Source organism: Dipodomys spectabilis, unplaced genomic scaffold, assembly GCF_019054845.1.
Source record: "Dipodomys spectabilis isolate Male_0828 unplaced genomic scaffold, ASM1905484v1 ptg000019l, whole genome shotgun sequence".
NCBI lineage: Eukaryota > Metazoa > Chordata > Mammalia > Rodentia > Heteromyidae > Dipodomys > Dipodomys spectabilis.
Window position 1 is genome coordinate 1,264,788 of NW_024870696.1, and position 288,358 is coordinate 1,553,145.

The 288,358-nt window shown below is 38.9% G+C and overlaps 3 protein-coding genes across 16 annotated transcripts; 1 reads left to right on the forward strand and 2 right to left on the reverse strand.

The window, feature by feature from the left end:
- Positions 1-8,172: 8,172 nt before the first annotated feature.
- On the reverse strand, positions 8,173-39,322 carry Trmt1l (tRNA methyltransferase 1 like). Of its 6 annotated transcripts, XM_042674703.1 has the most exons (17): positions 39,037-39,322; positions 38,530-38,598; positions 37,476-37,622; positions 33,669-33,779; positions 32,205-32,318; positions 28,381-28,445; positions 26,011-26,140; positions 23,929-24,052; positions 23,434-23,531; positions 20,538-20,784; positions 19,754-19,966; positions 17,895-18,085; positions 13,916-13,994; positions 11,661-11,827; positions 11,023-11,076; positions 8,618-8,744; positions 8,173-8,520 (listed from the first exon to the last, which is right to left on the reverse strand). In XM_042674703.1, exons 1-17 carry the CDS (start codon positions 39,251-39,253, stop codon positions 8,313-8,315), a joined length of 2,361 nt encoding a protein of 786 aa, XP_042530637.1. In that variant the 5' UTR covers positions 39,254-39,322; the 3' UTR covers positions 8,173-8,312. The 6 variants fall into 6 exon arrangements, with proteins under 6 accessions (XP_042530637.1, XP_042530634.1, XP_042530636.1 ...); XM_042674700.1 differs by lacking the exon at positions 38,530-38,598 and having other exon boundaries at positions 39,037-39,312; XM_042674702.1 differs by lacking the exons at positions 37,476-37,622; positions 38,530-38,598 and having other exon boundaries at positions 23,434-23,513; positions 39,037-39,316.
- Positions 39,323-39,748: 426 nt separating this feature from the next.
- Positions 39,749-100,812, forward strand: Swt1 (SWT1 RNA endoribonuclease homolog). Of its 6 annotated transcripts, none has more exons than XM_042674691.1 (21): positions 39,749-39,865; positions 43,299-43,441; positions 43,600-43,686; positions 46,979-47,059; positions 48,993-49,051; positions 49,140-49,169; positions 49,842-50,544; positions 54,469-54,528; positions 55,565-55,694; positions 56,365-56,466; positions 56,896-57,084; positions 59,856-59,949; positions 61,643-61,788; positions 64,448-64,611; positions 65,731-65,869; positions 67,250-67,398; positions 74,185-74,372; positions 78,036-78,170; positions 89,762-89,828; positions 93,319-93,383; positions 99,888-100,812. In XM_042674691.1, the coding sequence occupies exons 2-21, from the start codon at positions 43,430-43,432 to the stop codon at positions 100,015-100,017; spliced, it is 2,730 nt and encodes a 909-aa protein (XP_042530625.1). In that variant the 5' UTR covers positions 39,749-39,865; positions 43,299-43,429; the 3' UTR covers positions 100,018-100,812. The 6 variants fall into 6 exon arrangements, with proteins under 6 accessions (XP_042530625.1, XP_042530629.1, XP_042530632.1 ...); XM_042674695.1 differs by having other exon boundaries at positions 39,749-39,860; XM_042674697.1 differs by having other exon boundaries at positions 39,770-39,786.
- Positions 100,813-105,975: 5,163 nt separating this feature from the next.
- LOC122103853 (influenza virus NS1A binding protein) lies at positions 105,976-128,968 on the reverse strand. Of its 4 annotated transcripts, none has more exons than XM_042674543.1 (15): positions 128,682-128,954; positions 122,308-122,528; positions 120,465-120,595; positions 120,065-120,234; positions 119,886-119,961; positions 117,925-118,098; positions 117,516-117,641; positions 116,042-116,149; positions 111,019-111,148; positions 110,565-110,789; positions 109,779-109,900; positions 109,566-109,692; positions 109,352-109,483; positions 109,093-109,266; positions 105,976-107,859 (listed from the first exon to the last, which is right to left on the reverse strand). In XM_042674543.1, exons 3-15 carry the CDS (start codon positions 120,573-120,575, stop codon positions 107,606-107,608), a joined length of 1,929 nt encoding a protein of 642 aa, XP_042530477.1. In that variant the 5' UTR covers positions 120,576-120,595; positions 122,308-122,528; positions 128,682-128,954; the 3' UTR covers positions 105,976-107,605. The 4 variants fall into 4 exon arrangements, with proteins under 4 accessions (XP_042530477.1, XP_042530476.1, XP_042530478.1 ...); XM_042674542.1 differs by having other exon boundaries at positions 120,465-120,593; positions 122,303-122,528; XM_042674544.1 differs by lacking the exons at positions 117,516-117,641; positions 117,925-118,098; positions 119,886-119,961; ... (2 more) ...; positions 122,308-122,528; positions 128,682-128,954 and adding an exon at positions 116,972-117,108.
- Positions 128,969-288,358: the final 159,390 nt, after the last annotated feature.

A 288,358-nucleotide genomic window follows, 5' to 3' on the forward strand; every position in this document is an offset into this window, starting at 1 on the left:
CCTGGCTAACATTCCTTCAGCTTTTTAGATCTAGTCACTGGTGGCTCAAGCCTGTAATCCTAGCTACTCAGGAGGCTCAGATCTGAGGATAACAGTTTGAAGCCAATCTGGGCAGAAAAGTCCTCATGAGACTCTATCTCCCTTTTACCACCAGAAAACCACTGTGGTTCAAAGTGGTAGAGCATTAGCCTTGAGCAAAAAGAGCTCAGGGACAGGGCCCAGGCCTGGAGTTCAAGCCTCAGAACAACAACAAAAAAACCCTTTTTGGTGTTGCAGATTATTTTTTAAGATATGAACTTGTGGATGTCTGCAAATTTACCTGGAGGAGTAGCATAGTATACACAAGACCATGGGTTTGGGCGAAGGGGTATAATTTTAAGTCCTTTGTTGTGAGTTTTCTTGGGGTTCTACAGTTCCCTTTTGGCACAATAGCTCTGTTTCGCTACCAGTAACCTCATTAGCTGCTTACTCAGCAATCACTTGTAGGCTCATCTCAGTGACATCAAGCCTGTGTGCGACTGAGTCACAGGCATAATCCTTGAATTGCACCAGTGTCTTTGGTTGAAACAGTAAAAATAACAGTTAAGAGAAGAAACAGCCTACAGAATGGAAGAAAATACTTGCAAACCATTCATTTCCCATATGTAAGAACTTAATAGAAACAGCTGAATTTAAAAGAAGACCAAAAGCCAAGTGTGTGTTACATAGCTGGCTTCCAAGCTACTTAAAGTAGAGCCTAGACTGGGCCAGAGTCAGTGATACTATCTCAAAAACAAAGATTAGACATATAGTTCACATGCAGAGTGCTTACCTGCAAGGCCCCGGGTTTAATCCACAGTACCAGGGAGTAGGGATGTTAGGTAAAGTTAAAGGACCTGAATAGGTATCTCAGCAGAACAAAAAGCCAACTAGTATATGAAGAAATTATTAAAATTATGAATCAGAACAACAACTGTAATGAGACATCTCCCACCTGGTAGAATGGCTATTATCATTTGTCAGCATTTGTGAAGATGGGGAGAAAAAATCCTTGTGGGTAAGTAAGTATAACAACTATAGAAAACAGACTGGAGATTCCTCAAAAAGTTAATTCTACTTCATATACATATACCCATAGAAAATAAAGTCACTGTGGCAACATCTGTGGTGCTGTGTTCATTGCAGTGTTATTCACAGTAACAGAACCAACCTACATTTCCATTGGTGCATCAGTGGATAAAGCAAATGTATAGGCATACACAGTGGAATAGTATTTCTGCTGACAGTAGAAATCTTGTCATTTGTGACAACATAGATGATCCTGGACTAAAGGATGCAATCTGAACTAAGCCAGACACAAATACTGCATGATTTTACTTACACGTGGAAATTTAAAAAACTAGAAACAGTGGAATGTTATCTGCCAGTTACCAGGAGGTTGAGGTGGGTGATGAACGGTTAAGTGTAGTCAGGAGTATGGTCTAGAATGATTGAAGTGTTTCATATGATGGCAGTTAGCTCCCTAGTGTGATTGGGCTGGGGGTGGGGGGTGGGACATGACAAGGTCATGAGAGGAACTCTCACCAGTGGCATTAGTGTCATTATAAAACAAAAAACCTTTCTTGTTCTCCATGTGTGATGTGTGGTTATAAGGAGAAGATGGCAAGGAAGCTTGCTCTTAAGAGACTAAATCTCTTGGTGCCTTTATCTTGAACTTTTGCCTCTAGAACTCAGAGATGAATTCCTGTGTTTTTCTTCTATGGTAATTTAAGGCATGCAAGAAGTAGAAGCAAACATTTAAACTATCACAAACTCATATTTAAAATTATTGTTTTTTCCCCTAATACTAGGTTTTGAACTCCAGGCCTGGCACTTGCTAGGTAGCCACTTCGTTATTGAGCCACCTCTCTAGCTGTACATTAAGAATTAAAAGTAGGATCCTCTAAACTTAACACCAAGAGAAGTGCTGGGATGTACTGTGAAGTCTCCCAGAGAAAGTAATAAAAAGATGGAAAATAGAAAAAAGTAAAAGTTTTAGGATGAGCTGGGTGCTGATGGCTCACACCTGTAATCTTAGCTACTCATGAGGCTGAGATCTGAGGATCATGGTTTTGCAACCAGCCCACATGGGAAAGTTTGTGGGACTTTTATCTCCACTAAACTAAAAAGAAGTGGTGCTGTGGCTCTAGTGGTATAGCCATAGCATGGAGCAAACATCAGCTCAGGGACAAAGCCCAGGACCTATGTTTGAGCCTCCAGACTGATACATGGAAAAAAGTTTCAAGGTGAGAAGAAACATGGCAGGAAAAGTTAAGATTTCAGTAAAATTGAAAGTTAAGGGACTATGCATTTTACTTAGAAATAACTAGTGTTATCTTTCATATTCCACGAGACTTACTTTGTCTTCCTAATGTACATATATGCCTTGGTAAAACCAGTCATAAAATATTGTTATTCTGTAGGAGAATAACGTGGAGGTTGACAGTTCTTTAATCTCATTTTCTTTGTCTAAAATAGTGCAGTATCTTTGCAAGTACGTAAAAATAGCTATCAGTTTAGGCACACTTAACATAGATTTTCATCAAATATATTGTGATTTTCAAGTTGAAGGTGTTCATCGACAGAAATGAAGTTTAATGTGTTTTTAACCAGTTATCTGTAGATAGCAATGATTTTGCTATCTAAATCTAAGCCTTGGGTTTAGTTTTAATCCTGGCAATAGGAATGAGAAGTGAAATGAAGTGTTCTCTGCAGATAGACAAATTAGCGAGTATAAAGTATACTGATTTAGAGATTTCAGAAGTAGAAAATGGTAGGCTAGTAGTTAGCTGTCCTTTTCTAATGATTTTGTTCCGAAGTTTTTATTGAATTAATTTTGGCCAAGTAAGTATTTAAACTTTTACATGTCTTTATTTCCTTTAATACAGATTGCTAACTGCCTAAAAGCATGAGCTCGGAGGTTGTCTGGGATTTGGATCTTGGCTTTTTTACTTAGTGGTTTTGAAGCAGTGCTGGAAAAATCATTCAATCTTGCTTTTGCTTAGCCTTCGTTTTTCTATGACATGAGGGATGACAAAATAGATTATACAATCTTTTTTTTTTTTTTCCTTTGGTGTCAGACCAGGGGCTTGAACTCAGGGCCTATTCCTGATCTTTGCTCAAAGCTAGTGCTCTACCACTTGACTCATAGCTCCACTTTGGGCTTATGGTGATTAATTGATGACCGCTTAATAATATTTAAAGAAGCTAGTTACCTTTTGAAAGGCCTTATTACAAAAATCTATCCTTTTGTTTTTAGGGCAGTTTGAGTCAGATCACAGAAAGTCCTGAGGGTATATAAGATGTGGTCTGACAGAGTCTGTTTGATCATATATAGTTTCTAAGACCTTGAAGAACATAAGCTTAAATTTGGTCTCATTCTTTTTTTGGGGGGGGTGGGGGGGCTGTCCAGTCGTGTGGCCTGAACTCTGGGCTTGGGCACTGTCCCTCAGCTCTTCAGCTCAAGGCTAGCGCTCTACCACTTGAGCCACAGCGCCACTTCCAGCTTTTTTCTTTTTGCTTATGTGGTGCTGAGGAATCGAATCCGGGGCCTCAGGCATGCAAGGCAAGCACTCTACCACTGAGCCACCTTCCCAGCCCCTGGTCTCGTTCTTAATATGGGTATTTCTGTGGTTTGAGTGTTTATCTGTCAGAAATTTTGTGCTAAAATCTTAATCCCCAGTCATATGTTGATGGGATTTGGAAGTGAGAAATTTGAGAGCTGACTGGGTCATGAGAGCTCTGTTCTTACAGATTGTTCTGTTCATGGGTTAACTGTTATTAGGGAGTGACTTTGTTATTTTTAAAAATGCCTGTTTTATTTTGCACATGATGCTTTCCACCATATAATGATGTAGCTTTGATCAGATGTGGAGTAGATCCTGGCGCCATGCCCTTGGACTTTGTGGCCTCAGAAACATGGGCTTGATTAAACCTGTGTACTTTATGAATTATCCAGTCTGGAACAGTGAGTTGTAGGAAACAGACTAACACTATACCTAGACAGATTTAGGTTTACTTAGTTTGAAACCTGGGGCCATCCTGGTTGTTTGTTTGAAAGACTTTTTGATGCACAATGGCTCATCCAAATTGAAGGAGATAGGCTAGAAATTCCTTGATGTAGAGAATGGAAATGAGAGACTGAAGGATTTGACATTTGTGACTCTCTATAGCAATATTCTGTGTAAGAATCTGGACCTTTTTTTCCCCTCTTTACTGGGGCTTCAACTCAAGGCTTTGTGCTCTTGTTTAGCCTTTTCTGGCCAAGGCTGGTGCATTACCATTTGTGCCATAGCTCCACTGCTACCTTTTTGCTGATTAATTGGAGGTAAGTCTCATGGACTTTTCTGCTGGGCTGAATTTAAACTGATCCTCAGGGCTCAGCCTTCTGTGTAGCTAGGATTACAGGTCTGAGCTACTGGCCGCAGAGCACTAGCACTCAGACAAGTCTGGCAGAATGGCAGTGGATGAGGAATGACAGTGGGAGATGTGTTAGTTGAAGTGGATCTGCTGGTTGAATGAGCCTTGCTAATGGTGATTATTTTGAGTGGAGTCACACATTGCTGTCAGCACAAGGATACATTCTGAGAATTGTGTTAGGCAGTTTTATTGTGTTGAGCTATAGTGTCCATTCACACAAACTTAGATGGTATAGGTCAGTTATGAGATGTAAATCAGTAGGAGGCTGCTGCCAATGTCACATGAAATCCTGGTTTACAATAAAAACAAGATAGTATCTTCTAAAAATGACTGTAGTGTAGGGGCCAGGTTTGGTGGGGGCATGCCTTTAATTCCAGCATTTCGGCAGAAGGCTCGAGTTTGAAGGCAGCCTCCCCACCCCGCAAAAAATAGTAAATTCAAAATCCAGCAACAGTTGTTTATTAAGTATTATGCAAAGTATACAACTGTATGTGCCATACTTGTTTATATAAATGACAGCACAGTAGATGAGGTTTGTTTACAGCAGCGTCACCAGACATGTGCATTGTACTATGGCATTTCACCAGCTCTGGTATTACAGGCAGTAGGAATTTTTCAGTCCCATTGTCTTGTGGAACCACTCACTATATGCAGGCTATGCTTAGCTAAATATTATGCAGTACATAACAGTATTTTAAGTAAATTACTTAATTGCTAGACTGAAAGGTGGGCCTGGTTAGTATAATAGGTAGTAGAAACTACAAGATAATCGAGTCTAACCGAGTTGGCCTTGGTTAGTTGCTATCCATCTATATGACTACCTATATAGAACCAAAATACAGATTCCTAATTCTACTTGATGTGCCTGAATGAGCCACAGTAGTCGTCATGCCCCTCGTGCAGGTCCCATGCTGTTTGTAATTCACTTTGCCGAGTCCACTGAGAAAGGGCCAGTGAAGTCACATGTATGTTTTACTCAGTTGCCTCCAAGGTAACCAGCCTAGAGCTACTTAACATTGTAATTATGCAGTGCAGACAAATTCCAGAACTTTGGGGGATTACTCTTGAATTCCAGTCTCAGCCAACCAGAACATCATTCAATTTAGAGTAGGGTATGGTAAATAGGGTAGTCAGAATTTTTACTGCCATGTGACTCCCCCTGCCCAAGCCATTCTTTTGTATATTACCCCCTTTCTGCATATGTCTAGAGTACTGACAGTTCATTTTATTCTTTGCATTGTCGGAGTTCAACCCATGGGCCAGGTGGCTTTATTCTAGGCAAGTATTCTACCAAGCTCTAGCTTCCAATCTGCTTTTTAAAAATGTAATGGAAGGACACACCCGGCACCACTCTACAATGTAGTTAATGTTCTCAAATAACTAGTTGTTATGGGAACAAGATGTTAATTCTAGATAGCATTTTAAAAGTATTTTCTCTATAGTTTCATGTACTTTATCAGTTCTACCAAATATTTTAAAATATAACTTTATGTATGAAACTAAGACATTTTATTTTCTGTGGCACTGAGATTGAACTCAGCTGTTTTTAGCAAGCTCTCTAAGTTCTCTTTTTCTACCAAATTAAGCATGAGCTTAATTTGGTAAATGCCCATGAGCATTTAGCATATTTTTTGAAACATATTCAATTTGTCAATATGAACTAAATCAGATAGTCCAAGTGCTAGCTCCTTCCCCCTCCCCCCGCTTTTTTTTTCTGGTCATGGGCTTGAAGTCAGGGCCTGGGTGCTTTCCCTAAGCCTTTTTGCTCAAGGGTAGAGCTCTGCCACTTAGTGGTGTGGTAGCTCAAAGCCACTTCTGGTTTTCTGGTAGTTAAATGGAGATAAGTCACCTGGATTTCTTGCCTGGGGTGGCTTGAGTTACAGTAATTTGTTTCTAATTACTCAAAGAAGGAACAGCTATTTCTTTTTATTCTCATTTTTAAGTTTTAATTCCAACTAGCAAGAATTGGGATTTTTGTTTTTTCCAGCAGCACCAGGATTTGAACTAAGACCTCCATCCACCCTTACTCAAATTGATTGTGCATAGCTATTCTACCACTTGAGCTGAGACTCCAGCCAAGTTTTGCTGATAAATTGGAGATGGAATCTGGAGGATTTTTCTGCCTGGATTGGCTCTGTAATCCTCCAGGCCTGTAATCCATAATTACAGATGTGAGCCTATAGCACCCAGATAAAATTGAGCTGTTATAGCTACACATTATTTTATTGCAATATACTATTAAATCGGACAGATTCTTTTGGGAATATGCTATACCAACACACTTATTTCTGCTAAATATTGTTTTTCTAACGTTTCCAACACCCAGACATTTTTTTTGGTCCATCGTGGCGCTTGAACTCTGGGCTTGGGCGCTGTCCCTGCGCTCTTCAGCTCAAGGCCAGTGAGTGCTCTACCGCTTGAGCCACAGCGCCACTTCCGGTTTTCTAGTGGTTTACTGGAGATAAGAATCTCACGGACTTTCTTGCTTGGGCTGGCTTTGAACCGCAATCCTCAGATCTCAGCCTCCTGAGTAGCTAGGATTACAGACTTGAGCCACCGGCGCCTGGCTCCATCCAGACTTTTTATGTGATGAGTTTTCTTATATACTGCTTGAGAGTTTTCAGTTATAACCATACCACTCCTTCTTGATCTTAATGGTTGTAAAGTTACTTCTGAGCTTGGGGTATGGCTCAAGTTTAGGTAAAGTGCCTGCCTGGCAATTTTGAGGCCTGACTGCAAACTCCAAAATAAATAACTTAAATAAGTTAATTAACTTAAAAAACTGGTTATGGACTAAATCTGTGATACAAAACCCTAAACTTGATACCAAATCTTTCATGCAAACTCTTGTTTACTCAAATAAAGCAAGAATATTAGTACAAATAACTTTTTCAACTTATTTTTATAGTGATGTTAGCTTGAGCTAATTATACAAAAAAGTACACACAAACCTAAAAAGAAAATACAACCAACAAAAAGCCCAAACTAAAGAAACTTCTCTTCATAAAGTGACAAATTTTACTTCTGAGTGGTGGCACAGCTACACATTATAGTATAACAAAACAAAATTTCTACTGTTGGGATTTCAGTACTTGTGAAGTGTTATATAAGAGCAATACCTTTAAAGTTTCCTCATCTAGACTGTAAACTTGTAAAAAAAAAATGAATTTGTCTCTGACAAGTATTTAACTTTTCAAAAGGTATTAATAAATTTAAAAAGTGAGCAGTATATTATCTTAAAAATATGAATATATTTTAGTGTTGTGATTTCGAAGAACAGCATTCCCTTTATTCTATCCAGGGTAATTTCAATATGTAAAAGGGTTTAACTTCATTTTGTATACTTCACATAGAAAAATATCATGAAAAAGTTTAAGAAGCTATGTGATTAAGAATAGTACAGCAGGGCACAATGGTGCATGCCCATCGCCCAGCTATTGAGAGTGAGGAAAGAGGACTAGCTTGAAGGAGTACCTTAAGTGGTAGATTGCTGCCTAGTATGCCTATGGCCTAGAATAAAAAAAGAAGCACTTCCACAATGTACTTACGTTTCTAAATACTATGTGAAATTGTTCTAAATTTATTAAACATAGGGTGATCCCAATCAGAAAGTTCACATTATGAAATAATTCTCATTAAAACTTGTTTTAAATAAGAAAAACTTACAAAACAAAGCTCTCAAACCAGTTAGCATACAGCTAGTTTTCTGAATGAAAACATCAGTACCTTTTTTTCCCCTTTATTTTTACACAACTGAATTGAATAGAAAAGGAAATACAAGTTGGCATAGAACTATTGGGCCATCTGTACAGACACCTGAGAATAATTGCTTCTCTATGATTACTGTCTTCTGCAGCCACATATTATTCAACCTGTTACTCAACCCTGTCAGCCACCGAATTTTCGGGTGATGATTGGACATAGCCTTCTGATTGTCCTCCAGTGTAAGTGGGGGTGCTGTACTGTAGAAGAATAGATTTAAACTGCAACAGAGGTGCATCTGTACGAACGCCCATTGGGTCAAAGTGAGTTCGGCTTACACGAAAGCCTGCTTGAGAAAGATAGCACAAAAACTTCTTCAACCTGCAAAACGTAAAGGATGAAAAATTAGGTTCTTGAATATTTAAGTCACAACTTTATTAAAACATGACATATACTTTGCTATTCATTGGTGTCTTACTTTGGCATGTTCATCCCTTTAATGCTGTGTCTGTGGATATTATAATAAAAAGGAGGATGTTCAGTACTGACATCAGACTTTTGCTTCTTGGCTAAATTTGTTATTACTTCATGGCTTTTTCTCTTTCCTGAAACATACATACATACACAGTTAACATTCTCTTAAAAATTATAAGCCAACTGGAGGCATGGCTCAAATGGTAAAGCACCGACCTAGCAAGTGTGAACTCCCTGAGTTTCAACCCTCAGAACCACACACACACAAAACCACCCCCAAACTTTTGTAACTATTAACCACCTGCAAACTTGTTGACAGTCATTTAAATCTACTTATTCAATCTTAATTCTTTGAATGAGGTCCTTCTATTCACTTGTGCAATATTTATTTATTTATTTTGGGGGGGTCCGGTTGTGGGGCCTGAACTCTGGGCCTGGGCGCCGTCCCTTAGCTCTTCAGCTCAAGGCTAGCATTCTACCACTTGAGCCACAGCGCCACTTCCGGCTTTTTTCTTTTTGCTTATGTGATGCTGATGAATCGAACCCAGGACCTCATGCATGCAAGGCAAGTACTCTACCACTGAGCCACCTTCCCAGCCCCACTTGTGTAATTTTAATTCATTGCTGTCAATAACACTATTCAGAGCTGAACACTTCTGTCATGCCCTTCATTTTTTTACTTGTACTACAACTGCTTAGCACTGAATACACAAGAATTTGATGAACATAAAAACACAAAAGAAGTCTCAAGGGCTTACAAAAATACTGATAAAGGTACAATATATGAGCTCAATGGTGACTTAAGTTAGATTCTGGCAATGTGCCCTTCCCAGAGTCACACACATAGAGACACTAATGAAATATCCAATACTATGATGAGATTTTGCTTGAATGTTCAATGTCATTATTATTAATATTACAGGTCTTGAGCCTGTGGACTCCAGTGATCCTCCTGCCTCAGCTTCTTGAGCTGCTAGGAATGCAAGCATGTGCCACAATGGCTGGCTACCAACTGATTATATACAGGAAAGGTCATATCTACATTTTCTTAGAAGTATTCAGAAGGCAAATCTGATGCATAATTATGGTAAATGATGTGAAAAGATAAATATAAATTATTACTTTTTATGATAAAAGACAATTTGGAAATCTTCTATTAAACTAGGTAAATAAAATGTGACTTTATCTCCACATGAAATTAACAAGCACACAGTGAAAGGATAAATACACAGATTTAGAACAAATTTCTAGGAAAGTGAGACAAAAACCCAACATAATACCCTAATAGCAACAATCATAAGCAGGACATTGATTTTTTTCCCTCTATAGGTTGTATTGACAAACCAGTCTTAGATTAAACCTACAAATTTTAGAAATCAGTCTATTTCCTTAAATGTACCAAAAATTCAAGAGATTGTAAATTTTTTTAAAGCATATTTATGGTTTGCTTATTCTAAAAAAAATTTAGGCCAAGAAATGGAGGGACCTTTCTAGAGTTCTACTGCATTTAAGTCTACTTTCTATACAGATTAACTCACAATGCCTCTGTCAATCAATCTTCCAATAGAAAAGTTAAACTTTGAAAGAAATTAAAACACCTTTTTTTTTTTCCCTATGCTGGTCCTGTGCACTGTCCCTGAGCTTTTTTGCTCAAGGCTAGCACTCTACCATTTGAGTCACAACTCCACTTCCAGCTTTTTGGTGGTTGACTAGAGATAAGAGCTGGCTTTGAACAATGATCCTCAGATCTTAGCCTCACAAGCAGCTAGGATTACAGGTGTGAACCACCAAGGCCTGATCAATATTTATTCTTAATGCTACAACTTTTGTTATATAATACTCTATTTTAGTTTACCTTGTTCTGAAGTATTCTGGATTACTCAATTAGAAATGTGAACAATGTGAATGATGATACAAAATTTTATTATTGTTCTGTTGTCAGCATTTGAGAAGAGACTACTGAGGCCATCTCTTTTTTTCTACTTTTTGCTATATGTAAGCCTTTTTGTTATTATTATTATTTTTTTTTGTTTGGTCATGGGGCACTGTCCCTCAGCTTGCTCTTCAGCTCAAGGCTAGCCCTCTACTACTTGAGCCACAGCGCTATTTCCACCTTTTTGCTCTAATACTTAGTAATAGACATATTTTTTTTTGTCGGTTGTGGGGCTTGAACTCTGGGCTTGGGCGCTGTCCCTCAGCTCTTCAGCTCAAGGCGAGCGCTCTACCACTTGAGCTACAGCGCCACTTCCAGTTTTCTGGTGGTTTATTGGAGATAAGAGTTTCATGGACTTTCCTGCCTGGGCTGGCTTTGAACCATGATCCTTAGATCTCAGCCTCCTGAGTAGCTAGGATTACAGGCATGAGCCACCAGCGCCTGGCTTAGTAATACATATTTACACACCCACATACCTTGTAGATGTTCCGTTGTGGTATCTGTGGTTTTGATAAATACATCATTTTCTTCTGAAAGAAGAATGGGAAAGCAATATTTAAAGATGATATGGCAAGTTAGAATTGCAATAAAAATTCCATCCACACTATCTTTTTTGTGTGTGTGTGTGTGTGTGTGTGTGTGTGTATATATGTATATATGAGCTTTTGTATCTAAAACAGGCTGTACAAATTGTATTTTAACCTATAATAGCAACAACTTCTCCTTATGTACAATAGCATTAGGACGTTCAATAGGCTTATTCTTATATCAATAGCCATATAAGCCTACGAAATCCTATAAAAAAAGTTTATCTGAGTGATAAATATATAAAACTATCTTCTGAATTTCAATGGGCATTACCCCAAAATTTTGGCTGTACCACTTGTATAATTACCTAAAGTTTCTTTTTTCTAGAAAATAGACATAGTAATAAAGTCACAAAAAAACTCTTCGTTCCTTCAGTCTACTAAAGTTTACAAAAAAAAAGTTGTAGAAAATAATGAGACAGGGTAGTTAAAGGCACACACTGTATTGCTTTTGATTACAATACCAAAGATTAAAAAGAATATTTTTCAGAACGAATCTGTAAACTAATGAGCGAGTATATAGTAACCTTGCTTCTTGACATTTGAAGGTGTCTGAGTTGAAAACTGACTTTGAAGAGTACACTCTGATTCAAAGATTAATGTTTTTATGAGGGTCTGAATATCATCCACACCATGATGAAGAGATTCAAATAGCATTCTTTTGAGGAATCCCGTGTTGAAAAGGGAACTTGACCTGGAAAACAGTACATAGAACTGTCTTTGGAAAATGTTTGTTCTTCAAAAAATAAGTCTTCATAATTTTGTTACAACTAAAACACTGAAAATGAAGTTATGATTTGTATTATTTTTGCTGTTCTTCCCTACTTCTTTTATCATTCCAGTTTTCTAAGATTGTAATAAAACTAGCTAAGGAAATTCATTTACATTAAATCGGTAAGAATTATTGAGCCTTAGCAAGTCACACAGTATTATGCTATATTGGTAGGCATATGGAGGATATACACAAATATAAAATTCAAAGTTAACTATGCTTCCTATTTGAGAATCTCAACTATAACTGACAAAATATGAAATCCCAAATCAAACAAACCTGGATTCTAATCCTGCTTTCACTACTTACTAGCTGTGTAACATTGAGAAGTTACTAGTGATTGAGTCTTACATTCCTTACCTTGAAATTAAAGCTTCTCACAAACATACGGGATTTAAATAAGATGGTACATGTATGAAACCTAGCACGAAATACATCCTCAATGAATAGTAACTAAGATTAAGGTTAGTAACTATTTGGAATTTCAAAGTGTCGAATGATGAATATAAGATACACTAAAAAAAGAATTTAGAGCTTACTTGGAGTTGAGCTCTAAAAAGATTTCCAAAGGGAACTATAACCTGAATATGTGATGGGGTAAAGGGATGATATCATGGATGAGAGTAAAGGCAGAACAATCCCTATGGATGAGTAAATCACAGTCCTAGGACTGAGAAAACCCAAATTCTACCCTAATTGTGCTAACAAATCATTACGGGGAAGGGGGGAAAGGGAGGGGAAGGAGGTGCGGGGGGGGGGGGGGGGGGGGATGGGAAAAGGGAGTTTTAGTAAGCATTTAAGAAAATTATGCCACAGCTGTGGCTCAAGTGGTAGAGCGTTAGCCTTGAGCTGAAGAGCTGAGGGACAGCACCCAGGACCAGAGTTCAGGTCCACGACCGGACCAAAAAAAGAAAATTATGCCACAATTTCTGTCTGTAAAATTAGGAAAAGCTGAGGGGCAATGCCCAGGCACAGAGTTTAAGCCGCATGATCAGAAAAAAAAAAAAAGGGAGCTAGGCTAGAAGATCTTCCTTCTGGATCCAGCAACCTATTATTCTTTTTTCTTTTTAAATATGTTTTTTATTGTAAAAATACTGTAACAGAGGGGTTACAGTTATATGAGCAAGGTAATGAGTACATTTCCTATCAAGCATTGTTGACTCCTCCTTTGTTTTTCCCCTACCATCCCTTCCCTCCCACCTCTACACTTACACTCCCCCCTTCATTCCCCCTCCCCACCTTCCTGCCTAAATTGTAAAGTTCATTTTTCAACATAGTGTCCTATACATCTAATTGTTACAATGGCTCAACCTGTATCCCTATTTAAGCATTTTGTTTATTCCCTTCCCCCCACCAAGTTAGAGAAGTGTATATACAAGATGCAGGGCACCGACATCAAATACAGTGAAAACAGGGGTTATACCATGGGGGAGGAACATACAAAGAAACAAAAAATCACATGGTACATTATAAATACATTAGGAACAACAGCAAGAAAGAACAAACCACTTGTGTCCCTATCTTGGGGTTCATTTCACTTAACATCATCTTATATGGTCATATGTACATAGCTTTTGACCTTTTCTGCTTGTCCCAGACATATACTAGTTATTGCAAATAAGGGAAACCATATGACCTGTTTCTTTGGGTCTGGCTTACTTCACTTAAAATAATTTTTTCTGAATCTTTCCATTTCCTAACAAATGGGCCTACTGTTCTTAATATCTCTAGCTTTGAGATCTGAGAGTAGGGTAACTGGTGGCAGATGATATAGGTAATGGAATGCCAATCCTAGGGCTTGAACACAGGGCCTGAGCATTGTCCCTAAGATACTTTTGCTCAAGGCTAGCATTCTACCACTTGAATCATAGCTCCACTGAAATTTTGAGAGGAGTCCTAACTGCTTACTCAGACCTAAAAACAAACTTACCTGTTACCACATATAATCATAAGTTGACAATAAACCAATTAATGAGTCGGTTTTGAATCTTATTACATTTAGGTACATACCACAGAGGTCCAAGTTCTATTGCTGTCTTTCCAGGCATGGTTCCATGACAGTTACAGGGCAACTGTCTATATGGGTTTTCTGTGAATAAATAAATAAATTAAAGGAGAAATAACTACTGCAAATAGTAGTAACTGGTAGCTAGTATACACTGAGGATCTACTATGTGCCAGGTACTGTGCTAAAAATTCTAACTGTATTTTGAATCTTTATCACTGTGCTTTGAAGGTAGGGCTATTAAAATTTCAATCACAGAGAATCATAGCTTAGCCAAGTCAAATGGCTTACTGAAGGCATAAAATATTAGTCTTAATATTAGTCTTTTGTTAATGATTACAAGATTTCCATATTTTAAAATTAACAAACTGGGGTGTAACTTATATTGTATATTGATACAATGCATACACTGACCAGGCAGTGGTGGCTTATGTTTATGATCCCAGCCATTCTGGAGGTGGAGATCTAAAGATCCAGGTTCAAAGCAAGCCAGCTTAGGCAGATAAATCTGTGAAACACTTATCCTTTAGTAACTGGCAAAAACCTGGAACTGGAGACATGGCTCCAGCCATAAATGAAACAGCTGAGCAGAATACAAGGCTGAGTTTAAGCCCCAATAATGGCACCAAAATAAACAAATATAGTATATGTTATCTATACAAATGTAAAAATGAGGTCTAACAAGTGTTTTATAACCTTAAACCAATGTTACTATCAAAATATGTTTCTCTTCTGTGTAATCAGGTAAAAAGTTACTTTATTCCCTAATCTTGATTCATATTTAGCTTCCAAAGTATAGACTAGAAAAATCTTATTTCATTTAAACAACAGTATGAGGTGGTATAACACTATAGGACTTTGTAATTCACTGAAGGCTCAGACTAGTCCTTTTATTCCTTTTTTTTTTGGGGTGGGGGTGGAGAGGGTGTCAGTCATGGGGCTTAAACTTAGCCTGGAAACTGTCCCACTCAAAAATCAGAAGTGGCTCAAGGCTAGCACTCTACCAATTTGAGCTACAGTGCCACTTCTGATTTTTGAGTCGTTTATTGAAGACAAGAGTCTCATGGCCTTTCCTGCCCAGGCTGGCTTCGAACCATGATCCTCAGATCTCAGCTTCCTGAGTAGCCAGTATTACAGGTGTGAGCCACCAGTGATTTCCTTTATTTTATTCTTAATTTTTATCTTCTAATGGTGCTGGGGTCAAACCTAGAAATTCATATATGTTAGGCCACTGAACTACACTAACAGCTCTAAAAATATCATTTTAAATTAGAAACTCTCTTCATAGACATCCCCCAGCTCCAATCCATTTTTGAATTGACCACTGACTTTCTTGGAATGGTCTAATCAGGTCTGTCAGAGCTCAGGATCCAGGCAGGGCCCTAACTTCTTTCTACCTAATATTACTCTGTTAATGATAGTAAACAGCATAGGACACAGTTGTAAGATGGTACTTTAAGGAATGTGACAAAGCTTGGGTTAAGTGGTGGAGCAGCTGCTTAGAAATAAAACAGAATACCCTCCCATTCTACAACAGTACTAAAAGAACTTGAACAAATACAAAAAAGTATTTTGTGAGGAGCTTTGAAATTACAGTATTTTATCTTTGATGTACAATGAAAATAAAATGCCAATTAGGTTATTTTTCTTTTTTTGTGCCAGTCCAGGAGATATGACTGAAGGCCTGAGCATTGTCCCTGAGATTTTTACCTCAAGGTTAGTGCTCTGTCACTTGAGCCAAATTCCGTTTCTGGCTTTTTGGTGGTGGTTTTTGTTTTTGTCGGTCGTAGGGCCTGAACTCTGGGCCTGGGCACTGTCTCTCAGCTCTTCAGCTCAAGGCAAGCACTCTACCACTTCAGCCACAGTGCCACTTCCGGCTTTTTCTGCTTATGTGGTGCTGAGGAATCGAACCCAGGGCCTCATGCATGCAAGGCAAGCACTCTACCACTGAGCCAACTTCCTAGCCCACTTTTTGGTGTTTTAATTAGAGATAAAGAGTCCCAACTTGGGCTGGCTTTGAACCATAATCTTCAGAACTCAGCCTCTTGAGAAGCTAGGATTACAGGCATTGGCCTGGGTTATTTATTAGGCTGGGTTACTTACTTTTTTAATTTAAAATTTTATTATTTTTTACAGACAGTCCTGGGGCTTGAACTCAGGACCTGGCACTGTCCCTTAGCTTTTTTGCTGCTAGTGCTCTACCACTTGGGCCACAGCTCTACTTCTGGCTTTTTAGTGGTTAATTGGAGATAAGAGTTTCATATACTTTCCTGCTGGGAATTGCTTGAATCGCAATCCTCACATCTCAGCCTCCTGGGTAGCTAGTAAAGTGCTTCTTGGACAATGTTATCCTTCCTTTTCTTTTCCCCATTTTACCCCTTCTGTTCCTGTTCACAAGTTATAGTTCATTTTTCACAATGAATACAGTGACTTCATTTACTCACCCTTCCTCCCTCAATTCCTATGCTCCCTTAATTTTTATTTTTTGCACCGTTGAGGATTTAACCCAGAGCCTCTATCAACTGAGCCACACTTCCTAGTCACTTGCCTACTTTTTAAAGAAAATCAAAAACAAAAGTCAAGTTCTAATATCACTCTGAAAAAAAAAACTGAGCAAAAAATGCTTCAACAGATAGTAAGTAATGCTACAAAGCCTCTTTAATTAACACTGGTACAGGTGTTAATAGATACTAGAACAGAAAATCCAGAAACAAACTCAAATTTGTGTAGAAGTCTGTATAAGATGAAGAAAATGTTCTCAAATCATTAGAGAAAAGGTGAACATAAAGAGAAAACCTCTGTATTTAAAAAAAAAAAAAAAAAGCTCATGCCTGTATGTAATTCTAGCCACTCAGGAGTCTTGAATCTGGAAGATCAAGGCTTGATGTCAGCTTGGAGTTGGAGGACAGAGAAGAGGAAAAGAACAGAAAAGTCTTCAAGACTCCAATTTCTAGCAAAATGCTGGCTTGTAAGTTTGGTTGTAGTGTAGCTGTGAGCAAATAAGCTGTGAGCAAATAAGCAAATAAGAGTTTAAGCCCTGGGACTAGCACTTTAAGATAAATAAAAAAGATGTTGGTAGTGGTTGGGGGGAGATGTATGGCTCCACTGCCTAGCAAGCATCAGGAGCTGAGTTCAAACTCCAAAACTGCTTTAAATAAAAAAAGGAAAGAAAACAACAGCAACATAGGAGATGTATATCAAAAGGATTGGGGTTTGAAGCCAGCCAAGGCAAACAAATTCCAGAGACCTCAATCTTCAATGAATTAAAATTGAGTGTGGTGGTGTATGCAAGCCAACCCAGCTACATGGGAAGCATAAATTAGGAGCTGTGGCCTGGTCATAAATGAGATACCTTATATGAAAAATTACTAAAGCAAAAAAGGGATGTTGGCAGGACTCAAATGGTAGAGTACCTGTTATCATGCACAAGGCTCTGAGTTCAAACCTTCATGCTACCAACCTCTCAACTATTAAAAGTAATACTAAAAATATCAAGAACTTAATAGAAAACAGCACAATTTTTCCTATGTCCTAGAAACAGCTTTAAGAAGACATGAACCACAATTTCTTTTTGTATACCCAAGCCTGGCATATAGTAGAGATTCACAAAGTGTTTACTGAATTAATTTTATAACTGGTGGCTTTTACATTCGGTTAAAAACATGAAAATTATTCCTATAAAGTTAATGATTTGTAACAGCCTAAAGTAATCTGACTTAGGTTCCTAAGATTAGTTGACAGTAGAAACTAAGTTATCTCTAATGTTTCAAAAAAGAGTAGGTCCAGAAAGCAAAAACTACAGAGTAATAACTTAAACTCACAGGAATGTGCTGTCTGTTGATCAAAGTAAGTCCAGTATAGTAAATAACAAAGTTAGCACTGTCATCTTTAAAATCAAAGGACAATATGTATAATTAGGGGTGTAACAAAGGCTTATTCATTAGAGGCTTATACATAAATTAGTCAAGAAGAACTTCAGGTTACCTTCTACCATATTACCATCCTTCTGAAAAATCCTCTCCTCACACCACTGACAGTGGATCAGGTATTGAATTTTCTTGGCTGTCTCATCTGCTGAAGTAGGCCCCCTCAATACTCTCACAACAACCAACACAAAATGTTCCAAAGCTACTGCAAACAGTACTTCTATGCCTTTGTTGCATCGTGCTGCAGCTCTATAAAATTAAAAGAAATTATTTTGAGAACTTAAGTTTCCTCTGGCGTAATACTGACAACAATTCTGGATGGTAAACGATGGGTAATCATGGAAAATTAAATTTTTAGTAGCAGAGCTTTTTAAAAGATCATTACTGTAACTTTTATGCAAATACAGGGAATAAAGGATCCTTGTCAGGTCTTCAGTTTTTAGACACTTTCCTGTATCCTAACTTTGCAACAGGGCTATCTTTGCAGGTTTTCAGCTTCATCTCTTCTTGTCCTGTAATCAGTAACTTTCTTCCTGTTTTTTCCTACAAAAATTTCTTCCTAATATATATTGAGTACTGACTAGATGCTGTTGTTGTTATGCTAGCTGCTGAATTTTCAGTCAAAATGAATAATCAAAGTTATTTCTACAATTAATTTCTAACTTTTTGGATTAAGACCTACTACATATACCACTTCTAAATCTACAGATGTTATATTTCTTAATATGCACATATATCTTTGGCATGCATAAACTGTGCATCAGTTTTCAGTAACAGGAATGATACTGAAAGTACATGAAGTCATATGATAATAATAATAAATAATGGTGATGATGATGAAGTCTAATCTAATTAAGTGGAGGTAGGAATTTCCATCTGTATGCTATAGAACTTGTTTGAACTAGTGAATGAGCTGGCTGGTCATCACATTGTATTGTTAAGCTATCTTGCTAGCTTAATAACAATCTGCATGTAACAGGTGCTCAAATAGTCTTCATTTTTTTCAACTACCTAGAAATTCTGACAGGAGAACTTTCTAAGATCAATTTGCAGAATAAAGTGTATAAGTCATAATTTTTATTCAATCTATCTAAAAAACTAGATACAAAACATATTATTTCTAACCTCACAACATTTCTTTTTCCTTTTCAGGTTACTATTTGCCCCATATATTGTTAAAATAGATCTGAAATCAGCTTTTCTGTCTTAAAACTTCAATTGTTCAATAACATGTTAACATGTTAAGGTGGAGAGTACACTAAGTATTTCAGATACAAACTTTTTTTTTTTTGGGGGGGGGGGAGGGGTCTGGTCATGGGGCCTGAAGTCTGGGCCTGGGTGCTGTCCCTCAGCTCTTCAGCTCAAGGCTAGTGCTCTACCACTTGAGCCACAGCGCCACTTCCAGCTTTTTTCTTTTTGCTTATGTGGTGCTGAGGAATCGAACCCAGGGCTTCATGCATGCAAGGCAAGCGCTATACCACTGAGGCACCTTCCCAGCCCTCAGATATAAACTTTTTGTGCGTGCTGGTACTAAGGCTTTAACTCAGGGCCTGGACACTGTCCCTGAGCTACTCTGCTCAAGGCTAGTGCTTTCTACCACTTGAGTCACAGCTCCACTTCTGGCTTTTTGGTAGTTAGTTGGACATGGACTTTCTTGCGTGAGCTAGCTTCAAAATTCGATCCCTAGATCTTAGCCTACTGAGTAGCTAAGATTACAAACATGGGCCATTGGTGCCCCACCAGATATAAACTGTTAAAGTTCTAACAGAACATAAGATTAAAAACACATTTAAACATACCAAATTACCAGAATGGAATATAGAATTTATATCCCAAGCATATTTTGAAAAATAAGACAAATACTCATTTGTAGGATCACTTTCAGTCACTTACTAAATCATACTAGGCACAATGTACCTTGCCACTGCAGCTACCACGATTCTGGCTGCTAGCTCCTTGTAATATTCAGTTCGGACAATGTTACATCCATAGTGTCGCCGGGCAACATGCTGTGCCTTGGCATATAAGGAACTGATATCTGTAGAAGTCACTGATACTATGCCAAGGTTTCTTATATTTCTGAATGCAGAATCTAGATAGTTCACTGATGTTCCAAAAGGGTCTAAGTGTCTAAAATTAGAAAGAAAATGGACAGATTTAAACTCTTATTAGTAACCAAAATAATGATACAAATTTCTAATGGTAAAATTTCTTAAATTCTAAAGCATTTTCCAACCTAGCATGTGGTGGACACACTCGAAATCCAGCAACTTGGGAGGTAGAAGCAGAACTGAGAGAGCTAGAGGCCAGTCTATAACAGGCAATGAACTCTAGATCAATGCCAGCCTGGGCTTCATAATGAAAACCTTGTCTCAAGAAACCAAAAAATAGAAACAAAACAACACTCCCCCCCAATAAAACCCTTTGCAAATTGATTTTAGACACAGACTTCTGTTTTAATATAAGATGACCTATGACATCAAACATGTAAAGATAAATTAGACTAAGAAAATGTGCATGCCCTTACATTTTATTTTAAATGCTAGAAAACTGCCTTATTGCATATGTTAGGCCAATGTTAAAAACTCTATTAAAATAAAAAACAACATATTTTCTTAATTTTTAACTACACTTGACTGACTTCGCCACTCAAAGTTCCAGGACAGTTTAGCAAGTGACATACCAGATCTTTTTCACTTACATGAAATCAAAAGATCTCAAATGCATCAGCACATTCGCATCCATTTTGGTCACCTTAATATTACCAAGATTTTGTTCTTCTTCTCCAAGACAATCTCCGCCTTCCTTCTCCTTACTGTCTACTACCACTTTCAACTTGTTTAAATGGCAGTTTTTCTGAATCAATGTCACAGAATTTTCATTCATGTCATTAATTGTAACTTTGACTGCATTGCCAAGATGTTTTGCCCATTGTAATCCCATTATCCCTTAGGAGATATAGGAAAGAAAACAAGTTTTTTAGCTGTAATTATTGGCGAATAAGAACCATAAAGAATATATAGATAACAAATTCCTTTAAAGTCTTAATATTTTCATAAGTAGCTCTAATTAATCTATTTTTCCTCACTATAAAGTTTCTCAAAAATTACTATAAGAATATGTCCCAAATAAGAGTTTTTACTAATATTTCTTATAATTTTTAGATGCTTCTTGTTCAAATATGTATGTTTCAGTTCATGGAATAGATTGTTGTTGTTCTGTTACTTACAGTGCAATAAGATATGCCTAATATACAATATGAATAAAGGTGGGGTTACTCTGCTAGAAAGGAGGAAGGGAAGTTGCAGTCCTACTGCTGAAGTTTACCTCTAAGCACCAAAATACACAAATAACTTTCTCAGACCAAAAATTTCAAATAGTGCACAAAAGCTTGCTTGTGAATGAAAAACCATTTTTCATATATAAGCAAATGATTGAGAAGAATTCAACCCAAAAAGCACTTTCGCACATGTTTTTCACAGCCATTAGATTGGTCATAAAGAACATTCATTCACTAGGTATGTTGACATAAGCCCAGCCAATACGTATCAGAAGATCTCCTGTGTATTAGAAACACTATCTTCTCCCTATTATGTCTCATGAATGGAAATAATATGTGTATCTATTGTATGTCATAGACATTAAATATATTTTTTTCATCTCTTCCCAATAAACTTGTAAGACCGAACATCCTCACTTCAGGGATGGAAAACATACAAAATAGCTACTACAAACCTGATAGAAATTTCCAAAGGCCCATTAAAAAGTAAAGGTTAGAAGTTGGATATGGTAGCTCAAGCCTGTAATCCAAACTACTTGGGAGGTGAAGACTGGTGGATCATAGTTTGAGGCCAGCCTGGGCAAAAAGTTTTGCACATCTGTTATGCCAGCTATGGGGGAAGCACAGATAGGAGGATCATAGACAAGACTAGCTCAGGCATAAAGCAAGACTTTATCTCAAAAAACAAGTAACACAGAAAAGACTGATGGAACGGCCCATGCCATAGAGTACCTAGCAAGTGCAAAACCTGAATCCTAACTCCAGTCCAGAATAAGGGCAAAGAGAGTGTGAGAAAAAATACTGAGAAAAAAATAATATGAAGGACATATTGAACTGGGACTTTTGGCTCCAGTCTCTCTTTTAACCACTGTTTTTCTCCTCAGGACAGAGCGTAGGAAGGGCAGTTTACAAATGCTCTCACCCTTTGGTTCAAGATTTCCCAGTGTGCAATATAATCTTAAGACTTGGATGGGTAGTACAAGTGGCTTTTTTTTTTTATCATCTTTTATATTTCTATTATCTTTTATTTTTAAGTCCTTTGGAAAAATAGTCTCAATTTCAAAACTGAAGGCTAGGCAATGATCAGCACAACATAAAAGACCTATCAGTTGCTCTTAGTTACATTAAGTATCCTTGAAATAATTCCTTATTGAATCTGATTAAACTACCAATATTAAAAATACAATTAACAGAAGACCATGTTACATGTGCCACGGCAATAGAATCAAGAGAAATTTAGATGGTTAGACATTACAGGTCAAAGGTTAACACACACACACTCTCTCTAAGGACAGAAGGGAATATGGATTAGGAAGGGACTTAGACATCATCAAACAATTTAAAATAATATATTCTGAAGCTGGGTGCAGGTGGCTTCCACCTGTAATGTTAGTTAATTGGGAAGCTGAGAGTGGGATCATGATTTGAGACCAGGCTTGGGTAAAAGGCTCATGAGACACCCTTCTGAACTCATAATAGCTGGTGCAGTGCCTGCCATTCTAAGATACTTGGAAGGCCAGCCTAGGAAGAAAAAGTCTCTGAGACTCCATTTCCATAGTGGGAAGTAAGCTATGATGTTCCAGTTTGTCAATCCAGAAATGATGGGAAAGTTAAAGTATGATTTTAGGTATATTAATGGTATTATTTCTTAAAAAGTCCTTACCAGAGGTGGGCATGGTAGCACATGCTTGTAATCCTAACACTTGGGAGGAAAAAGCAAGATTTTGTCTTATTTTTATTAGCAGGTGCCAGTGGCTCCCCATGTACAATGGACCTGTTCACGAGGCTGAGACCTGGGTTCAAAACAAGCTTAGGCAGAAAAGTCTTCGAGGTTCTGACTCCAATTAGCCAGATACAAGCTGGGCTGGTTGAACAAACAAGCCAAAAAAGAGTATCTAGCCCAGATTTCAAGCCATGTACAAAAAAAAGTTTTTTAGCTGGGTGCCGGTGGCTCATGCCTGTGATCTTAGCTACTCAGGAGGCTGAGATCTGAGGATCACGATTCAAAGCCAGCCAGGGCAGGAAAGTCCATAAGACTCTTATCTCCAGTAAACCACCAGAAAACCAGAAGTGGCACTGTGGCTCAAGTGGTAGAGCGCTTGCCTTGAGCTGAAGAGCTCAGGGACAGTGCCCAGGCCCAGAGTTCAAGCTCTATGACTGACCAAAAAAAAAAGTTATTTTTTAAAAAATAAGTTTTTTATGGTGAAAATACTATATAGAGGGGTAAAAAAGTTATTTTTTAAAGATACAATATCCATATAAATATGCTAAAATATTGGACAAATAAAATGGGATTCAAAAAATCTTCTTTACTTACCAGTGGCTCCAAAAGCATCTAGACATTCCAAAGGTTTTCGTTCCTCAGCCAAAGCAGCCAATGTACAGAAAATTAGCTGCCTAAAAGGAAGTAATAGTCTGAAATAATTTTAGGTTACTATGGCTTCCTCACTTATAGACCTTTGAAAAGTGGTCTGATTATATATGCCTAATTTAATAATACAAGACCTAAAAATTGGTGAAATTAAGCTATGACTGCTTTCTAATTAACAAGCATTCATTTATTTTTTAATAAAACTTAGCCACAAAAGTACAAGCCTATTCAAGTTTAATTACATAAAGTAAGTCTATTTTGCTGTCTAACAAAGAAACTGGCTTTGTACCTAAAAGGAAACCATTAATTTTGAGAAAATGTTACAGTAGGTGATTGTCATTTTGTATCATTTTCACTCTTAATATTTTAGTAAATAGGAACTTAAAAGGTTTCTTTTCACTATTTTAAACTCCCCATAATTCTATTTTGAATTGATCTTACCGATTTAGTTTCATTTTCGGATTAAAATAGGAATCTGTTTTCTGAGGTATAGAATAGTTAGGACAAACTTGTACATCTGTATCTGCTTCCTTCAAAATTTCATTTGATGGTTTAGTAGTAGACACTATTATGAAAAAAAATATATTCAGGGAAATATAAGATATTCCAAACATTTAAAACAATATATATATACAAAAATAACTTATTAGATTATTTTGTATTAAAGCAAAAGGTTGGTAGATAAAAAGAAACCAAACAAAAACTAAAAACAAGATTTATTTATCAATGTCTCTAGAAAAGAGCTGGACCTAGATATTGGATGAATAGAAGAAAATGTATTCTTAAAATCTGGACTGCTTAGCGTAACAATAGCTGTATTATTGTACCAAAGCACAGTCATGCTAAGATAACATAAAACCTTGTAGTATCTTCATGATTAATCAAGTACTACATTGGGTTTGTATAGTTGGTTGCTAAATACATTTTACTGTGATATAATCATTAGAAAATAAATATCTGCATGATTGTATTCCATCAGTTTCAGTGACTAAGTAAAAATCACTATTTTTTTTAACATTCTGACCTTCAGAATAATTTCTCATAATTTTAAACAAAAATTATATTTAGATGGCTATACGTAGTTTTAAAAAAAAGTACATATTAGCCAGTGGCTCAAACCTCAAAACCTGTATTCCCAGGATTCTTATCTCCAATTAACTGCCAAAAATCCAAAAGTGGAGCTATAGCTCAAGTGGCAGAGGGCTAGCCCTGAACAAAAAGCTCAGAGGCAGCAGCTAGGCTCTGAATTCAGGCGTCAGTATTGGCATACACAAAAACCCCCAAACCAAACCATATCAAACCAAAACAAGATATGTATTAGAGGCCTGGTGCCCATGGCACGTGCCTATAATATTAACTATTCAGGAGGCAGAGATCTGAGGATTGTAGTTTGAAGCTAGCCCAGGCAGGAAAGTCTGTCTACAATTAACTACCAAAAAGAAAAAGCCAGAAATGAAACTGTGACTCAGGTGGTAGAGGCGCTATCCTTGAGCACCCAGACCCTGAGGAGTTCAAGGTCCAGGCCTAGCACCCCCCCCCCCAAAAAAAAGATATACACTAGAATACTTAAGCTATAAACTCAAGTAATATAAATACGTATGTATGTTTAAATATTCAAAAATAATGTGTAATTTGTGAGGAAAATAATTGGGTTAATTTTATCTGTGGCATTTTAATGAAATTACATTCAGAAGTTGACAAAACAGCAACCATCTTTCTATACTGCCAACAAAAGTAGCCTTTCCTAATGTTAAGTATTTTTCTATTTCACTGAAGAAGCATGCTTCACATCTCGAGTATCAATAATGGTGAATGAGGTTCTATGAGAAATTAAGTGGTGCTTTAGGCCATAGGGCTTATTTAATTTTTGAGATTTGATACCACTCAAAATAAAAGATCTTGGGTGCTGGGAAGGCAACTCACTGGTAGAGCGCTTGCCTTGCATGCATGAGGACTTGGGTTATATTCCTCAGCACCATATAAGCAGAAAAAAGTCGGAAGTGGTGCTGTGGCTCAAGTGGTAGAGTGCTAGCCTTGAGCTGAAGAGCTGAGGGACAGAGCCCAGACCCATAGTTCAGACCCTAGGACCAAAAAGTAAATATATTTCTTTGCATCTTTTAGTTATTGTGCAATAAGTATAACACAGTTACTGATTTAAAAGCCATTAGTAGGAATAATCTGTCAAGTTATATGTGGTTGAGTGTCACATGTGTTTTTGTGAAGGCAAACTCTTGTTGTATAGTGTAGATGGCCTTGAAATCACAATCCTCTCCTCTTGCCTCAACTTCCCAAGTGCTGAGATTATAGGCAAATACCACCAAGCTTGGCTTATACCATTTGTCAGAATCTGTTGAGAATAGCTCTAATGTTATTGGAAACATCACACAATAAAACAAACATTAGTAGTCAACTAAATGATTTAGTTAAATCAATATACATTATCTAAGGGTCTGCAAAGAACAACTAGATTATTAAAATTTAAGGACCTACTTGCTAATATGTTAGCGAGATGGCTCAACTTACCAACAATGTACCTGGACTTAGTCTCTCCTTTATTCACATGGCGCCTAACATGCCCTAGCATGTCAGTCCTTCTGGTGATAGTTGCTGAACAAATGATACAATGGTAGTGGGCACCCATCTTACTGGATATCTATCAAACAAGAATTTTTATAGATTAGTAAAATAGTGAACTCCACGTTTAAAGTTGCAAATATACTGAGTTTGTCTTAAGATGTCTTAAGATGGTATAGAAGATGTTAAAGTATGCCATATGATTGAAAGGATAACTATATTACATAAATTTATATGTTTCAAAAATCATACTTACAATAGGCCACAAGTAACTGAGTTTGGGAGGAGATATGCTTTATTTTACCTTTGTAAAGTAATGATACTATGCTGATAAAATAGGTGTAGATAACTGGAAGGGCAGAGATAATAGTAAAATGTACAGTAACTAGGAATAGTTGAGTTTTTTTGTTGTTGTTGGTTGTGGAGGTTGAACTCTGGGCCTGGGCGCTGTCCCTCAGCTCTTAGGCTCAGGGCTTGCACCCTACCACTTGAGCCACAGGGCCACTTCCGGCTTTTTTCTGCTTATGTGGTGCTGAGGAATCAAACCCAGGGCCTCATGCATGAGAGGCAAGCACTCTACCACTGAGCCAACTTCCCAGCTTGTTTTGAGTTTTTAACATTCATTACCTTTGCTTTTTCATTTATGTCTTGTCCACTTTTAATTTTATATTATATTATTTATTTATTTATTGTCGGTCATAGGGCTTGAACTCTGGGCCTGGGTGCTGTCCCTCAGCTCTTCAGCTCAAGGTGAGCACTCTACCACTTGAGCCACAGAGCCATTTCTGGTTTTCTGAGTGGTTTATTAAAGGCAAGAGTCTCACGGACTTTCCTGCCTGGGCTTGCTTTGAACTGTGATCCTCAGATCTCAGCCTCCTGAGTAGCTAGGATTATAGGTGTGAGCCACCAGCGCTTGGCTTATAATTTAATTTTTACTGATAGATGTATTTAGCAACCACTTCTTAAGACTTCTGAAAACTTGAGCCAGTTCAAATTCACTAGAGGGTCAATGTTGAGAACATAAGTAGTAGTATTTTTCCAAGTAAGCAATTCTTCAGAATTTCTCTTTTTTGCTGAAAATATCAACGATATTACCACCAACAAAACCCTACTCCAATAGCTCTTCATTAGTTTTTTGTATTTTTACCAGTCCTGGGGCTTGAACTCAGGGCCTGGGCACTGTCCCTGAGCTTTTTTTGCTCAAGGTTAGCACTCTACTACTTGAGCCACAGCACCACTTCTGTTTATGTGGTACTGAGGAATTGAACCCAGAGCTTCATGCATGCTAAGCAAGAACTCTATCACTAAGCCACATTTTGAGGGCTACTTCCTATTTACTTGCCACATTTTAGCAAATCTGTTTCTTTTTTTGAGACAGTGCTCCCTATGTAGCCCAGGCTGAGTCTATATAGCTCAAGCTATACAACTCATAATACTCTTTCCTGTGTCTATAGTGCTGGGAACACATGTGTACATCACCATCCTTTACATAGTTTCTTACAGTAACCTAATACTTAAAAAATACAAAACAAGCACCCATCAGCACAAAATGCATTCAGAGTATTACTAAAACATTTTATAGTTTGTGTTCTTTGCAGGTCAAATTTATCTTAAAAATAAAGGTTATTAGTTTTTAAAAGTTATTAGCATTTCTATTTCTTGATTCTTTCAACTTAAAAGGATATATATGGGAAGAATTGGTATGAAATTTAATAAGACATGAGCTTACAAAATATTGAAGTACTTATTCCATGATAAAATTCATTTTCAAAAATATTCTTTACCTAAATTCTCCAATTCAAAATTAACGGATTTTCTTTCCTTTTTGGTTGGTCATGGGTTTGAACTCAGGGCCTGAGGGTGTCCCTGAGCTTTCTTTGCTCAAGGCTAGCACTCTACCATTTTGAGCTCTACTTTTGGCTTTTAGGTGGTTAATTGGAGATAAGTCTCACAGACTTTCAGGTCCTGGTTGGCTTTGAAACTAGATCCTCAGATCTCAGTCTACAGGTGTGAGCCACCTGCACCTGCAATGGGTTTTCATTTTGAACACACGAGAAACTTGACTGAAAGTAAAAGCTATAAAGTGAGAAGTTCAATACAACAGTCCTTTCTTCCCAAACACTTCATACTTTTTCAACTATCATCATCTGAAAGCAGGTAAGAATTTTAAGGTAAACGCACTGCTAAACAAATTTTAGTTTTAAAGCAAGAACAGCTTCTTGGCTTTTGGGTAAGATCAAGTGCCTATTTAAAGCAAGAAAACACTGCACTCTCTTTAAAGACAACTGAACCTAAAATAAAAGTCTAGTATCTTATTACCTGTTCTCCAATAATGTTTGGTTTTACTGGTCGACAAGGTAAGTGACAGATGCACATCCTGAAACCTAGAATAAAGAATGAGTGGTTGTCTTATAATTGTTCATTTAATATTCAACTAACATTAAAAACTATAAACAAATTTTATTTGCTACAAATAACTTGTATTTGCAACGTCAAAATTACTTGGAGATTGCTTTAGTTTGTACATGAGATAGGCAGAAACAAATACAGAAAATCAGGATAAATTCTGGTCTTTCATGACTATTTTATCTTGGATAGTCATTTCACATTTTTGGCATTCAGTTTTTTTCTGCCTACTTTAAGCTTTTACATCTTTATCTCATGTTACATTTGTCACTATATTGACTCTACTTCATCTATGACATGGTATGAACTTGTTTTTCTGTTTTTTTGTCAGTCATGGTGCTTCAACTCTAGGCCTGGGCTTTTCAGCTCAAGGTGAGTGCTCTACCACTTGAGCCACAGCGTCCCTTCTGGTTTTCTGGTAGTTAACTGGAGATAAGAGGCTTATGGACTTTCCTGCCGGGACTGGGTTTGAACCCTGATCATCATCAGCCTCCTGAGTAACTAGGATTATAGGCATGGACCACTAGCTCCTAGCTGAACTTGTTTTTCTTCTTACCCTTTTAAGTCCCCTTTGCAAGTTATATTCATTATCTTAAAATGTAAATACTCCTTAGACCTGGCTGGATATGTGACTTTTATCCTTGGTATCTATTTATTCTGTCAGTACCGGTCTTGAACTCAGGACCTGACACTTGCTCTGCCGGTGCTCTACCACTTGAGCTACAACTGCAGCCCAGCTTTTTGCTGGTTTGGTATCTCAAGGACTTTCCTGCTTGCTTTGAATCCTGATCCACCAGGTCTTAGCCTCCTATGTAGCCAGGATTACAGATTTGAGCCATTGGCCTGGCTTTATCCTTGGTAACTTTTAATTGCTTTCATTATTTCTACTATTTTTCTCATGGTAAGGAATCCCAAAATCGCAGCTGTAGTTACTTTTCCCAACTGCCTATTAAGCACCAATGGCTAATCTATGGTCAGTATATCAAAACTTGTCAAGATTAAACTAATTGATTCATTTTTTTTGTTTTCTTTGAAGTGCTAGGGGAAAAAAAAAAAAAAAACCTCAGAGCCTTGTGAACAGTAGGCAAATGCTCTGCCACTGAGCTTCATCCTCAACCCTTTTCAATTCTTCTGGAATATCTTGAAGGTTTTGTTTTTTAGAGGTACTGGGGTTTGAACTCAGGGACTAGCTCTTGCCAGATAGGTGCTTCATCACATGAGCCATACTTCTCTTTTTTCTTCCATCACTTTTTCTACTAGGGTCTTGTATTTATGTCCAGTGCTAGCTGAGACTGTGATCAGACTTAGGCTTCCTACCTAGCTTGGATAACAAGCACATGCTACACTGCCACACTTTTTACTGGCTTAAATGGAGTCTCATGAACCTTTGTCAGGTCTGGCAGGCTCCTAACATCTGCTCTTAAATAAAAATTATAAGCATAAGCAATAGTGCCCAACCTTTCTCTTTTTTTTTTTTTTGGTAACAACAATGACTTAGTCTCTCCTAAACTCAAAGCTTCTAAGCCAACTTTTTTTCTTTTTATGCTTTATATCAAATCACTTTTCTTATGCGTTTATGCCAAACTACTCCAGAACTCAGCCCTAGCTAAGCTGTTTTTTTTTAGATTCATATTTTTATTAGCATATATTAGTTATACAAGTGTGGGGGTAGTTCTTTTTGACACTTGCATACATACATACAATTTACCCAGATCAAACCTACCCTTCCTTCTGTCTCTTTCCATTATCTTTCTTCCCCCTTCTTAAAAGAATTCTAAGAGGTTTCGTCGTTCTGTTTGGAAATATGCACATGCACGTATGTAGTCTTGTGGTTTTAAATGCCATTTACATTCTGGTAACTCCTACATGTGTACATCTAGACCCAACCTCTCCCGTCCTGTAATTTCACATTCATATAACCTCCACTCTGAGGCATCTTAACCTTTGATCTCTAAGTCTGAGGTCCTGGCTTCTTCCAGACATATGATTCTAATGCAGTTGTGTCCAGCTCAGTAAAGGATAACTTCACTTGTCTAGTTTCTCAAGTCTAAGCATCCTCAGCTTTCCTTCACATCTGTTATTCCTTCTACATTCAATATATCTGCAACTTCTCTGAAACTTGCTCATGAAGACAAAAACTATGTCTATTTACCTGAACATTGTGAAAGAACCCAACAGCCTAATGTATCTGAGAAAACACACATCCATGGGTAAGGAAGTAAGGATGATAGCAGAAGAAAATAACTTGGAAACTAAATCTAAATGAAGAATATAAGAGATCTTTTAAGTTAAAGAAGAATTTTCCTTTAGGCAAGAAACCGGAATGATCAGACATTCTTACCTCTCTTTTCTTTCTTACTCTTGAATTACTGGGGAATAAACCATGGCCTTGCTAATACTAGGCAAATAAGTTAACACTTGAACACTGCCCCCAGTTCCTTTATTTTTATATTTTGTTTTTGAAATAGTATCTTGCTAGCATCAAGCTCATGATCCTTAATCCTATGCCTGTGCATAGGATTAACCTATGTGCTGCTACCATGCCCAGATCAAATTAGTCTCTCATTCTTTTTCCCTTAACAATGAGTTATATAATCTTTTATTAGGGTTAATAAGGTAATTCTGGTACAGTTCTAGTTTTTCTAGGTAGGTCATACTAGCTAGTTTGAAATTGCAAACAAGTTCAATAATTTCTATTTCACATGATCATATATGTCTGTGACACTGACACATACACACAGGTGCGCACGCACATGCTCGTGTTTGAGAACTTGTTTCATCCAAATAAAATGCTATAAGGCCTTCCCTATATACTGTTTAAAGAATATACTCTTCCCAGTGGCTATATTACATTTCATGGTATGTAGATGGCATAATTTAGTTAGCTATCCCTTTTAACTCCAAGTTTTGCCATGAAGTATATGGTGTAATTATCTATCATTGCATATCCGTTCTTGTTTATTAATTCTTTGCCTTCTATGGCACTCACAGGAAAGATATATCTATTTTTAAAATTTAAAAGGTATTGCCAGATATTTTTTTTAAAAATGCTATAATACTATCTTAGGATCTAGGAAGTCTTTTAACTTGATATATCTTGGTTTTGATTCTTCAGCTCTGTTCTTTTCTTTATGAGTTTTCTTTTTTTTAATGTATTTTTTTATTGTAAAGATACTGTACAGAGGGGTTACAGTTACATGAGTAAGGTAATGAGTAATTTCCTATTGAGCATTGTTACCCCCTCCTTTGTTTTTCCATTACCATCCCTTTTTATGAGTCGTCTTGTTAAATTTATTTCCCCAAAACATATCATTTCTGTCATTATTATTATTGGTTTATTTTTCTAACTTCTATCAGTAGATATCTTTTTCTGATATTTGTACCAAGTATTTTATTTTTCTGTATTACATTTACTTTGCCTTCAAGATTACAATAGTAGTTGTACTATTCTTCTGCAGAAAGAAAAGTACAAATTAAGACATTGTTCATTTGGCAGAATGAACTTCCAAGGCCAAAGTAACCAGTATAAAGATGTCTAACCAATGGTTACTACACTAAACTTGTGTCATATACCCACTGTATGCTTATGCTCTCTTTTATTAAATAAATTTAAAATGAGACATTAAATCCTTCATAATTTATAAAATTGTTTGATTATATTTACAGAAAGACTTCAAAACTGGTAAAAATGTTGAATATCATATACATCATTTTATCCTAAGGAGAAAAATACCAACCTTCGTATTCAACTGAGACTTTCCAGTGTAAATTCTGAAGGTGACGACGAAGCTTATGACTATTACAAGCTCTGAATTTTTCCTTAGGGCACAATGGACAAGCTTGTTTATTCCCTTAAAAAGAAAAAAAACTAATAAAATACAACATATACTAGGTTACTAATGACTGGATTCAACTACAAAGAACAGACTTCTCCATGCTCCTCTCCTAATTCTTAGTTAAATGTTCTTTAAGGAAAAATCATTTTCCCAGACCCAGGAAGTAGCAGCTTATAACCATGGTTGCACATCATCAGCAGTTGAGCTTTGTACCTTAAAGCTCTCTCCTCTCTGTGGTTTGCTGATGCTTTTGCCACTGGTACAGAGAAGTCATGGAAATGATCATCTATGTAATATTCCCTAGAGTCAAAGTGATCACCATAGGATTTTGGATAGGAGAAAGGCCAGCCCTGATCAGACTCATGGAGTGGGATAAGGGTTGGGAAGAGATACAAAAGCATCCTGTATTATTTCTCTATTACTTTGGCAGCAGCAAAGACAATTAACACACAATGTTACAATAACAGAAGACAGAAATAATTACCAATGTAATTGCTATTCTGAGGCATAACACATGGTTGGGAACCTGAATATAACTATATTATCAGATTTATAACTTTGTCCTTATTCATTACAGCACATTCCTGACAAGATTATGGATCATCAAACCTTGTCTTAATTATAAATGTAATGTCCTTCAAAGAATTCAAATCCCAAATTCTAATTTGTGTAAGCATCAAGATATCAAATTTATGTTTAAAGCAATGAAATATAGAGAAATTATCAGTAATTCACTTGATCATTTTAACTCAACAAGTATCTTTCATATACATCAAGAAATCTTGCACCAATGACCTTAAATTATCTTGCATGAGATTTCTTTTACATAAAATAATTTTAACATCCATATTATTTAAAGTGCTGTTTGGAGAATCTCTGTAACTTGTAGATAATACAATTTCTTGCCTTACAGAATACACAGGCCTTAAATATACACGAGATTGTAATTTCCTTGATGAGGTAAAAAGAAATTATTGTATAAGACTTTTACAAATAGAACGTATTACTTTCCTGGATTAAATTATTTTACTTCTGTTCTTCTGTTCTTGTTCAATAAGAAGAAACCTTCTTTTTTGCGGGGGGTGGGGGAGTGGGGAGTTGTGGGCTTGAACTTTGGGCCTGGGCACCATCCCTGAGCTCTTCAGCTCAAGGTGAGCGCTCTGCCACTTAAGCCATAGCACCACTTCTAGTTTTCTGGTGGTTTACTGGAGATAAACCTTGGCTTTGAACCTCGATCCTCAGATCTCAGCCTCCTGAGTAGCTAGAATTACAGGCTCCTGGTGAAAACAACCTATTCTAAGCAAACTGTTTTCATGAGCTGAAAGGTAACAACTCAGAGGGAAAAAATTCCCCAAATGGAATTACCTGCATCAAGATTATCTGAGTTCAATGAACTGGTAGAATCAAAGTCTCCTTCAGTTACAAAAGCTAGCTTCTCTAGATCAGCAAGCTGCCTTTGAATTGAGATGTGTTTCTCTGAAAGGAAATTTAAAGAGTTAGAAAATCACATTTTAACAATTTGTTTTCTAATGGGAGGGAAGGGATGGTAGGGGAAAAACAAAGGAGGAGACAACAATGCTTGATAGGAAATGTACTCATTACCTTGCTCCTGTAACTGTAACTCCTCCTCTGTACAGTATTCTCACAATAAAAAACTTATTTAAAAAATTTTGTTTTCTAATTCCATTTTATTTGATCATATAATATACAAATTTATACACTTATCTTCTGTAATATAGTGTCCTAGAATCTAATGGTAAATAAATACCAACATTCGTTTTACAAAATGACAAATGTGTTTCACAATAGAAAAAAGTTGGAGAAAAAAATCCACAGTATAAATTCACAGATTTAAATTTTAATCTATAGTTACTGTAATTATACAAAAATTATTTTTATCTTTTATGAAGTGCTGAAGAACTATAAGCCATTTTTTTGTCTTCAAAGAACTTTCAACCACATGGGAAAGATTAGTATGTTAATTTCTAAGTGCAATGGTAGGTAGAATGGAGTGACAAAGATTTGTCATGCATGGAATGACTAATTCTAACAAGTTACTGAGTGGCACTTATTACTTAAGGTACTGAGCAGATTTTCAATTAATTGGAGACCTAGTAGGACGATTCATAAATTAAAGGAGCCTTATGAATAAAATGTATGTGTTATAAAACAAACAGCTAACAGCCAGCCCTGGTGGCTTAAACCTGTAGTCCTAGCTATTCAGGAAGTTAAGACCTGAGGATCTAAGCCAGGATGGGCAGGAAAGTCTATGAGATTCTTATCTCCAACCAACAAAACCAAAAAGCAAAAACAACAACAACAAACCCAAGGTGGAGCTCTGGCTCAAGTGGTAGAGAACTAGCTTTGAGCAAAAAAAATCTCAGTGATAGCAGCCAGGGGCTGAGTTCAAGCCCCAGGACCAGCAGAACAACAACAAAAAAACCCAAACACAGCAACAACAACAACAACAACCCCAAAACATATAGCTTCCACTACCCTACCTTTGGCTAGAATGGAAATGTTTTAAAAAAGTAGTGGGGGGCTGGGAAGGTGGCTCAGTGGTAGAGCGCTTGCCTTGCATGCCTGAGGCCCTGGGTTTGATTCCTCAGCACCACATAAGCAAAAAGAAAAAAAGCTGGAAGTGGCGCTGTGGCTCAAGGTGGTAGAGCGCTAGCCTTGAGCTGAAGAGCTGAGGGATAGTGCCCAGGCCCAGAGTTCAGGCCACACGACCAGACCCCCCAAAAAAAACAAAAAATAAAAAAGTAGTGGGTAGATATATTCAAGAAAAAAAATCTACATCATGGGAGGAAGAAATTCTATGTAAGTTAGTTTGGATTTTATTCTTGAAACATTTGGAATTTTTGACAAAGTGGATCCAAGAGGTGAGAAAATGAGTAATAGTAATAGAAAGGTGAGAGAGAGTAGAAAGAAGAACGGAAGCTGGGATGTGAGAAATCAGGGGGGATGAAGTTTTGCATAATAAAGGTAATTCTAAGATTTTTGAGTTTATATGGTTGAGGAAGATGGTGTCAATTTCATTAACAAAAGAAGTAAGAGTAATCCCTTTTGGTAGAAAGGAACAGAAAAAGTGTTTTCTGATAATGTGTTTTATATACCATAGATGGACACAAATTTCAGAAGGCTGCTGAAAATTTGTTTCTGGCACTCAGGAGGGAGATACCAATCAGAAAAATGCATATTAGGTAAAACTGAGAACAACCTATCAAGCACTTGCTTGAGGCCCCTGAGTACCACTGCACAAAAAAAGAAGAAAAAAAAGCTGTGAAATAAACTCAGCTTACCCAGTTATGACTGGATAACTATAATTTTATTATCTTTAAATTAGTGACACCTTTTTTTATTTTTTACTTTTTGCCAGTCCTGGGGCTTAATCTCTGGGCCTGGGCATTGTCCCTTAGCTTCTTTGGCTCGCTAGCATTCTACCACCTGAGCCACAACACCACTTCTGGCTTTTTCTGTGAATGTGGTACTGAGGAATCAAACTCAGGGCTTCATGCATGCGAGGCAAGCACTCTACCACTAAGCCACATTCCCAGCCCCACATTTCATATTTTTGAATCATATTTTTCCCAGTTATGGACTCCAGTTTTTGAAAAATGAGTCTTCAAATTATATACCTTATAAAATTTTGAAATGTCTTCTAAAATATTTTAACATATTCTTGACTAGGTGTGAGGGGATTCACTCTCAAAAGCTGATAAAACCACTACTGATAAATATAAATGGGTATTTCTAGAAGTGAAATATGGAAAGATGTAGGTACTTAACAGTTGCGTCTGTAAAAGAGACATGCTCAATGCTGAATACTACTACAAACAGCCGTACAGATCAAGAGGTCTAAAGAGATTTAGTATACAGCATGTCTTGGTGACCTTTAGAAAAGCAGGTTCAGCGGGGTGTTTGTGAGAAAAAATGAGATCAGAAAGGGAAATGAAATACAGAAAATTAGTATAGTTACTTTTTTAGGAAGTCGGATAATTAAAGAGATGGATGAAATTGTAATTCTCTTTTTTCTAAGGATGGAGATCTGAATTTATGTGCATCCATAGCAAAGGAACATTCACAAAGTGGGAACGTGAGTGCATAAGATGCTAACTGATAGGTAAAGCTCCCCAAAGTGGAAGGAGAAAATGGAATTCACTCTTGGGGCTCTTTAATATTCATTAGACTCTTTTAAGACTATTAACTTTGGTTTTTACATTGTTACCATCCAGTCTCCATCTCCTCAGCTCATGTGTACACTCATTAGAATAATTGGTCTTCCTCACAAATATGCAACAAAAAGAGCGACCTACTCTTTATTCATTTTTTTTTTTTCAATGGTGGGGCTTGAACTCTGGGCCTAGGTGCTGTCCCTTAGCTCTTCAGCTCAAGGCAAGCACTCTACCACTTGAGCCACAGTGCCACTTCTGGTTTTCTGGTGTTTTACTGGAGATAAGAGTCTCACAGACTTTCCTGCCTGGGCTGGCTTTGAATTGTGATCCTTAGATCTCAGCCTCCTGAGTAGCTAGGATTACAGGCGTGAGCCACCAGTGCCTGGCTTTATTCATGTTCTTGTGTACAGCAGGTGCTAAATCATACTAATAAAAAAATGATTCGACTTTGTGGCTTCATTTTGGACTCTAATTCAATATCACACATTCTTCCTCAGAATAACCTTTTCTTACTAAAAACAGGTAAAAATGAAGAAATATTATTGATTAAATTCATTTTCCAGAAGGTATTGTTCAAACAACTTAATGAGGTATTTTCATAAATGACAAAAAAATTTCCTGTTTGATCAAATATTTTTAATTGCTAAGTCAGTAATAGTCAAGAATCCTATGTGTACAAACCAACCTATAATATTTGAATCCATAAAGATTTTTGGCTCCATAGTTCAAAAACTTACGTTTGTGAAGCAAGATGTACAGTAAGACATAAAGTTGTACTTGCTGAAATTATTAAAAGTGAAAGCCTGTAAAACTAGAAAACTGAAAACTGTAGCACATTTGAAGAAAATTGTCAAAGATTTGTCTACAAAATTTATACCTATCAAACATCTCTGAAATCACTTTCTGATTAAAGAAAGGTAGTATCAAGCAATCTGTATTTTAAAATCACTCAACCTGCTTTTCATAACACTAAGTATCTAGAAGTCAACAGGCAAACCTCTTGTTAAATTAGGTGAGTCCAAGATGTCAGGAGATTCTTTTAAAACTTCTTCTGTTACTGTTTCCTCAGCTTTCAGTTCTATTTCAGATACACCATCTTCATCTTCCCTAGTTATGATTGACTTCAAAAGACTAACTAGATCATCTAAAAATAATTTTTAGAGTATTATTAATATGTATATCTTAATTCTAACGCATTTCAGATTTCTCAATCATTATTTGTCCTAGTAATGCATTTCCAAGTTTTTCAAACAGTATATACATCTTTATATAATAAGTCCTGGAATACATAAATGTTCCCAATCCTTATTTTTATTTTTGAGACAGGGTCTCTCTCTGAAGTCCAGGCTTGTCTCCAACTGCATATCCTCCTTCAATCTCAGTGTGTAGTACAGGTATCTGGCTTAACACATTCTTAATGGTGAGGAGGTGGAGAAAGCATGCACTCCCTAAAGCACCTGAATCTCTTGTGACCAATTTAAATAGACATAATCTGAAAAGCAGTAGGCTACTTTGCATTGTAAAACTCCCCATCCACCACCATACTGTAGGTGAAGAAATAAACAGGCCTTATTTTGCATGTACAAGCCATGCATGTATATGAAACGTCTACCTGAGATGGTGACTTTTCTTTGCTCCGATTAGACCTACTTGTTTTAAATCTACTTATAACAGTTAATGTTCTTTTAAAATCGCAGGGTAATTCTATTAGACTACAACTATCCAAGTGTCTAAAAACACCAAATTTAAAATTGGTCACATCGTAGCAGACACGATAGGTTAAAATACCCTACGTGGTTATTCAGTAGGAGGAAGAAACATCAATTTACGGACCATGAAACAATTTCGTGAAAGTAGTCGCTAAACCTTCCTTGCCATTTAAAGACGTTCAGAAGGTCCTTACAGAAGTGGTTAATCGTCAGGTTTTAAAGTTCCCAAACGATCCAATCAACTAACTACCACTCAGAAAACATGAAGCGGATTCAGAGCACAGTAACACGGACTACTCATGCTCAACCGTCAGCTTCTGAGGGGATGGAATAAATACATACTCGTTTGGTGTTGAGACGGGGAGGAGGGCACTGAGCTGTCTCCCAAACAACTTTCAAGTCTCGAATTCTCTGGGGGAAGCGAGTTAGAAAGGAGAAGGAAACACGGAGGCTGAGAAGCTGGTTGACAGTTTCCAAGCCGGGGCGCCTCGGGCCGTCCAACCCGCCAGGGCCGGTGAGGCTCGGCCGGCGCGGGCTGGCGACGGGCTCCAGCACACAATAACTGCGTGAACCTACTTCTGAGCATGAGATGATTCTCCACAACCAGAAGACTCCGAAGCGGGTCGTTTACTCGAGCCCACAGCACCCCCCGGCCCCCCGGGTGCTGTTCACCGACTTGACCTCGAAGCTTCCGGAGGTGCCTCCGGGCACTCCGCGCCCTTTAATTCCCCTCGCCCGCTACCCCGGCCCCCTCCGCTCCGAACCCAGACCCGCCGATCCCCGCGATCCCCCTCCCTCAACTCCCCCGGCTCTCCTGCGGCGGGGGACGCTGCGGGCTCCGGCACTTACTGCTTTCAGCCTCCTCGGGGGCAGACGCTAGGGACGGGGACAGGGCCGGAGTCTGGGCCCGGGCAAGGGCTGGGGCTGGAGCCGAGGCCGGAGTCGGAGCCGGTTCCGGAGCCGAATCTGACACCCGGGCCGAGGCCGGGGCCGAGGTCGGGACGCCGACCTGAGCTCCCTCCTCCTTCTCCAGGGGTAGCAGCTCCCCCTCCGCCATGTTCTCCATAGTTACCGCCTCCGCGCCGGGGGACCTGGGGTGGGGTGGGGGTGGGGAGGGGGACCCACGGCGGGCGGATACAAGTGGCGTCACGGCCCACTGGGCAGGATCCAAGCCGAGGGGAAACAAATGAGGCGAGGGCGGGGTGCGGGCAACACACACACACACACACACACACACACACACACACACACACACACAAAACCACAACAACACACAGAAAAGAGGAACCGGCTAACAAATCCTGTCAGCAGAAAAGCCGGAGGCAACGATTCGAGAACGCTACCGCTTCCCTCTCCCCAGGCGTTGCGACGCCCCCTTACTCTGCGCAGAAGCGTGTTGGAGACCTCGTCCAATCAGGTGAGAGAGTTTCTTTTGCACGCTGCGTCGCTCATTTCACCGGCCCAAGAGCGAACCTCAGAACTACAATACCCAGGAAGCATCGCGCCCCGTGGGCGGGGCCGAGTTCCAGTCCTCAGAGGAAGAACGCTACGGAGCGTTGGGGCGTTGGTGTGGAGCCGAGCCCAGAACTACATTTCCCAGTGAGCAGCGGGCTCGGGGTGGGGGGGCTTTCTCCTGGCCTGGGCCTCCGGAGTCGCTACCGCCGCAGGCGCCGGTAAGGTAGGAAACTGGAGGTGCGGTGACTTTTAGCTGGGTTAGGGGGGGGGGTCTTCCATCCCGGGGCCTCTCACCCCTGAGCCAGACACTCTGAAGGGCCGCGAGTCGGCGGAAGTTGTCCCGGAGTTGCGGGGGCCTGGGCGAGGGGGGGGGGGGGGACGAGGCTGTGGGCGGGTCTGGCTCACTGAAGGGTGTGGCCCGGGGCGGGTCGCAGGTTCGAGCTTGCCTCCTCGTTGCCCCCTCGCTGTGTCCGGCTCTGGTGGGTTTCTGGGAAGCGGGTGAATCCCGCCGGACGCCGAGCCGCCGAAACCTGTCCGGCCAACTCCGAGCTGGGTTGGACCGCACCTCCTTTCACATCCTTAGCCCACACCTGTGACCCGAACGCCTGTGTCGTGTTGCTTGCGGCCGCGGGTCCTGTGAGCATTGGGTTCTTTGGGCCCGGTGTGGGTATGGGCCTTACAGGCCCGAGACGAGAGCCGGGATTGTTGAGAGCTTCAAGGCACTTGGTGGATGCGTTTCAGGTTTCCTACGATTTATCGCTGGTGGATCTGCTCCCCAGTCTTCTCTTTACCCTTGTCAGTCCTTCTTTTCTCTTTAGGACGGGGGGGGGGGGGTTGGGAGGGGGAAGCGGGGAGGGGGGGAAGAGGGACGAACTTGAGTTTTCTAGTTTCCCTGCCTGGGATTCGTTTGAAGGGTTTTGGCAGCAGGGAATGAGAGGGAAGCTGCTTTTTCGTCTCTGGTACCAGACATCCATCCAGATGTTTTTTCTGAGTTATTAAGGGTGATGTGTACCTTGCTTACTGGTCTGTTGTTATTCTTACTGGTTTTCAGAAATGGAAGAGAGCCTGAGTTGTCACCTTGAAACGCTAACTGGAAGTTGGCCTCTTCCTTTCTCCTTCGTTTGGAAGCTTATCTGGAAGGTTTTTTTTTTGTTTTTTGGGGTTTTTTTTTTTGCTTTTGGTGTGTGTGGGTGTGGCTGTGGGTGTGGGTGTGTGTCGGAACCGCTAATTTGGAACTTGGCCTTTTTCTTTGCCCTTAGTTTCGAAGTTTGAATGGTTTGTTATTGTTGTTGTTTTCGTTTGGGGGTGGGGGAGATGGGAGGCGACGGGGGGGGGGGGGGTCGGGGGGAGGCCCTGGGGCTTGAGCTCAGGGCCTGAGTGCTGTCCCTGAGCTTCTTTGGCTCACAGCGCCACTTCTGGCTTTTTCTGAGTAGTTTATTGGAGATGAGTCTCAGGCTTTCCTGTCCTGACTGGCTTTGAACCTCGCTCTCCTCAGATGTAAGCCCGCTGAATAGCTAGGATTACAGGTGTGAGCCACCAGTTCCAGGCTTGGAGGGTTGTTTTGTTTTCTGGTATGGGGGCTGGAACTCAGGGCCTGGGGGCTGTCCCTTAGCTTTTTCCGCTGAAGGTCGCTTTTTATTGGTTAATTGGAAATTATAGTCTCTTGGATATGCCTGTTGGGGCTGACTTCATACTGCAATTCTCTGATCTCGGCCTCTTGAGTAGCAAGGATTACAGGGAGCCAGCCAATGGAGCCGTTGTTTGTTTGTTGTTGTAGTCCTTGTTTTGTTGTTTTTAAGACCGATTATCCTCATAAAGGTTCTAAAGCCCTTTTAATCTGAGGCTGTAGCTCCGCAGGGGAGCTCTTGCCTAAGTACTCAGGCCTTGGTTTCCATTTCCAGCCAATCAAGACAACTAAAATCCTTTAAATCCTTCCCTCTTTTGATTAACTAGTATTCTTGGGCATATATTGAACTTTATTTTAATAATTAAATGTAAAGTATCGCTGTTATATAATCTATATAATTACAGCCTAAAGAAATGCTGGCTATTTTAATGCACCCTTTAAGAATAATCGCTTTTTTTACATTTCTAGATGCGTTCTGTAATTTATTTTTTCCTTTTTTTGGGTGCTGCTGGGAATGGAAGCCAGGGTATTGTACATACTAGGCGAGCCCTCTACCACTGAGCAACATCCCCAGTTCTTGTTTGTTTGTTTTTGTTTCTAGAAAGCTTGACAAAATATGTCAACTTCAGGCTGGGAAGGTGGCTCAGTGGTAGAGCACTTGCCTTGCATGCATGAGGCCCTGGGTTCGATTCCTCAGCACCACATAAGCAAAAAGAAAAAAGCCGCAAGTGGCGCTGTGGCTCAAGTGGTAGAGTGCTAGCCTTGAGCTGATGAGCTGAGGGACAGCGCCCAGGCCCAGAGTTCAGGCCCACGACTGGACCCCCCCCAAAAAAATGTCAACTTCATAATTTAATACCAGCTGGAAAACAAAAGATGAAAGCATTCAATTTTAGTATATGGATTCTGTGGAAATGTATTTAAGAATTTCTGAGCATGAAGGGAATCTTCAAAGTTTGAAGAATTAAGGAAGTACAATTGTGCATCAGTCAGTTACTAGGTTATCCAAAAAGTTTGGCTTAACAGGATCATAAACACTTATTCATCCCATAGTTTCTCTGGGTCAGGAATTCAGAAATGACTTTCAGGTGAATTTGGCTTTGCATTTTTTCATGAGGTTTCTATGAAGATACCTGCCGGGGATACTGTCCTGTGAAGGCATGATGATAGCGCTGTAGGAGCAACTTCAAATATATTTTGTCATCACCTAATGGCATTTCCCAAGTTTTTAATACAGCACACTTTTCAAGAAACTCTGGTTCTAATAGAACCTATCATATACCTCCTGGGCAAGATAGTTTTTGTCTCCATTGTTTTAATTGACTTTCTCAAAAACCCTCTAAGATGAATTTTTTATTTTATGTATAATGAAATGGGCTCAGAAAATTGTATATGTAGTTTGCCTGCAGTTTGCTGAAGGTTCACATAAGAAATGACAGAGAAGCCGGGCGCTGGTGGCTCACCCCTGTAATCCTAGCTACTCAGGAGGCTGAGATCTGAGGATCACAGTTCAAAGCGAGCCCAGGCAGGAAAGTCCGTGAGACTCTTGCCTTCAATAAACCACTCAGAAAACCAGAAATGGCTCTGTGGCTCAAGTGGTAGAGCACTCGCCTTGAGCTGAAGAGCTGAGGGACAGCGCCCAGGCCCAGAGTTCAAGCCCCATGACCGACCAAAAAAAAAAAAAAAAAGAAATGACAGAGAATGTGTTGGAAAAAATGAAAATTCATAACTAATTGGTTTTGAAGTGTAGATGTTGTAAAATATGTCATTTCAGCAGGCAATTGAAAATAATCTGGCACTGGAGGAAGAAGTAATAGCTTCAAGTCATAGATTATTTTTTACATTATTATTATTATAAAGATGATATACAGAGAGCTTACAATTACGTAAGTCAGGTAAAGAGTACATTTCGTTTTACTCTCTTCCAGTTTTTTCCTGCCATATCTACCCATAAGTTTCAACATAGTGTCCACTGAATACCATTGCTGCATTTGTTTACCCTTTGTCTCTCCATTTCTGTGCCTCTCTTTAGACCCTCAAATACATATAAACAAGCAGCAGAACAAAAAGAAAACAAAAACAGCAAAAAAGAAAAAACCTTGTCAAGGCATAGTTTGAAACTCAAGCTTGACTGATCAAACTGAAGGAGAGGAACAGATTTTTATGAAGGAGAATGTAAGTAAGAAAATGTGGAACAATGAGAGCATCTAACCATCTTGAGAATAGATAGAATGTGGAAACCATTTTTTAAAACTAATTTTTATATATCTAAAAAAGAATGGTTCCTAATGTATTTTATTGTTATAAAAATGTATTTGGAATTTTTGTTCTAGCTTTTAAAGATGTCCAATGAAGAATCTTGTGGGAAAGAAGAAGATGCTCAAAGAAAAAGCTGTGCCTCTTCAGTTATTTTTGATGTAGTAAGAATTTTTATTTATAGACCTGACAATGTCTTGGTCCCCCTAAGTTCCCTCCCCTTTCCTTCCCTCCCCCTTTTTCCTTATTTATTTATTTATTCTTCTTTTTACTACTGCTTAAAATTAGGGACCCCTTGCTAGCATAGCTTATTTGCTCATGGCTGGTGCTCTACCACTTGAGCCACACCACAAGTCAAGCTCTTTGCTAGTTAATTTGAGATAGAATCTCATGGACTTTTGTACCTGGGTTGGCTTTGAGCCATGATCATCCAGGTTTTCCCCCTGAGTATCTAGGATTATAGGTGTGAGCCACCAGCACCTGGCTATGGCTTATGTTTATGTAATAAAAAATACGACTTACTTTTGCATTGAGATAAGTAAATACTTTATTCTGCCTATGTAGCCTAGAAGAAGTAAGTTGATTTTCTCATTCCTTATTTGTGTTATTTTTCTTATTCTTTATAATTTTATGAGGTAGTTACTGTTATCTCAGTTGCACAGATAAAAAACTGAGGCTTAGAGTACTGAGAGGAAAATACTTTTCATTTGTGACCTCAATTCTAAGCCCATTTTCACATTTGTAATAACAATTCATGATTAGACTGCTTCCCACATTTTCTTTCTTCATTTCTTCAGCATTGGCCAGAGTTGCACTACTGTCAATCAATGGCCAAAGTTTGGCAGATGATAGTGTTAATGTTAGAAAAGGTATACTTTCCATGTTCCTTTCTCTATTTTCAACACTACATTTAAGAAGTATTTGGGAGATGAAATTTATAGTATGTCATAACTTGGGTGGTACTGTTTCTAGGAAGTAAGAACAATGTAATTGATATCAAAACCAGTAAAAGAAAACCTCATCTAATTGGTTTTATTGTATACTTTATGAATAGTCTGCATAATTCATCACCAGAATTAGTGTGTGTGTGCTATTTTACCATCCATAATGCGAGACTAATCTTGCAAAGGTGACTATCCACTTAAGTGGTTTCTGTGTTGTAGGTTAGTTCATAAGACTTTAATGACCAGACTGAAATAGTCAAAATACATTGTACTCTTTGATGTTTGTTCTTTGCTTCTTATAAGCTTTCTGAATATGAATTTAGTCTCCAAGTTATAGTGGTAATTAGGAAAGGGACCTTGGACATGGTCATATAGTATTTTTTTGTCCTTGATTTATATCCCTACCACCACCATTTATCATTCTTGAACTGTATGCCATTTTTGGGGGGGGCGGAGGAGGGGTCCGGTCGTGGGCCTGAACTCTGGGCCTGGGCGCTGTCCCTCAGCTCTTCAGCTCAAGGCTAGCTCTCTACCACTTGAGCCACAGTGCCACTTCTGGCTTTTTTCCTTTTTGCTTATGTGGTGCTGGAGAATCAAACCCAGGGCCCCATGCATGCAAGGCAAGCGCTCTACCACTGAGCCACCTTCCCAGCCCCTTGTATGCCATTTTTAATTCTTTTCCATTCCTTCTGACAAGTAGTCTAGTCAGATGTTTTCTTGTCATTATTTCTTTAAATGTGCTGTCTACGAGGCCAGTGGTGGTTTTCATGTTGCTAAACCTCATTTGTCAGTTCTCCAACCTCATCTGCCTTGATTTACCAGCAGTGTTTTTCATAGTTAATTATGTCTTCCTCTTGAAACACTTTCTTCACTTAGCTTCTGAGATACTGTACTCTTCATTTTTCTAATGAATGCTTGTGTCTCAAATTCCTTTGCTGGTTCTCCTTATCTTTTTAGATGATAAGCTTTCAAGTGGCCAGGCTCACAATTTCCTCAGTTGAGTCAATTGCAATTTCATTCACTTACTTGCATAAAAATCCTAGGAGCATCCTCTACTGGTATCCAGTCTATTAGTGATTTCTATAAATTTATTTTTAAATAACAATTTTTATTGTTATTATAAAAGTGATGTACAGAGGAGTTACAGTTACATAAGTCAGGAAAAGGGTAATTTCTTTTGGACCCTTTCTCTCATTCTTTCCCAGAGCTTTCTTTTCTTTTTTTTTTTTATAATATAGTCAAAGTCTTAAGACCTTTATTATTGCTATTCCATGGTCTAAGCAGCCAACTTGTTTTCTCCAGTTATCCCAGTAGTTTCTGTTTTTGCCTTTGCCTCTTCATGGTCTATTCTTATTTTTGTCTTTTATTGGTGCTGATCCTGTAGCTTGAACTCAGGGTCTGGGTACCATCCCTGACCTTTTTCTGCTTAAGGCTAGTGCCCTGCCACTTTGAGCCATAGCTTCAGTTCCAGCTTTTTGGTGGTTAATTGGAGATAAAAGTCTCACAGACATTTTGCTTGGGCTGGCTTCCAATTGTGATACTCAGATCTGAGTTTCCTGAGTAGCTAGGATTATAAGTGTGAGCCACTGGTGTTCGGCTTCTTGGTCTATTCTTAACCCAGTAGTTGTTAATGTAAGCAAATCATGATTCCTCTGTTCAATAATTTCTATTGGTTTTTCATACCATTCAGAGTAAAAACCATGCATGTTGGGGCTAACAAAACTACCTGCTTTCCCCATCTCATCTCCCCATTACTCTCTTCTATGCTACTGTGGCTTACTTGTTCCAGGATCTCAGCTTATTTGTGCCTCTCAGGGCCTTGGTTTTGCTGATAGTTCTCTTTTGAGTTGAAAACTCTTTTTCTTTTTATTCATATTCTGTGTTTCTTCTTTTTGTTCTGGTCTCTATTCAGATGTCAACATGTCAATGGGATCAGTTTTAACTAAATATCCCAAATCCTCCCACTTTCAGCTCCCAGCCCATCCTATCTACTTCCTCTCTTTATTCTGCTATATCATCTGACTGCACTGGATTTTTGGCACTGGATTTTTAACCTATGGACCTTTACTATCTTTTGCTTAATCTCTTCTCATTGTTCTTTGCATCTTTGGTACATGGTAGGTACTCCTAACAAGTTTGTTCTTGGTCCATTGAATTCAAGATCTACTAAAAACTGATGGGATGTATGGTTTTACTTTGTTGAAGACTGAATCCCACCATGACAGTGTCAACTTTTACTACATTATTATCTGAGCTGTCAGCTGGCCTGCTGTGCAACTGTATGCATCTCATCTCTAATTGATGAGTATACAGGCTCATAAATCAGAATATTTCTAGTTCAGTTTTTTTTCTAGTAGTCTTCTTATCAAAGTTTATATATCTTTAAGCGTTCTCCTCTGGAGTACATTATTAAATAGGAATATCAATGTGGAATAATGATGAAATACTGCTGAGTGTACTTTATTTTGAACCTTTCTGTTTTCTCCTCTTTCCCACCAAATGCCATTCTTAGGACAAGGAGGAAAAACCTTCAGCTAGTTCTATTCGTTCACCTTACTCTATAAGACCAGTTTCATCAGGGAAGAGAAAACTGGTGAGTGTTAAATACTGTAATGACTTGTATTCCCAGCTGCTTGACAGGTGGAGACAGGAAGATGGAAGTTTGAGACCATCTACAAAAGTTAGTAAGAGAGGTTGGAGGCATGGCTCATTTGGTAGAGGGCTAGGCAATGATTTGAAAGGGGTGCTCATTTCAAGTCTCAGTCTCTTTTAAAAAAAAAAAAAAAAGTGACATCCTATCTCAAAAACCAGGCAGAGGTAATGGTACACGTTGCTTTTCAGACTATATCTGAAAAGAAACTAAATGCAAAAGAACTAGCATGTGGCTTAAATGGCACTTGCCTAGCAGGTGTAAACCCCACTACTACTAGGAAAAAAGATATTGTAACTAAATGATGTTCATGAAGTTTTTTGTTTAAGAGTTGAGGTCTCACTTTGTTGCCAAAGCTAACCTGACTTCTGAGGATCAAAGCATTCACCCTACCTCAGCCCCCCAAGTCTCTGAGGGCTTTTCTGCCCAGGCTGGCTTCAAACTGTGATCCTCAGATCTCAGCCTCCTGAGTAGCTAGGATTATAGGTGTGAGCCACCAGTGCCCAGCTATTTTAGTTATTTTTGAGTGTCTTTGTGCTTCTCATTTCTGGGACAACAGATGTGTACCTTTGTGCCAAGCCATTGGTCATGATGTGTGAAGACTTAGGGTCTGTGTTGGAGGGGCAGAATGATGCAGGCTTCGGCCTCAGGATTATCTGAGGACTGTGTTTGTGTATGTGGAAAGCTCTTGGCATGCCGGGCTAGAGAGGGAACATGTTCTCTCTCCCTATCTCAAAGCACAAGTCACAGACTACTGGGAGCTTAGGAAGTAGCTCTTCTGCTTGCTTAAGCATAGACGAACAGCTAGTCAAACATTTTCCTGAGTATGGGGAAGTGGTTTGAGCTTGCTCTAAAATAGTTTAGGTAAAATATACAAAGATATTGTCTCATAGGTTAAGTAAAATTGTATCTGTTGAAATTCTTTGTGTGAATGTCTCCTGACTAAATCTTGGCAAAAATAATGCTTGCTTGCCTTTAAATACTCACTAACAATAAAGTACAGCATGCAGTGGCAATTGCTGTTTGCACTCTGCATCCCCTGTGTCCTGGTGATTTCGCAACCCTTACCCAGGGACCCCAAGCCTTAGACGTTGAAAATGATGGAGTCTGGACTTTTTTTTTTTTTAAATGTGGGACTGACCTCAAGCCAGATTATCCTCATCTCTACCATCCAGATAACTAGGGTTACATCTTTAAACTAAGATGCCTGACTCATTTTTCAATCTTTAGAATGTATTTTGTCTACCTTTTTTTTCCTTAGGACCTTCACCTTTTGGTGGTGGATGTTTTGAACTCCTTAATACTGACTGGCTATTCTTCTGCTTTGATGCTTAGCTATATCTTTAAGTTATTTCTACATATCCTTTTTTTTTTCTTTTGTCAGTCATGGGGCTTGAACTCTAGGGCTGGGCGATGTCCCTTAGCTCTATAGCTCAAGGCTAGCACTCCACCACTTGAGCCTCAGAGGGTTTCCTGGTGGTTTATTGGAGATAAGAGTTTCACAGACTTTCCTGCCCAGGCTGGCTTTGAACCCTCATTCTCAGATGTCAGCCTCCTGAGTAGCTAGGATTATGGGTGTGAGCCACCAACGTTCAGCTTTCAACATTACCTTTCTTGGGTATCACTCCAGAGTACAGAGTGGTCTGTCTGCTACTGACATTTTCTGTGATGATGAGGTAGATATCTAATTCTGTTTAAGCCTTTGGTGTTTTATTTGTAAAATAAAGATGATAATTGGGAGGATTAAATGAATTATTATGGCAGCCTATTTATAGTTATACAAAAGAATTATGTCCTAATCTCCTTTCTCTGTCACTTTAACTCTAATGCACAATTTATATTTTCTAAATGATGTTTTTAATTTTTTAATTTTTAGAAATCAGATCATACAGACATTCTATATTGTAATACCAAAAGACGACAAGACCTGAAAAGGTAAAATCCATTTTTTTTCTACAAAGCTTTTTACTATTTTGCCTTAAAAAATAAGACTAATTTTCTTTTTCTTTTTCTTTATTGCTAGTGATCAAACCCAGGACCTAGCACATGTGAGGCAAGTGTTATACCACTACATGATAAACCAGTCCTAGTAATTTGAGTCAATCTTGCTATATACTCCGGGCTGGATTCAGAATTGTAATCTTCCTGCCTGTGCCTCAAGTATTAGGAGGCTTGTGCCACAGTACCTGGTTTATTTTTTCATATGCTGAAGTAGCCACATAGTATCACTGTTTCCCTTTATTATTTTTCTCATTGTTAGGAAGTTCTCTATTAAGAAGTATATAAGCATCCCATTTTCTTCTGTAGTTACTAAAGTTTCAATGAAAAGTACAGTGATTATGATAATTTTTTTGTTTCAGAATTTATTTTGTCTGATATTAGTAAAATTAACTCTCTTTCAAATAGTAAACCAGTGATTCCAACGCTATATGTTAATCCATAGTAGACCAGTGATTCCACACTATTTGTTAATCCTTCCCACCTCTACCCTCCCCCACTGCACTCTATTCTTTCTCCCTTTTCTGCTCCGCCCCACCCCACACTGCACTCTCTTCTCTCCCCCCCCCTTCACTCTTCTCTCTTTCTCTTCTCTCTCCTTGAAGACCAAACTCAGGTCCTTGCACTTGTCTACTTTTTTTCTTAAAGACCAGTCTGTCAACCCTAACAAAAGTTATATCATAAGTATTATTTGTAATGAAGTAGAGGTCTTTCTGCTTCTTTACAGATTGAATGCAAAAATTGATATACCCAGAAAGAAACAAAAATGCAGTTCTTCATCTCAAGAATCTGTTAAACTCCAAGAAGCATCATACTCAAATGCTAACCAGATTACATCACAGAGTCTTTCAAATGGAACTAAAAAAGATATTAAATTTACAAATGTAAGGAGTAAGCTTGACTTTGGAATTAAAAATTTTAGCTGTCCTAAAATTGCCAAAGATGTGAAACCTAAAGCTGAAAACCAGATGAAGGAAAAGAAATGGCCTCATTTACTTGCTCAGAGGGAAAAGGTGAAAGAAATCAAGAATGAAAGGACCAATAAATTTAGAGACAATTCTGAAGAATGTATCTTGGTGAAATACAAGAAAAATCAATTTTCTCATGATTATAATTCCAACAACATAATTAAGGAACCTTTTGAATCTAAAGGAAAGAAAATCAGCTTCAGAATTCCAATAAAATCCTTTAATACCCGCCAGAAACTACTAGAAGAAAATGTTTACAATTTAGAATATAACAAGTCAAAGACTAAGCAGGAAGAAAAAGAACGCCTGGAAAGTTCCCGGATTTCATTAAGTTTAACAAGGCACAAAACCGAACACTTGTGTTCAGATTCCACATATAAGCAGACTGTTAATGAGAGGAAAAGAAAATATCATGAGTATCAAGAAAGTAATGATTCAAATTCTAAGGAAAACCTTACCCAGGTAAGTACAAAATGAGGAATTTGGGTTTAGCAAAAAACAATTGGTAAGGTTTTAGTTTCTTTTATTACTGATGATAATCATTATGGACTCATTTAAACTTGGTTGTAAAGATAACAGATCTCTTATTTTCTAATTTCAATTTCCCTAAGGTTATATTCTGGTCATCAAGGATCTGTAACAGAAGGGAATGTGTAAATGCATACAAAGAAGTACTTACAGATATTTGTGTGGGGGGACAAAAGCACTATAAATCTTGTATGCTTTTTGAAATCCAATACTAAGGTCTTTAGGGGCTAATAGTCTAGTTGTCACTGTATAACATGCACTGTAATAAAATAGTCTATAAGAGGTATACAATGTGTTTTCAGGGATTATTTATGTAAATTAATGCAAATTAAGTACACTTAATATTGGCATGCACAGCATGAGATTAACGTAAATATATCTTGACTGAAGGAAGTAACTTGAATTTCCTTAGATACAAGTGAAGTACTTTGGAATGAGGAAGCAAGGCTATTTTAGGCAGAGGAATGGTATGTTTTGCTTTTCGATTGGGTAAAAATTGGCATTTGTGGACTCTCCATAGCTTTGTTTATATGGAAAATAAAATCTTTTAGATATTTGAACTTAGAAATGAATTAGACTGCACATAAGCAGCGCTTTTGGATATCAAGACCACAGACTGTGAAGCTGAGGCCGGAGATTTACTTGAGCCCCAGGGGATGGACTGAGCATTATAATGAGATCCTAGTTCAAAAGATGCTTCCCTTTTGTTCTTGTTTTGTTTAATGTTACTAGAGTTTAAACTTGGGTGCTGATGCTTGAACCCAGAGTCTTGCACCTGGAAGGCAGACATTCTACCAATTAGTCAACTCTGCAAGCCCCTGAAGATACTTTCTGGGTAAAGCTGGATTATAACTGAGGAGCAGAAGAATGGTTTAGGAAGTTGTATTATTGTTATTGTTGTTAGTGCTGGGGCTTGAACTCCAGGCTAGGTGGGAGCTTAACACCTAGAGCCTTACCTCCAGCCCAATCTTTTTGCTTGTTATTTTTGTGATAGCATCTTTCTGTCTGGGTTGGTTTCAAATCTTTTTGCTTTTAGCCTTCCCTGTAGCTAGAATTCAATTATATCTTACAGATGAAAGAAATTAACTGAAAGGTAATCAGGGAAGCAAAATAATCACATTTTCCAGTTAGAAAGTATTGGTAGCTAAAACCATTACTATCCTCGTTCTTGCTACTCTCTTGTCTTCCCCTGGGAAGGCTTGTGTTAGGTTTTTAAAAAGAGGTAGCCAAGTAAGAACAGCACCAGCACGCACGTGGTATTCAGGTAAGGGGGAGGTTTATTCAGTAGACCTGCTGGGACCAGGCAAGGGTGGCACTCCACGTGGCTGGGAAAGGCCTGGGAAGGAGAGAGCTGGGAAAGAGAGGAAAGAGCTAGAAAAGAGCAGAGAGAGGGGTAAGAACAGTAGCACTCACGTGGTATTCGGGTAAGGGGTAGGTTTATTCAGTGGACCTGCTGGGACCAGGCAAGGGTGGCACTCCACGTGGCTGGGAAAGAGAGAGGGAAGAGCTAGAGCAGAGAGAGAGCTAGAAAAGAAGAGCAAGAGCAAGAAACTAACAGAGAGAGAAAGGGAGAGCGTCTGGGCCTGGGCTAGGCCTTATGTAGCGTATGGGTGGGGAAAGGTGTGGCCACATCAAATTCAGAGGTGACCTCTTCCAGGTGTCTCAGTTGCCTAGGTAACGCAGGTACTGGGTGGAGACTTTGCTGCGAGGAGGGTGGAGTCTGCTTGCCATCCAGGAGCGGACCTTACAGCTTGGTCTTAATCCATGTATTTAAAAAGGCATGCTGGAGGAAGGCAAATTAAATGCTATTAAAACTTTCATTTTTAGTAGGGAGGAATTGATTTGGGACAACGGAAATGAACTTTTCTGGATTGTTAAGTGATGAAAATCCCTTAACTCCCCAGAGAACAAAAGGGGTATTTGAAACTCAAAGAAAAAAAAAAGAATATTTGAATTTCAAGAGTTTTAGGGGCTGGGAATGTGGCTTAGTGGTAGAGTGCTTGCCTAGCATGCTTGAAGCCCTGGGTTCGATTCCTCAGTACCATATACACAGAAAAAAACAAGAAGTGGCGCTGTGGCTCTAGTGGTATAGTGCTAGCTTTGAGCAAAAGAAGCTCAGGGACAGTGTCCAGGCTTTGAGATAAAGCCCCAGGACTGGCAAAACAAAAACAAAAAACAAAAAACAAACCTAAATGATAATCTAGTCAGATTTAGAGTCAGCACTGGAAGTGTAGCTTTATTGGTTGAGAGCCTATCTTGCAAGTATGAGGCTCTGAGGTCAAACTCTAGGACTGAAAAAAAAGAAAAATTAGAGGAACATTATGAAATTCTTTGGTCCAATTAGTACACACACATATACAACAAAGAATGATAGGAAAGTAAAACAGGCTCAAACAAGGAAGTGGGCATCAAAAGGAGGGGAAAGGGATGACAAAGAATGTAAATGAGGATGAATGTGGTCAACATAGTTTATTTGTGTGAAAATAGAATAATGATATCTGTTGATGTTGCTTTAAGAAGGGATAGTGGATGGGAAAGAAAAGAGGTAAGATTGATTAGGATATATGTATACATGTGTAGAAATATAATGAAACTTTGTATAACTAATGTAAAAGTAAAATAAGAAAACTAAAATCAGAGCAGAGATTATAAATTGCATGGTCATGAAATTTTAAAGCTATAATGGGCTGATATAAATGATGCAGGTAGTTATAAATCATGCAGGTAGTGTTATGTCATAGGAATTTTGATGTAGAGATAGGGTGGAAGCTAAATTCCCACTGAAGCATTTTTGTAAATACTGTATTTGTTTAAAAGGGGTTCTATAATTTGTGTTATAGTTTCCTCTAAAATACATGTGAATTTGCAGTTATCTTGAAAAATTCTTAAAAAATGATTTTTATTTTATTTTTTGCTGAGTGAGCAACCTGTTATTTTATTTTTTTGCTGAGCTTCCTGTCACCTGTGCATAGGATCAGGTTAGGACTTAACTTATTCATTGAGAAAATGTGCCAGTTTATAAGAGGCTGAGGCAAGAAGATCAAGAGTTCAGGGCCAGTCTGGCTATATAGAAATACCAATTCAAAAAATCTAGAAAACCAGCAAAAGAAGTTCTAGTACAGGGCTGGGAAGGTAGCTCAGTGGTAGAGTGCTAGCCTAGTATGCATGAAGCCCCAGGGTTCAATTCCTCAGCACCACCGAAACAGAAGAAACAGAAAAAGCCGGAAGTGGCGCCGTGGCTCAAGTGATGAGTGCTAGCCTTGTGCAAAAGCTCAGGGACAGTGCCTAGGCCCTGAGTTCAAGCCCCAGGACTGGCAAAAACAAAAAACCACAAACAAGTGCTGATACCAAGTTGGAATGTTAGAAGACAAAAAAATAAAACACCAAGCACATAATACAACTGTGAATTTTTCAGTCTTCTGTTTTGCCTGATTACAGTCCTCCAGTTCCTTTTGTTTTGCCATGTCCCTTTTAGAAATGGCTCCTTAGCTTCCATCACTGAAGGCCAGTTGTTTTTTTTTAATCATGTTTCTTTCTATTTCTTAGAGTGCATATAGCTCAACATTGAGGAGATGAGTATATTTAGTACTGAAAGCCCCAAATAATTTTACTCCCACGTTACATGAATAGAATGGGGCTTTTCTGTTCTGTAGAGAATCAAGGGACCCTTAGAAATGTCTAAAGATGGAGAGTGTGAGCAGTGCTACTGACATCTAGTGGTCAGAGTCCAGTGATGCTGCTAAACATCTTAGAAGGTACAGGACAACCCCCCAAGTCCCACCCCAAATGTTAATAGTGTCAAGTTTAAAAACTTGTGTGTTTCATTCCTAACTAATATAATGATTCTTTTCACTTCAGAATTTTGAAGCACCATGTTCATCAGTGTCACCTGAAAGTGTTCAAGATACAGATCAAGAGGTTACTTATTTACTTTGAATATTTTAATGAAATTCAAACAGTTCCCACTTTTTCTTCCATGAAAGGATTTGTACCTTAAATTTAAGAGATTAAAAAACTATATCTGTGTCTATTGGTAGATATCAATATCTGTACTGGTAGATCTATTCATAGATATCTATGGATTATATATATGTATGTCCATATACATATATGAAATACCCAGGAAAGCACTGTGTATAACTACATATGGCGCAAAATGCATAAAGGATTGATATAGAAAATTTATTAAATATGATACAAAATATTCAGGAATTTCTATAACAGTTTTGCATGTTAGTATGAAAAGAAATTGTCAATGTAATATTTAATTGTAGAAATTGTTTAATTTTTTTTGCAGCATGAGTTGTACACTGAGTAGAGATCCTGAATTTTTCTCATCTATTTGACGTTAAACACCTTTTACTGAAAGTATACAGTAAAATTACCCTACAGACTTACCAACATTCCCCAAACCTCTGCAACCCTTTTATTGTTCTGAGCTAGATTTCATGAACCCTGAATTTCATGGTTGACTAATGGTTTTTTTTAGTAGAAACTGTTGATAGACAAATATTAGATCATTTAGTAGTCTTTCTATATAGCAATCACCAAAAGTAATAGATGATAACAGGATTAGCTATGGATTATATGGCATCTGTATATTTTCTTACTAATGAGGATAAATGCTTTGGTCTTGGAAACAGAAGAGTTTACTTCCATATGTGCTCCAGGCTCTCTGCTAACAGTGTTACTGAGATTGTTTTATTCAGTCCTCACAAAAGCCTGACAAAGAATAGGTATTTAATATTCTTTCATGTAAATGAGCAACTGAGACCCAAGATAGTGAAAGAATTTGTTTCTTCAACGTTACAAAGTAAAAGAAGGAAGTATATTTATAAATATACCTTGCTGTCTTCATATTTCTATGAATTTTTAAGTGACTTAATGAGTGTGTTCTTCTTAATCAGCAAAGTAAGCAACTCAGAATATTTCACTGAGGTCTTTTATAATTTAGATGCAGATAGTAGAAGAACTCCATGCTGCACGCGTGGGGAAAAGTGTGGATTTACCTGTTGTTCCACCTTCTGGAGAGTTAATGAATATGGAAATTGACTTGATGGAAGATGATGTACATTCTTCTGCTGGTATTCCTTATATATTAATGTTTATGATGTCCTGTGCTTGCCCACAAGTTAATAATGTGCAAACATTCAGTTTTTACCTTATTTAGATGAAGGTTCATATGAAATGAAGTATGGTGTAATTTTTTTTTTTTTTTAGGTTTAGGAATCAGGTCTAATATTTGTCTTATCATTTGTTTTCTTTCTTTTTTTGAGGGGGGGGGGTGTCCGGTCATGGGCCTGAACTCTGGGCCTGAGTGCTGTCCCTCAGCTCTTCAGCTCAAGACTAGTGCTCTACCACTTGAGCCACAGCACCACTTCTGGCTTTTTTTTCCTCCTTATGTGGTGCTGAGGAATCGAACCCAGGGCCTTATACATGCAAGGCAAGCGCTCTTCCACTGAGCCACCTCCCCAGCCCCTTATTTGTTTTCTAAACATCTCACATTATTAGGCAGTTAGAAATAATTCTCATCCTTTGCCAAAAAACAGTAATCAGAGTTCTGAATTCTTTATTCTTGGCTATTAACCACAACTATTTACCAGTTTCAACTGAGTAAAACACTGTTCAGATATAAGACAGATTGTCTGAAGGTATTCTTTTCTGTGCCTTTGTGGTATCAAAACTTTAGTCATTATACAACACAACTTTGTTATCAAGTGATCTTGGAATTTTACTTTTGTTCTTTTCCTCAAGCAAATACTGCTTTGGACAAAAAACTTCTAATTGTTATTGACACGAATGTTCTAATGAATCATCTTAAATTTGTGAGAATTTTGAAGACAACAGAAATACCAGGTATTTACAAAGCATACTTTATAAAATCCTAATATTTTTTCTTGAATTGTTACTTTATATTTAGCTGTACATATAAAATCAGCTCAAATTTTAAGAAAGAGATCCTTCTTAAGTTAGCAATCTAAAACTCACTTTAACTCACCTTTTAAAGTGGTATTTATTATAATTCAAAATTATTTATTATGAAAACTTAATTAGGAACCTTGATTATAAATGTTTGCTAAACTCATTCTTTTTTGTTCTCTAGTTGTAGTTATTTTTTTAAACATTGTTCTGACTTTACATTCTATTTTTAATTTATTTTCTTATTTATTGTGAATTTCTTAAAGATAGGTGCTATGTGTTATAACATTTTTAGTTCTCCTTTGGCAATTGGATTTAATTCAATAAATGTTGGTTGGGTTCTAAGAAATCTTTCTGTTTTTTTAGGATTTGACAGACTTGTATTAATAATTCCCTGGGTTGTTGTGCAAGAGTTAGATCGTATGAAGGAGGGAAAATTACTAAAACATGCCCAACACAAAGCTATACCCGCAATTCATTTCATCAATGACAGTCTCAAAAATCAAGATAGAAAATTATGGGGTCAATCAATACAACTTGCATCTCAGAAACTTTGTGAGTATTGTCTTTCAAGATGCTTGCTTATTGGTAGACTTGTTTGGGTACTGACTTACTATTGGGAGGAAACAGATCAAAGCTCTAAAAAAATATGCTTATTGGAATGTGAAATGGAACGGATGTTGTGATGGTGTGTGGATTATTTTGGGATTCCTTGGTTTTTATTTACCTTTCTGTTTCTCCTAGACTTTCTCAGGTTCTGTCAGTATTTCCCATAAAGTAACTATATAGTACTTTATAGTATATACAACTGCATACAGAGTTTTGTTTCTGTGGGGAAGTCAGTATGTGATTTTGAACTCAAGGCCTTAACCCCTTACTAGGCAAGCATTTTACCACCAAGACCTCAGCCATTTTTGCTTGAGTTTGTTTTTCAGATATGGTCACTGCCTGCGACCAGTATCAGATACTGGTTTCTTTACCTAACAGAGCCTTCTGAATAGCTGGGATTACTGTATGATCCCCCTCTCCTGGCTTGTGTGTTGAGATGGTTGTCTCACTTTTTTTTTTTTTTTTTGTCAGTGATGGGGCTTGAACTGGGCCTGGGCGCTGTCCCTCAGCTCTTCAGCTCAAGGCAGGTGCTCTACCACTTGAGCCACAACGCCACTTCTGGTTTTCTGGTAGTTTATTGGAGATAAGAGTTTCACAGCTTTTCCTGCCCGGGCTGGCTTTGAACCGTGATCCTCAGATCTCAGCCTCCTGAGTAGCTAGTGTGTCTCACATTTTGATAGACTTGGTCTTCCACCTTGGTCCTCCCATACTCTTATCTCCCACTAGCTGGGATTATAGGCATGAACCATCAAACCCAGCCTAAAGTTACTGGTACTGGGGCTTGAACTCCAGGTCTCATTTTCTCAGTCAGCTTTTTGGGTCTTGGTTGTTGCTCTGCCACATGAGCCACACCTCTATTTTTGGCTTTTTGCTGGCTAATTGGAGATAAAGCTCTAGAATTTGTCTTCCTGGGTTGGCTTTGGACGGTGACTCTCAGATCTCAGCCTTCTGAGTAATTAGGATTATTGGTATGAGATATTGGTGCTTGGCTTCATGCCATTTTAAGAGCTAACTAACCATTTATACTTGATGGGGACAGTTTTAAGAAATAGGTGGTTAGGTGATATCACCAATGTATGAATATCAGAGTGTACCTACATGAGCATAATAATATAAGCATTCCCTGGCATGGCTTCTAGATGTAATGAATAGACACAGTCAACATAAGATGAAGAAGGCTTCTGTCAATATAACACAAATACACTGTTCTAGAGTGAAGTTTCTTGTAAATAGGAACACACTCTAAATTATAATAGAACTTACAGAAATCAGTAAGTCATTTATTATCTTTATGAAGTGTTATGTATTGTATTTGCTATACCTTTACATGACTGACAGCACAGATTTATTTGTACCAGCATTACTACACACTTGAATAATGCATTGTGCTATGAAATAACTAGATAATAGGTATTTTCCAACCATTATAATTTTATGAGACTACCATGTGTCCATGATTGGCTAAAATATCATTCATTATATGGTACTCTATTACATATTTATTGCAGAGGAGTTTTCTAATTTAAATAATTAAAAATTGAGAACTATATGGTAAAAATGAAGAGGAAAATACTGTAAAATGGGACCAAGGTCAGGGCTCATTAACAAAAATGTTTTGAATCAGTGTTTAATAAGAAATTCACCAAAAGCTTGAATCAGTGCCTGGTGGTTCCAAACTATAGAGACTATCATCCAAAATCAATTTGAGGTGTGGTCCTACAATTATTAATAGACACCCAAGGGAATTCTGAGATAGGTAGATTAATAACCTGTTATAAACATTGTTTTTGGTACTGTATCTACACTTAACAATATTTTCACAAAAGCAAATTTTATTGTATGTTTTAGGGCTCAAAGAATGCCAGAGGATACCCTTGGCAACTAATTAGCATTTGTTAGTTTCTAGTCTGACATTTAGCTTACAGGGTTGCATTTCTTTTTTTTTTGTCAGTCATGGGGCTTGAACTCTGGGCTTGGGCACTGTCCCTCAGCTCTTCAGCTCAAGGCGAGCACTCTACCGCTTGAGCTACAGCGCCACTTACAGTTTTTTTCTGGAGATAAGAGTCTCACGGTCTTTCTTGCCCGGGCTGGCTTTGAACCATGATACTCAGATCTCAGCCTCCTGAGTATCTAGGATTACAGGCGTGAGCCACCAGCGCCCGGCACAGAGTTGCATTTCTTTCTTTCAAGTTTGCTGATAGGCATATTCTAGTCTGTCTTAGTAATAAACTATTCACTTAGTTATTGAGCAACTATATGTTATGTGAATTTCAGAGCTAGAAGGTATATTTTACTATTTTTTATTTAAAGATTTTTTTTTTTTCAGATACATTTAAAAAATGGACTTAGAGCAGCAGCTTTACCTTTAAGAAGAAAATACAGAGATTTCTTACATATTCCCCATTCCCACATGTGTAGCCTCCATCATTATCATTACCCTTACCAGACTAGTAAATTTATTACAGTTAGTGAACCTACATTGATACATTTTAACCATAGGCAGCAGTTTATATTAGGTAAATATAATCTGAGGCTTTGGCTTATATTAGGTGTTAATGTATAGTGCATACATTTGGAGAAATGACATATTTTTCATTGTAGTATCATAGAGTAGTTTTATTGCCCTTAAAGTTACAGATATTTTTAATTGGTAAATGTAGCCTCAGTTGTTGATGTTCCCATCTGTTTATTGATAATTGCCTTTGCTAAATTTGCAGATGGATTGAGTGATGAAAACAATGATGACCGAGTCCTTAAATGCTGTCTCCAATACCAGGAATTATTCCCCTGTTCTCTTGTTATTCTGTGCACGTGAGTTTCATAGCCATTGTTTTCTCTTTTTAAAAAACTTTTATTTATTTTTATTGTATAGGTAATATACAGAGGGGTTATAGTTACATAGATCAGGTGTTCATATACATTTCTTTTTGAACAATGTTGCCTCTTCCCCCATTTTCTCCCAGTTTTTCACTCTCAACCCCACTCCCCCCTATGTTGTATAGTTTATTTTCAACATAGTGTCTAGTGAGTATCACTGCTGAATTAGTTCACCCTTTGTCACACCATTTCTGTGCTTCCCCTTGCCTTCCCCAAAACAGATAACCTTACTATGAGACAAAAAGTACAGAAATCAAAACAGCAACAAAAGGGGAAAAACAAAGCAACAACAACAAAAAACCCACAAAAAGTAAATTAAAAAACCTCTTGTTCTCATTTCTTGGAGTTCATTTCAATAGAGCTTATACCAAAGAATTTAAAAAATCATATTGTATGTATGAAATGAAGGGATCAGTGAATAATTATTTTTTATGTCTTCCATTAATCTCAGTTATAAGCTCTAGAAGAATAAGATCGTAAGTAGATTTTATTTGAGTTTGGATTCTATTCAGAAAGTCTTTTCAAAAATGAGGAAAATCTCAGTACCAAACTCTGACAGAATTTTTTAGTTAGAAGAGAAAACAAATTTGAATATCTATTTATGGAGATTGCATCATTTATGTTATAGTTCTATTGTGTAGTTAGCCTGGGTCTACCAGTTGTCAGCTATATGACCTTCAACAATTTTAACTTCCTTATGTATAGTAAGACAGGGGAAATGATATCTGCCTTATAAAGTTATTTATTTTTTGGTCAGTTGTGGGGCTTGAACTCTGGGCCTGGGTGCTGTCCTTCAGCTCTTCATCTCAAGGCAGGCACTCTACCACTTGAGCCACAGCACCACTTCCAGTTTTTCTGGTGACTAGTTGGAGATAAGAGTCTAATGGGGAATTTCCTATCTGGGCTGGCTTTGAACCGTGATCCTCAGATCTCAGCCTTCTGTGTAGCTAGGATTACAGGTGTGAGCAACCAGCACCTGGCTCATAAAGTTATTTTATTAAATCATATTATATTGAATCATACTTAATATTTAATCATATTTAATATGTCAAAGATTTTGAATAGTGTTGAAGTGATCCTAGTTACCATGAACTGAGACTTAGGTGTTCTCTATGAACTTTTCCTTTCTTTCCCTTTCTTCCTCTCCTAATTTTCATAACTTAGTACTAAGATAAAACTAATGTAATATGCAGAAAAATTGTATTTATTGTGTTTGGGAAAGGACTCTGAGAAACAGAAGCAATTTTAACTTACAGTTTTGGTCTAAATTTTGTTTATTACATAATACAGTTTTTAGTTTTATGAGCTTAATCAAATTCTCTGTACAAAATTGAATGAATGTAAAAGTGCATTAGAGCCCTGAGATTTTTATTGTAAAAGGGCTTGCTTAATATTATTTAAGAAGTAACTTGTGTTTAGATCAGCTTAGAATGAAAGTTGTGAGACATTATCAATTCTTCATTATTCAGTCACTGTTTTCGAATTAATAGAAATATTAGTTTAGAGAAAAGAAAATTGGTAGCCAAACCTTTTTATTCTGGCATTGTCATGTTCCAGATAGATCCCATGTGTTTTCAGTGCCATATGTTTTAACAAAAGTATTTTTTCCTTCTAACTCTAACTTTAGGGATGATAGAAACTTAAGAAGTAAAGGCCTAATAAGTGGTGTGAAGTCACTGAGTAAAGAAGAATTGAGTTCAGAGTTACTAAACTTATCTCTGAATACAGATATGTGTCATCAACCTTGTATTTCTGAGCAGCAGTTGAAAGCAGGTAGTATTTTTACTGTGAATAATTAAAATATATCTTATGAACTAAGATTATTAATAACATTCATGGCAGTTAATAATAATAGTAATTAATAGTAAATTTTCATCTTGTCAATTTATTTTTTGCTGGTTCTGGGGCTTGAACTCAGGGTCTGGGCACTGTTTCTGACCTGTTGTGTTCAAGGCTGCTGCTCTACCACTTGAGCCACAGGTCTACTTCTGGCTTTTTTTGCTAATTGGAGATATGAGTCTCATGGACTTTCCTGACCAGGCTGGCTTTAAACTGCAATCCTCAGATCTTCTGAATAGGTAGGATTACAGGCATGAGCTACCAGCGTCCATCTCATCTTGGACATTTAAAATAACATTAAGTTTAGGCTACTTGTTGTTTGTTTTAATGACAATTATAAATAAACAGCATTATTTTCTAACTGTACTTTCATAAATTGACTTTTATCCATATAATCATGGTCAATTTGTGCAAACTAATTTGTACTATGCAAAGTAAATCTTTTAAGTTAATAGTTGCTACAGTTACATTCATTTGATATGGAATTTTAGTTTCTTTTTATAATTAGCTTTATTACCTCCTATTAATACACTTAAAAATTAAGCTGGTAATAACTGTGATGTTGTAAGACACTAGTAAAAACGTTTTCTTAAATTTTAACTAAAAATTAAGAAAGGTAAGGACAGTACTGATGTCTTGAGATTTCTTTGTTTTAAACAAAAAAGTCCGTTTTGTTACCTGATAATTGATAGAGTAGTATAATAAATGGCATCATTTATAAACATATCTCACCTTTTCCCGGTGCAAAGAAAATAATTTGAGGTCTTGGTATTTGTAATACTTTTTGTATATAGTTTACATAGAAATATTTGTGAATAAAACCAAGCAATTTATTTGACCCATTTTGGAAACCCAGTTTTAGTTGTAATACTCAAAATATTTGAGAAGAATACAGAATATTCTAGTTTATGGGTTTTCAGGGGTAGTGTCTTTTCAGTTTGCCATTGTATTACTACCATCTTGTATCCTTAGTTTTTTTGTTGTTGTTGTTATGTTTTGTTTTTTTGTCGATCGTGGGTCTTGAACTCTGGGCCTGGGTGCTGTCCCTCAGCTCTTCAGCTCAAGGCAAGTGCTCTACCACTTGAGCCACAGCGTCACTTCTGGTTTTCTGGTGGTTTCTATTGGAGATAAAGGTCTTATGGACCTTCTTGCTCGGGCTAGCTTTGAACGGTGATCCTCAGATCTCAGCCTCCTGTGTAGCTAGGATTACAGATGTGAGCCACCGGTGCCCGGCATTATCCTTAGTTTTCGTGTGTTGAGCTGAGCCACTTAGTGTTTTGGGTTTTGACTTAAAAATTATAGTTAAAAAATGTATTATTATTGTCAAGGTAATGTATGTGGGGGGGTGGCGGGAAGGGGAGTTATAGCTACATAAGTCGGGTAATGAGTAATTTTTTTTAACCATGCCACCCTTTCTCTCATTCACTCAGTTTTTTCCTCCCATTCCCACTACAAGTTGTATAGTTCATTATCAACATAATGTCTATAGTGAGTACACCTGCTGCATTTGTTCACCCTTTGTCCCACCTTTTCTGTGTCTTCCCTTACCCTCCCAAAAGACAACAAAAACAGCATATGAGCCAAGCACCAGTGGCTCATACTTGGAATCCTACCTACTCAGGTTGCTGAGATCTGAGGATCAAGGTTTGAAGTTAGCCTAGGCAGGAAAGTCCAATAGACTCTTATCTAAATAAACTACTCAGAAAAAGCTGGAAGAGGCACTGGGGCTCAAGTGGTAGAGTGCTAGTCTAGAGAAAAAGAAGCTCAGGGACAGTGTCCAGGCCCTGAGTTCAAGCGCCAAGATTGGCAAAAAATAAAACAACAAACAGCATACAGTTGTTTTCAAGTGCTGAAAGTAATGATAGCTGGTTGCAGGTACCTGTAATCCTAGCTACTCAGGAGGCTGAGATCTGAGGATCATGGTTTAAAGCCAACCTGTGAAGGAAAATCTGTGAAAAACTGATCTGTGAACCACCAGAAAGTCAGAAGTGGAACTTTGGCTCAGATGGTAGAGTGTTAACCTTGAACAATAGCCTGAGTTCAAGTATGGTGCACGTGTGTGTGCGCGCATAACACACACACACACACACACACACACACACACACACACACACACACGACATACACACAGTATTGATAATGAAGTGATTTCAAGTAATGAAATGATTTCTCCCTTAATGGGAGAAGGCATAAAGATAGGTTAAGCTGAATATATTGGTTGTCTCTAAAAATTGGTTGACCTAGACTGAGTTTAGAAATATGTACAATTTTTGGAAGAAAGCCATTTTCATACATACTTTTTTGGTTTTTCAGTTGTAAATAAATACAATGCATTCTTGTCATTCTTTCATTTTCAAAATAAAAGATATATCATACACATTAAAATATCATACACATTTAAAAATTTTCCACTTGAGTAAAAACTTTTAGTTACTTTTTTTTTTTTTTTCAAAAACTAAGGGCTAAAGCCATGGCTCAAGTGACAGAATACCTGCTTGACAAGCATGAGGCCCTAAATTCCAACCCCAGTACTGCCCAAAACACAATAGCTAAAGAGCTCCCCTATATAAAACCATAACTATTTGCTTTGAAGGAGCAACAACTGTAAAAGACGGCTGTAAAGAAGAGTCTACGAATTCTGGACTATCCATTCTACTTGAACACATCGTATGTAATCTTGAAAAATCTCTTGGAACAGCTTTGTCTTCAATATTAGAAACAGAAATGAAAATTGCTTTTGGAAACCTTTGGATGGAGGTGATTAGTTCAAAGTTTTCTATAACTGGAGATTTGTTATCTTAAAAGATTATTGTACAAAAGGTGTAAGCTTTATTATAGTAATACCATGCATTGAAGTTTTTCTCCAGATTTTTGAAATAACTTTTTTGACAAATCATAGATATTTCTTAAAGGTTATGAATGCTACATTATTCATATTTTAATCAACAAATATTTATGATGTATTGGAAACCTGCCCCCCCTCCAACTTAAATTGACTCCAGGAAACTTTATTTCATTTGATTTGTTATAGAGAAACCCACTAAGCAACATGCATTCAGAATATTAGTTTGTATTTTGGCTTATGCCAAATAATGAAAATCAGAATAGTTGATCACCTTAGCAAAGTGTTGGGGTTTTCTTTAGTTTTACTCTCTCCTACAATTCAATAAAACATCAAACTGGGCAACCATGTTCTTAAGAGCTCAGTGTAATGTTGATTTAATGTTTATATACAATTATAGCTAACAGAAACATTATATATCCCATCAATTGTCATTTCTAACTTTATCATAGCTCTTCAATGACATTCTCATATTTGCCAATATAATGTGTTTGGGGCTTGATTGTATTACCTAGTGTTGTGCCTGAATGATGAAGAATAATGAGAAGATTCTAGGAGGTTTGATTTAAGTTGGATATTCTGTAGTAGAAATATGAGTGACTCAGAAAAAAAAGATGTTGACATCGCATATAAATAATAGCCATTTTTATTTATAAGCATATCTTTGTAAGGAAGTGGAATTTGTATTTAACAATTTGTTCTATTGTTCTCTCTTAGTTATATGAAATAATTATAGATTGATTTCTTTATAGAAACTATTCATTAACTTGAAGGACTTTTCTGATTAAGACTATGCTTCTCTGATTAGAATTATGCTTTTTTAAATTTGTAGTGTCTGAAACTATAAGGGTTAACACTAATATAAATTTTATAAAAGCAAATTGTAATAGAAATAGCATTTCAAGATTGTGATTAACTTTTAATAAAACATTTTAATATAAAAAGAATCTAGAAATGTTTGAATTGATAAATAAGTATATTTAAATAACAATATAATAAGTCCACAAATAATAATTTTTAAACATGCTTTTTAGATGCTGTATTTGAAACCACCATGGACACTAATACATTTATTACAGTGCTTTAAAAAACATTGGTTGGCTGTATTTGGACTAGTTATGGAAAAGAACTTGCTTTTAACTGTTGAGAGCCTGTATGAAAATCTCTCTAAAGGTATGAATCTTCTTTTTCTTTAGCCATGTGTATTAAAATATTAAATAAATCACCTATAAGCTTATCTACTCAGGAGGCTGAGATCTGTAGATCATGGTTTGAAGCCAGCCTGTGCAGGAAGAGTCTGAGACTTTTTTTGGTGGGTTATAGGGCTTGAACTCAGGGTCTGGGCTCTCTCCCTGAGTTCTTTTGCTCAAGGCTAGCACTCTACCACTTTGAACCACACACAGCTCGACTGCCAGTTTTCTGGTATTTAATTGGAGATAAGAATTCCACAGACTTTCCTGCCCAGGCTGGCTTTGAACCGTGGTCCTCAGATCTCAGCCTCCTGAAAAGCTAGGATTACAGGTGGGAGCCATTAGCATCCAGCTGTGAGACACTTGTTTTCAATTAGCTACCAAAAAGCTAGAGTGGAGTTGTGGCTCAGGTGGTAGAGCACTAACTAGCCTTGAACACAGAAACTTAGAGATAGTGCCCAAACCCTAGGTTCAAGCCCTAGGACCAGCACACACACACAAAAGGAATGCTTTATTTTTAATTCCTAGTGCCAATAAAAGACTGTGTTCATGTTTCAAAATAAGTAAGTCTCTGAAAGTGAAGATTCAAGATACATTGTAGTATGATTAATTTGCCTTTGAAAATTGTTACATAGCATTGTACCTTAATGATAAAGATACTTGTTCTGTTTAATTTTGTTTTTCATAAGTTTTTAATCTTGGAAAGTATAGTCACTACCTTTCCTAGCTAATTTGGGGATTTTAGCATTTTTAGCTCCCTGAGAGAAAGTTGTTAGATCTTCTTGTTGTTTTGGAGCTTGAACTCAAGGCGTGGGCACTGTCTGTCCCTAAGCTCTGTTGCTCAAGGCTAGTGCTCTCCTACTTTGAGTCACAGCTCCACATCTGGTTTTTGAGTGGTTAATTGGAGATAAAAGTCTTATGGGGACTTTTCTGCCCAGGCTGACTTCAAAGACTTCAAACCATGATCCTTAGATCTCAGCCTCCTGAGTAGCTAGGGTTACATGTGATGTGAGCCATTGGTGCCCAGTCTTTTTTAAATTATTTGTTTGTTTATTTATTGCCATTGCTGGCACTTGAACTGAGGGCGTGGGCACTGTCACTTAGCTTCTTTTGCTCAAGGCTAGCACTCTACCACTTGAGCCACAGCACCACTTCCTGCTTTTTCTGTGTATGTGGTACTGAAAACATAATACCAGGACTTTGTTTGTTAATAGCTTTTAATACCAGAAGTTTAAGTTAGGCATGACATGTACATGTAAACATATTCTACATAAATTTCAGAGTTAATATTAGATTAGTGTCCCAAAGTGATTTTCATGTGTGTATTCATTCTTACAAGTTTGTCTTTACTTCCTCTTACCAGCTAATAATGAAGTGAATTTAACAACAGTGAAATTTCTCCTTGAGGATTCTAAAACTTTGTTACATGCTTTTAGTACAAGGTCAAATTATGATGGTATTCTTCCACAGACCTTTGCTGAAGTGAACAAACTGCTCCAAACATTTGCAGAGGTAAGATACTTTTGAAATTCCATTTAGAGTAGCCTTTAACATACATTCTAAAAATGTATTTAGACAGTAATGGGTAAAAGATAATGTAACTCAAGCCTATTTTAGCATACTTAAAGGCATTAGATAAGTAAGTATAGGGGTGTATAAGCAAGTCTTGTCATAAGTTATGAAAACATGAGGGAATGTCATAACAGTTATTTTGTTACTTTTTTTTTGTACTGGTACTCCCTCTCTTTTTCCTTTCCTTTCTTCTTTCCTTTTTCTTCTCTTTCTCTCCCCCTTCCTTACTCCTTCCCTTCCCTCTCTCTTTACCTTTTTTCTTTCCTTTCCCTTCTTATTTTTGAGACAGGGTCCTCTTGTGTAGCTTAGGGTGGCCTTAAATTTGCAGTCCTCTTGCTTCTGCCCAGTGCTAGAATTTCAGGCTTGTATAACCACACCATGCAGTTGGTGAGATTTTTATATTATTTCTTTTATGGATAAGAAAAAGCAATTCAGTATTGTTCAGCTATTATTTCCAATGCCTGTGACCAGTGGATCTCACATGTATCAAAAACACGTAGGAAGCTAGGTGCCAGTGGTTCACATCTATAATACTAGCTACTCAGGAAGCTGAGATCTGAAGATTGTGGTTTGAAGCTAGCAGCAGCAGGAAAGCCTGCAAGACTCTATCTCCATTTAACTACTAAAAAGGCCAGAAATAGAGTTGTAGTTTACGTGTAGAACACTAGCTTTGAGCAATAAAGCTCAGGAACAGGGCCTAGGTCCTGAGTTCAAGCCCCAGGATCAACACCAAAAAACAAAAACAAAAGTGAAAATAAAAATCCATATAGGAGATGTTTTAAAATATGCCGGTACTAAGTAGCTCTGAAACCTTCCTGAATTGTAAAAAAAAAAAAAAATTTTGTTTTTGGTTGGTTGTGGAGCCTGAACTCTGGGCCTGGGCACTGTCCCTCAGCTCTTCAGCTCAAGGCCAGCTCTCTACCACTTGAGTCACAGCGCCACTGCTGGCTTTTTCTGCTTATGTGGTGCTGAAGAATCGAACCCAGGGCCTCATGCACTCTACCACTGAGCTACCTTCCCTACCCATAAAAATATTTTGACAAGTTTTAATAATTTTTTTTCATTTTTCATTTTGAAATTGTTGCAAAATTATGAAAATGTTGCCAGTATAATATGGAGAATTCCCATATGTACTCTTAACTCCCCAAGTGTTAATATTTTATTACATTTGCTTTTATAATTTCTCTACCAATCTACATAGTATCTGTCGGCATACCTGTCTGTCTATCCATCTGCATTTGTTCTGAGCTATTTGAGAGTATGTTGAAGATGTGATGCTCCTTTATCCAAATGTTTCCATAGTTTTCCTAAAAAAAGAGTTTCTGTTATAATACAGTAGAATTAATCAGAAAATTATCACTGATATAATTATCTAATCTGTAGTCATTAATTGTTCTACCAATTGACTTAAGAATTTCTTTAAAAATTTTATTGCAAAGATGCTATACAGAGGGGTTACAGTTACATGAGTAAGGCAATGAATACATTACTTGTCAATCATTGTTACCCCTTCCCTTGTCCCACTATCCCTTTCCTCCCACACTCCCCCCTCCTCCCCCACCAAGTTATAAAGTTTGACTTAGGAATTTTTGTGTGTGTATGTGCCAGTCCTGAGGCTTGAACTCGGGTCCTGGGTGCTGTCTGAGCTTTTGTGCTCAAAAGCTAGAGCTCAACCACTTGAGCCACAGCTCCACGCCTGGCTTTTTGTTTGAGTAGTTTATTGGAGATGAGTCTCATGGCTTTCCTGCTTGGCCTGCCTTCAAAATACTATCCTCAGAGCTCAGCCTTCTGAGTTGCTAGGATTATGGCTGTGAGCCACTGGCACCTTGCTTATTGATTTTTTCCATGTAGATTTTGTCCCTGTAATATGATTTTTTTTTAGTATTATCATTTCAAGTTTAAAAAACTGAAATTTTATCTATCAGAAACAGCTCAACTAAACCTTCTAACTACTCTGAGAGATATTAATGAGACTTTAATATAGATTGCATGGTCTCCTTTTTCTCTGAGAAACTGAATTAGGGTTGGTTTTTATGTTTTCATTTTTTGTCACTTATTTTTTATGGTCAAGTAGTTTTCAAACTTACTTGCTAAGAGAGTATCTCATGGAGTAAAAGGAACATCTTTCTTTTTATTTTTTTTAAATTTATTTTTTATTGTGAAAATACTGTACAGAGGGGTTACAATTACATGGGCAAACATCTTTCTTTTTAATAAACTAGTAAGAAATATGTGATGAATCTTGTATGAAAGAATTTATTTCAGGGATGAAATAATTCTTTGGTTTAAGGTGACCAAACTATTGGTAGTTTGAATTTCTTAAGGTAAATACGATTTAGGAAGACGATTTAGCAGTGATGAATAGACATGGGAGTTTAAGGAGTACAGCTTGATAATAGACTGTATTGGGAAATAATGTTACCTTTCCAAATCATAGAATTGAGCCTTAAATCATATCTTTAGTGAAATAAATATAGGGAACAAGATACAAAGTGTGGCATACTTACAAGCGTAACAGTCTTGGAGTTAAGATTATTGGGACTGACAGAAATAAAAATAATCTCAAATGTTAAGAAGCGCCATAAAATACGATGTAGTTACTAGATTATGGTGTGTTTATTGTGTATGCGTTGCCCACTTGAATTCTTAAAGGGTTGAATTGTTACTTAGTAAGATGTTTATTTCTGGATTGCTATATTAGCAAGAGATTAATGAATGCCAGTAGCAAAAATCTAGCATTCTTACTAGTTCTTTTTGTTCAGCACTCGACATTCATGTGATTGCTTTAAACAGCCTGATTGTTTTGTTCCTTTATTTTCATGTTAGAAACAATTTGTTGTCTAAGTAGGCAAGGAACATTGTGATTTTGCTTACTCCTTTAAAACACTTTGAAAAGGAGTTGTGATTTGATACATGCCATAAATACCTATTCATGTCTATACTTTGAGCTATATGAAGATTACTTCCAGAGATAGCTATCATAAGTTAGTTATTGTTAAAAGTATCTACCTTATTTATTGAATTTGGAAAACTGAGAATAGAGGAATGTTCATTGTTTTTTATTTCCTCTTAAAGGTTTCTGAGAAAATGAGAAAGATAAACTAACATTATCATTTACTAGATTTTTCTTATAAGTGGAGTGGAAATAGGATAAAGATAGATACATTTTTATTTTATAAGCCTTCCAACCATCAAAAGGGGGAAAGAAAGCTGCTCTCTACCAATGTGCTAAAGTAATTGGAATCAATCTTATTAATATTAAATTTACATGACTCAAGGTTTTGACCTGAGTTCTTAACCTGGTTATTTGTTTCTGAATCTTAATTCTGTTCTATAAAATAAGTATAATAATAACTCCTACCTTAGAATAAACTTAATATTTATAAAAACCTTCAGACCTAGCAGATAGTAAGTGCTATATAAGTGGTTGATTACAGACTCATAATTAATACTCACTACTCAGGAAACTTAAGATCTGAGGATCAAGATCTGAAGCTAGCTGGGGCAGGAAAGTCCATGAGACTCTTATCTCCAATAAGCTACCAAAAAAAAGTCAGGAGTGGAGGTGTGGCTCAAGTGGTAGAACACTTAAGCAAAAGAAGCTCAGGGGGGAAAAAAAAATAGCAGCTCAGGGACAGCACCAGGACCCTGACTTCAAACTGGATTGGCATGCCCACACATACATACAGACACACACACCCAAAAGTAAAAAACCACTTGTATAATTGTATACACTGTTATCTAAGAACCAGAGCAAAGAAGCACTTTGTATGTATGTGGTGATGGGAAAAAAAAAATTATCGGCTGAAGATTTATAGATCAATGATAGTGAACTTGTATAGTTGTATATACAGTACAAGACCTATATTTTATTTTTCAGCATTGCCCACAAAAATGTTATATATGTGTTTTATATAAATAACATATTAATAATCTGTTATATATATCTTATATATAACAGATTTTTTATCTGTTATAGATATGTTCAAATATAAAAATTAAAATATAGACAAAAATGATAGGCATCAAGTGTTTATTCTTTGCTTCCTACATTAGAAAATAAATATCATAGTTTTGTTGTTGTTGTTATTGTTGGTCGTGGGGTTTGAACTCTGGGTGTAGGCACTGTCCCTGTGCTCTTCAGCTCAAGGTGAGTGCTCTACCGCTTGAGCCACAGCACCACTTCCAGGTTTCTAGTGGTTTATTGGAGATAAGGGTCTCACAGAGTTTCCTGCCCAGTCTGGCTTTGAACCGTGATCCTCAGATCTCAGCCTCCTAAGTAGCTAGGATTACAGGTGTGAGCCACCAGCGCCTGGCTCATATTTACTTTTATACCTGGCATGCAATCAGAATTTCATTTATACATCACTGCAGGTCAAATCCTGTTCATGTCTCATACCATCTGAGTGACATTGTATGAGTTAATTTAGCTTTTCTATGTCTGTTTCCTCTGTTATAAACTCTGAATTATAGTATCTGTTTCATAGGGGTTGTGTTTCATTAGATTGTGTTTAGTTATCTCTTTCATTGGATAGTTGAAGTTAATTGTGCTAATAGAAAGTTGATGCACATAACAGTCTTATAAATATCAACTTTTTGATAGTGTTAGAAATTTTATTTTTGTAATTTAAAAGCATGAAATTAATAACACAAAACTAAGGTTTTGGGGCTGGGAAGATGGCTCAGTGGTAGAGCGCTTGCCTTGCATGCATGAGGCCCTGGGTTCGATTCCTCAGCACCACATAAGCAAAAAGAAAAAAGCCGGAGGTAGCACTGTGGCTCAAGTGGTAGAATGCTAGCCTTGAGCTGAAGAGCTGAGGGACAGTGCCCAGGCCCAGAGTTCAGACCCCACAACCGGCCCCCCACCCAAAAAAAAACCAAAACAGCTACGGTTTTTTTTGTTTTGTTTTGTTTTGTCGGTGCTGGGTTTTGAACTCAGGCTTAGTTGTTGTCCTTTAGCTTTTCCACTTTGGACTCTAGTTGTAGACCACAAGCACCACAACTCTATTTCGGGGAGGGGGGTTGTTTGTTTGTTTGTTTTTGTTTTCTTTTTTGCTAGTTAATTGGTGATAGTTGTCTCACAGGTTTTTTTGCCTGGCTTGGCTTTAAATTATGATCCTCAGATCTAAAACATGTGTGAGTCACCAGCTAACATTTGAAATCATCTTGTTACAGTGTGGCAAGTTAACCCTGAGAAATTGAGTGATTCTACCAAAGTTCATAAGGGATGTTACTGTAAAGCTGAGTTCCAAAACCAAGTTTTTAAACTCATAATGAAAATCTTTTTCTATTTTTATCAGTTTTTGTTTTAAACCCTTCCCTTTCAAGTACCCATTTCTTGGTGTTTATTTAGTTAAACTTTGCCTTAGTCTTTCTAAGTAATTATACTATTTGAGATCTTCCTTGAATCTACCATATTTCAATTAGTACATTTATATACATACAGGTGCATACCACCCAATTTATAAGCTAATTCTAGCTTCTACAGATGACAGATGTAGCCTTTGTCTCTCTGTTTCCTGACTTACTTCACCTAACATAATTTTTTCCAGATCTTTTCATTTCTTTACAAATGGTACAATATCATTCTTTCTAATGGATGAATAAAATTTCATGGTGTGTATATATGTGTGTGTATATATATATGAGTATATGTGTGTGTGTATATATATATATATATATATATATACACACACACACACACACACACGCATATACACATTTTCTTGATCTATTCATCCAATGAAGAATATCTGGGCTGATTCCATACCTTGGCAATGATGAATAGTGCTGCAGTGAACATGGTTGTACTGGTGGCTTTACTGTAGCCTTGTTTGTGTTCTATTGGATTATACCCAGGACTGGAATTGCTGGGTCATAGGGAAGGACTAAACTTCTGCATATTCTGGATATTAGGCCATTGTTTGTTATGTATAGCTGGCAAAACCCTTCCATCTTGTAGGCTGTTGTTTTAACTTGATGGGTATATCCTTTGCTGTGTAAAAAACTTTTGGTTTGATGTAGTCCCATTTACCAAGTCTTGCTTTGATTTGCTCTGCTTCTGTATGCTTATTTAGAAAGTTCCTACCAGTGCCAAGTTGTCCTGATGCCAAGTTGTCTTTCCACTACTTTATCTCTTCTTCAATTTCTTTTTCAAATTTTTATAGCTTTCACTGTAGAGGTCCTTCATATCCTTGGATAAGTTAGTTTTTGGGGGTTTTTTTTGAGACTTGCAAATGGAGTTGCTTTCCTGATTACATATATTAGTAATACTTTTTGTTGACACAGATATATTTTAAACATGCTTTGTTTCTTTTCCAGTGTAATATGTGGTATGTTCATTGTATTATTCCACATCAGTAATGGCAGTGTTTTGTTTAAAATTGTAATGAATGTGACACATCAAGTGTATGATGCTTGGAGCTGGACTTTGTGTATTTAATTTCTGTACTCTCTCTAGTTCAATACTATCTGTAACAAATGATCAAATAATGTTCTTATATTAACATTAGCATGTTAACTAAGAAAGGTCACCATAATAAATGGATTGGAAGTATTATTTGATTTAATGGAAAAGCTTATTTCTGGGAATTTTCTGTTCATAATCAAAGAACAAGAATTGCTAGCATTTCCCATGTTAGCCAACATTTATAAGGACACAGGACATTGTTTTACTCATTTACTAATGAAGGATTAATATATTTTATCTAATTCTTATTTTCCTAGGTCAAGACAAAACTTAAATCAAATTCTCCAAAAACCACAGTGAGTACAAAGCAGGAAGATACGTCTTTGATGAAGTTTCATAACCAAGAAATCACTGTTTTCTCAGGATCTCACCTTCCCCAGCCCAACAGGCATCAAGAAATCTGGTCTATCTTAGAGAATGTTTGGATTATAATATATCAGAACAGGTACTAAATTGCCAAAAATCTTTTTAACTCCTGCCTTACAGATTAGTTTTCTTAAGGTTTCCATCATTGCTATTATTTATGAAACGATGCTTGGCTTATGTTTATTGTGCTAGATTGTCTTACTGAGAGCCTTTTGTTAAATTGGTACCTTAGGAATTTTAAATATATGTGTATGTGTATCGCATACATGTGAGACAAATTTGGCATATGACATGATACATGTAACGTGCAGGATATATATCACACATTATAAGGGTGATCTAGCTGGGACATCTGTCACCCCATTGATTACCAACATTTATTAGGCCATTGTTATTCTTTTCTTCCCTAACCATTTCATGTATGTCCCTCTCCAAGCTACATACTTGATGGAAGAGGATGACTTCCAGATGGAGTCTTTTGTCAATGGTATATGAATAGCTGCACTCTCCTGCTAGACACTTCAGACAAGTTTTCTAAAATGTATATAGCTTAAGATCTATTTTTACAAATCTAGATTCAGAAAGACTAAAACAAAGCTGAGAGTATACTTAAAATAGTCTCTTCAGGATTCCTATGTAAACTTTGCTGAGAAGCATTGCCCGTATGTGTCAAAACCATTGAAAAGATTGGTCAAGCAGAATAGCATAGTGTAAGAATAGAACACAATACAATAGTTTTTAAATAGGCTATTCCTAGAATAGTTTACAAAGTAATTTGAAACCACTGATTTTATTAATCTACTTAGATGAATACTCTCACGTATATTTCTCCCCAAGTTCAGAATCTTCCCCCTCCCCTTTTTTTTTTTTTTTTTTTGGTCTGAGAGCAGGACTCAGATTTGGTATCTTGAGACTTGCTTTCACTGGTGCTCTATGACCAGAGCCATGCCTCCAACCCCTAGAATCTTTATATAATCAAATTTTATCAAACTAATGTTTGTCATTTTGATTTTTTTTACGGCCATGTGACTATTAGTACTTTTTTTTTGTTTTAATGTTCACAAAGGTAGCAGAACAATATTAGCGCTCAAAACATCTGTGAGCAATTGGCTATGTCAGCGTTTTTTATTTGGATCTGACTTTTAGTCCTTGGCTATATTCTTTTCCAACAGACTTGTAGTCTGTCATTCAGCTAGCTAGCTTATGATACTGAAGAACTACCTTTGCTTGACATGTATACTAAAGAAGATATTATTTACACATTTATATTTTATGCAAAAGTTTCATTATTTTTTTCTAGCGTTAACATATTTTTGAGGTTTTGGCTACCTGGATACTCTGTTTTGCAGAAAGTACCAGGCATGGATTACTGATTTAAGAATAAAATATACATTGGGCACTGGGTGGCTCATGCCTATAATCCTAGCTTGCTAAGGAGGCTGAGATCTAAGGGTCGTGGTTCACAGCCAGCTGGGGCAGGAAAGTCCATGAGATTCTTATCTCCAATTAACCACCAGAAAACCAGAAGTGGAGCTGTGGTTAAAAGTGGTAGAGAGCTGGTCTTGAGCAAGAGAGTTCATTGACAGTACCTACACACTGAGTTCAAGCCCTACACCAACAACAACAGCATCAAAAGATATTTTAATTTTTATTTCACTTAGAAAACTTATTGTTAAGGTGTTATACAGAGGGACTATTGTTTCCTAAGTCAGATAAAGAGTACACTTCTTTTTGGACAGTGTCACTATTCCTTCGCTTTCCCCCAATTTCCCCCTCCAGTCTCTGCCCACAACAGTTTTCACATAATGTTCACTTAGAAGACTTTTGAGTACTTTATGTAACTCAGAGGTAGTCCCTTTTGTGTTCTAGAGAGTTCTGTGTTCTTTTTTGGGCAATAGCATTTTAGGAAATGCTGTCTTATTAATGTCTACTTATTTAAGTCTACTTCATTGCTTTACAAGCTTGTTGTAGACCAAAGTCAATGTAGAACTTATTCCACACAATACGTTTGGGCCCTTCATGTAAAAATGCTCACTGGGAGGTGTAGTAGGATCTATGCATAATTACTCGTATGAAGTTACTAGTGCTTTTGTATAAGCATATATGCTTAGCTAGGCATTGTGGTACACACCTGTAATCTCAACTGGAAAGTCTACAGATTGAGGAAAAAATATTATGAATTGGTGGCCAACATCGGGAAATGATGTCTCAACATATTTTTCTGCTATTTTTCATACAAGCTTCTGAGACTTACATTTTGAATTTGCAGTGGGAACTATACTTAAACAAAATGTCCTATTACCTTTGTCATTCCTTTCCCAGTGACCCAGAATGTTACTAATACTATGAAGGTAAAACAAATGAATTTTTTTGACAATTTAATGACTAACCATTTCTATAAACTGATGTTAATAATGAAATAATTATGTATGTGCATATGTATGTGTATATATATAATATATATGATATATACTGTCTTATTTTGTGGGGGTGGTCATAGAATTTGAACTCAGGAAGATGTACTTGGTACACAGGGCCACACCTTCAAGCCCTAAATTTCCAAACTGCCAGTTTTCTTTTTTTATTTTGTTTTGTTTTCCCCAGTATTAGGGATTTGACCAGGGCCTTGTACTTGACAGGCAATGTTTCTTACACTCCAACTATCCCCCAAACCTTGATTATTTCTGGAAGTTCTTAATGGAAGTATATGAAATGAAATTAAAGTATATGAAATAAAGGTGTTTTTTGTTTGCTTGTTTGTTTTTTGTTGGTTGTGGGGCTTGAATTCTAGGCCTGGGCACCATCCCTCAGCTCTTCAGCTCAAGGCAAGAGCTCTACCTCTTGAACCACTGCGCCACTTCCCGTTTCTGAGTAGCTTATTGGACATAAGAGTCTCAAGGAGTTTCCTGCCTGGGCTAGCTTTGAATCACGATCCTCAGATCTCAGCCTCCTGAGTAGCTAGGGTTATAGGTGTGAGCCACCCATGCCCAGCTAAACTTAGATATTTTTTTGTCTGTCGAGAGGCTTGAACTCTGGGCCTGGGTGTTGTACCTCAGATCTCTACCACTTGAGCCACAGCGCCACTTCCGAAATGAAAATCTTTGCCTAGTAAATGTAGGACTTTGGTAATTAGATACATCTGCATGAATATGAAGTTGTTGGGGGAATACCATTCATACTCAGCATAACATGTTTTGATTTTTTAATCTGAAGTAGTATATTAAGTAAATTTTCTGCATTTTTAAAATTTCATACATGGCATAAACTGCTTAGCTTGTTATTTTAAGGAGCTAATTTACTACTTAATACTGCTTATATTGTTGTATATTTAGAGTATTACTGTTTTTTATCTGATTGTGAATTATGATTAATTTATGATAGCTTTCTGGAAGTAGAATTTCCAGAAAAATTTCCAGTTTCAATGTTTTCATATATTTGTTCTTGAGTACTGACTTGAATGTACATTAATAATATTACATATTACCCATTTCTTATGGTCTATTATAATAGGACATTATCTGCACAGTTTTTACAGTATTAGTTTAGAACTATATTGTGTCTGACCTAGATCCCTTGCATAAATGTTAGCCCTGACTTTCATGTCACCATCTTTTTTATTTCTGTCTAATTTAAATAGATCAGTATTTCAAGGGATATAATTATATCATCATTTTGATACATTGGCAGTGGAAATAATTGAAATATTCAATGTATATCTATATACATTTTTTTTCTATTTTAGCACAGATGTATTTCAAAGATTGGGCTCCAGTTCAGCTCTGATCACTCCTCCAAAAATAGCATCATTTGAAGAAGCATTTATTTATCTTCAAAAGTTAATGGCAGCTGTGAAGGATATTCTTGAAGGAATTCAGAGGTAAACCCTATCTTAATTTTAAGGCTTCAGTTTTCAATTATTTTTCTATTAGTATTTTTCAGATTTGCCAGTAACTTCATAAATGAATGACTTTTAGATTTAACTTTCTCTCCTGTACCACTATGCTTAGCTTATTTTTTGAGATAGAATCTTAAAAACTTTTGCCCCGTCTGGCCTTAAACCAACAATCTACCTTTCTCCTTTTACTGAGTAGCTGGATTATAAGTATGTGCTACCACATCAGGCCTGTTAATTTTTTCGATGTTTTCCCTAACTTAAGTCTTGGTCCAGGACAAATAAAATAATTAAATTGTAGCTTTTATTATTAATGATGTTATTGATAAATATTTTACTTCAATATTTTTGATAATATCAATTAAAAAGGTTGGGCAATTTTGCACACTGTTAGAATGCAAGGTAATTTAGCTCTTTGGGCAGCCTTCTCCAAAGTTACTTATATACATGAGTCATGGTGTTTGTATGATAAAGTAAAATACTTAGATATTTTAGGGGATTGCTACATACTGGCTCTGAGTGAATGATAATCCTCAGAGACCTAAGATGCTAATGTAGTTGGAGAAATGGCCAATGGACAGATCTATCTAGATGAATATCTCATATCCTTTAATGTCTATATTTTAATGATGTTCTTATTTTGGGGGCTAATTTTTGAAGGATCTTCTAAGATTATTTTTGGTTTCTCTACCAAGGAGACTCATTAAAGCTCAAACTGAAAATAAGGACATGAGTTTTGCCATGTCTGATTGATTGCTTATGTTTGCAATATTATTATTACTACCTTCAGTCCTTGGGTTCCTTGCTGGAATCTTTGAAACTGGTATTCATTTGATGAAGTTTAATTGGATGCATAATACAACCTGTTAGCCAACTAACTGGATATATATAAATGCAGTGTCTTCAACTCCTTTTTTGTTTTTGTTTTTATTTTGAGGTCCAGTCGTGGGGCCTGAACTCTGGGCCTGGGCGCTGTCCCTCAGCTCTTCAGCTCAAGGCTAGCGCTCTACCTACCACTTGAGCCACAGTGCCACTTCCGGCTTTTTTCATTTTGCTTATGTGGTGCTGAGGAATCAAACCCAGGGCCTCAGGCATGCAAGGCAAGCGCTCTACCACTGAGCCACCTTCCCAGCCCTCTTCAACTCCTTTGAAAGCCAACAAATAAGGCTTTCTTTCTCTAATGTGGAACTCTGGTTCCACCTTCTGGACACTTCACCGTTATGACCTGATATGGTCTGACATGTGGACCAGTTAAGAAGGGATGAAGTAATATCTGCAAACCACTTAGAACAGTATCTGGCAAGTAGTGTATAAGTACTTAGTAGCTACCATTGTCACATTTTGTTTTGTTACTTAATTGTTATTTTACTGACTTATGTTTTAGAAAATACTTAGAATTATTCTCCTTAAATCATATTTTTACTGTCTGATTAATTCTTTTATTAAAAGACTTATTTTTCTCCCTTTGTTCATTGATTTAAGTATAGCCTTTTTAAATCTGGCAATCAAGTTTTTCTACTATTTGGTCCTAACACATTTTTTTGTTCTTAAATTTACCTGGTGTAATTAGCCAAATTAGTTTATTTCTGACTTTCAAGACTTTCAGTCTTCTGGTGATCCTTGACATGATTTCCTCTCAGAGCCTAAAATGACTTCTTAACTTTCCTGCTTTTTTTGCAAGATCTTTATTGATTGTTGAGTCCCAGTTCAGGGATCTCTGTTCCACCCACACTTATCCAATTAGTCCTTGTAGAAATATTCATATGGCCTCTGATTATTATTTTTCAACATTTTATTTCTGCTCTCAAATGAACCCTGAGAAGGTAGGATCCATCTTTTACATCCCAAAGTATCTTACCTTCTGCCTTAGCTTAATACTATTTAATCATGATAGTAATTTTAATGATATGTTAACTAACGGTCATTAAGTGCTTAGTGTATTTCAGGTACTGTGCTAGCTGAAGTTTAACTATGTGATCTTATTTGAGTCAATATCATATCCTATTAGAAGTAACTATTCTATCTCTTTCCATGGAAAAGGAGGACCATTGTCCCAATCCCACAGTTTACTTGGCAAAATGATTCTAAAGAACCTCCATCTTAATACACTAAATTTTCTTTTTTTTTTATTTTTGGGTCCAGTCGTGGGGCTTGAACTCTGGGCCTGGGTGCTGTCCCTCAGGTCTTCAGCTCAAGGCTAGCACTTACCACTTGAGCCACAGCGCCACTTCCGGCTTTTTTCTTTTTGCTTATGTGGTGCTGAGGAATCGAACCCAGGGCCTCAGGCATGCAAGGCAAGCGCTCTACCACTGAGCCACCTTCCCAGCCCTTAATACACTAAATTTTCTGACTGAAAAAAAAAACACCTATTTTTTCAAGATCATTCCATAGAACTCTAGAAATTTTATAAACTTGATTTTAAAGAATATATATCTGAAAAATATTTTTAAAATCTACCTTAGAAGGACTTTCCTCCTTTATACTTGCTATTCTAAGTTTGCCTTTTTCATCCTTTAATTCTTACACTCTCACTCCCACTCCCCAGTTTTCTTTTGTCATTCGTGGGGCCGGGGTACTGTCCCTGCACTGTTTTGTTCAAGGATAGTGCTCTACCACTTTGAACCATAGTTCCACTTGTGTGTCTTTTTTTTTTTTTTTTGGACATATTAAGAATCTCACAGACTTTCTTGCCTGGGCTAGCTTCAAACTGTGATTCTCAGATCTTAACCTCCTGAGTAGCTAAGATCATAGGCATGAGCCACCAGTGCCTGGTTTGTTTCTGTTGTTACTGTTGCTTACTGTTGTTACTGTTCCTTACTTTCCTGAGAAAAGATCATGCTCATCTTGGTTGTAAAGGAGACCTCTAAAAGATTTCTTTTAACTAATGGTCTCATCTCCACCCACAGAAGTTACACAGGTGGGATAATAAAAACAGAAAATAGAAATACCTGTGGCGATATTGCTGTCTTTGTCTCATGTTATGTGAACAAATGGTTTGAACCTAGGTGGATGAGTACTAGAATAAAATTTCCAAAGCTGGGACCCTGGATTGTGACTCAAGTGGTAGATTAGAGTGCTCTGCTTGTAGACATGAGGTCCTTAGTTCCTTCCCTAGGACTATTTCCAACAATTTATTTTTCTAAAGTAGGCAGTGGTGGCACATGCCTGCAATCCCAGCAATGAGAAACAAACATAAGGGAATGGGAAATTTAAGGCCAGCTTGGACTACAAAGTGATTCGATTCCAAAGCCAGCTTGTACTCCATAGTGAGAGGCTGTTTCAAATAAAACAAGAACTGGCTGGGTACATATCTTTAATGGCACTGGACAGGCTAAAGCTGGAAGATCAAAAGTTCAAGACTAGTTTGAACTACATTCGGAGTTCATGGCCAGCCTGAGCTACATACTGAAGACTAAACTACTCAAAAGTTCTTACATCTAATATGATTAGTATAACTAATTCACATTTCTGTCTCTGAAGGGAAAACAAAAAATACTGTTTTCATTTAAATTGTTTTAATTTCTTTTCACTTTTTAAAATTATATATATGACATTTTATAATCTGAAGATGATGAATCTTTCCATTTACATAACTTGATTGCACCAAAGATACTACAGAAAAGATCTAATTTTAATTTTGCTTTTAATGGATAACAAAAAAAATGTATTGTGAAGCTTTTTTTTTCCATGTGAATATCTCTTTGTTGTTGAATTTGACAAATTTGCACCTAGTGTCCTAGTACATTTTAGTTCGTCACTAGAAAATTCCAATCTGATGTTATTACCCAGGCATTAGTTTTTGTGTTTGTTTCCTAATATGTAGTTTACTACAGTGGCTTTATCAAATTGCAGACATTAATTGACATACCATCTGTAATCCCACTAATTTGTAATATCAGTAATTAGAATTGGTAATTAACAAGTACTGAATGAATGATATTACTATGCTCAATTGGATAGTAATGTTTCATAATATTTAAGCCATGAACTCATTTCTTAGTTATAAAAACTATAAATACGATTTAAAATAATACATTATTTATACATGTTACTTCATGCAATGTTAGGGATCTATCTGATCCAGGTCTTCATGCATGTGGAGAGACAGCAGTCTACCACTGAGATACAGCCACAGCCCAATAAGTTGCTTCTTAAGTTTATTTTTTTTCACATTCTCAAAAGCTATTTTGCTGTTATACTAATATAAAACTTTGCTACCAGAGGGGACTATACTTCCTCAATTCTGAGAGCTCTAGATCTTTGACATTAGTTTTTCTTAAATAGAAGGAAAGTCTTATTTAAAATTTAAAAACGGAGTCTATTTTAATTAATGCTTTATGATTGCCAGTCCTGGAGCTTGAACTAAGGGCTTGGGCACTGTCCCTGGGCTTCTAGCACTCTACCACTTGAGCCACAGTGCCACTTCTGGCCTTTTCTGTTTATGTGGTATTGAGGAATGGAACCCAAGGCTTCATGCATGCTAGGAAAGCACTCTAACACTAAGCCATATTCCCAGCGTTTAATGTCTGTTTTTAAAATTAGTTTATTCTGTAAAATTTTCAAGTAGCATTGTCTTTGTTATTTTTATTTTTTTGGTGTTTTATTGCTTTTTTATTTTTTAATTTTATTGTAAAAGCGATACACAGAGGGGTTATAGTATGTAAGTCAAGTAATGAGTGCATTTTCCTTTTGAACCATGTCGCTCCTCCTTCATTCTCTCCCAGTTTTTCCTCTCCCAACTTCCCTCTCCCCCAAGTTGCATAGCTCATTTCCAACATGTCTAATGGGTTTTACTGCTGAATTGGTTCACATTTTGTCCTGCTGTTTCTGTGCTTTCCCTTTTCCTCCCCTAATCAAGACAATGGGTACAGAAATCAAAAGCAGTTACAGAATGGAATCAAAGGAAAAAAAGGAATGAAGAAGAGTGATCATTTTGATAAGCATCATTTTATATGATCATATTCAAATAGCTATTGAACCCTTGTGATCCTCTCCTAAGAATATTCTTTGTTCTCACTGTGTGACTGATTAGACTGCTATTTAATTAATCATGTCCAGGTGTAATTATTTGTCTTTTACTAACCATTGGGTTTACTGGTAAGTTTGTAGGCACATTCTAGTTATTACAAATGAAGGAAACTATGCAGCCTATGTTTCTGCAACCTAGGGTCTGGCCTACTTCCCCACTCCTGGTCACCTACATACCGCTTTCACAGAGTGGTTGAACAACTTTACATTCTAACTAACAGTGTAGTAGTGTTCCCTTTTGGCCACATCCTCGCCAGCATCTGTTATTGTTAGTTTTCCTGATAATGGCCATTCTAACTGGGGTGAGGTGGAATCTTAGTGTTTCAATTTGCATTCCTTTTGTTGACGTCTTCATGTGTCTATTGGTCATTCTTATTTCTTCTTCAGAGAAGTCTCTCTTTAAGTCTTTAGCCCATTTATTAATTGGGTTGTTGTTTCTTTCAGGATTTGTTCTGGGGAAGTTCTTTTTTGAGCTCTAAGTATATTTTAGATATGAGGCCCTTGTCTGACTATAGCTAGTAAAGATCTTCTCCCATTCTGTGTGCTATTTATCTTGTTAGCTATGTCCTTTGCCATGTAGAAACGCTTCAGTTTGATACAATCCCATTTATCCAGCTTTGATTTGTTGTGTTTCTGGATCTTTATTTAGGAAGTTTTGATCTGTGCCAAAGAGTCCTCGTGTTTCACCTGTCCCATCCTGTAATGTTTTCAGCGTATCTGCTCTTACATCAAGGTCTTTGATCCATTTAGAGTTGATTCTAGTGCAGGGTGATATATAAGGATCTAACTTCAGTTTTCTACACATGTATAGCCAATTCTCCAAGTACCATTTGTTGAAGAAGCTGTCTTCCATCAAACATGGTCATAGGTCTGTGGGATTATTTCTGGGTCTTCATTTCTATGCTATTGGTCCCCAGGCCTAGTCTTGTGCCAGTAACAAGCTATTTTTATTACTACAGCTTTGTAATAGAGTTTGAAGTTTGGTATTGATATTCCTCTAGCACTGTTCTTCTTCCTATGCATTGTTTTTGCTATTTGGAGTCTTCTGTTATTCCATATGAATTTTTGGATTGCTTCTTCTATATCATTGAAGACTGTGGTTGGGGTAATGATGGATATTGCATTGCATTTGTAGATAGCTTTGGGCAGTATTGCCATTTTCACACTGTGAATCCTGCCAATCCAGGAGCATGATAGGTTTTTCTACTTCCTTAAATCTGTAATAATTTCCTTTTTCAGGCTTTTTAAGTTTTTATCATAGAGGTCCTTCAAATCTTTGGGTTAATTTTATACCCTGATACTTTGCCAAAGTTTCTGATCAGCTCAAGTAACTTAGGAGAGGAATCTTTGGGATTGTTTAAATACAGGATTATGTCATCTGCAAAGAGGGAGAGTTTTACTTCTTTCCCTATTTGGATCCCCTTTATGTTTGTCTTTTGCCTTACTGCTCTAGATAGAAATTCCAGTAGTATATTGAAGAGGACATTATTTATATTGAGTGGTACAGAATAGGAATTTTTAAAATTGAGATCACCTAACTGCTTAGTTGATGTTATTGCTCCTGGCCAAATAGAGAACTCTCAAGGCACATGTGAGCAAGTCAGGATTTGTATGAAGATCGATTCTGTTACTAGCTTACTTTGTAGCTTTGAGGAAAAAATAACAAAAACATTTAGTGCTTGAACACAAAAATAATTTGCAGCAACATTTGATAAAAGGCAAGAGTTTTTAGCCAGGCACTGGTAGCTCACGCCTGTAATCCTAGCTGCAGAGGCTGAGATCTGAGGATTGCAGTTGGAAGCCCACCTGGACAGGAAAGTTTGTGAGACTCTTATATCCAGTTAACCACCAAAAATTGGAATTGGAACTGTGCCTCAAGTGATAGAGTGCTAGACTTGAACATAAAAGCTCAGGGACAGTGCCCAGGCCCAGAGTTCAAGCCCCCAAACCCCCTTACCCACCCCTCCACCCCCCCCCCCCCCCAAAAAGGGCAAGATTTTTTGACATTCATACAAAATCATTGTTTTTTTTTAATGGCTTGATTTGATTTTTTATAACATTATCTAAAGGCAAGTAGAAAGTAGTAATTTTTCTTTTTTTTAGTGAGAAAAGCATGCACTCCAGATTCAAACCAGTAAGAGATTTCATTACCTCCAGCCATTCTCTATCATCTTAGATAATTGTCTTAAAACTCTGACCTTTATCTTTTATATCTGCAACCTAATTTTAGTAATAGCTAATACTTACTGAACGTATACTGTTTGCTAGGGATTTGCTAAGCATTTTAGATACATTATTTAGTTCACACCTCATAAGATAAACCTTACTTCATCTCCATTTCACACTTGAGGACTAAGGTGCACATAAAGAGGAAGTTTGGGCCAAGTTGCCTAACTAAACTCAAGTGTTAAGAGGACTGGAGATGACCCATGTAAAGCAGGGTCAGACTTGGAGTAACTGTTTTAAGGAGAACCAAAGTACAACCAAGTCAGATCTGTGGACAGATAATTTTGTTCTGAATGACAGAGGACATTTGTTGTTCCTCAAAATTCATCCCAGAGTAAAATTTAAAAACTATAAACAAGTTGAAGACAGAGAACTATGTCTTTTTTCTTTTATATTCCATAGCTTGCTTTCTTTTGGGAAAGATCAACTTTAATAGATATTGGTAATTTATAATTAAAATGGATAATATTATACCAAGACCCTTTATTACATTTAAGCCTACATTATGAGTACATTTGTGTGTGTGCATAGTTTATTAGAGATAAAAGTTTCACACACATTTCCTGCCTGGGCTGACTTCAAAAGCCCTGATCCTCATATCTCAGCCTCTTGAGTACTAGGATTACAGGTGTAAGCCATTGTCACCCAGCATGACTATGTCATTTAAAACAGGATGAAAAATGTACAGTTATATTGCCATCTGGGAATACTTTGGTAATAGCTTCAAATTCCTTTTAGCCCCCTTGATTCCATAGCTCTCATAACATACATTTGAGGAAATACTATGAATTGAATATGTACTTACTGTGAATGTCTTTTAAAAGGATAAAAATGGGAATATATATAGCCATTTTCTTAAATTAATTTCCATTTGTTCTTTTATTCTTTCTAAAAATTGGCATAAAAGGGTAGTTTTAGGGTTTTATTCTAAGAGTCTTTTGTCTTCCCACTGGTACAAAGAAATGAGAAACTTGGAGAAGTCTGACCTCTCAAGAATTTGTGTGTGGGGAATTCCTAATGCATGAAAATCCATAAACAGCTTTTTAAGTTTTTTATAAACTGTACTTCTAGAGCATAAAAGTTTGCAATTATTTTTATGTCAAAAAAAACTACTTTATTAAAATTCAGAAGTAATTTTTCTCCATTTTATGTTTTTTTCAAGTATTTTCACCAAATTGTACTTCCAGAAAGTAAAAACTTGCAATTGTTTCATACCAGTACAGATTCCATTCTCTAAAACCCAAGAGTTGGTAGGATGTATTGAAATCTGAATTCAACCTTCTTTTTTTTTTTTTTTTTTTTTTTTTGGGGGGGTGTCCGGTCATGGGGCCTGAACTCTGGGCCTGGGCGCTGTCCCTCAGCTCTTCAGCTCAAGGCTAGCGCTCTACCACTTGAGCCACAGCGCCACTTCTAGTGTTTTTCTTTTTGCTTATGTGGTGCTGAGGAATCAAACCCAAGGCCTCATGCCTGCAAGGCAAGTGCTCTACCACTGAGCCACCTTCCTAGCCCCATGAATTCAACCTTCTTAATGGAATGTATTTTAATAGATTCTTAGTCTATTTGGGAGTTTGATTACCATAAACTATTATTTTGAAATAATGAATCTCTTGGTTAAAAAAAAAATAGTGTGGAGAGAGTGTGTGTGCGTACCACTCCTGGGACTTGAACTCAGAGCCTAGGCCCTGTCCATGAGCTTTTTTGCTCAAGCCTAGCTCTCTACCACTTGAGCCACAGCTTCACTTCTGGCCTTTTTGTTGATTAATTAGAGAGAAGAGTTTCCTGCCCAGGTGGCTTCTTTGAACTGCAGTCCTCCCATCTCAGCCTCCTGAGTAGCTAGGATTATAGATGTGAGCCACCAGCACTTAGCTAAATGTGTTATTTTATTCCAACAAGTGTTTCTTCATTTTTACACAATTCTGTGATTTTTTTTTTTTATGTGCCAGGACTGGGGCTTGCACTCTTGTTCAGTTTTTGTGCTCATGAATGATATTACTACTTGAGCTACTACTCCAGTCTGACATTTTACTAGTTCATTGGAGATAGAGTCTCAGACACTTTTCTGCCCAGGCTGGCTTTGAACTGTTATCTTAGAGATCTCATCCTCCTGAGCAGCTGTGATTACAGGCATGAGCTACCAGCACCAAGCCAGCTCTTTAATATTTGGCAAAATATCAAAGTATTTAATTTGAAGCAAATGACTGCTTTCTTAAAATCTTAAAATTTCTGTTTTTCCTGTTTTGTTAATAATTAACATTCAGAAGTGGGCAAAAATGGAATATTTTGATTATCTACCTGTGCTCAGTCAGCATTTTTTTCTTTCATATGTTTTTTTAGAACAATTGTTCTATAGTCTGCTCTGGATCTTAGGGTTTTTCTTGTTGTTATACAGAGGATCTAGAACAGTACATGGCTCAAGTAGGTCTCAAATATTTGTTGAATAAGAGAATAAAGGAGTGATTGTTCTGATGTGGGCAACTTTAGTGTGCTTTTTACTTTTTGGCTTACTTGTCACATGTATTGCGAAAGTTAGGGCTCATGCTCTAGACTCTAATATAGTATGCTATTATTTACAACCATGCTTTTGTGTGTGAAAGAGGGAAAGAACTTAGAAATGAAGAGATCAGTGTAGTCCAGAAATGGCAACTGTTCAGACAGAGTAGACCAATGGTTTGCCTGGAATGGGGTTAGAGGTAAGAACAGAGAATGACTGTAAATAGGCAAGAGAGATATTTTTTGAAGGAAATGTTCTGAAATTAGATTGTGGTGACCATTATACACAGGTTTTTAAAAAATCATTGAATTGTTAACATGAATGCATTTTATAGACTATAAATTATATCTCAGTAGAAACAAAGCCATGGTTTTATTTTAAAGTAAAGTTTCAGCCTGAAACTGGTGGCTTATCCTGCTATCTTAGCTACTCAGAAGGCTGAGATCTGAAGATTGCAGTTCAAAACTAGCCCAAACAGGAAAATCCTTGAGACTCTGTATCTTCAATAACCCACCAAAAAGCCCGAGATGGGGACTGGGAAGGTGGCTCTGTGGTAGAGTGCTTGCCTTGCAGGCATGAGGCCCTGGGTTCGATTCCTCTGTACCACATAAGCAGAAAAAGCCAGAAGTGGGGCTGAGGCTCAAGTGGTAGAGCACTAGCCTTGAGATGAAGAACTGAGAAACAGCACCCAGGCCCAGAGTTCAGGCCTTATGACTGACCAAAAAAAAAAAAAAAAAAAAGAGCTGTGGTTCTAGTGGTAGAGTGCTTTTTAGCCTTCAGCAAAAAAAAGCTTAGGGACAGCACCCATACCCTAGGAGTAGTGCATGCACACACGCACACACACACACGAATTATTAAACCTTTTGCTAATCAGAAAACTAGATTGGTGAATTTATTTCCCACTTTGGATATAACTTGTTGCTATAGACAAATGGCCAGTTTACTTAAAATGAGTTTTTCTATAAAGTGATTTATACAAAAAATGTTATATTCACACGTGTACTTCTGTTATGAACTTGGAGCGCATAAGGTTCTTAATATAAAATATCTAATTTCCTTGCCCTTTTTATGTACTGTTTGGATTATTTCTAAAGCCATGAAAAGGAACAGGTATAAACTGTTCTATATTGGTGATAGTTTGCCTTCATTGGATTGTAAGGTTAGAACACTGTTTGTTTCCCTCCCTCCTTCCCTCCCTCCTTCCCTCCCTCTCTTCCTTCCTTTCTTCTTTCCTTCCTTCCTCTCTTTCTCCTTCTTTCTTCTTTTTTTCTTTCTTTCTCTCTCTTTCTCTCTCTTCCCCTTCTTTTTTTTTTTCTTTTTTGCTTGAACTCAAGGCCTGGTCACTGTCCCTGAGCCTCTGTATGCTCAAGGCTAGTGCTCCACTACTTGAGCCCCAGTGCCACTTCTGGCTTTTTCTGTTTATGTGGTACTGAGAAATCAAACCCAGGGCTTCATGCATGCTAAGCAAGCACTCTCCACTAAGCCACCTTCCCATCCCCTTTCATTTCTAGGTGACTGGATCACATTGTTTTCACTAAAAAAAATTTTTTTATTGTAAAAATACCATAGAGAGGGGTTACGATTACATGGGCCAGGTAATGAATACAAGGTTTACAAGTATTAATTTAAATAAGCCAAAATATTGTAATGATCTCTGCTGAATTAAGTTCATGATCTTACAAATTTTAATTGATAAAGAAATCAAAGAGGTTTAAAGTTTGAATAAGTTTATTAAACGATCTGTTAGCTTTTCATGGTATGGGTATGTTTTGGGGAGAAGATTTAAGATATTGTTATTAAATCATTCCTTCTTTTTATTTTTATTTTAAAGGATTTTGGCCCCCAACAGTAATTGTCAAGATGTTGAGACCCTCTATAACTTCCTAATCAAGTATGAGGTATGAGAAGTATTTTCAGGTATTTGTACTTTTATCATAGAAAAACAGGTTTAATATAAGTAACTATAGGAGTAAAAGCATAGAAAAACATTTGTTATTTACTTTAAATTTTAATTTCTCTTTTATTTGAGACAAGGTTGCTATGTATCTCAGGGAGACCTCCAGCTGATCATTCAACTTCCTCAGCTTCTCAAGTGCCAGGATTGCAAACGTGTCTCCATGTCTAACTTAAATTCTTGAATGCCATAGAAATTTGCTAGTGCCCTATTCTTTTAATAGGATATAAAGTATACAAGATGATATTTTTATATTCATGGTGAAATTGTTTCTATAGTCAATTAAATTAACATGTTCATCCTCTCAGCAAGCAGCTTTTTTAAAAATGTGCCAATAGCACCTAAAATCTACTCTTCTAGTGAAATTCCTAAATACAGTGTTGTTAACCTCACCTTCTACACTAGTTCTCCAGACCTTGTTATCCTGTATATATACAAATTCCTATCATTTGACCCATGGCTTCCTATCTCCTCCCAGCCTATTCCCACCAGTTGACATAGCCAGTTTATTTTGTTGTCTAGAATGGCCCATTTGTTTCAGACAGAATTGTTTAGATTTGGATTTATTGGCATTTTGGACAGGTTATTTCTTCATTGTATTCCACACATCATCATTGCTGATCCATGGAAGGTAATCTGCTGATTATTCATTTCGGTTTGCCTAAAGCCCTCTGATGTTCTGTGTTCATTTTTCTGTTGTGTGTATATGTATATTTAATTTTCAAACATTTCAGGTGAAGGAGCAATATATTAGGTCTTATTCCTTATGGAGTCAAACATACTCCTTTCTTTTTTTTTTTGGTCAGTTGGGCTTGGACTCTGGGTCTGGGTGCTGTCCCTCAACTCTTCAGCTCAAGTTGAGCCCTTTTCACTTGAGCCACAGCACCACTTCCAGTTTTCTGGTGGTTAATTGGAGATAAGGGTCTCGTGGACTGCCCTGCCCAGGCTGGCTTTGAACCGTGATCTTCAGATTGAGCCTCCTGAGTAGCTAGGATTACAGGCGTGAGCCACCTTCGCCAGGCAAACTATTGGTTTTTGTTCCAAACTCCTGGACTAAACCAGAAAAGCTTCTGAACTGGCCCCTGGCTCTGGCTAGCTCTTTACTTAACCTTTTCTTTGCCACATCATCTATTTATTAAGAACCTACCTAATGAGTAAGAACCCAGGATCTGAGACCACACTCCTTGTGTTGGCTCTTTCAGTTACTAACTGTATGTCCTTATCCTAGTTTCTTCACCTTTTAAGTGGGAATGACAGCATACAAATTATATGTATTCTAGAATGACAAAAGAACCTATAAAGTTCTCTAAACAGCATAGAACCAGGCACAGAGGAAGTCTGCAGTTGTAACCTATTCTTATTTAAGTAAAAAAAATGGTTTTACATGTGTGCTTAAAAAAATCAGTTTAACGTCTCTAACCATATTATATGGTCATTGAAAGGATTTCTTTATTTGAATTGAAACATATTTCATCATACTTTCAGAAACTTAACATTAAATCTAATGACAGTGATACATGGTTGTGAAAACAGAAGGATAGTTTAAACATATAGCCTGTATATTTCTAAGACATCGCTCTTTTTTGGGTACATGACTTAATATTTGTAAGAATATTGAAAATGCTTGACTTGCCGGGCGCTGGTGGCTCACGCCTGTAATCCTAGCTACTCAGGAGGCTGAGATCTGAGGATCGCGGTTCAAAGCCAACCCTGGCAGGAGAGACCGTGAGACTCCTATCTCCAATAAAACCACCAGAAAACTGGAAGTGGCGCTGCAGCTCAAGTGGTAGAGCGCTCGCCTTGAGCTGAAGAGCTGAGGGACAGCGCCCAGGCCCAGAGTTCAAGCCCCACGACCGACCAAAAAAAAAAAAAAAAAAGAAAATGCTTGACTTAATGTGTATTTATAAGAATATGTGGATTTGATTCTCAGATGTTTGAAATAATTTCCCTTAGCAGAATTTCTTCCCTACATCAGTTATTACACTGTCTTATGATATGAATAAGGATGGGGCCACCCATCTTTTTTTTCCCCCTAGTCCTAGGACTTGAACTCTGGGCCTGGGCTCTGTCCCTGAGCTCCTTTGCTCAAAGCTAGCACTAAAACTATTTGAGCCGCAGCACCATTTCCAATTTTTTCTGTGATTAATTTGAAATAAAAGTCTTCTAGACTTTCCTGCCCAGGCTGGCTTTGAACCATGATCAGCAGATCTCAGCCTCCTGAATAGCTAGGATTACAGGTGTGAGCCACTAGCACCTGTCTAAGTCTTGAATTTTTAAGAGCTAAAACTTATCAAGTCATTTCTTCTATTTAGCTTTAATTTTAAGTAGTACAACTAAAAAAAAAAAAAAAAAAAAAAAGCAATGACGCCCAGTAATATTAACCTACTTTATAGGTATACTCTAATGATAGCTATTGGTTTCTTGGAAAATTGTTTGTGGAGTAATAATATTTAACATTATAATTTAAAATAGCTCAATATGAGTAAGTAAAATTCTCTTAATATCCAAAATTAATGAATATGATTAAACAAAATATTCAGACTACATCTTTGTGAATTTATGCTCCAGTTTCTTTATTAGTAAACTACCTTACTTTTCTACTATAATGGAGCTATTATCACGTTTATATTCCCTGTGTTCTGGAAGGTCCATATATGTGGATGGTTGCTTTTAAAACTAAAGATAAGTCTGGATACTACTGAATAAGGAACTACTTTGTATTCTTATATCAGGTTCCAAAACAGTTTGTTGTTCAGTTAGGCAAGAGGTAAAGATAAGAAGGATCATGGTTCAAAACCTGGGCAAAAAAATTTGCCAAGACCCTATTTCCACAACAAGCCAAATGTCTTGTTCACACCTGTAATATCAGCATTCAGAAGACTAAGGCAGGAGGATGAGTTCTGTGTCAGCCTGGTTGATATAGTGAGACCCTGTCATACTGTCACAAAACCAAAACAACAAAAGTGTCCATAGAGTTGGGTTATAGATAAATGGCAGAGCACTTGCTTACCATACTAGAGACCTTGAGTTTGATCTCCAGAATAATGGAAAGGAAGGAAAAAAGAAGTAGAAAAGGAGGAGGAAAGAAGAGCTATGTACTAGTCAAAGTTTTAAGTAAATTAGATGGAGCTTTCCATAGTTTATAATCTTTGGTTCTTTTTCTGTCCATTTGATTTCCGGTGTGATCACCTGCTTGTTGAGGTCCCCACTAAATCTAGACCTGTGTCATGTGTAAGGTATAATGGTAGGACTAACATTTTTATATGTAGTTCTCTGTTATCTCCGTTCTCTTGTTGTCACTGTTTAAGTCCTTTTTAAAGCAGTAACTAGGAACTTGAGATCTGGCTCATTCTGAATACAGGCCATTCTAACTTTACTCATTGCTCATTTTGTTTAATGTATCTTCCTAATAACTATATTTTGGTTCTTTTCAGGTAAATAAAAATGTCAAATTTACTGCCCAGGAACTTTATGATTGTGTTTCTCAGACAGAGTATCGGTAAGTCTTACTTGTATGTAGACGTATCATTGTAACAGGCTTTTAGCATACTCAGCACCGCTGAGGATTTTAGCTGGGAGAGTACTATACTCTTCCAGCTATTTGGGAGGCTGAGGCAGGATTGAAAATTTGAGGTTAACCAGGGCAACTTGGTAAGATCTTGTCTCAAAAACTAATAAAATTAGAGTAGGAATAAGGTGGGTAGCTCAGTGGTATAGCACTTGCCAGTGTGCGTGAGATCCTTGGCTCAGTATCCAGTACTCAAAAAATGTTTCTTGGGGCTGGAAAGGTGGCTCAGTGGTAGAGTGCATGCCTTGCATGCATGAGGCCCTGGGTTCGATTCCTCAGCACCACCTAAGCAGAAAAAGCCAGAAGTGGCGCTGTGGCTCAAATGGTAGAGTGCTAGCCTTGAGCTGAAGAGCTGAGGGACAGCGCCCAGGCCCAGAGTTCAGGCCCCACAACCAGAAAAAAAAATGTTTCTCAACTCATTTTTATATGTCACTGATTACTCTATGTATGTTAAGCAACATTATTATGAAACTATTTCCCCAAATAAAAAATGTTGCTGATAAAGTGGCACTGCTGTACAGTTTTGCAAATCTTATAAGACAACTGAATTCTCATAACTGCTTTTGTATTCAGTCTGTTCACATATTAATGGAAACTATACTTTTGAGAGAACAAAAGTCAAAAGTGAAATGAGGCCTTGGTGCTTGCTAGGTATGCACTATCACTTGAGCTATACTCAGAGCTCTTTTTTCTTTTCTTTTCTTTTTTGATAGTTTTATATTTTTGCCTAGAGACTGAGACAGGTTCTCCCACCTACAGCCTAAGGTAGTGTGAACCTCCACACTGGGCTTATAGATTGAGATAGGATCTTGATAACTTTTTACCTGGGCTGGCCTTGAGCCTTAATCTTCCTGATCTCCATCTCTCAAGTAACTCGCATGATAGTTATAAGATAATGCTTTGGTCTTATGATAATAGGTATGACCTTGCAGATCCTCTAGAAGAGTCCTAAGTTCTTGAGATCCCTAGGCCACGTTCTGAAGATCAAGTAGTCTAAAGAATACCCTTGCTGAGATGGGAAGGTGGCTCAGTGGTAGAGTTGCCTTACATGCATGAGGCCCTGGGTAGATTCCTCAGCACCACATAAGCAGAAAAAGCCGGAAATGGTGCTGTGGCTCAAGTGGTAGAGTGCTAGCCTTGAACTAAAGAGCTGAGGGACAACGCCTAGGCCGAGTTCAGGCCTCATGACCTACCCCCCCCCCACCAAAAAAAAAAAAAATATATATATATATATATATATATCCTTGCTTAACTAGTGTATGTCTAAGATAATCTTACCAGACAAACAGAAAAGGACAAAAGCTATGTACATATGACCATATAAGAGGATGCTAAGTGAAATGCACCCCAAGATATAGACACAAGAGGCTTTTTCTTTGTTGCTGTTGTTTTTAATGTACTATGTGATTTTTTTTTTTTTTTTTTGCATGTTCTTCCCCTTATGGTATAACCCCTGTTGTCACTGTATTTGATTCTGGTACCCTGCATCTTTTTTTTTTTTTTTTTTTGGCCATAAGGCCTGAACTCTGGGCCTGGGTGCTATCAGCTCTTCAGCTCAAGGCGAGCTCTTTACCACTTGAGCCACAGCACCACTCTGGTTTTCCAAGTAGTTTATTGCAGGTAAGAGTCTCTTGGACTTTCCTGCCCAGGCTGGCTTTGAATCGTGATCCTCAGATCTCAGCCTCCTGAGTAGCTAGGATTACAGGTGTGAGCCACAACGCCTAGCTGCCCTGCATCTTGTATATACGTTTTTCTAATTTGGGGAGGGGAAGGGAAATAACAAAATGCTGAAACAAGGATACAGGTTGACCCATTGTAACAATGAGATGTATAAGACACTATGTTGAAAACAAACTTTACAAGTTGGTGGAGTGGAAGAAGAGGAGTTGGGGAGTTTGGGAGGGAAGGGATAGTGTTATTAAATATTAGGTACAGTGAAAAAATTTGTTCATTTTTAGCTTAATGGTGCCACTCTTTACTATTTAATTCAGCTCATAGCATTTATATGTAATGAAAAGGCTAAGTATTGTAAATCAGCCTTTTTATATATACATATTCAGTTGAGAAGCCTCTTCCTCAGTGTGATAACAAGATGAAACTTTGGAAATGGATTATTGCTGTTGTGGTGGAGACTTCAGAGACCCAGTGAGTCCCTCTAAGACACATAAAAGAAGCCTCACTAGATAGCCAGTCTACCAGTGTCTGCTGCTTAAACTAGCTCCAGCACCATGAAAAATAAATTCAAGAGGGGCAAACACCTGCTTAGACAATTCAGTGTTGCCCTACAGTTATCTCCTACCTCCCTCCCAACCCAGTCTATTTTAACTCAACGTGGAGACTCACCCATGTTGATGATAGAGGAGCAGTTTGTTTATGGTCAGTTCTATTATGACAGATATATGCATTCCTAAATGTCATCCCTGCATTGTATAGTCAGGCAGTGAAACCTACAGGGCCTATGAGAAAAATGTGAGACCTTGTCAAGAATATGTTAAAGATAAGAACCTAGTGAAATGATATCCCAGGTCATACATATTCAGTGCCTGAGAAATGCATTAGTGCTAGAAGAAAGCGGACATTTTACCTTGAAATTTTTACCTTAAAGTTTGCTTGTAGAGGTGGTCATTGAAAAAGTTTGAGCTTGAGAATTACCTGGGTTTGACTATAGATCTGTAACACTGAAGTGAGTGAATGTCTCTTAACATATATGAAGAGCTGTAATGGGTTTGAGGTGTGTTTTTTGTTTCCTAAGTTTAGCTGGGAGCAGTTTTCTCTATTCACTTATTGTTTTTCCTTACCAAGTGGGAAAGTTGCACTGTGTTCAAATTTTATCAGTAGTGTTGGAATAAATTCTTATGTTGAAATCAAGCACTATGGCAGAATGGACTACATTTCTACTGGATTGTGTCACTAATCCATATAGTTCAATTGCTACATGCAACTTAGGATGTTCTATGAGCCAACCTAGTGACAGTTTTCAAAATACTTCTGTGTCCAAACTCTACATTGATGAATTTGATAGTAAGACTTTTATTAATCATGTATAGACAATAGACAAAATAATAGATAATAGACAAAAGTTACAAAAAGTTTTAAAGGTTTACTCAGTCATGATTTAATGTTTTCCAAGAAAATTGTGAGTGCATATACACAAGTGCATTGTATTTGGAGGAGGGAATGGCTTCTTGCTCAGATCTTCAGACTTTGAATGAATCAGTTGTATTCTTATATATCTTTATATATAATCTACAATTAAAAGATTATGCAATATTTGTATAAAATGCAAGGTTTTCTAAGTTTAGGCAAAATTTTCAAAGTTTAAAATGCTCTCTGTAGTTAGTTCATGGAGGCCATAGCCTCGTCAAAGATGGAATAGTTGGGAGAGTTTTGGAGGATCAGGTTGAATGTTCAAAGTGAAAATAGTTGACTCTGGCAATCAGAGCATGGTAGTATCTTTAAGAGGTTATTAGAGCTATGACTGTCTTACGTGGCCCTAAACCAGAGTATGTCCTCTTTAGTGTTGGTCCTTTACCCTTAGCATCCTATGGCTGACTCAGGTACAGCCCACCCTGCTGTCCAAAATCTCTAGAATATTAGGCAGCATATCACCAACCTACAAAAACAAAATCTAAATCTAAAATTCAAAGTACATTTTCTATCAAAGAGATAGTGCTCTCATACCATCATAAAGTTGAAAAATTGTAATTCAGATACCATTTGTTTATGGTGTGAGGTAAGGGGCCGACTTCATGAATTCATCTGATGTCCATCAGGTTGTCTTGCACTATTTTCCAGAGGAGCCTATTTTTCTGTTGAATAGTATTGGCATCCTTATTGATTTATGTGAGAGCTTACTTCTGGACTTTGAATTCTATTCCTTTTTTATTTTGCTCAAGACTAGCATTCTATCACTTGAGTCATAGCTCCATTTCTGGCTTTTTGGTAGTTAATTGAAGATAATTGTCTCACAGAATTCCTATCCAGGCTGACTTTGAACTATGATCCTCAGATCTTAGCCTCCTGGAAGCTAGGATTATAGGCTTGAGCCATTGGCATTGTTACTCCATTTCTTTAAATACGCCTGTCTCTATGCCAGTAGCACAGTTGTTGATAACAGTTGATTTTGTTGTAAGTTTTGAAATTGGAAAGTGTAATTCCTCAACGACTATTTTTTTCCTTTTTAGGATTTGGAGAGCCTTGTAATTCTAGATGAATATTAGAATTAGCTTTTTCATTTCTACAAAAATACATTGTTTGGGAGTTTGATAGGAATTGCATTGATATTGTAGATTGCCTTGGGGAGTATGTAAACACTCCTGAGGCTTCCAGTCGGTGGGATTCTGATCCACTTATTTAGTTCTTTTATTCCTTTCACCAGTGTTCTTGGTGCCTCTTTGTTCTGACTGACTTCTTGTTTTCCTTTGCACCTACATCAAGGGATCTGACATGTGCAGGCAGAGTGGGAGAGGCAGCTGGTAGTCTTCTCCAATACCTGGGAGATAGCTTCCAGTTGTCCACGGTAACAATGCAGTCTAAGAGTAGTAATAAAAATAACTACCATTCCTACTGCTGAATGTTCTTCTTGAACTTATACATATCTCAGGAAACTTGGTTAAGTTAAAATACAATGGGATGGTATCCCACAATGTAAGATCTTATCATTTCTAAGCCCCCATTAACTTAAAAAAAATGTAATGTAGGTGTGAAGCATATTATGTATTACTTCCAGCTTCCTCATTTTGGGGTTGTTACTGGTATTCACTTATTAGGTTGTGGCTTTTTTTTTTTTTTTTTTGCAGTGCTTGGGCTTGAATTCAGGGCCTAGGTGCTGTCCTTGAGCTTTTTTGCTCAAGGCTAGCCACAGAATCCAATTCCAGCTTTTAATGTTTAGTGCTTGTTTGGAGATGAGTCTCATGGACTTTTCTGCCCAGGCTGGCTTCAAACCACGATCCTCAGCCTCCTGAATAGCTACTATTATAAGCATGAGCCACTGGCACGAGTGGTCATATTCTTTTTTTAAGAGTTGGCAGCTCTTTGTCTGTTCTTTCAGAAGTGCCATCCTCCAGTCCATGTATTAGCTCCCAAAGCAAAGAAGACAAGGTAAACCCATTTGTTCCAGTGTTGTTTAGTAACAATTTAGTAACATCTTAAACCAGAGTAAAATAGAACAAAGTTGTTCAGTCGAGTCCATCACATAAGGATTATGTTTAAACACACAACTTTGCTTGCTGACAAAGGTCAAGCCCTATGACTGACAAAAAACAAAACAAAAACCTTTGTTCTGGATTTAAGGAACTGCTCAAAGATTTTTACAATGTTGGTTATCTAAGATGTGTTCAGCCAGGTGCTTATACTCCCATGTTTTGCTCCTGCTAGGAAACTATGTATTTTCCCTTTCAAATATTAAAAAAAATATTTCAATTCCCACCTATTACCAGACCATATTGAAATTTTCAAATATAGCTAAAGGAAATGGGGTCAGCATGCTATTCCATATATATAGCAGTAATCACAGTAGCCAAGATTCACAAGATATAATAGCCTAAGTGTCCAGGAGCTAATGAGCAAAGAAAATGTGGCCTATGTACCTCATCACATTTTATGTAGTCTTAAAACAAAAAGGGAATCCTGTTATTTCACACAGCATAGATTAACCTGTTAAATATGCCAGGCACAGAATACTGCATGATTCTCCATGGAATCTTAAAACAGTTGCAATAATGGTAATTAGAAGGCTGGGAAATGGTGATAGAAAAGTTGGTTAAATGTTTGGTCAAGGCCAAAAATTTAAGTTAGGAAGAAGCAGCTCCAGAGATACTGCCCAACATTATGGCTCATACCTAGAAAAATCCCCGCAGGAGATTAAGGCAAAGAGGATCCTAAATTGTAGATTGGCCTGGGCTATACCACAATACTTGTCTCAGAGAAGAAGGTTAGGGAGGGTTTAGTGCACAAGATGCTAACTTTAGTTAATAAAGTTATATTTTGAAAATTGCTAAAAGCATATTTTAAGTGTTCTCGTCACAAAAGGTAAATGTGCAAAATAATGCTATTCATTAGCTCAGCTGAGCCATTCCACCATGTGTGCATATTTCAAAACATAGTGTTGGGGCTGGGAAGGTGGCTCAGCGGTAGAGTGCTTGCCTTGCATGCATGAGGCCCTGGGTGCAATTCCTCAGCACCACATATGCAGAAAAAGCTAGAAGTGGTGCTGTGGCTCAAGTGGTAGTGTGCTAGCCTTGAGCTGAAGAGCAGGACAGCATTCAAGCCTCACGAGAGACCCTTCCTTCCCCCCCCCAAAAAAAAAATCATGTCATGTGTAATATCCAAATAGCTAAACAATTCTTGTTTTTTAGTTTAAAAATAGGAAAAGAAAAAAATTTTTTTTTTTTGGTTAGCCTCTATGCAGTTATTTAACATTTGTTTTTCTCCTAGGGAGAAGTTAACCATTGGATGCCGCCAGCTGGTTGAGATGGAATATACCATGCAGCAGTGCAGTGCTTCTGTCTACATGGAAGCCAGGAACAGGGGATGGTGTGGAGACACACTCAATGACAGGGCCTAAGTGCTGATTTGGAACTTAAGAGGAACTACATTGTCTTCATAAAAGAGTAATTTTCAACCTGGTCACTTTTTTGAGCCAAACTCAGGAAATTTTAAGTAGTTTCATAAGTACAAAAAAGTGATTATATTATTGACAATCTCAGTAAAGCTCTAAAAAACCTCATGCATCCATGTGTGGTAAACTGTGGACGGGACTCTTTTGGAGTTGACAATACCTTCATACCTCTGCAAGTGGTACCAAGCCAGTATCTTTAAGGAAAGGAGAGCCATCTTCTCACTGCTCCCAGGGCAGGAGCCATAGTGGCATCTGAGGAAGTCCTACAGCATAGCATTACCAATTCCCCAACCCTCAGGATGGGCCCATGACCGCACACTGCCAAGAATTAGGACAAGACCATGCTTACCATATTCCAGAACAAACTCTTGTCCTGAGATGTTTCTGTGATCAAACGGTCATTCATATAAATCTGGTGGAAATACCACCACCTTCCTCAGGGTAATAAACGTGGCTTCTTTTCTTCCCTGGACTTGTCTTTTGTCAGTGCGTTTCTGTTGGGGACAGGCCCGTGCTGATTTGCCTCTTAAAATGTGAAGCAACATGAATTTTTGGAATTAGGTGGCAATGACTGACTTGAAGTTTGCCCAGTGTTTAATTGACTTATTTCTAATTTAGTTATACAGTAAGTTGGAAATCTGTTAACTGCATGTATTATGCCCTTGTTAATACACCACATTTGGCATTCTATTATAAATGTTAATTTATTTTTAAAAAGCAATAAATAACTTATTTTAGTAAGATTTTGCTTTTCATTTTACTTCCAAACAACTTTTGTGAAATGAGTACAGGTGTAATGATGAAAGTGACCATCTGCAAGAAGAGGGAACCAGTTCAGCATGTTTATTTTATATTGGCCAGGGTAAGTAACCTCGCCACTGAGTGCTGGGATGGCAAAGTGTGGTCAGGGACATAGGTTCATAGGGATATGAACCTCTTTGTGAACCAGAAGTTTCAGTTGATGGTCTCTACTCTTTCTTCTTTAGGAGCATCTTTTTTTTTTTTGGGGGGGGGGGGGGTCCAGTCATGGGGCCTGAACTCTGGGCCTGGGCGCTGTCCCTCAGCTCTTCAGCTCAAGGCGAGCGCTCTACCACTTGAGCCACAACGCCACTTCCGGCTTTTTTCTTTTTGCTTATGTGGTGCTGAGGAATTGAACCCAGGGCCTCATGCATGCAAGGCTCTACCACTGAGTCACCTTCCCAGCCCCTAGCATCTTTATTCCTCAACTTGTGGTTTTTCGGGGTTGTTTTGCTCTGTGTTGTAATTTTATCTTTTTTCTTTTATCTTTTTTCTAGTTTTACATTGCATGCAATTTCGTTGTATTCTGAAACTTGCCAACTTAACTGAGCATATTTCACCCTTATGTATGTGGTTTCTATGTTTTATTTTAAACATTAATTTGTGGTTTGATTTCAACTTGTTTATTTTACTGATACTTATATATATATATATATGTGTGTGTGTGTGTGTGTATATATGGATCGCTCTTTTCTAACCTTTTCCCTCTCCAGCTGGTACTCTACCACTTGAGCCAGACCTCCAGTCCTGCTTTTTGCTGGGTATTTTGGAGATGGAATCTTTGGACTTTTCTGCCTGAGCTGACCTTCTGCAGATTTGAGTTTCCTACATGTAGCCACTACTGCGCTTGGCTTCTTTGCTCATCTTAAACTTTTATATTTGCTCTTCATAGTTACATTTGTTGTGTTTTATATTTGTTTTGTATTGCAGGTTTCTTCCTATCAACTATTTTAGGGTTGCAGTAACTCATTGGCTCAAAGATCCTAAGCCCTACTTTAATAGAATGTACTTTTTTTTTTGGGGGGGGGGTTGGCTGTGGGGCCTTCACTCTGGGCCTGGGCACCGTCTCTCAGCTCTTCACTTCCAGCATTTTCTGTGTATGTGGTGCTAAGGAATTGTACCCAGGACCTCATGCATGCAAGGCAAGCACTACCGCTGAGCCACTTTCCCAGCCCCTACATTTTTAATGTACCTTCCAGCCTGGGCTGTCTTCAAATCGCTATCCTCAAATCTTCAGTCTCCTGAGTAGCTAGGATTACAGGTGTGAGCCACCAACTCCCAGCTTAACTTTTTATAATGTAGGTCTTGGCCCTTCACATAAAGGCCAGGCAACACATCCAATTCTGTTTCCTTGATATTTTTAATGTCTTAAGAACAGAATTCTTTCTAAGTCAATCTGTTATATTATTCACATGCTCCATTTCACCAACTCCCTAGCCTACCAAGTGATGAATTGAGATGAATTTACTTCTTAAAATAATAGATGTAACTGGACCCAGGTAGCTCATTCCTGTAATCCTAGCTACTCAGGAGGCTGAGATCAAAGATTGTGGTTCAAAGCCAGCCAGGCAGAAAAATTGGTGAGCCTCATCTCCAATTAACCACCAAAAAGCCACAGTAGAGCTATGGTGAGTAGTTGAGTGCTAGCTTTGAGCACAAAGGCTCAGGGCAGCACCCAGGCCCTGAGTTTTCCAAAGGGAAAAGAAAAAGTAATACAAGTCATTAGTGAACGATCAAAGAGCAATGCTGTTCATAGCTTCTGGAGATTTTACAAATACACTCTTGTATTTTTGTGGGTCTTTTGCAAAAATAACCCATTCAAAGAGGACAGGAACAACACTAGCTCTATTCAAGTTATGGTCAGAATTTTTGACAAAATACTTGGGACTCACCAAGACATGTTTTACCTTTGTCTACCAAAATTGACTCAAAAGTTCTGTTTATGGTTTGCATTGGATGCTTGTAAAACTCAAATGTACATGTTAGGTTTGGGTATTCTCACAAAAACACATTCTTCTGGAGTCATGGTACCCTAAAGAGTTTCCTGATACTGGTGTTTATATTTGTATGTATAATTTGCATCTAAAATCTATTTAGTGTATCCCTTAATATTTCAGGATATTGATGACAACAATAGCCAACCAGAGGTTTTATACTTTCTTTCTTGAATTCTGATCTAGTTTTGTTTGTAAACTGTATGTAATTTGCCTGAAATTTGATTCTGGATGTTTGAAAGCACTGAGAATTCTTTTTTTTTTTTTTTTTTTGCCAATCCTGGGCTTAAACTCAGGGCCTGGGCACTGTCCTTGAGCCTCTCTGTACTCAAGGCTAGCATTCTACCACTTGAACCACTGCACCACTTTCGGCTTTTTCTATTTATGCAGTATTGAGGAATCAAACCCAGGGCTTCATGCATGCTAGGTAAGCACTCTACCACTAAGCCACATTGCTAGCCCACTAATGAGAAATTCTTGAGAAATACCATTTGTTAGCTTCGAAGATGAGGGAGCAGGCAAAAACCTTAGCTACTGGCTTGGTTCAGTGTTCCTACGTACCAATTTTAATATCCTGTTTTTTTGAGTGCTAACCTTTTTTCAGCTTTTGCAACTCTACTGGACAGTGTATTAACTCAGAACATACCTCTGTGAGTTAAGAATGGCTTTCTAGTGGGATAAACATGATGTCCTAGCTCTTAAAGTCAGGTCCTTTAAAAGCTTGGCACTTTTGGTTAAGCTAGGAATTTTCCCTTGTACTTGTTTCATTAAACTCATCTTCATGTAACCACCAGCTCATTCAAGACGTAATGTCTCCATCAACCCTAGAAACTCTTGTGCTGCTTTGAACTCCCACACCCACCTTGAGGTCACTTATGTGCTTACTGCTGTTTTCCCTTTTTTAGAATGCCAAGTGGGGCCTTCGAGTACAGCTCACAAGATACTTGGGGTCCCCCTATGCTACCTGCAGTTCACTCTTCATTCCTAAGTAGTATTCTGCAAGGATGGTCCTGTTTATTCATTCACCCAGCAGTTGAAATGTTTCTTTGGTTGACTTCAGTTTTTGGTGATTACGAATAGCTATTCAATACTAATTTGTGAACATGTTCCATTTCAATTGGGCAAAAGCCTGTAAGGCGTGGGACTGTTTTATCACAGGGCCTTAGAAACTACTACTTTAAAAATGCCTGTGTAGTTTTACAACTCCTCTTAATAAACTGTTAGCAACTCTGAATCCTAACCAGAATTTGACAGTAAGCATGTGTGTCATGTTTTCCTGTGGTTTATATTACTGACCATTATTCTTATTTGTTCAAATACTCTACCCATCTTAAATTGACTTGTTTGGCCTGGTGATGTAATTTAGAATACTTGCTTAGCATATATGAGGCCCCAGGACCAACCACTACCATCACTCAAAATAGTATAACTGAACCTGACACTGGTAGTTCAGGTCTATCCTATTCAGGAGATAGATCTCAGGACTGCAGGGTTCAAAGCCAGCCTGGGCCATTAATCAGCAAAAAATTGGAAATGAAGCTGTGGCTAAAGTGGTAGAGTGCTAGCCCTGAGCTAAAAAGTTCAGGAAGTGTCCAGGCCAGAAAAAAAAATTATCTGGACACAAATTCACCAGATATTTTCTCAAAGCTTTGTACCATTTTTTAATTTTTTTCTTTTTGCTGAGAAAACACTTGCTTTAAGACAGGATTTGGGAATAACCTCAGTGATTATGTGACCCTGCCAATTACTGACTGGATGACTAGTGCATGATACCTTCACTTTTTAGCTAGAATTAGCAACTCAACTTCTCGTAAGTTTCATTGCTCCACCTTACCTGTCTTTTCCAGGCTAAAGTTAATCAAAGTACTATTTGTTCACCCCAAGCAATTATGTTGTCTGTTATTCAGTCATACCCTTCCCCTTTTTATATATATTTCCATGAGCTATTAACTCTATACATACCCATATGTAAGTTACCATCTTTATATACCCATCTCCCAGTAATGTGTGCAGGTACAGGTGTGCCTAGCATGTGTGAGGACCCAAGCACTAAATACTCAACACCAGAAAAACTAAGTTTAGTACTTCTATCAGTCATTGTAGTAGGTTTGCATACTTGTCACTTAATGTATCACTCTACCACTGAGCCACATTCCCCGTCCTGTTCTCTTAACCTCCAAGCACTGAGCTTAGTAAGATGTTTAAAGGAGTTGTGGCTTCGTCCTACTAAGAATTTAAGAGTACCTGTGTATAGACTAGGAGGAAGCATGGCTTAAGGGGCAGAGTCCTCAATTTTGATACCATAAAAGCAAAACAAACACATGTAATTGTTGTCTTTTTCCTTCCTAAACCCTCAGTTAATTTGCTATGTCTTTTATCTCAGATTCCACAAAAAAAAATATTTTGGTAACAAAGGTATAGATGCTAATGAGGCAGCTCCAAGGCTGCAGAAATGTTCTGCTGGGACAATTCTCTGTTTAATTTTATGAATTCTTAGATTTGGAGAAGCTAATTGATTAATCCCCAGTTTGTTAATGAAGCAGTGGTTTTAGCATGTGGCACACCCCTAAGCTCACAATTTTCTCCCAAAGGACTTGCACATGGGTGATTCTAAAACATTTGAACAGTAAATGGCAAAGTAGCCAAAAATTTAAAAAAAAAACAAACACCAAAATTAAAACCACCCCTGCATATAGCAAACTAGTTGGTGTATTACGAGCAGATATCATTTCCTGGTTTAGAAAATTCAGTATGCTTTCTGCATTACAGCTGATTCAAAGTATTATTGTTCATCTATTCTAAAACACTGTAAAACAAAATGTCCATTAAGCACCATTTTGTTAAAATGAGCATCTTAAAAAATGCAATGTTTTTATCAGGTGCTGGTAGCTTACAACTGTAATCCTAACCACTCAGGGAGACAAGATCAAGAGGAATGTTTGAGGCCAGCCCAGACAGCAGTCAGAGACTCCCATCTTCAAAAAGCCAGGCTGGAGGCATAGCTCAAGTAGTAGAACACCAGTAAAACAAGCACCATAGTGCCATAAAACACATGACTTTTTAGCCACCAAACTCCCATTTGTCATAAATGGTAATAAGGAAAACTGACATAAAAGTATTCCCATTTATTTGCATGAAGCATATTACTTATGAAATAATTTCAAGGATCTTAAGTGCTGAATCCTCATCTAAAACTTTATTTCCTTGAGCTCAATAGAACATACACAGATCCATGTAAAGAACAGTCATATTAAGCAAATTCAAATCTAACTTGCTAAACTAGTTCTAGTCCAGAAACAAAGCAACATAAATGGTTAGTAACCAGGTGATCTGATTTTCTTTTTGAGTAGTTCTCTGAAATCTGGTAGAAACAAGGTGGCCAAAGGACCACCGGAACAAATGTCTAACCTTTTCCTAACCCAAGTTAGCCACTGAAGAGTCATCTCACCAGATCTTTAGGTTCAGGCATTCTTCATTTTCTGTGAAAAAAAGATTTTATATCACCCCTTATTCCAAATGTGAGATGCTGGGTGAATATTTTCTACAAATACCTTAAGTTCATCATTATATATTTAAAAAAATCCAACTTTTAGTAACGAATGAGTAGACAAACATTTGGATATTCATCCCATCGTGCAAGGACTTCGGCCAAGGTACCTTTTAATGTGTCTGCAAGCATTAGACGTCATCATTTTGGTACCATATGTTAGGTGTGTAACAATACATCAGATACCAGTTCATCCCAACCAGTATTTATCCAGACAAATAGAAAAGCTGAACAAAAATATAGTTCTGATAAGGGCCGCACTCACAAACCCAACAGTTGGTAGTAATTATTTTCTTCCCCATCAAAGGCTCTGTTCAAGGTTTTGTTCATGATAAAAACAGGATTTGGAAAAATGATAAAATGCTTCATTTTTCTTATCACTATCCATTAAATGTCCTATACTTGTCAAATTAATTCAAACTAATACTTGAACTACCAAATCATCACTATGTTACTGTTCAGCAGCAACTATGTTCAAACAAACATCAATACTACATTCTCAAAAAAAAACCGCTGAATCGAGTGCTACCAAGTCTGCATTTAAGAAGCCCTACTCTGCATCCTTAAAGACTGCCATTCTGCTTCAGTAACTGAGTTTGTCACATTTTATTTCAACAGATAAAGCACTCTGCTGAGAATATAAAAAGTTATAAAAAGGCAATCATAAAAGATTAAATATTGGTAGGCATGTCAGCTTTTAATAAAAACAAAAATAGTCATTGTTATCTCTTTAAATAAGTATCTTTTGTTATAGAGTATTCCAGTTATTGAAAAAGGGTCCTTAAAAATCCCAACTGCCTACATGTTTAAACCCTACTCTTCTAGCCCATTATAAACAACTGAGGGAGGAGTCACTGAATGTGCAAATTGGCAAAACAAATGTGGAGAAGGGACTTGTTGAAGTGACATGCCCAATCAATTCTGTTTATTCTTTTATAGTATCAACTTCCAAAAGATAAAATAACCAAAGAAAGTCTTAAAAAGACACAAAACAGACCTTCATCTTTGCATTCCTTCCCAAACACAAAAAGTTATGTACAGCGTGTTTAATAATATGCAATATGCAAAAGCTTTGTGTTGCTGTTAACAACATCTATGAACATCTATACCCACCCACCCTCCTTATTCACAAGTGTACCTCTACTAAACACAATTACATCACTAAGCCTGTTAGTTTAAGAGGGTCTTAAATTTGTTAAAACTGGAAAATCTTTGTGTAAGGGCTCCACTCATTTGACTCAACATTATAGACTTCCACTGTATTCAGAAATTCATTGCCATCAAATCCTCCCACTGCATAAATGGTGTTCCCGACAGTTGCGATCCCAGCATTGCTCCTGGGTGAAGTCATATTTCCCATCATCTTCCATTCATTCCTAGTTGGATCGTACATCTCCACACAACTAATTGCATGAGAGCCATCAAAGCCGCCACCCACAAACAGTTTTCCTAAAAGAGAAATGAAGCAGAATAAATCTTCAAGCTGAAGTACAATAATGAAAGGAAAATCACGTATCTATTCATAGAAAAATCAATAATTTTAAGTAAAAATGCCTATTCTATCAGAAAATCTCCCTGAATTCCAATGCAAGCTCTCCTTAGAAGGTGGGGTTAAAAAAGGAGTGACATGGATAAAAAGAACTTAAAATGGACAGACGTGGCAAGAACTTAAAATGGACAGACGTGGCAACACCTAAAAAACATTTCTCAATTCTCAACAATTGTTTTGTAGTCATTAAAGAAATGAGAGGCACAAAGTTGAACAACTCATTTACAGCTCTTAGGTTGGCAAATTAGATAGCATTATACACTGAAGTTTGTGTATCTGGTCCAGTTTATAGAACTAAATACTCCACAACAACTGAAATTCTAGAGCTTTCCAATGATATAAAAGTTTGGAAAGCCAGGCACTGATGGCTCATGCCTGTAATGTATCCTAGCTACTCAGGAGACTGAGATGTGAGGATCACAGTTTAAAGCCAGCCCAGGCAAGAAAGTCCATGAAACTCCAATTAACCATCAGGAAACCGGAAATGGTGCTGTCTGTGGCTCAAGTGGTAGAGCTCTGGCCTTGAGCTTAAGAGCTCAGGGACAGTGCCCAGGCCCAGAGATGCTGGAAGAGACGTTCTCACACTGTCTACACATGAGTCTATTAAGACTCAGCTTTGTTTCAAAAACAATGCTAAATGACGACCATTACATAACTAGAAATTTAAAACAACAATAAAACCGGTATGAAAAGCAAGCTGTGTCTACATTAAAGAAAGTTTAACATGGTAAGGCAGTAAAAGTATTCTGTGAAGGTTTAAGTTCCAATTCGTGTGGAAAAAAAATGGATTTGTATCTGCAACACTTGGAAATCATATTTTACAATTACCACTAGAAAGGGCAGGAAGCTCAAGATGAAGTATTTGGGATTTGGTTTATGGAAGAAAATGATTTGGAACTTCATTAAATACCAAAAGACTGGTGATTATATTTGTGTATTGAGTCTGACTAGAGGGGGAAAACAGCAATATAAAACCCCAACAAACTTCTAAAAGACAAGTCTCCAACCCCACTGATCAGAGATGGCTGCTTCTGAATTCTAAATTGGACAAGGGCATATATAACTTCTATCATTTTCACCTTCTTGGAATCTGAGAACAAATCCTTGCTACTATTATTTACTTATTGACTTACCATCAAGAACAGCTACTCCAGCTCCTCGCCGGGCCACATTCATGGGAGCAATTAAAGTCCAGGTGTTGTTTTCAGGACTGTAACGCTCTACTGTGTTCAGACAATTCCAAGACTCTGCACCTCCAATAATGTACAAATACCCACCAAGCTCACAAACTGCAGACTGGTGTCTACCTATAAAATCAAGCCAAACCAAGATTACCAATTCTTTCAAACCTGTGTGAAGCCACACATACAATTTCACAAGTCTTTAACTTACGAATGTTAAGAGGAGCACAGCTTGTCCACGATTTTGTTACAGGATCAAAAACATCACAATTTTTCAGTCCTTTCTGACCATATGGATCAGAGCCACCAATGATGTATAATTTCCCATCAAGAGCACATACTCCTATGTGAACATAAGATACAGCTATACATTAATAACTTACTGTATTTAGATATTGGCTATCTCAGAAGAAAAGAATTATTACCTGCATTACATCGGTTAGTTCTCAATTCTGGAACAGGGGTCCAGTCATCAATGTTTGGGTCATATGTCTCTCCACAACTCAAGTCATCGGAGTGGCCATTTGATCCACCTACCACATAGAGTTGGCCCTATGCCAAAATGAAAGGTGAGAATTTCTGCCATGCTAAAGAAACAAGGCTAAATATAGGGTGTGATGGCAATATAATATGCTTACCATGAGTACAGCCATCTGGAATCGGGCTCTTGGTGTTCTCATAGGAGCAAGAAAGGACCAATGATCTGTATGTGGATCATAGCATTCAACTGTCCGAAGACATTCCTCTCTGTTATAGCCACCTGCTCAAAGAATCAGAGAGATTTATTTCTAAAATATTCAACTGGTTAAGGGTTTGTAGTTAATGTATTTTTTTGAGACAAGCTGTCCTATGGATCCCAGGTAGCCTTGAATTTATGATCCTCCTCCATACCCACTCAGAATGGTCCAAATAATATGTACAAAGAAAATATTAAAACCACAAAACACATTAAGAAACCAGTGGCTGATATTTTAATTAAAGGCTCACAAAAGTAATATTGTTAGTGTGAGCAAGTTATTTATTCTTGGCATAAAGTTTACTCATGCTCTATTATAGAAGCTGGGAAGGTGGCTCAGTGGTAGAGCGCTTGCCTTGCACGCATGAGGCCCTGGGTTCGATTCCTCAGCACCACATAAGCAAAAAAAAAAAAAAAAAAAAGCCAGAAGTGGCGCTGTGGCTTAAGTGGCTGAAGAGCGAGGGACAGCGCCCAGGCCCCACGACCAGACCTAAAACAAAAAAATTATAAACAGGCTAGCTTGGTTATGTCTATTTAGTGGTATTATTTCTGTCCTTTTGAAATGCCATGGAAATCTATTAAGTATATTAAGCCCTCAAATTTGCATGCCACAAGCAAGAATCAATGCTCCTTTACAGGCTTGTCCACTTAAATGTTTCCAACAAATCACAAATCCTTCTGTATTCACCTGCTGCTATGAGTTTGCCATTCATCTCTGCTGTCCCCAGTCCAGACCGTGCATACTGCATTGGAGACATGGACTTTTCTATTAGCTCATCTGGTTGCATCTCAAAGCTTAAACTCTTCGTTAGTTTTGGAGTACTTGTTGGTGAGCTCTGTGGGCTATTTCGCCCATGAAGGAAAATGACGCAAAATATACCATCCAGCACAGCCAGGCACAAGTAAGTGTTATCTGCAAACACAAGAGTTCCATGTTTATGATGCAATTACTAATTAATACTTTTGATTGCCGTATGATTCTGATTTGGACTCAATTCCAGATCCCTGATTGGGATATTCTACTATTGTTTTCCAAATTTAATTGCTTCTGAAGTTTTCCTTAGTCAATCTAAAATCATTAAAATTGACTAGGCTCCTTAAGAGTAAACTGAAGACAAAGCTGGCCATTGTCCTATACTTACTTGAAGTCTTCTCTGAAGCAACGATTTTCCACTCATGTTTAGGGCTTTGTACTGTAGCATTTGGAGAAGAGAGACATCCAGTGGAACTGCTACTTATCTGCTTATGGCCATTCTCACGTGGCGGCTTTTTCTGCAAAATCAAAAGGCAGCTACAGAAACCTAGCCAAAGACCATACCTGGTGTACCTTTGTTCCTGAGCTAATCCATGACACTGCCAAGCACGTGAGTAACTTCAACCTAAATAAGACACTGATAACACACTAACTTTAACACAACCAGTACTTTCTAGTTGACAAATTACTGGCACATTTCCAGCTCCAGATAATAAAAACAACAGTACTTAAACAACTAGTTTGAAAACATTCAGTTTAAACAATCCAAAAAGCTCAAGTCTCAGAAGGATATCTCAATGAGTGTGAGGAAGAAGAAAAATACCATCTATAAGTCAAATAAGCTCAAGTACTGTTTTAGATCCAGTATACAATCTCCCAAAAGCTATCATAAATTTGTAATGGCACGAGTTACCTGAGAAAAAACACATGTAACTATCACCACCAAACTGTCAAACCTAACTAAAGGTTCCCATATGCACTGGTATCCTTTATACATAGCCACTGAAGTGAGCAGACAAAGAGCCACCCAGTCTCTCTCAAGCTATTTTATACAAAAACAAAGCCATCACAAAAAAAGCAGCACTAAAGTTGTTATTTCCTTAGGGCTGTCTCATATGTAAATAGAGTGGTGCTCTAGACAAAAGTACTTCAACACAACATTAAGAAATGAAATACTAGTACAAGAACCAAATATCCACAAAATTGAAGTATCTAGGAAGTAACACGTGGACAAATGACTCTTAAGAGAACTACATAGACTTCCTCATATATGAATTTGCTTTCATAGCTTTCTTCCCAGTCTGAGTCCTTGTCACTTCCAAGGACTATGATCTTATGGAACTGGAGGATTGGTCAAAACTACTAAGAGAGTAACTGCCAAACAAACTGGTGCCACCTTAGTAATTAATTATCTGGCCGGCCCACTTAATCTTCAGACCATAGGGTCCAGACCACATAGGGAGGTGTAATTTCTATTAGAAAATTCTTGCTAATGGAAAGAAAAAGCAAGTGATAAAAATAATATAATAGCTATAATGTATTATGATCAAAAGTTAGGTTTGGCCTGGAGTGGTGGCACATCTATCATCTCAGTACCCAAGCAGGTTGAAGGCAGGAGAATGATGAGCTTAGGCTAAACCCGTCTTCGGGTCTGGACCATTCAGTAAGTAGTTAACAGAATGTATGCACTCCTTTGAGAAAAGGCAGAGTATGTCACATTGTTGGTTAGCACTGATTTACATGTGCACATGTAGGTATTGTTACCACCTCTTTTAATCAAAGAAGTTGGACTATATTGTGTAAGAAGTTACCCAATAAAACGGCTAAAATTAAGATTAGGAATTCTGAGAATAAAGCCTCTCATTTTATACAATGAAGTAGAAAACCCACCAGGAACTAAAGTTAGTGATATCAAGCTGTATCTGGGGAGTAACAAAGTATGTGAATCTCTCACCTCTCCTAACTTGGGGAAGTATACCCCAAATAGAAGATAGTCACATTCAGAGGTCTGATTGCAGTAAAACTACTGTAATGTACAAAGAAAAATGAAAGGGATGACTACCATTGAAGACTAGCATTATAAAACAGGCCTAGGATAGAATGCTATCCCCAGCTAATTTTCTATGACCTTTCAGATGACTTAACAGTTTACAAATATACTCTCCCTTCAAGCTTTCTTTCCCCACATTAGGTAGCTGTTACGTGATTAGAATCTAATCCTGTTCCTACCTTTCTATGACTCCATCTCAACCTTCCTTCTTCTACTCAGAAGCCTATAATATATGGCAGCTCATCCTATCTGCTTCACCATCCCTATTCAGGGCACTATAAACTAGCAAGTCACACAAGTCAGGATCCCACTCATGCTCAATTCTTCCTCAAACCTCCTAAATGATTATGGAGGCCTGCAAACTCTGATTATATGTGTGTATACATACACGGTACACAATCCATCCTTTCTCCTTAAATTTCTCCATCCTTTTATGCTTGATCAACCTTTTCATTTTTAAAAAACCCGTTACTGCTTGCAACATCTACAAACTGGTCTCGTGGGCTTTATCTATCCTGTATCTCCCCAATACTGGATTACTGAAACTGAACTGTATTTACCTGTTCCTACTCTTCCCTCAGTTAAATTCTTCCTGCTATCCCAAAATAAAGCTAAGCCCATCTAGGTTGCATGTGCCCCTTTCCCAGACTCAGGACCTCCAACCTGGAGAGAAACAACTTTGCCCAAGTAACATGATCTTAAACAGGGAAATACAGTGATCATGAAGTAATTAACCCACATAATTATGTATTAAATGCCAAATATGAACAAATCAACATTTTAATACTTTATTAATCCTAGGATTTTATTTTTTTTTTTTTTGAGGGGGGAGGTGTGCGGGGATCAGTCCTGGGGCTTGAACTCAGGGCTTAGGTACTACATGTGAGATTTTTGTTCAAGGCTACGACAGTCACAGCTCCAATTTTGTCTTTTTGGTAGTTTATTAGAGATAAGGTAGCTTGTCAGGCTTTCCCACCTGGGCTGGCTTTGAAGGGTGATCCCTCAGATCATACTTTCCTGAATATGCTAGATACTACTGCCTGGCTTCCTTGAACTTATAGACAGACAACTCTGACCTAAAAATTAATGGTTTTTGCAATCTAACTTACACACCTCTAAATCATAAGCCTACACAAATGCCTCCTCTGTGGTTTCCAGCTATTTCATTACACCTTCCTTAGGGTACTTACAGGCATTTGCTTATAAGAGTATTATTTATCCACTCTGATTAGGTCTTGCCAGCAGGAACTAACTCTTGTACTTTTTGTGGCATTGTTGGATTTGAACTCTGTGGGCTCGACACTTGGTAAGTAAACAATTATTTAAGCCATTTCTTCATCTTTTTTGTTTTTGTTTTTCAAGACATCCAGGTTGGTCTGGACCTCTATCCTATTTATGCTTTCTGCTAGATCTGTGACAAGCACACACTGATGATACCCAGATTTTTTTTTGAGAGGGGGATGTCTTTTTGTTTAGCCTAGGTTGGCCCTGAAATACAGAATTGTCCTGATGTCAGCCTTCCGTGTATAGCTGGGATATATCTAGCATTTTTGTGTCTCTATGCCAAACATCATGGCTTGACACTTACTGGGTATTTAATCTTTGTATGGTTGAAAGGACACTTTAAAAGTGTTAACTTAAATGTTATAGTTCGGTTAGGAATGTGGCTTAGTGGTAAAGTGCTTGCCTAGCATGCATGAAACCCTAGGTTTGATTCCTCAGTACCACATAAACAGAAAAGCCGAAAGTGGCACTGTGGCTCAAGTGGTAGAGCACTAGCCTTGAACTTCTAGAAGCTCAGGGACAGTTCCCAGGCTGAGTTCAAGCCGCTGGACTGGCAAAAATAAAGTTAACTAGTTAACAGAGAAAATACCCTAAATATTCAAAATGAAGCACCAAATTCTCAACTAATTCTAACCCCAAAATTCTTTAGAAAATATTCAAACACTAGCACCACAGGACACCACAGGGTGCTTTTAATAACAACCTAAAGATGGCTAGCAACTCTTACCATTTACCCTCTAAATTATTCTTTTAGAGCCTTAGGCTTGTTAGGCAAGCACTCTACCTACCACTTGAGCCACACCAACACTGTTTTACTTAAGGCATTTTTTAGATAGGGTCTTTCTTAAGGTATTTTTCAGATAGGTCCTGTCCAGGCAAACTTCTATCTATATCTCCTACATAGGAGAAATTTGCAGATGTAAACAATCACACCAAGCTTGCTGGCTGAGCTAGGATCAACACTGTCTTTCCTGGGCTAGCCTCAAACCACCATCATCCATCTGTTTCCTGAGAAGCTGGGATTACAGACAAGCACAACAATGATCAGATCACATCCTAATTAAAAATTTAAAAAAAGAAAATAACTGTTTAATCTAGATTTACTTTATAGCTTACTCCTCACTAGTACAATGCTGGGCTAAAAGGCCAAGAAAGTATATTATTTCACGAGCATTTTTATAAATTTCAAGCAGAGGCACAGCAATCAGCCAAAACGTAGTCAGGAATACGGGCTCTTTGGGGCAGTATAGAACAGTGATAGGTAAGGGGTTAAGTGCAGGCTTGTAAGACACTAGAAACCTTAAAAAAAAAATGGGTAGGGTTTATACATTGGTTAGTTCACGATTTGTGAGCTGGCAGTGGCTCAATGGTAGGCCTTGCATACAATGTCAACCAATACAAAAAATAAAAGAACATTTTCCCTAAGCTGAAGTTCTAGCTTAAATGTTTTCTAATAATGGTTGAAATGTTTGAATATACTTGTGTTTAATAAAAGCAACTAAATCAGCACAGTGGAATTATGTCTTAATTCGTTTTGCTCAAGAAACATCTAGGTTACATTGTAACATATGATCAACACCTTCTGAGCTGATAATGCTGCAGAAACACTGTAAGCCTTGTTAACAGGTCTCCAGTGTCGTCTTAGCTTTGCCATTTCTTATTTCAAATGAAAGCCCACTAATGACACAGCCTAATTGCTTGTGCAGTCATCAACTTAAGTGTATCTTTTTTCATCACAGGGTCTATTAGATATGCTGTTGCAACTGTTTTTCATCATCTAGCCAAAACAATAACTAATTTCTAAATTGCTTCATCTTGCTGTCCTTATTTTTACTATGTAAATTCTACTTTATAAGAAAAAAAAATCTAAATGGGGTTTTCTAGTTTGCTGAGTTAACTTCCGATTATGTGGCAAAAATGCTAGTTAACTCTAAAATAAGTTTTCTCCCCCAAAAGTGCTTCTGTCCAGTTATACCAATGAAATCTATCCACTTTCCTTTATTAAAGGAAAATTTATGCTTTAAAGTTCTCTAGTCAAGTTTTAACCTGAGGTTACCTCAGACTGTGCAATGTGTACCTGCACAAACTGAATGTGGTCATCATCACTGCCAAACACCTCAGCCTGTCCATCTAGAAGGTTCCCATCAAGCAGCTTGTGATCAGCTGAGTAGTACAAGGTTTGAACCTGCAAAACAGCAACAGAACACCCATGTGGCTACTGTCACCATGGCTACTCCACTAGAGCGCAGATACACAACCGCCTCAAGGTAACCTCCAGTGTGCTGCTTAAGCTTCTTTGCATCTTACTCTGGCGGGATCCCGAAGTAAAGAAAAATACATGTCATGGTGGTAAAAATTTAAAAAGCAAAAACAAAAAAAACCCAAAATCAAACACAAAATCTTCTAAGACTGGTTGAAGACTCCTTGGCTTGATTGGCTTGAAAGAAATCTTCACTGTTTTCATAGCCTCTATTGTATAACATTAAAAAAAAAAAGAAAAGAAAAAGAAAAGGCACCAGTAACAATGGAGATTCTTAAGAGAATATACATATTTACAATAAAAGAATTATTTACACCTTTGAAAATAAATGGTATGACTTGCATCAACATACTTCTCTCCTGTAGGTAATGTCAGTTAAACAAATAAATACTAGTGTAAAACTTCAAGCAAGTTTCAGTCCTCCTTGACAGATGCAAATACACAGTTAAGGCATCTGATTTTCAAGTGGGAAATGACAGAAATGAAAGATGGAGTTTGTCCTGTTTCAAAAGATAGTAATAATGTAGTCTTATGGACCGAGCAGACTGGCAAGCCTTCAGTGATTACGAAGGCTAATGAGGAAAGATCAACCAATGCTGCTCCCTCCACCTGCCTATGTTAATTCCCACCATTTCTGGTTTTCTTGTATAGTTTTAAAAGTTAAGCGACTGACTGACTAAACGTATGAACAACACCAGTGAGAAACACACAGCTTTAAAGACAAGAATCCTGTAAAGGAGTAAACACCATTAAATCATCATCGTTCTCTGCCCACAGCGGATTTTTCTTAGGAGAACTGGGGCAGGACTGCTGCTTCTTTACGTGTCAATACACTTGAGGTTTCTTCTTGTTTCTTCAGTCTTGGGTATCCTAGTTTTGTTAATAAACCTATGGGGAGATAAACCAATGGGGAGGAACAACCATTAGAAGCTTTACCTATTTGTCAAACTTAAAGCAAAAACCTGTGAAGAAAAATTAAGAATCTACAGAAATTTCAGTACCACCTCCCATTTCTAAAGCAAATTACATGCTACTTTCAAGAAAGTTAACAGCACATAATAAGCAAAGAAATAAAAATAAAAAAATAAAAAAAAAAAGAAGAGCAGAAGACCAAACTGAACAGTTCAATCAGCTCACCTGGACACCCCCCCTGTTTCTCAGCTTAGGGGTACCTATAGCAAAATTTAAATTCTTTAGGGTCATGGTTATAAAATAAAGTGAAAGGGAATCCTTCATGTCACAACAAAATAACTTTTAAGAATTGTTAGATCCCATTTACTTTAAAACTAACCTCCTCCATCAGCTCTTCCAGACTGTCTCCATTCTCCCAGATGCTACGCTGCACCCAGTTGATTACCTTTGTGTACAATTTGCCATTGCTGGGCAGGCAAACATTATCTTCAAGCATCACCTCCAACTAGAACAGGAAGGAGCAGTAAAACATGTTATTTGTGTTGAAATGCTTAATTCTTAAGACAAACTCTCCACTACATGATAAAATTTGATTCTATACATTTGCTGTAACTTTCAAGGACATTGATAATCCAAGACAAAGCAAACTGACAGGCAGAAAATACTATACTCAGAATAACAACAATTTCAGTATAGTATCATTTTTATAAACATGGCTCACTTACTTAAAGACAAAGTTTCTGTGCCTTGAACTAGGTAATAAATCTATTTATATGTATAGCCCTTACCTTTAGACGTGGAAGTTTAAGAAATTCCTCTTCTTCTGAAATTTGTAACAAATGCTCCTGAATGTATGCATCAACCTTATTCAAAAGACGTGAGTCTCCCATACAACTTGCAAAATTTCGGTAAGAGATACAGCTGGTAACATCCATTCTAGATAGTAAATAATCACCACAAACCTTGCAAAGGAAGTAAATAGCTAATTTATTCAACAAGAATTTAACTTTCAATATGTAAGCACATACACAAAGATTTAGAATTGGACCAAAAATCACTGTCAGGGAACTAGGCATAGCTCAAGTGATGATACAACACCAATAATGGTCCATGCGTCTTTTAAGATTGGCTGGGGCTGGGAAGGTGGCTGGCTCAGCCGTAGAGTGCTAGCCTTGCATACATGAGGCCCTGGGAAGATTCCTCAGCACCACATAAGCAAAAAAGCCTTGAGCTGAAGAGCTGAGGGACAGCGCCCAAACCCAGAGTCCAGGCCCCACAACCGACAAAAAAAGAAAAAGAAAAAGAAAAAGATTGGTTTACTAGCTCTTCTTTCAATGCCTTATTCATACATGCCTTCCATCATTGGCAATACTAGTGCCTACATTTTTATTTATGCAGACCATACTGTCTGTATGCAGACCATACTGTCTGTCACAACTACTCACTATAATAAGAAAACAACAGACATAGAAATGAATGTGTCTATTCACCTTTTGCCAATAAAACATTAAAAACAGAAATAAAAACAAAAAACAGCAGCTGGCTATGGCCTACAGTTTACAGCCTTCTTGCATTTGAGGAGTGTCTTTTGACTTTGATTTACTAAACAAGTCTCACTGGCATTAAGTTCTAGACATAGTTGTTGTTTTTTCTACCTGTCTTGGGCCTTGAACTCTGGGCCTAAGCAATGTCCCTAAGCTCAAGGCTAGCACTCTACTACTTGAGCCACAGCACCACTTCCAGCTTTTTCTGTGATTCCTGCCCAAGCTGGCTTTGAACTGGGATCCTCTGATCTCAGCCTCATAATAACTAGGAGTACAGGCATGAGTCACCAGTGCCCAGCTTAGATGTAGTTTTAAAGAGGAACCAAAAGGAGAAGAAAACAAAAAATTGGAGGCTTAAGTTATGATTAACTCCAGGGAAACAGCAATTCAACTCCTTAACAGATTTCACTAGCAAGCTCTGGGTTGATCCCCAGAAAATGTGCTCAGCCAGAATGGTATGCTCACACCCATCCATCTGTGCAGGACCACATTTCCATGGTTTACTGTTGGTAACCTGAAGTATAATTATTACAATTTAATGTATATTACACTAAAAATAAATACATTTACTATAGTTTAGAAGCATTTTTTGTGTAAAGGGAATTCCTAATACTGCTTGTCACCCCACTGAAAAGTGGTACAAGGTTTAAAAAGTGCTGGGTGCCAATGGCTCATATCTGAAAATCCTACTTATTCAGGAGGGTGAGATCTAGATTACTGTAGTTCAAAGCCAGCCAAGGCAGAAAAAATATGAGAGACTTCATCTCCAATTAACCAGCAAAATACCGTACTAGAGGCATGGCTCACATGTGGTAGGAACAGCTGGGAGCAAAAATGCTGTGCATATGTGAGGCCTTGAGTTCAAGCCCTGCTGTTGGCTCAATCAATCAATAAAATGAAGATGGAAAATTCCCTATGACTGGGGGAAGGGGCAGGAACTGGGACTGACATAGCCACAGCAACACAGAAAACTGTCTGAAGAATAAGCCATTAGCCTAAATTATCTTTCCAAGAGGAAGTAACACTTTTGTTACCAAAGCCAAACAGTAAAACAATATACTTAAAGGTTTTTTTGTTTGTGGGGATGTGGGTGGGCATTTTCAAATTCTTGGGAATAACAAAATGCTTCAAGACAATTTCTGAATTCCGATCACACAAAACTTCCACATAACAGGAACCCTTTTGTATTTCTTCTGATACTCTACCTGCTTCACGCGGTCCATCTTCAGTTTTTTTGCTGCAGAATAAACATCTTTCACTAATTCCTTATCAGCTTTTAACCTATTAAAAAAATTAAGAATTTAAAACATACAGTACTTAACTTAAAAAACATTATTAAAGACAATATTTCCTGATATTTCTGTATACAGTACACAGTACTTACTGAGCAGTGTATGCATAATTCAACAGGACTTCAACAGCTTCTGGATTGAGATCATCAAATTTAACATGAGAAACTCCATGAGGATCACTATCGCTATTAAAGATTTCAAATAAATAGGGACTGCAGCAAGCCAGCACTGCTCTGTGCGCTAACATCTCATGGCCACAGACCTGCAATTACCAAAAATGTACATTGTAAGTACTGAGAACGATAGACTTCTTTTTCTACATCATTACTATATCCAGTGTCCTTAACTTACTTGTATTTCTAAATACAGTATTCTCTTAAAAACTCATTTCATTAAGTGTCTATGGGGAAGACACCTATGTTTGGTTTTTAGTAACTGGTGTTTTTAGCAACAAAAGATTAGTTCTCTAAGTTCCCAATTAGGCTGTAATACCTGAAGTCGAACATCACAGAACTGGCCACTTTTTCTCAGGGCATTTAATTTGGCAACAGAAGACTCAATGAAGTTCTCATCTTCAAACATCAAGTATCCATTGGGAATCATTTTTCCGTATAAGTTTGGCTAAATAGAAGAAAAAGAGCTAAGTTATTTTACTTGCAAATAACAGATAATATCTAAAAGTGTATTTGACAAGCTGGGAATGTATCTCAAGGGGTAGAGCACCTGCATAGCAAGCCTAAAGCCCCAAGTTCAAACTGCCAAAAAATAAGAAATACAAATAAAAGAGTAATACAGTATCTTTACTCTGTAATTCTTTCTTATGGACAGCAGGTAAATCTTTTTCTAAATTATAAAACCCTGACTGAAAGAGCCCTTGTGCTGAAAGCTTGTCTCTGCATCTCATACTTTTGATGCTAAGACTTACTTCAATAACTTTCATTCTGAAAGAGGAAAATGAAAATGTCCTAACCCAATACTATAACTATAGTTACATAAAACTATCCTACCCAATAACTATATAACAGGTAACCTTAGAAGCTTTTCAGGAAGATTTCCTTGGATTTGGGCTGCTGTCATCCCTTTACTCACAAATGAGAAAATTGTTATCTCAGTCCTACACTTTTTTAGAATCCTTGAATGGTCTATTTTCTTTAAATATATAATCTCATTTTAAATGTGGAAAATTACCTAACTTCTTCCTACCTTGCTTAAAGCAGACAATTTTAAAGTCTGATAATTCTTGACACTGAATCTACCAAATATCACTTAAAAGAACAAGGCAGGGAGATTTAAAGAGATGAATTTTGTCTTCTGTTCTTACCTAAGTGTCACATACTCTTTTTTTTTTTTTTTTTTGGTCAGTCGTGGGGCCTAAACTCTGGGCCTGGGCATTGCCCCTCAGCTCTTCAGCTCAAGGCTAGTGCTCTACCACTTGAGCCACAGCACCACTTCCAGCTTTTTTCTGCTTACGTGGTGCTGAGGAATTGAACCCAGGGCCTCATGCAAGCAAGGCAAGCACTCTACCACTGAGCTAACTTCCCAGGCCAAGTGTCACATATTCTAAACCACTTATTTCCTAAGATATCATAACAGAAACTATTGTTTTAAAAAGTTGTTTTAAAAAAATTACTGTAAAAACAAATGATTTCACAAAACTTCACTATGTATGAGATGGGCATAGTGACACACATCTATAATCCCAGTGGCTAGGAGGCTGTAGAATAGAGCTGAAGGCCAGACTGATCATATTTAAAAAAAAAAAAAAAAGTCAAAATTAGTGACCTGGTGTGCTGGTAGCTCACATCACAGCTACCCAGAAGGCTGAAATCTGAGGATCCCCTGGCAAAAAAGTCCAAGAGACTTTTATCTACACTAAATTACCCCAAAAAAGCTGAAAGTATAGCTATGGCTCAAGGGTAGAGCACTAGCCATGAGCAAAAAAAATTCATGGACAGTACGCAGGCCTGGAGCCCAAGATCCAGGAATATCGTGCACGCATATACATACAAGTCAAAATAAAGGAAAGGCAACAGTATAAAAATGCTTTCTATCTTAGAGGAGGGACACAAAGTCACAATGCCTCTGATCTTATAAAAGCTGGAAGTAGAGCTGTAACTCAAGTTATCTTGAGTAAAAACGAAGGAAAAAAAAAGCGCAGGGACAGGCCCCACGACTGGCATGCGCGCACACACACACATGTACACACACAAACACACAGTTACTGATGTCTCTGCCTTTTTAAAAACACCAAAAGAAAAAAATCTGTACTGAGTACAGTCTTCAGAAAAACATTTTATCTTAAATGCTACACTGAGCATTCATTCACTTACCTTTTTACTGGTGAGAAATGATTACTGGGAACTAAAATTGATCCAAAGACAAAGGAGTGTCGAAAGGAAGCACTTTGTCAAGGTATGAAGATAGGTGGCTGGAGTGAATGTTGATGTTTCTTAAGTTCTAATGGTGGTTCCAAAACTATCAGGCTTGAAAATGATGTAATCAAGTCCTTAAAAGCTATAGACACGAATTTCTTCTGTGATAATCATGCATCATAATCTACAACAATGATAGATTTAAGTTAGATATTTAGAACAACTGAAGCCTGCCACTCATTTAGACAGAGCATGCAAACAATGTTTAACAGACTTTGAGACAGATGGCAAAAATATTCACGTCACATAGAACTCTGGGTCTGGGCACAGTCACTGAGCTCTTCAGCTCAAGGCGAGCACTCTACCACTCCCGGCCTTTTCTGTTTATGTGGTGCTGAGGAATCGAACCCAGGGCCTCATGCATGGGAGGCAAGCACTCTACCACTGAGCCACCTTCACAGCCCAACTCAGGCAATCTTTAAAATAAATCCTCCCCAAGAGGGCAGGAGCTAATGAATTATCATTTAAGCTAAGAGTTAAGGAATATATAAACATTGGTTTACTCCTATTCTTTCTATACTATTACATTCCAATTTATGAGATGCCTGTAAATTTTAGGACCCAGCAAATAACCTGAGTGCTAATCCCAAACATGGAAACACTGTTACAAACCACATACTCCAAAGTATGCTCTACACATCCTAGTCTCAGTACCTTTGTTCTACCTCCAAAACCCATAATCCAACCTCTGCTACAGAGCCTTTGCCAAATCATTTACCCATCCTCATCATACAGAAACCTCTGAGAAATGTATGTCTAATTTTACAGCTTGTCTATTCTGCCTCTATCTATTTGCTAATCTTTCTCAATTCAAGAACAAGGCAGCAAAATCTCCCCAACCTTTCCCTCCACAAGTAGATCAACATTTGAATTTATTATTCAGAGAATAGTAAGTTTATAAAATAACGCAATTTACTATCATAAATATGTTAGCCTGGTATTGTTGGTTCACGCCTATAATCCTAGCGACTCAGGAGGCTAAGATCTGAGGATTGTGGTTCAAAGCCAGCCAAGTTCAGCAAAGTCCATGAGACTCTTTATCTCCAATTAACTACCACAAAATGGAAGTGGAGCTGTGGGCTCCAAGTGGTAAAGCACTAGCCTTGAGCAAACAAATATAGCCAGAGTGCCCAGGCTCTGAGTTCAAGCCCCACAACCAACAACAGTAACAAAAGAATAGCATGTTGAAATAAATGAAATAAACAAAAGGGAAATCATTAAGGTCTGTTCTTTGTGTGATCATTTTACTCATATACACTAATACAATACCAATAGAATTATTCTGTTGCAAATTAAATCTTCAAGGACATCAGTCCTCCTACCTATTTTTTCCCATTCATTTTCACATCCTCAATTATTAGTCTCAAATTTATATGGCACTTACTTTTACTACCCCTCCTTCCCAAGTGCTGGGGATTGAGCCCAGAACCTTGCATGCTACACTCCCAGCCTGAGACTTATTGTTTTTGAACTTTTGAACTGCTATTACATCACCACCTAATTCAGAGAACTAAGGGAACTGTGTAAAATGTGCACTTTTAAAAATGGACATCTTAAAGCTACTTAGACTTTCTGTACACATCAACCAACCTCATATTCTAAATCCATCAATTATTTCCAAGGGAATATTTTCTTGCTTCAGGGCTACTGAAGGCAGTCTAATAATGAACCTATTCTGTAAGATTTAACATGGTATACAACCTGTGAGAGAGAGCTGGAACCCATATTCTCTAGCTAGTTTCTCCATAACAGGTTTCATTTTAAGGAAGTAAGTTAAAGCTTATTCCTTCCTCAAAACTATCACACGTTACATAATGCTAACTTTCACTGCTTTACAATTCTCAGCTTTCTTACTGAGCTAGTTTTAATAAAACAAATGCTCTCCAAGTGCACACAAACCTATCTTCACAGAAATAACACACTATCCTTTCAAACTGGGTGCCAAACTACCTTGCATAACTGGCAACTCACTGCACAGCTTTATAAGCTACTCCTAGAACAAAGGTAATGGAGAGGGAACCCCACACAAACTATTTGATATGATTAAAATACATCCTTTAAAAATCTAAAACATCAGGGCTGGAAAAGTGGCTCAATGGTAGTGCTTGCCTTGTATGCATGAGGCCCTGGGTTCGATTCCTCAGCACCACATAAGCAGAAAAGCCAGAAGTGGCACAGTGGCTCAAGTGGTAGAGTGCTAGCCTTGAGCTGAAGAGCTAAGGGACAGTGCCCATGCCCAGAGTTCAGGCACCACGACTAACAAAAAAAATCTAAACACCGTAATATGGGTTTGTATTTGAAAACTTGTAACCTACCCACACACAAAAGAATGGCTCCTGGTTTCCCTCATTTGTTGAAATTAGTGTATATCTAAGATAGTCTTAGCACAAGATCACAGCAGTTCAATAGCTATATACATGTGACCATATAAAATGATGCTAATCAAAACAAACTCCAAGATATAGAAACAAGAGGGTTTTTTTTTTTTGGTTGTTATTTTGTTTTTAATGTACTGTGTGAAATTTTTCTTTTTTCTTTGGTTTATCCTCTGTTGTCACTGTTTTTGATTTTGGCACCTGTGACTTGTATATATATTTATTGATTTGAGGAAGGGAAGAGGAGTAACAAAATGGAGAGACAAAAGACAAAGGGTGAACCAAGGTAACAGGGATACTTATAAGACATTATGTGGAAATGAACTTTACAACTTGAAGGAGGGAGTGGGAAGTGGGAGAAAAACGAGGGGGGGGGTTAACAATGTTTGACAAGAAATGTATTCATTACCTTACTTAGGTAACTGTAACCCCTCTGTACATCACCTTTACAATAAAATAAAACTTAAATTTAAAAAAGAAGTCAGAAACTAAAAAACAAAATGGCACCTGTTATTTAATACATTAAATGTTCTACCTTAAAGTTTATTTTCTAAGAAAGTGACGGTTAAAATTGCTAGTCTCTTAGGAGAAAACTTAAGACTTTTTTGAGCAATTCTCAGCATACAAATTTATAGAATATCTTCATATATTTTGTACTTGATTTTTTTCTATATCAAGATCTTAATATGAGCCTTACCTTTTTATCTATAAAAATACAACCTATATGCTTTTTAAAGTCAGCCAAACTTTGGATGACATTTAAGTTAATGTAAACTTGCTTTTGAAAGGTCATTCACTTTTGTCAAGGATCTGTTTAGGCAAATTAAGACTTCTAAACTACACTCCAAATACACATTTCTTTTTTGGTCAAGCACAGAAACTGTGGGTGGTTTTTTTCTTGTTTTTTTTTTTTTTTAAATAAACGTTTTTCTTTGAAAAATACCAAAGGCCCTACAAAAAGTACACTACTTGATGTTTAAACTATACTTTCAACATGTCCACTTTTAAAATGAAAGCAAGTCAAATAGAATATTCTGATAAATGTATTTCACAGGACTACCCAAAGAAATAAAGAGGACTCAAACGAAGAAACTGCTTTTAAGATTCAGAACTACATAGAGCTGAGCTGAAGTGAAATGTGAAATTTAACACGTCTTTATAATAGTTGTTGGGGGGGAAAAAGGCATACCATGGCCTTCCCCTAAATTCTTCTCTGGACTTTAGAAAGATAAAAGTGATCCGCTCATCAGACTTTAAAACGACTTTTAAAAGCTCAAGATAAACTGCAAATACTTAAGGTTAAAGTCAGTTTCTGAGGGTAGGCAACCATAAGGCAGTCATTCCAACCCAACACTGGGCCCAAAGCCTCATGCGTGCTTAGGTCAAAATGCTATCTCTGAGCTACATCCTTAGGCCACTGTTTTAAAACCAGAAGTTTTAGCTTCCCAATGTCACCTCAGAAACCACAATTACCATCCGTCTGTATCAAAACACCAAACTCACTCGCCGGTCCCAAATTGGAATGAAATATTTATAACCCAATGGAGTAGACCAATTTTGGGGGTTTTTAAAATATGTTTTTACTGTAAAAATACTGTACAGAGGGGTTAAAGTAACATGAATAAGGCAATGAGTAAATTTCCTATCGTGGAGTAAACCAATTTTGACCCTTAAACATCACACCTAACAAGCTTAGAAGGCAGATAAACCAATGAAGAAAACAGCAAAAGGGAAAAGGAAGACAGCACAAACATTTCAGAAACTGCAGCTATTTGGGTTTGAATAGACTATAGACTGCAGGATGCAAATGGCAAACCGTAGGAGAGGAAGTAAGAGTAATTCTAACATTTAAACAATGGCTAAGTATGGGGAACGAAAGGACTTAAAGAAGGAAGTATAGGGCATTTGAGCAGACAAGTTGGGGGGATGCCCTGGGAGAACTGGTAAAATGTGGACAGAAGACAAGGCAGTGAGAACTCTAGACATTTTTGCTTAGATGTAGCATCATTAGCAAAATGAGTAATTTTGAAATTCCAGAAAATATAACAATCACTTAGTTTGAGGCATGGAGAAAAATAAGGAAATGAAGAGGGGGACTTATTGGACACCTAGGTTACATCAACAGGTTACAAATACTGATCTACACATAGGTTTAGAAATACCTACAAGGCACTAATTGACATCACTCTTATTTCTAATACTTCTACCTAAAGTCTGTAGCAAACAAGGTTGGTGCTCAGAATTTCAACCTGCAATCCATATTGCTAAAGTTAATGAAATGATTGTTAAGCATTTCAATTTAGCATCAATGATTAAGGCATTTCCCTAATAGGAAACGGGGGAATTAAATGACAATTAAATGCTTTGTCTTGGGAAGGGGGAAAAATCAGAAAAACAAATCGGAAGCCTACACATTAACATGTATTAATTTACTAGAGATTTCACCTATTAGGAAAGTACAAAGAAAAGTCATTGCAGGTTTCCATCAATGAACTCCAGCTTACCTCCAGTTACCAAACTGTATAGGTTTGGTAAGCTGCCTGGTACTAGTTTCAACCTAACCCTACATTATGATCAGGTTTCAAATTACAGCTGTTCCTGCAATACTTTTTAAAACAGAAGTTTCCGCAGAATTCAACCTGAACTTATTATCAGTATTTTTTTCCTAAAGCAACCATTAGTGCTAGGATCAAAAGCCAGCAAGATTTCCAGGGTTATCATTTATTACTAAACAGGGGACCACAACAACCCAAGGATTAAAAAAAAAAACTTTATTGTGTTATAATAATCTTCATCATTACCAACAGACAGTAGAAACAAAACTGCGCCTTTTAGGCTCATCCGATTTCTTCTGGTTGGAAATGCCAGCTGTCTCCGACCATCTGTCTATTTTACACATGGGGAGAAAAGCGCACGGATTTCCCAAGTATTTGCGGCTCTACATCGGCTACGTCCATACTTCGTGAAGTCTGATATTAGCCGATGTCTTTTTCTCATGGCTTTACAACCAAAGATCCTTTCCCAAAAGCAAGTTAGTACAAGAAAAGAGTAAAATACGCACCCATTCCTTTTTTTCTTTTTGGTGGTTGTGGGGGTGGGGGGAAGAGAGAGAGAGAGAGAGAGAGAGAGAGAGAGAGAGAGAGAGAGAGAGAGAGGCCAGCAGCCCAGAATCACCGGCGACCCCAGGCCCCCCCAGACTCCCCAGGCCTGGCTGGCGCCCAGAGCCCGCACACCCCCGCCCGCGATTGGCCAGCCCCGCAGTCATTCAGAGGCGACACGTCAGGCCAGCCGCTCCCTAGCTCCTCCCGCCTTCTTCTCCCCGCGCTTGGCAAGGAAAGCGGGCAACGTGGAGCGGGAACAAAGGACCCCGCGGCCCACGGCGATCGGGGACGCGGTGCCACCTCTGCCGCAGGCCCCGGGGACCCGCGCGGCGCCCGGGCGACTCCCCGCCCACACGCGCTGGCCCCCGCAGGTCTCTCGGGGAAGCGCCCGGCTCCCCTGCCAGGGTCCGTTCCTCCCGGTCAACCCCGAGATTCCCGCGCCCTCCTTCCGGAGGACCCCCTTCCCCCCCACCGCGCCTTCCCCACGCCGCCCGGACCCCCGTCCGGCGCAGCCGACCTCTCGATCTCAGCGCCCTGCCACCCCGGCCTCGGCGCCGCGCAGCTCCCAGCCGCCGCCGTCGCCGCTCCAGCCCCGGGCGGGCAACGCGACCTAGCAACCACGGCCGCGCCGGGCACGCGAGGCGGCCCCGCGACGCCGGCGGCCCGGGGCGTCCTCCCCCGAGACGCGGACGCCGCTCCGCGCCTCCCGCCCCCTCCCCGCCGCCCGCGCCAGGCCCGCGTCTCCCCTGCCAGCCGCGCCCTCGGCGCTCCGGCGCCGTCCGGACGTCCAGCGCCAATTACCTGGTTCATCTCTGAAGAGATGGAAAAATTCATCTCTGGGGCTCCGACGGGGCGCAGGAGGAAGCGGGAGGGGACCGGCCCGGCCGAAAGCTCCCGGAGGCGGCGGCGGCTGGCAGCGACCGGGCGCGGGGACTCACAGCCAGTCCGCGGAGGCTGCGGCGCCACCGGAGGAGGGCTCGCAAGGACTCGCTCGATCGCCGGCACGGCCACGCGGAAGCAGCAGGCGGAGAGACTGCGCCCAGCACTGCCAGAGACAGCCGCCCGACCTCCACGCGCGTCCCGGAGACACTGCCGCTGCTGCCGCCGCCGCGCGCGCCCGCCCGTCCGCACCGCACCCCCCACGCACGTCACCACGTGCGCCGCCAACGCCAACGCCTCCCGGGCCGCTTCCGGCTCCAACCCATCCGCGAATCACAGGCGAGCTCCAGAAAGATCCCGCGCTGGGCCCCGCCCCCTCCGCAGACACGCCCACATCCCGTCCCGCCCTCCTCCTCGGTCCGCCGGCGCTTCCTCCTCCACCGCGCAAGTAGGTCAGCGCAAGGTGATCCCGCGGCGCGGGACGGCTCTGCGTCCCCCGGCGTCCGCGCCGTCCTGCCCTGGTCACGCTGTCCCCTCCTCCCTCGACCTGCAACTCTGCCTCCGTCCTTTCGGACGGTCCCGGAACTAGTTCTCCCAGGCCGCCTTCACCTGCTTCTCTTTCCCTGGAGGCACAATAGCTGAAGGGATCGGACGTGGGTGATGAGATTTCTCCTTCCAGGCAGCCGCCCTAGACTGGACTGGGCCGCCGTGGACTTTAAGTGTACTTGATCAACAGCCCTTAGCTTGGAGGTGAAGGAAGAAGAGAAGGGGTTGAATAACTCTTCATTCGGCCTGGTTTGGGTGACAGCATTCAGTAGCTTACCAAAGCCAATTGGCCTTATTACTGTGCACCGCAAAACCCTGTTCACCTTCACTTTATGTCCCCTGGGTTTCTCCTCAATCTTTACTGGTTTTGTCTTCTTTTAGACAAGAAACCTAGAGGGATTAGTAGTCCCTATCTTAACCTCCGGGGGGGCCTTTTATGTCTGAAGCCAAGCCTAATTATCTGTACCCCATTACTTTGATCCCCAGAAGGCAGATCTATTTGGTTTCACCACTCCTAGTTAGGACCTTTACTTTTTTTTCCCCTTTGTTTATTACCTTCTCTATGAAAAAGAAATGTATGTGAGTAAGTTGTATTTATCTTTCAGGCAACTCAGTCTATCCAATTACTACTCAATACTTGCTAAAACATTAATGAGACATACTGAATATTTTCAGTCTTTTTGTTTCCTAGGTGTACCGTGACAAAGTACCTCAAACTATGTTAAGGAAAAAAAAATCTGTCATATTTTGGAGGCTGAAAATGTGAAGTCCAAGTTCCTTATGGTGGTTGTGGGGAGGATCTGTTCTGGGCTATTCACATCTGGTAACTCATCTTTACACAGTATTTGTCCTGTGTACATGTTTACTGCCCAAATATTCCCTTTTTTAAAGGGCATCAGTCATTACTGGAGTAGGGACACAGCTTATTCCACTTTGACCTCACTTTAACTAAATCTACAACTATTTTTTGCAAATAAGGTCATATTTCAAAACACTAGGACTTACAGCTTCAACAAATGAATTTGGACAGGGTATGTGATTCCATCCATAACACTTAGGTTCTGTGTCTCTCTAGGATAGTCATCTGATCATATTTGTTAGAATCACATGGATAATCATATCAGTCATATAGGTCCCTGGGCTCTAAGCTAGTAATTTTCAAAGAAGAGGTGTTATTTTGCCCCCAAGGGACATTTGGCAATACCTGGAAACAGACTAGGAGAGAGGTACTACTGGTAGCTAGTATGTCTGGAATGTTGCTATAATCCTATGTAGTGCACAGGACAATGTCATAGCAAAAAATTATCATTGCTAATCACTGGTAGCTCACTCCTGTATTCCTAATCACTCAGGAGACAGTGACCTGGCAGAAAAATGTGTAAGACTATCCAAATATCCAGCCAAAATGCAGGATTGGAGATACAGCACCAGTGGTGAGTAAAAAAGTTGAGGTAGAGCTCAAGGTCCTGAGTTCAAGCCCCTACACTGGCGCACATGAACACACACACACACACACACACACAAATCTAACACATAAATGTCTCCAAACCCCTTTCCGGTATTTGTTGCCTTTCTTATTTAGTAACCATGTTAATTATGACAAATTGCTTTAGTTATTATCACCTAATAATTCAGACAATTTACAAGTCTTAGTATTCATTTTAAATTGGAATCTTGTTTACATTTTGTAGAGGTGGGTGGGTGTGTGGGTGTGAGCGGTACTGGGGCTTGAACTCAGGGCCCAAGTGCCATCCTTCCCTTTTCTGTTCAATATTATTACCTTACCACTTGAGCCATAACTGTACTCCCAAATTTTAAGTGGTTAAGGAGCTTCTTAGATTTTCTTGCCCAACCTGGCTTCAGATCTTCCAAATCTCTAGGATTACTGGCGTGAGCCATGAGTACCCAGCTTGTTTAAATTTGAAATTTCTCTAGTATGTCGCATTATTTTAAATCAACTGTCTAAATTTTATGGCTGTCTTTGGTCTAATGAACAATCATCACCAACCTCTAGTTTGGCAAATCACTGCCTCCTTCTCTCCAATGGTTTCTCCTGTATTCTGGGGACTGCCTTGTCTGATTGATACATTCCTCTCTCCCCTTGCAGTTTGTTTGTTTGTTTTGCTGTGGGGCCCTGAACTCAGGGTTTGGGCACTGGCCCTGAACTCAGGGTTTGGGCACTGGCCCTGAGCTCTTTTGCTCAACACTAGTGATCTACCACTTTGAACCCCAACTACTCAACTTCCTTTCCTTGCAGTTTATACTGAAACTTCCTCCATTCCTTTTCTTCTTCCTTCCCCTTCCCCCTCCTCCTCCACCACCTCCTCCATCTTCTTTTTTGTCAGTCAGAACTTGAACTCAGGGCACAGGCACTGTCCTTGAGCTCTTTTGCTCAAAGCTAGAGCTCTACTACTTTGAGCCAAAGCTCCACTTCCGGTTTTCTGGTTGTTAATTGGAGATAAAGAGTCTCATAGACTTTACTGCCTGGGCTGACTTTAAATTGTGATCCTCCAATCTCATCATCCTGAATAGCTGGATTGAACCACTGGTGCCTGGCTCTTTTTCTTCTTTTCTTTTGGTCTTGAACATATTTTTAGAGTACATTAAAGGAGTTTTAAGAGCAGAAAATGGTGGTGTCATAAAAGGCACAAAAAGCCTAGGGGAAAGTCTTAAAACTTTTATACTGACATTAAAGTAGGTCACTGAAAACTGTTCTGTATTGCAGAGCATAACCAATTGAGAACTCGATGCCTCTCCGAAAAAGTGTTTTCTTAAGTATTTCTTATTTAAAAAAAAAAAAACTTTCACTTCCTTGTGAGAGATCTATAGATTTTTTTCATCAGAATAAGGTCAATATTTAGTTTATTATTTTTTAATCTGTGAATTTTAATATTCTTCAAATACATCAGAATACTTTGAGCCTGAGTGATCTTACTTGTTGTTAAATTACTCAAAGAGAATATTTTACTAATAATTTTTCCCACTAGTTTTTTTTTTTTTTTTTTTTTTTTTTTGCCAGTGCTGGAGCTTGAACTCAGGGTGTGTGCACTGTTCCTGAGCTTCATTTGCCCTACCACTTGAGCCACAGTGCCACTTCTGGCTTCTTCTGTATATGTAGTACTGAGGAATTGAACCCAGGGCTTCATGTGTGTAAGGCAAGCACTCTACCACTAAGCCACAATGCCAACTCCAGCCCACTAGTTTTTTGTTTGTTTGTTTTTTTAATTATTCTTGGTAAAGTTTTTGAGATCAACCTTAGCCTCCTATTCCAACAGTAGGGATTTCCTAATAGTTTCTCTCTCTTTTCCCAAGAATGAAAATTTCCTGCCATTCAGAGATTCTTCCTTCAATTCAATGTTATATAACATTTAAATCTGCTTCCTCTTTTTTTTTGGGGGGGGGGCGGGGGAGGGATGGTCTTGGGGCTTGAACTCAGGCCATGGGTGTTATTCTTTAGCTTATTTGTTCAAGCCAGTTTTTCCCCCTTCTTTTTGGTGGTTAATTGGCATTAAGAATCTCATGGCCGGGGCTGGGAAGGTGGCTCAGTGGTAGAGCGCTTGCCTTGCATGCCTGAGGCCCTGGGCTCGATTCCTCAGCACCACATAAGCAAAAAGAAAAAAGCCCGAAGTGGTGCTGTGGCTCAAGTGGTAGAGTGCTAGCCTTGAGCTGAAGAGATGAGGGATAGCACCCAGGCCCAGAGTTCAGGCCTCACGACCGGACCCAAAAAAAAAAAAAAGAATCTCATGGCCTTTCTTGCCTAGGTTGGCTTCAAACCATGGTCTTCAGATCTTACTTCCTGAGTAGTTAGTATTACAGGTGTGAGCCACTAGTGCCCTTCTTCCTGCTTTCTTTTTGACATGAGGCCGCAATATGCAATCTAGGTTTTCTGAGAGCATCCAAAACAAAAACACCACCAACAAAACCCTTTTAAATCAGCTTAATTTCAAAGAATAAAAAAGACATGGAATAAGCTTTCTTAGTAGCTGAAGTACAATCATGAAAATGAAATGTATAAATAAAAGTAGTTACATATAGTATAATCTGTATGGTTCAATCCTGAAAGAGATTTTTTTGGTGGTTGTTATGACTACATCCAAAACGGGTAAATAAAAGTTATATGCTATAATCCAAGCATGGCAGTACACTACTGCAATCTTATCTACTTGTGTAAGAGGATTTGGGTGCCCTGTTGGGTCTGGGTAAAGTTATATGTGAACCCATCAAAAAAAGATGTGGGGGGGGGAGGGGGAATCTTTCAATATATGAAATCAAGAAACTGTTCTTAAGAAAAAAAAAATCAGAGAAGGCAGTTGGGTTGTAACCTTTTAGTTCTCCCTTCTCTTATAGTGTTTCCTGTCTTCTACAGACAACCAATGTGCTGCTAGAGTGTGCTAGGTGCCAGTGGCTCATGCCTGTAATCATTGCTAATGTTTTATCACACAGATTTACACGAAAGTGGGATTGGAGTTTAGCACTTGCTTGCAAGCTTGAGACACTAGGTTCAGTCCTCATTATCATAAACAAAAAAATTAATAAAGTCAGGCATGGTGATACAGATGTGTAATCCCAGCACTTGATATACTGAAGGAGGAGGGTTGTGAGTTTGAGGTCAACCTGGGCTAGATAGTGAGACCTTGTCTCAACTCCCCTCTCCCCCTCAAAGTTTTATGGTGGCAACGTATCTTGCTAACAGCCCTCTTGTATCACCATGCCAGAGATACCCTTCTTTTCTCAAATCCTTACTTCTACATTTTGTTGAGTATTTTGTTTTGTTTTGTTTTGGTTTTGGTGGGTGGTTTGTTGGGGCCTTATTATTTAGCCAAGGATGGTCTTCATATGTATCCCAGCCTTCTGAGTGCTAAGATTATAGGCCTGTGCCAATAACTGTGGCCTCCCGTTTGTCCTTTAAATCATGGTTAATATTTTTTACTTCCAAGGAACTAGCTTGGGGGTATAAATCAAGCAGTAGTGCTATTCCAAGCATAAGCAAAGCCATGAATAACCAGAGCAATGCCACAGGAAGGGGTTATCTGCCATGATACTCAAGTTGCCTTGCCTTCTCTGGATGGCCAGACCCCACAGTTTGTCTGAGTGAAAAGGAAACAAACTTGCAAAACTAGAAATGTGAATAGCCAATTAGTGTGCCTTCTGGTTACTGTGTTTCTCTTCCATTTATTTTATTGTGCAGTTCCATAGCTGTTTGTGTTTCTGGATCCCACACTTCCTTATGAAACTCTCAGCAACAAGTTAACATGTTCTAGATTGTTTGCTTATGGTTGTATGTATGGTAGGTGACATGGAGAAGGTGATGAAAGGTCAGGAGTCTGTGTGTGACATCTATAACCTCAGATTTTGGAACAGGCATTTAGAAAGTGACATACTTCCTCAGATTGTTCTATAGACCCAATTATCTAGCACCGCCTCACTAACTCATTTATCTTCTCCCCAAGGACATATTAATCTTCTTGATAGGTAACAGCGAATATGTACCAAGTGTGCTACTGAATGTGAAGCGCTTGGCTGTATTAAATAACATTCCTTCATACATGAAAATTGTAAAATATTTTATCTTTTAGTAAGTAACCTTGAGCCCCTTGAATGGGAGAAATTATTCTACGGGCTACAAGTAGGGTGTGGGTTTATTTTTCTTTAACCTTCAGACATGTGCTGTTAACTCATTGCTGCCACAGATATAAAACCTCTTAGTGAGATCCCATAACTTTCACACCTTTTGTGTGTTGTTCCTAACAAAGTGGAAAAAAAACCAAAAAACAAAAACAAAAACAAAAACACCCTAACAAGCTATTGGGAAGCACTGGTACTTTATTTTAGTTTGGCTTTGGGAAGATACTTAATGATTGTTTAAAAAGAAAAAAGAAAAAAAACAGGTAAAACACAACTTCTTCAACATCTACTTTGGCCAGGAACAGTTGGCTGTTTCTTAATTTTATTGTTATTGGGTAGTTGATAAAGTGGTTACAATTCCATAAGTCATGTTATGACTACAATGCTTCTTCCCCCCCCCACCCCCATTTTTTTTTTTATTTTTTTATTTTTTGCAGTCATGGGCCTGGGCGCTGTCCCTCAGCTCTTCAGCTCAAGGCTAGTGCTCTACCACTTGAGCCACAGTGGCACTTCTGGTTTTCTGGTAGTTTATTGGAGATAAGAGTCTCATGGACTTTCCTGCCTGGGCTGGCTTTGAACCACGATCCTCAGATCTCAGCCTCCTGGGTAGCTAGGATTGCAGGTGTGAGCCACCAGTTCCTCTATTTTTCCCTCATGTCCCTCTCCACAATTTGGACATTTTTTTACATTGTTAATATTGAAAATGACCACCTTGGCTCATGAGTATTTTAAATGATTTTAATATTTCTATGCATGGAAGGAATGAATTTGTTTTTCAGTAGCCTATGTGATACAAAGGCAAAGAATATATTTTATTAATTTAAAGATCCGCAGAAACTTTTTTTTAGTTTTGCTGTACCATCATTTAAGAATAATTGTCAATCTATTGCACATCATCACCAAATACCTATGAAGTTTGATGGACTATGTGACTTTCATTTATAGTAATAATATCCATGTGTAGGTAAAGTTATTTAATCAAAAGGCAACTAAAATTTATGTGATTATATAAAACAAGTTATTGGAACTACTTACAAATGAAAGAGTAAAATTTAAAATAAAAAACAGGTAAAACAAAATGCTCTTAAAAATTTTTTTAATGCTAGTCTTGGTGCTTGAACTCAGAGCCTGGCAGAGTCTAACAGTGTATCACTTGAGCTATACTTCCCCTTCTGGCTTTTTGGTACCTAATTAGAGATAAGAATCTCACAGATTCTCCTTCGCCAGCAGACTTTGAATGATGATAGTCAGATCACAGTCTCATGCATAGCTAGCTAAATGTGAGCCAATGGCATCTGGCTAAAATGTGAGAACTTTTCAATACCATATTTAAATCACAACATAAAACATGAGTCATCTCTAGCTTTAAGCTGAAAGAGTAAAAGAAGGACATCTCAATTTTAATGCTTTTAGTTTTAGTGGTCTGTAGTTCATACAACTGTCTAAAGAATGAAATAAATATATTTTGTGTTATTTTACTTTCCTTTGTTATTTTATTTTATTCATTGTGTATCTCAGGCTGTCCTCTGCCTCAGTCTTTAATCTAGCCTCCAGGGTGCTGAGATGACTGGTATGTCACCATGCCCTGCTAGACTTCTTGTTTACTTACCAAAGCAAGAATTATCCAGGATGTGCTGCATGTTTGTAATCCCAGAACTCAGGAGACTGAAGCCAAAAAATAAAGTAAAATAAAAAAATAATTTTTAAAGAACCTTGAAGGGACTGGGAAGGTGGCTCAGTGGTAGAGTGCTTGCCTTGTATGCATGAGGCCCTGGGTTTGATTCCTTAGTACCACATTAGCAAAAAAGAAAAAAGCTGGAAGTGGCGCTGTGGCTCAAGTGGTAGAGTGCTAGCCTTGAGCTGAAGAGCTGAGGGACAGCGCCCAGGCCCAGAGTTCAGGCCCCAAGACTGGACCCCCTCTCCCCCTCAAAAAAAAGAACCTTGAAGAGCAAACTCAAAGCAAGCACTAGTTTTAAGCTCAGATCAGAAAAAAAAATCAAAAAAAGAAGAAATGCCATTCTTTTTCTCTGGAGCCTTTGAAGAAACTAGACCAAAACTATAAATTATTGAAGGTTCCTATCGAGCAGTGTTGTTTTTCTTTCTGTGTAACTGTCTAGAGAACAAGCCAAATGAGAACTTCCTAATGCTGTAAGAGCTATGGCTTTTGATGTTTCAGGATTGGGAATCCTAAACAGCAGTTGAGTGAGGGTTGTTTTCTTATTTATCCATAATAGCAAATATGATGGTAGGAGGAGCTTGACAACCTATGCTTAAAGATCATTTGCTCTCATTAAGTAGGAACCTAATGTAAACACTAGGTTCTGGCAGTATGGTGGTACACACCTGAAATCTCAGCATTTAATAGGCCAAAGCAGAAAGATTACAAGTTCAAGACTAGCCTTGGATCCATAGAAAGAACTGTCAAAGAAAACAAAAATGAAAAAGAAAGTAAAAGGTTCTGTGATTCTAAAGAAAATTCTATGTCTGCAGGGTCTCTGTAAGTAACTGCTCAAGCCATAAGTCCTTACTGAAGAGTAAAGAACATTAGAATAACTTACAGATTTATTCCACTGGCAACTTAGAATGCAGTGTTTTATTTTTAAGCATATAAAATTTGAAAACAAGATAGCCTAGATTAAATAATGTCATTTCCCAGTTTGAATATGCTCATTGGGAGGTCTTTCTTTTTTCAGTTCAAACTACTGTACAGCTCCCTGAAATGTCCAGTGAGGAACCTGTAGTTTTGAAAATCTGTAACTAGATAAACTGATTACTCTCAGTAACATCCTTTTTATTCCCTTCGTAAGGTTTTTGAAAAAAGAAATTCTATAATAGATTGTTTTTATTTTGAGTCTCTGGTAGCCGAGACTGGCCTCAAATTTAATTCCTCCCACCTTAGCCTCCTGAATACTAGGATTATGGTGCATATCATCACATCTGATGGTACATTATTTTTCTAGTCTCGGGTTCACCATTTCATTCCTAAAGTGTCCTGAGAGGCATTGACTAAGATGGACAGTAGCCATCTTCATCTGTCTCATTGTCCTTCACAAATCAACCTGGAAACACTCAACAATGGGTGTCCATTTACCAACAGGGAGAAAAGCTTGGCTACCATTGAAGCATAAGTGCTGAGTTCCTTGATAAGTTTGTTTATGTTGAACTGGTAAGACACGGGGACTTGATGTTATCTAGAGTGACAAGCTGCCTTTCACCCCATATTGTACTAGGATGCTGCACTTGAGTAAGTGAGGTGTCTACTCCATTGGCAATTTGGTGCTGCCTGAAGGTCTCCTATACTGCATGGTGTGGAAGAGTTCAGAAGAGTCCTACTGAACCAGGGGTGCTTTACTCAGCTTCCCTTTGCCATAACAAATACCCAAATCAACTGAGAAAGACAAAAGGGTCATTTTGACTCATGGTTTCAGAGTCTTCAGTCCACAATCCACTGACACTATTGCTCTGGCCTAAGATATTAGATCCTGGTAAGATAGTATATCCAGGCTGAGAGTACCTGGGTGCTCACTTTACAGTCAGAAACTGAAAAAGGAAGGAAAAAGAAATTTCAGTCTCATAGTCCTCTTGGACAGTGCTTCAACTAGAAAAGGTTCCACCCACTCCAAGACTGTGGTACATGGACCAATCCTGGTGGTGATGGACCTTTGGAGGATTTTCTAGATCCAAGCTATTATAGGGACAACTGTGACTATGATCAGTCCAACACCTGTCGTGGCAGCATTTCTTGTCCTAAGAACTAATTGTAATTTCCTATTTTTATTTTAAAACATTTTTGAGACAAATAGCAAAATTTAAGATGAACTTTAAAAATCGAATGTATTCTACAGTCAGCCAAAGGGAAGAGCCTTGAAGCTCTAGGTATCATATACTACTGCATGCGTCTAGTTGTGGTTCTTCCTCCTAAGAGGAAATAGAGAAACCTGAGAGAAATTCCTTGGAAAAACAGGAAAAGATCAGTGATTAGAAAATAGGATACCCAAAGAAACATGTGAGGATTCCTTTACAGAAAAAGGACATTCTGAATTCAAAGTCTTGTGTCTGCTTGTTAACTAATTCCTTTGAAGGATTATTACATACTTACTATCCAGTAGGAATGGTGGACAAGTTTTATCCTATGGTGTTAGAGCCAGATATTGATGATGTACGTGGCTATAATTGCTCTGGTATGTTAAGGGAGAGAGATATTAAGTGCAGAGGAATCTGAAAGAAGGTGAATGCCATGAGGCTGGGTAATCAAAGAGATTTCCAGAGGAGAATGGAAATTATTGTTTAGGTAAATTCCCTCAAAGGCTCATGGGTTGAAGGCTTGGTTTCCAACCTGTGGCATCATTATGAGGTAGTGGAATCTTTAGAGGTGAGGTGAGGGTTGGAAGTCTGATTATGTGGGGGTGTACATCAGATGGGGTTGTTGGCACTCTGCTTCGTGTGTGTGTGTGTGTGTGTATGTGCGTGCACACGCGCGTGTGCATGCGAACTCACGCACCTGTCTTGGGGCTTGAACTCAGGGCTTTGGAAGCTGTCCTTGAGCTTTTTGCTCAAGGCTAGCCCTCTACCATTTAAGCCATAACCCCACTCTTGGCTTTTTGGTGGTTAATTGGTGGTAAGAGACTCAAGGACTTTCCTGCCTCACCTGTCTTTGAACAATGATCATCAGATCTCAGCCTCCTGAATAGTCTAAGATTACAGGTGTGAGCCACCAGTGCCCAGCTGTCACTCTGCTTCTTGAACACCATGAGGTGAGTAGTTTCCTCTGCTAGGTCTTCCCATCAGAATGTACAGCAGGCCCAACAACAACAGGAAGTACCAACATGGATGGAAACTTCCAGAATGGTGAGCCAAAAACAAATATTTCCTCTTTGTAACTTGATTACATCAGGTACTTTGACCAGCATGGAGTTCGACCTAACACTTGAAGATTGGATACTAACTTTCCTGGTGAATACAGAATTATTTAGCATGTGCAAAATAAGAACAGTGTGCCTGAGGATTCTTAAGCCATCATGGTGAAGAGAGGACAAGAAGGGAAGAAAGGTTGGGGATGAGGTACCTTGTTTGATATTCTTTAAAACTTGGAATTGCCTTATAGTGGTTGAAAATGCATGTAGGGAAGAATGTCATATGCACATTTTTCTTTGGTGGTATTAAGATTTGAGGTCAGGGCCTTACAATTGCTAAGCAGGTGCTCTAGCACTTGACCCATGCCTTCTGCCCTGGTATTTGTTACTTAGTTTTAAAGAAAGCCCCTGTGGGTGGTTTTCTTTTCTTTTTTTGGGGGGGGGGATCTGGTTGTGGGGCCTGAACTCTGGGCCTGGGCGCTGTCCCTCAGCTCTTCAGCTCAAGGCTAGCGTTCTACCACTTGAGCCACAGTGCCACTTCGGCTTTTTTCTTTTTGCTTATGTGGTGCTGAGGAATCGAACCCAGAGCCTCAAGCATGCAAGGAAAGCGCTCTACCACTGAGCCACCTTCCCAGCCCCTGTGGGTGGTTTTCTTAAGGAGAATGTTGAGGAGTTCCTTGTATCTGCAAGAGGAGAGAGAATAAGAAGGAAGAGCTGACACATGAGGATTGAATCCTTGCAAGGGAAAGTTTGATAAGACAAGGACTTGATCCTGTGAGTGATTAGACAGAAATTGTGAAAGGAATTGGTAGCATATGCAGAGCTGAAGTCATTGTGTAAATGCTGGCCTTCATTCACATTTTTAAGTTTCTTTGTGGATGACGCACCATGTTCAATTTTCTTTTTTTAATGATAGCAAATTGTAATAAAAAATGAATCTATATAATACACTTTATATTTTGTTTGGCATTCTATATAGTTCAAATTCTTACAACATGTTCAGTTTACTTAAAGTGTATTTTCCAGAAGATAAGCAGAAAGCAAAGTTCCAGTGTTCTCCAAAAGCTTGACTGTGGTATAACTGCCTAGACTTATCTATATCTTGAAGGACTTTGTAACCTTCAACGTGGTAATGTGCTCTGGGACTACTTGAGGGGTGAACGCTGGATTCCAACTTAACTCATCACACGATCTCTTTTCTTTTTCAGTGAAATACTGAACCGGATACATTTACTATTAGAAACTCTAAAATTTTTCCTCAGATTCTGAAATCCTTAAAAGTATTTGAGGAGGTTTGAAATTATTTTTCCATAGTTCTTATCAGTTACGTGAGTAATCTGACAGGTCTGAAGCCTGTCAATATTTAATAATAACTAGAGAACAATTACATTTTACAGCCCTTAAGGCTGGAGAAGTCAATAAAATAGGAACAGATATACTACCTGCCTCCATCTTAAAGCCACCTCAAACACTAAGGTCTCAGCTTAATAGGAAACTTGTGAAATCATTTCTTTATTCATTTCAGAGAACTAAAAAAAAAAAATAGAATTGATAAGCCACCACTTACCACTTCATCTAAAAATATTAGCTGATGTAAAGCTAGGGTGGGTTTTTTTATGCTGAGATTGCAGAAAGATTTCAAGAAAGATTTCAATGCAGAAGCCTTTTTTTTTTTTTTTTTTTTTGATCAGTCGTGGGGCCTGAACTCTGTCCCTCAGCTCAAGGGTAGCACTCTACCACTTGAGCCACAGTGGCACTTTCGTTTTTTTCTGCTTATGTGGTGCTGAGGAATCAAACCCAGGGCCTTATGCATGTAAGGCAAGTACTCTACCACTGAGCCACCTTCCCAGCCCCCAAAATGCCAATTCTGATTAGTTGGCAATGTTGCTTAGCACATTAGTTTGAAGAATTGTGACTAAGTCAATTTTGTGTACAAGAATGGTGATTAATGAGCAAGATCGCTCCTTATCCTTCTAGCTCCGGTCCCCTTACTGGGTTATTGTATATGGCCCTTTAGGTCTAGAAAAAACAGTTGTGCAAGAGTCATTTGGTATTAATTAATCTAGAAATGAGAACTATACAGAAATATGTTCTTAACATGGAACCCAGGCAAACGTCACTTGAGTCATATCTCAACTTTTGGCTTTTTGGTGATTAATTGGAGATTAATTAGTGATTAATTTGAGAGTCTTGTGGATTTTCCTGCCTGGGCTGCCTTTAAACTGCAATCCTCAGCTCTTGGCTTCCTCAGTAGCTAAGAGTACAGGCATGAGCCGCTGGTGCCCAGAAGAAAAAGAGTTCTTGACAAAGAAGTCTACAAATGCCTTTTAGCAATACAAACTTTATGTATAGAAAGCTTTATTGTATAGGATCCATAGGATAATTTCTGCTGCAGATAAATTTATCTTTCCTGTGAATACACCCAACTCATGTAGGTTTCCATACAGCAGCACTGTAAATATGTAGTGAAGGTCTCAATTTAAATAGCTTTCTGTAGTTTGCAAATAAACGGTGTTTTTATTACCTTCTGGTATGTTCAGAGTCCTTGAAGGAAGTGATATTATCAGAAGGAGAGAGAGATACTTCCCTGTAAAATAAAATTTTAAAAAAGAAGGGGAGGTAGAAGTAGTTATACATCTTTGTTCCACAGCAGCATTCAGAGAAGTCCAACCCTCTGACCTCTGGGGAGCTGGGCCCGTGGGTAGATGCCTCGCTGCTGTCCAAGTGGAGGGACATGTGTGCAGTGTGAATCAGGGACACTTACTTCACACCCATCTTGCTGCCCCAATCTGAGCCAACGGTATAAAAAACAACTTGAGAAAAACATGTCCCTCAGAGAGAGTCTGTTCCTGTAGTATCTAATTTGTGGCTAAAATCATGGACTTGACATTAGGGGAGCTGAGTAGACACAGAAATGGAAAGATCTGTTTCTCAGCTTGACTAGGCAGTAGCCTCAAGAACTTTGAACAATTCAACTTTCCCAGGCTCCAACTTTCCTTGTAAGTGTGATTGGGAGAGAGGGAGGCTGGAAGTAGAGACAAGGAAGAAAGGGATTTCTTAGTTCTAGATTTTGTTTTGCTGGTCCTGGGGCTTGAACTCTGGGCCTGGGCTCTGTCCCTGAATCTCTGTGCTCACTTGAACCACAGCACCACCTCCAGCCTTTTCTGTTTAGGTGGTACTGAGGAATCGAACCCAGGGCTTCATGCATGCCAGGCAAGCACTCTACCACTAAGCGACATTCTCAGTCCCAGTTCTAGATCTATTAACTGAAGTGTTTTCAATCTTTCTTTCCCAAGTGTTTCTCAGTGAGCTCACTAGAGTGACACATTATGATGAATGAGACAGGATAAAATAGAATAGATTTGAGTGTTGCTTGAGCTATCTGAGCATTATGGTTCGGGGCAGAAAAGTCCATGAGATTTTTATCTCCAAATAACTAGCAGAAAGCTGGAAGTAAAGATGTAGTTCAAATGATAGATTGCCAACCTTGAACAAGAGCAAGAGGCCTTGAGTAAAAGCTCCAGTTCTGGCAAGAAAGGAAAGAGAAAAGGAAGGGAAGGGAAGGGAAGGGAAGAGAAGGGAAACAGGCAGACAGGGAGGGAAGGAGGAAAGGAGGAAAGGGGGGAACGAAAAAGCAAAGAAAGAAGTTTCTTTCATGTCCAGCAGGAAGTTTCTGAGAATTTTCCTGCAAGAGATAGACTTCTATAGTCTTTCTGGTTAACCTTGTGGTTTCGGATATCTCAGGTATCTCCTGAGTATCTCCCTCCCTCAATTCTTTCAGTGCTGGTCAGTGGAACCCTCAGCCTTGTAATGCTAGGAAAATGCTCTACCACTGAGCTCCAGTCCTTGCTTTTTTGAGACAGGGTCTTAGTTTATAGTAGATAGGCCAGGGTAACTTTGCACTCATAATCCTCCAGCATGATGGGATTGCAGGCATGTACTACCACACTCAGCTGTTAACATACAGCTCTTGACATAAGAACCATTATGAAAGCCATGATAACTCACTCCTCATTTTTATCAGTCTTCCTTATAACTATGCTGCTAGGAGCTATTTTCCACAGTAAAAGTTACAGAAAGGCAATTGTTTTGGATTAAGCTCTTGCACTAGCCTTGACAAGAAACAATATAGAATCAAGAACACTGAAGTTTCACATCATAAGATAAAACTAGTTTGTTTATATGACCCTCTTAGAAATCAGAATTAAAGAGATGATAGCTACATTTTGCAAACTGGCCAATTTAATTGGCCAGACAAGGAAATTCCCTGTATTAATCCCTTGCACACAAAAAGATAATCGAAGTATAACTAATCTGTTGTTTTTCATTGCTGTATTTCTTTGTCCCTGTATCTCAAGGAAAGTAACTTTGAAATGAGTAATCTGTTTCTGGTATTTTGTATCTCCTTTCTTCAAGCCCTTTCCTATCTATAAAACGAATCTTTTTTGTTCCATTTGTGGATTGAAAACTATTGTGCTTTATAAATTGCTTGATTTCAGAATGGAAACAAAACAAAGCAAAACAGTAATTAAGATATTCATTGATTTATTTGATTTTGCCAGAACTGCAGCTTGAACTCAGGGCCTAGGTGCTATTCCTTCGTTTTTATCTGCTCAAGGATAACACTCTAACACATGAACCATAGATCTAGTTGGAGATAATAATTTCACATAATTTCCTGCCTATAATTTCCCTATAAATGAATAAAAGGTTCTGAAAATCAGGGTACGAATAATCCAACTACATTCAGATTTACCTTTTCCTTTCCTTTCTTTTCTCTCTCTCTCTTTCTCATGTGTGCGTGTGTGTGTGTGTGTGTGTGTGTGTGTGTGTGTGTGTGTGTGCTGTCAGTTGTGGGCTTGAACTCAGGGACTGGGTGCTGTCTCTGAGCTTTTTCGCTCAAGGTTAGTGCTCTACTACTTTGAGCCACAGCTCCACTTCCCATTTTCTGGTGGTTAATTAGAGATAAAAGTCTCACAGACTTTCCTGCCCAGGCTGGCTTTGAATTGTGATTCTCAGATCTCAGCCTCCTGAGTAGCTAGGATTACAGGCATGAGCCACTGGCACCTGGCTTCAGATTCACCTTTTTTCTTATTAAGTCCTGTATATGTCATCAAATTATGAGCGTAAGCCAACAGAGGCCTTTCAGTGATTGTCTTCAAACTTTTTGCTCTAGAAATCTTTAATAGCTTTTGTAAAATCTGTTCACATATTTTCAAATCATCTCCAAGCTTTAAATATCTTTCCTTCTAAATCATAGAGTTGCATATTTACCTCATTCAGGTCCGAAATTATTCCTAAAGAGAATAGAAGCAGAGCATTATGGTATATGCCTGTAATTCTAACACTATGGAGTCTAAGGCAGGAAGATCATGAGTTTGAGGCCAACCTAGGCTATGTAGTGAGATGCTGTCTCATCAAACAACCATCTGGCTAATGTAGACTGGCTTTTTCTGCTGCAAGAAAGGTAAATTTATGTTTATACAACCTACCTCTGAAGTTGAGAGAAACAGAACCAGAGCTCAGGAAGCTGAACAGACATCCACATCTCCTCTGCAATCTTAGAAAATCTGCATTCCCTCCATTTTCTCTGCTTGGTGGCCCATAGATGTGTATGTCCCTAGAGTACACTCAGAGCCCAGGGGGGACTTTGCTTTTGCTTTATTACAAAAGCACCTTCAGGGCCTTTAGTTGAGAAAGGGGATGTGGGAAAAGAACCATGGGAATCATGGACCTATAACATTCTGTTTACCACAGCCTTGTTAGAAGATGTGGGAGTTGAGGATTGAATGTCCGTTCTGCTTAACTGTTCATGCCTGTGAATCCCCCATCAAAGTTCTCCTCTGAGCCAGCCTAGACCCTATCTTGCCAAACAGGCCAGGATTCGCAAGAATTCGAACAGGATTCGCAAGAATCCTACTAACTCAATGTAGCCAGAATCCTCCATCTCAGATTCACAGGCAAAATCTGATCAGTGTCCATTTCTCTACCAATCCACTAAGTAATATCTAATCACCCAACTTTCCTTCAGCAAGAATGCTGCTGGTTTAACCAGAACACTACTTGTAACTTACCCACCCATGCTTGGCTCTATATTTCTATCTCCCACCTTGGCTGTACATTCTCACTTCCTTCTGAATCTGGAATTAGCTCAATCTTTCTTCCTTCCAACAAAAGCCCATTCCTACTGTTATTAAAAGTGTAATGTCTCCAGGTGTCAGTGGTTTACCCTGTAATCCTGGTACACAGGGGACTGAGATCTGAGGATTATGGTTCAAACCCACCCAGGGCATGAAAGTCTGTGAGAGAATTATCTACAATTAACCACCAAAAAGCTAGAAGTGGAGTTGTGGCTCAAGTGGTAGTGTGCTAGCTTTGAGCAAAAAAACCTCAGGGACAGCACCCAAGGCCTGAATTCAAGACCCAGGACTGGCACAACATTTAAAAAACGCAAAAACAAAAATACAGTTTTATGTCATAAATAATGTTTATTAACATTCCATTAGGGCTTTAAATAAGTGATGGAATATTTTTATTTTTCTAAAAAGACTTATTATATATATGCGTTGTGTACATGTTATAACATTATATAAATATATATATTACATTGTGAATATATGGCTAATTTAATACAGGTATATACATTGTGATATATAAATACAGAATAATATATAAATATGTTGTATTATACAATGATATCATCTATAATATTAAATTATTTAGAAGTGATGATTCATAAAAAAAATTTTTCCTAAGAAGAAGGGTAGGGCTTATTGGTCATGACATATGTTATTTTGGTCATTCTACTATGAGAAATATTTAAAACTTGTTTTGTATTTAGTATGATTGATGTCTTGTTTTCTTTTTAGGGATACTGGATCTTTGTTTTTTGGCATAAGTATCCTTAGGTTTTCTTGATGCTTTTATTGAAAAATGTGGCTTTTTTTTCTTAGCTTGAATTTAGCATGCATGTGCGCGCGCGCACACACACACACACACACATACACACACACACACATACACACACACACACACACACACACATTATGTCCAAGGGATGTTAAAGTCCGGGTGACATTGTTCCATTCTAAATTATTAAGACAAGAGCTAACAAGGCTTTTACCTCCCCTACTTGACAAAAAAAAAAAAAAACACAAAGAAATCAAATTAAATGGTTAATTACGCACCTATGATGATCATTTCTTTCTGAATCAACTTAGGTTGATAATGACTTTATATTCCTGTCCTTTAGGTTTTCTGTATCTAGAGATAAGACTCTAGCATTGATTATTTGAAGCCCCTTTGATGTCTTTGGGAATCTCCAATGTACCATCTGCACCTGCCTTAAAGACTGGTTTTCTCATTATGACAGTGAAGGCTGGTAGAATCTAGAACAGTCATAAACATCCCTTTGGAGACTTGCTCTTGGGAGAGGAGATGAGAGACTGTGAGTGGAGGCTGTTCAGTAATACTCGAACAAGCGGTGAAAGAGACAGGAAGAACACCAGAGTTCCTTAAACCTTTTGCACCAATATAGGGCACTCAGGAATCAAACCAACAAAGAATATTTATGGGATATTTGAGGACAATCTTTTTCGTATAATAATTTTTTTCAATAAAGATTTATTCAACAGTTCTTTTGCATACTAGACTTTTAAAAGGTATTTTTCACAATAGAGCCACAGCTATGGGAAAAAAAGAACACCTTGTCATTTCATTTCTCAGTGTTCTTTCTCTGTATTGGTTGTAAAATACGGCACTTAAACTGAGCACTGGTGGCTAATACTTGTTATCTTTGCCACTCAGGAAGCTAAGATCAGAGGATCACAGTTCCAACCCAGTCAAAGTAAATAGTTCTTTCCCTAGGCAACTGTTTTTTTGTAATATATATATATATATTTTTATTGTAAAGATACTGTACCTTACATTAGTAAGGTAACGAGTACATGTCCTATCAAGCATTGTTACCTCCTCCTTCATTTAGGCTACCTTTTTAACTCATTCTCTTTTTGCAGAGGTAAATACTTTAAGTTCTAATTATTATTTAAGTCTATTATTCTTTTCTAATTATTAACTTTGGAAAGTATCTACTGACTCTGTTATAAGGGATTGGAAGCATGATGATAAAAAACCTCCATCTAATTATTGTCTTTTACCTCTTAATAGTAGGATTAGTATATTTAGCCTTTCTAGTGGTTACCTTTTTTAGGTTTATGGACAATGTAGACAGCATATATATCTTATATATACATATATATATATATACATATATATATATATATATATATATATATATATATTTGTTGTTTGTGGGGCTTCAACTGAGGGCCAGGGCATTTTCCTTGAGGCTTCTATTTTATTTTATATTTTTTGTTCATGGTTAGCACTCTACCACTTTGAACCACAGCTCCACTTCTGTTTTTCTGGTAGTTAATTGGAGATAAGTATCTCACAGATTTTCTTACCCTGGATGGCTTCAAACTGTCATCTTCAGATTTCAGCCTCCAAAGTGGGTATGATTACAGGCATGAGCTACCAGTGTGTGGCAGACCTTATATTTTTTGACAGATTTTTTTTAGATACTCTTACTGTCATATTGCTTTGTGCAATACATATTTAATAGATATGTCTACATATTTAACATATGTTTTCACATGGCCATAATATATAACATTCACATTTCTAGTACACTTTCTTGTCTTCAAGCATCAGCTCCTGCTTGCCCACAGCATAAAGTCCAGATTCTCCAGTGCTTTAAATAAAGCTCTCAATCACCTGGCCCTCTCCTTGCTCTCTGGCCTAAAGAGCAGTACAAAGAGTTTGTGCTGACCTTATGTATACAGTGCCTTTTTATCTGCCTAGGACTTTGAGCATCTTGTTAATTCCAACTCAGGAACTTAAACATATTTTCTTCCTGGTAAGTTTGTACTTGTGCTTTAAGACCCAGCTTTATTGTATCCCTTTATCAATGCCTTCCTGTTTTTCACTTTCCTCAGGTCAGTCCCTCCCAAAGACTTTTCTTTGGCTCTCTATGAGGACATTTTCATATTGACTGGAATTGTACACACTTTTGAATCTGCTTTCTCTTCAGATTGAGCATTTCATTTCCGTGTTTCTATTATTCAGGATTGTGTCCTTGCACAGAATGAATGAATCAATGAATTACCGAATCAATGACTGAATAAAAATTTTAAAAAAATTTAAGAAAACATTTTAACAAAAAGATCAACCATGGTATGGGAGGTTTTCTTTCTTTCCTAAATTTATTTAGTCAGCAAAATTTCCAGCCTGATTTATACTTGACTTAGAATATGCTATCTACCTTCTCAGGAGAAATAATTCAAGTAGAAAATTATTTCTGCTGGCATAACAGGTAACCACTCCTTCACTGAGCCCAAAAGCAAAGAAGAGTTGTATACCAGAACATTGTCTTTAATCAATAATATCAGTTTTAGTACTTTTAGTTTATGATTTTTTTAAGATAACAGCCTGTTTTTACTTTTGTGACTGATGTATGTCATCACTATTTGTAGACAGGAAACTGAGAGATTTATTTTCTGTTTTCTTTTTCTTGTAAAGGATCTTCCATATCTCCTCCTTCTTAACCTGGAGGCAGTTACTCTTCATGCTCCTTAGGAGATTTTCTAGTCTTGGGCTTCTGACCTCAGCCTGGCTAGCTAGTAGCTTCTTGTCTTCACCTGTAAATGTTTTTCATGGGAATCCATTGTTTTTGAATACATGCTCCTTCCTCTTCTGCCACAAGCTGTGTTAAAGACAGTGGTTATTCTTAGGATTCAGGATACCTTTTTTATTAGATTTCACAGAATCCACAAATACCTCATCCGAGTAACCTGCTTAAGTGTCCTACCATTGGCCAATTCCTACCTTTTCTGCCAATGTACTTAACGTCCACCTTTCCAGTAGGTGGACCTAGGTATTTTTTTCTGTCTAGAGCCCAGGAATGGGACATCATGGATTGTGGATCATCAGTCCCATTTGAGTCAGCTTTGATCAACACAATACAATGGAAATTGGGGATTTCATTGATCTCATTGGGGTCCAACAGACCTGGTTTTTGCCTCAGTTTGCCTCAGCTGACGAGACCTATTTTGAAGCCTTGGCTGTGGCTATAACTATGAAAAATGATTTTTAGGAATGCATTATTTATGTGCATTTGTTGCTATAGATTGAAAACAGGGCCTCCTGCAAATAAAGCAAGAATGCACCACTGAACTAAACTCCCATCCCTATTTTTTTTTAAATTTATTTCTGAGCTGGTACTGGCCTTGGACTCAAGGCCTGACGCTCTCAATTGTCTTTCTCTCTTCTTTCTCTTTCCCTCCCCCCTCTGTCCCCCTTCCCTCCTTCCTTCTTTCCTTCCTTCCTTCCTTCCTTCCTTCCTTCCTTCCTTCCTTCCTTCCTTCCTTCCTTCCTTCCTTCCTTCCTTCCTTCCTTCCTCCTTTCTTTCCTTCCTTCCTTCCCTTTTCTGTCATGGGGCTTGAACTCAGGGCCTGGGAACTGTCTCTGAACTCCTTTGCTCAAGGCTAGTGCTCTATCATTTTAAGCCACAGGACCACTTCCCAATTTTCTGGTGGATTGGAGATAAAATTCTCACAGACTTTCCTGCCTGGGCTAGCTTTGGATGGTAATCCCTCAGATCGCAGCCTTTTGAGTAGCTAGGATTACAAGTGTGAACCACCAATGCCTGGCTCAATTGTCTTTTTCACTCAAAACTGCCACTCTACCCACTTGAGCCACACCTCCACTTCCTATTTTTAGAAATTTAAATGACAATACAAAGTGATTTAAAAAATTACTTGGAAGGAATATTTGTTATAAAGCACTGTAAATGAAATTAACTTGTCATTTATTTATTTAGTGAGGTGGATTTTAATGAAAAATTTTCAGGGAAAACAGAGGAAGAATTCAAAATCGCAAGTAATAGTTCATGTTTAAGTACCAGGTGGGCTTTGCTTCTCTGATAAAAGTTACTGTGTCCCCTTTTGTTGTCCCTTGAACTCTAGCATGAGGAATTTTCCTTTTCAACATCACTGTGCCTGTAGATCTAGAGTCTATGGAAACTGATTTAAACAAATGACAAGCTCTCCTTAGCAGGTGATCTCACTGCAAATGCTAAGAAAAAGAAGAGTTGTCTTTTAAAAATTAGCATAGAGTAATAGTACAAGAGGTGTCATTGTAACAATTGCATTAAGGTGTGCAGTATACTTTGAACAAGTTCCTGAACATTCTTTCTCCCTCTATAGTTTTTAGTGGGTTTCATTAAGGGTTTGTCTTCTTGTAAACTGTTTTTTTTTCTTTTTTCCTTTTTCAAAATCACTATACCTTTGTGAAGGAAAGTTCCCCAGACATGGGATTTATTTGAAGAGATTTCTTAGAAACTTGTGTAACTGATCTATTTTGAGTAAGCATAACACATAGCCACAGGCTCAGTTGAGTTGGCAACATTTCATTTCTCAGTTGACTACAATGAGCCCACATGCTGGTCTCCATCGCTAACTAGATTGCTGAATTCATGCTGGTGTGAAAACGATTGAAGTCAGCGTAGAAACAACTCTGATGAATTGCACACTCAAATGCATCATAGTTCTGTGAATCCTGAGACAGTGTGAGTTTTTAAAGGTAGTTAAGCAGCATGGGAACCACCTGTGAAAGGCATATTGTAAACCTGTGTAGACTTCCAGCTGCCCTGCTGGAGCATCTTTAGTCTAGGCTCTGTGGCTTTCTAGATGTGTGGCCTTGAGCAATTTATGTAAATGTCTTTAAGTCTCTCCCCCCATCTGCCAAATGGAGAACATTAGTGTGAGTTGATGTGTACACTCAGCTTAGAAAAGTACTTGGCTCTCTATAAGTGTCCCTAATGACTAACAATTCTTTCTTCCTTGTTTGCCTTCTTGCTCAGTTTCTTTTGGCAGTACTGGGGCTTGAACTCAGGGCCCAGGTACTATCCCTTAGCTTTTTCACTCAAGGCAGGTACTTATTTACAAAGTTTTAGAGTACGTTTCACAGTTCCACTTCTAGATCTTTTGGTAGTTAATTGGAGATAAGCGTCTCATTGACTTTCTTGATTGGGTTTACTTCAAACTGTGATTCTCAGATCTCAACTTCCTGAGTAGCTAGGATTTTAGGTGTGAGACACCAGTGCCTAGCACTAACTACTAACAACAATTTTTTTTTTTTTTTTTGTGAAGAACACATAGAACCAAAAGTGAAGGGATTTTTCTGTGGTCATCCCTACAGAGTATTAAATATGTAATTTTAACTAAGACAGCAGTAGCACAATGGAGAAATTAATGCTATTTTAGGAATAACTTGGTTCTATAAAACTCAACTGTAAAGTTTACAAATGTGTTTTCAGAAGAGTTGGTTTCTCTAGTGCTTTGTGGTTTTTCATTGGAGAAAGGTGACTGGAGGAACCAGGTGATTTAGGTACCCAAGAATTCATAGAGCAAGTGTTTTCAGAATCTACAAACTGTGATCAAGAATTCAATATCTGGGGGCTGGGAAGGTGGCTCAGTGGTAGAGCGCTTGCCTTGCATGCCTGAGGCCCTGGGTTCAGTTCCTCAGTACCACATAAGCAAAATGAAAAAAGCCGGACGTGGCGCTGTGGCTCAAGTGGTAGAGCGCTAGCCTTGAGCTGAAGAGCTGAGGGACAGAGTTCAGGCCCCACGACCGGACCCAAAAAAAAAAAAAAGAATTCAATATCTATAACACCAATTCTGGGCAAATAGTCAAATCATAGGGCTGAGTATTTCTTTAATTTTATATTGTGTGTATATATATATATATATATATATATATATATATATATATATATATATTTAAAGTTGGCCTTCCATGGATTCTATTTCTGGCTGGTGAGAGGAGAACTGTTGCTTAGCAACCTGTCATTTCTGCTCTGCTGATGTGTGAAATGGAAAGCCAGGCAAATCAGAGGCAAATAATTCCATCCCTCAGGGGTGTTGAGTTACTGGTTTTAACAACCAAACTGGCTCCCATCTTACTGGGTTCCTAGTGTAGAAAGGATAAATATGAAGACGTATACTAATTATTTCAAAAGAACAAATTTTAATTAATAATATATACAAAATAAAAAAATAATATTTCAGAAATTTAGAAACATATCTAAGTTTGGAAGTACATATTAAAAAGTTTTGAATAAAGCTGGGCATCAGTGGCTTATGCCTGTAATCCTAACTATTCAGGAGGCTGAGATCTGAGGATCAAAGCTAGCGAGGTCAGGAAAGTCTGTGAGATTCTTATCTCCAATTAACTACCAGAAAACTGGAAGTGGTGCTATGGCTCAAGTGGTAGAGTGCTCACCTTGAGCTGAAGAGCTCGGGGACAGTGCCCAGTCTCAGAGTTCAAGCCCCATGACCGAAAAAAAGCAACAAGCAAGCAAGCAAGAAAGAAAAAGTTTTGAATAAGTCAGGTGCTGGTGGCTCATGCCTGTAATTCTGAGGATCATGGTTCAAAGCCAGCCTGAGCAGAAAAGTCCATTAGATTCTTATCTGCTAACAAAAAGCCAGAAGTGGCACTGTAGCTCAAGTGGTAGAGTGCTAGCCTTGAGCACATAGAAGCTCAGGGACTGTGTTCATGCCCCAGGATTGGCACACACACACACACACACACACACACACACACACACACACACACACACACACACACACACACACACACACACACACACACACACACACACACACAGTTTTGAGTAGAAAAAAAAAACTTTGCCTCTTAAAACACAGAGGAAAAACTCCAAAATATACTGTTACTGAGTTGTATACAACCTTAAAAAAGGCTTATATTTTTTGCAACTTACTATTTCTTTTATAAAAGGTTATCTTTTGCTTGCTTGCTTCTCTCATTCCTTATTACCTTCTTTATAAATCATGTTGCCTAGAAATTTCTAACTACTGGGTTCAAGAGACCTTCCTACCTCAGCCTTCCATGGAACTGAGACTACATAATATCACCACACTTGGCTATACTCTATAAACGTCTTTACATAACTTCCTTCCTTCCTTCCTTCCTTCCTTCCTTCCTTCCTTCCTTCCTTCCTTCTTTCCTTCCTTCCTCTCTCTCTTTCTCCCTCCCTCTTTCCTCCCTACCTCCCTCTTTCCTTCCTTCCTTCCTTCCTTCCTTCCTTCCTTCCTTCCTTCCTTCCTTCTTTCCTTCTTTGGTGCTAATAGAGTTTCAATTTAGGGCCTAATGCCTGTTCAGCAGATACTCTACCCCTAAGTCACACCTCTAGCCCTTTTTCTGTCTGGTTACTTTTGAGATAGAGTTTCACTTCCTGCCCAGGCCTATGCTTGTACCAAAATTGTTGATATTAAGTTTTTCATTATCACTTGGATGACAATCATGTACCATCGTGCCCAGCTATTAATTGGGAAGGGGTCTGGAGTGTATATCCAGGTTGGCATCAAACATCAATCCTCCCAATCTCAGCCTCCCAAACAGCTAGGAGTATAGTCAGATGTGAGCCACTGGTACCCAGCTTCACTTCACTATGAAAAGAGACTAAGTTATATGGTGATGAGAGATGGTGTGGTGATGAAAATTTCTGGACTGTTGCTAACAAAATCTGACCACCTAACTAGAATTGGAGAGTATTTGTTGGAGTAAAATATTTGCTGTTGGTGTGCTCAGAATTGATGGAGTATTAGAGAGCTAGACTTGGGTGCCATAGAAGACTTCTGCTAGCAGAGCTATCACTATTTCCTTGTCTCTTATGTTCTAACAACTCAGGGAGAGCAGCACTATATAGCTTCTTCTTCTTCAGCCTGCTCCTTGGTGAGGGTGAGTGGGGCCATGAGCAACCTGGTATGGACAGGATGTTTCCTAAGGGGAAGAAAAAATGTAGGAGATACATATATAGAGATATAGGCATCACTTGTGGAGATTAGACTAGTATGGAAATTATAGACTTATAAGATGCCAGCTAGGCTCTGGTGGCTGAGATCTGAGGATCATGGTTCAAAGCCAGCCTGGGTAGGAAAGCCTCTGAGACTCTTATCTCCATTTAATCACAGAAAAAGATGGGAAAGGTGCTGTAACTCAAGTGGTAGTAGAGTGCTAGCCTTGAGCAAAAGGAGTTTAGGAACAGCACCCAGGCCCAAGATAATGCCAGGACCATTAAAAATCCCTTATATAACTCTCTACTGCTTACCGTCAATTTCTTTTTCTTTTTTGGGTCCAGTTGTGGGGCCTGAACTCTGGGCCTGTCCCAGAGCACTAGAACTCTGATGCTGTCCCTCAGCTCTTCAGCTCAAGGCTAGCGCTGTACCACTTGAGCCACAGTGCCACTTCTGGCTTTTCTCTTTTTGCTTATGGGGTGCTGAGGAATCGAACCCAGGGCCTCATGCATACAAGGCAAGCGCTCTACCACTGAGCCACCTTCCCAGCCCCCTTACCGTCAATTTCTCTGTGACCTAATTGTGCATCTGTGTCTGTATGTATATTTGGTGGTACTAGAATCTGAATTCAGGGCTTTGTGCTTGCTAGGCCAGTGCTCCCACTTGAACCATGACCCCAGCTCCTAATTGATTTATTCTCCCTCATATTCCTCACCTCTAAAATGAATATAAAATCATTAAATTCTTGAATTGACTATGGCCTATAAAAATTACCATTAGTTGGTGGTACTTACCTCTGTTCAGCGTGAGAGGAAATATAAGTACAGTCAGAGTTTATAAAACATTATTGTTTGTGTACTTTCATCTATAATTTAATTTTGTGCTTTAAAGCTTTATAATATCCAGGAAGATCAAAGACACTGAAAAAAAATCTACAGAGCCACAAAATTAAATCAAGAAGAGAACAAGTTATGGAGTCTGTTTTCATACAATGTGGAAGCAAGCCAACATATAACAGGCCTAATTATTTCTTTTATATAACTGGATTTGTTTCAAAGAAAAAAATCATTAAATGGTGAAAGAATTTGCATGTATTTCTTTGGTAAAATATTCTGGCTTTCCCTCACTTGTTTGTTGACAATATTCCTTGTCATTTAACCTTAAAGATCACACACACACACACACACACACACACACACACACAGACACCTGTACTCACAAAAACAAATGAACAAACAAAAATCTCTGTTCCAATCTGAACCTGCCACTTGGCATATTCCAGTAGTATACTGAAAACAAGTTAAAGTTCCCAAATCTTCTCTTTGTTGAGCTATCATGTTGATTCCTAAAAAAAGGCCAACATAAAAGCTCCTTTCTGACACACTAGTCAAACTAGATGACAGCGAATATAGCACTTTCACTGTGTCAGGGTTCAGGTTCTTTCTGACTTCTCAGCCAGACCAAGATTGGTGCAAGCAGACAGGGCTCTCCCAGCCTGGTCTCTGGGGAGGCTCTTATTCTAAAAACAGTCTTTCCCAAGGCCTTCTTGGCAAAGAAGAGTAGGGGAGGAGGAGAAGTGGGAGAAGGAAAAGGAGGAGAAGGGAGAGGAGGAAAAGGAAAAGAAGGGGGGAGAGGAAAGGGAAGGAAGAGAAATAATTAACTTTCATCTCAGAGTTCTAATACACTCAGAGAGTATTTAAGGGCATCTTTGCCATCTTTAGGCTCCTTATTACATTGACATATTGCTGAGGTCTGATATATAAAACCTTAAAATATGTATGTGTGCATATATATCACTACCCACATACTTACATACATGCACGCATGCATATATATGCGCACATATATATTACTACTCCTATTTTATTATTACTACAACTACTACTATTATTCCAGTCTGGGACTTGAACTCAGGACCTGAGAGATGTCCATAGCTTCTTTTGCTCAAAGTTAGCACTCTACCACTTGAGCCACATCTTCACTTTTAGCTTTTTTTGGGGGGGGGTCTGGTTGTGGGGCCTGAACTCTGGGCCTGGGTGCTGTCCCTCAGCTCTTCAGCTCAAGGCTAGTGTTCTACCACTTGAGCCACAGTGCTACTTCGGGCTTTTTTCTTTTTGCTTATGTGGTGCTGAGGAATCGACCCAGGGCCTCATGCATGCAAGCCAAGCTCTCTACCACTGAGTTACCTTCCAGCCCCAGTACTATTCTACTATTATACACAATTTTACAATAATTTCAAAGTAGCTTCTGGAAAAAAGAAGTCTTGGGAGAGCAGCTATTTGTCAGGTTAAATTTTTTTTGATATGTGTCTTTCCAATCTATATATTCTCTACCTACCAGCCTTGGTTCTTTCTTACTATTCATTTAGGAGGAGCAGGGTTTTTGTTTTTTTTTGTTTTGTGAATTACATAATTAAAAAATAGCTATTTAACTTTGAAAAGTAAAACTCATTGTGTGAATTGTCCTTGTGAAACTTTCTCCCAACTTTTCTGGTTTTGCTTCTCTGCTGCCCCAGATTCCTGAAAATTTATTGTACCTACTTTCTTCATGGGCTATGCTTGGGCTGATAAACAGCTTAGGGACTTAGTGTTCAGCCTCACTCTTCAGAACAATGGAGATAATACTGTTGCCTTAAAAGTTATCAAAGGACAAAGAGGAGTCAGGCTACTCTTCCCAGTGATTTTTGGCTTGAACTGCTGAGATGAGGGAGAGGCAAAAGAGAAAGACTAGGCTGACAGGGAAAGACAAGCCAGTGGAGATATCACTCCTACCTCTTCCTGAAGACCCTGAGAAACAGATTGCTCTGATGGAAGCAGAGCACTTGACAAACCTGGAGCAGACCTGCATAGAGAACAGGTACCATCCACCTGGGGTAAAGTACAGCCAGCTCATCCGAAGGGACATAAAGGGGGACCCCACAAGCCTATGTCAGAATGCAGCTGTCTGGGCTTCACTTCTCACTCTCTTGCACTGAGAAGTCTGTCCTCCTCTTCCTCCTCCTCTACCTCTTTTCTTTTTCCTCTCCCTCTTCCTTTTTCCCTTCTCATTCTCGTTATTCTCCCTCTCCTCCCCCCTCTTCCCCTGGGAAGCAAGTGGACAAGACTTTACATGGCATAAAGTAGCCCCTCCAGCTGAAATCCTAGTTGAGGATCTTATGCCAACCTGCTGGCAGCCAAGAGACATTGCTCAGCTTCATTGGGGCCTGACTCTCACTTTCTAATAAACTTTGCCTCTGCTCCCATAATTCTTCATAATAATTCTGCTTCCTGCTTCATAATTCTTTATGTGGTAGAGAAAAATAACACACCCAAGATCCCTAGATGGTCTCTGTGATGGAAGCTAAGTTGAGCCAGAGGAGGTAAAGTGGCAACTCTATTAGCTCATCTTATGAAACTACACAAAAAAGGAAGGGACCACAGAGAGGAGAAATCTGGTGGCAGAAAGACTCACGTCCTTTGTCTTCTTATTTCCCTTAGGTATGTTATCTTCAGTCTCTCACACCTATTTTTCCCACTAGAATAACTTACTCCCAGCTTCTCTACAGGATTGGAAAGGGTTCATTTTCTCTAGAAGCTTTTTTTTTTTTTCCCCCTGGCTGCTGGTTGCTGTCCCTAAGCCTCCTTTGTACTCAAGGCTAGTGCTCTATCACTTGAACCACAGTGCCACTATGGCTTTTTCTGAGTAGTTCATTGGAGATTAAGAGTCTCGTGGACTTTCCTGCCTAGTCTGGCTTTGAACTATGATCCTCAGATCTCAGCCTGCTAAGTAGCTAGGATTTACAAGTGTGGGCCACTGGCACCCAGCTAGAAGCTACTTTAAAAAACAATCCTAGGCTCATGAATGTGAGAGGCCTGAGAAGAAGATGGCAGTGTGTGTGATAATTAGCAGCCATCAACAGAACCACATCAGTGGAGTCAGAGCAGGTCCCTAGGGAAGTGGGAGCAGGGTCACCAAAGCCAAGAAACAGCCACAGCCTTGGTGTGTCCTTCAACTGCAAAGAACTCAGAGCAGATACGAAGTGCTAAACAACTGACACATTCTGTTGCCAGATTTCTTTTTACAAACGTTTATCATTGCCACACAAAACAAAGATAAATAAGGATGATCTTTACCCTGAAAAGTTCATAATCTGCAGAGGGCTTAGAAAGGGCACAGCTAATTATGATTCAAGAGAAAAGATATTAATTAAAACAAAAAGCGCTCTGGAGAGTTGAGTGTAGCCAATTGTAGGAAAGGCCATGTAGATGTTTGTATCTTGTGGAACATCAACATTTTGCTGGACAGAGATGGAACTTTGGACAGGGGACACGAGGACACTGTATTTGCTGAAACCGCATGAGGACATCCGGTATTCAGGTGAGATGGACGAGGGTTTGGAAGCTGCAAACAGATGGTGTGGGTTGGAATTGTACTTTGGAGGTCCTTGAACTCCAGGTTAAAACCTGTGTACCAATTATCCCCCCCACATTTTCTCACAGAAACAAGTAGGAGCCCCAGAGTGTCTTTGGAAAAAGAAATTTAATCTCTAGCCACATGTAATGAGGGGAAGAAGCCAGCAGTAACTGGTAGGACTCACAGATGCCTGCTGCCTTTTGTTTTTCCTAAGAGCACTGAAGAAAAATAAAGAAAAGATTAACATGGAAAGTTGACAACATAAGGCTTAAGATGGATAAGTCAAGCAAGAAGATATACCTGCTTTTGAACAGGGTCTCACTATGTAGTCCAGGCTGACCTCCAACTTGAGATCCTCCTCAATTAGCCTTCCAGATGGTAAGATTACAGATGCATGCCACCATACTTGCCCAAGAAAATAATTTTTAAACCATTGGTAAACTGGTGGTACTCAAAGAGGCCCAAGAGCATCATCACCACCTATTTGTTAATAATTCAGAATCATGGACTTCATCCCAGAGTTTCTTTTTTTGTATATTTTTTTGTGAAAATACTGTACAGAGGAGTTACAGTTACATGAGCAAGGTAATGAATACATTTCTTATCAAGCATTGTTGCCTCCTCCTTCGTTTTTCCCCTACCATCCCTTCCCTCCCACCTCCACAGCTACATAACTATACTCCCCTCCCACCTAAACGATAAAGTTCACTTTCAATATAGTGTCTTGTACATCTCATTGTTACAATGGGTCAAATGTATCTCTATTTAAACATTTTGTTTTTTCCCTTCCCCTCCCCAAATTATACCGACATCAAATACAGTGAAAACAAGGGTTATACTGTGGGGGAGGAACATACAAAGCAACAAAAACATCACATTCATCCCAGAGTTTCTGAATGAGAAACTAGGAGTAGGGCCTGACGATCTGTTTTATAATCAAGATGATTCTGATAAATACTAATGTTTGAGGACCACTGTGTGGTAGCTAAAAATGGCACCTCACCAAATACCCACAAATCCAAATATCCACCACCAGAAGAATCCATGTATGTGTATGTGTGTGTGTGTGTGTGTGTGTGTGTGTGTATGTGGTTTTTGTTTTGTTTTTGTCCGTTGTGGGGCTTCAACTCTGGGCCTGGGTGCTGTCCCTGAGCTCTTCAGCTCAAGACTAGGGCTCTACCACTTGAGCCACAGCTCCACTTCTGGTTTTCTGACTGATTTCTTAGAGATAAGAGTCTCACAGACTTTCCTGCCCAGGCTGGCTTTGAACCATGATCCTCAGATCTCAGCCTCCTGAATAGCTAGGATTACAGGCATGAGCCACTGGTGCTGGGCTATGTGGGTGTGTTTTGTTGTTGTTTTGTGTTTGTTTTTGTGCTAGTGCTATGAATTGAACTCCGAGGTCCTGGGCACTATCCTTTTGCTTTTTCACTCAATGTGACACCACGAGGTTAAATCAGCCTCCACTTCCAGATTTTTGGTGGTTAATTGGAGAGAAGTCTGGCTTTGATTCTTGGATCTCAGCCTCCAGAGTGGCTAGGATTACAGGTGTGACCAGCACCAGCACCTGGCTTCCACATTGTAATCCTCAGAACCTATGAACATTGCCTTGTTTGGAAAAGAAAAGGTCTTTGCAGATGTGTTTGAGACAAGAGCATATTCTGGATTTTCTGGTTTAGTCCCAAAGGTCATCACAAATATCCTTCTGAGATAGAAGATTGCACATCCACAAATGAGGAGGAGGTAAGGAGACCATGGAGGAAGAGCCTGGAGCAATGAATCCCCAAGGAAAGAAATGCCAACAGCTCTCAGAAGCTGGAACAGGAAGGAAATGGATTCTCTCTTAAGCAAGAGGAAAGAATGCAGATGCCTTTGCTTTCAGTTCAGAGACACTGATTTCAAACTTCTGATCTCCAGATCTCCAGAACCATGGGGAAACAAAATTCTGTTTCTGCATGCCACCAAGTTTGTGCTATTGTTACAGCAGCCACAGGAAACTAATGCATACTGAAATAAGGAAGACCTGTATGATTAGAGCACTTGAAAAGTTTATTACCAAGCTTATACTTAATATTGTCTTTCTAAAACCTTCTAAAATGGTGATTTCTTGGTGTCTAATAAAATTTGCCATGTCTAAAACATTTTTTAACAGTTTGACCCCATATAGTAAAGTATAGCAATTTTCATCAAAGATGGCCTTTCTGTATACCTTGATTTGCATATGCTAATCCCACAGGAAATGAAACAAATTCTGTGGATAATAAAATCAAACAGGAAGCATTTTACTTATAGGTAAGATTTGCATAGGTTAGCAAGCTGAAACAGAATCTCACAGATTTACAAATGTTTTGGGGAAATAAAGAGTGGCCTTTACTTATGAAAAGAACACTTTATAAATAAATATGGAAAGACATCTATGCAACTTGCTATCTGAGACACTCTAATAATTATTTATCTTGTGCTCCAGGCTTCAGAAGACAAGTAACTGGCCCAAGGTTACAAAACAGGTGGTTGCTGGGTTTGAAATTATATATTACCTACTTCTTCTGTAGAGTTGTTCCCAGAGATCCAGACTTCCTGAATGAGGAACACAGGATTCATGTATGTGGTTACAGCAGTCACCCCTTCTTAATGGAAGGTGAATTCCAAAACTATGGGTAGTCCTCAATCCTGTAATTTGATACCTTTCCTACTGGGGCCACAACGTTATCAGTTTAAGGCGTAACAGCAAAAGATACACAATATTTTTCTTCTCCTCAATTTCATGCACAAATGATGTATTCATTCTGTAGTCATTAGCAACTTCAGCACAAATTTTTTTTTCTTTCTTCATTGAGATCTCTCAGCTTTTCATTTACAGGAAACATTTAAAATTTCCTTTCATGTATCTGAGTTACTGGCATTTTTTAGTCTTGTGCTTTGGGACCACAATAAAGTAAAGTAAGTGTTACTTGAATATAAGAAATATAATGTTGACATTGTGATAGTCTGATAACCTGTTCAGCTGCTAAATGACTAACAGGCAAGTATCTTATCCAGGATGGACATACTGAACAAAAGCATTTATGTCCTGTAAATAACAGTAACATAGCTGAGATTTTTTTTTTATCATAATCAGAATGTCATATAACTTAAAACTTATAAATGGTTTAGTTTGTGTGTGATTTATTTATTTATTTAGTGCCAGTCCTGAAGCTTAAATTCAGGGCCTGGGCACTGTCCCTAAGCTTTTGTGCTCAAGGCAACTGTTCTACCACTTTGAGCCACAGCTCTTTTTCTAGCTTTTTGGTAGTTAATTGGAGATAAAAGTGTCCTGGCCTTCCCTGCCTGGGTTGGCTTCAACAGGATCCTCAGATCTCAGCCTCCTGAGTAGCTAGGATTTTAGGCATGAGCTACCAGCATTTGGCCCAAATTGCTTATTTCTACAACTTTCCATTTATTATTCTCAGGCAACTACAGCCCTGGAAAGTGTGTGTAAGAGAAGAACACTAGAATTATATTCTAGCTCAGACAATCTGTGGTCTATTTTATTCAATTCAATAAGCATTTGACAAACAATTACCCTATGCCTGGAATAGGATGGTGCATATTAATCTGGGGAAACAAATATGCCTGACATATTGCTATTAAGGAGGAAATGTCTATGTCATGAGTAAGTAGAGGAATGAATAAAGCCAAATGCCCCAGTCTGGGAGACTTGGTACACACAAAACTTGAAGCTTAATGGTCTGACTCAGGAGGTGAAAGTTGGAAAATCATTCTAGAAGTTAAAAGGATGTAGGGGAGGGTGAGGAGGGGGGTTGTGGAGAAAGGAGTATGATTGCAAGAGAAAAAGTAGCATCTGTGACCAGGAGCAAATGTGCTCTGTGCATGTGCTCTGTGCACTGTGCATGTGCTGGTGAATAATAGAAATTGGCCTCTTTGTGCTTGCCTGGCCTCAGACCATTAAACAGCAATGAGCACTTATTAATAAGACTCTGTTGCACCCTAGAAAAGGAAGAGAAAAGCAGTACTCAGATAAAAATTAAAACACATTATAAAAAAACTCCTTCTGTCCAGTTTTCCCATTTTAGTCTTCTGGGAGCTTACAGCTGCTGTGTTTCCTGAGAATCAACAGGTATGTGTGTATATGTGTAAATGTATTTCAACAGCTTTCTATACATTTCCTCTTACGGAAAGGAGTGTCTTCATTTAGGAAAATGTTTTCAAGAGCTCAAGATGAGGACTCAGTGTCCAAAAAGAATTGTTCTCATTCCCTGACTTATGAAATGGTAACCCCTCTGTACAATAACTTAATAATAAGAATAAAAGCAATTTTTAAAAGTTCTGGATAAGGACTCAAGTGTATATTGACATGAAAAAGCAGGATTATATTTGGGCCATGAATTTGGGGGAGGGGATTAACTAGAAAAAGAGGAGGAGAAGAAGTGGGTAGAGCCTCAGGAAAAGGACTATTGGCCAGAAACTTCTAGGGCCAAGGTGGTTGAAGGGCCTTAAAAAATAAGGATATGATCAGTATGGAGACACAAGCCTGTAATCCTAGCACTCTGGAGGAAGGAGAATCAAGGTCATATTCAAGGTCAGGCTGGATTACATAGTGAAAATGTGTCCTAAAACCCAAAAGAAAACAAAGGTATTTGATTCTTTTAAATTATTTCCAGTGCTTCTGTATAGATCTTCTCTATTGCCCTGAGTTTTCTACACAAGTTAGTTACACTCAGTGGAATTTTGGGGGAAGAAAGTAAAGTGAAGTGTGGATGGGAAGGAATCAGAACGGTGTCTGGCATGGGCAACAGCAACTGGCAATCACACTCATGCAGTGGCAAGATGATCCGTGGATCAGACTCAGTTTAAGCTCTTGATGACAAAGAAAGATCTAGGCACACAGTGTTCCTTCCTACACTCCAGTCAGTGGAGAAATTAGGGAGGACATTGAGTTTCCCATTGCTTGTTGGATAGGACTACAGCCAATTTCACTTGGCCTGCATAAGACGTGGTAACCCCTGCCTATATCTGGATTATACCAGTTTACCATCAGTCACTTACAATGATGTTTTAGTCTCTACTTCATTGGAGCTTCTCTGTCACCACAGAAAGGTCTTTCTCTTGGCAGAGAATTACCTGGAAATAGAGCCAGCTCCTGCAGAAGGAGGTAGAACTGGACAAGCTAAGAGTACTGTCTCCAGACAGTGACTCAGATTTGGCTTCTCTTGGTTCCAGATCCTATTTTCTGTTTACCAAGAGATTCGTCGTGGTTTCCAAATTGGTCTTCCATACCAGCCCGACTAGGTTAAGCAAGTGAAGGTGCTGGGTTTGGGTTTTTCCATGCCCTGTAAAGTGATTTTCAGCAGCAAAGTGACAATGTACTTCCTCCATTACAACTACCCAAGGAATTACTGAGGGAACTATGACTTGTATGATCTGATGGCTTGTCCTGACTTAAGTGCACCAGACATATGACAACTGGAGTAGATAATTCAATTGCTTTGTTTTGTTTTGTCAGTGTAAGGGTGAATTCAGTGTTGTTTGATTAACCATATTTGTTAGATTTTTGAATTAATTTAATTTAACATCTGTTTAATCAATAGCCAGCATGCATTTGGCTACAGAAAGCTACATTTGGTATTTCCAAGGAAATCGAGACGGGCTTGGAAATATTTAGTCTTTATAAAAAAGGGGGGGCTTGAGTCTGGTTTTATTTTTTTAGGCTTCAGTGCATTTTTATTAGGATATAGTTTTTAGTGTATTCAAATATAAGGAAAGAACAAAAAGTCTTTATAGGCCTGGACATGCTATCATGGGAGATGCATTTGTTTGTTTGTTTGTTTGTTTGTTTGCTGTTTAAGTGGAGATAGAGTCTCAAGAACTTTTCTGCTTGGGCTGGCTTCAAAAGGAGATCTACCAGGTCTCAGCCTCCTGCATAGCTAGGATTACAGGCATGAATCAACACCATGTGGCTTGAGAAGATATTTTAAAAGCTGAAGTCATAGTTGATTTTTGTTCTCCCCTTTGTGGGAAAGTGATTTTATTATCTTATACTGTCTCGGCTTCCTCAGATACCAGTCAGATCATATTTTCCCCAGTGATAACAAAGACATTCTTGAAAACACCATACTTAACTTTTAAATGAAGATCCAGTGTTTTGGTTAGCTGGATTACTATATGTAATTTGTGGTAATTATTCTTTAGAATTTAGTATATAAGATAGTTGTTTATATTAAGAACAATCCTCTAGCTGGAAAAACTGTATTACTCTCACAAAAGTTAATAATATGAAATATGCTGATGAAAACCATCTGTAAGAGTATTTAGTGCTTTATTAGTTTTTCTTTTCAGGTAGTAATTCAATTCAAATAAAGAAGCAGCTTACCATATTATGACCTATTTCTCTGTGTCATGATTAATTTCCATCTTGTCAAGGTTTGTTCTGTGTAAAATTTCATACATAGCTGAGTGTGGGGATACATGCCTGTAATCCCAGTTATTCAGGAGGTAGAGGCAAAAGGATCGCAAGCTCAAGGCTAGCTTAAGCAAAACTAGTGAAGAGACTATGTCTCAAAACCAGAGTGCTGGGTACTCAGCTTGAGTGATAGCATGCTTGCCTAGCAGATGCAAGGCTTTAGCCTCAGCGCTGAGAACAAACAAACAAACAACACTTGCATATAAAAGAGCATAAGGACTAGCATGACTGTGGTAGAGGCTGTGATTAGAAGATAGACATCTAGCCAACAATGGCATACTGTCCCTAGCTTGGTCCTCCAAGTTTACTGATGCCTGAATGCCACAGTGAATGTGTGATCCCACAGTGGTAGGCATGCTTCTCCCCAGTATTGACTGGTGCATGTGCTTCAGAGACTGATGATACCCCCTCAGGAACACCATAGCCAGGAAGGGTGGTATAATCAGGGGGCGTGTTTTCAACTGCTCAAACATTTCTTTCTCCATGATGCTCACCTGGAACTTAATATTATTGAGAACAAAAGAAGTCAACCATTCATTATTTCTTACTGACAAGATATGGAACAAAGCAACAATGGCAATTATTAGGAAAATAATTTCTAGACTCTTTACTAGATCTGATTTATTCTTTTTATTGTCTTTAGTTATACAAAGGACTTGCTACTTAACAAAGCAGTTTATGAATATAATGCATCTTGATTAATGCCACCTCTTTCAACATCTTACTTTTGTAGGATATACCTTGAATTCTTAGCTGCACTATCCCCTCTTCACTTTGACCTCATACTTGTTCTTCCTCTAAAAAGGAAGGACTTTGGCTTGAATGATGGGGGCTTCAAGTCTGAGGTGTTTTGATTCACAGTCTCTGAAGGTGCCCCTTGGGTTACTGTGTAGATGAAGGCTCTCCTATGCATTTCCTTTCCTCTGGGCAGTGCAGATCCACCAGGGTTTTTGGTCCTTCCTTCCTTCCTTCCTTCCTTCCTTCCTTCCTTCCTTCCTTCCTTCCTTCCTTCCTTCCTTTCTTCCCTCCCTCACTCCCCCCCCCCTCTCTTTCTTTTTTTCTTTCTTACCAGTCTTGGGCTTGAAGTCAGGGCCTGAGCACTGTCCCTGAGTTTCTTTTTGCTCAAGGATTGCACTCTACCACTTGAGCCACAGCACCACTTCTGTCTTTTTCTGTGTATGTGGTACTGGGGAATCAAACCCAGGGCTTCATGTATGCAAGGCAAGTACTGTACCACTAAGCCACCTTCCCAGCCCTCCCAGGGTTTTCTTGATGGGCATAAGGGGAAGGTTTTTGTGCATATGCAAAGACATGGGTAGAATGCTGCCCCTTCCACCATTAACCCACAAGATAACTGATCCAGTTCACTTTTCCTTCTACTGTTTCTTTTTCTTCTACTATTTCTGTTCCTAGCAGAGTAAATGTCACACTTGTGAGTGTGTTTTGAGACAAGGATGGACAGGAGATGAGTTTTTAGCACAGGCTCACAGTCTCTTTCTTTTGCCAGTTCCAGAGGCTCAAGCCTTGCTCTCTTGCTTAGCTTTTTTGCTCTATGCTGGCGCTCTATTACTGGAGACACGTCTCCACTTCTATCTTTTTTTTTGTAGGCTAATTGGAGATAAGACTCTAGAGAATTTGTTTGCCTGAGCTGTCTCTGAACCTTGATCAGAGGGATTATGTTGCCTTCCCAAACAAGATAAGTGCCTAGCATTGTAGTCTTGAGAATTAAACTCAAAGGTCTCTGCCTCCTAGCAAGTGCTCTACCACTTGAGCTATGTCCCCAGTCTTTGTTCTGCTTTTTTGACACAGGATCCCACTATGTAGCCAAGGCTGCTTCAGCCACTCAAATGCAGGGATTACAGGTGTATACCCAGCTTCACAGCATTGTTCTTCTAAAAATAGAGAAGTATATTGCTTTATGTGTGAGATTTTTATTTATGAGATTATTTTTTTTGTAAATATAAACTATTCAGAAACAAATTTCTCTCCCAAATGAAATCATTATTTTGGAAGAATTTTTCCATCATTTCGTGTTAGAATTCTTGGTATGCTAAAGAAGGAAAAAATATTAGAATAAAAATAGGAAATTAAGCTTCCTGTTTTCATTATGCCTCAAATTGGCTATATGAATCTGTGCTGGTGACAGATAAATGTGTTACTATTTTATGACTTCAGTATTCAGGGGTTGTCTCTAATATTTTGGATTCTAATATTTAGATGATTTTTATGGTCTAGTTATACAGTTCTTTAATCTCAATGATCCATGATGCCACTGCATTTAATTATCTTGCTGTCACATTTCCCCTCAGGAAGTTATAGTCATAATAATCCACCTTTGAGAATTAAGTTGAAAAATGAATATATGACGTTTAAACATTGATCTTTCCTTTTAGAAGTAGGACTCTTTATAATTATAACTTGTCTTTCCTAGCAAAATATTTAACCATCTATTGAGCATTTTAATAATATTCTGTATTATCTGGATCGCACATAACTCTATGGTTCTCTGCCTTCTTTCCATAGTTACTCTCTTAGTGATTTATATACACTTCGCAATTTTAGACACCTACTATCAATTCCCTGATTTTAATAGATTTGTAAGTCCAGTTCAAATTCATCTCTTAAGCCTAGACTCATTTTCTATTGCCAGGGACATCTCTATTTGGATGTCTTAAATTCCACATGTTGACCATGGATTATCTGGTCTCTCCTTACCCTGCTTCTCTCAGTGTTCTCTCTACTTGGTTTCTAGCAGCTCAGACCTTCCAGTTCATTTTCCTGCCCTTTTGCCCCGGGTGTCTTCTGACTGTGATTCTCCTATCACAGTCATCCAAGTAGCTGGCATTTCGGACATGACCATCATGCCTGGCCTTGAATAGGATTATTTTTTCTCTACTTTCTACTAATGTAACATCAGCACCAGAGTGGTGCCCTGTGCACAGTAGGTGGTCAAAAAATGGGTCACGAGTGAATGGATAATCTGGGCTCTGGGCTCTTACACTCTGGGTACACTGACTTTTCTTTTGCCTCTCAGCCATCCTGAGCTCATTCTCATTCTTACCTTCTGGTCCTTTTCTTTCATATCCTGCTCCTGGAAAGCTCTGTTTATGGGTCTCTGATTACTCGTGACTAAGGTCTCTGCTCAAATGTCATTCCCTGGTCACCCTATCCTACATGACCCTCCCTGCCCTCACTCACAGCTAGCTATCTTGTTTCAGTATCTTGCTAGTTTCTACATCACATTGATCTTCGAAATTGTCTGGTTGTTCACATGGCAGGTTTTTACCTCTCCCCTAAAATGAATACTCTTTTGTGGCTCTATTTAGTATGGGGTCCCCACAGTCTAAGATAGTTCCAGCCCTATGGTTGGTGGACTCATTGAAGAATAAGCTTATCTTCTAAAAGATTTCAGAATATAACTGGTTGCCAATAGTTAGGGGTGAAGGGCTGTGTTTGTCAGGATCAAGTAGCGAAGAAGAGTCTAGGTTAGATCAGAAGGGATTCGTTACAGAAGGCATTTCACAGCTGTAGAAACAGCTTCACACAAAGCTTTCAGGAACAACCTTGAAAGCCATGGGTTGACGAGGCCATGCTGGAGAGACTGCACTTCCCCTACACTGGAAGATGGTTTTGCTGAATACTGCGGTGCTAGCTGCTGGCTTTGGATCCAGATACCACTGCCAGTCCAGAAAGTCAGCGCTATCAGGAATTACCCCAGAAAAACCAGACACCAGACTCCAGTGTGAGCCTGCAAGGAGAGTGATGACAGCCAAACCTTGAGCTGGTCATCTGATCTCCCTATTCTCACGCCAGTAATACCTCAGAGGGAGGTGAACAAACACCAAACCCTAGGTTCTTACAAGTCTAGGACATGTGCCTTTAGCTTATTGTTCTCTGCAGTATAAAAAAAAGACTCACATAATGGATGTCCAGGGCCGATCCACCATGCAAAGGTGTGTATAAGATAGGATCATTCAAAAAAGTAAATGAATCTTCAAGTATCTGCCGGGCAATGAGGCCACAGTAAGAACAAGACAAATAGGCAAGAGACTTTTCTACATGAGACTGATGGATAGTATCTGTACAACTTCAAGAAGAATTACTTTTCCTCTAAAGATGCACTTACTTGGGCTGGGGATATAACTCCATACACACATACAGCCTTTGCACTTAAAAAATAACAAAAGGAAGAATGCAACAGATTTTTTCGAGTTTGAATAGCATGAGATTTCTTCCTTCATTAGTTAATGTTAATTGTGGAACATATTGGGGATTATTATGGTAGCATGTATGTATGTATGTATTATGTAGGTATGTATGTATTTTTTCTAGTCCTGGGGCCTGGGCACTGTCCCTAAGCTTTTTTTGTTCAAGACTAGCATTCTACCACTTGAGCCACATACCACTTCGGACTTTTTCTGTTAATATGTTACTGAGGAATTGAACCCAGGGCTTCGTGCATGCTAGGCAAGTATTCTACCACTAAGCCACATTCTCAGCCGAATATATATATATATATATATATATATATATATAATTTATTATTATTATTATTATTGTTAAATGTGTGTGTGTGCTAGTCCTGGGGCTTGAACTCAGGTCTGGGTGCTGTCCCTGAGCTTCTTTGTGCGCAAGGCTAGCGCTCTACCACTAGAGCCACAGCACCACTTCTGGTCATTTCCTAGTAGTTTATTGGAGATAAGAGTCTCAGGTACTTTATGCCCCTGGTTGCTTCAAATTGTGATCCTCGGTTCACCCTCCTCTGTAGTGTGAACCACCAGCGCCTGGCTCATTATGATATTTTTATATGTGGATATACTTTGATCACATTCATCTTCCATTACTCTCTTGTCCTCCGGCTTTCTCTTTTTTGTCCCCTTCCTCATCATCCTACTCCCTTTTTTGGAAGGGAGTGGTACTGAGGCTTGAATTCATTGCTGTGCACGTGTTAGATACTTCCTCTTCCTCTTCTTCTGTCGGTCATGGGGCCTGAAGTCTGGGCCTGGACAATGTCCATTAGCTCTTCAGCTCAAGGCTAGAGCTCTACCTCTTGAGCCATAGCGCCCCTTCTGGCTTCTCAGCTTATGTGGTGCTGAGGAATCGATCCCAGGGCCTCATGAAAGCTAGGCAAGCGCTCTACCATTGAGCCACCTTCCCAGCCCCTTATTAGGCACTTCTTGAATCACACTTCCTATCCCCTTTTTTAGTTGTGTGTATATCTGTGTGTGTGTGTGTGTGTGTGTGTGTGCATGCTCACGCGTGTGCATCTTTTAATCTAAATTCCACACATAAGAGAAAACATGTGATATTCATCTTTTGGAGTCTGCTTTAATACGATTCTTTTGGAGTCTGCTAGTTTAATTTTTCTTTATGGCGGAATACTTCCACACTATGGCTGTGTGTATGGTACGTTTTCTTCATTCATTCATCCATTAGTGAGCATCTAGGCTCTTTCCATAACTTGGCTATTGTGAAAAGGGTGTAGTAAACATGAGTTTGCCGATATCATTATTGAATGCTGATGGGATTCCTTTGGATATATATGGCTGCACATAGCACTCTGGGTTTCTTTTTTGTGCATCCTCACTAGATTTGTTGTCTTTTTAAAAAAATTGTTCTTTCTAAACCATTTGTCTCAGACAAACAGAATTCAGCAGAGCTGTGATCTAAGATTTACTGGAGAGAGAAACTATTCTCACTATTCACCATGTAGTTCTATAAGAAAAGTGTGAGGCTGGTCAGGCTGGGTGCTGTTTTCCACTGCTGGTCATGAATAGTGGTTTCTAGTATAAGGCAGTGGTTATAGTCAGAAAAAGGGCTTAAATTGTCCCGATTGGAAATTTTGTACTGACAAAGAAATATATTATTCTCTCTCTCTCTCTCTCAGTTTGAAACAAAGTCTATTATATAGCATAGGCTGCCATTGAATTTGAGACACATCTTTCTGTTTTAGCCTCTTAAATGCTGACATTACAGGCATACACCTACAAACGTGGTTTCTGATTTAATTTTTGTTGTATGAAATCCATGAAGGTTTATTTATATAAACTTATTTAATATTTATTTTCATAAAATCTGCTCTATACTTTATTATAGATTATGCAATATAGTATATATATATATACACAAATATATCCTTTTTGTGGCAATACCTTGTGAACTTAGGACCCCAAGCCCGTGAAGCAAATACTCTGTTACTTGAGCCACATGTGTAGCCCTTTTGGCTTTAGTTTGCTTTTTAGATAATGTCTTGTCTGGGTTAGCTTCAAACTATGATTCTCCTACATTGTCTCCCAAGTAGCTGGAATTACAGTTTTGAATCACCATAACTGTTCTTTATATACATGTACACTAATATATATTATCGGTAAATAAAATAAATCACAAAGTCTTTTTACTATTAACTACTTGCATGCTTGTCAATATCAAAATCTCATTGCAACTCCAGCTGTTGTTGGCTTATCTGTTTTGTATATTTAAAAGTCTATTTAAGTATTTATATGAAATGATAATTGGGAGCGTCTTCTCATTTAAAAATATAGAGATGCAGGAAAAAAAACTAAACAAAGATTCAAAATTTATTTCTTAAGTATGTGATTTTAGTGGCTCACCCTACAGTCCTAGATACTCAGGAGGCCGAGATCTAAACATCACGGTTCAAAGCCAGCCCAGGAAGGAAAGTCCTATGAGACTGTAATCTCCAATAAACTACTCAGAAAAGGACAGAAGGAGTTGTAGCTCAAGTGGTAGAGCACTACCAGGACCAGCACACACACACACACACACACACACACACACACCACACACACACACACACACACACACACACACACACACACACACACGGGGGAGCAGAGAACCATCTCTGCTGTACAAAGTTGAGATTCTTTATCTTCTCCTGTTTGTTGTTTTCTCGGGACTTACAGATGAGGAAATAACTCCTTGCAAACACAGCTCCCTGCAAAGATAGACCCCCCCTCCCCAAATTTGTTTTCTTTTGTGCCTTTCTTGGGACTTGAACTCAAGGCCTGGGCCCAGTCCCTGAACATTTTTACTCAAGACTGGTTCTCTATCTCTTGAACCACAGCTCCACTTTGGCTTTTTTTTTTTTTTGGTTGTTAATTGGAGTTAAGAGTCTCATGGACTTTCCTGCCCAGGCTGCCTTCAACCCATGATCCTCAGATCTCAGCCTCCTGAGTAGCTACGATTCCAGTTGTAAGCCACGGGCACCCAACCCCCAAATTGTTTTAATATAAGAGGTGAACGCTTTATAAATATGACTATGAAATATTATTGCAAATGAGTTACAAGGCATAGGTTATATGCGTTTGCTGAGAGTCCTTAATGACTTGGAGATTAACGAAGTATAGAAATTAATTAGAAGCTGAAAATGAAAAATCCCTTCCTGGGAAAGAGATAAGGTTTATCTGATTCTCACATGAAGAAGAAAGAATGATAGAAATTGAATTTCTGTTGGAGAGGAGCAAGTACTTCAGACACTACTTAATAACTGTTCTCAGCCTTTGCATATTAGCCAACATTTTTACCAATTCCTGGGTACAGGCTCCAATGCAATAGACAAAATGTACTACATGTGTCAGGATTTCAGTGCATGGTGAGGCCAAACACCCTGCCAGAGGCAGAGCTAGGCTATTAATAGAGAAGACTATTCTTCACTTCTTCACACACTTCTGCTTCACCACAAGAGAACAATAGCAGGCTTTAATGAATAATAGTGCCCAGCCTCTCTTTGCGGGGAGTGGTGTGGAGTGGTAAGTCTGGGGGAATCTTGGAAAACATGTCTAATGGGGTGGTTATCACTCAGCAACCTTTTGTTGTTGCCAATGAAGAGAGTCCTGTGATATAAGCCATTAACAATTCTTAAAAAGAGGGTTAAAGGTCTAGATTTTCTGTGAAGCCATCTCATACTTAAACCTGACAACAACTCAAAATTTGTAAAAAAATAAACGAAACACATATCTGGGCACCAGTGCTCCTGCCTATAATCTTAGCCACTCAAGACCCTGAGATTTGAGGATTTGAGGTTTGAAGCCAGCTTGAGCAGGAAGGCCAGTAAGGCTCTTATCCCTATGTAACTACCAAAAATGTTGGAAGTGGCGCTGTGGCTCAAGTGGTAGAGCACTAGCTTTGAGCATAAAAGCTCAGGGACAGTAGCCAGGCCCTGAGTTCAAGCCCCAGGACTGGCACAAAAGATTAAATAAAACACCAAAAATTAATTGGGCCAACTCCCTCCCTTCTTTCTTTTTGCCAGTCTTGGGGCTTGAACTCAGGGCCTGGGCACTGTCCCTGAGCTTCTTTTGCTTAAGGCCTGAACTCTACCACTTGAGCCACAATGCCACTTCTGGCTTTTTCTGTTTACGTGGTACGGAGGATCCCAGGGCTTGATGCATGCTAGGCAAGCACTCTACCACTAAGCCACACTCTCAGCCCAAGGGCTAACCCTTTTAAGAGGGTGGTCCGCCCTCCTGGCATGTATGGGGTGGGGAGTCTCAGGGATTTCTTGAAACATGGATCTTTTTATACTAAAAGATTGGGAGGGGTCCAGTGAATAGGGTAATTGGCCTTTCTAGAAAGTGATAATAAGCAAAGAATTTCTACAGGCCAAATGAAGTTGGGGAAGGGGCTGTCCGACTATGACTTCTGATGTAGCTTAGAATGGTTTCACGCAGGTCTATTTTCAAAGATTCCTAAGACATGACCCCAGGAAGGGTCTCTCACCTCAATGTAGTCTAAATCTGTATAAAATTGGGGAAACTGAGGCCCAGTGACCCTAGCTAGTGAATGACAATATAGTACAATCTAGGCCTGTTTGGAAGGGAGTATGGGGGTGGAGCGGGGACCCACAGAGGGATAAGGAAGGCAGCACAGTTCCTTCCAGGCACATTTCCAGCACAATAAAGAGAGTTTTATGGAACAAAGAAAAACAACTGTGAACGTTTAAAGACAACAGAAGGTATTTTATCCTCTGCCTTGGCTAATAAAATGAAATAATAATAAATCACTGAATGCTCATACTGCTGAAACACGACGACCAGCACTAAGATGAAATGCAGTGATGTGGAGCAAGGAGAATCCTCTGTCAGAAAGGCTTCTAGACTGTACCTGAGCCATGTTGTATGAGCAGCACACATTAAAAAAAAAAAAACCGCCATGACTTGCAAAATATAGAAGAGGAAGCGAACAGCAATCTTTTAAACCATCATTATACCCTGGTATATATTTAGCTTTAGTTCCAAAGCATACACTCTGATTCACAAGACTTCTCCTTGAAGTTCAATAATGAGCTGTGTGGTGAGGCTAAGCCCCAGGGCCCACAGGGAGCAAGCAAAGACAGGCTCTTTTCCTACTTCCTTGGAATACCACACCAGCCAAAGAACTCACTGGTCATATTTATAGTCACTAACAGAGATCATTAAGTTCCAAAGACTCATAATTTTCTCATTTGAAAAATTAGATTCCTCTGTTATTTATTTTGCTTTCTTTAGGGGCTAACATGAAATATATAGTTCATCTTTGGTGCCTGTGTACATTCCTAGGAATCCAGTAGAGTGCGATTGAGCCAATGGCCCCATAGTATGAAAGTGGCTCATAGACTACATAAACCATGCTGGGTTCCTTGAAGACCTGGAGGCTGGAGATCACAGGTAGCTGTCTTTATTAGGGAAGATGGCACTGACTTAAGTTTGAAGAGTTCCAAGTCAGAATGAGCTGATAGGAGGTGCCAGCACTTAAGAGAAACTTGATGGTTTAAAGCCCAGACCTGAAGCCTCAGTTACCGTTGCCTTCCTGATCAGGCCCAGAAAGGAAGGGAGGAGTGTGTTATTTCTTCATACTTGTATATGGGATGGTTGAGATGGGAATGGGAGTTCACAAAACAATTATGAAATACTGTTTAAATATTCAGGCCAGACTTGCCACTAGGACAAAATCTCTGAAGGGTGATTTGGGATCTATATTAGAAGTGCTGTTGTTGTGACTATGTATACATGCATTTGAAGCAGCAGATTTATTATCTTGTTATTTCTGGAGGTCAGGAAACTAAGCACAGTTAGTTTATCTGGGAGGTTTTGGTGCACGCTTTCTCATGAAGACAAGCTAATAGCTAGGACTCTGTCAACTGAACACTTGACTGGAACTCTAGGGCTTATTTCCAAGATTGCAAATCATTGGCTAAAGCTGGCTTACTAGTGAAAGGCCCCAGTTCATTCCATATTGCTTTTAATCTGCCCTTGGGCTGCTTGAGTGCATCTATGACAAGGAACCTAGCTTCTGTCTAATTGAGCAATCCCAAAGAGAGAGGAATATAATTAACATGGCTTCCAGAATTAAGTATTTGAGATCTATTGAGATCTATGGAGTTGCTTCAGGGCAGGGCAGGGAAGGGAGGGTTCGAGTCACTGACGTGCATTGTAGTTGAGGTGGTACATATTTTCTCTGGGTGATTTACTTCCTTCTATAGGAGATGCAGGTGAGTTTGTATTGGACATTGTAGAAGGTGAACAGTGGCTCTTGCACTGAAACAAGGAGAAGCTTCTTAAATAAATAACTTGGTCATTGCCAAATACTGAAGTAAATTATAATTGTTTAAATTTTGGATAAAAGGGGTTCACAAATATTTATCTCAAAGCTTTCATTTTACACATAGAAATGGAAAGCATAAGAAATGAAACTCTACATAGATATTTTCAAATATTCAGATTTAAAAGACTTAGCGCTTATATTTAATATATCTTTTGAGTAGATTATTACAATCTAGATAAGCAGTCTCTTTTCAGGGTGATTGTCAACAGACATAAGACGATTGGCTTATAGAGAGTCATGTGAATTTGAGTACAGAAGAAGGATTAAGATCATAAACAAAATTCTCACGCACATTAGTGGGAGAAGAGCTGCTGGGTAGTTGTAAAGGAGTTTCTTTGGTGCGTCAAAGCTTTTAGATAAAGTCAGTGAAAAATCTTTGGCCACATCTTTGCCAGTGTGAGACCCATTTGTTCTCTTAAACAAAGCTAGGAATGGGCTTAGTGGTAGAGTGGTAGGAGGGGCTAGGAATGTGGCTCATTGGTAGAGTGCTTGTCTAGTGTGAGTGAATCCTGGAGTTGAATTCCTCAGTATCACATAAACAGAAAAAAGCCAGAACTGGCACTATGGCTCAAGTGGTAGAGCACTAGCCTTGAGCAAAAGAAGCTCAGGGACAGTGCCTAGGCACTGTGTTCAAGCCCCAGGACAGGCAAAAAATAAAAAATAAAGCTTGTAAGGCTTGTAGGGCTATAACAATAATGAGAAATCAATTGTCTTAAGAGGGTGTTCAACAGATGGTAGCTGACAGTTCAGTGTCATCATACTGATCACTATTACAGTTTTTCTTCAAGACATTTACATTCATCACAGGTATGGGTAATTGCTATGTAAAAGAATTTGTAAGCCTTAGGTTTTCAAAATGACTTGTATAATATGATCTTAATGTTTACATGTCTTTTTAATATATTTTATTGTAAATTATTTACAAATATCCCTGTTAGTATGTTGTCTATATTATCAGACAAAACAGAAATTTCAAACACTGAGATAAAAACTGTGTAGAAACTCTGTTTTTTTTTTTATTTTCTCTCTTGAGGTTAAGTGATTACCTAAATTTCACAAAATTCACAGTTCTGTGAGATAGTGATACTTAGTTGAAGTTACAAACATAGTTATTACTATGGTCTATAAAGCTTATGGTCTCTACAAACTTTGTCTGTTTTATTTTATTTATGTATTTATTCTGGCAGATTGGGGCTTGAACTCAGGGCTGTGCTTGTTAGATAGGCACTCTACCACTTGAGCTAGCTACCTCACCAGCCTCTTTTTTATTGGTTATTTTCTAGACAAGGTCTCACATCATTATATACCCTCCCCATGTCTTTCTATGTAGTTTTGGTGTTAACTCTCTGTGTGCTTGAGCTCCATTCCTGAAGGGTATGACCTTCTGTAAATGTTTACCCTTGAACTTCTGTTTGCTTCTTGGTAGACAAAGGTAGCATCTTTTTTGCAATCTTAATCAAACAATTCTCTTTGATAACAATCCTATTAAATTCCAGGTTGAGTTGAATCAGCCATTAATCATTGTGGATTTACTAGAGGCATGCTGGATATTCCAGGTCACCAGCAGGAAAGTAGAATTTCACCATTTCTGATTTTTCTAGACTATACAAGTGTTTAAAAAATGTATTTTAGGGCTGGGAAGGTGGCTCAGTGGTAGAGCGTTTGCCTTGAATGCCTAAGGCCCTGGGTTTGATTCCTCAGCACCACATAAACAAAAAGAAAAAAGCCGGAAGTGGTGCTGTGGCTCAAGTGGTAGAGCACTAGCCTTGAGCTGAAGAGCTGAGAGACAGCGCCCAGGCCCAGAGTTCAGGCCCCACGACCGGAAACCTCCCCCCCCCCCCCCAAAATGTATTTTATTGTGAAGGTGATATACAGGGGGTTCCAGTTACATGAGTTACAATATTTTTTGTTTTCCTGCATTGGACTACTGCTCATTTTCCATCTCATTTATCTAGTTGCCACAGGGACTAAGAGATGTGTCTTGGCTTACCTTGCCTCTGGCATTTAATTTCGCTAAGACTTCATTCCCTCGTCTGGAAGATGAGGGTAATGATATTTACTCTTGAAATTACCATGAACATTAAATGAGATAATTTATGTAAAATGCTCACTACAGTTAGAACACAGTAAAAATTGAATAAATTACTATTACTCAACTTAAATGGCAAATAGGGTGATACACTCTTTTTTAACATTTTTAGTAAGTACAAGCTGCAAATTCACACATCTGCTTGTAATTGGATTTCACTTGATGATTCTAAAAAAAAAGCTAGCTGATTTGACCTTTGTGTGTGTGTGTGTGTGTGTGTGTGTGGTGTGTGTGTATGTGTGTGTGTGCTCATGCTGATACTAGTGCTTGAGCTCAAGGCCTTATATTTTCTTCCTTATATTTTCTCAGCTCTCTTGCTCATGCCTAATACATTACCTTCAGAGCCACACCTCCAGCCTGGCTTTTTATGGTTAATTGGGGATGGGATCTTAAAGACTTTTCTGCCCTGGCTGACTTCAAACCTTGGTCCACTGGGCCTCAGCTTCCTAAGTAGCTGGGATTTCAAGCTTGAGCCACAGGCACTTGGATACCTTACACCTCTTTATGATTAGCTTCTTTATATTGGTTATTGATGATGAAGCTAAAATTGAAAAGAAAATCATTTAGGGGTATGAATAAAGAGCTGTTTGAATGAAAATTTTTTTGCTATATTTTGGTTTGGTGTAGATTTAAGAACTGGACCTACTATTGAGACTAAATAGTCACTGGACATAAAAAAATAAATGAGAAAATATTGCTAATGCGGTTGTGAAGTGATGAGCTGGTGACTTATATGATCTATGACAAGGTTTTGATCTTGACTTTTGAATTCTATGACACAAATCTTATGCTAAAATTTAATAACAGGGAATTTATTCTTGTTACACAAGTTATTGACAGAGCTTACATTGCTCTCATTATGACTCAAAATGGATCTGAGTGGTATTTCTTCGTCCTGAGTTAGATAAGGATAATTTGACTATAAGAATGTTTTAACAGATCATTATTTTACATTTGCAATATAATTGCAGCTTAAAAGAATGACTGAAGGACTACAAGAATTTGTTTCTGAGTAAGTTTGCATACTTCATTTCCCTTAAAAGTTCTAAGTACAAACCTAATACTTAGATTCTCCAGCTCTACAACTGATGAAGGCCTAGTATCCAGAATATACAAGGAGCTCAAAGGTCTAAACCCCCAAAGACTCAATAACCTAATTAATTTCTCAATAGAGATTTCTTAGAAGAAATAAAAATGGCTAATAAATACACAAAGAAATGCTCAACATCTCTGGCTTTAAAGGAAATAAAAATCAAAACATTAAAAAAATCAAAACTTTATGGATATTCCATCTTACCTCAGTAAGAATGGTCATCATCAAGAATACAAACAACAGGGACTGGGAATGTGGCTTAATGGTAGAGTGCTTGCCTAGCATGCATGAAGCCCTGGGTTTGATTCCTCAGTACCACATAAACAGAAAAAGCCAGAAGTAGCACTATGACTCAAGTGGTAGAATGCTAGCCTTGAGCACAGAGAGGCTCAGGCCCTGAGTTCAAGCCCCAGGACTGGCAAAAGATATAAACAATAATTATTGGTGGAGATGTATGTGTGTGTGTGTGTGTGTGTGTGTGTAGGAATCTTATACACTGCTGATTGGAATGAAACTAGTACAATCACTATGTCAGGCAGTTTAGAGATTCCTCATAAACGATACCACTCTTGGGCATCTATCCAGAATATTGCAAGTGAAGATACAGTAAAGACACTTACTTGCACACCCATGTTCACTGATACACTCACTGTTCATCATAGCCAAGGTCTGGAAACAGCTCTATAATGGACAAATGGATCAAGAAAATGTTGTATGTGAGTGTGTGTGTGTGTAATAAAATTTTACTTATTCATCAGAAAGAATGAGATTTTGTCATTTGCATGAAAATGGATGGACTTGGGAAAAATAATGTTAAGAGTAGTAAGTCAGGTTCAGAGAGACAAATGGTGTATGTTTTTTCTTATAGTGGAAACTAGATCTAAGTTATAAACATATGAAAACATACACATACACACACACACAAAACAAGCATGTAAATACAAGCAAATTCACTAAAGTATGGTATACTCAGGGGAGGATTCCAATAGTGTAACTTATCTGAAAACTAACAACTAACTAACAGTTTAACAAAATTAATACCAGGAAGCTGAAACATGTTTTGTTGGGGTTGGGGAGTGACAAGGGAAAAGGGAGCAAATGAATGGAGAAAGGGTGAACAAATGAACAGTTCTTATATTACACACACACACACACACACACACACATTATAACCACGTAACTCAAATTTAGGGATGGGGTTTGAAAAAATGGAGAAGAATAGGAGAATGATGGAAGGGGTGACATTGATCAAGATGCTTTGTACTTATAAACTGATTTGTTACATTGAAACCTCTTTGTGCAACCACTTAATGATAAAACAAAGCAACCACAAAAAAAAAAAAAAAATCCAAGAGCTGTCTTCCTATCTCTTGAGTTTGAAGTTTGTCCTCTGTTTTGCTTTCTGTGTATTGATGGTATTTCTGATGGTATTACTTTTTTCTTTTTCTTTTGTCTTTTTTGCCAGGCCTGGAGCTTGAACTCAGGGCATGGGCAATGTCCCTGAACTTCTTTTTTTGCTCAAGGCTACTATTCTACTACTTGAGCCATAGCTCCACTTCCAGCTTTTTCTGTTTATGTGGTACTGAGGAATTGAACCCAGGGTTTCATGCATGCTAGGCAAGCGCTTTACCACTAAGCTACATTCCCAGCTCTGATAGTATTTCTTATCATTGAAGACTCTCAGTGGGAAAGAACAGAATGACAAGAGAGAACTTACAGACCTGAGTCAACACCCAGGCAAGTCAACTGACTGTTTTAATCAGCACAGAATAGAGAACAGACATGATTATCACCTTGGCTCATGATTTACTTCTTTCAACTCAGTTTCTTTCAGTTTCTCTGACTCCTGATTTAATTTCTTGCTCAGAGGCATGAAATTCGATGGTAAGATCAGATAAATCAGAAACACCATGTGCAATCCTTTCTCTTGAACAAGCTTTGCTAGGTGAGTGGAAACTGATATTTCCAGGCTCTCCCCAGTCAGGCATGGCAGATGTACACTGTGCTATTGGATCAGGTTGTGTCCTCCCTTTATGTCTCCATGGTTGTGCTTTTTACAAACTGAGTGTAAAAGTGCCTATGTTTTTAGAGAAAGCAATAGATGTGGTTAATGGGACTAGATTATAATATAGGAGCATATGAATTACCATGATGAACCCTTTTGTATAATTAGTATATGACAATGAGTGTATGCTGATAAAATGTCATCACAGAAAAGAATAACAGTCTCTGCTTGGAGTAAGTACTATCAGGAACGAATGGGCCAATATAATGATGGTAAATATGGTTGAAGTAACTTATACGCAAGGGTAAAAATAGAACAATGCAGCCTGTTGAAATTGTTTTTAAAAGGAGAAGGGAAGATGGAGAGAGAAGAGGGAATGAATGTGATCAGGGTGCAGTATACAAATGTACAGAAATGTCACCATAAAAATCCATTTGTACAACTACTATAAGCTAATAAAAAATAAGAAGAAATATAATTTCCTACATTCTTAGTACATTTTATTTGTTTATTGAAATGGAGTCTTGTTATGGAGCCCAGGCTGGTCTTGAACATGTGATCCCCTAGTTTTAGCCTCTTAAATGCTGGGATTACAGGGGTATATCACCTATACTCAGCTACTTTTAGTGAATATTCACATTGAGAGTTCTTGTTTAGAGCACATACTAACTTTTCCTTTACCATCACATTGTGACTTGACATATTCCTTAGTGAATTATTTGTACTGGAGAGTAATTAATTGCTTGAATCAATTCAGAACCTTTTATATTCTAAAAGATTTTAAAAGATCTAAAATGTTGGTTAATAAGTTAGATTGTAACAACCCCCAAATCATCAAACTTTGAGAAGAGCTACTACAAATACTAATCTGGTGTCCCAGGAATTGAAAGTACTATATAGTAATAGCATATCTCATGTTTTTTTTTAAAAAAAGAGTGGATACCATTTAGCAAAAATAAAATCTAGAAATTTTACACACACACATACACATACATGTGCATGCACACACATACACACACACACACACACACACACACACACACACACACAGAACAGTGGCCATAAGAATACAGCATAAGAATAATGTGAGACAAGCTTCCAGAATAAAACAATATAATAGTAATTTGGATATACCAAATGGATTGGCTTAGACTTGTAGTTTTAGGATCCATCATTTCGAACAAAGAAATAAGTTCAGAAGGAAATATCCACTATTATGTGTAAAAGACGTATAGGACTTCTGGAACTTTTGATTTCTAGGAAAGTGTTGGTTGTATCCACTCTGCAATTTCCTCAATCCCTGTCCTTTAGTTTCTACTCCATCACTCACCTGAAACAGCCTTCATGGAGGTCACCAATGAATGACAAGCTGCCAATCATTCTTTCTCAAGGAATATAGCTGTGACATATTGACAACTCTCTCCCCCAAACTATCTTCTTTTTACCTTTTTACTATTGAGTACTTGTCACTGCTCTTCCCTCTTCTTCACACACACCTTAATTATTAATATCCAATATTCCATACTAAGTCCTCTGTATTTTATGCCACATCATGAACATGAAATATGAATATGAGAACACATGCCCGTGGCAGGCATTGCTAATAGAATTGGCTCACCAGGGACACTGATTTCTTGAATATCCCTTACTTTGAAGAAGAAATGGAATTTTTCAACAGGTTTCACTGTGGATTTAGAATTTATAGGCAGGCCTAGTTTGATATAGATTGCTGGATGGCGTGAATAGTTAATTTTTGGTAAAATGAAGGTCAGATAGAAAACTCATTTTATCTCCGTCTTTGACAAAAATATGCTGTAGTAGTATAAATCTACTCTCTTACCTTAACATTAAATGTGAGAGAGTTAATCCTGGGGCTGGCCTGAGGACTTAATCTGGAAGTTAAAGAATACCTTTGATGCCAGTTTGTTTTCTCCTAAAATTAGATTTTTTTTTCTCATGAAAGAAAGTATTGTTCCTGGAGTTTTGATTAATTGAAGGGTTGATATTTTTCTCTCTGTGCTGGCTTATTTGCTTCCACACCATGGGGTGTGACCAAAATCCTCAGTCAGTCTGAGTCACTGTGGCTCATGAGGTCAATTACATAAGTCAAAGTCTAATACGTCCAAGTTTCTGTGTAGTCAGTCTATGCTGGAAACACATCTTTTTGCCAGATCTTTTAGTCATGTCTATTTCTACCAATATTCATCTGAACAGGATAAAAATGGAAAGAACAGGAACACATGTCTCTAAACAAATAAGACACCATTTAAAGTAGTAAAAGTAAATCTCTCAACAGATTCCCAGTGTGCTACCGGATTTGAGAATATTTATTTATTTATTTATTTATTTGTGTTGGTATTAGGGCCTGGGCTCAAGCTGTAGGTGTTGTTTCTTAACTGGTGCTCTACCACTTGAGCTATGGCTCCAATACTGCCTTCTTTTCTTTTTTGGTGGCAAATTGAAGATAAGCGGTTCAGATACTTTCTTGCCTGGGCTAGCTTTGAACGCCCATCCTCAGATCTCAGCTTCCTAAGTAGCTAATATTACAGCCATGTGCCCCTGGTGCCCAGCCTGAGAACTTTTCGATCTTTAATAAAATTAATTGTAAAAATTAAAGATCCCCTCCCTCCCTGAGATACTTCCCCTCCCTCTTTATGAGGAGATCATTGTTCTGAAAAATTATATAAGCATCCGTTGTCCATTTCTATGTAAAAAATAAACTGAATGACTTAAATAACCTCTACTTCTTATTGCTCTGGAGTCCACAATTAGACAGAAGGTTGTACCAGTAGGATGGGGCTAGACTGAGCTTATTACTCAGGACTTGCTGGTGTGTCTCCAGTCAACTGGAGGTCATCTGTGTGCTGGCTTGCCTTAGCATGACCGTAATCATATGTCTGGTGATTGGCTGATTGAGGCTGGGGCTGTCTGGATGTTACTCACTTTTCAACAGGCTTGTCCAGGTTTATTTTCAAGGCCGTTGCAGGATTCTAAAAGGGAGAGTAGAATGGAAGACTGCAAGGGTTCTGGGAAAATGTTTCATGCTCTACATCCTGTTGGTGAAAATGAGTCACAAAGACATTGACGGGAAAAATCAACTTTACTTTCGGAGGAGGAGTAAAGTCACATTGTAGAGAAGAGTGGATTTTGAGGAAGGATGGAAAATGGTGACTATTTTGTGATTTTTTTCCATGTGTTTGTTCTACATTTTTCAGTAAATGAATATTTTGTTATTGCTATTAAAATGAATATAACTAATATCCTATACAGAATAAGCCTTTGAAGATTATTTTCTTTGAAGTCATAATTATGCTTTTGACATTGCTGTTTTTTAATATCACAATGTCTCTGTACATTCTTCATTGAGATATTTAAATGATTTCCCATTTTCTTGTGATCACCAGAGAAACAGTAGCAAACATATTTTTATACTTTCATATGTGAATACAAGAGCTTCTCTAAGAACATTTCCACAATGGACCTTTTGGGTTCCAGGACACAGATATTCTTTCAAGTTTATTAAATATTACCAGATCGTTCTCCAAAAGAGTAAGACTAGTTTATCAGTTTATATTTGGCCAGGGTGTATAAAAGCTGCATTTTTCCTATATCTTGACAAATGATGGTTTGTATTATCAGAATGGAAGTGTTTATCAATCTTTTTCTAAAGAGGCAATTTGTATATCTGATAAGCTAACACCCTACCACTTAAGCTACACTTCTGACCCTGCTTTTTACTGGTTATTCTGGAGTAGTGTCTTGCAAACTTTCCTATCAGCTGATTTCCAACTTCAGTCTTCCAGATCTCAGCCTCCTAATTAGCTAAGATTATATGTCTGAGTCAGCAGTTGCCTGGCTCTATTTTTTTTTTTAAACGCTGAAGACAGAACTCAATACAAGTGCTTTTCTACTGAGTCACATCTTAAGCCCAGAATATCATTGTTTTATTTGTATATTTGGTTAGTAAAGTTGAACATAATTTCAAATGTATGCTGGCCAGATAAGTTTCCTCCTCTGTGAACAATCTATTCAGATATTTTGACATTAAAAATTTTGAGCATTACAAATATCTTTTTTTATGAACTTGCATGATCTGAAAATATATCAGTACTAGAAACCAGTACTTCTGCAATGATATCATGCATTTGCCTTTAGATTGTGATGTAACTTTGTTCTGTCTTCTGTAATATACATATTTTTAGTACCTAAGTAGTAAAAATGTCAGTACATTTCCTTGTGGGTCTTTTATGGTTTCCTTCTTTTTTGACTTAGGAAAAGTTTTCATACCAGGATGTACTAAAGATACTTCCCTATTTTGTTCTACTAAGATTTGAATATATATATATATTTTCTTTGGGGGGGTCCGGTCATGGGGCCTGAACTCTGGGCCTGGGCGCTGTCCCTCAGCTCTTCAGCTCAAGGATAGCGCTCTACCACTTGAGCCACAGCACCACTTCCGGCTTTTTTCTTTTTGCTTATGTGGTGCTGAGGAATCGAACCCAGGGCCTCAGGCATGCAAGGCAAGCTCTCTATCACTGAGCCACCTTCCCAGCCCCTTGAATATATTTTTTAATGTTTAGTTTCTCAATCTTTCTGGAGCTTATTTCGCTATTTTGCAATGTCCATATGTGATACTCTAAGTTCTTCTGCAGACACAGGCTTGTTTGGGGAAGAATTTATTTTCTTCAACTGGTCCATTTTTCCCCCAGCTGTGCCCCATTGCTACACTTTTTTTTTGGTGGCACTGGAGACTGAATTCAGGGCTTCATGCTTGCAAGGCAGGTGCTCTCCCACTTGAGCCATGCCCCCGGCCCCTTTTGGCCCTGGGTTACTTTATGCCTTCTATGTGTACTTCCTGGCGTTGTTGGAGATAAAAGGCATAATCTACCATGCCAAGTCATTGTATTTCCCCCTAATTGGCAGAATAGGTACGTGCCTCCTCCCCCAACCATAGGTTGAGACAGAGACTCATGAATCTTTATGCTTCTGCTTGCCTTGAACCACAATTCCCTGATTTCCGCTTTCCAAGTAGGTAGTATTATAGTTATGAGCTACTGCACCTATTGCCCCGTTAGCTTGAACTCAGGCCTGGGAACTCTTCCTCAGCTTCTGATTCACAACTGGCATTCTACCACTTGATCCACACCCTCAGTTCAGCATTTCAGTGGTTAATTGCAGATGGAATCTCACAGACTTTTCTGCTGGCATCAAACTATGATTTTCCTGGTCTCAGCCTCCTGTGTACTTAGGATTATGGGTGTGAGATATCAGTGCTCTCTGTTCATAAATTCTCTCTCTCTTCCCCCGCTTTTTTTGTGGTGCTGGGGTTTAAATTCTAGGTCTTATGAGTGTCAGGCAAACAATCCACCAGGGAGTCACACCTTTAGCCTCATCAGTGAGTTACCCTTTTAATGAGGGTAGCTTTACAATAAGTTTTCCATGTGTAGCCGTCTTCAAAACTGTCTAGGCTCTTCTTGGTCCTTTGCTTTTCCCAATTAGATCTGAGAGAAGCTTGTCAGGTTAAATGTCCCATTTAAGATGGAAAGATAGGCCAAGGCAAGCATGACTGATGGTACAGGTGATGGTATTGGAGGTGTGGTGAGGCTACGCTTCACTGAGAAGGAAGTTTTAAGATCAAGAAATTAGCCTATAACACTGTGAGAAGAATCTTTTGGCAATGAAAACCACGAATGCCATGGTTCTGAGGTAAATATTTTGGAGGGAGATCAAGGAAACCAATGAGACAGAGCAGAATGTTATGGAAAATAACTCCCCGACAGCCATATCTTGGAACTGTCCTTGTGGCCGACCCCAGTTAATCATCCATCTCCCCTCCCTTTTCCCCAGGTGGTCTTGGAAGAGAGCCTGAGCTCAAGGCCACATCTCCTGCAGATGCCCCTGCAGGACACAGTTGCTGTTGAAACCTTGAAAAGCCCTACTCAAATAAGATTGCTCTCCCACTCACCCTCCATCCCCCTTCCAGCTGCCCCAGCCGACTTCACTTCTTCTGCCCAATATTTAAAGAAACCCTAGTTGTAAGGGGAGCATGCCACTTCTGCTTCAGCTGAAGGAGACTTGGTTGCCCTTCCCAGATTTTCTTCCCAAATAAAACCTGTTGGACTGTTGAGTTTGCCTTTCTGCTCTTTTTCTTTTCCTACAAAATGAACAAGAGAAAATACCCAGGAACTGGGGTCAGAGGTGCTTGCAGAGAGCCACTGGGAGGATATTGGCTTTTTCTTTTTTTTCTTTTTGTGCCCAGTACTGTGCCCAGTACTGGGGCTCAAACTCAGGGCCTGGTGCTGTCCCTTAGCTTTTTCTACTCAAGGTTGGTGCTCTAGTACTTGGAGTCATACCTCCACTTCTGGCTTTTTTTATTTTTGGTGGTTAAGTGGAGGTAAGAGCCTCGTGAGCTTGCTTGCTTGGGCTGGCTTCAAACTATGATCCTCAGATCTCACCCTCCTGAGTAGCCAAGATTGCAGGTGTGAGTCATTGGAGCCTGGCTGGAGGTTGGCTTTTGCCCTGGAAAACTCAAGTAGTCTGCATGATTTTTGAGTATAGCATAACAGGATGTGATTTCATTTTAAAAAGCATCACAATGCCTTCTGCAATGCTGACTGGGAGTAAGTAAGGAGCTGGGAGACTAGTAATGGGGCTATTGCAATAAAGCAGTTGAGACTCAGGGAGTAACTGTGCAGATTTGAAACATGGCTATCTTCTTGGTGGATAGCCTTTGCTGGATTTCTAGTGAGTTGATTGTTGAGATGTAGAGAAAGAAAGGAGTCAAAGATGACTCCAATGGTTTGGGCATGACAAATGGAATAAAGAGCTGCTGTGTTCGGTTTGGGGAAGGAAGACTGTGAAAGGAACAAATGTAGGAAAAGATCTAAATATGGCGGGCCAGCAGACTAAGTTCAAGATGCCTATTAGACATCAAGAGATGAGGCTGCAGTTCAGGGAATGTAGATTTGGGAGTCATCAGTAGCTACTTCCTGTTTAAACTCTGGAGATGGATGAGCCTATCTAGGGAATGAGTATAAGAGAAGTGTGTAAGACTAAACTCTTTATTAAGAAGTTGAAGAAACAAGTGTAACTAGCAAAAGTATAAGTGAGAAAGCGTTGTCACCATTCAGGGAATAGAACAGGAAACTGCTCAGTATAATTCAGATGGTTTTTGTTTGCCGTTTGTCTCATTTCTGTACTATGTATTTTTTTACTACTTCTCCATCAGAAAGAATATTGTACCGTTTGTAAAGAAATGGAAAGACTTGAAAAAATTATATTAAGTGAAGTAAGCCAGAATCAAAGATAATTAGAATGCACCTATAAATCTACAAATAAACACTCTGGATGGTAAAAGACAAAAAACACATTGGGACATGATAAATTATACAGGTCTTTAGACATTCACCCAGTGACCAAGGGAGGATATTCTTGGGAGAGGATCACAAAAGCTCAGTATCTATGAACATATGCATACAAAATAAATAAACTTTTATCAAAATGAACTCCAAGAAATGGAAACAACAGATATTTTCCATGTTGCTGTTTTTGTTCTTTGTACCTTTTGTCTTGTTTGTAAGTTTATCTGTTTGAAGGAGGGTGCCGTGGGGGAGGGACAAAGAACAGGTGGGACAAAGAGTGAACACATGCCCCTCAGTAGATGAATGGATCGAGAAAATGCGGCATATATACACAATGGAATTCTATGCCTCCATCAGAAAGAATGACATTGCCCCATTTGTTAGGAAATGGAAAGACTTGGAAAAAATTATATTAAATGGAGTAAGCCAGGCCCAAAGAAACAGAGGTCCCATGGTTTCCCTTATTTGCAATAACTAGTATATGTCTGAGACAAGCAGAAACGGTCAGATAAGTTGATGTTAGATTAAATGAACCTCAAGATAAGGATTCAAATGTCTTTTCTTTCTTGCAATTGTTTCTAATATATTTATAAGATGATTTCTTTTTTGCTTTGTATGTCCCTCCCCCACGGTATAACTGCTGTTTTCACTGTATTTGAAAAAACAATTTGTTTAAATAAGATACAGGTGGACCCATTGCAAGAATGAGATGTACAGTCATTATGTCGAAAAACGAACTTTACAACTTTGGGGGGGGCAGGTGGGGAGGAAGGGGAAGGGGAAACAAAGGAGAAGGCAACAATGCTTGATAAGAAATGTACTCATCACCTTGCCCATGTAATTGTAACCCCTCTGTACGGCATTTTCACAATAAAAAAAAAGAGTGAACACATCCATCCATGATATTCACTAGACACTGTGTTGAAAATGAACCATGTAAATTGTGGGTGGGCATGGGAGGGAAAAAGTGGGAGAGAGTAAAGGAAGAGGTGACATAGTTCAAGAAGAAATGTCCTCATTACTTGACTTATGTAACTGTAACCCCTCTGTACATCATATCTACAATAGCAATAAAGATATAAATTAAAAATGGGTTAAATCTATATCCTGGTGGCTCATGCCTATATTCTTAGCTATTCAGGAGGCTGAGATCTGAGGATCATGGTTCAGAGCTAGCCCAGGTAGCAAAGTACCTAAGACTCTGATCTCCAATTAACTACCAAAAAGCTGTGGCTCAAAGTGGTAGAGTGCTGACCTTGAGCACAAAAGCTCAGGGACAACACCTAGGCCCTGAGTTCAAACCCCAAGAAAAGGAGTAAAAGCTTGGCACTAGTGGTTCATGCCTGTAATCCTAGCTAGTCTGGAGACTGAGACCTAAAGATCATGGGCAGCCTGGGCAGGAAAGTTCATGGGATTCTTATCTCCAATAAACTACTCAAAAGAGCCAAGAATGGAACTCTGATTCAAGTAGTAGAGAGCTGGCCTTGAGCAAAAGAAGCCAAGAGAAATAAAAATTAATCCAGGTGCCAGTGGCTCAAGTTTGTAATCCTATCAACTCCGGAGGCTGAGATCTGAGGAATGTGATTCAAGTTCATGAGACTCTTATCTCCACTTAAGCAACAAGAAAAACAGAGGTAGAACTATGGTTCAAATAATAAGAGTACTTGAGCGTAGAAGGTCAGGGTCAGTTCAAGCCCCAGAACTGGCACACACACACACACACACACACACACACACACACACACACACACACAAAAGAATTCTGATAATTCAAAGAAATTGAAATTGACTAGCACCCCTGGCTCCTGTCTGTAATAGTACCCACCCAACAGTCTGGGATCTGTGGATTGGGGTTTGAAGCCAACCTGACAGAAAAATCTGAGAGATTTTTATCTCCCGTTAATCATCAAAGAGCCAAAAGTGGAGGTGTAGCTCAAGCAGTAGAGTATCAGCCTTGAGATAAGCAAGAGTACAAGGCCCTGAGTTCAAGCCCCAGTGTGGATTTAATAAAGAAATCAAAATGGTGTTACCTATACTTGCTTGCATATGTTCTTAATCCATGTTAAAAGCCTTGTTCTGTTGGCTTTTGGGGGATGGAATGAGGACAGGAGGGGGTAATAGCTCTGAAATTTTGCTAACAAATTCCCTCAGCCTAAAGTGGCTGAATAATAGAGGGGAAAGATGAAGAGAGGGAAAAGGTGGATCTGCTTGAAGAATTTGATGTGTTGAGCTCTGCCCCTGTGATGACAATAGAGGCTAAAGTCACCTGCTCCATGTGGTGAGCAAAGAAACAGACTGCAACAGATTACACAGACACTAAAGCAATGGGCCACATCCTGTGGCTTTTTCAACTTTTCAATAGAGGTCTGACACTGTGGCTTCAGTAATTGGTAGAGTGAGAGGCACCGGTAGATGCTTATCTTCTAATAGAAGGGCTGTGTGGCGAGATGCAAAGCACTGTGGAGTTTAAGCCACAGGTCCATGGAAGCCTTTACTTAAAAAGGGTGTGGTGTATTGCAAAATGTGTGAAGTCACTTCTTAGAGGTGTACTTAATAAGGGAGGATTAAAAGAAGCAAGTACAGTAATCAGCATGTCCGCAGCAGAGGAGCAACTTGTCAGTAGGTCCATATTTTAATTATTCCTTTCTTTTTTCACGTTGAGAAACCATGTAAAATTTGAAGTCCCCAAAGGGAAACAGACAGCAACAATAAAAAGAATAAGCTGGGTGCTGGTGGCTCAATACTAAGGAGGCTGAGACCTGAGGAGAGCAGTTTGAAGCCAGCGAGAGCAGGAAAGTTGGTGAGACTCTTATCTTCAGCTGATCACTGAAAATCCAGAAGTGGATGTGTGGCTCACCAGCAGCCTGAAGTGCAAAAGTCAAGCAAGAGTGCAAGGCCCTCAGTTCAAGCCCTAGTATCAGCACACACAAAATATAATAATAACGTAAAAAAGATCTGACTCAAGTGGTAGAGTACTTACCTTCCAAGCAAAAAAAACTTTAGTTAAAATCCCAGTGCAGTAAAATACTGAAATAAAAATTCAACAGAGGAGAAAGTTATAAAATGTAGGTGTCAAATGATGTCAGAACAGTTTTATGCCAGCCTCCTATACTTTGTACTATATAATGTGAATCAATGCTCTTCCTAAGGATGAAAATAAGTGAGTTGAAGATCGAGAGTGGGAAATGGATAAAACACTTTTATCTTGGTAGGTAGGGCTTTGGAGAGTAATTCATCTTGACTGCTGTATTAGCAGTCAAAAATAACATTTGTTCTAGTGAACCTCACCCAAGAAGCTCAAAACTACCTAAGTTGGCAAGGAAAAAGGAAAGCATTACAGATGCACCCCCAAATCACAGGACTCAATTGGAATATACTGCATTTGTATTTGATATGGAGAGCCGGCAATCTCGCAGGTTCCGGCTTTGAAGGGGACCTGCCACCAGGAAGCTGCTGTACAGCGGCCCCTTTCAGCTCTCAGATTCACTGGCATGGAATGAAGTGGACGGGAGGATCTGAAAGTACAGTACCTGCCAGGAAGTGTAGCTGCTGGGGTGCTGGCCATTGGATGAAGTGTACTTCTTTTGGGACATGGTGATTCATCCCAGTTCCTACAGCCCTAGGAAGAACACTTGCAGAGGGAAGAAGAAACTTTGTTTCCTGCGGGAATCATCCTTCTGGTCTCTATAAGTGGACTTCTTCCTGTGCCACTCAATAAGATCAGTAACTCTTCTGTTGTTCAGGCTGCACCTGACTCCAGATGGGTCATGGCATGGGCGGGTAAGTCCATGAGACTCTTATCTTCATTTAGTCACCAAAAAGCCAAATGTGGAACTGTGGTTCAAGCCGGTAGAGCTTTAGCCTTAAGCGCAGAAGCTGAGGGACAATGCCCAGGCTTTGGGTTCAAGCTTAGGACCAGCACACACAGGCACATGCACATGTGCATACGTGCGTGCGTACCCACATACACACACATACATACAAACACACAAAATGAGAGAGGAAGAGAGAGAGAGAAAAAGAGAGAGAGAGAGAAAGAGTTCTGTACTCTAGGTTTTTCATGCTTCCAGATGGTTTTTAGTGCAGTGATTCTGAGACAGAGTCTTTGACATTTTACTCTTATGTATTATTCACACTCTCTCACTGCTACTTTTCTGGTTCTTTGACCATGGTTCTAGGAACTTAATGGAGGGAGAGGAAGAACACAGGCAGTGGATCACACGTGGACAAGGAAATTCACAGCAAGACACTGATGAGCATGGGAGTGTCTGGGCTGGTCATGGCAAGACAGTAAAGATGCCAGACTTGTTTTGGCCTTTCAAGCTTGCACTTGTCTTATCCCCGAAGCTCCAAGTGTCCTTGTGCTTTTTTCCCTGCATCCAGATCTGCTCTCGGGCAAAAGTGCCTAGTCCAGGAAACCTTGCCTTGTTTCTCCACAAAGATGCCAGACTAGTTTCCATCTGGCAGAACGGCTCTGTTCCCAGAACCCAGATGGGGAAACAGTCCTGGATTATTTCCTTCCACTCTGCAAGTATTTTCAACATTAAGTTTGAATATCCTACAACTAAGCAATTAACACATCATCAGGCTTCCCCAGATTTTCAAACGTTGACCCTTCCATGCAACTTTGTTTAAATAATTCTTAAGTGGTCATCTTTCGTCTTCTTTTGCTGTCGTATCATTCAGTCTATACTCAAACTCTTGTCACACATGGCATGATTAATTGTTCATAGCTCTGTGTGTTTGGAGTAGGGACTTTCCTTTGTTCATTCTTAGGCACATTTTATTTGGGTAGATGTTCAATAAGCCAAATGGAACAAAGAGATCAAAAACTCATCACAATAAGATATAAAAGCCTAATGTTTGTTTGTGATACTTCTGCTTCCCTAGAAAATCTAAGTGTCTGAGGAAGGAGGAAAAATACACATAGTGCATCTGTCTTACAAATAATTTCTAATAAAGGAAACAAATGAGGTGGAAATAAGTGGAAACAGATAAACAGTTTTAGCAGTATAGATATGTAGATTATACATTGCATATAATAATATATGTGTGTATATACGTTATGTAAGTTGGATGAGGAAATGTGGTTCCTCCCAAAATATTTCTCTTAAAAGAGAAAGGAATTCCTTTGTATTTCAATTCCTCCAAACCTTTTGTGCTGTGGAATGACTCTTTTAAAAATACAAAGTGCTTTTGGGGGAAGACACATTAGCCTGAGGTAATCTCAGGAAATCATAAACTTACAGATGATTATGCTTGTTTGCTTTCTACAAAAGAAGCAAATACACTGACCATGAATTGAATGAACCTTTTCTTTGGGAAAAGTCTCTCTGCCTCAAATTGTAAGTTGGGAATGTCATTGTCAACAGCTTTCTGAAGGGCCCTTTAAAAGCAAAGTTGTAAGTGGCTGCCCTGTGATCATGAAAAGTCTCTTGTAGGATGAATGGAACAAAATATTGGCCATGTTTTGTGAATGAGTATTTTTGACTTGGTATAAAAATTCCAATGGTAGCATCATGGTAAAAAAATTAGGAAAATAGATGGAAGAGAGAATGATGTCTGGAAAATTAGCAATTGACTGAAAAACATTTGCCAATGAAAGGGAAGACACTTGTCATTAAAGACACATCTAGACATTTTGGAACGAAATTTCATGGAATAGAAGAGTGAAAACAAGATTCCTAGGGCCCTGAGGACATGGCTTCAGTGATAGAGCATCTGAGTTATAAAAAGAATATTTCTAAGTTGATACATTACTTTGTATAATGTGATTTTTAAATACATATGCTTAATTAAATTGATGGATTGAATATTAAAATTAGGAATCTAATTATTTCATCTATTTCTCTAAAGGTTTCTATTCCAATTGGATCCAATCATTAAAAGGATTTTCTTGTCTTTGAGAAAATGACTTCCTGTTAGAGTCAATTTCTATTTCTATATTTTTATAATAAGAGCAAAATCAAAAAACACAAACTTGTTATCCCTTGCAGCAACTCTTAAAATTTAATGGGCATTTTCATGCTTTTATATATGTAATTAAACTTTAATGATGGAATTCTGGGCATCAGGCACTGGATAAAATTATGTGGGAGTCAGAAGGGGCCCTGTGTTTTTAGAATCAGACCAGAAAGACCATTTCCTTGTTTCTGAGGGAAGCAAGCTTGCTGGGGAAATGTCTATCAGGGTGAGCTTTTTTTTTTTTTTTTTTTAATGGCAGGGACTTTGAAGCTCAGTCTGCAAGCAGGAAGGAATGAATGAAAGAGCATGTTTTAGGGGCCTGCTGCATTTCCAATCACCCTCAAACTTAAGAGCCCCAAAGAGTAGTCATTGCTTTGTCTCTGTTCTTTGGCTTGGTAATGTGGTGATGCACAAGACCGGGAGGATCATGTCTGCCCTGCCATGCTGTGCAGTTGTTGGAGGCCCAGCTGGTCATGAAAGGCCTCTTGTCAGTCTCGCTGACAGACAGTAGTATTCATGGAGAGTGAAATCGGCAGCTACATGGCCTTTGGGAGCTAAGGCTTGGAAGTTGTATAGTCTCATGTTTGCCATATTTATTGTCCTAAGTGAGTGACCAAGCCCAGCCCAATTCAAGGATCCAACCTCTTGATAGGGGCAACTTCAAAGAATGTACAGTCAGATTTCACTTTGCCATGAGCCAGTTCCTATGAGGAGAACAGATTCTGGGATGAAAGAGAGAGCGGTGGGTTATAGGAATTTTAAGGATTTTAATCTGGTTTAAATAGAGGAGGCTAGTTGGTGAGCCAGGTTGGAAGCTGGAGAGACCTAAACACTGCATGCTTAGAGCCAGAACACTGATGCATCAGCAAACCCCAGGCCATGAACCTCCACTGCCTCAGAGAATTCTTAACTCATCTTCACCATGGTTGCTTTTCTCTTCTTTGTTTTTGGAGGGGTGGGTGGTAGGAGGAGCATAATATTGGAGTTGGAACTCAGGACCTTATACTTGCTATGTTAGCACTCCATAACTTGAGCCAGGCTTCTATCTGTTTTGAGCTTTAGTTGTATTTTTTATTGTTGTTTGTTTGTTGTTTTTTTCAGATAGAGTCCTGTACTTATTTCTTAGGCAGGCCTTGAACTACTATTGGCCTACTTCAATGTACTGAGTAGCTGGGAATACAGATGTTAGACACCCCATCAGGTGTGTTTTGGAGTTAGGGTTTCACTAACTTTGGCTCAGGATGACCTCAGTATCCTCCTATCTCTGCCTCTCAGATAATAGTACAGGGATCACCAATCATGTCTAGCCTTCTATTTTTCAGGAAACGTTTGCTTTAGTAGTAGAGTGCTAGCCCTGAGCAAAAACAAAGACAAAAATAAAAACTTGGAGTCAGTGTGCAGGCTCTGAGTCCCAGCATCAGAATCAACACACACACACACACACACACACACACACACACACACACACACACACACACACACACGAGTTTGCTTTGAGATTTTGGAAGACTATTTCATTAAACATCACAGTCAAGAATTTATCAGAGACTGGGATTGTGGCTTAGTGGTAGAGTGCTTGCCTAGCATGCATGAAGCCCTGGGTTCAATTCCTTAGTACCACATACACAGAAGAAGCCAGAAGTGGCACTAGTGGTAGAGTACTAGCCTTCCTCTTAGAGGCTTCTATGACATAGCAATTTCACAAAGATACTTTTAATGATAAGTATTAACACATCTTAATTATACAAATGAATGGATTTTACGGTGACATTTCCACTCATGCACAATTTGTGATGTGATTATGTCCATCCTTGTTTTACCCTCTTCTGCTCTTCTCACTTACCTCCTCCTTGTCCCACCCCCACTTCTGGTCCTAGGGATGGAACTCTGGGCCTGGATACTATCTTCTTTTGCTCAAGGATAGCACTCTACCACTTCTGACACAATTCTACTTCTGCTTTTTCTGTGATTAATGATAAGAATCTCGTGCACTTTCCTGACTGGGCTGGCTTTGAACTATGATCCTAAGATCTCAGCCTCTTGAGTAGATAGGATTATAGACATGAGCCACCAGCACTCAGCATCCCTCTTTGTCTTTAATAAACCCTCTTCTATTTCCAGGTCAACCTCTCCCCACTTCCTGATTATTTTAATAAAACATTCTCCAATGAGCCTTGAGTGTGTCCGTCTTCTGAGCTGAGTATAAATTAGGTAGGCTAGAAGCGTTAATCTTCCTTAAGTCCTTCCCTTGGGGAACGTGAGGTGTCTCTGAGGCACTCATACTACTCACACATGACGGTATCTGGTATAACGGAGACCCTTACACACATTCTAAAGAGAAGATATTAATTCACTTAAGCCAAGTGCAATCAAGAGCCCCTCCATCCCCAATTCAGGTTGTATTCATGTTTGTCCTATCTCTACAAGTGAAAAACCTCCATGCATAGACAGTACAAGGGCCTGTGTTAGGTATCAGGAATCCACAAACTCAAGTTAAATGTAAATAAACGGGGTTTGGGAGAAAATTACATTGGTTCTGGCACCAATTCTGTTCTAGCAAAGTGGGTGCTGCTTAACTGAGGATGCCCCCTGGCTAGAGAGTGGAGGTCATAACCAGAGGAAAGGAGTTCCCATCTTCCAGCTTGTTCCATTCAAAGAATCTGAACAGGAAAGATGTTGGCTGGTCCGCTGTCTTCCAACTCTTGCTAAAATTTCTGAGGCCTCACTCAGAGGCATCCAGATCTTACTCTCTACCACCATCCATCTCCCACTGCTGATTCTCCCTGAAGTCTCCCATTAACAATTTTCTGAGAAATAGTGAAATCAGTTCATGCAGTCTGATGGTATAGGCTTTAATTATAATCCCAAAGCAGGAAATGGAAAGAATTGACACATAACTAATTTTCAGACAAGGAAAGCCATACTTCTTCAAATGTGGTGAATAAAGTAGGATGTAATCTACTGTCAATTAACTAGGAGCATGCCCATCCCAGCACTTAAAAAGAGAATTCCTCAAGAAGACGGAGAAATACATTTTTAATGGAGCCACCTGTGCCACAAAGCCTCTGAGAACTTGAAGAAGGATACATCTATGAAAATAGTTGCTATAAGCATGTAAAATTCATAAATTAAACATGCATTTTAAATTATTCATGGAGTCTTCCTAAGGGATTGAGATGCTGGAGGGATAATGCAAATGCTGTGTTAATAAGCAATCAGTGGTGATTTTTTAGAAAGGAGGAGAAAAAGGAGGGCTTATGTAAGTTTCACTTTGTGCAGAAGAATGAACTAAGATGGTAACTTTCAGTTAGTCATACTAATGAATAGAAATGGGCAAGATATTACTTTGTGTTTTAAGGTAACTTAATTGTTACAAATTTAGTCCTAGAACAGAGCGAAGAGAGAAAAATTAAAAGAATAATGCTAGATAATAGGTATGATTCTACTTTGATTAGAATTTTCATAAATCACTCTCATTTTCAACAGGAATCAAGGGCTAGGGAAGTAATTCAGTGGTAAAGCACTTGCCTGGCATGTACAAGGCCCTGTATTCAATCCCTAGCACTACACAACAAAACCAGGGTAGGAAGCAACTGAGACATGTTGGAACATCTCTTTAGAGACATTAAGTTGCTCTTGGTTACAGAGCTAGGACTTGAACAGTAGGTCTGGGATCATAGCCTATATTTATCTTCACTAGTATTTCTTATCCAACCAAGAGCCCTCCCGAGCTCGATTGATGAACAGAAGTAACTGAGTTCTTCATCATCAGAGGTCTTGGCTCAAATACCAGCTCTTCCTCTTGTTAGTTGTGTGATCTTGGATAATTAATCTAACCCCTGTGTTTCAGGTTCCTCCCTATATAAAACCCAGATGATACAAGGCTTAAATGAGACAATGTATACAAAGCAATGAACTCAGTGCCAGCTCTACAGAGAGAGTACAATACATCCTACAGTTATTGTCATTGTCAGTTACTTCACATAAACAAAAGGCCAAGAGAATAGTTTGGCTGCTTTAGATAAGAAACTCAAATGATGTCTTACCAAAGTGCTGCCATCTGGTCTTGCTGGGTGTGGGAGCAGAATCGATTACTCACCCCGTTGGCTGTGGAGCCTGGGTAATCATGGGCCTGTCTCACTCCTGGCTTGCTGCTCCTGGTTTTCAGAACACAGGACTACATGGTGCTCTCTATCCTGATCCATGTGCTGGCTAGGAAGGAGATCTAGGTAGTCTCAAGCCAGGTTCATGGTCAGGGTAGGATTCTGTCCCAGTTCATGTCCCCACTTCTTCCAGCTCACCTCAGCAGAGATATCTTCAGAAGTTTCTCCTTGTTGGAACATTTCTTTATACTGTAGGTCCAAAGAAATGGAATCATTTCTGTCATAAAATGACAATAGTGTTTGAAAATCCCTCCTGAAGAGGGGAGGCTAGTGTTACAGATGGAATCCTGTCCCCTGCATTCTTCAGATTCATATGGTGAAGTCCTAACCACTCAGTTACTTATTTGTGTGTGTGTGTGCCAGTACTGGGGCTTGAATCTAGAGCCTCATGCTCTCCCTTTGCTTTTTTTTTTGCTCTAGATTAGTTCTCTGCCACTTGATCTGCACTTCACTTCCAGCTTTTTTGCTGGTGAATTGGAAATAAGAGTCACTTGGATTTGTCTGCTTGGGCAACTTCAATCCTCAGATTTCAGTTTCGTGAGGAGTTAGTATCACAGGTATGAGCCAATGCTGCCTGACACTTTAATTACTTTAGAATGTGGCTATCTGTGGTGACAGGGCATTTAAAGAGGAATGAAAATAAAAATTAGGTCTTAATTCAATATGACTGATGTCCATGACATAAAAGATGAGGGCCCAGACCCATATACACAAGGACATGGCAGCCATCTGCAAGTCAAGAAGGGAGATGAGGAAGAAGCCAACTCTGCTAGCACCTTAATCTTTGGCTTCCAGCTTTGGCAATTCTGGGAGAAGACATTTTTGCTATTTAAGTTACTTAGTTGAAGTGTTCTGTTACATTAGTATCCGGCTAATAATGCAGGTAGAATGGTCCTAAAATGGTGTGAAACAGGAGATACTGTACTCAAGATGCTCTGTGTTGAAGTGTGAGTCAGAAGAGCCTTGTCCCCACCCCACCAACTTGCCTAGGATCTCAGATTTGAAGAACTCTGGGAAGTTTGAAGGTAGCGTCCTGAGTGGGTTCTCTCTGTCTCTTGTGCTATCTGTCTCTGTCTTTATCTATCTCTGTCTTTGTCTGTCTGTCTCTCTTTCTCTATCTCCCTCTCTTGTGTTTCTTTCTCTGTTGCTGAGGATGAAATCTAGGGTTTCATACATGCTAAACAAATGCTCTACCACTAGGCCACATCCCCGGCCCCCAGCCTTATGATCTTGCTGTGTTTTTGGCTACAGCATTAATGTTGCTTGACAAATGGCATATGTATTTATCTTGTTTTTAGTCTCTCCTCACCCATGTGAGATCCCTGAGGATAATAGCTTTCTTGTCTCTTGTTTCTCTGGCATCTCTAAGCAAGATGCCTTAAATACCTTATATCTTTTCCCACAGGTTTGAAATTCCTAAGAGGGGTTGAAGCTTTTCTTTAGTTGTCAAGAGACCCCATGATAACATGGGAAGGTGCTATATCTCCCCTCTTTCTCCACTCCCCCCATGCTCTTGATAGACTGATTGATTTGATATGCAGATTCAGAGGAGTTTTAAGGGGCAGAGAAAGGAGAAATGGGTGACACTAGCAGGTCCTCCTCCTCCCAGCTTTGCTCCGGGAAAAATCCTCAAGGAGCTTCCAATGGGGTTTACAGGAAGAAGAGTGATGCTTCCTTCCTCAGATGTGGGGGTTAGGAGCACAATGATTGCATCATGAGTGGTTGAGCCATTGTACCCTTCTTTTGACCTTTTGGTTTTTGCAATATTTTGATCAGAAATTTCTGCTTTGAGTATAGGGGATGTGGTCTAATTGAGGAAGGAAGTGTGGAGGGTAAACAAAACTCTCTGCTGTAGTTCACTAAAACATCACACTTCTGACCCTCACCACCCTCCACCAAAATGCTTTCTACCTGCTTTTTCTTGATTCTATTGAGGGACAGTATATACCTATGGCATTTTGACTCATCTGCATTTTGGTTTAAACATGAATATAAGTAAGACTTCAACAGCAATGTAGTAAACTTCCTTGTAAAATCACTTGTAGAAATGCTTTCGTATTTGAAGTCAAATTAACTTTGTCCTCAAGTCAGATTTCTGCTCCTGCTGCCTCTCTCTCTTACACCTTCTTCTCTGGAATCCTTCCTCTAACGTAGCAGCAGCCTGTCCTACACCCTCAGGGTGCTAGCAGTTTCTAGGATTTATTTGATTCTTCTTGTGAGATATATTTGGAAAGTAAAAAAAAAAAAAGACTCCTTCAAGACTCCACAGTGAATTTTGAAGGATATAATTGTAGACTGATGCAATATTGTGAGAAGAACTCTCTCAGAGTTTCTAGAAGATTATGTCCATATAGATATACATATCAGAGACATAATCTACTACATACATATATAGGTGTATATATATCTATGTATATACATGTATACATGCATGTATTGCCATTAGGATGCTTCTAGACAGGTACTCTATTGCCTAAACTACAGCTTATCCTCCTCCCCCTTTTCTTTGTTTTATTTTTTTCAGATAGGCTCTCACACTCTTTTCCCAGGCTGGCCTTGGGCAATGATCTTCCTACTTCTTCCACTTCCCACTTAGCCTGCATAATAAATGTGGACCACCTCAACCAGCTAAGTCTCTACAATTGATGACAATTCTGCATGCTAATGTAATGGACAGCATTGAAAGGGAGATGAATCAGGATGATTGCCTCTGGATGGACAGAAATAGTACCAGCCTCTCAGAAACATTAAAAAAAATATGTAAGCATTATACTTTATTCTGGCTCAAACAGCATGTTAGAGAAGAGATGATCTTGGTAAATACTTTTGTACCTCACTTCATTTAAAAAAGCATTTTTATTTTTTGAAGTAGTTATTATTTCTTTCTAGATGTGGAGGTGGGATAGGCCTCTGTTAATGTATGGCCCCTAGGGAAGTATTGTCACATGCTTGGGAGAACAATGCTTGTGTAGGTTTCACCTCATGGGTTCGTGGGTGGGAGAAAAAGGGCCATTAATAATACAAAGCAAGATAATATTTTGACTCACTCTTGTGTCATTCCTTATGATGTTGTAATTCTTTATAACTAGTGAATAGCCTCAACATTTTCCCCAAAGAAATGGGGTATGTATCTGTGAAGGATGATTAAAAATGTGGAACAAATGCAAAATAAGTTTGAAGAAAATCATTTTAGAATTAGAGACATTATGCTTTTAGTCTCTGGCCCAAATGACAAAGATGGACTTTGTAAACACATTTATGTAGGTCTACCTATTGGCAGTCAAGTAGTTAGAGACTGTCCCTTAATAGGACACAAATAACAGAACTGTACATGACACCTTTTTAGGAGTACAGGGTCAAGCCTATATTCAGGGGGATTCTGGCAAAAGATCTGTGTCACGTCTTAGAGACTACCATAAAGTAAATCATCAGAGAGCAGGTTATATTGTCTCCAGAGAAGCAAGATTAGAATTAAACGCTGAAACGAGTATGTCATTGGTAAGGTCAATAGTATGTTATAAAAGCAAACATAACATATAGCTAATTTTTCTAAATGTTAATGAAATCTAGACAAATACACCATACTTCCTTGATTATAGAAAATAATACCATCTAAACGCATGTATACTCTCTGGGACCAAATTTCTTTTTTAATTTCATATCTATATTTCAGAAAACCTACTTGAATACACTTTGAAACAAGAGCACAACAAAATAGAATATACTTCAAATGTTGAATATACAAACTATTATAATTCAAATCTGAACACTGGTACTTTCCCTCTTAAACATCAACTAAAAAGAAAGAAAGAAGGAGGACGGAAAGGCAGATAAAAGAATGAGAAAGAAAACAAACACCAGGTATTAGGACTATCTGACAAAGATTCAGGCTGAGCCTGAACTTCCAAGGGACGGGAGACTTGAAACTGACGGCATGGCGGGTCTGAGGAGGGACACAGCCAGGTTACAGCAAAGGCCAGCGCCAACGGTTAATTTGTGGGACCAAAATTTGATTTGCTGACTACAATGAACCATCTGATCAAATGCTGAATTTAGTGGCAAGAAAATTTGAAAGTGCCTTTTGGGTGATACGAATCTCTTAAAAAAGACATCCAGGAAGTAGATCTGTGGTTCAAGTGGTAGAGTGCTATCCTTAAGCAAATAACTCAAGGACTGGACCTGGGTTCTGAGTTCAAACCTTAGAACTGGCCAAGAAAAAGAAAAAAGCACTTTAAGTTTGTTCCCCCCACAACAAAAGCATTAGAGACATTTTTTTCTATAGAAAGTGATCCCCCTCACCCTTTATGTCCTACCTGTAGCAAGAATATTTTAATCATGTCACTGATCTTACAGTTGTCCGATAGTTAGGCTCATAATATATAAGTTAGGAAAGTTGGTTGTGGTGTTTTATCTACCCAAAGATTTCACTTTAATGGTGTGTTGCAATACAGAACTGAATATGTTCGCAATGTACTATTAAAATACTTGACTAAGCAGAAAGAAGGAAGCTGGTGGTTGATAACTCCTTATTTTGGAGACAATCACTGACCTAATACATATGCCCTTGATTAACCAGCAACCACCATCTCTTTGAGGAGCATAGCAGCACTTAAAATGACGGTACTGTAGGCCCCATCTCTGGATGTTTCGGTTGCTTATACTATTTTTGCCAGTGTATTTGTGACACCCACATCTGGTGGGTAGTTTGCTTCATGTGGAGGTGAGCAGGGAGGGTGCTTCAGTGATGTGAACAGATGGCTCACCATGTGAACAACATGCCCACCACTAGTTGGGCATGGACTACTAAGGTGCCCACTCAGCTGCCTGCCCTTCTGGTTGGAAAAGGGAAATCCTCTAGCTCTCTGAGCAGGACATTTCATGGTCCAGGTTGCTGCAAGGAGAAAGGACCTGAAGACTGAAGGTCAGGAGGCTTGAGCAGTCAGTGGATAATCTTGGAGTGGACCCCCACGGCTTGTTCTTCTGATCACTGTCCAAAGAGCTTCTTTCGCTATGACAAGGAGTCCCCAGACAAATGGCATTGTTGAGAAATTTGTGTTCATTGTGTTACTGTCCTACTCAACCTCACTTGTGGTCATGGGCTAGAAGTTCTAAAGCCAGTGGTAGGGCTGGGGATAGAGCTGAATGCTTATCTGGTATATGTAAGGTCATAGGTTCAATTCCAAGCACTGTGAAAACAAAACAAGAGACCAAAAAAATCAGTATTAAAAAGACCCTAGGGAGTCAGCTTTATCCATAGGCATGTGACAAAGAAAACAAGCAAAGCTCAGGAATCAACAGAAGGCTCAGGCTCTGTGGTCTGCTTGGCAGTCCACTGATTAGGTTGTTACTGCAGAAGGTAATTAGATGTGTCAGAACAGACCAGTGCCTTTGAAAACAGAATTAGGTTTGAAAAAGTCTGAAATGCAAAAGACTATTTTTAAGAGTCTAGATGTCAAGAACACTTCAGCTCTGTGTGCCTAGGAATAGCAGTTGAAGGCTTTGCTCTTAGTTTAAGAATACATCTATAAAATGAAACAGAACTCTCTACCTTTGTGGGAACCTACACATGCTTAGCTTTGGGAAATCTCTGAAATAAAATACATGTTGGGTTTGTGGAAAACATAAGTATCATGACAGTCTCAGAAAATAATTTTATTGGAGACAGTACCCGAAAAAGGAAAGAGATTAATATTTGTTGGGCATCTATCGACCCTGAAATTGATATCCTCATTTCTCTTTAATCTCAGCACTACCAAGAGAGGTGGATTTGGACCACATTTTACAGAGGAAGGTGACTAGGCTCAGAGTGTTTACCTAATTGCCAGGTCTCCTGCCTAGCAAGTAGTGGGGCTGGGGGTTGCCATCTCTCATCCTCTATTAGGTACCCAGTACACATGAGCTACACTTTAAAAACATGGAAGTGATGCAGCTCTCCAGTCTCTTTCCAGTTTTGCAGATCTGAATCCCATAGCATTCATGGGCCCATGCAAGTCTCCAGTGTGTGTGTGTGTGTGTGTGTGTGTGCGTGTGTGTACATGTGTGTGCCGATATTGGGGTTCAAACACAAGGCTTTGTACTGTTCAGCTTGCTTGCTAAGCTGGTGCTCTTCTACTTGAGCCATATTTCTAGTCTCCCCCTTTTTTTGCTGATTACTTGGGTGATGGAATTTCCAGGACTTTTCTGTAGGGATTGGTTTTAAACTTTGAGCCTCTAGATCTTAGCTTCTCAAGAAGCTAGGATTATAGGCCTGCTGCCTGGCTTATGTTCTGACATCCATATTTGAACCCTGCCTTTTATATAGTGTTTCTCTTTAGATGATAAGCCTTGTGTGGGCCCAGATTGCTGTGATTTTCACAGAATGTTGATCTGATTTTAATAAGCCTATGAAAAAGTTCCTGATATAGTTGGTCTGAAATAAAAATTATAATCAAAACTATGTTAAAGCATATAAGGTATGCGTGGCTTTTGGCACTTTTCATTATTTTTTATACCCATGATATTAGACACTTAGAGAGACTTATGGGGAAATATATAGATGTGTATGCATACATGCATGCATACGTGTGTGTGTGTGTGTGTGTGTGTGTGTGTGTGTGTGTGTTTCTTGCTTGGGATTGAACACAAAGGCTTGTGCTTGCTAGGCAAGCATATTTTGAGAACTAGATTATTAATGATTTCAGTTAAAAATGTCATTACCTTTAATCTTGTGTTAAAAAATCCCTTTAGATTTCTATCAGTGTACTCATTATGTGTATGTTTTATCCTTAATCAGATTGTAGTCCCTTTCTGCTAGGGAACTTAATTTTTTGTAACTCTGAGCCTTTACAAGAAGGCTAAGACTTAGCATTATTTTCCCCCAAGAATAACTATCGATCAAGGGCAAAAGGGGGCAGGAAAACAAAAGGTAATTTCATTCAGAAGATTCTGCCTGCCCTTGGATTTGGTGGCTGTTTCAGGCGTGAGTTTCCTGCTTCCACTGAGAGCGTGCTGGGCTGCAGGCGCAGAGCCAGGGAGAATTGTCTCAATGAACAACAGAAGATGTAAACAAACTTCCCTTCAGTTCAGGGTAGTACTAACTTTGCTTTGGAAAGTATGTGTAATTCCAACGACCATAATTCCCATTCTTATGCCAAATTGAATCCTAGAGGAGGCTAGTGCTGGCATCAAGTCTGGAGTCTGTTCTGCTTCAAAGCCAGTAGCTTGTTTTTCCATCTGTGCCAGGCCTACAGTTTGCAAACCTTTCTGTGACTTACTCACTCACAGCCTGGCACATTCCAGTTGGGGCTATGGAAGGACACCGGCAAAGCGTTGTCCCACGGTTTGCAAACGTAATGTGCCCTTTGTTGAAAAGTTATTTTGCTACTGGAGGTACAACTAGTTCTAGTGAAGTTTGCATTGGCCACCTCAGGCTGGTGGTGGGTTCAGTTTAAAGTGTTGGCTCAGCTTGGCAAGGTTTATGGCTTGGCTACCTCAGGGACTGTCCCTCATGCCGTTCTTTCCTCCCAGCTGCGAAGGCCTGCCAGAGCACTGGGCTGAAGGTTTTTAGATAATCCTTTGGAACAGTGGTGACAATGGTTCAAGTGTTCTTGGAGGGCATTCCTGTTAGAAATTTCTCCATGTCATTGGGCAGAGCTCTAGCTAGATAAATCTGTCTTCCTTGAGAGGAGGTATTTAAATACTTCCTTGTTTGTCACACTGAATTGATTCAAACTTTCCCCTAAGTTGAGAGAATGTATTAGTTTCCTGTTGCTGCTGCAACAAAGTTCACAAATGTAAACCACAGAAATTTCTTTTCTTACAGTTCTAGAGATTATTCATCCAAAATAAATCTCAACGAGAGCCAAATAAGAGGTCAGCAGGGCTGATTCTTTCTGGCTACAGAGCAGAATCTATTGCTTTTCTCTTCTGCTTCTAGAGGCAATATTAGCTTCTGGACTTATTCACTCTAGTTTTTGCTTTCTGATCACTCCTCTTAAATAATAGTCAATTTCCCTTTGCTTCTCTCCAGCTAGGACCCACTCACACACAAAAAAAATAGGATAACTTCCTCAAAGTCTTTAATTACATCCACAAAGTTGCATTTGCTCTATAAAGTGGCATTCATTCACTAGTGATCCTATTGGACATTAATCAGCCTAGCACTGAGCCTGACATATCTGAGTTCATTTACTGATTTTTAAATTTTAGTTATTGTTTAGTTCTCAGACTTGTATTGTACTAAAAGCAGAACATCCGATGAAGATTTTACAATTTCGGCTCCCACAGGTCAGTGGGGACAGGGGAAGGCTGCTCAGCCCTGGTGCTTGCTAACAGCCACCATGTGGATCCTGGGAACATTAGGAAGAGGAAACTCAGCTCTTTTTGCAATTAATGACTACCTTTATTGCTCTGATCATTTAAATACACATATGTTTTGAAAAAAATAATATGTAAAAAAGATGAATAACCCCGAACTTTCTTCTCAGTAACTGCTAACATCTGTGGTAAATATATGTATAATAAATGCTGTTGAGGATATATGCTTTGGAAATCTATTTTTCCCTGAATTATTTCACTGTATTTATAGTACCATTTTACTAAATACATAATATTACATCTACAGATGCATTGAAAGTCTAAAATAATCTTTTATTGTTGGATGCTTCATTTGTTTTCAATGATTGCTGTAATAAATAATACAAATAATAATGAATAATTTTCTTGTATCTGAATTTAAATCCTGGCCACATTTACATTAAATTAATTAAGTTAAATTAAAATTAATCAAATTAATTTAAATCCTAACAATGTTTTATCTTTACTAAGCCATCCATTTCTTACCTCTACATGGTGAAAACAGTGCTTATCTTTCACCAGGTTGATGCAAGGTTTTGTTAAATAAATTTTGTCAGGACATAATATCAAGGACTCTGTAGATGTTCAGTTAATGCTGCTTTCTTTTTTCTTCCCTCTCTGTCTTTTCAGAAAGGAGTTTTCTATGTACCTGAGGCTGACCTCGAACTCACAATGTAGTTCAGGCCTGCCTCAGTTTTAATGATCTTCTTGATTCTTCCTCCCAATTACTGGTTTTATAGGTGTGCACCAGAACACCTGGCCTGTTTCCTAATATGATATCTGAAAAGTTAAAAGATTTCAGTGGAAGGCTATTGAGTCATTGAGTTTTGTAAATGTAGCAGGAATACAAAATGCTTTGAATACCTCTGCTAAAGCGATTATCATGTAGACAGAACATTGGTAGGTATCCAATTAGTTTCTAAGTCAATGTGCAACTGTAGTGTAATGTACTGTAATATAATGTACTAGAGAATGTATTGTTGTGTTTTCAAGATGTAGGTTCTGTAATATAAATGGAATAGAAGCTTGCCAACTAAATAAGGAGTTGAAGACTTTCTGTTTTCTGTATTTGTTTGGCTGTCTAGTAAGGATCTTAGTGACATTATTATTCTAACATTTGGATGTTATATGGAGGGGTAAAGCAATAAGAGACTGCATCTTTGAAATGAACCAAATTACTTTTGACTTCTACCACTTACAAACTGAATGATTTGGAATAAAATGGTATTTTTCTGAATGGTATATTTTTAAATTTACTTTAAAAAATGTAATAGTATGTCATATGACTATTGCTCTGTAATAAACCACCCTCAAACTCAATAGTTTTAAAAAGAAATCATATATTATTTCCTAAGACATTGACCTTGGTTGGACTGTCTTGCATATCTATAGCCACTGTTGGTTAGGAGTTACTCTGGTCTAGGATAACTTTATGTGATGACTGTAATAGCCTCTCAAGGTCTAGCAAGGTAGTCTGAGCTTGTTCATATGAAAATTAGTGAAGTTCTGTTAGAGGAAGAGCACACACACACACACACACACACACACAAAACCTTCTGAGACCTAGGCTCAGAACTGGCATAACATCTCCATTACACGTTTTGGCCCATGCAAATTCAGACCTGATTCAAGGAGTAATGGCAGTTGAGTAAGAGGGGGTGAGGTATAGTTTCGTTGAAATGCAATGAATGTGGAGAAAGGTAAACCACCGGAACAAATACTGAAACCAATCTACTACAAACACCTTCCTCTAAAAATTATAATGAAGAGTAAATAACATATTTAAATGGCCTGGTACTCCATAGGTGATTTCGTGATCTAGTGATTTTTCTATTTTGTTCATATTAAGTTTGGAAATTTTTTTATGAATTGCTACATTATTCTTGAATCTGAAATAAATTATTTTTAGTATAATTATAACTTCTCCCTTTCTATTTCAAAAGCGTATTACATTTTTTAGTCTTAAATAATGGATTTAAAATTTACTGTGTAGCTGGGCATGGGAGTACAAGCCTGGAATCCCAACACTTGAAAGTCTGAGGTGGGAGGATGGAGAGTTCAAACCCAGCGTGGGCAATGTAGTGAGACTCTGTCTTAAAACAAATTACCTTTAAAATGTATTAGGTGCATGGTTAGTGGGCTATTTTCCAAGATATTGTGCATAGTAACATGGTACTTAGGGCTCCCCAACGTTGAGAGAGAGGGTCATTCAGGTGGGGAGGAGTATACAAACAGGCAATATTTGAGAAGCAACACCCTTAGACACATTATAGTTAAAATATGATATATAGAACAAAGAAAGAATCTTGCAAGCAGTAAAGGAGGAATAATCACAAACAATGGCAAACTCATTAGACTAGTTGCACAAACTCTAAGTGTAAGGAGGCCATGGAATGATATGATCCAAGCCCTGAAAAGACAACAATTCTCAACCCAGATTAGTATGTCCACCAAAACTATTCCTCATAGTTGATGGAGAAATGAAATCCTTCCATTAAAAAGAAAAACCAAAGCAATTTATAACCACAAAACCACCACTGCTGAATAATCCTACTCACATAAAAAGAATGCAAATGAAAACAGAAAGTACAGGAAAGAATAAAACCTCTCTAGATGAGTAAAGTAGTAAAGGGAGAAAATGTAAGAAGCAAACATAAAAATGATGAAATGACCAGAAATATGACATGCCTTTCAATATTAACATTGGATGTTAATGGTCTCAACTCTCCAATCAAAAGAATGGTAAATTGGAAAATAGAAAACCCAAATACACTCCATTATTATCCACACATGACACAACTCATTGACAAAGACAAATATGGGCTTATGGTTAAAAGATGGAAAAAAGTTTTCCAAGCCTATGGATTCTGAAAGCAGACAGGAATAGCTAGAGTTATATCTGACAAGACATTTTAAACTGAAATTAGAAGAGATAAAAAGGTCACTTTATTTTAATAAAGAGAACATCAAGAGGAATAATAAGCTGGGTGTCAGTGGCTTGAGCCTGTAATTCTACCCTTTCAGGAGGCTACGATTTGAGGATCATGGTTTAAAGCCAGCCTGGGCAGGAAAGCCTATATACCTCTTAGAATCTCCAGTTAACCACCAGAAAACTGGAAGTGGTGCTATGGCTCAAAGTGGTAGAGTGCTGAGCCTTGAGCAATATTGCTCAGGGGCAGCACTCAGGCCTTGAGTTCAAGCCCTGTGACAGACAAAAAGAAAAAGAAAAACAAGAAATAGCTGTCAATATATATTCATCAAACAAGACAAAACAAAGCAAACAAAACATAGGCACCATGCATATATTTAAATCAATAGACCAAACTACAAATCTGCCCAGGGCTTCATATTTCAGTTTCAAAAAAAAACCCCTGAAATTAAGGGATTAATCAATTTGCCTATAGACAGATAGCTGGTCCAAGGTAGAACTGACATTGAATTGATGATCTCCCTTGCTCCAAAATATTTATGTCACCCAGGATTATTCTTGCCTTTGTAACAGTTCACTGTAAACCGAATGATTTATTGCCTCTTAGTTGTGAAAATCAAGAAGCAAATGGACATGGTATCATATAGACATATTATATGGCAAATGGACATGTCTGTCTCCTCTGGTTTGTAAGACAAAGTTGGAACACAGTTTGTTTGCGCTCCCTTCTTAAAGATCTAACTTAATGATGTTCAGCAAGATACCAGAATCTAGCTGTTCTGGTACTTCTTTTTTAGGGAGTCTCAGAGTTTGAAATAAATATCAGTTGACATTGACTTGACATATTTATAGTCCAAAAAGTAAGTAATCTAAGAATATCATTCTCATTTTTTTAACGCATATACCATCCTAACGGGAAAGCTAAACAAAAAAGGGTAACTCTAAATCTATCTATGTAAAGACTTGCTGAGCGAGAAGAGACTATATGGAGAAACTCTAGGATGAAAACTCCCGAGCTCTGGACAGTTTTAATAGAACAACCACCAGTTTAGAAGTTGCATTTCTGCCTGTCATTACTGTTGTTTGTCACTTTAAGGACTTTTAGGCTTAGCAGGACAATTGTGAAACAGTAAATAAGAACATGCTGTGCTAGTAAGTGAAAGTCTGTTTAGAAGACAGATGCTTGATTAAGGTTCAAGCATGGTAGTAACATAGCTGGAATTCCAATGCTTGGGAGACTGAAACAGGAGGATCATGAGTCTAAGGTAAGCTTGGGCTGCATGGCAAGTTCTAGGCCAGCCTGCACTGCACAGTGAGATATTGCTTTAAACAAACAAACACACAAACAAATCTATTCAATATCCCCAAATCTATCAAGTATCATAGTTTGGTACACTATAGTGTACAAGCATTGTAACTTACTACACTATTGTGAATCACATTTACTCTGATGATTGTATGGCTGACTAAAATCCTAGACTCTTAGTATCACATATCACTTGCCTACAGAGAAAAATAAAAATTCAAAACAATTAGGTGCCAAACATCTGTACATATTTTATAATATTCTTTGGAAAGTGGTGGTTTGTACATTTCCTCCCATTTTCCCCCCTTACTTCCCCCCGGTTTTTTTTTTTTTGTTGTTGTCAATTGTAGAAGCCTGAACTCTGGGCCTGGGCGCTGTCCCTGAGCTCTTCAGCTCAAGGCTAGTCCTCTACCACTTTGAGCCACAGCGCCACTTCTGGTTTTCTGGTGGTTAATGGGAGATAAGAGTCTCACTGACTTTTCCTGCCCAGGATGGCTTTGAACTGAGATCCTTGTATCTCAGCCTCCTGAATAGCTAGGATTGCAAGCCTGAGCCACCAGTGCCTGGCTCTTTCTTTTTTTAAGGTTAATCCCTTCACAGGTTTATTGGGCAAAGAAATGATCAGCTTTTATTTGGGAAGGGTGACAAAACTGAGTCCTATTGATTGCTACATAATCCTCCTGGAGATCATACCTATCTCTGCATATTCTAGTTAACCTGGTGAATAGCTGATACTATGAAACACTAAATCTGAGCCTGTGAGTTATATTTCAAACAGTACTGAAACAAGATGATAAGAAACTCATGTTTTTAAAAGACTTATAATAAAAGATTTCAAGAAAAGAAACATAATAATACAAAAGTGAAGTATTGAAGGAAAAATGGTATGAAACACACTTCCACAACTTGCTTGGTAATTGTTCATTAACAATGCCATAATTTTGGTGTGACTTTCTCTTGAAATCTCCTTTGTGTATTATGATGTTTTAATTTCATGTGAAATTCGCAATTGTTGGATACATGAAGAAGGGGGATTTTACGAATAAAAGGAAATATTACTGTTTCCAGTAAGATAAAACATTATTAAAAATTAAAATTATTCCTTAACAAAAAAAAACCCCACCAGGGATTAGTGTGTACATAACATTTAGAAAACCTCATCTGTGTCTGGGACCACAGAGAAACTCTGTTTTCTCTTCATTATTCCTGTTGTCAAGTAGTCTCCAAGGTAAAATGGCAGCTCTGCCCTTTAACAGAACATTGTGTTCCATGTGATAAAATTTTCCAGATAAATGAAGTTCAAATCAAATACTGACATATTCAGTAAGAGTCTAAGCTCCATGAGAACACAAACCTTATTTCCTGGTTTAATTACTACAGGATTAGGGCCAAGTACTTAAACATATCTCCCTCCCTTTTTCTGATTCTGTGACATGATTTTACATAATCTTTGAGTCTCCTTAAAAACATCAGGGTAGGCTGGGCACCAGGTGGCTCATGGCTATAATCCTAGCTGCTCAGGAGGCTGAGATCTGAGGATAATGGTTCAAAGCCAGCTTGGGCAGGAAAGTGTGTGAGACTCTTATCTGCAATTAACCACCAGAAAACCACAAGTGGTGCTGTGGCTAAAGTGGTAGAGCACTTGCCTTGAGCTGAAAAGCTCTGGGACAGTGCCCAGGCCCAGAGTGCAAGTCCTAGAACTGACAAAAAAATAAAAATAAAAACACAAACAGCAGAGTGAGGTGGAAGGATCCGATGCACATTCAGATGTAGTTATTCATTTGCATTCCCATCCTCCTATGGATTTCTCTGTGTTCTTGACAATGATTATAATGCCAGCTCAGTGACCATCAACATGTGTTGAGTGGTATGACCATAATTTCTCTGAAGTAGCATTCTCTTGAAGTATGTTTTCACATTGCCAAATACCAGATGAATGATGTTTCTGATGGCTAGCTTGTGTCTCAATTTCCTCATCTGTAAAGTTGTGAAATGAAGACAAAGTTATTGAGAATAACATAAAATGGTTTACACGTTGGACTAGTGTATAGTATGTATAAGGCATCCAATCAATGTCTCCTTCCTTCCCTCTTTTGTCTCTTCCAAAGTAGAAACCCCCATTCACTAGACAAATAACACTTGATCCACATACTCAGCCCTTTTTCCTTTAATAATTTTTCAAATAAGCTCTTCTTTCAAATAAGTCCAGGTTGGCCTAGACTGTGATCTGTGTTTTTATACTTCCTGTGTAGCAGGTATGGCAGGCACATGTCTCTGTGCTCAGCTACTGGTTGAGATGGAGGTTCTCTCGAAATTTTGCTTTGCCTGGCCTTGCATCACAATCTTCTAGGTCTCAGCCTCCTGAGTAGTTAAGATTATAGGCATGAGTAATGACACTTCACCTTCATTTACAGAGGAAGACATTGAAATAAAGTAAAGGAACATGATTTTCCAAAGTTCATTTTTACTTTCAGTAAAAGCACCAGAATTAGTCTAGAACTCTTGATTTTCTATTTGCTGTTTTTCTTCCTGGCATGCCCTTCTCTCTCTCTCTCTCTCTCTCTCTCTCTCTCTCTCTCTCTCTCTCTCTCTCATTTCTGGGCCTGGGCTCTGTCTCTGAGCTCTTCAGCTCAAGGGCAGCACTCTACCACTTGAGCCACAGGGCCACTTCTGGTTTTCTGGTGGTTAATTGGAGATAAGAGTCTCATGGACTTTCCTGCCCGGGTTGGCTTTGAGCGGTGATCCTCAGATCTCAGCTTCCTGAGTAGCTAGGATTGCAGGCATGAGATGCTAGCACCTGGCTGCTATTTCTTTTTTGTTTGCTTTAACCGTGTCTATGGTAGCTACTGGATTTTGTGTCTCAAGATTAAGTGAAAAAGAATCAATAAGAGAATGAATTTCAGACTGAAATACAATGAAAAATGAATGCATTAATGAATGTATTAATTAATGCACTAAGTGGTTCTTCATTATGGATTCAGTCAAAAGCATTGTTTGGTAAGGCTTGAATGTGTTCAGATCTCTGCCTTGAAGAGTCCACAAGTGGGAGGAATAAAAAAGCAAGAACTTAAAGGATTACATTGCAATACTAGTTGTGATAAGAACTTTACAAAGCTGAGCATGGTGGCTCATGTCTAAAAGGATCACAAGTTCAAAGTCAGCCTGGCCTACATAGTGAGATCTTATCTCAAGGAAACCAAGGGATGGGATATAAGCTCAGTTGCCTAGCACTTATCTAGCATGCTAAGGTTTTTATCCCCCATATTTAGAAATGTAGAAAAGTGGAAGGGGTGGCTTCTAAAAGACTGTATTTGGGTAGCCATGATGATCCCTTCTTTCAAAATCACAGCAGTATAGCTCTGAGGGGATGTGCATGCTTCTCATTGGTAACTTCTGCCCATGTGACTTCTTCCATGTTTGAGGCACAATCACCATAGGAAAGCATCTGCATTTGGAAGACAAGATAAAATTGTGTGTTAACAGCGCTGTGCAATTATAACAGCTGCTGTGGAAAGTACGGTGATTGTTTGCTACATTTAGTTACTCACTAATGACCAATACAGCTGGAAATGGGTCACTGCTTTATGGTTGATGATTCAGGTCGATCATGGCAGACCATCCCTTGTGCTGAATCTTTCAACAGCATCTATTCTGGGAACATGGGCACAGTAAGCACAATAGAAAAGCCAAGATTGGTTTGCAGATGGCTGAACTGCTGCATGGAGTTTCTTCACTGGAGTTCAGCCTTTCCTTTGGAACAGACTTTTCTCCCTTCTTTCTTCTCTCTCCTTCCTCCTCCTCCTCTTCCTCCTCCTCCTCTTTCTCCTCCTCCTCCTCCTTCTCCTTCTCCTCCTCCTTCTTTTCCTCCTCCCCCCTTCTTCTCCCCCTCCTCCTCCCCTCCTCCTCCCTCTCCTCTTCCCCCTCCTCCTTCCCCCCTCTTCCTCCTTCCTGCTCTTCCTCCTTCCCCCCATCCTCCTTCTTCTTTCCCACCCTTCCTTTCTATCTCTTCCTTTGTATTTCCTGTGTTTCTACTAAAGAAAGTACACAAAAGAAACAGAAAATAATATTTCTTTCTAGTGAAAGTGACAATAACCTTAGGGCAATAAAGCCTGAAGCAGAGAATGCGGTGTGGCTATAGCTAAGGAGAGGGTGAGGGGAGTGGTGTGCGGCAGCCTAGCCTCTGTGGTTGAGGCCAAGGATCAGTCACCATTAGGTGTGTGGTATATTCAAGGTGGGGTGTGCCAGGAAAGCTTCTGGCTAATTTGCTGCCTTCCTATTCTGCCAGCTACAAAGCCAATCATCTTGATTCTAGTCATTTGATTCCGTGTGTGTGTGTCTGTGTGTGTGTGTGTGTAAAATGTGTGCATGGGTGTGTACCAGTACTATAGCTTGAAATCAAGGCCTGGAAGCTATTCCTTAGCTTTTTTTTTGTCAGTCTTGGAGCCTGAACTCTGGACCTGAGTGTTGTCCCTCAGCTCTTCAGCTCAAGGCTAGCGCTCTGCCACTTGAGCCACAAGTGCCACTTCTGGCTTTCTGGAGGTTTATTGGAGATAAGAGTCTCATAGACTTTCCTCTTGGGGCTGGCTTTGAACTATGATCCTCAGCTCTGAGCCTCCTAAGTAGCTAGGATTACATTCATCATGAGCCACTGGCACCCAGCTTCCCTGAGCTTTTTTGCTCAAGGCTAGTGTTCTACCCCTTGAGTCACAGTTCCACTTGTAGCTTTTTGGTAGTTAATTAGAGATGAGCCTCATAGACTTTCTAGCCTGGGCTGATTTTGGACCTCAATCCTCAGATCTCAGCCTCTTGAGTGGCTAGTATTACAAGCATGAGCCACTGGCACCCAGCAAAAGGACACTAGCCATACTGGGTTAGAGCCCATCCTAATGACCCATTTTGTTCTTAATTCACATAAGCTTGTCAAAGTTGGTTTGTTTATAATCATGTAATCTAAGCTGACTGATACCTAGTTTTCTTATTTCACTTTTTATTATATGTTATTTATTCAGTGTTCAAATATAAGGCCAATTTGTGATGAGCAGAGCTTTTTGATTTCTTTGGTGGTCCTAGAAATTGACCTCAGGGCATTGTGCTTGCTAGGCAGGTGCTGTGACATTCAAGCCATGCCCCTTGCCCCTTTCACATCAGTTATTTTATTTTTTTTGTAGGTTGTGGGGTTTAAAATCAGGGCCTGGGCACTGTCCCTAAGCTCTTCAGTTCAAGGCACTCTACCACTTGAGCCACAGTGCCACTTCTTGTTTTCTGGTAGTTAAGTGAAGATAAGAGTCTCACACACATTCCTGCCCAGTCTGGCTTTGAACTACAATCCTCTGATCTCAGCCTCCTGAGAAGCTAGGATTATAGGCATGAGCCACTAACACCTGGCTTGCATTGTTTATTTTTGAGGTAGAATATTGATTTTATCTGGGCCAGCCTCAGCTCTGGTCCTCTTACTTATGCTTGCCCTATAGATGGGTTGATAGGCACATACCACTAAGCCCAACAGTTGTGCTTCCAGAGTGCTGGGATATCGGGCTTGTACTCCCACACCCAGACACTGGTTGAGATGGAATCTTGAGAACCTCTTTTTGCTCAGGCTAGCCTCAGTTGATGATTCTCCAATCTTTACACCAAAGCAGCTTGGATTATGGGTGTAAGCCATTATTCCTGGTCAATAAAACCTTCTTTTTCTTTTTTTTTTTTTTTGGTCGGTCATGGGGCCTGAACTCTGGCCATGAGCGCTCTTTAGCTCCCTCAGCTCTTTAGCTCAAGGCTAGCGCTCTACCACTTGAGCCACAGTGCCACTTCCAGCTTTTTTTCTTTTTGCTTATGAGGTGCTGAGGAATCGAACCCAGGGCCTCATGCATGCAAGGCAAGCGCTCTACCACTGAGCCACCTTCCCAGCCCAATAAAACCTTCTTATCCTCCATATCACCTTTTATTAGTATAACCCTGGCCCTTGACACTGGGATTTGACAGTGATGTGTACAGACAGAGGTGATAAGAAAAGGACTTTTGAGGAACCTCCATACTGCTTTCCAAAGTGGTTGAACAAGTTGACACTCCCACCAACAATGCAGTAGGGTTCCCTTCTGTCCACATCCCCTCCAGCATCTGTTGTTATTAGAGTTCTTGATTATAGCCATTCTAACTGGGGTGAGGTGGAATCTCAATGTTGTTTTGATTTGCATTTCTTTTAAGGCTAGAGAGGTTGAGCATTTCTTCATGTGTCTTTGGGCCATTCTGATTCCTTTTTAGAGAAGTTTCTCTTTAAGTCTTAAGCACACTTATTTATTGGGCAGTTATTTCTTTGAGGATTTGTTGTTGGGGGATTTAATTTTTTGAGTTCCAAGTATATTTTAGATATGAGACCCTTGTCTGTTGTATGGCTAGTGAAGATCTTCTCCCAGTCTGTGGGCTTTCTATTGATCTTGCTAGCTATGTCCTTTGCCATGCAGAAGCTCTGCAGCTTCATGCAATCCCATTTGTCCAACCTTTCTTTGATTTGTTGTGTTTCTGGGTCTCAACTGCTTTGGAAATTAGTATTGAGGTTCCTCAAAAGACTCCACATAGAGCTCCCCTATGACCCAGCAATCCCACTTTTGGGCATTTACCCAAATGATCACAAACAAGACCACACTAAAGCTACCAGCACAACTATGTTTATTGCAGCATTATTTACCATTGTTAGATATGGAACCAACCCAGAGGCACCTCAGTAGATGAATGGATCAAGAAAATGTGGTATATATACACAATAGAATTCTATGTTTCCATCAGAAAAAAATGACATTGCCCCATTTGTTAGGAAATGAAAAGACTTGGAGAAAATTATATTAAGTGAAGTAAGCCAGGCCCAAAAAAACATAGGTCCCATGGTTTCCCTTATTTGCAATAACTAGTATATGTCTGGGACAAGCAGGAAAGGTCAAATAAGATGATGTTAAGCAAAATGAACCCCAAGATAAGGACACAAGTGGCTTTTTCTTCCTTGCTATTGTTTCTAACGTATTTATAAGGTACCATGTGACTTTTTGTTGCTTTGTATGTCCTCCCCCATGGTATAACCCCTGTTTTCACTGTATTTGATGTTGGTATAATTTGGGGAGGGGAAGGGAAAAAAAGAAATGTTTAAATAGGGGGAGGGAAGGGAAAAAACAAAATGTTTAAATAGGGATACAGATTGACCCATTGCAATAATGAGATGTACAAGTCACTATGTTGAAAAATGAACGTTACAATTTAGGCAGGGGTGGGGGGTTGAGGAGGTGGGAATATAGTTGAGGAGGTGGGAGGGACGGGATGGTAGGGGAAAAACAAAGGAGGAGGCAACAATGCTGGATAAGAAACATACTCATGGGCTGGGAAGGTGGCTCAGTGGTAGAGCGCTTGCCTTGCATGCTCGAGGCCCTGGGTTCGATTCCTCAGCACCACATAAGCAAAAAGAAAAAAGCCGGAAGTGGCGCTGTGGCTCAAGTGGTAGAGCGCTAGCCTTGAGCTGAAGAGCTGAGGGACAGCGCCCAGGCCCCGAGTTCAGGCCCCACGACCGGACCCCAAAAAAAAAAAAAAAAAGAAACATACTCATTACCACGCGGTCGCTGGTGGCTCATGCTTGTAATCCTAGCTACTCAGGAGGCTGAGATCTGAAGATCGTGGTTCAAAGCCAGCCTGGGCAGGTAACACCATGAGACAGTTATCTCCAATAAACCATCAGAAAACTGGAAGTGGCGCTGTAGCTCAAGTGGTAGAGTGCGCTCCTTGAGCTGAAGAGCTGAGGGACAGCGCCCAGGCCCAGAGTTCAAGCCCCATGACCGACAAAAGAAAAGAAAAAAAAAAACAGAAATGTACTCATTACCTTGCTCATGTCACTGTAACCCCTCTGTACAGTATTTTCACAATAAAAAGCTTATTTAAAAAAAAGAAATTCACACTAATGTAAAATTAATGAGAAGCACAGGTATGAAGAGAGAAGATGGAATAAACAACAGATGATAAATTTTTAAAAAAAGGGATTGGATGAGATGGGTGAGAATGTTGGGAGGGGTAACATGAATCAGGATGCACTGTATTTATAAACTGCTTCCTTAAATAGCAACTCCTTTGTATAATCATTTAAATATAATAAAAACACTTTTTAAAAGAAAAAAAAACAAGAAAAGGACTTGTTTAAACGCATCATTTTATACTCCAAAAACTTCCTATCAGCCAAACATTTGCAGGAAAGTTTTAGGGAGTGCAAGTAAATGGACCCAGCATTTCCTGAGCATATGCTCTGCTGGGGGTTTTGTTTCATTGTTTAGACAATTCCACTGAGGTGTTGCTCAGAGTTAACTTTAGTATATGCATGAAGTGACTGAGGTTCAAAGATCTGAGTCAACTTGCTTGAGAACCTGGTACCACTGGGACACAGTGAATTCATACGAGGTCTTCCTCACCCACCAGTTCCTATATTTCTCAATATACAAAGAAGTTTCCTTTAAAAAGGGTTTATAATGGATTCCCACATGCTGGGAGTGTAGTAGAATCTCAGAAATGTTACTGCCACCAAATTGCTGCCACTGGTGCTTGTGGGAAAAAGTGACACCATGGTGTCCTGGTTGCTCCTGGAGATGCTGTGAAATGGAGAGAAATGTAAAGAGGGTGAGCATGGTGGTTCTTACCCATAATCCCGCCACGTTTGGAGACAGAGATTGGGAAGCTTGCATTTAGAGATTATCTTTGCTGGGCAAAAAATAATTGACACACTCCCCATCTCTATAAATGAAGTAGGTATAATGGTGTATGTCTGATCCCAGCTATAAAGGTCAGAATAGGTAGGAGAATTTCTGTCTAGGTTCACTTAGTAAAAAATGTGAGACCTTATGTAAAAAAAATAACATAAAAAAAGGAAGATGGAAGCTACGTGCCAGTAGATTACATCTGTAATCCTAGCTACTCAGGAAGCTGAGATCTGAGGATCAGAGTTTGAAACCAGCCCAGGTAGAAAAGTCTGTAAGACTCTTACCTCCAATTAACCAACAAAAGGCAGAACTGAAGGTGAAGCTTAAGTCAAAGAGCAACAACTGCACTTGAGCAAAGCCTAGCAAGGGTGAGGCCCTGAGTTCAAGCCTCAGTAACAGCACACACACACACACACACACACACACACAGAGTTGTATGTGGAATTTAGAAACAGACATATGTACACAAACTATTCCTGAAAAGACAGATCTCTCAGAGTAAATGAAGACATTCGGTAGGACATAGATGGAGAATGCTGTGTGATCTGCAGATGGCCATGTATAAATCAAGGAGAGAAGCCTCAGGAGAATTGCTGATGTCCATATTTAGCAGTATTGGGGATTGAACTCAGGGACTTGTGCTTGCTAGACAGGTGTCCTTGCTACTTGAGACACACCTCCAGCACTTTTTGCTTTAGTTATTTCAGAAAAGCTCTTAAATCTCTGCCCAGGACTGGCTTCAGACCTTGATCCTCCTATCTCTGCTTCCTTCCTAGATGGGCTTTGGATGGCTTTGTCATCCTGGATATTTAATCTGTACAAAGGAATGAAAATAGGTTTCTGATGTTGAAGCCAGTATGCTGTTTTGTTATAGAAGTACTAGTAGCCGGGCACTGGTGGCTCACGTCTGTAATCCTAGCTACTCAGGAGGCTGAGATCTGAGGATCACGGTTCAAAGCCAGCCCGGGCAGGAGAGACCGTGAGACTCCTATCTCCAATAAACCACAAGAAAATCGGAAGTGGCGCTGTAGCTCAAGTGGTAGAGCGCTCATCTTGAGCTGAAGAGCTGAGGGACAACGCCCAGGCCCAGAGTTCAAGCACCACGACCGACAAAAAAAAAAAAAAAAAGGGCTGAGAAGGTGGCTCAGTGGTAGAGCGCTTGCCTTGCATGCCTGAGGCCCTGGGTTCGATTCCCCAGCACCACATAAGCAAAAAGAAAAAAGCCAGAAGTGGCGCTGTGGCTCAAGTGGAAGAGCGCTAGCCTTGAGCTGAAGAGCTGAGGGACAGTGCCCAGGCCCAGAGTTCAGGCCCCACGACCGGACCAAAAAAAAAAAAAAAAAGAAGTACTAGTAAACCAATACTCTATTATTATGAAATTCATGGTAATTTTCTACTTATTTATCTACTGCAACTTTTTACAAATTTTGTCTCAACTTTATTGAAAAGCTTTCGTTTTGTTTTTATTTTCTAGATTTTTAATATTTAAAACTGTACTATTTAAGCAGAACAGTTAGCAGAAGTAAGTTTTGCCACAATGTGGCCTGATTTGATGATCTCTCTATTTAAGCTGTCAGCAAGATTTATTAAGGAGACAATGAGGAAGGCAGGCAATTCAAATTAATTTCAATGAAATGCACAGGAGAATGGAAATATTCCTTAGTGTGAGAATCTGGTTAATAGACCTGTCAGTCCTGAAAAATGTCACTGGAGAGAGAATGGTAGGGAAGACTTTAAAAGTATAGGCTTATTATAGGCTGGGGCGTGTTTTGATCTACATTTCTAATGATACGGTTGGGTGTTGTCATATGTTTATCTCTGAAATAAAATGAAGAATTAGATCAATTGTCTGGTATGTGTCATATCAGCTGCAGAATCACCAAATCATGTTCAATGTGGTCCTCAAAGGTTAGGGTCAGAGGAAAACTACATCTTCATTAGTCACAATTGCATTAACCAGAGTTCATTTGCAATAATCTACTCTTATGTGAAGAATCTGTAGTAACAATGAGCCACAAGCACATAAAGTTTTTTTAAATCAACCAAGTATTGTCAGGCATATTATAATCCAACCTATTCAGCAAGCTGAGATCTAAAGATCTTAGTTCAAAGCCAGCATAGGCAGACAAATCCAAGAGACAAATCGCCAGCTTACCAGTAAAAAGCCAAAAGTGCGGATGTGCCTGAAGTGGTAGAGTGCTAGCCTTAAGATTGGCTAAACAAGTTGTGAGGACCTGAGTTCAAGTCTCAACACCAGAACAAAAATAAATCATGTTTCCATAGTATATCTCAGGATTTAGTAAGACTTAAACCCCAAGTGATGTATCTTTTACATCTCTATCCAAATACTAGTTGATACGACTTATGGGGAGCATTAAAATTCTGAGACAATGCAAATCTTCAATAACTAGAAATTAGTTTAATTTTGTTCATATTTTAGCTTAGGAAAGTAAGGAAATGGTCTGATTATGTGTAAGAAAGATCTTCCACAGAAATAGTACAAATATTTTTATTTAATTGTTACCTAAGCAGAAAGTCCAATGAACAAAATTGAGTTCTCTAGGAATCCTAGCTGGGTGCTGGTGGCTCACACTTGTAATCCTAGTTACTCAGGAGTCTAAGAACCAGAGGCTTATGGGTTGAAACCAGCCAAGAAAGGGAAGAGACTTTATCGCCAAAATAATAAGCAAAAAACTTTCTGGAGGCATAGCTTAAGCGGTAGAGCACTAGCCAAGCTGCTCAAAGCAAGCGTTTTGAGTTCAAACTAGTATCAGCACAAAAATGAACGGATGAATGAATGAATAAATAAATGATCCTAGTTTCTATAGAGTAGGAATCCCTTTAATATCAGCATGCAAATGTTGAGTTTTTGGTTTTCAAAATTCCCCACCCCCACCCCGCCCAATTCATTACCTCTCTCTACACTGTGTGGAAGCTGAGCAGGTGTTGCTGAGCATCTGGGGCTTGAGTCCCATCTCCTCTCTTACCTGGACCATTTCAACAGCTTCCAACAGGGTCTTCTGTTTCTCTTCTTGCTCCTCCATAGTCTGTGTTCGACACAACAGTTGTGCAATATGTGATATGTATGAAAATATGTGATAGGTGAATATGTATAATATATGTGACGTATATCACATTTTTAAAGACAAGATCTCATTATTTATTCCAAGTTGTCTTTGAAATCAAGACCCAAGTACAGAGATTACATGTGTGTGCACCACCGTGCCCAGCCAACCATGTGATATTAGAAAATCTACATGTCGGGTCATACTTCTTAGTTTACATATCCTTTGACTTCCTATCTGTCTCAGGGTAGAAACTAACACTCTTTACAATGACCTGCAGGGCCCCAAGCTGTCTTCCTCAGCTCCTTATCTAAGTGGTTCAGCTCATCCTACTTGAATCTGGATCACTCTTCTCCAGCTTTGCCCACCTCCATACTCTTCCTCAGGCCTGGCAGGTTCGCTCTCTGTCTGGAACACATTGTCTCCTGTTAATTACATACTGACCTTGTGAATCTTTACTCAAATATCTTCTCTGAGACCTTTTGCTCTTTTCAGAATTCCCCCCTCTCCCAAGCAGCACGCTATTCCTCCTTGGTTTCTTTTCTGTCATGTATCACCACAAGACTTACTGTGGTTACTTATTTATGTTATCATTTTTCATCTTCCACTAAGGCGTAAGTTCTGTTTCCTTCACTAGAATCATTCACTAGAACCCTGTTTGGCCTAAAGGAGGGCCAGTGAACATTAATTAGTTTAATGAATTGGCAAGATAATTCAATAAAGAAGCCTGATTGCTAGTTTTCTTCATGAACAGAGGGAAATACCACTTTGTATTCTTCAGAACTGACAATAAAGTATAAGAGCAAAAGATACAGAATTGATATTCTTATATATTGGTATTTCTATATATTAAAGTCATAAATAAACAAGGAGGCTCCAAAACACTCAAAGTAGTGGTGTTTCTTCCTTTTTCTTTTTCTTTGTTTAACCATACATGTTATAAAAATTAAAGGCAGTTTCAAGCTAGAGTCTAGAGGTACAGGTTTGATTCTCTGCCAGGTAAATAATTGAGAGGCAGAGGAATAGTGAAATATAGTATAGTAAAGTAGCAAGTTTACTGAAAGAGAAAGTAGAGGACAGACCCTCGAGTAAAGAAGGTAAGAGTCTTGCAGCTCCGACAGGGCTCTTCCTGACTGGTGCCAGGCTGACATTCCTTTCCAGGATTTTTCCTTGATTGCTTGATGACCATACATCAGCTGCCCTGGCTTTTGTTGTTGTTGTTTTCATGTTAGGGAACTAGTGGATCTGATTGGTTATGCCCGATTGAGTGTGAAGCCTTACTGTACTACTGATGAGATTTTGAGCAGGAACACGGGACATTAATGGAATAAGTATTTAAGCAGGAGTGCTAGGCATTATGGGAAGAAGCAGTACCATGTTGTCTGCCAGGTGTTATATCTGCCATTTTCCATTCTTATCTAACAATTCCCTTTTCTTTCCCTCAAGTCCATTTGGAGTGAGGCCATTTTTCAGGGTTTGGAAGGAAAAAAATTTTTGGACAAGTAAAAAGAAACCTACTGATATCTTTGCTGTCTATGAATAGGTTTTTAGGCTGGGAAGGTGGCTCAGTGGTAGAGTGCTTGCCTTGCATGCATGAGGCCCTGGGTTCTATTCTTCAGCACCACATAAGCAAATAGAAAAAAGCCGGAAGTGGCGCTGTGGGCTCAAGTGGTAGAGAACTAGCCTTGAGCTGAAGAGCTGAGGGACAGTGCCCAGGCCCAGAGTTCAGGCCCCATGACAGGACCCCTGCCCCACTCCTCCCAAAAAAAGAATAGCTTTTTATTTGTTTGTTTTTTGTTTTGCTGGTCCTGGGGGTTTAACTCAGGGACTGGTCACTGTGTCTAAGATTTTTTTTTTTTTTGCTCAAGGCTAGCACTCTACCATGTGAGCCACAGCTCCACTTCTGGCTTTTTGGGGGTTGGTTAATTGGAGATAAGAGTCTCATGGACTTTTCTGCCCAGGCTGGCTTTGAACCATGATCCTTAGACCATAGTCTGTTGAATAGCTAGGATTACAGGCATGAGCCATTGATTCATGGGCTGACTAGATATTTAAAGCAGAAGGTAGTTTTGTGATTTCAGTTTTGCCATCTCTATCATTGGCTACTGACTGCTGCTCTCAGGAGTTAGATTAGAATGTTACTTCTTTTCCCCTTTCTTCTAAAATGAAAACTCAGCATCAAGTAGCCATTGCAAATTTGGAGATGATGATTTTAGTAGTCACTAATTCAGCTTTCAATTATGTATGGGAATTTTGCCAAAGGAGGCTTGATTATCTGCTCACTGGCAAAAGTTAAACAGAGCATCTGGTCAGTATAAAATGATGGGTTAATAATTCACACGTGCTTTCAAAGGGATAACCTACATCCTGCGTGAAGACAACTTTTTAAATAGTTGTTGGGTACCAAATTGTCCCTTTAGCTAGTGAAGGAAAATACCTAAGCTACCTCACAATTACTTGTCTTACTCCTTTCCCCACAGTGTCTATCAAAATCCTGGCTGGGAGAAGAGATATTTAACGACATGAAGGAGAAGGAAAGGGTAAATCAGGGAGGATTAATACTTTAATCCTTCCCCTTAATATCAAGCATAAAGCAAATTGTGTTTCCCCTTTTGCTGCGACTTATAAGGAAGGGCGAAGTCATGTTGTGTTAAGAATTATCACACTCAAATTAGCACTTCAAGCTAACGTATTTGCTTTATTCAGATATTTTTACTCTTGCTTTTTCAGTTAGACTTTTTATTGTTTTGTTTTTGTGACAGGTATCTTCACATCCGTTTGTCAAAGGGAACAATGATTAAACACTACAATCTTATTTCTGTCTTAATGGCTTGACGTCTTTCTACTTCCTCCCTACCCCCAATTCCAGTAGCTTGATAAAAATTTGAGGTAACAAAAGATACTAAATTTGCTTTGGAGTGCATTATGGTGTAGGCCTACAGAACGGAGGCCTTTTATTAATTGTGTTATTGAATTAAATTACTGCATCATGAACGCAGTTGAAATACCAGTAGTCTGGAGGAAATGACTAGAATAAAACAATAGCAACTGATTACAGTCTGACTGGGAGGTTGTGTTCTCCATCTGCCAAGGAAGCATCTAGTGCTAGAATAGTAGTTTAATGGCTTACTGAGGCAGAGTCGGCTCTGGTCATTCATTGCCTATATCTGATCTATAGGACAGCCTCAATGAGCATGTGCTAAACTGCTGTTGAATGAATTGAACTGACCATCTATCCTGTGTGCATGTATTGTACATAAGAAATTAAACTTAATCTCAATTGTATTTCTAAGTAGGACAGGGGTTGAGTGAGGGGAGGAAGGAGATTAGAGTGAGGTTTATTCCCAAATCTACCTAATTGTCACTTTTTATCTTCATTTTTAAATTTATATTTAAGCATATGTTAGTTACACAGGGGATTTCATTGTGACATTTCCACACATATTTACAATGTATTCCAATTAATTCCATCCTCCTGTATCACTCTTACCTCCCTCCCTTCTTTCTAGAACAATTTCAACAAGTTTCATTGTCCTATTATACTTGCAAACAATCTACCATATCCATTCCCTTTCATCCTCTTTGTTAGCACAACCCCCTCTGGCTAGTTAATATCCCAGCTAGTATCCTCTTCCCTATAAGAGACTGTTTTCTTCCCCTTTATATTTATTCCATTGAGGTTACAATGTATTTCAAAATTACACACCCTCTTTCCTTTTATTCTTTTGATATATCCCAATGTCCACACCCTTCCCTTTCCTTCCTTTACTTGTCTCTTTTTCTGGCAGTGCACTGGAGTTGAACCTCGGACCTCTCTTAAGCCAAATAAGCATTCTATCACTTGAGCCATACTCCAAGCCATTGAAGGTAGGACTTTATAGTTACGTTTAAATGAGGTTATTAGAATGAACCATCCAATGTGGCTAGTATCTTTATATTAAAAAATAAAGGGGGGGGGTGGGAACTTAGGAGTGGAAGCAAGTCTTAAGTAGTAGAACACCATTCATGAGAAAAAAAGCCAAGAGCTCAGGATCCTGAGTTCAAGCCTTGGCACCAACACAAAACAAATTGAATCTCAGTCCTTAGGAGGCCAGCTTGAGCTACATAGGAAGATGTCTCAAAAATACATTTTGTCTGCTAAGTGCTGGTAGCTCACACCTGTAATCTGAGCTAGTCAAGAGGCTGAGATCTGAATATCATGGGTCAAAGCCAACCCAGGCAGGAAAGTCTGTGAGACTCTTATCTCCAATTAACTACCAGGAAACTGAAGTGCCACTGGGGTTCAAAAATGGTAGCGTGCTAACCTCAAGCAAAAGAGCTCAGAGACAGAGCCTAGGCCCCAAGTTCAAGCCCCATGACCAGAAAAAATGTCTAAGTTGATTTTATCCCACTACACAAACTCTGCCTTTCTTGTCAATCTGTCTGATACATCATGAATTATAAGGTGCCTCCATCAGCCCAGCCCAGTAGTTAGATTGCAATAGTTCTATGGGCTGTTTCCAGACCCTGGGTAATTTCTACACGAACGTGCTGGTTATTATTTACCTAACACTGGAGAGGATCTCCTCTCCACTGATCTCCAGAGATCTCTCTTCTCTTACATTTTGTCCTGCAAATTCCAGTGGTTTCATCCTGCCAGGATATCCATCTTGACCTTACCCCACAAAACTACTGGCCCAGTTAGAAAGGTTTAGCTTTCTTCCAGTGTTTCGCCCATCCACCCTTGGACTAACCAGGATGAGTTCTCCTAGTTATGTAAAGGAGCATGTTAGAAAGGTAGGAAGCTCATTGGTTAATGCCTGTGGTAGAGGTGGAACCAAGACAAGCAGGGGGAAATGAAGAATCACGACTATATTTCTGTGATTTATCTACTCAACCAGTTCTGTGATTTTTATTAGGTATGGTTGAATTCTAACTAAAAAAATATGCATTGTCTTCTCAGCTTTGGACTTTTCATTTTACTGATAGTTTTAGTGCTTGTATTTTTGTTTTTTTCTTCTTAAGAAACTGATTATGAGCCATTTATAACATGTTGCTCTTTTATGACATGTGTAAATATATAATAATTGCTTTATTGATCATTCTTACAAATAATTACCTGAAATCAAGAAACATTTATTGTTGTAAGCTTTTCCCTATCTTATAGGTATAACTATATTTACACTTTAGAAGATACAACCAGTATCAACCTTTACTTTGATGAGAAATTTCCCAGTGATAAGTTCAGGTTATTTGGAAAGAAGTATGACTGAGAATAAGGAAGTTAGAGTTGGATTTAAAACCAAAGGTATTTAGAACTGCAAAATACTTGAAATTATATACATGTGTATATAATGTAAAATCATATATTAGATATATCACTATAAACAAAATCTCAAATTCTTTTTTTGGGATGGGTCCAGTCGTGGGGCCTGAACTCTGGGCCTGGGCACTGTCCCTCAGCTCGTCAGCTTAAGGCTAGCATTCTACCACTTGAGCCACAGCGCCACTTCTGGCTTTTTTCTTTTTGCTTTGTGGTGGTGAGGAATCGAACCCAGGGCCTCAAGCATGCAAGGCAAGCGCTCTACCACTGAGCCACCTTCCCAGCCCCAAAATCTCAAATTCTATATATCTATCTATATTGGTACATAGATCTAAGTATAGATAGCTATAGGTATCTATCTATCTATCTATCTATCTATCTATCTATCTATCTATCTATCTATCATCTATCTATCTGTATTAACTAGAGTGAATCCCTGAGTTCAAACCCCAGTACAATCAAAGTTACATTGGGTGCATATATGAAAACCCCTTGTGCAACTAACTGGTTCTAATAAAAATGTGAAGAAAATAAAAGCACCAGCATTGGCAAGTAAAATAAGATGAAAGAAAAAGAAGAAAGCTAGGGCATAGAATAATTTAGTTACTTACCCAAAGTGGAAAAATCCTATCACTGGCACAGGGTCTGGTGCATAATGGATATATAATAAGTGTTTGATGGGTGAATAAAGAAATGTAAGCCTGGAATGTAGGTACCTTGTTTTTCTTAACTATCTCATTATAGAAATACAAAGTCTCCAAGACTGAGCACTAGTCTAAACTGTATGATAGAAAAAAGTAAAATAAGTTGGTTTAAGGAAGTTAGACCCTCATCATATTAAAAAAGAAAGTTCTTTCAATAAGAGGCTATGCTGATTTTCTGCAAAAATATATATAGAAATCATAAGATGCCCCAGAGTCATGGGGACCAATGGTTAAAGATGTGAGTAGGAGAGAATCTGAAATCCATTGCTAGAAAGGACAATGTCAAGGAGGCAGGTCTCCAAACCTGGGGAATTTGGAGATTGAACACAAGTTAGGGGAAAGTAGTAAGACAATGGTATGTTTCGGAACAAGTGACTTCTGTGTAACTAATGAATGACTGGAACACAGAGAAAGTGTGTCCATTCTTTATGTGACAGTTGTGGCCACTGGTATGGAGTATGACCCATTTCTACCTTTATGGTGCTTTTTAAGCCTAGGATATAGGCTTATGATATGTCTGTCAAAGCCAATCTTTTTTCTTAAGTTATTTATCAAATCAACTTAGAACTTTTACCGAATGATATTTGTGGCATCAGATAGAAGTCAAAGTATCTCAGGAATATCTCAGCATAAAGCAATATAAAATGCAATTTTAAATTGGTGACAAATGGCCTCAACATGAAAAGTGGCTATTTTACTCCACACAGCTGTCAGGTCCTGGAAGGTAGAGTGAGATGGACAGAGGGACTGGGCCAGATGGTCCTAATGCAGGAATGAATGGTCCAGCTCCCTCCCCGCCCCCCAAAACTGGGCTAAATCTTTTGCAGCCTTCCTTAGGAAGAACTTTATGGTTGACTAATTTGCAAAATGTGTTTTCCATGGTCTGTTGGTGTTAATTATCAACAGGTAGACTTGGGTGACTACAGCTGGCCTTGATATGAGCATTCCAGAAGGAACCAAGATTTACTAGTTTTGAGAGTTGGCAATTATAATGATAAGAGGATTAGAAATTCATTTTGTAGATGTGATTTCTATCCTTTAGTTTGCAAAGATTACGTTGATGGTGTTTGTATATAAAGCATGTGAAGTCATGAGAGGGCTCTCCAGACACTGGCTTCCTTGGTTTTATTTCCATCTGAATACCTCACTTCTGCTATTTCCTCTGTGTGGAACGAGCTTGTTTATTTCTTCATTTCCAAGTTTCAAGAGAAATGTCCCCTCCTCAGAGAGGCTTCCTTGATGATTCATCCTAAATATCTCTCCTCCATCTCTGCCTCATCCTCTCCCATGCATCATCCTGGCTGAATTGCTTCCAAGATTCTCTTCAAAGCACTGGTGATTATCTGCAGCTAAGTTTGTGTTGTTTATTGCCTATGTTGCACTCTAACATTTAAGTGCAGTGAGAAAGGATACACCGCCTATCTTATTGTCTGGGCTGTCGCAGGACTCAGTCAATGTTTGGGGAATGATTGAATGAAGAAAATGACGTATGCAGTGAGCCATCAGAAGTAGAGGATACAACTTGACCCTGAAAGTTAGTGTTCATATTTAGAAGAGAAAGAGATTACATCAATTTATTATACATTGATAATATTATTTGGGCTGTAGTGGTCCAAAATATAGATATAGATATAGATGTAAATAGATAGATAGAATCTTTTTTAAATTTTTTTATTGTGAAAATAGCATACAGAGGGGTTACAATTACATGGGCAAGGTAATGAGTGCATTTCTTATCAAGCATTGTTGCCTCCTCCTTTGTTTCCCCATCTTCCCCCCCCCCCCCCACCCATCACGCCAAAGTTGTAAAATTCATTTTCGACATAACATCTTGTACATCATATAATTGCAATGGGTCCACCTGTAGAATCTTTTTAATGATTGTGACAGGTAGCTGAAGATACCTTTTATAAAATGGTCTTTGTCACTTCCTGTTAGAAAGCAGAATGTGATGCATACTTGTCTATACTTGTGTATGTTGTTTGGGTCACATCTTTGTGTTGGTGATGGTACCTTTTTCTTGTAGACAAAATCTTGTCTTTTGTATAACTAAAGATATTAAAAGCATTATACAAAAAATAATATACAAAAAATAATAAACAAGATTCTGCTACATAGCCCAAGGTGGTCTTGAACTCCCAATCTTTTTACTTTAGTCTCCACAGTACTGGGTGTCACCACGCTTGGGTGTGATCATATCTTTAATTAGTGGCTTCAGAGACAGGACCACATTGCTCAGCCAAAGATGAGATAAGATCTGAGGAGGCCTTTATTGTTGAATCTACCTGACTCTACAAACCACAAACTGAGTGAGAAATTATCAACATAGTTCAGTACTTGCTAATTTTACTACACTCTTCTGTTATGTATATGAGGAAGTCACAGGGATTATAAATTCAATTGGAGTAAAGTTTAAAACTGTACTTTTAGGTTTCTATAAAAAAATTTTGTCTGTGTTAAGGAGCCCTAGAGTTTCTTATATTCCATCCTGTAATGTTTCAGGATGTCTGCTTTTATTTCGAGGTCTTTGATCCATTTGGAGTTGATTCTGGTGCAGGGTGATAAATATGGATCTAGCTTTAATTTTCTACAGGTGTTTAACCAATTTTTTCAGCACCATTTACTGAAAAGGCTGTCTTTCTTCCATTTTATTTTTTTAGCTCCTTTGTCAAAGATTGAAATCAAAGAAAGGTTGGACAAATGGGATTGCATGAAGCTGCAGAACTTCTGCATGGCAAAAGACATAGCTAGCAAGATCAATAGAAAGCCCATGGACTGGGAGAAGATCTTCACTAGCCATACAACAAACAAGGGTCTCATATCTAAAATATACTTAGAGCTCAAAAAATTAAATCCCCCAACAACAAATCCTCAAAGAAACAACTGCCTGATTAATAAGTGGGCTAAAGAGCTCTCTGAAGAGGAAATAAGAATGGCCATTAGACACATAAAGAAATGCTCATCTTCTCTAGCCATAAAAGAAATACAAATCAAGACAACATTGAGATTCCACCTCACCCCAGTTAGAATGGCTATAATCAAGAAATCTAGTAACAACAGATGCTGGAGGGGATGTGGCCAAAAGGGAATCCTACTGCATTGTTGGTGGGAGTGTAAACTTTTTCAACCACTTTGGAAAGTAGTCTGGAGGTTCCTCAAAAGACTCCATATAGAGCTCCCCTATGACCAAGCAATCCCTCTTTTGGACATTTACCCAAACGATCACAAACAAGGTCACATCAAATCTACCAGCACAACCATGTTTATCGCAGCATTATTTACCATAACTAAGATATGGAACTAACCCAGATGCCCCCAGTAGATGAATGCATCAAGAAAATGTGGCATACACACATACACACACACACACGCACACACACACACACACACACACACAATGGAATTCTATGGCTCCATCAGAAAGAATGACATGACCCCATTTGTTAGGAAATGGAAAGACTTGGAAAAAATAACACTAAGTGAAGTAAGCCAGGCCCAAAGAAACAGGTCCTATGGTTTCCCTTATTTGCAATAACTAGTACATGTCTAGGACAAGTAAAAAAAGATCAAAAGCTATGTACATATGACCATATAAGATGATATTAAGTGAAACGAACCCTAAGACAGGGACACAAATGGTTTTTTCTTTCTTATTATTGTTTTAATGTACTTATAATGTACTATGTGATTTTCTTGTTTCTTTTGTATGTTCTTCCCCCACGGTATAACCCCTGTTTTCACTGTATCTGATTCCGGTGTCCTGCATCTTGTATATACGTTTTTATAATTTGAGGAGGGGAAGGGATATAACAAAATGCTTAAATAAGGATACAGGTTGACCCATTGTAGCAATGAGATGTACAAGACTGTGTTGAAAACAAACTTTACAATTTGGGGTGGGGGAGGAGTTGGGGAGCTTGGGAGGGAAGGGATGATAGGGGAAAAACAAAGGAGGGGGTAATAATGCTCGACAAGAAATGTACTCATTACCCTACTCATGTAACTCTAGCCCTTCTGTACAGTATTTTTACAATAAAAATATATATGGAAAGAAAAAAACTGCATTTTTATGATAAAGAGACTTTAACTTAATATGGCCAAAGAACTGATATTATATACATATATAATATACTATATACATGAATTGTAGTTTTCTAATATTAGAAATTGATAGATTTGTTTTCATTAAAAATAGAAGGAGGAAAATTCAGGCATGATTTCATAATTGGAAACTTAATTGGAAACCATTCTTTCTACAAAACTAAAAATATTTCTACATGGCTTGTAGTTTCAGTTTGAACATGGAATGTAGGATATTTAGGAAGTGTGAGTTGCCAAGTTTGCGTCTGACTATCTTGTCTAAACTTTCTTAAGCCTTGGTTTCCTTACTTGTGAAGCAGGTGATTTTCATGGTAGCTACTTTCTTGTTTTCTCCGGTCATTAAATGAGCTCATACATCCCATGAGCTTAGACTTTTTTTTTTTTTTTTTAAGAAATAAGTGAGAAAACCAGAATTGGAGGTCAGGGAGCTATAAGAGAGGACTGAGTGTTGAGACTAAGGAGCTGATCAATGGTGAGTTTTCACCTGTGGAACTGCACCCTGATTGGGTGGAGGTTATAAAGCCTTTGAGCAGGAGTTACGATGGACCAGGAAAAGTGCCGAGTGCTGTGAGTGGGATTTAAAAATGTTCACTCAGTGACACATAGGAGTTTATTAGAGCCCACATAAAGCTCTCCCTCCCATCTTCTCTTCATCCCAGTGCTTCCTTGGTTTGGAGACCAAAAGTATGTTGGAACTTGAGACTTGTGTCAACAGAGAGCCATAAAATCAGATACCCATCTAACACTTGGACAGAGATAAAACACACCGTCTGGCAGTGTTTTGATTGTTTGCCCCAAAGCCAAATAGATTCCTAAGAAGCTTATAAATTACTTCTTTAGAAGTTTTCTAATAAGTAGAGAATGATAAATGGAAAATAATACTATAGTAGACATAATTGCTAATTTAAGAGGCCCACATATCCTTGATCCTGCTTTTATTTAGCAACTTTACCTATGATGTCATTTTATTGAATTTAAGAAAGTTTAGGTTTAATGATGCTTTCAGTTTTGTAAAAAATCAGTTTTCCTATCTCTCATTTCTCAACTGCAGGGTATGTATATATGTATGTGAGTGTGTGTGTGTGTGTGTGTGTGTGTGTGTGTGTGTGTGTGCAAGCACTAGTACCAGGGCTTGAATTCAGACCCTCCCACTCTCATTTGGCTTTCTTTTCATCACTGGCACTCTACCACTTAAGCCATGCCTTCAATCCTGCATTTTGCTAGTTATTTTAGAGACAGAGTCCCTTGGATTTGTCTTCTTGGAATGGCTTTGAACCTCAGCTTCCTGAGCAGCTAAGATTACAGGTGTGAACTGCCAACCTGGCTTTATCCTTGGTAACTTTTAATTTCTTTCATGATTTCTAGTCTTAGAAATATATTTAAAAACTGTTTGCTGCCTATCAGGAATATTTGCAGAATCATTATAATGGCCTTGGGAACAGCTGCTACTATGAACTAGCATGAGCAAAAAGGCTGATACTGTTCTTTGCTGCTCTTGTGCCCATGGAACTCTTCCTTTCTTGAGTTATAGCACCCATTCCATGTTAATAAACTTACTAGTTTTACCTGTTTTTCTTCACTACTTGAGTGTTAAAGTCCTAGATTGAGGCTAGAGTTTCATCACTTCTGCCAGCTCAGTGTTTGGATCATAGTAGTTAGATGGTGGAGGGGAGTCTAGACTTCCTTGCAACCTCATTGCAACTAGACCCCTGGCTTCATGGAGCAAATGTCCATTGTCACCTGATTCTGCCAGGAGCCCTCAGATGTATGAGTGCATTGGAGGCCTGTCTCTTAATCACTGTTCTTTGCCCATGTGACATGGGATGAGTATTTTTGTCACTAGGCATCCCAACACAGAAAACTAGAACCTCTTGAATTATTTGCATCTACCGCCTGTAAACCAGTGAACTGAGTAAATGCATGTGGTTCTCTGATGCTGCCTGTAGAAAAACATCCCCAAATTTAATTCTTTTTGTTTCAACACTCTCATGTTAGAGAGCGAGCCACATTTGCTATCCTGAACTCAAATCCCTCTCACCACATGCATCAAGGGATTCTTTTGAACTGTTTTAGTGAACTGTTAAAGAACTCTAACTTCTTTCACATTTCAAATGTCCTTTCTCTGCACCTGAGTTGTAAGTTCTAATGCTAGGCCAGACCATAGACTCTGAGAGCTCCAAATACGTATTTTCACTTGGTGATGGTGTCTTGTCTACCCCTCCGTCTCCAAACCTAAAGACTCCAAGAGCCTGGGACAGGACACAGTTGCCTGTTTCTTCTTAATTGGTTTTGGCTCTCATCTAAAAGCGGTGTTTGGTACCCACAGACGACTCAATAACTTGCTGTTAAATAAACTAAGCAGTGAGTGGACAAACACATTGCTGACTTGAGGTATAAGAATTTCTTCTACAAAAAGAATGAAAATCATTTAAATTCTCTCTGAGAACATTGAAATAAAAACCACACTTTTGGGGAAAGCACCTTCCTGGTAAGTGCAAGTCCCTGAGTTCAAACTGCAATAATATTCAACCCAAACCCAAACATAAATCAACCAACAATAACAATAACAACAAACACCTTTGTTGGGCAAGAGATTAGGGCAGTCTAGGCTTTACTACAGAAAGTGAAAAATAATTAGAAAGTTAGAACAGGAGGCATATTTTTGAGTGCTCAAAGTTTTTAACATGACTTTATTCTAAATATATAGAATAAAATGGTTTATAAAAATAAACCCTGAATAAAATAAATAAAAATAAATTAAAAATAAAAGATAATAAAAATAGAAAAATAAAATCTATTTGGTGTCTGAGTACAGCAGATTTTCCTCATATCATTTTAAATTTAAAGATCAATTTCCCCAGAGGCTGTGTAATCTGTCATAAAATGGCCTCTTTTTCGTGTGTGGGAAAGAAAACTTTGGGCAAGATGGCATATTAAATTGTACCATGCTGGCATGCAAGACTGGTGGTATCCAATCTATATAATTTATATATATATTGATGACTTAGAAAAACAAAGAAATGGTTTGGGACAAGCCAAAGTAGCTCAACATATTTAACACACTTAAGAAATTTTTGTGGGGCTGGGAAGGTGGCTCAGTGATAGAGTGCTTGTCTTGCCCTGGGTTCAGATTCCTCAGCACCACATAAGCTGAAAAAGCTGGAAGTGGCACTGTGACTCAAGTGGTGGAGCGCTAGCTTCGAGCTGAAGAGCTGAGGAACACTGGCCAGGCCCTGAGTTCAGGCCCATGATCGGCAAACAAACTAACTAACTAACAAACACTTTTTTGGTGGCAGGAATTCTCCAGTTGGACCAAGTGAACTTTTTGGAAGTATCAACTGGCCTTCGTATCACCCTAATAAGATACACTGTAGATTGTGTTAAGGGTGAACACCAAACATCACACATAAAGGACAGATACGTCAAAACATGAGGGAAAAAGTCAACTTTCTGTATGAGGTAAGCATGAGGAGTTGAAGGAGGGAGAAAATCTGAATTCATATCACTTGATTTCTTCATTTCTTCTTTGAGATGACAGGCTCACTTTGTACTATGTATCTCCCATCAGTTATTGGATAGCAATTATATTTTAATTGTACTTAATGGTTAACACTCAGGGTATATGCAACCATTGCTTTTTTTTGAAGTTAAATTTCCTTCTCCTCCTTTCATCCACTGGCTCTCATTCACTAGTTAATTCATTTAACAAATATTTGAAGACGAACTGTCATAAAAACTCAGGTAACAATATATCTTGTGAAACACAGTAATCCTCTAAACGCTTAGATTTCTCACTACTCTCTGTAATTCAAGCCCAGGCAATTGATTTCATCTCTGAGGGTTATTCAGTGGGCACAGAAGCATGGGCTGCTATGCATATTTTAGTGATGATAATTTCAAAGAAGCTCCTTCAGGTTTTCTTTATTAAATGAAAGGGTGATTATTATTTTTACAAATCTTGATCAAATTCTTCCCCACCTCCATCTCCCAGAGCAATTACCAGGGAAGGGCTGGCTGAGAACTCAAAGTACAAAAGGTTGTTTTCATAACCCACTAATCTCTAACCATTTTTTAACTGAAAGATTAAAGACCAGATTGAAAAGGGACTTTTTTTAAGGTCAGGATTTCTCAGTTCTCTGTTACACATTCTCAGGCAAAGGTTTTTACGCTTTTTATTGAAAAGGTGCTATACAGAGGGGTTGCATTACATAAGGTAATGAGTACATTTCTTTCTGAACAGTGTTGCTCCTTCCCTCTTGTCCTCACCTCCCCCCCCCAAGTTGTAAAGTTCATTTAGTGAGTATCACCGTTGCATTGGTTCACCCTTTGTTCTACCAGTTCTGTGATTCTCCTTTCCTTCCCCAAATCAGATAAACACACACACACACACATATATATATATATATATGTATATATATATATGCATATATATATGACAAAGGGTACAGAAATAAAAAAAAAACAGTGACATCAGGGCATACACCAAAGGAAAAAAGAAAGAAAGAAAAATACATTATAAAAACCTCTTGCTTCCATTTCTGGAGTTCATTTCACTAAGCTTCATTTTATAAGGTCATATGCACCTAGCTATTGAGCTATTGTGATCCACTGCTAAGAATATTCTAGACATGTTCCAGTTATTGCAAATGAGCGAAACCATACAGCCTGTGTCTCTTTGGGTCTGGCTTGCTTTGCTTAATATAATTTTTTTCCAGTCTTTCTATTTCCTTACTAATTCGGCGATGTCATTCTTTCTGATGGAGGCATAGTATTTCATTATGTATATATACTGCTCTTCTTGATCCATTCATCTACTGAGGAGCACCTGGGTTGTTTCCATATCTTAGATATTATAAATAATGCTGCAATGAACATGGTTTTCACTCTTAAATAGGAGCCATTTCAGATGCATCCCTTGGTGTCACTGAACCCCGTTGTGTGGGCTGGTGATATATTTAAGGAGAACATTCACATCCAAGTGATTGACAAGGAGGACTTCAGATTTTTCTCCTTTCTGTGTACCCTGGTAAGCTTTGGTGAAAACACTGAATGCCCCAATAATAATGGCTTTCCTCAGGGAACTTGCTATCATGGGACCATGCAGCCATTGGCAAGACCCAGTTAGTGACTTTTGGATGGATGATGGCCAGTGTTTCACACCACCAGGGAAATGGAATTGTTCCAATTCCAAATTCTGGGTTTACTGTTAATGGTGAACTCAGTGATGGAAGGGAATTTCCAGCTGGATGTTGAAGATGATTAAACCAGGCTTAATCTATTTTCTATGATCCTTCCTGCCTGACATAGCTTGGAACACCCTCTCATTCCTTCCTCTCTAATTCTCATTCATTCATTCTGCTGTCCCTGGTTCTCAGTTAATGAATAACTTTGGCTAAGAAGTCTTCCCTGACTCCTATGTGTATGTCATCCTTTTTAATACTATGTCTGCTTTAGACATCATTTGTCATTGTTGGGGGTGTATTGGTGCAGTCACAGTTTGGGGAAGATTACTGAGAGAAGTCAGGCCAATTAATTTTGCTCATTCCTTCCTGAGGTTAACTCGGGTTCCATTGTTCTACTTTGTTAAGTTAGCTGTAATATTTTAACACAGGATTCTCTGATTATTTAAGTAATATCAAACAACAATGTTTTATGAATATGTACTTATTTTATAGTTGCTAAAGCATAGAGCTATTTCTTTAATAAGAAATGCTCATCTACTTTTCTTCTTTTCGCTTTTTTTTGAACTGACCACCCAATTAGCAAGTAAAATTCTCAGTTTAACATGATGATCTCCAGTTCTATCCATTTTCCTGCAAGTGGTATAATCTTGTTCTTCTTTATGACTGAGTAATACTTATATTTATGAGTATCATTTATATATAATCACATGTACATGACATTTTCTTTATCTATTTGTATAAATCATCATGTCAAGTGAAATAAATCAGACTTAGAAAGACAAAAACCATTTATTTTCTCTCATACACGAAACTAGAACTTACCAAGAAAAAGTAGATGAATAAAATAGCAGAACTGTTGGGGACTGCCAGATAGGATAGGAGAAAAAGGAAAGTTAAGGGGAAAATATGATCAAAGTCTGTTGAATGCTTACATGAAATGGACATAAGGAAACCGACTTAAAAAAATCTTTTAAGGAAGTTGGAAAGAGCAATAGTTGGGTGAATAGGAATATCACAACAAAATCCCTCACTTGTAAAATTAATATCAGCTACTAAAAAGAATTTATAAAGAAGACTCTGAAATTTGTATATAACAACTGTCATGTTTTTCCTCTTTCTTTTTTATTGTAAAGGTGATGTACAGAGTCTGGGTTACAGTTATAAGCAAGCAAATGAATACCTCCTTTTTAATGTTTTTATCCTATTTGAGCACTTGTGTTTGATCCTTGGTCTCAGGCTGATCTTTCTAATCTGCTACTCTGGTGCTCTGATGACAATTGACAACACTCTTATGAACAGCAGTCTTGGTGTGTTTCTTTCGATCACTCTCTTCCATTTATCCTTTGAAGGATAAATCAGTTAGGGCTCTCAACATGTGTAGTAGACAATCCTACAGCAGTTCTTAAAGAAATTAGGACTTAATCAATGTAGTGGCTTATATCTATAGTCTATGGCTACTTTGGAGGTTAAGATCCAGATTGGAAGGATTGCAGTTTAATGTCAGCCTGGACAGAAAGTTAACAAGACCCTATCTTAGAAAAAAAAAAAAAGGTGGACATGGTGGTACAGGTCTGTGGTCTTGGACACCTGGGAGGCACAAGTAGAGAATTGAAGTCTAGGCCTGCTTAGGCAAAAAAATGTGAGACTTTCTCCACATATTTTGTTAGACAACAAATGTTTATGACAGCTCCTTTCTTATGTTGAGCATTTCTGTAGAAGCTAAACGGGGATTTAACAGTGAACAATATAGCTAGGTGTGCTACCTTCCTGGGAAAATGAATGAAGGAAAAGTGTATACAAACTATATATTAACTAGAATAATTATTTTGTTTTTCTCATTGTCTTAAAAAATGTTGAAAGTATTCATTAAAACTAGAAAGCTGGATGCTGGTGGCTAATGCCTATAATCTGAACTACTTGAATAGAGATTGAAAGAATTGTGTTTTAGGCCAGCCCAGTAAAATGTTTGTAAAGCCCCATCTGGGCATGTGTCTGTTATCTTAGATACATGAAAAGCTGAGATCATGGGGAGTGGTCATGGTTAAAACGCTAGCCCTTGCAGAAAATGTTCGTAAGATCCTACCTCCATATAAAAAAGCTGGGTGGAGCATCAAGCATCTGTCATTCAGCTTTGGCAGGCAGTGCAAATAGGAGGATCTGGTTTGCGGTCATGCCAGGCAAAAAGCAATGATCTATCTTAAAAAAAAATAAACAGAGCAACAAGGAATGGAAGTATGACTCAAGCAGAACAGCACCTGCTGAAGAAGCTCAAAGTCCGAATTCAAACCCCACGTCGTGAAAGGTAAGCCAGGGATACTGATGCATACTTGTAATGACAGCACACTTAGGAAACTGAGGCAGGAAGGTCATGAATTCAAGACAAATCTGGGTTAACTAGTGAGATCTTATCTCACCAACCAGAAAGCTATGTAAATGCCACAGTGGAATTAATTATTTTGAACAATTAATGTATGCAACAAAAATTCCATCTTAAAACTTGAATTCCCCAGTAGGATTAAGTATAAGAATAACAACAAGAGAGAGAGAGAGAGAGAGAGAGAGAGAGAGAGAGAGAGAGAGAGAGAGAGAAAGAGAGAGAGAGAATTATAATAACCTATTTTGCTTCCTCTTTCCCTTTTTACCTTATTTTTGTCATATTTATGTACTGAAACCTGTGAATCTGAGACTACAGTAATTGTGGTAGATGGGGGCTATTTATAGTTGCTTTGGAGTCAGTCTCGAATTTTCCTTTGAAAATATTATTTACAGTCACCTATTTTCTCTAGCAGGTGTAAAATGGATCTGCACTATATGGAAAAGGGTCAAAATGTCACTTCTGAAATTTGTGCTAAAATTCCTTGCTAGAGTCTTGGGGAGGAGGGAGATTTTGCTTGCAGCTATTGCTTCTGTGCTTCCAAGGCTGGGAATTAGAAAAGAAAATCCTTCACGATTGTGGGCCGTGTCTGCGATCTTGGTACTCTACCTGCAGTCATGGTACAGAACAGCTCAGATTCTATACGTGGAACTAGCCTTTTGTGTGGTTGTAGGGAGCTTGTGAGTTACACCAACCCTGGAGTGATTCTTTTTCCCCACTGAAGTTTCTATTAAATAATTTGTTTTAATGAAATAGTGTTTATATATTGAAAATCACTGATACTATTCAGTGACCATGTTAAGCCCAACTCTTCTTTCAAGAAAGAGGAAACTCAACAGCAGCCTAGTCACCTCTTGTCTCTTCAACAAAGTAGACACTTCTTAGTTGTGGATATTCAAGAAATAATCTATACATATTATTTTCTTTTATTAACATATTATTTTTTCTTTTTAATTTTTATTGTAAAGATGATGGAAAGAAGGAGGGGGTTACAGTTATATAAGTCAGGTACATAGAGGTACATATATTTCTTCCAAAGCATTTTTTTTTGGGGGGGGCAGTCCTGGGGCTTGAACTCAGGGCCTGGGCACTGTCCCTGAGCTTCTTTTGCGCAAGGCTAGCACTCTACCACTTGAGCCACAGCACCACTTCCAGCCTTTTCTGTTTATGTGGTACTGAGGAATTGAACCCAGGGCCTCATGCATGCTAGGCAAGCACTCTACCACTAGGCCACCCTCCCAGCCCCCATATATTTCTTTTTAAACAGTGTCATCTCTTCCCTTGTTTCCTCCTAGTTTTTGTCTCTTCCAACCATTTTAAATGAGTTTCCCTGTTTGACTTAATTAGGAAAAAAGACAGCCTTTCCAAATAAGATACAGTACATTTTATCTGAAGCTTTGTGTTCTGTGGCTTCAGTAACCCATGATTAACCATGGTCTAAAAATAGCCAAGGGTAAAGTCCAGAAAATAAACAATTTATCAGTTTAAATTGTGTAACATTTCTGAGTAGCACAATAAAGTCTCACACCAGTGCATTCTGCTTCACTCAGGGTATGAATCTACATGTCCACACTGTATACACTACTCATTTGTTAGTTATTTAGTAGCCTTCCTGGTTATCATATTGAAAGATGCAGATTTATAGTGCCTTATTTAATAATGACCCCAAACACACCCAAGTGCAAGAGCAATTGCTGGCAATTCAGATATGCCAAACAGATATTGTAAAGTCTTTTTATGGCAAAACACTTCCTTTAAGTAAAAGGGCGGAAGTTCTTGACAATAAAGAAATAAAAGAAATTATATGCTAAGGTTAAAATCTATAGCAAGTTATTGCTAATCACTTACTGTGCCTAATTTATAATTAAACTTCATCATATTTATATGTATATATACACCAGTGCACATCATGCTGGGCTCTGTCTTCAATCTCAAATACCCATGGAGTCTCTGGACCATACTCCATATGGAGAAAGGGGCTATTGCAACTGAATAATCCTGTATTATGCATTATGAGGTTAGTACTTACAAAGGAGAGAATTAAATTGGTCATGGGCTGAACAATGTATTCCCTAATTTATAGTAAAAGTTTGCAAGAGAATTTATAGGTACTCTCTTGTGAAATACTGATGAGAATTTTCATGAATATGTATTTTATGATTTTGTACACACCTTCTGCCTTTTCGCCAGCCTTTGACTCTTGGAATATCGCAAATGTATCTTTTCTAAATGAAGACTAGGTAACTGGTTCAGAGTCATTACAATCTGCACATACAAAAATGATACAGTGAGTTTCTTGTTGGTGGGAATGTAAACTTGCTCAACCACTCTGGAAAGCAGTTTGGAGGTCCTCAAAAGACTAAATATGACCCAGCAATTCCACTCCTGGGTATTTATCCAATAGAACATAAACCAGGCCACACTAAAGCCACCAGAACAACCATATTTACTGCAACATTGTTTACCATAGCCAAGATATGGAATCAACCCAGATGCCCTTTAGGGGAATGGATCAAGAAAATTTGGTGTGTATACATACTGGAATTCTACTCATCCCTCAGAAAGAATGATATTGTGTCTTTCATAAGGAAATGGAAAGACCTGGAAAAAATTATGTTGAGTGAAGTAAGCCAGACCCCCAAAAATTATGTGTCATGGTTTCCTTCATTTGTGGTAGCTAGAATGTGCTTCTAAGTCTATAAGTAAACACATTGGGTGAGATATGATACATTGTAAAGGACTCTAGGAATTCACACAGTGAGACCAAAAGAGGGCATTCTTAGGAAAGGAACACAAAGGCACAATGCCTGTGTGCATCTGATCATATAAAATAGTGTTTCTCAAAATGAACTCCAGGAAATAGAAAGAAGAGGTTTCTTCTTTGTTGCTGTTTTGTCTTTTTCCTTTTGTCTCATTTGTTTATTTGTCTTTGAGAGGGCAAGGGGGCACAGAAATGGTGGGTAAAAGAGTGAACAAATGCAGCAGTGGCATTCACTAGACACTAGAAAATAAACTATGCCACTTGAGGGTGGAGATGGGAGAGAGACTGGGAGAGAGTGAGGGAAGGGTGACTTTGTTTAAAAAGAAATGTACTCTTTATCTGACTTATGTAACTGTAACCCCTCTGTACATCACCTTCACAATAACAATAAAATGGATTTAATAATAACATATTTTTTAAGAGAAGATGCACTAAGTCCTCCTTCCAGAGACTATCACCTGTGCCTGGATATCAAGATGGGCTTTCAAAGCAGATTGCATGTGAAAGACATAGTCATCCATGTTGAAGATTTGATTCATTTCACGTAGGAGATGGCAGACACTTGGAGGATGTGGGTACAGGAGGTAGAGAATCAGTTGCATCTTTTAGAGGTATATGTGGAGGTGGTCAGAAGAATTGGCCATTTGCTACTCAACTTGTTTTGTGTTAAACTCTGTGCAAATATACACTTCAGTGTCTGTTCTTTTTTTTTGGGGGGGGGGGTCTGGTCATGTGGTCCTGAACTCTGTGCCTGGGCGCTGTCCCTCAGCTCTTCAGCTCAAGGCTAGCGCTCTACCACTTGAGCCACAGTGCCACTTCCGGCTTTTTTCTTTTTGCTTATGTGGTGCTGAGGAATCGAACCCAGGGCCTCAGGCATGCAAGGCAAGCGCTCTACCACTGAGCCACCTTCCCAGCCCTCAGTGTCTGTTCTTATGCATGATTTGGAGCATAGAAAAGCTGCAACAGGGACTAAGAGCTTAAATTACTTGTCCAAGGTAACCCAGCTAGTAGTAGTGAAGTCAAGTTTTAAACCAAATTTTATTGCTGTTTTCATGGCATTTGTATGTACAAGGAAGTGTCATTTTCTTCTTCCAACAAATAATCTTGATATGTATTTAGGAGGTCAAATTCCTCATTAGTGTTGAAGGCAGTTGAGGCATAGAAGAATAATTAGCATAAGAGTCAATACCAATAGTTTCCATACAAACAAAACAATTGATTCATTCTTAACATTGTCTTCTAGGCTCATACTAAATGTATTTATTAATTCCAGAAATTGTTAATTGAATAAGAATAGTAGATAAGAGGTACAGCTCTAAAACTAGGCTAGCAAATTGAGATCCAGGCTCTGCCATTATTGGCTGAAGGCCTCTAAAACTGACTTACTCTCTCTTTATTTCATGTATAAGATGGAAAAGATAACAGAACTTACCTACAAGGGAGGTCTGTAAGATTATTATAAGGATTAAGGGATTTTTATCTGTGAAACGCTTGGAACCACTTCAGCCACTGTGTTAGGTAGTATCTTTCAAATGATCCACCCATGATATCCTGCTCCCTCCCCTAGAATGGTGATTGTGATGAGATATCTGTGCCAGAATTCCCTGGGTGGGTCCAGTCTTACCACAGGAACTCTCTTAAAAGCAGAGAGCTGCCTTGAGTTTTTGGTAAAAGAGCAAGTTGGAGATTCCACACATGAGGGGAACTTGAAGCATGGTGGGTAGCTTTGAGGCTGGAGAGGGCCACTTGAGAAGAAATGCAGGCAGCCTTAAGGGGCTAATAGGGAGCCTAGCTGGCAGCCACTAGGGCACTAGGGACTATGTCCTATAGCTGCAAGGAACTGAATTTAGACAACAGCATGAATTAACTTAGAAGCTAGTTCTCCCTGTAAGTGCCCAGCTGGCTGGCTGCTTGACTTTGACCTTGTGAAACCGTGAAAAGAAAACCCAGTCAGGTATGGACTTGGTTGTGTGTGTGTGTGTGTGTGTGTGTGTGTGTGTGTGTGTAGCTTGAACTCAGGACCTGGGTGCTGTGCCTGAACTTTTCTGCTCAAGGCTAGTACTCTACTAGAGCCACAACTCCACATCTGGGCTTTTTGTGGTGATTAATTAGAGAGAAGAGTCTCACAGACTTTCTTGTCCTTCAAACTACACTCTCAGCCTCCTGACCAGCTAGAATTACAAGGATGAGTCAGAAGTGCCTGGCTTCAGCCTGGATTTGTGCTGGTTATGTTGGAGAGGGAGTCTCCCGGACTTCAGACTTTGAACCAAGTCCTCCTTACCTTAGCCTCCTGAAAAACTAGGATTACAGGCCTGAGCTCCAGCAACCAGCTAGACCTAGACTTCTGAGCTGCAGAGCCACGAGATAATAAATGGGCATTTATTTAAGCCACTAGATGTATGATAAGTGGTTTTGCAGCAGTAATATAAGCATAAAGAAATGCTTAATAAATAATCACTATCATTTCATTTTTTTTAAACATCTGAAACAAATGATGCGCTGCGTGAGGAGGACTGAGGTGACACTGTTGAACAAGGAATGGTGTCAGCCCTTAATGAGCTTACAGTCAAGAGCGTAAATCAGTTCATTTTTTTTGTGACATTCAAGATCTATGAAGAGCAACTCTTATTAGATCTCATAGGCACATTTCTTTGATGCTTCCTTGCTTTGGTTTACTTCTTTTATGATACATGTTTGTGATGTCTTTTATTTTTAGCCACACTCCAGACTGTCTTTAATCCACCAGCAGCCTTTGCCTTCAACAGTGAGTTGAAAAGAGGATTTACTGATGGCCTTTCTCTTATGAATGGCCATTAGGCTGTCTGGGAAGTTCCTGGCACGAGCTCAAATATTGTAACTCATACAATGAGAATGAGTGTCCTAACAGAGCATCTATACAATCCTTTATCTCCAGGATCCACCACCTGGTGTTCCCAACAGCCACAAACACAGAACAATTCCCAGTTTAATCAAACTGGAATACAAAAGGAGCAGTGGGGTCTCAGCATGTGATCCCTTGAAGTTGTTCAGGGACCTTTTGTTACAGAGACAGCTCATTTTAGAGTTCACTGGCCTGTGACACTTCCCCAGCTGGCAGCCCAGCAGGAACCTTCTAATACATTTCTGCCCTTGAAAGCCATTTTGGGTGGGGAGAACAGTGAAACTGTCATTAGGGAACACTTGGTGAGAGGCTGGCTGAGGGGTCATGGAGGGACGAGGGAAACAGTGGTTTTTAAGGAATGTGCTTTTGTGTTTTTTTTTTTTTAATTTAAATCCATGCTGTCTTCACGTTTGAATCTTTGCTTTATGAAAAGAATATTAGGTGTTTATTTAGTTGAGGTGGGGTTGCAATGTCATTGTAATTTTTTATCTTTTTTTATTGTAAAAATACAGTACAGAGGGGTTACAGTTACATGAGTAAGGTAATGAGTACATTTCCTATCGAGCATTGTTACCTCCTCCTTTGTTTTTCCCCTACCATCCCTTCCCTCCCCACCTCCCGAACTCCTCCTTCCCCACCCCCAAGTTGTAAAGTTCGTTTTCAACATAGTGTCTTGTACATCTCATTGTTACAATAGGTCAACCTGTATCCTTATTTCAGCATTTGGTTATTGCCCTTCACCTCCCCAAATTAGAAAAATATATTTACAAGATGCAGGGCACCGACATCAAATACAGTGAAAACAAGTATTATACCATGGGGGAAGAACATACAAGAGAAACAAGCAATCCCACTTTTGGGCATTTATTCAAACAATCACAAATAAGGCTATACTAAAGCTACCAGCACAACTGTGTTTATTGAAGCATTACTTACCATAGCTAAGATACAGAACCAACCCATAGGCCCCTCAGTAGATGAATACTATATTTAGACAATGGAATTCTATGCCTCCATCAGAAACAATGACATCGCCCCATTTGTTGGGAAATGGAAAGACTTGGAAAAAATGAAGTGAAGTAAGCCAGGCCCAAAGAAACATAGGTCCCATGGTTTCCCTTATTTGTAATAACTAGTATAAGTCTAGGACAAGCAGAAAAGGTCAAAAGCTATGTACATATGACCATGTAAGATGATGTTAAGTGAAATGAACCCCAACATAGGGACACGAGTTATTTTTACTTTCTTGCTATTGTTTTTAACGTATTTGAATTTTTTTAAACACTCATTTGGAAGGCCCTTGCGTTGTCTGGAGTTGATCAGGGGAAGCCATGCATTGCTCATACTCATTTTGAAGAACCTAACTCCTTTTCTGAACTAGAAACGAGTCCCTTCCTGCTGAGGCCCCCTCCCCCCCAGAAGAAAGAGATGAAAAATTCCAAAAGTTATTACAATTTCTAAATATTTTTTCTTTTCATTTTCTGAAACAAGTTCTACTAGATAGCCCCAGCTAGCTTTGAACTGATCATCTTCCTGTCTCATCCTTTAGAATGCTGGGATTACAGGTGCCCACCAAGTCTGCTCACACTAAAGCATATGGATACTCAGAATTGTGGAACTGAAAAGGATCTTGGAGCCAAACTGCCCATGTGGCAGGAGTCTCTATGACCACATCTCTCAGAAACCCACTTTTGAGTAGTGTGGGGCTTGTCCAGAGTTCAAACTTGGGGAAGAAAGAATTATTTTTAAAGATTTTGAGCAATATATTTGGGTTCCCTAAGTCTTAGCTTCTTTATCTGATAATGGGAGTAAAAGCATGTCTGTGATGTCTCCTCCTCCGGCTTCTAATAGACGCTACTGCGGGGCAGGAGGAGTATTAGTTTCCTATTTGTTGGTTCTTGCTTTTGTTTTGTGCATTCATGTGTCTTTTAATAATTTAAAATATTTTAGCAACTCATATTAGTTGACATAAATTGCATCTTTCTTACATAAGGACATTAAACAGTACTTACACAACTGTTTTTGTCCTACACATTTTTCTGTCTCATATGGACACTTTCTTTTTTGGCAGTACCAAGGTTTGAACTCAGGGCCTGGTGCTGCTTTGATTTGTGCTCTACCACTTGAGCTATGCTTTTTTTGTTGGTTAATTGGAGGTTTGTCTGCCTGGGATGGCTTCGAACTGTGATTCTCAGAACTCAGCCTCTTGATTAGCTAGGGTTATAGATATGACTTATCAACACCTGGCCATACCTTATCAGGTTGTTTTTTAAAAAAAACAAATAACTTTTTTCCTTTCCTGTATTTTTATGCTGCAAGGGTTTCTGTCCCCCTCAGATAGAGGGGGAGAGACAGATGTGGCGTTGGTAAAGTGTTGGGGAGATTAAAGCGAGCTTTTGGGTTTTGTGGGCTTCTGGCTTGCTGGAGTGGCAGGAGCCTTAGCTATGGGGAAACTGAGTCCTGAATCACGAGGCTGCTGCTGTTTCATTCATTTGCTATGAGCAGGGTCCCAAGACAGCCCTCTGAGACAACGCTAGGCCTGACATGTCATGTCAGTGATTCCAAAATTAATACGTGATAAGAGAGCTTGGAATCCCAGCTTCTCATTTCCAGTCCCGGACTATTTCTGTCTTGTTGAGAAAGCTCATGGGGCTGGCTGTGAACGCATCGGAGGCTTTGCCATCTGGTCGTCTTTCAGCTCTGTGAATTTGGAAACCTAAGGGAAGAGACAGTTGCGGTGTCTCAGGCTGCCTGGGTTTTCCTGAAGTTGTGTATTGCGTGGTCACTGGGGAAGTAACGAGGGCCTCGGAAAGTGAGCGTGTGTCTGTGCGGGGGCTCTCGGTGCTGGATGGACTTCAGATCCCAGCGATCAGCTGCTTCCTGCCAGACACCTGATATATCTGGCTGCACAGCCAGTCTGTGGCTCTCCCTGTGCTCCTGTGCGTGACGAACCAGGGCTTCTTGGGCTGGATTAGTGTCCAGCGATCACAGGGTAGCTTGGCTCCGTCCTCGTCCAGGCAATACTATCCATCCCAGCCACGGGAGCGTGGCTTGCTGAATCGGCTCCCAGGCTCATGATCACCTGTGTGACTGGGCAGCCCACAGGGCAGGAACGCCGTCTGGAAGGGCAATGCTAAGCTTTTAGACACTAGATCTGCCCCTATTTGTGTTAAAGCTTTTGCTACAGGATGAATTCAGGTTATGTCAAGAAGAATTTTCTGATTCCAAGGACTGAGCTAAGTTAATAAGATAAATGGGATAAGTATCACCATGCTATCGTATGTGTGAAATTGGCTTATATCAAATATTGGCCTGAAATCCTTCCTTGACTATTTTCTCTTATCTTCTAGTTTATTTGTAGTTTGAAAGGTAAAACTAGTTGGTAAATAATTTTAGATGGATATGCTACTAGTTTAAGCCAGTGCAAATCTGACAGGTTGGACATGATTTGTATGTGCATGCACACACACAATGTGTATGTGTGTGTGCATGTGTGTGTGTGTGTGTGTATGTGTGTTTGAGTTTGATGTGTGTAGAACTGCAGTTGGAACTCAGGGATCTTGCTTATCCAACTTGTGACGTCCATATATATCTGGGATTACAAGAGTGTTCCACTATGCCAGGCCTATTGATTAAGATGAGGGGGCCCTGGACTGTTCTTAGACCCGTGATGTTTCCTATCTCTGCTCCTGGTATTACAGTCATGAGCTACCATGCCCAGCCTTCTTTTTTTAAAAAATAAGTTTTTTTTTTTATTGTGAAAACACTGTACAGAGGGGTTACAGTTACATGAGCAAGGTAATGAATATTTCTTATCAAGCATTGTTGCCTCCTCCTTTCTTTTTCCCTTACCATCCCTTCTCTCCCACCTCCTCAACTACACTGCTCCCCCACACTCCCCTAAATTCTAAAGATCATTTTTCAACATAGCATCTTAAACATCATATTGTTGCAATGGGTCAACTTGTATCCCTATTTAAACAATTTGTTTTTTCCCTTCCCCTCCCCAAATTATACCAACATCAAATACAGTGAAAACAGGGGTATTACTATGGAGGAGGGACATATAAAGCAACAAAAAAAATCACATGGTGCCTTATAAATATGTTAGAAACAATAACAAGAAAGAAGAAAACCACTTGTGTGCCCATCTTGGGGTTCATTTTGCTTAACATCATCTTATCTGAGCTTTTCTGCTTATCCCAGACATATACTAGTTACTGCAAATAAGGGAAACCATGAGACCTATGATTCTTTGGGCCTGGCTTACTTCACTTAATAGAATTTTTTCCAAGTCTTTCCATTTCCTAACAAATGGGGCAATGTCATTCTTTCTGATAGAGGCATAGAATTCCATTGTGTGTGTATGTATGTGTGTGTGTGTGTGTGTGTGTGTGTGTGTGTGTGTGTGTGTGTGTATCACATTTTCTTGATCCATTCATCTACTGAGCGGCCTCTGGGTTGGTTCTATATCTTAGCTATGGTAAATAATGCTGCAATAAACATAGTTGTGCTGATAGCTTTAGTACCATCTTGTTTGTGATCATTTGGGTAAACATCCAAAAGTAGGATTGCTGGGTAATAGGGGAGCTCTTTGTGGAGTCTTTTGAGGAACCTCCATACTATTTTCCAAAGTGGTTGAACAAGTTTACACTCCTACCAACAATGGATTAGGGTTTCTTTCTGGCCACATCCCTCCAGCATCTGTTGTTATTAGAGTTCTTGATTATAGCCATTCTAATTAGGGTGAGGTGGAATCTCAATGTTTTGATTTGCATTTCTTTTATGGCTAGGGAGGTTGAGAGTGTCTTCATGTGTCTATTGGCCATTCTGATTTCCTCTTCAGAGAGGTCTCTCTTTAAGTCTTTAGCCCACTTATTAATTAGACAGTTGTTTATTTGAGGATTTGTTGTTGAGGTATTTAATTTTTTGAGTTCCAAGTATATTTTAGACACGAGACCCTTGTTTGTTGTATGGCCAGTGAAGATCTCCCAATCCGTGATGCCCAGCCTTCTTAATGACATCTTTCAGGCTGAGAAGATCTCTAATGCCACAGGGAAGGCAGAGAATATAGAATGGTAGTAGGTAAGTTTCTAAAGCATCTTAGCCACAGTTGCTTATTTTTTATTCTTCTGTTGCTAAAAAGATTACCAAATTTAAATCCTATTATTCAGAAAAATTTATTTTTTTACAATGTACTTACTAGTCCAGTTCCTATGTTCCCAGTTCTGTACTAATTGTAGTATGGCTACAATCACGAACAAAGTGGTGGTGACCTCATAGAACTTAGGGTCTACAGCAATGCTAGCTAATGGAAATGGAATGTAGGGCTGGGCATGGTACCACCAAACTGAGATAGTAAAATGGAGAGAGTGAGCTTGAACTTCACAACAGAACCTTATCCAAAACAAAACAAACCAAAATAAATAGAATGTGTCCAAGTTGTAAGTTAAAGTTTTCTAGTAGTTACTTAACCACCAGAAAACTGGAAGTAGAGCTATGTCTCAAGTATTAGAGCACTAGCCTTGAGCTGAGGGACAGCTCCCAGAGTTCAAGACCCATGACCGAAAAAAAAATTAAAAATAAAAAGAATATGACAGCATAATCTAGAGCTCATGTGACATTTAGCCAAAGCTCATTTAATATTACCTTTGTTTAGTATTTTTCCTTGCTGTAATGTCAAAGGCAATCTAATGACTTGAATTAATGGAGCTTTGAGAATAGTACTGAAAATTTAACAAAATAGTCTTCACGATGTTGTAAGTTAAGATACATAGATGTCTTTATGGACAGCATCATAGACTGCTGTGTACCTTCAATTGTCAAAAATGTAGCATTCTAAAATAAACTGGAAAGAAAAAAAATGACTAAACAGAAGTAGGCAAAAATCTTAATATATTTAACTTCATTTAGCAAGAATATTATGTCACCATGTTATCCACACAAAAATCTTTGAGATATTTTCTTTTTTTAACTTTACGATCTTCAAAACTTGTTATTAATTTTATACTTACTTCATGTGAATCAGTCACATGAAATTCTCAAGTCTAAATGCCTATACACACTGTGCTTTGAAGACTTACCAACAGAAACACATAATCACATATTAAGTATGTAGAATTTAATAATAAATGAGAATGGAAACTTAGTTAATTTGAAATTGGGAATGCTAATGGTAGATCTCAAAGGCTGGGTGGGAGTAAGCCAGCTTTGAAAAAGGTGAGAATCTTCCATGCAGGGGAAGAGTGATGGACAGTCATCAAGGAGAGAGGGGTAGAGAGGGGGAGTAGAAGGGCAAATGAGACCAGAATTCTGAACTTTGGATGAGTGAAAGAATGATGATATGGTACTAAGAACAGAAAGAAAAATCATCTAGAAAAGGAAAGATAACTTTGAACTTAAGCTGCTGCTGTCAGGAACAAAAAAAATATAGAAAGACATAGATTGGAAAATCAGTGTGAGGAAGAATAGGAGATTCAGTCTTCAGGTTGATAGAGTCAGCAAGTGACATCTTTCACTGACATGCTAATAACCAATCTTTTCAAGGGCTTATTGGGAAGACTGGAGACCACAATGAAGGTGGGATGGTTGGTCAAATAGATGGGGAAGAGAAGAGATACAGGGGGAACATAACTGGCCTTGGTATGGCCTAGAGAAGACCACAGGACGTTAATTCTGTGGTGACATCTCATGGCCAATAGGAAAAAGGAATAGAAGGGTTAAGGGAGGAGAATCCAGAGAGAGGTAGAATAGCGCGCGCGCATGTGTGTGTGTGTGTGTGTGTGTGTGTGTGTGTGTGTAGTAGGAGGGGGGCAATAAACACATGGACTCCAAGTCAGCAGGTCAAACATTATGGGTGTCTTTCTTTAGTTGGCTGCCAGCAGTATAGTGAGAAATGAATAAGCCAGAATTGATTAAAGGTAAAGAGTTCTGCAGATAGGCTAGCAGCTGTATCATGATGTTTCTATCAACAACAGGCCACATATATGATGCAATGGGAAATATAGCCTGGATGTGTCCTGGGCTACACAATTTAGGCATGATAGAGCTCAATCTATCATGTTCACACAATAATGAAATTGACCAAGGGCACAGTTCTCAGAATATATCTATAGTGAAGCAATTTATCCACGCTTGTGGTTTCAGAGGAAATAGCTCAGAGCCTGAAAAGGCCTTGGAAAATGGTCCCGTCTCTCAAGGGGTCATACCATGTATCTGAGCCCAAGACAAAGCTCACGTTGGGCACTGATGGGAGCCTTTTACATCTGATACATTTTGTGTCCTTACCACATGGAAAGTGGCACAGGGGGAAAAAGAAGACAGCCCACTAGCTAATGTAGACATTCTCATTCTCTGTCTCTCTTTCTGTCTCTCTCTGTCTCTCTCTGTCTCTCTGTCTCTCTCTCTGTCTCTCTCTCTCATACACACACACACACTCTCACACACACTCTGCTTCCTGGCTACCATGAGATAAGCTACTCTGCTCTACCACCATTTCTCTGTTATGATAAACCAAAACCTTGATTGTGAGCCAGAGTAAGTTTTTCCTCTTTTAAATAGTTATTGTCAGGTATTTGGTCACCGTGGGAAAAAAGTAATTAACATCACCCACGTGATGTGTGTGTTCTTTATCCATTCATTTATGGATGGGCATCTAGACAAATTCCATATCTTAATTCCTGTGAATACTAACACACTAAAGAAGGATTGTTTTGTTATGCTGATTTTTACATTCCTTTTAGTGATCCCAAAGTTCAAAGCTTGAACTCCATCCTAATGTGATCAAGACTTTCTGGGTGCTTGCTGAGATGGATGCAGGAAGGGATTCCCAGCTCCTGGACACTATGTGTGCCACACGCTCACTTGGGCAGAAACACCAGTGTGTTCTCCTGGCAGCTGGAAGAGAGTATAGCCATTGTCTGGATCAGGTGGAAAACTAGCCTGTTTGCAGACCCAAATGAGCTGCAGCAGATGCTGATAGCTAAAATAAAACAAAGCAAGACCAAAGGTCTTTTAATATTAGGCTAAAATAATGTAATCATGCTCTGTTTGGGGTGAGTCTGATTTTCAAGGACAGATAGTTTGCTTAGCTACATTGTGGACATGTTTCTGTCTGCTTTCTAGGTCTTATCTCTGATAGGCTCGTCCTCTGCAGTCATCAGGAGTTAAGGCTGCCAGGTGCTTAGATAACAAGGGATAGAAATATAGATGATAGAGTAATCATAAGCCATGGCTAGAAGAGTCACCTTTAATTTAGATTTCTCAAAATAACTGTCTACATTTATTGATTATGTCTACTAAGCAGTGATTTAGAGCTATGTTAAATCTTTATGGAACAAGGTAGCCTTAAAAACAACAACAACAACTAGTAAGCTCAGAACACTATGATTAAACCTTTTGGTACCAGCAAGCCTTTTGCAGGAGTATTTCAGACCCTGTTTGGATGATGTGTGAAGGAGGAAGAGGAGAAAGGCAGTAGAGGAATTGGGAAGATAGAATCTTATTCCCAATTTTGGAGGTCCTAGCAAGGTGAGATTTTCTTCTGAATAATAAGGTGCTTGAGGACAAGTTTTATACAGGGGTGTGTTTACGAGGTCCTGATTTGTATTTTTATAAGCTTCTGTTGGCTGCAATGGGTACGGCCATATTGTGTTCAGAGAGAAAATGAATTTCCCTTTCTCATTCTGGCCACAGGACTGGTGAGGGCTTGATTCCCAAGTGACCATACCACAAACAGAATTGATTCATGGTGTCATGAAAGGAGCCGCTGCCCTGGAGGAAGGGGATTTCCATTGGCCATATTTCTTGCTCACTTGTTAATACAGCCAGAATCAAAAGGAAATATATGATACAAAAGGCTTCTTTGTAGTTTTATTTAAAATGAAACTACACTTAGAAAGAAGGTTTGAAAAAGGAAATAGCTTCATGTTCCCATGAGGTTAGGAACAGCTCACCTGAACAGATTTCTGGCACTTTTCCTGATCCTGTTTCTTGGAGACAACTTCTTATTTGAATGCATCTAAGAGGAGCCAAAGCCCACTATTTGGTATGGGTAGGTGTCTTGCTCCTTTGGGCCACTAGCTTTAGTTGACTGAATCAGTATCTGCTCTCTTCTTAGCGTTTCTGCAAACAGGTGCTCTGGGCCTCACGCATGGGGAGAAAGATACACGGTTTGTCTTTTGTCAGCAGATTTTCCTGCCAAGTCTCCTTTATTAACCAGAGGAAATTTCAGGCTACAGATTGCATGCAATCCTTCTTATCTTCCTTGTGCAGAATCCTTTAATGATTAAGCAGTCTCTACTTCAGCCAGGGCTGAAGGAAGCCAGGGTTCACTTAGGTAACCTCTGACCCTCAGCACACCTCCTTCCTATTTGCTCTCAACTGCATCTCTAGAGCTGAACTAGACTGCTTTGCTGACTTCAGTCTCTTCCTTTACTTCTGAGCTTTCCAGAGAAGCAGTGTCTGTCTAGTTGTAGGCTCAGAGTCACTTGTCCAGGCTGGGTGGCTTCACCTTGGAACTTACCAGAACCCCAGGCAGCTGGTAGTTTCTGGATTGTGCCCTAGCACCGGGCTGGTTTCATTGGACCATTGCCCCAGATATTTATGCCCTAGCTCTGCTTGGCTCAGCTGGGATTCTTTCGCATCTTTACCCACAAATCCCTGGGGGTCTAGTCTGTCCTTCTTTGTTGAACCTCCTCTGTTTTCACAGGGTTTTATTTCCTGAGCTTCCAGACAGGTCAGCAAGCCTTTTCCTTTCTTTTTTGACACCTTAAGCCCTGGGACTTGATACACGCAGAACAAAGTGGATCTCAAGCCATATTCAGAGCCATTATGCCATAAACTTTACAACTTTAACAGATTTTGAAAGTTCAGCTCAGTTATTTTAAAGTTTATCTCTGTGAATCTATATGAATGAGATTGCTTTCTTCTTTCATCTCCTTTCCCCTCCTCTAGCTTCCTCTTTTTCTTTTCACCTTCCTTTCTCTCTTTTCTTTTCCTGTAATAGGAACTGAGCTCAGGGTCTCATGTCTGTGCTCTACCACTTAAGCCAAATCCTTGTCTTTTTTCCTTTAATTTTCTTTTAAAACCAGGTCTTATGCATTTGTCTGGAGCTGGCCTTGGGCTACCCTCATCCTGTCTCTGTCTCCTAATAGGATGGATTACATTTGCTACCATGAGCAGTCCCTAATTAGATTGTTTTTAAACTGTTCCAACAAATTATTTTCGTTTACAAAATTTTATCCTCTATGGATAACTTTCTAAGAGGAATATGGCCTCTTTCCCCAATTGTGCACACACACACACACACACACACACACACACACACAATATTTATGTGCATAAATATGTAAAAAATGTATGGCCTTCCTCTCTGAGTACTTTTATATACATATATGCACACGCACAAACATATAATATATATAAACACAAGAAATATAAAAGTATACATAAATATAAATGTGTACATACAGTATACATACATATACATGTCTGTTATTTTTCTTAAAGAACAATTTGTGTTACATCTAAGGTTAAATGGTTTTATAGAGAGAACTCAGAATACTTTTAAGTATACAGGTTGAACTTTTGTTTAAACTGAAGTGTCATTTTTTCCCAGTAATTGCTATTGAAAGTAATTTTAGCTCTTTTTTTAAAGAGGCACACCCTAATAAGTATGTCTAATAAGTGTGCCTTAGTAAAAGCGATACTTCTGCTACTGAAGAACAAAAGCTCCTTAGAACTTCTCAAAGTGTTCTGGCTTGATTGCGGGTGCATGGGGAAGACAAAGGAAACAGAGGAAGGATCTACTGTACCTTAAGTGACACAGCTTCAGTGCCTGCTCAAGAGAAGTAGTATTGCCTTGAATCTTGGATTTTTTTCCAAGCTTAATTGTAAACATAGGTCATTAAGGAGCATGTGGATTCTCCATTTGCCTTGGTTGATGACACAGTAGTATTCCTGGCAGTAGACAATGAGATATGTGTTCCAAAATTCTCATGGCTCAAATAGAAAAATGAGATTTGCATAAAATTCCAACATCTTTGGCTTTGAAGTGGGTGCTAATAGATGTGTTCCTCTCCCCTTCTGACTTTTCAGGAGGAAATACAACCAAATCTGTGGAATATTATGTCTGTACTTTTTGCTTTAATTTGTCTGGGTAGAAGTTTTTGGATCAAAGGAGTCTGTTTTGAGATTCTTTCTCTCTCTTTACCAGTTGTTCCATGTTTAAAACTAAAAAATTAAAAATAGAAGCTGGCCACCAGTGGCTCACGCCTATAATCCTAGCTACTCAGGAGGCTGAGATCTGAAGATTACAGTTCAAAGCCAGGCAGGGCAGGAAAGTCCATGAGACTCTTATTTCCAATTGACCTTTTAAAAGCTAGACGTGGAACTGTGGCTGAAGTGGTAAAACACCAGCCTTGAGTGAAAAATCTAAGGGACAGAACCAAGGCCTTGAGTTCATGCCGCAATACCAGCATGTACACACAAATAAGTAAACACAAATAAACAAATCAATTAAATTAAAAATACATATTGGCAAAAGACCAAAAACAAACAAATGGGCATCAGTTATCCCCACTCTATCAGGTGGAGGTGAGCCCTGTTGCCAACTGGAATTAAAGCAATGTTCTTGTTGATATGCGCTGGCACATCAGTGTTCTGTAAACTCTATATGCGAGAGCTGTTCACTGCGAAACACCCATAAAGTGTGCTGCTCCTATAAGCAGGGTTTGGCTAGTAAGGCAAACAAGAGTAGGGTAATGAGAGAGGAATAAGAGCCCAGTGAACTGATGCCCAGAAAACATTGCATGAGGTGTGTGGTGTCTGTCCTGTGCAGGATCATAGAGTCAGAAGGCAGTTTGTCTTAAACAGTTGCAGACTGGGTAATATGGGAATACTGTGAGATTGCTTTGTGCCTTGATTTTAGTCTTTTAGTTCTTTTACCTGGCTGGCATCCTTAATAATTAAAGAAATATTACTTGAAACTGAGTTCTAATGTTACTTAGCAAAAAAGGAATGACAGTGATATAACCCAATGGTAATGGAGGCATGGAAAAATAGATACATCTGCATGTTGCTAGCATTGTCTAGATTTCTCTAATGACTCTGGAGTGCAGTGCATGCAATTGTTATTTTTTTTATCATTAGCTTACATGAGTTATACAGAGGGAGATTTCATAGCTATAATTCCACACATGTTTATCATAGATTCCAATCATTCTATGTTATTATAATATGAATATTTTGTGCCACTCACATTGCGTGATGTAGATAGAGGAAATTAAAAAGTGAAACCGTTTATTTAAAATAGTTATAAGTTAGGGGTAATCGGGAAAATCATCGTTAAGAGACTCTCCTATTTCATTTGCAGAAATGGGTTTTAAGCACACTAGAGTGTCTTACTAAATCATGGATGCGTGAGTGGTGATTGAGTTATAATAGCACAGAAGCCTCTTATGAAAGATGCAAGGTGAAATCACTGGGCTATGTGCAGAGTACCGTTCATGGCTTTGCTTTATTTCCATTCAATGCACCTGATGCATATACTCAGCTTCATTGACAGATGATAGAAACACAGAATTAACAGTGATTTTTTTCTCTTTTACTGATCCTTGGCTTGAACTCAGAGCCTCTTTGTGTTCAAAGATAATGTTCCACCACTTGAGCCACAGTGCCATTTCTGGCTTTCTCTGTGTAGTTTATTGGAGATAAGAGTCTCAGAGAGTTTCCTGCCTTGTCTGGCTACAAACCTCAGTTCTCAAATCTCAGTCTCCCAAATAGCTAGGATTAAATGTGTGAGCCACCAGCACCACTTGGATGATATCTTTTTTCTTTCTTTCTTTTTTTTTTCCCTGTCAGTCCTGGGGCTTGAACTCTGGGCCTGGGCACTGTTACTCAACTCTTCAGCTCAAGGCAAGCACTCTACCACTTTGAACCACAGCGCAACTTCTGGATTTTTGGTGGCTTATTGGAGATTAGAGTCTCACAGACTTTCCTGCCCGGGCTTGCATTGAACTGCGATCCTCAGATCTCAGCCTTTTGAGTAGCTAGGTTTATAGGCGTGAGCCACCAGTGCCCAGCTTGGATGATATCTTTTTAACACAATAGCTGACATAGGTACCTTCTCTAGGTACATAGACATATGTTTGATCATTGTTACCTCTTAGCACAATTGGTGGATGCCCTGTCATTTAGGAGGTTCATTCATCAAGGTATATTAGCCTGCTTGAAACTTTTATCTGCCGATTCCATGTTAACTTCAGAGACAATGCAAATAACAGTTAGGTTTCCTTTCCCTTGTAGGCTGATGAGCTATGGTTATTTTAGACCTTTCTTAGATTTTCAACATATGGTTATCTTCCTCTGGAAGCATCTAAATTTGTGATGCCAAAGCTTTGCTACAGGAAATGCCCACGATACCCTGAGTGTGGGCTCAACATCCTAGAGAAGCCATTCTCGGGGATTTTTTTCATCCATGACACAACACTCAGTGTGCTAAGTTCTCATTAGTTTTCATCCCTGCCGTTTACCCACAAGGAGTGTATGGACAGCTGAAGTCCTCCAGTGTCTTCATTTGCATGGCAGTTTGAGTTCTCCTCTGGTTAATAGAATTATTTGAACCTAACTTCTGCTCTCCACTTCTTCATATATGCATGAGTAACTAGCTATTCAGGAGGCTGAGGATCATGGTTCAAAGCCAGCCCAGGCAGGAAAGTCTGTGAGACTGTTATCTCCAATAAACCACTAGAAAACTGCAAGTTGTTCTGTGGCTCAGGCAGTAGAGCGCTTGCCTTGAGCTGAAGAGCTGAGGGACAGCGTCCAGGCCCAGAGTTCAAGCCCCACGACTGACAAAAAAAAAATGGGTCCTAGTACTCAGGAGGCTGAGATCTGAGGATCACGGTTCAAAGCCAGCCTGGGCAAGAAAGTCCGTGAAACTCTTATCTCCAATAAACTACCAGAAAACTGGAAGTGGGGCTATAGCTCAAGTGGTAGAGCACTACTCTTGAGCTGAAGAGTGCAGGGTGGTCAGGCCCAGAGTTCAAGCCCCGCGATAAAAAAAAAATCATTTAATTATTTAATTAATTGATTTTGTGCCTGTACAAAGGCTTGAACTCAGCTTTATGCTCTCAATTGGCATTTTTGGTCAAGGCTGGTGCTCTACTACTTGAGCCACACCTCCACTTCTGTCATCTTGCTGGATAGTTGGAAGTAATAGTCTCTCAAATTTGTCTGCTTGTACTGGCTTTGAACCATGATCTTCAGATCCCAGTCTCTTGAATAGCTAGGATTTGATGCATGAGTTGCCAGTGTCCAGCAATATTTAGCATTTTTTAAGAAGCATAGATTGTCATCACATTGCTTTAGGTTGCTGCTTCTCAATGACTGATTATTCATATAATTTCATGTAAAATTAAATGCATGATTGACTCCATTGAATTTATTTTGGATAGCCACCTTACTCATTGTATTAGTGTGCTATTTTATATCTGTTATTGTTTAAGTTCCAATAACATGAGAATGAAGACATGACAAGGTCTTGAAGCTCTGTAAGTTGTCATCAGTGTATATAAAGACATTTTTGGTAAGCCTGATGTGTGATTATGATCCCACATTTCACCATGCTTTCAGTAAGTTTATCTGTACATATATATTGAAATCAAATCCTCCTCCATCCATTCTTGTTATCTGTCAATTTAGTACATTCATAAAAATGAAGTAAGTTTAAGTTGGTGTCTTTGTGTCTCTTTCTCTCTACAATCTAATAAATCATCCTTCAGATAACTTATTATAGGTTTTACTGATGATGTAGTCTCCCTTTCATAAATCAAAGGCAACATTTGTAACTTCTTACTTAAAAGTATGGCTCAGATTCTTTTCCTTGTTTCTTCTAATAGCTGCATTTAAATTGTTTTCTTTTCTATAAATTGAAATTTTAAGATAGCTTACTGCTTGTTTGAAATATGCAAGCATTTTTATTTTTGAAGTAGACTTAAATCTTTAGTAATGAAACTATTTACTCACTGATTTATTTCTAAACTTGAATTTCTAAATATCAGATTTACCAAAGCAAAAAGTATTTTTGTTTTGTTTTGTTTTTACACGTGGGTAGAATCATAGGAAAGATGGGTAATGGAGAATATTTATTGTTTAAGTAATTCAAAATTTCCAGTACCATTTAATAAAATTTCCTTGATGAATTAAATAGGACCTTAATGGGCTTGAAGAGGTAGATAATGTTTAAAGTATCAAAGGCATTAAGAGAAATTTGCCTATGCAAAAAAGAAAGAAAGAAAGAAATGGAAGAATTTCCAGCAAAAATTGATATTCCCAAACTAAATCAAGAAGATTTAAACCAACTAAATAGACCCATATCAAGTTACAAAACAGCAGTAAGAGAGCTCCCATTCCTCCCCCCCCCCAAAAAAAACAACAACAACAACAAAAAAAAAAAACAACCCAGGTCCAGGTGGATTCACAGCCACATTCTATAAGCCCTTCAAAGGAGAACGCACTCCTATTCTCCTCAGACTCTTCAATGAAATCGGAAATGAAAGCTCACTACCAAACTCATGAAGCCTCCATAACCTCATCCCCAAACCAGAGATTCATCACAGAAAGAGAACTATACCACCATGTCTCTAATGAACATTCATGCAAAACTTACTAATACAATTCTGGCCAATTGATTCAACAACTAATCAAAAAAATTATACACTATGATCAAACAGATTCATTCCAGGGATGCAAAGCTGGTTCAATATATGCGAATCAATTAATGTAATTCAACACATCAATAGAAACAAGGACAAGAACCACATGGTTATCTTCATAGATGAAGAAAAAGTATTTGACAAGATCCAACACCCCTATATGATGAAAGCTCTGGGGAAACTAGGAATCCAGGGAGTATTCCTCAATAGAATAAAGGCAGTATATGACAAGCCTACAGCCAGTATACTACTCAATGGTGAAAAGTTAAAGCCATTTCCTCTACAATCAGAAATGAGACTAGGCTGTCTGTTCTCTTCACTCCTCTTCAATATAGTATTACAATTCCTACCTACAGCGATAAGGCAAGAGGCAAACATAAACGGGATCCAAACACATAAGCAGAAAAAAGCCAGAAGTGGCGCTGTGACTCAAGTGGTAGGGCGCTAGCTAGCCTTGAGCTAAAGAGCTGAGGGACAGTGCCCAGGCCCAGAGTTCAGGCCCCATGACCAACCAAAAAAAAAAAGAAAAGAAAAGAAAAGAAAGAATTAACAGGAAAGTTTATTGGGGTTCGCTCCCAATCCCTGGTTGGTTAGGATCAGAGAGGTCGCGCTGAGTTTAGCTGTAGCAGGGTTTTTATAGCTGGGGTAAAAATTGAACTTTCAGGGCTTTTAGCACAGGGCTTGTACTGCAGGTTTGAGCGGTCTCAGGCCAGTGCCTCTGAAGAATGGTGAGGCAGGTGATGTTTTTGAAAAGGGAATGGTTTTCTTGGCAGACTGCCCCGCCCCCCACCCCTTCGTAGCATTTCCCCGCCCTCCCGCCCCAGGGAGTGGAATAACCTACCTTGTTCTTGGATTGGGAGGATTAACACTGTGAAAATGCCAATATTGCCAAAGGCTATCTACAATTCAATGCAATACCCATCTATATCCCGACTTCTTTCTTTAATGAAATAGAAGAAGCAATCCAAAAATTCATATGGAACAACAAAAGACCCCAAATAGCAAAAACACTCCATAGCAGGAAGAACAATGCTGGGAGAATTTCAATACCAAACCTCAAACTCTATTACAAAGCCATAGTACTCAAAAGAGTACTGGCTCAAGAACAGACCTAAGGACCAATGGAATAGATTCAGAAATGAACCCACAGACCTAACGCCACCTAATCTATGACAAGGGAGCCAAAAAAATAGGATGAAAGAAAGACAGCCTCTTCATTATATGGTGCTGGAAGAATTGGCTAAACATGTGTAGAAAACTAAAGCTAGATCCTTATATATCACCCTGCATCAGAATCAATTCTAAATGGATCAAAGACCTTGAGGTCAAAGCAGATACCTTGAAAATATTACCAGAAGGAATAGGAGAAACACTAGGGCTCCTTGGCACAGGTTGAAACTTTCTTAATAAAGACCCAGAAACACAACAAATCTAAGAAAGGCTGGATAAATGGGACTGCATTAAACTGCAGAGCTTCTGCATGGCAAAGGACATACTAGCAAAATATATTGAAACCCCACAGACTGGGAGAAAATCTTCACCAGTCATACAACAGACAAGGGTCTCATATCTAAAATATACCAACAGCTCAAGAAATTAAATCCCCCAAAACAAACCCCCAAAGAAACAACCATTAGGAAGTGGGCTAAGGACCTTAAGAGAGCCCTCTCTTAAGAGGAAGTACGAATGGCCAAGAGACACATGAAGAATTGTTCAACATTTCTGGCTATAAAAGAAATGCAAATAAAAACACCATTGAGATTTCTACCTTACATGGGTTAGAATGGCCATAATCAAGAAATCTAACAACAACAGATGCTGGCGGGAATGTGACCAAGGGAGAACACTACTACACTGTGGGTGGGAGTGCAAACTTGTTCAGCCACTCTGGAAAGCAGTGTGGAGGTTCCTTAAAAGACTAAACATAGAGTTCCCCTATGACCCAGCAATCCCACTTCTGGGAATTTACCAAAAAGACCACAAACAAAGTGACACTAAACCCACCAGTACAACAATGTTCATTGCAGGATTATTTACCATAATCAACATAAGGAACCCAACCAAATGCCCCTCAGTAGTTGAATGGATCAAGAAAATGTGTATATATATATATTCAAATCCTATGCTTCCATTAGAAAGAAAAACAGTGTTCCATTCATAAGGAAATGGAAAGATTTGGAAAAATCATATTAAGTGAAATAAGCCAGACTCAAAGAAAAGCAGGTCACATGATCTCTCTTATTTGTAAGAACTAGAATATGTATATGCTATTCTTAACAGGGCCTTTCAATAACTCAAGTGCTTAGTACATAGCACTACATATAATGAAGCATATTAATATGAGCTCCAACTTATGGAAACAAGAGGTTCTCATTAGACCCTGTATATAGTTCTTTTTTCCTCTATTGTTGTTTTTTTCTTTCTTCGTGTCTCTTAGTTTTTGTACCTTTTGTTTTGCATAAAAGACAGTGCAATTTGTGAAAGGGAAAGGGAATCATAGAAATAGCAGGACAATGGATGAACCATAGCAACATTGATACTCACTTGACACTATGTGGGTTTGAACATTACAACAAGGGGGAGGTTGGGAGGGGTCAGTGGGAGATAAAGAGGGATGATGTCACAATGATTAAAAACAAATGTACTTACTACCTTACCTATGTGCCAGTAACTGCCCCTCCCCCCAGCTCATCACCCTTTCAATAAAAAAAAAAAAAGAAATTTGCCTAGTTTTGAGAAGTCTAAATGCAATGGCATAAATAAGCATTTTTAAAGGTCTAGGGTTTCTGGTGACATTTCTTTGTGACTTAAGGAGGAAAAGTAAAGATTTCATAGAACATATCTAATTAGCTTATAGCAGCTGCCCCAACTGATTGAATATATTTTTGTTCATCCAAACCTCTCAATCAGCCAGCATTCTCTTTCATGCTTCTCATTTTATAACATAAATAGCAAGAGTTTTAAAATCTTCTTTCTTTCTATTTCCTTCTTTCAGTCCTTCCTTTTTCTTTCTTGTTTATTTCTGTCTCTCTAGGCCTCTCTGTGTCTGTGTGTGTGTGTCTCTCTCTTTGACTCTCTCTTTAATCTAGTTGAATATTTTAAATTTACCTCTGAAGTCACTAGGATCCGTCAATGCCAAAGGATTTACCTATGTTCCATTACTTCTAACATTGAAGAAATCAGGGACCATTTTCTGCTCTCATGATGATCTCACTTTAGTTGCACAAGGACACAGAAAAAGCAAAACACAAATGAAGAACGTAAGTATTTGGAAGTAATGAGTATTCCACCGAGAGACTGGAATATATTAGATGCAGGGCCCAATTCCTTTTAATTTAGTTCTCCCTCTGATTTTCTAAAACACTTTCTGAAGAATTACTTCAAAGAAGCAAGTTAAATGATACAGTAAGTACTTCATGGGTATGTTTCATGTCAAAAATATAAATTTATTTTCGTTCAATTAGCATATTCCTATTGGTTCTTTAAGAAATAAAAATCGAGTCAGTATTTCCAGAATAAAAATGTATGTATAAGTGAAAAAATGTGTGTAAGATACCTAAGTCTAGCAGTGCTGCCCAGGACAATTGAATCAGTTCTTTTCATCTCTGAAATGATTTATTTAGATGTAATGACAGAAGGATTTTGTTTTCTACTGAGGGTGGCTTTAATGAAATAATATTGCAATATACAACTAAAGTACTGGATACTCCTTTCTACCTCCCTTCAATACTGGAGATTGACTTAAGAGCTGTGTGCTTGCTTTACTACTTGAGCCATGCTGCTAGTCCTTTTGCTTGGTGTTTTCCAGACAGTTTTGTATTTTTTTCAGATGGACTTGGACTGTGATCTTCCTTCTCCAGTTCGGAAGTAGTTGGGATTATAGGGGTACTCCACGAGTCCTGGCTTACTTTTAAGATAAAGTCTCACTAACTTTGCCAGGGCTGGCCTCTAACTCTGATCTTCCTGTTTCTGCATGTTGAGTACTGGGGATTATAGGAGGATTTACCATATCTAGCCCCATATTGAATATTTCTGTATCTAGTCCAAGAAAGACAGGAATGCTGGTCTCAGAGGCCTAGATTTCAATCTTAGTTTTGTCATGGAAGCTCTTTTAATGAATACATTATCCAGTTCTTATGTACTTTGGTTTTCTTGCTCCCTAAGAGGGAAGACAATTAGTATCAAATTTTATACTAAAATGGATGCGTGAAAAATGTCTCAACTCTCTGCTCCTCTCCATTCAACAGATAGCTGCATCATCTTCTGCAGTGCCAGGTGAATTAATGAAACACAACAGACAATGAAGGTTGGACTAGACAGAATTGGCTCTACTGAATGCCTAGTGACTCGGGCTGCTGTCGGCTCTGGCAAAGTGGACACTGTTACCATCGATGACCCAGCATTGTCCTCAACTCCAGGGTGTACAGTTTCAGTGTGATCCCAACCATGACAAGTTCCATGGGGCATTCAAGGCTGAGAGTGGGCAGCTTGTCATCTATGGAATGCCCACCGCCATCTTCCAGAAGTGTGACCTCACCACTATAAAATGGGGTGATGCTGGGGTTGAAGGAATGTGGAGTTCACTGGTGTCTTTGTACCATGAGAAGGCTGGAGCTCACTGAAGGGTGGAGCCCAGAGAGTCGTGATCCCCGCCCCTTCTGCTAAAGCTCCCTAGTTGGGATGGGCATTACCTGTGAGAAGTATGACATCATCAACAATGTCTCCTGCACCTTGTACTGTGTAGCCCCCAGTCAATCTCATCCACGATAACTTAGCTTCCTGGAGGGACTCAGTACCTGAGTCCTAGTTACCAGTGCTGTTCAGAAAACCAGGGACAACCCTTCTGAGACACTGTGGATGATGGCCATGGGCTTTGAAGACCATAATCCTGCTTCTCCGGGCACTGCCAAGGCTTTGGGCCAGGTCATTCCTGAGCCTAAAGGGAAGGCCTTGTGTGTGCCCATATGCAATGTGTTGATTGTAGATCTGACTAGCCTTCTGAAAAGAGCTATCAAGTGTGATGGCATTAAGAAGGTGGTAAAGCAGGCATTGGAGAGCCCCTGAAAGGGAATCCTGCTCTCTCCCAAAGACCTGGTTGTGCTCAGAGACTTTGACCCTGACAGCCATTCTTCTACTTTCAGTGCTGGCACTGCGTTCAGTGCCATTTCCTGGTACAGCAATGGTTGAAGCAACAGGTTGATAGATCTGATGGTCCACATGGCCTCCGGGGAGTTTGAGTTCCCTGGCCCACTCTGCCTCATCAGGAGCACATGAGGGAGCCAGGCGCTGCTGGCTCATGTCTGTACTCCTAATGACTCTTGGCGTAAGAGCTGAGGATTATGGTTTGAAGCCAGCATGGGCAAGAAAGACCATGAGACTCCTATTGCCAATAAACAACTAAAAGAGCTGGAAGTGGAGCTGTGTTTCAAGTAGTAGAACACTAACATTGAGCAAAAGAAATTCAGGGACAGTGCCCAGGAGTTCAAGCCCCAGGACTGACACACGTATATACAAAAAAAAAGAACACAAGTGGGAAAGGAAGCATCACCTAAGCATCTTCCCTCTTCCCAGATTTCTTCCTAGACCTCCTACTTTGTTATACACCATCAGTAAAGCCCTCTGCCTCCCAACCCCTCTCTCTCACAAGTGTGATATAAGGCCCTGGCCTTATATCAGGTAGCAGGTGGTAGGAATGTGGAAGAAATGGTTTAGATAAAAGAACTGATGGATAACCATGGAAAGGAAGAAGTAGAGATTGGACTGAATGCTGGAGGGCATGCTCGGGAACTGGTATTTGCAGCAGCCTTGTGGGAGATTTTCCAACTAAAACTTCTTCAGTGACTGGAGATGGAGGTTATTAGAGTCTCCTAGCAGTGTAATTCTGACATCCCTTGGTGACTGGCAACCCATGTAGCTGGAAAACATTGATGGGACTCAGACACAGCAAAGGAGGATGTCAAAGATGACTCTGCAGCCTGAGCCTGGGTGATAAATGGCTTCGTGTGTAAGGCTGACAAAATCTGAAGGGAGAACTCACTTGGGGGTAAAGGGAATATTTATTTTAGGCTTATCAAGATAATGGCAGCAGACCTGAGTCAAAGTGTCCATCAGGTAGTAGATAGGAAGGACTGGGGTAAGAAGGAGGGAATGGTAGAGTTGAAGACTCCTTGTATGAGCAGGTCCAGGGAGAGGAGAGGATGTAGGAACCCCCAAATGAAACACTGACCATAGGCCACTTCCAATTCATCTCCCAGAATGCAACGGGTCCTTGTGTCAGCTGCAAGGAGCTGGCATCTGCTGACCAAGTTTTCATCTCCCGCAGTAGTCCATGCTAATGGACAGTGAGGAACAGGACGCATTTTGGAACCCAGCCCCACTCCTCCTTAGTGGTTGGATATAGCATACGTGGTAGATACTATATACAATTGTGATCCAGACTAGGGCATACTTGAGATGGTGAAAGCAACCCACCCTGAGAACAATGTGTTAATCAGAACAGCTAGGAGCTCAGGGAGCTCAGCACGTGTCAGAAGTGAGAAGACAGAGAGAGGGAGGGAGGGAGAAAGGGAAGGAGGAAAGAAAGGAGGAAGGAAGAGAGAATTTGCTCTTTCTCCTCTTGTTTTTGGATGCTTACTACTTTCCAGTTCCATGCTTCCCTTCTCCTCCTCCTCTTCCTCTTCCTCTTCCACTTCCTTTTCTTCCTCCTCCTCTTTGGCAGTACTGGGGTTTGAACTCAGAGCCTTATATTAAGTCACACTCCCAGACTTTTTTGCTTTAGTTATTTTTTAAATAGGATCTCATGTTTTAGCCTGAACTGTGATCCTTTATATTATAATATTATATTATTATAATATTATATATAATATTATAATATTATATTATATTTATTTATACTTCCTGTGTAATTATAATGAGAGGAGCATGACACTATCTACTTTTATTGGTTGACCTAGAGTCTTATTAATTTTTTCCCTAGTCTGTTTGTGAACCAAGATCATCCTGATCGCTGTCTTCTAAGAAGTTGGGATTGCAAGCATGAGCTACTCTGCCTGATTCTTGTTTTACTTTAAATCCTTCAACAGTGTCACTTTTTAAATGCTCTTTGTTCAGAACACATGGTTAAGTAATGCTTGAAAATATTCCTTTTTGTTTAGGCATTATTTGATGGCAATTCTAAGCCAGTCCAGACAGGAAAGTCTGTAAGACTATTATCTTGTATAAACTACCAATAAAACTGGAAGTGATACTGCCCTACTTTGAAAAAAGAAACTCAAGGACAGTACCTAAGCCTTGAGTTCAAGCCCTAGGACTAGCACAAAAATCCCAGGCTGGAGGCATGGTTCAAGAGGTAGATACCAGAGAGAGAGTACAAGTCCCTGAATTCCAGCCATGGTGTTAGTGCAAAAAAAAAATGAAAAGAAATTTCATTATACAAGAATAGATTGTATTCTTATTTAAAGACTTCTTTTTTTTTCTTTTTTTCTTTCTTTTTTTTTTTTTTATTTGTGAACATACTGTACAGAGGGGTTACAATTACATGGGCAGGATAATGCGTACATTTCTTACCAAGCATTGCAGCCTCCTCCTTTGTTTACACTTCACATCCCTTCCCAGCCTCCCCCCTCCCCTTATTTAAAGACTTCTGACAGCATGGACAAAGAAAGTCTCGAGTTTTACTATCCAGTAGAGGTAATTGCCAAAACAAGTTTGGTCTTTTAAAAAGTTGGCACTGGTTACTGGCTGAGCACTGGTGGATCACATCTGAAATCTCAGAAGGCTGAGATCTGAGAATTCTTATTTGAAGCCAGTCTGGAATAAACAAGTCTGTATTTGTCTCATCTCCAATTAACTATAAAAAACCATAAATGGAAGCATAACTCAAGTGGTAGAGCACCAGCCATGAGCAAGATAGTGCATGGTCTTGAGTTCAAGTCCCAGTATTAGAACTAAAAAAATGAAACAATCCTCCCCAGCAAAACAACAACAACAAAAACACATAGGCACTAGCTGTTATTTTGGTTAGAAAAGTACCATGTGGTCATTATAAAAGTAAAAAGAAGAAAAAAATGAAATCTTCATTACCGCAGTAGATGGAGATAAAATTAATATTTTATTAAACTTCATTATCCATGCATATTTTTATAATCATACATATTTTACATAATTGAGATTTTGGTCCACATACAGTTAACGTTCTATAAAACATTTCCTTATAATGTTAACAGCATTTTGAAAAAAAATCTTACTGTAATGGTAACCTACTTCTATAGATTCTATACTAAATTAAATTCCTAGTATTTTAAACATTATAAATAATGCTGAGGCAAACTATCTCTTTTACCAGGTAAAATGTTTCTTATTTTTGAATTTTGTTTCCCCTTATTGACCTCACTGAGTGGTTTTGAAGGAAGAAGAAGCAGGGACCATGCTGATCACTGAACCTCATCATCTGGGTACGCACCTCCCAGCCACCGAGACTCTGCCCCAAACGAATAATGCAGGGAGCCATAATGACGAGCATGTGTCTTCAGCTACCCATTAATGCCATCTGCTCAGTAAAACATTAATGAGCTTACACTTTTGACCTATGAAAAGTGCTTTTAATTACAGTTCTTTTCTTTGTCTCTTTGCTCTTTTCATTCTACCAGCCTGATTGATCCTTTGAACCTTCTGTCCAGGCTTCAGAGTAACAAAACCCTCTGGCTCTGAGCTGGTTTAAACATGATAGTAGAAAAGTTATGATTTTAAAAAAATACCAAGTATTTCTTTAAGCTGAATGTTGTACTAAAGAGGGGGTAAATGTTACAGGGGTTTAAATTTCCCATTATATAGTTGATTAATAGGAAAATCACCAAATATATAAGGACTAAACAATTGCTCAAGCCTAACAACGATAAATCTAAATAGTAATCAAATAAATTAAATAATAATGAATCCAGGCATGGTGATGTGGGTCTATAATCCCAGCAGTGCTTTAGAATCTGACCCCTAAATGTGTGACAACCATTTCCATACACCTTTCAGCTGGTGCTAGAATGCTATGTAATACCTTTTCTAAATCTGGAGATGAAGACTTCTCCTTTGTATCAACTTTTGGTTGTGACTCTCCTGAAGTCAAAAGTGTGGCTTAAGGTGGTGTGACATTGGGTCAGAAACGGCATGCTGGAAAATACAAACACTTGCTCATGAAATCCTGATCTGTTTGTACTCTGGCCTATGGAAAACAAGTCCTTCAATAATAATATGCAAGGGGTTGCATTGAACTAATGGTGTGACAGTTATAAAAACCCAGTCACCTGGTGTCTCATGATCTGATCATTAGTCTTTTTTAAAGTCCAGCAGCAAGGTGTTTCTCATGAGAAGAATGATTACTTGCTAAAAAGGGCATGGCTTTTATCCAAAACCCTAGAGGCCACCATGTGATTCTTGTATGGTGACTTGCCATGGGCTCTATTTAGCATCCTTATTTGCTACGTTTGATATTTTAAGTACTATTTGTCCTGATGAGTCATAAAGGCCAAGGAACAGAGATGCTTAAGGGAGCTGTGATTCATACTGGATAGAAAGCCCTCTTGGTTGAGGGGACTCTGCTTGAAGCCTTTTATGTTACCTGCAAAATGGCCAGACTAATGTGCCACAGATGTAGAAATATTGTGTCCCAAATCCAAAAAAGTGCACACAAACTTTGGCATCTGTTTTAGTGAGAAGAGTTCCAAGCTTACCAATTTTGACTCCATTTTGGTGGTACTACTTCAAGTTAGCTCAGATTCCTAGCACCCCAGAAATGACCTATCATGATAAGTCCTTTGGAATTTCTTCTTCTGACATATAGCATCTTACCAAGGCATCTAGATTGGAATTCTTTTTGTCATATAGGGGATTAGTGGGGCACACTAAATAAGGTCAGTCATACAAAATGTTACCAAGGGATTCACAAGACTTGCATTTTAAGGACAGAGCTATGGAAATAGATAAAGAGGAAAGGCAAGGGGGGCTGGGAATGTGGCTTAGTGGTAGAGTGATTGCAGGAAGTCCTGGTTTGATTTCTCAGTACCACTTAAACAGAAAAAGTCAGAAGTGGCACTGTGGCTCAAGTGGTAGAATGTTATCCTTGAACACAGAAAGGCTCAAGGTCAGTGCCCAGGCCCTGAGTTCAAGCCCCAGGACTGTTAAAAAAAAAAAAAAGGAAACCGTTAGCAGATCAGCAGAATTGCTCAATAGGTCATACACACATATGACTATCTAAGGTGATGCTAAAACCATATACCATGATGCTAAGTGAAATGAACTCTAAGACATGGACACAGAGGTTTTTCTTTGTTGTTGTTGCTTTTAATGTACTATATGATTATATGATTTCTTGTTTCTTTTGTATGTTCTTCTCCCTATGGTATTTCCGCTGTTGTCACTGTATTTCGTTTTGGTACCCTGGTATTATATATATACATTTGTCTGAATTAGGGAAGGGAAGAAAACAATAGACAAAGGACAAATGGGGAACCAATGCAACAGCGATATTCACAAGACAGTATGTTGGAAATGATCTGTACAACTCAGGGTATGAAGGGGGACTGGGGGGAGGGAAAGTGGAAGAAAAATGGGGGAAGGGCTCACAAGTTTGACAAGAAAGGTACTTATTACCTTACTTTTGTAACTGTAACCCCTCTGTACATCACCTTGAGAATAAAAAAAAGAAAGAAAAAAGAGAAAAACAATGAAAATACATTGTTCTCCCTGCTGAAAATCGAGCAAGGACTTGAGTATTTTCATAGTGATGAATCGAGAGATTGCTTTCATGATTAACAGCAGTCTATTAGCTACTAGGGAACACGTTGGTTTACTCAAACAAAGAGGCTACCTCTAGATGAGTGGTCTGAATAGGCTTGTGATAATCTACTGCTATTTTGTAAGTCCCACCTGCCTGCTATGCTGGTCAAAGGTAAGGTGATACACCTCTATATCTTTCAAGGTATTAGCTGTGAAGCGGTCAAACAGTTTTTACTCATCTATTTCTATCATAAGTCTCCACAGTTCAAGGAACTAACATGAGATTCTACTAAACTTTGGGTATAGCTATTCCAACTATGCACTCAGGCCTGGAAGTCTAATCAGTAATAAGACTAGGGTCACCTAGGTACTGGTACCATCCTCAGAGGATGAGTCTCTAGGAATTAGTAGTTTAGAGTTGGTGCTAATTCAGATTCAAAGGGTTGGATATCATGTTTTCCTTTTACCAGTACATAATTATCTTGGTAATTGGTGTTGTTCTCACCCCATAGTTCCCCTGAGGAAAGTTAACAGGAGGATGGATGTATAGTATCTGTTTTCCCCTTATTCTAAGTTTCTTCCTCTTATAGATGCCTTTTCTCCCCTTCCAGATCTAGGAAATGGCTCAGATCAAAGAACTAAATGAGGAGAATGGTTTTCTATTGTAGTGACTCATACCAACCCTTTAGCAGATCAAGAGATACTAATTTGGAGGGAAGGATTGCTAGAGATTAAACTCAGGGTTTCTTGTTTGCAAGGCATGTGTTCTATCACTTGAACCATGGCTTGGGCCCCTTTCTGCCTTTGTTATTTTTGAGATAGAGTCTTATTTTATACCCAAGCTGGCCTGGTCTTTGATTCTCCTACTTGTGCTTCCCCATGTCACTGGGATGGCAAGTGGTACCACTGTGCCCAGCCATGGATTTCCTCTGTAGCTGAGATAATCAGCATATACCACCATACCCAGCTACTGGTTGATCTCTGCATTGATTGAGATGGAGTCTCATGAACTTTCATGCCCAGGCAGGTTCCTAAATGTTAATTTCCCGATCTCTGCCTCCTAAATAGCTAGAATTGAAGGCTTGAACCCCTCTGCCCAGACAAGTGCTTTGTGGGTATGTATATGTTTTTGTTGTTGTTTTTTTTGTTCTGTTTTGTTTTAGTTGGTTGTGGGGCTTGAACTCAGGGCCTAGGTGCTGTCCCTAATTCTCTTTGTGCTCAAGGCTAGCACTTTACTATTTGAGCCACAGAGCCACTTCTGGTTTTCTGAGTGATTAATTGGAGATAAGAGTCTCATATGGGGACTTTTCTGCCCAGGCTGGCTTTGGACTATGATCCTCAGATCTCAGGCTCCTGAGTAGTTAGGATTAGAGGTATGAGCCACTGGTGCCTGGCACACACAAGTGTTTTAACTATGGACATGAAACAGGACCTTGGTGTGCTATTTAAATCAGAGGGGCCTCATGATTAGTTAGCCACCACCAATGGTAATCTTGCCAGCTAATGCTCTTTTGCAGTTGTCTAACTTGTGTTTGATTGTTCATATTCAGCTATGTGACTCCCCAAACACTGGTATTTTCAACCAAGTCCAGGGAGCCTGTTTTTACTGGAGTAGTCTCTGGCCTATACAAAATAGTCAGGTGAGGACTTACTTGATCTCTAAGCAAGGAGGCAATGGCTTTTTTCAAGGGACACTGGAGACTTCTAGATTGTGATGGTACACTCAGTCACCTGATTTTTCCACATGTCCTTATTGGGAATCCTTGACTTTTATTAGGTAAGATATACTTTTTTTGGTAGGCAGCCTTTAAAATGAATTTCAGAAGCCGCCATAATCAGTTTTGGGATTTGTTCCGGGCTGCCGTAGGTCTTTAGGAGATCTTGAGAGGGGTTATAGACATACCAAGACTGGTGGTTTATATTTCCAGCAAATGATTTTGGGCTTTCAGCACCTCATTCTTTTCCTTTAGTTGCCAAATGTGGTTAATAATAAACAGCAATTAACAATAATCCCTCCATCTCTACCATCCATGAATGGTAAATTTATGCAGTTATAACATACTAGGTCTTCCAAAGACTTGCTCCAATGAAGCCATTTAGGTGCAGTCACTATATTCAATATACAGTATGTAAAAACTAAGTCACTTGGGGGGGAGGAATAAGGAGAAATGATGGAAAGGGTGATATTGATCAAGATGTACTGTACTCATAACCTGACTTACAGAATTGTAGCCTCGGTACAACTACTTAATCATAAAAATTTTGAAAATCATAGCATTGTTCTTTTACTATATGATAAAAATATAAGAAAAAAGAATACACATATCTCAGTTACAAGCTAAATGATGGAAACGAGGAAGGGTAAGAAGATGGGCCAGGCCCCAGGCAGGGGCTTTCAAGTGGAGATGCCCAGCCAGTTCATTTTATGTCTGATATTGTTTATTGTTTCCTTGTACCACAGTTTCCTTGTGCCAGGTACTTTGGGAACCACCTTGTAAAGCAGTAGCATATTATCCCCTTCAGTAGCTGTGGAAACTGGAGCTCAGGGAAAGCCCAGCAACCATTCTCATTGCTAGCTGGAACTTGACCTCAGATCTATCTACGTCTTAAGAACATGCTCCTAATTGTCCTCCTGTTCTGGAAAGGACCTGTGAGGCCATCTTATAGAAGTAGTCACCACACAACTTAAAATAAAAGCCTGAATTCTGGCTAAGGGATCCATGAAATGGATGTAGTTGGAGATCAGCTGTAAAGAAGGCAAAGATAATTGGCCACTTGAGAAGGATTTAGGTGAGCAATATACTTCATGACAGAAGAAGACAGGAACAGTTGAGACATAGGTGAATAGGCCCAGGAAGTATTGGTCACTTGCTACAGATGAGTTTATTGCAGCCATGTCTGCAGTCATGAGGATTCACTTAGATTTATAATTGTAGGCTTTCAAGAATGAACGAGGCAGCTTCAATCATCTGGTAAGATCTATAACATGAAGCTGGGCATTGTGGCACGTGCCTATAATCCCAGCACTTGGCAGTCTGAGGCAAGAGGCCAGGTGGGACTCTATAGTAAGATGTTGTTTTAAAAAAACAACAACAAGGAAGTAGCACAGAATGTACTTAACTAACTACCCCTACTGAGGAACACCAATACTGAAAAGATCCTTAATTTTTTTATGGCAACTATTGTAACTGGAGAGCCAGCCCTATTTGGAAAGATTTCATCATGCCTAATAAAGTTAGACTACACCTATAAAGTGATCTGCCTCAAATCAAATGACGCACATTATGTGTCACAGATAAGATTGTTTTTCTTCCCTGCTTATAATTGTCGGCAGAGCAGCTGCTTTGTACAATTGAAGCTCTGAATGATCCTTTAAGACAACACTCATCTGGGGACAATACCTGGATCTCATATAAATACCCACTGCCAGCTAGTGCCATATGCAAAACAGAAGTCCCAAGCACGCTTTGCTTAAGCCCAGACCCTACCCCCAGCTGGGATGAGGAGAGCTGTGGAGCCTTGATCTTAAAAGGGATGAAATGAAAAAGTAAGAAAGTATCTGGTTATGTTTTGTTGCTTTGAATTTGTCTTTTAGTTTTGAATTTCAGTGAAACCTCACATACTTTTTCAACTCTCCACCTCCCAATAAACAAATCTTTAAATTGTTTTCTTCATTTCCTAATGCTACCCTCTTGAAGTCATCAATCAAAAACAGCATGAAAGTTATTTTCCATTGATCCTATTACTTCTAAGAATTCTTAGTTTTACGGCCACAGGTGGCTAGTGGTGATGTTAATGCAAGTTGGATGGTTATATGCAGATGTGAAAGAAAGGAGAGTTTGTGTCCAGCTGGGGAGATTCAAAAGACTTCCTGGGGGCTGTAGCACTGGATCTAGATGGTAAAAAGGAGATGGATTTGACCGTGTTGGGATGGGCATTCTGATCTCCAGATCCCAAGGGATTTATGGGCAAGAAGCCTTGGTGTGAGTCACAGGCAGGAGGCCCTGGGGACACAGGAAATAGCGGTAGTTCCTAATGTCACAGACTGAGCAGGTTAGAAGGGATGTGAGAATGAATGAGAAAGGGGGAAATTCTGTGAAATGCATGAGATTTGTTTCTAAGATACATTAAGAAACATGGATTTTACTTTCCTCTCTTCATCTTTCTTTCTTGTAGGAGCTATATGGGCCACAGTCCTGGATTTCACTGTAGTTCCACCAGTGACTAACAAGGTGAAGAATGTTCATGTTCTTCATTTGTGAAATGCACCCTGATGGCTGACATTGTGAAGATGAAATACAGTTTCCTCTTCCACATTTAGCTGATCCTCAGGGACACAGTAGGCATCTGATGTGTTGTCCTGCCTGCCTGCTTTCCCTCCTTCCCTCCCTCCCTTCCTCCCTCTCTTCCTTCCTTCCTTCCTTCCTTCCTTCCTTCCTTCCTTCCTTCCTTCCTTCCTTCCTTCCTTCCTTCCTTCCTTCTTTCCCCCCTTGTTTTCTTTCTTATTTTTTTGTGTGCCAGTACTGGGGGCTTGAAATCAAGACCTGGGCACTATCCCTGAATTTTTTTCCCTCAAAGCTGATAACTTACCACTTGAGCCATAGCTCCACTTCTGGACCCTTGCTGGTTAATTGGAGATAAGAGTCTCATAGACTTCCTTCCTGAGCTGACTTTGAACTGCATTCCTCAGATCTCAGCCTCCTGAGTAGCTAGGATTAAAGGTATAAGCCATTGGCATGTAGCAAACATTAGTATTTCTTGTTCTTTCTCCATCCCATTATGATGTATGCATTTCTTATTTCCCCTTCGTGCTGCAAGGTACAGGGCTAAGGGCATCATGTTGAGCCTATGTCAGGTCTTCACTTGAGCCCGAGGGAGATTTTCCTTTGCTTCTGTCTTTTCTTTTTGCACTTTTTTTTTTTTTAACCTGCATGCAACCTTAGTCTGATCCCCTTTGTTCAAAGTTGTTCAACCTTCTTGAAAGTTATTTCAGACCTAGGCTGGAACTGAGAAAAAGATTTTAGAAAATAACTCTTGGCTCCTTTTGGCTGATATAATTTTAATTTATAATTTTCATGTCAGGCTGATCACTAGGAAACTGTTTAAAAAAATCATTTATCCAACCATTTCATGACAGTGTCATTTTATGCTGATGGAGTAATTTGTCCCTTTAGAGAGAGCTATTTCTTGAGTAATTATTTTGGGTACTGGATGACAGGCTCACACTATTTCGAGACTCTGTGGCCTTGTCTCCTGACATGCGTTTACCTCGAGGATGGTGAACATGACAGGTATTGCCCGTGACTCACTCCACAGAAGTTTGCTGCTCTGTGCTTGTCTTTCATATGACAAGGACAGTATGGAAGATTTGCTGCCAGGGTAGCTCCCCATGGAAGCCTGGCAGAGAGATTGCCCTTGTTCCTTACTGAGTACTTGACCTCAATCTAGACTTTGGAGGGGATGGCAGCCCAGCAAATTCACTAGGTGTGGGAAAATATGTGTCTCTAATTATCACATTCAGTTGATCTAGGGAAGGTTTCCATTTGAAGCTGACTCACCTAGACTTAGAGAGGTCTAGATGAAGGTATCTATCTCTCTTTGGGTTTCCTGAACTTCAGCTATTTGTATGAAAAGGTATAAAGAGATGTGGATTATTTAAATTTATTTAAAATATGTATAAAAACCCTTGCAAAATTCATAAAACAATGCATTTCAAGGTAATGACAACTAAAATAATATCCAAATATTCCACTTTCTCTCTTCAACTTTCTACTTTTTCCAAAAGTGATCTCATTAAAAAAAATCTGTTGTCTTTGATCTCATCCAAGGTCTTATTTCAGATTTACCATAGCTATACCATAACTAGTCTCTGGGTGCCAGAGTTCCTTAAGAGTTAGGAGGTGAAAATGCTGTTTCAGTTCAAATCGCTATGTGAATAGCCAGAGCTTCATGAAAATAAGAATGATATATCCAAGGCTGCTTGTGCCCAATGAAGGTACAAATGTCCCTCTTTATGGTGTAAGTCTTAACACTGTTTTATATGTAAAGGTGGTGATTCAGAGAGGCTAAGTTGCTTATTCTCAAGTACATAAAACCACAGAAACCAATAACACAGTTGTGGCTCAGAGTCCCATTCAATTCACAAGAGTTGACCATTTGTCAATTTACTCTTAAATTTTTTTTGGACAAGATCATAAAATGTAAGACCCTACTTGTTAATAGACTTATTGATTGATTAATGGATTGATTGATATGGAGCCTATTAGGCAAGCACTGAGTTATAGTCTTTAACCTAATACGTTTTATTTTGATCAATACAAAATTTAGTAGCTGTTAGTTACTTTTTAAGTTTTTTATTTTATTTTATTGTAAGGGTGGTGTACAGAGAGGTTAGTTACATAAGTCAGGTAATAAGTACATTTCTTGTCCAACAGTGTTACCCCCTCCTTTGTTACTCCCACTTTCCCTCACCTGCAGACTCCCCTCTCCCTTAAGTTGTAAAGTTATTTAAAAAAAAAAGCTCTTCAATGATTTGTTGTTGTGTTTTGATTTGATTTGATTTTGAGACAGTGTACCCCATGTAGCTTGGACTGGCCTTCAACTCCTGATTGTGTTTCTGCTTTCCTAGGCTACGATTACAGGTGTGTATTAGCACATGTGGCTCCCTAGTAGTTTTTAAAATATAAAGAAAAACCCCAAGAGCCCCAAAGTAAAACACACTTTCTTTTTCTTTTTTTTTTTTTGTTTTTTTGGGTCTGGTCCTGGGGCCTGAACCCTGGGCCTGGCGCTGTCCCTCAGCTCTTCAGCTCAAGACTAGCGCTCTACCACTTGAGACACAGCACCACTTCTAGCTTTTTTCTTTTTGCTTATGGGGCGCTGAGGAATTGAACCCAGGGCCTCATGCATGCAAGGCAAGTGCTCTACCACTGAGCACCTTCCCAGCCCCCACACTGTATTTTTCTAACAATAGCATTCTCTGGACATTTTCTTTGCTGTCAAAGTGTGATAAATGACTTTAGTGTGGCCTGAGAGTTACCTGTGTCTTACCAGCCTGAAGTGTGGGTTTCACTAAGTTAACAGCCATTCCCAAAGTTAGTGTCTTGTCCTTGTAGCCTGCAGATGGGTAGGGACCCCCAAAATCACCTTGATATAATTCTTCTATTTTCTGCTTCAGCTCTGAAATGAAAACCGCCAGTTTCAGTTCATCTGGGGAGTTTATTTCTCTGAACTTTCAAGAGGGTTAGTAGTTTATGAGGAAACAATCCTGAAAATATAAAGTGTATTGATTCATAACTACATTCATATAAAGCAATAAATGAAATTATAAATGGCAGCAGAATTAAGAATGTGTTACACAGTCAATAAAAGAATTTCCATCAAATGAAAACAATAATACTTGATATTAATATGGTACTTTTAAATTCATAGAGTGTTAGTGTTTAATTTCTACAGTCATCCTGTAAGGTAGCTGAGTTGTTGAGTAATAGTGACATCAACACACTCAAATGTATACACAAGCATAAACATCCACATCTACACCCAAACATATTCACATGAGTTCAATTTTCCTTTGTATGAAATAATGCCCTCACCCTTCCATCTCTTCAAATTGTTCACCCCATCACATTCTTGGCTCACTTCTAAAATTATTAAAAAGGTGAAATGTTCAACTTCCTAGTATCACTCCATGAAATAGAGAATAATCTATCATTGTAGAAAAATGTACTTGCTAGTTGCTGGCGGCTCACATCTGTAATCCTAAGTACGCAGGACGTTGAGATTTGAGGATTCTGGTTCAAAGCCAGCCCCAGTAAGTCTGTAAGACTCTTATCTCTACCAACAAAAAAGAAATAGAGCTGTGGCTCAAGTGGTAGCGTATCAGCCTTGGTTGATCAAAAACAGCTAAGTGAGAACTCAAGGCACTGAATTTAAACCTCAGTAACAAATGAATGGCACATACAAAAAAACTACTGATTTTCTTGTTGCCAAATCAAGTGAATTTTCTTCCGTATCTGCCACGTAAAGCTCTTTGTAGTTGTAGATGCTGATGAGCATGTCCATTTTTCTGCAGTTTAGTCTTCAACAAAATCTCCCATGACTTGAGGACAGTGCAGTGCTCTTCCCATTTCTTTAACCACTTCTGTGCATGGATTTCCCCTAAGAAATGGTTCTTTTTTTCTGTTATTTCTTACAATTCCTCCTGATAGTCTCATCCTTTCCTTTCTTTTCCTTTCCTTTCCTTTCCTTCCCATTCTGTTCCTTTCCTTTCCTTTCCTTTCCTTTCTTTTTCCCTTTCCTTTCTTCCTTCCTTCCTTCCTTCCTTTCTTCCTTTCTTCCTTTCTTCCTTCTTTCTTTCTGTCGTGGGGCTTGAACTCTGGGCTTGGGCGCTGTCTCTCAGCTCTTCAGCTCAAGGCAAGCACTCTAACACTTGAGCCACAGCACCACTTCTGGTTTTCTAGTGGTTTTATTGGAGATAAGAGTCTCACGGTCTCTCCTGCCTGGGCTGGCTTTGGACTGTGATCCTCAGATCTCAGCCTCCTGAGTAGCTAGGATGACAGGCGTGAGCCACCGGCGCCTGGCAGTCTCATCTATTTCTATAACACCTATCCCATCCCCATCCTGCTTCTTGTGTCCCACCATTACTCTTGATGTCTTCTTTCTACCGTATCCAGATTTCTTGGTTGGAAGCCAAGCAAATCAAAGGGTTATTATGGGAATCACTTGGAATCAGTTATAAGGATTGAATCTTAGTGACAGATTACTGGAGACAAACTCACATTACATTATCCCAGCAACATATTGGGAAAGGCTGCTATGTTCCATCCTAGAAGCATTGTTGAATTGCTTGGAACTTAATGTGCTGTCTTATAGCTATTGCCTAATGGTATTTGATGCAAAATCCATTTTTTAATCCTCCAAAGATTTGTTTATCTGCCTATTTACTAATAATAGGCAAAATTCTTATTCTGTCAATATCCTCAACAGATTGGACTTTGTTCTCAAATTCTTTTTTTAAAATAAGTTTTTTATTGTGAAAATACTGTACAGAGGGGTTACAGTTACATGAACAAAGTAATGAGTACATTTCTTATCAAGCATTGTTGCCTCCTCCTTTGTTTTTCCCCTACCATCCCTTTTGTTCTCAAGTTTTTAGAATTATACAATGAGAACATGCCAAGAATCTTATTTAAAATAGTTTTGGTGGGGCATGGTGGCTCATTTCTGTAATCCCAGACACTTGAGAGTAGAGATTAAGAAGATCAAGATTGTAGGCCGCCCAGGCAAAAAGCTAGTGAGACTGGGTGTAGTAGTGCATGCCTTTTATCTCAGCTTCTTGGGAGGCTACTAAGAGGATCCTAAGTGAAAGATGGCCTTGGATAAAAAGTGAAAGCTCCTACTTGAAAAATAAAGCAAAAAATATCTGGGAGTGTAGCTTAAGTGATACCTGTCTAGCAAAATCAAGGGCCTGAATTCAAACTCTAGTATTCTTAAAACACGCACTCTCTCTCTCTCTCTCTCTCTCTCTCTCTCTTTCTCTCTCTCTCTCACACACACACACACACACACCACTGCTTCCTAAGGGAACAAAGACACTATCATGTAAGCCTTCTAGGACAAGGAAAATGGAGTTTCAGCAAGCTAAAAAGAAACCTGAACAGATGACACACAGTGTCCTGAGGAATAGGAAAAGATCAGAGATTTATGTGGCTGAAAGTTGCTTAAGTCCTAAAAGATTATGTATCTGTAAGACTTCATCTCACCAGGGATTTTAAGATAACTTTGAGCTTCCTGGCCTCAGTGAGTATAAAAGTATAAACAGGAGATGATACACTTGTCTCTAGAGGCTAACAGCAAGCATATTTTTTTTCCTTATTTTTATATAGTTTGAAGTAACTATATCAGTCATGGTGAGCTGCTAAATCAGATTTTTCATTGCTACTTAAAGTTCAGAATATCAAAATGTCACCTAGAGATTTACACTAACCCAGCTCATATTTACAAAGGCTGTCCTTTTCTCTCCTAGCAATCCCTGTCACCTTTTTTGTTTGTTTGTTTTTGGTTGTCATGGGGCTTGAACTCAGGTCCTAGGCTCTGTCCCTAGGCTCTTTCATTCAAGGTTAGCACTCTACTATTCTGAGCCACAGTACCACTTCTGGTTTTTGAGTGGTTATTGGAGATAAGAGTCTCATGGGGATATTTCTGCCCAGGCTGGCTTTCAAGCATGATCCTCAGATCTCAGCCTCCTGAGTAGCTAGGATTACAGGTGTGAGCACCCGACTATATCACCTATTTTTAGTTTACTTCAGTAAGGAAAGCAAAATCACTGCTGTAATAAACCCAGCCCTGTAGATGGGCAATATTAGGCAATAAAAGGCAGTGACTGTGTTTCTATCTCCATTTCTTCTCTACTTCTCTCTAGTGCTGTGCACAAAAGTGATATGGAATAAATAATTTGAAAAAAATGGTCCCATTGATCAGTAAAATGTTTGTAAGGTATATGTTTTAAGAAAAAAAAACAATTCATTAACCTGTTGCCCAGAAAATAATGTCTAACTACACTATAGTATAATCTGGGTGAACATTTTCTGTAAACATACAAATAGTAAATATTTATGGCTTTGCTGGCCCTGAAGTGCCTGCTGTTGTACGGAGGAAGCAGACATAAGGGAGGGAATGATGCACACACAAGATCTGTGGCCAGGTTCCAGTCAATTGTATTTACATGTGTGCACTCATGTTTGGGTACATATTAGCATACATATGCAGACAAGAACATATGCACACACTCATGGGCTGGAAGCATGGCTTAAGCGGTTTCTACCTAACATGTGTGAGGCCCTCAATTCTAGCCACAGTACTTCCCAAATGACACACACAGTTGTTTTCTCTCTCTCTTTTTAAAAGAACACATCATTTTATTGTAAGCGGTAATGACTGTATAGCAAATACCAGGGAGCCTTTCTTCACATTTCTTTCCTGCGTGTTGCAGTGCTAGGCTCAAACCTAGAGGGCCTAGTGCATCCAAGGCACAAGTTCTACCACTGAGCTTCACTCCCAGTCCACTAGATATACTTCCAATAGATAATGAGGCCTCTGGGACTTGTATGTCATTTATGACATGGATTCTTTTATTTGTGTGTGTGGAGGGGGCATTACTGGTTTTTCTTTCCTCTCTTTTATTAGTGTATAGTAATTATACAAAAGAAACTCCATGGTGATATTTCCATATTTCCATACACGTATATCATGTACTTTGATCAAATTCACCTCCTGTCGTTTTCTTTCTTCTCTTAGTTTCCTCCCTTTTTGAACAATTTTTTAACAGGTTTCACCATCCTATACACGTGTATGATGTTCTTCCATCACATTTACTGCTTTTCATCCTCTTCTTTCTCCCTCCCCTTCTTGTTGGTTCCAAGCTTCAAAAAGTTCCCACATTTTACACTCATATCTTGATTCTGCATACGGGATAAAACGTGTGATAGTTGTCTCTCTTTATCTGGCTTATTTCACTTAACATGATGTTTTTCTGTTCCATCCTTTTCCTGCAAGCGATCATGTCTTTCTTCCTCAGGTCTGAGTAATACTTCATGGTGTAGACATAACACCCTTACTTTATCCATTAATCAGTTGATTGACACCTAGATGGATTCTATTGCTCTTGTGGATATTGCTGCTATACACAGGGGAGTGCAGGAATATTTGGAGCATGCTGACTTACGACCCTTTGGATACATGCCCAGGAGTAGTGTAGTAGGATCGTGTAGTAGTTCTATTTTTAGATTTTTGAGGAAACTCCATCCTGATTTCCACATAGGTTCCACAAACAGCGTACGAAGGTTCCTTTTCCTCTTCATTCTCCACAACATTCATTGTTTTCTTAATGATCGTCATTCTGACAGATCAGGGGATGAAATCCCCGTATAGTTTTGAACTGTATTTCCTTCACAGCTAAGGGTATTAAATGTATTTTTCCTGCATTGGCTGGCCATTTGATAGTGGGGTTTTGAATTCAGAACCTTATACGGTAGGTACAAGGTTCTTAGCAGTTAAACCACAGTCTTGCTTTTTTTAAATTACGTCAGTTAATTTTTAGATAGAGTCTCCTGCCTGGAATAGACTCAGATCAAGATTGTCCTATATTTCTAGGTAGCTGGAAAAATAGACATTTGTCACCAAGCCCAGCTTATTCTTTGGGATGGTTCGTTGGAACCATGATCTTCCTTTGTTTGCCTCCCAAGTAGCTGGAATGACAGGTGTGAGCCACTTCATTGGTCATGTATCTGTAATTGTACCAAAGGGGCAAAGATTGGGTTATGAGGCTAGAATAAAAGCATTAGCTATTATAATGGCTTGTAGCCCTTCAAAGTTCCACTTCACTCATTAAAATCTCATTTGCATACTGAATTTTGTTTAGCTAAAGTGTCTAAAATGTATGCTTAGGGAAGCAATAACAAAAACCCTTTTGATGAATGAGAAACAGCCTTTAGTCTTAGCGCTGTTTTTCTAAACCTGTACTTTGGAGATCACTGATAAATTATCACAAATACTAAAACTTCTCATGTCCAGACTTGCAAACTACTCTTGTTCATTGGAAACACCACCTCTCTTCCCAGAAAACCCATGTAAATTTAACCTCCTTGATACTGGGTGCAATATCTGATCATTTTCCTCATTTAATAACTAACAATAAATTAAGTCGAAATCCTTGACGTGTATTTCCTTCCTGCTTGTATGAAGCTCACGGTTTCATGCTTTGAAAATGTCATTTGACAGTTTTCATTGATGTGGAACAGTTTATTTTTTTAACCTGACAATGCATCAGTTTTTTTTCCCCAAGTCATTACCTATCTAAACATTGCAAAGATTACATTCAGTGAATATACTATATTTTAAAGATTTTTTTCTTCTGTTGTTAGAAAACAGGGAATGATTTTTTTTATTTTGTAATCCAGCATAAATTCCTCTTTTAGAAGCAGACAGAATGTAGAAAGTCCCAAAGTGTGTGAGAAGCCAGTTACCTAAGTTTTTGGCGTGGTGCTTGTTTGCTTTCAGCTCCACGCTGGCTTTGCAGGGTCATGGGACAGTGGACATAAAGGCCAGTGCTATTTTCATGGCTGTCTGTTGACAGAGGCAGCATGTGCTGCCCTGGTGAATCTAAAGATGGTTTGGGGAAAGCACAAGCCCTGGCCTCATGAGGGGTACACATGAGGTGGGAGGGTGAGTACGCTGTGATACTTTACTTGGCTCCCATGGCCTGGTCATGATTCTGATTTGGCTGCAGTTTCTGTCGGGGACATGGAATATCTCTGGTTGCCTCCCGTTTACTTTGCCAGCAACTCCTAGCCTTATCTCTACCCTCTCAGCGCTCCGACAGTCACCTCTAGCCCTTACTATGAATGTCTTTTATTTATTTTTTATGATTATCATTAGGAAGTTGTTTTTTTTTTTTTTTAACAAAGTTGCCTTTTAACAAAGCAATTTATGAATACAAAATGTAACTTGGCCAATGTCACCCCTTTCAACGTTTTCACCCATCTCTCCCCTCCCCGCCCTTGCTCTCACTTCTTAATTTTGCAGGACATACAAAATTGGGTTCTTGTCTGTATTTGCCTCCTCTTCTCTTAGCCATTCTGGAAAAGAATTGTCTTTAGCGCTTGTTAAGCTTCCTTTCCTCCCTAACTCCCCCCCCCCCCCTTCTCTCTCTCTCTCTCTCTCCCTCCCTCTTCCTTGGCATTCTTGATCTTTATAGTTGCCAAGTGAATGACTTTGGGGAAAAGCGTCTATTCTGAGAAGAGTTACAACTTTTTTTCAGAAACTAAATAAATAGATGTTTTATAGAGAACATAAGGCAAAAGATAAATGAAATAAAAATTTCAGAAAAACAAAGCACACGGGACTGGTCTGGGAAGAAGGTGGGAAGGAGTAGGGGGAAGAAGGCTGGCGGGGGGTGACTCTAACCAAGATGCATTCATTGTACATACAAATGATAAAATGAAAACACTTTTGTTGCTAATAAAATAAATAATAAATAGTATTTTTTAAAATGAAATTAATTTTTCAAAGTGGATCTTAGGCATAGGAACAGAGTAATGAGGTGAAAGTTATTAAGTATCCTATAAATCCGTGTTTATCAATCATTGATGGTGGTGCAAGTAATAATTTTTTTCTCATTCTGTTATGAAATTAAGTCATATCTATATTATAATTGTGTCTCTCATGCCATGTCTATTTGAGTATAACCCACATTCTTGCCTGACTTGGAAGTATGAAAGAAGAATTTGGAAGATGGTTGCCTAAGACTGAAGATTATTGTGTCACCAACTATAGAGATTTCTCTTTTATGCAAACTTGACTTTTCTAGGCTTGAATGACCTCATCTTTATGAGGGTTGTGTCAAGTCTTGACTGCAATTCTTTTTGTGTTATGCTGCTTGTGTGTCTTAGAATTTCAAAGCTTCCTTTCTACCATTTAACCTTTGGCCTTAACTTCTTTAGCACTATGAGCAAAACTAATTTGCCTAAGTTAAAAAGCATGTACCAGGGCAGGAAGCCAAGAGAAAGAACATAGGAAGGTTAAGAAGCAGGAAGCAGACATTGCATAGCTATATAATAAAATGAGAGGATTCAGGATCTCCCAAAGCAGTGGGCATAGCAAAGAAAGGCTGCAGCTAGGAAATGACTTTTTGAGGGATTATGTAGAGAAGTGGGTGAGATCTGGTTGTGCTCTAGCTGTGAGCAGGCTTTCAGGAGACTGCTGTGTCAGGAGAGAGGCTTAGCCATCACAGAGGCTCCCTTCATGGGACGTTTGTCGGCCTCCTCCACGTCATTATCCAGCCCTCTCTCAGGAGCTGCTGTCACCATCACCAGCAATTCCATTTCCACCTACCCAGAGCTTTCGTACTCTCAGTTCAAAGCAAACACTTCTGCTTATCCCTTCATCCTTTCCATCTCATCTTCCATCTTACCTTCTCTCATCTGCTCACTTCTTTCTTCTGCCTTTCTCTCCAGTTCCCGTTCACCTCTTCTTTTATTCCCATCCCCTGACACTTATTCAGTCTGAAAGTCTGACCAGGCAACATTGATGCACAGAAGATACATGAGATCCAGGCTAGGCTTCCTCAGTTGCTCTCCAGTCAGGGGAAGAGGCAGACAAAGACACAGATGAAACAAGGTGGAAATGCAATTGTGAGACAATCCGCTCCAAGACAACGTGACTGCTGCTTTCTCTGGCAGCCCTGTCTTAAAATGTGCCCATTCATCTCTCCTTCTCTCGCCTAATGCCTGCTATAATGAGGAGACACTAGTTGGGGCTAATGATTATCCCTAAACTGGAGATAAGGATATAAGACATATTCTCAGAGCAGTTACGTTGTTAATCCCTGTATCACCTCTCTGGCTCTCTTCAAATCTTAGATGAAATTACTCAAGCA

Coding starts and splice junctions, on each gene's coding strand:
- Trmt1l (XM_042674703.1), bottom strand. CDS start 39,253: ATGGAGAACATGGCGGAGGGGGAGCTGCTACCCCTGGAGAAGGAGGAG. Junction 18,086..19,753: donor GTGGTAGCTGCAGTGGCAAG/GTACATTGTGCC, acceptor TTAATTTTATAG/AGCTGCAGCACGATGCAACA. Junction 8,521..8,617: donor AAAGGGATGAACATGCCAAA/GTAAGACACCAA, acceptor TACGTTTTGCAG/GTTGAAGAAGTTTTTGTGCT.
- Swt1 (XM_042674691.1), top strand. Junction 49,170..49,841: donor CAGGACCTAGCACATGTGAG/GCAAGTGTTATA, acceptor GCTTCTTTACAG/ATTGAATGCAAAAATTGATA. Junction 54,529..55,564: donor TTCAAGATACAGATCAAGAG/GTTACTTATTTA, acceptor TTTATAATTTAG/ATGCAGATAGTAGAAGAACT.
- LOC122103853 (XM_042674543.1), bottom strand. CDS start 120,575: ATGATTCCCAATGGATACTTGATGTTTGAAGATGAGAACTTCATTGAG. Junction 118,099..119,885: donor AGATGGACCGCGTGAAGCAG/GTAGAGTATCAG, acceptor TTCCTTTGCAAG/GTTTGTGGTGATTATTTACT. Junction 110,790..111,018: donor TGCTTCAGAGAAGACTTCAA/GTAAGTATAGGA, acceptor TTGTGTTTGCAG/ATAACACTTACTTGTGCCTG.